This window comes from Carassius gibelio, chromosome A16 (genome assembly GCF_023724105.1).
Source record: "Carassius gibelio isolate Cgi1373 ecotype wild population from Czech Republic chromosome A16, carGib1.2-hapl.c, whole genome shotgun sequence".
Taxonomy (NCBI): domain Eukaryota; kingdom Metazoa; phylum Chordata; class Actinopteri; order Cypriniformes; family Cyprinidae; genus Carassius; species Carassius gibelio.
In genome coordinates, this window is record NC_068386.1 from 7,047,300 (window position 1) to 7,335,657 (window position 288,358).

At 37.1% G+C, this 288,358-nt stretch overlaps 10 protein-coding genes and 1 long non-coding RNA gene across 20 annotated transcripts; 6 read left to right on the forward strand and 5 right to left on the reverse strand.

Annotated features, from left to right (window-relative positions):
• Window positions 1-21,299: 21,299 nt before the first annotated feature.
• LOC128030465 (TGF-beta receptor type-2-like) lies at window positions 21,300-42,765 on the forward strand. Its single transcript, XM_052618126.1, has 7 exons — window positions 21,300-21,776; window positions 26,045-26,201; window positions 26,922-27,112; window positions 32,921-33,714; window positions 35,527-35,668; window positions 39,280-39,407; window positions 41,909-42,765. The coding sequence occupies exons 1-7, from the start codon at window positions 21,698-21,700 to the stop codon at window positions 42,095-42,097; spliced, it is 1,680 nt and encodes a 559-aa protein (XP_052474086.1). The 5' UTR covers window positions 21,300-21,697; the 3' UTR covers window positions 42,098-42,765.
• A 14,439-nt stretch (window positions 42,766-57,204) lies between these two features.
• LOC128030463 (dolichyl-diphosphooligosaccharide--protein glycosyltransferase subunit STT3B-like) lies at window positions 57,205-95,731 on the forward strand. The gene is made up of 16 exons (XM_052618123.1): window positions 57,205-57,766; window positions 73,873-73,981; window positions 76,253-76,540; window positions 77,359-77,424; window positions 81,989-82,088; window positions 85,804-85,902; window positions 86,303-86,449; window positions 87,747-87,795; window positions 90,023-90,177; window positions 90,949-91,160; window positions 91,979-92,166; window positions 92,258-92,429; window positions 92,615-92,788; window positions 93,139-93,252; window positions 93,440-93,646; window positions 94,053-95,731. The coding sequence occupies exons 1-16, from the start codon at window positions 57,504-57,506 to the stop codon at window positions 94,131-94,133; spliced, it is 2,424 nt and encodes an 807-aa protein (XP_052474083.1). The 5' UTR covers window positions 57,205-57,503; the 3' UTR covers window positions 94,134-95,731.
• On the reverse strand, window positions 94,401-131,528 carry LOC128030464 (oxysterol-binding protein-related protein 10-like). 2 transcript variants are annotated; one of them, XM_052618124.1, is made up of 12 exons: window positions 131,140-131,528; window positions 127,136-127,311; window positions 124,637-124,716; window positions 120,065-120,304; window positions 114,180-114,402; window positions 113,812-113,951; window positions 105,537-105,683; window positions 103,536-104,025; window positions 99,265-99,451; window positions 99,002-99,184; window positions 97,349-97,502; window positions 94,401-97,188 (listed from the first exon to the last, which is right to left on the reverse strand). In XM_052618124.1, exons 1-12 carry the CDS (start codon window positions 131,349-131,351, stop codon window positions 97,144-97,146), a joined length of 2,277 nt encoding a protein of 758 aa, XP_052474084.1. In that variant the 5' UTR covers window positions 131,352-131,528; the 3' UTR covers window positions 94,401-97,143. The 2 variants fall into 2 exon arrangements, with proteins under 2 accessions (XP_052474084.1, XP_052474085.1); XM_052618125.1 differs by lacking the exon at window positions 120,065-120,304 and having other exon boundaries at window positions 96,831-97,188.
• A 1,291-nt stretch (window positions 131,529-132,819) lies between these two features.
• On the forward strand, window positions 132,820-140,498 carry LOC128031222 (glycerol-3-phosphate dehydrogenase 1-like protein). 2 transcript variants are annotated; one of them, XM_052619505.1, is made up of 9 exons: window positions 132,820-132,976; window positions 133,363-133,540; window positions 133,940-134,080; window positions 135,013-135,151; window positions 135,260-135,372; window positions 137,359-137,595; window positions 137,738-137,844; window positions 138,608-138,745; window positions 138,857-140,498. In XM_052619505.1, the coding sequence occupies exons 1-8, from the start codon at window positions 132,933-132,935 to the stop codon at window positions 138,702-138,704; spliced, it is 1,056 nt and encodes a 351-aa protein (XP_052475465.1). In that variant the 5' UTR covers window positions 132,820-132,932; the 3' UTR covers window positions 138,705-138,745; window positions 138,857-140,498. The 2 variants fall into 2 exon arrangements, with proteins under 2 accessions (XP_052475465.1, XP_052475464.1); XM_052619504.1 differs by having other exon boundaries at window positions 138,608-140,498.
• A 1,403-nt stretch (window positions 140,499-141,901) lies between these two features.
• Window positions 141,902-143,329, forward strand: tmem42a (transmembrane protein 42a). Its single transcript, XM_052618128.1, has 3 exons — window positions 141,902-142,227; window positions 142,302-142,448; window positions 142,542-143,329. Exons 1-3 carry the CDS (start codon window positions 142,051-142,053, stop codon window positions 142,683-142,685), a joined length of 468 nt encoding a protein of 155 aa, XP_052474088.1. The 5' UTR covers window positions 141,902-142,050; the 3' UTR covers window positions 142,686-143,329.
• Window positions 143,330-143,969: 640 nt separating this feature from the next.
• On the reverse strand, window positions 143,970-154,024 carry zdhhc3a (zinc finger DHHC-type palmitoyltransferase 3a). Of its 2 annotated transcripts, none has more exons than XM_052618135.1 (7): window positions 153,824-154,019; window positions 152,574-152,893; window positions 151,824-151,948; window positions 150,161-150,257; window positions 149,851-149,932; window positions 148,499-148,629; window positions 143,970-144,353 (listed from the first exon to the last, which is right to left on the reverse strand). In XM_052618135.1, exons 2-7 carry the CDS (start codon window positions 152,871-152,873, stop codon window positions 144,138-144,140), a joined length of 951 nt encoding a protein of 316 aa, XP_052474095.1. In that variant the 5' UTR covers window positions 152,874-152,893; window positions 153,824-154,019; the 3' UTR covers window positions 143,970-144,137. The 2 variants fall into 2 exon arrangements, with proteins under 2 accessions (XP_052474095.1, XP_052474096.1); XM_052618136.1 differs by lacking the exon at window positions 143,970-144,353 and adding an exon at window positions 145,134-147,266 and having other exon boundaries at window positions 153,824-154,024.
• Window positions 154,025-154,055: 31 nt separating this feature from the next.
• LOC128030473 (receptor-binding cancer antigen expressed on SiSo cells) lies at window positions 154,056-160,644 on the forward strand. 3 transcript variants are annotated; one of them, XM_052618139.1, is made up of 8 exons: window positions 154,056-154,158; window positions 155,410-155,770; window positions 156,182-156,278; window positions 156,419-156,497; window positions 157,121-157,279; window positions 157,931-158,038; window positions 158,205-158,296; window positions 158,925-160,644. In XM_052618139.1, exons 3-8 carry the CDS (start codon window positions 156,196-156,198, stop codon window positions 159,040-159,042), a joined length of 639 nt encoding a protein of 212 aa, XP_052474099.1. In that variant the 5' UTR covers window positions 154,056-154,158; window positions 155,410-155,770; window positions 156,182-156,195; the 3' UTR covers window positions 159,043-160,644. The 3 variants fall into 3 exon arrangements, with proteins under 3 accessions (XP_052474099.1, XP_052474097.1, XP_052474098.1); XM_052618137.1 differs by having other exon boundaries at window positions 155,410-155,702; XM_052618138.1 differs by lacking the exon at window positions 154,056-154,158 and having other exon boundaries at window positions 155,092-155,702.
• A 1,027-nt stretch (window positions 160,645-161,671) lies between these two features.
• LOC128030470 (syntabulin) lies at window positions 161,672-171,342 on the reverse strand. 4 transcript variants are annotated; one of them, XM_052618131.1, is made up of 9 exons: window positions 171,097-171,342; window positions 170,776-170,797; window positions 167,415-167,469; window positions 167,111-167,288; window positions 166,701-166,904; window positions 164,941-165,040; window positions 164,451-164,600; window positions 163,574-163,726; window positions 161,672-163,457 (listed from the first exon to the last, which is right to left on the reverse strand). In XM_052618131.1, exons 3-9 carry the CDS (start codon window positions 167,436-167,438, stop codon window positions 162,302-162,304), a joined length of 1,965 nt encoding a protein of 654 aa, XP_052474091.1. In that variant the 5' UTR covers window positions 167,439-167,469; window positions 170,776-170,797; window positions 171,097-171,342; the 3' UTR covers window positions 161,672-162,301. The 4 variants fall into 4 exon arrangements, with proteins under 4 accessions (XP_052474091.1, XP_052474090.1, XP_052474089.1 ...); XM_052618130.1 differs by having other exon boundaries at window positions 163,574-163,729; window positions 170,776-170,794; window positions 171,097-171,341; XM_052618129.1 differs by having other exon boundaries at window positions 163,574-163,729; window positions 171,097-171,341.
• A 3,444-nt stretch (window positions 171,343-174,786) lies between these two features.
• On the forward strand, window positions 174,787-180,418 carry LOC128030471 (growth/differentiation factor 6-A-like). The gene is made up of 2 exons (XM_052618134.1): window positions 174,787-175,216; window positions 178,363-180,418. Exons 1-2 carry the CDS (start codon window positions 174,895-174,897, stop codon window positions 179,241-179,243), a joined length of 1,203 nt encoding a protein of 400 aa, XP_052474094.1. The 5' UTR covers window positions 174,787-174,894; the 3' UTR covers window positions 179,244-180,418.
• Window positions 180,419-257,940: 77,522 nt separating this feature from the next.
• LOC128030103 (transcription and mRNA export factor ENY2) lies at window positions 257,941-261,943 on the reverse strand. 2 transcript variants are annotated; one of them, XM_052617596.1, is made up of 5 exons: window positions 261,778-261,943; window positions 261,388-261,461; window positions 258,581-258,651; window positions 258,422-258,496; window positions 257,941-258,158 (listed from the first exon to the last, which is right to left on the reverse strand). In XM_052617596.1, the coding sequence occupies exons 2-5, from the start codon at window positions 261,453-261,455 to the stop codon at window positions 258,085-258,087; spliced, it is 288 nt and encodes a 95-aa protein (XP_052473556.1). In that variant the 5' UTR covers window positions 261,456-261,461; window positions 261,778-261,943; the 3' UTR covers window positions 257,941-258,084. The 2 variants fall into 2 exon arrangements, with proteins under 2 accessions (XP_052473556.1, XP_052473557.1); XM_052617597.1 differs by having other exon boundaries at window positions 261,388-261,467; window positions 261,778-261,932.
• Window positions 261,944-275,799: 13,856 nt separating this feature from the next.
• LOC128031218 (uncharacterized) lies at window positions 275,800-277,879 on the reverse strand. Its single transcript, XR_008188067.1, has 3 exons — window positions 277,788-277,879; window positions 277,424-277,586; window positions 275,800-276,441 (listed from the first exon to the last, which is right to left on the reverse strand). It is a non-coding gene; the product is annotated as an uncharacterized LOC128031218 (long non-coding RNA).
• Window positions 277,880-288,358: the final 10,479 nt, after the last annotated feature.

A 288,358-nucleotide genomic window follows, 5' to 3' on the forward strand; every position in this document is an offset into this window, starting at 1 on the left:
CAATTCCTGAGCCCCAGATCGATTACCTCAGTGCTATGGAAACTGTTACGAAGGATCTCATCCTTCATTTGAAAGCGCAGGACTGTCCTTTTGAAAAGTGTAGTTCCAAATGCCTACATAACTTGAAACTAAAATAAATAAAAAAAATAATAAAATTGAATGCAAGAATACATAATAATAATATAATGACCCTTTCATTGAACAGTTTGAAAAACACATTTCAAAAGTTGTAGCTCAATAAATATTTAATTAATAATATTTATTCATTTATTTGCTTGTTTGTTTGTTTTTATGTTTACTTATTTATTTATTTAGCCCAGATTAAAAAAAATATTGTGGTTTAGTTAACTTAAAAGTAATATGTGTCATGTTTTGAAAGTGAATTGAAGAATATGTAATAAAAATATAATAATTCAATATAAAATTGAATGAAACTTTCATTCAAATCATTAATATATATATATATATATATATATATATATATATATATATATATATATATATATGGCACCATATAACTAGTGCTGAACAGTAATATTTTTCAGTTGTTGTTGTTGCTGCTATTTATTTACCCCCCCAAAAATCTAATAATTATTCATTTTCATTTTTAAATATAGCCCAAATATAAATCTTATTTTATAAATAATATTGTATACTATTTGTTTAATTATTATTTGTTCAGTTTATTTGTTCGTTTTAAATGTGCATATAAAGGATTGCAATTCAATTTACTTAAAAGCTGTGACATCTTACGTAACCTTTTTGTCTCTTATGATCTAAGCTGATATCCTCTTCCCTCCTCTTTCAGTCATTTTCCACCAAAGTTTTCCAGGAGCTTTAGTGGGAATATCACACAGACAGTTTTTTTCCCCCTCTTGTTTCCATCCCCCCTTTCAAGATATGATGAACTCCACGGCAGAGAGGTTGCCATGGCGTCAGTGCCGACAACAGGCTCAAACAGTAACAATGTGTAATGTGCTGAAGATCCCAGCGCAGCTCAGCTGGGCACTGCACCGACTGCTGGAGAAGCTACAATAAGTGCACAATGTGTGAGGTTCTGTTTTTGCTCCTTACGTTTGCTACTCATAAAACTGTATGATGTGACCCCAGTGAGATCTTGGGTAAAAGCCAATGCAGAATGTGAGACTGTTTAATTGCCATTTACATCAGACTACATGCTCTACTTCTTAGCTAAGGCTTTATTTAAGATTGACCGTGTTATCAGAGCATTTTAAGTCAACAGTTAATATCTGATCTTGCAACTGAAATATGTAATAACAAGACTCTGGGTCTGTCCCAGTAACCACACTTGCAGTCTTGGTCACTTGAGAGCATGTGCGTGCGACAGGAAGTAAGTGTGCATATAGTTCTGCATATTAATAATGCCAAAGCTCAGCGCTGCAAACTATATCCACACCATCTTAAAAGACAGAATCAAAGCGATATTCAAGGGTGAGCTCATCATATGATCATGTTCAGGAACTCATGTGCTCCAAAACCACAAGATTTCGAGGAAATTCCTTGATTGAAAAGTATAGAAAAATTGTAAATAAAACTCTGTAAAACTCTGTTTACAACACTATGTGTGCCCCATCGAGTAATCAAAAGTTCTGCACAGTCTTGTGGTCTCCACACCTACTTGAACAATTCGACCAAATACAGCAAATGAATCATTTAAGTAGACAAGTGGTCAAGTGCAAAGACTGCATGTGTGGGTATTGGGACAGGCCCATTATCAGTGTTTTTAATGTCAAAAACTAAAAATATATTTTATTTAAAATAAAGCTGAAATAAAATAAAAAAAATATCAGAGGAAAAACATAAAAAAGTAATAGAAAATTAGAATCTCTTTAAAACAAGATCAATTTATTTAAGCAGTACTGCATAAGTTTTCTCTGCACTGACAAATTTATTTGTCTGAAGTACAAACAACTTCCTGCCAAGTAATACAAAAGACAATCATAATCAAGATGCAAAATAAGTTTTAATGCAATGTGCAGTGTTGCTTTTCAAGCAAATTAATCATGTTTTTATGATTAATAGGTATTTACTTGCAAACAAGTCAGAAAAGACTGAAAGGATGTCAAGACAAATAAATCACACCAAATATTGGCAAAGATTGCACTGTACATATCTTTAGACAACAAATATTTTTCTGCTGATCTGAGATCAGTAGTTACCACTGAGATCCAGGACTTCCTGAGAGAGGAATTTCTATTTTCCATGCAGGTTAGGTCAGCGGTGGGTGGATAGTGAATCAGAGACATATGGGTGATGGTAAAGAATGGGTGAATTATAGCTTCTTTCAAAGCCCTGTTTGTTTTCCTGTGGAGCAGGATGGGGCATTACATCATCCTTGTGTTTTAACTGTACACGGGTCACTGCTGCGCTCTGTGTGTGTGTGTGTGAGCGCTGGTACGAGCACACGTGTGCTGTTAGGGCATTCCATCTGCGTTCAGCGTGTTACGGATTATCTCTTCAAAGATGTAATGGTCCAATGGGAACAGGGTTTGTCAAGCTAGCTAATAAGCTGACTAATGCATGTAATGTTAAATCGAGTCCACTGACATGTTGAATATTGGCTAAAGTCTGCTGACCACTTCCATCTTCTGTGGTATGTAATAACCCAGAATATTAGATCAGGGCCATGTGTCTCACACACAGTACAATACAACATTTTCAGAGTTTAGTCAAGTTTATCAGTATTCATTTTTTGATAAATGTTAAAAATACTTCTATATAGTATACATTTAATCCATACAAACTACATTGGGAATGTCATTGTCATCCCTGCTTTTACTCTGTCCTTTAGGATTGCAGTGTTGGGACGTCTGAGGGGCCCTGTTCTCTGACTGTGTTTTAGTTGTAGTGGAAGCCATGAACATCTGGACCCAATTAGGCCAATAATGTCACATGGACCATCATATCATTCTCTACCTCATTCAGCTCTGAGCTCCACCAGCTCCAACATCCCCACCTCCAACATTTAAGCACATAGCAGTTATTAACGATCACACATAATCAAAGACATGTTTTACTCTGTGAGATTATGCCTTAGGTTGAGCTTTCAAAATGTAATGACTGGAGATAAACAACAACATTCTGTTACAAATCCTAAAAGGAAGCAATGAAACCTTTTTCATAGAATGTCCTGTTATTCATTTGTATGATTCACTACAGTTAGTTAGTATATAGGTAGTCATGTAGCAGGCGCTTGTATACACACAAAAGTGAAGTGCATCAGCCAACCATATCTTCATTTAGTCTTTTTGCTTTCAGAAATATTTGTTCATAAAGATATTAAATTAATCAGGGCGTAAATGCACTGTATATCTAGTTCTGAGAAATTTAGGAACAGATGCCATTATATTATATACTGTAGTACTCTATGAAAGTGCAAAATTTGATTTTAAATCTATAATCTTGCTCACATGGAACCACATCTGTGCATGCAGAGGTTGTTTCAGGCCTCAGGTTCTCTCCAGCATGTATTCACTTAGCTGTGTACACATAACGCTCTCAATGGTCCCGGCCTGCCAAACCTGATTTTGTCACTATCTCTCCGCCCCCGCTGAGAGTGATGTTCTCCAACAGGAAAAAAAAAACTAAATTAGCAGACTGAGACTCCAGGACAGCCGCAGGAGTCACCTGATCATTAGGAACTGACACTAATTAAAGCAGATTTGTCTTCCTAAATTAAGCTGGAGATTTAGTCTCTTCTCAGCTTTGTGACTTCAAATTTAAAGGTCAGAGGTTAGCTCTCTGGTTGGAAAAAGGATTTCAGACTTCCCATTTCTTGGTTCTCTCTCAAACAATCTTCTTGTTCATTTTACTACCTTTCCGTGTAAAAGGAATTCACATCTGCCTGTGTAGCTGTTATGTTACATACAGTCTAGACTGCGGTGGTTGCGCCTGTTCAAGAAAGACTCATAAAAGCAGGTTTGGAGAGTTCTGGTTTATATTTTAGTCAATTCCCCGTGTGCTGGCCTTGCAAGTTCAACACAAACACAGATTTTTTGTGTTTGTCTTGCTCAGCAGTTACTCAAGTTTGGAGACTTTGATGGCTGTCAGGGTGTTGCTATGCAGTTGCTAAGGTCTGCTGGTCGTCCAGATGCACTGGGAATTATCATTGTTTTTCACTCCATTTGTCTTTCCAGTGACAGTCTGTTTGTGCATCAGTGGTGTGGTTTTGTGTGGTGGTAGTGGTGTAGTGCTGTGCAATGTTGTGACATCTTAGAAAATAATTGATTTTTACTGTGAGTGACGACATATTGACCGTTTCAAGACTGTGGACTTGTTGATTTGTCTGGAGCGGTTGAATGTGGCATCTTCCTATACATATCTACGGAGTCACTGAATCATTCACTCAAACAATTTGCTTAAAAAAAAATACTGATTAATTCATTAACGTAAAAAAAAAATTGGTTACACTTTATTTTTAATGTCCAGTTTAGTCATTCTACTAACTATTAGTAACTTTGCGACTACATGTAAACTGTAACTCTCATTAGAGCATTTGTAGAGTGTTAGGTTAGGGTTAGTAGAATAAGTTGCTGCACTTGCAAAGTTACGTACTGTATAGTCAGTAGAACGCCTGTTGAGTGACCATCAAAAGATACTAAGGAGACAGTCTACTAATACTCTAATGACTTCTAGTTAACATGTAGTTACAAAGTTACTTATACAGTAAGTAGTAGAATGCCTAAAGTGGACTATTAGAATAAAGTGTTACCAAAAAATTAAGTAATTCGATCATTCATTCAGCCAATTCATACAACATAAATAAAACAAGTGGTTGTCACTCAAATTATTCATTCAAAAGCACTGATTTGGTTGTTTTCATTGGGCAAGCAAAAATAAATCAAGTAACTAGCAACATTCTGTCTAAAATGTATGTTTTTTCAATATTAACTAACTGTTAAAAGCAATAAAAGCAATATCACAATTATCATCGTGCTACCGGTGTAAATATTCTTACATTCAGAATAACGACACTCTTGCTTGTGTGATATTGCGTTAATGTACTCTCTAATAAAAAGCATCTGGACAGCATTTCTCAGATAATTAGGTAATTTCAATGTCTTTTTAAATCTGAAAAACAACCGCATTTTCTCTCAGTCTAATCAATTACTGAAAATTGAAAATTGAAATAGATCCCATTTGTGACCTGTGCATTCTCAAACAGATAGACGCGATACCACTGAGAATTTGCCAAATGCATGACTGCATTAAAACGCTCAAGCGCATGTCACCTTCTGCCACTTCCGTCAGCACAACCGTCTGTCTGCAGCAGACCGCAAGCACTCTCTGCAGGGCAATAAAAACACAGAGGAATAAACTGATTTTAAAAGGCCAATTGTCTGGTGAAAGTATGAACGTGTGAAATGAAGGAAGGAGTAGGGAGGGAGGGGAAGAAGAGGCCGTGTGTGTTACATACCAGAGCGGTGAGATCGAGCATGGAGAGTGGACAAGGATAATTTAGAAACACATACCACTCTGCTCGGAAAACACTCACAATGCGCTCACTCCTGCGTTGTAGAACAGTACAATGTCTGAATGTTGCTGCGCAGGGTTCATACATGGATACAGATTCCCTGCTGGGAAATACCTTTTAAACTGATGGTGTGTTTTGGAACATGGTAGCTGGTTTATAGCTGGTCTTTAGCTGAATCAAGGAGGTAGACCACCTTGAAGCAGCAACCAGATGGTCTAACCCTTGGTTTGTTATACTTTCAAGCTTAGTTTATCTTCAATTTGACCTAACTATTTGGTTTAATTTTAGTCCATTTTCACTCTGTCACACGTACAGTATAGACTGTTTTTATATTTTCTGTTTTTTTGTGCTGCCAATGTTAGAACTATGTCGTATAATGTCATTTTAAAAGTGCCATTACATAACTTAATCTAGTGTTATTGCATAAACGTATTCCTGTAATGCACATACTGTACTGTAACCTTTGTCTTGTACATGTTGCTGTTTCACTGCTTTCATACCTGTAAACATCTCAAGTAGTGAGTGCAGTTCTTCCGGCCGTGTCAACTGTATTTATGTCAAGTGGTTATATTACTAAATACATTTAATACTATTTTGGGGCTGTCTGTTAAGACTGTCTGTGGCATTGGATAACGTTAGAAAGCTGTAGACCAGATGTTCAAACACTTTATTCTGAGAAAAAGCATTTTAGCTTCACAACATCTCCACCAGCCTATGGTCCCCTTTCTGACCTGTGGTTATGAGGACTGTCTGTTATATTGATTTTTAGCCTATTATTATAATTACTATTGTTAACTAAAACTAAAACAGTGGGGAAAAAATACACATTGCTTAAAATAAATATTAACTGAAACAAAATAAAATTGTATGTATTTTGTTTCCACTTATTCCAAGAATGAGAGTCCAAAGAGTGGATAAAAACATCACAATAATCCCAAAGTAATGACTCTATTTCCTCAATTATGGTCTTGTAAAACAAAAGGCTGCATCTTCTGCAAGTCCTTCATCCATTATAATAATTTCTCCAGAGAAAAAGTCATCTCATTGGAATCAGGAGAGAAATATGAACTGATAAAGTACTGTTTACAAGCGAAAACCTTTTAAAACTGTTCTAAACAAAATTGGAAGATTTTGGTGCGGGATGGACTTTTTCACTTGAGGAAGAATTATTATGGATTATGGACTCATATTTTGGCCAGTAGATATGGTTTAAAGTTAAACCATCTTAATGGATTAGTTTCTAACAAACATGCAGCTTTCCACTCCACAAGATGTTAACTGATAGACTGGAGTCATGGAGTCAGTTATCATGATGTTTTTATTAACTCTCATTCTGATGGCACCCATTCACTGCAAAGGATTCATTGGTGAGCAAATGATGTAATGCTAAATTTCTCCAGATCTGTTCAAATGAAACATCCTGAGGGTGAGTACATTTTTCAGCAGACTTTCATTTTTGGATGATCTATTACACTAATAACTATCATTACTGGCAACCGTGGTGATAAATGAGAACATGATGATACAGTGAGTACAGAGAATCAACACTCACCTTTATATTATACATGTAAAAAGCTATTCATTGGTATCATTCTCAAATATGTCGCATGTCTCAGTCATTTGGATTTGGAATATAACAAGCGATCATTTATTCATATTCCTCTCTTGTTCCTATCTTCAATTGTTCTTGCATTAAAAAATGTTTCACTCAATCACAAGTGATTCACACCTATTCATTTTGTTGGTGTTACAGCTGCAGCTGAAAAGAAGCTTTGGAGCACTTAGATTTTTAGATTGTTCAATCTTTTAAGCGAGGCTTTGTTGAGTCAACATAAATTCTGTAGTCAAAGCTTTTCTCGGTTTCCCTTCATTATTCACCATCCTATAGTGAAGCAGCGAAGCAGATGGCATTTCATGTTCTCTGTTTTCCTCCTGATTGTTTCAACAGCTGAACCTGGAGCCCCTCGTGTTACCGGTGGCTGAGAGGAGAAGTAGAGTTACCCTGCAGTCTGTGAGGCCCAAACACCTCACGCCCGACCCTGAAATGTATGCGAGTTGAATTTTCTAAAAAATGGAAAAGGCTGTGATTTGTATTTTCATAATTTAGTTTTATGTTTTTCTTCTTGAATAGTGTTTGTTCTGTATCATTTATCTATTTAACTAAACCAACACATTTCTGTTTATTTGCAGATTTAATGGAAGAATAAAGAAAAGATCCTGCATATGAAGTGGCAAGTAGTTTCCGAACAGAAATGTTTTATAAATGTGTTTCCTGACGACATTATTTTCCTTTATATTACAGCAAAAGTGATGTCTTTTAAATAATAATTATAATTCACAAAGGCACATACTTATCTCAAAATAGTCTTTGTAAAAGCTGTAGATGTTTGTTTCTTCTATTGCTTGTTTCTGAAAGGTTGTTTAGTCTGATAAAGTTCTAGTGTTGTAGGCCAGACATCTGTGCGCTTTTATTTCTTCTGCAGCAGACAGAGGTATTTTCCCATCAGTGTCTTTCTCATTTTTAAATCTTATTAAATCTCTTTGCAAATAACAACCACATAATCAGTCAAATCCTTTGATAGGGCTCCAAAGAGCCGAACAGGCATGCCTTCAGCTATTTCGAGGAGACGCCCCATTTCAAAGAAGAAATCACCTAATACATTCTGACATAACTTGAGTTTTAAGCTCTCTTACATAGCCATTGGCGTGTCATTTGTTTGGATCTGCGTGATTGGGAACAGTGATTCAATCACAAAGAAATGTTTGGTTTGACATGCCCAAATGGTGTGGTTTACACAAATGCAATGTCAGTACGTGTCACTGAGTCACTGTTCAGCTAAACCACTACCAATCTGTTATGACGTTTACAGCAGTACATGAAGAATTAACGGATCATTTAATACTGAATGAAATGTGTTTAAGGATTAGGTAGTGGTTGAATATATGCCAGGCTGTCATTTCAAGGGTCTGAGAGTGAGTCACAAACATTTTGGCTTATGTGCAGGCTTTAAACAAACTATAACCAATTAAAAACCTTTTAAAGTGGACCAGACTCAACTTTCAAAAGCTTTTAGCGATATACAGGCAAAAAATATAGTTTCCACAGAAAGCTATGACAAGGTTCTGCATGTTTATCATTAAGCCAGTAGGTGGAGGTAGGGTACGTGCCCTAATGAATGAGTAATTTAACCATTTATTAGCCTAATTTGATTCATTCAAAAACGCTGCTTATGTAAGTAACAAAAATTAATCACCAGTTGAGTCATTTACTAAAATGATTCGTTAAACAACACTGATTCATTCAGGAACAAAATACTTCTAGTGTGTTTCATGGATTCACTCAATATAAAGTTCTGTTTGGCTCTGTTCCCTTTTTTTATTTATTTTAATCTAAAATGTCTATGTTTAATGTTTAATCTAAAAATGTGTATATTTTTCTGTCAGGGGTAGGTTTAGGTGTAGGGTGATAGAAAATACAGTTTGTACAGTATAAAAAAAACATTACACCCACGGCAAGTCCCCGTAAACCAAATATACCAACATTTGTGTGTGCGTTTGTTTACTACTCACTGCTGTGTGTGTGCACTTGGATGGGCTAAATGCAGAGCACCAATATCGAGTAGGACAAGATACTTGGCTACGTCACGTCACACACTTTAAGTGTATAGTCACTTCTCCTTATTTCTATAGAGGTGACAGCAGCTCTGTTCTTGACCCAGCATCTACTAAGGCCAGGGACACACTAGTTATAGTATACAATAGTTGATTTTCAGACCACAGATCTGGAGACAGTTTTAACACATTTTTAGCCTTATAATCTTCTGAATACGCACATTAAATGATTCTACCCGACCGCGATACCAGACACGTTGATTGTAGGAACAATTTCACATTGACACGAGATCTCATGGAGACTCGCGAGATCAAATGTGACTTGAGAAGAAAACACATAGAGGACAATCAACGCTGACATCTGGCTCTCCTGGCTCGGGTTTTGTTGTACAGTGAAAAAGAAAATAGAAAAAGACACAGTTTGTGTATTAGTTCATATCTGGCCTATGTTGTTTCCAGATTCTTGTACCTTTTGCTCTTCCCAAAAATTAGTTTTTCTTAATTGTCTATTTTAAACAGGAAACAACAAATCCTGAATCAGAGAAAAAAGAAAGATCCATACCAAGGGTTTTGAGAGATGCCTTGGTCTGGGCATGTGTGTGTATGAATGAAACATTATGAATAATATAATATTTAATATACATTATTATAATTAGATATTTTAGAAGATAATATTAAGTATATCAATAAGATTTTTTTTATGAATTTTGTATTTTTTAAATCAGGTGGATGTCTAAAAACATCTCTATGTAATTCACTTGTCTGTTCAATAGCAGCACTAAAGACTAGCATTAAAGTTAACAACCCCTTCATGGCGACGACTCCATCTACAGAGTTGACATCAAGCACTTAATGAGTTTGAACGGATCCAATAAATTCCTGCAATGGGTGATAAACTGCATTGTGTGCTCCGCTAAAGCATTCTCTCAAATCAAAGCGCTAATATCCTAATACACTTTCTCTCGCTGCTGCTTGGTTTGCAGTAAATACTGTGGTGACAAAGGAATGACATGGAGTTTTGGTTAAACCAGTCCTTTTAAGTTCCGCACTCCTCTCATCTGTGCTGTGGTGAGAATAATTATCTCATTCACACCATACCACATTGGCCTATACCATTCATGTTGACACAGTGGTACACATTATATATGTGACTGACCCACTATCTCATGTGAGGACATTCCCATTCTTGTGGAGAGGAAACCTCCCCCAGACCTCTACTAAAAACATCTGATGCGTGTGTGTCTCAATATCCACACACACCCACACATATCATCCTACCAAAAGACTTATCAGCTGTTATTCTTCTTGGGCGAGATTAGTGTCCCCTCCTCCCTCTCATGTCATAGATAAGACTGCCACACACAAGGCTTTTGCTGTAAATCGTGGCCTGATGGCTGCCTGTGGACTCAGTGCTGGTACATGTACTATGAAGAATCAAGCCACTTTGGAAAGCAACATGACTCCATTTACATTACATAACATCGATATTTTTTCAAGCTGTATCTTTGTTGTGGTCACACTTTCTTTTTTTTTCTTTTTTTTTTGCTTAAACATCAGCTGATGACATTTAAATGCTGTGTGCCATTTCTAAGCTGTTCCAGTCTGTAAGCAGATTGTGCACTATTTGGGCCCTATAATACACCCGGCGCAATGCGACACAAGGTGTAGCGCAAGTGTGTTTACTAGTTTCAGTCCGGCGCTGTACGCATTTTCCCGTCCAGTGCCACGTCATTTAATTAGCAAATGCATTTGCACTCATTTTTGCGTCTATGGGCGTGCTGGTCTAAAAAAGAGGTGTGTTCAGGTGGCCCAAATAGTTCACAATCTGCTTACAGACTATTTTAATAAGCGGAAAATAGACTGCGCCATAGACCAGCTCATACATGGTCTAAAGTCTGGTGCAATGTTTTTCTTTTTTATTTAAAGAGCGTACATGCTGCTTATTAAACACAGGGACGCACAGCAGCACACAAACATGCCAAATATTAAATATTAAAGGATTGCAGTTCATAAGATTTCTTTTTTTTTTTTGTAGGCTAAATAAATAAATATATGTTTGGACATACTCTGTTTGCGTACTATTTTTAACATACTGTACTATATAGTAGAGAAGTATTCAATTATAGATGCAGTGCTGGATATATTTAAAGGACAATATTGAATACAAAGGGCCCTATTTTAAAGATCTAAACGCAAAGTGTAAAGCGCACGGTGCAGGTGCACTCAGGGTGTGTCCAAATCCACTTATGCTATTTTAATGATGGAAAAAAATGCAGACTGCTTTGTCCTAATTCCACTAGGATTTTGAAGTGTGCATTCCATGGACACCTTACTATCCCATGAGGCCATGGGACAGGATTCATGAATGGCATGGAGTGACAAAATTGATGCTTGTAGGTATCGTGATAGTAACAAAGATGTAGTACATCTTTCATTCATAATACCCATATCTATACTATGTAGAATATACATTTTAAATGGTCTCAAAGTAAGTTGTAAATACTGAGAAGAATACTGCAACTGCATTTCTGTAATACATTCTTGTGTAAAAATGGTTATGGCATTTAAAAATAACCTGTGGCTAAACTGTTAAACTGTTGCTCTGCCAATTCAGTTAGATAACTTGCAAGTCAAATGAATGCTATAGTGCCAACAATGCTGACAATACACTGTGTTATGAATTGCATTCTGACCATTGTTGTTATTCTGAATTGTTGCAAGCAGAGGCAAATTTACTATATGAATTGTAAAAAATGATTTACAATTTAAACTGCAATAAGTTTAACTCAAGACATATTCTGAATTTTTACAACTTTGGAATGGCTTACAGACAGATAAACAGATGCATGTGTGCATAGTTTATATTTGATAGAAAATCAATCAAATATTGTTCATTGAAATGTTCAGTTAATTCAATTAAATATTCAACACTTAAATATTGGTGGCCAGGGTGGATGAATACTTAATTTGCCAGAATGAAATTACCTAATGAAATTCAGTGATTGGTAAATTCTACTTCCTTTCATAAAATTTCAGCGTTAATTTGAATTCAACTGAAAAGGCCAACCCTGATTCATACATCTTTCAGAATATAATAATAACATGTAAACTTCCACCTGCATATAGAAGCAATTCCATATTTACATATGTTTTGATTACTGTGAGATCTGTTTATATCTCTATCATCTGCGGGCCCTGTAATCAAGTCTTTTCTGTTTTTAGTATGGTTAGCATCTTCTCCATAAATCCCTCCTTTTTCTTTTGATCCTCTAATGACAGACCTGCTCCTCAATATGGAAGTTAAAACCCTGCCAGACCCCAAACCCATGCAGCCACATCTTCAACCCCAAAAATCATGCTGCTCTCGGGAGCTTTTCTGTGTTGGGAACGGTGGTGGTCGTCGAAGGCTGGATTCACCCCGGAGATGCACACAGACCAATCCAAACTAGAAACAGAATTTAACCATTAGCCTCGTCATTTCTTGATCATCTAAGGAAGAAGTGCCATAAAACCGCTGTCAGTTCCTGTCAAGCATCCAACGTGTGGGGAGCTCATGGGAGCAGTGCCATTAAAAATGATCTCTGGCCATAACTTTTTAATAGAGTAAGTGCTTCTTCTGGGTGGCATGAAGATCCATCAATCTCAGAGAGGAAACAAATCCCACATACCTCAAAAACAAGCCCTCATTGGGAAGAAAGTGCTTCAGACGTGTGCTTGAATGCAAAGGATAGAAAAAGATGCTGGCGTACTCTGCAGCATCTGAAGGTGGAAGGACCCTTCTTCCTGCTTTCTTGTTAGCGACATTCCGAACAGAATTCTGTCCCTCTAAAGTGCGTACAGTTTGGAAAGCATGTTTCTGCCCGCAGCAGGGGTCGTATAGGGGTGACGGCATGTATGTATAAGGAGCGAGAGTTTAAGAGAACAGGGTCAGCAGGTAAAGGAAGAGTGGCTGAACACACAAACACACACACACATTCCCTCTCCTTTATGTTTCACACAAGCATTTTCTGACTCTCTGCTTGAGTTCACTAAACACAATGGCTGGGATATGAGGAGGCAGGGAAACTCTTTGTGAGACTGGCGTGTGTGATACTCACTCCATTTCCTTTTCCTCCTCGCCTGAACTCTCCCACAATTCATCTACAGGACAATGTGCGTATCAGTTTTGGATGTTCTCATTATTTGTATTTCTAAAAATACTGTCCTCTAAAGTAACTTCATTATAATCGACTTCTTTTCAGCTAGTAGTTTTACTCTCTTTTTCTCAAATGAGTACTTTTTTTGTGTTCTGCAAATCTGTGTTTTTGACCTCCTGTTTTGCGTTTAACACACAGCAAGTGCTTTTGTGTTTCCTTCTCATCTTTTTCATGTGGCTTCTGCTTTAATTGTGAAGAACCGCTGGCTTGTGTTGTTGTTAATTAGCTGGAAGTCTGGGGAATTGTGTGAACAAGCTTTTGAACGTTTGAAGTGGGTAGAAAATGGAAAGTCACTGGAATCTAATGGACTTATTAATGCAATTTAGTTCCTATTTTTCTCTCTAACTCTCTCATACACACTATACTGTATGTGCATTTTCAAAATTCTGACATTGGGTGACTAAAGCACATTTCGGACAGAATTATTATTTTTAAGACAATGTCTATAAAGTAATGTCTGTAAATAATGTGGGAAACATAAAATATGAGAAGATAAGGGGACATTTATAAAAATGTGGGCAAAATATACTTTTTTAAATACATAATCTGTTTGTGTTTTCAAAATTATTATTATTTTCTATTATTTTTCTCATTATTCGACAACTAATAAATTGTATTCAGCATCACATTTTTAATAAAATGCTTGGAGAAACCTCACAAAACACTTGGGAAAAATGCACCAGTCAGCTTCTCTCTTCATTCGTTTCATCTTCTGTTTTCTGGTGTCTTGTCTTCTCAGTGCTTTTTATCGAAGACAAAAAAACCCTATAATCTTTTCCGGAATGGGAAGATTACTGACAAGCCTGATTCTGATGGGATTAAAATCATGGAGAAGCTCTGGCAATTACTGCATTCTCCCACCACCTTTAAATAACTGCTCCCATCTCAACAGGGTTTTGATGCAAAGAAAGAGATCAGCTCGAGGTCCTCTCTGTCCGCGTGCATTGATATACTCCACATTCATACAACAAGCCCGTGTGCAACTCTGAATTGTGACTGAATTTAACTGTAATTAAGTCAACAGACATGTCTTTCACCCAATGCCATGTGTGTGACTGAATGGAGGAAGTGTCATGTAGCAGCTGGCACAGGAAGTACTTAGACACATCTAGGTCTGGAGCCTGGGACTGATTCAGTACACTGACTCAGTCTAATTCGCTCCAATCGGACTTCCCATGAGTTATTCAGGATTTCATCCATTGGGTCACCACTCAGTGCAAGTGATTTACATTTGGTGAGTTTTGCCTAGAATCCCTCTAACCGCGGTGACTCACATCCTGTTTTTATTAAACGTTGTACGTTCAGTTATTGAGCCTTAGGGCATGTTTAAACAAACACTGAGTTCTTGCTGTGAACGTGTGCGTGTGTATACTGTATCTCCTGTCTGAAAGTGTACTTCATATTTATCTGTTTGTGCATAAGCTATATGATCTGATCAGATACATTGGCCTGTCCTGGACCAAAACTTTGAAGTCCTCCATTAATCTTTTGAGTGATCTGTCATGCTCCCTTGGTTAAATACACTAGATTAGTCAGTTTAGACTGAATGTAAAGGCCCCTCCTTATCCCTGCCCCCTTTTCAAAGGTGTTATTATTTCCAAGTGCATTTGTATACTCTGCACATCCATGTAAGCTTAGGGATAATGAGGAACTGGTATGACTTATCTGGGATTTGGTTCTGACTCATTTGATGTGGAGAAAGGTGTGGTGTTCAGACCGAACACAAGAGCGAATCTTTAAGTCAGTTCCTTACGAATCAAACTGTATAGTTCACAATTCCGTTTCAGTCATCTGGAGAATTCCACAGACATACTGAATCCTTGAAAGCAGTATTGATGTTCTACATACAAGACTGCAATACTTTAGAACTCTAAAAAAAGACAGAAGGGACACTGAATTACCTACAGTCAGTTCTAACAAATAATTTGTTTAAAGAAGAACAGTGTTTTTATTCAGATAAAGATGGTGTATTGTAAATGACTCGGTTATTAAAACAGTAAACAAACGCATCCAAAGTATCATGGAAATATAATGGTTATAATGTTCTTTGAATACCATGAAAATTTCTTAGTACATGAATTTGGTGTATATACTGTATTTTATTAGTTTTATTAGTTTCATATCATCATCGTCTGCTTGTTTTTTTTTTTTTTAAGGAAACTAGTTAAAAATTAATCTCGATAGGATTTGTCTTTAACTGTAGTAGCCACCCCTAATTTTCTCTCCTCTGTAATAAAAACTATTTAGTTTCTATGTTCTTTCCTGCCTCCTTTTAAAGAATTGTTTAGTTTCTTTTCTAATAGCTAATGACGGTTTTCACTATCTAATATTAATTAAATATTAAGCCAAAAGCTATTATTCTTGCCTTCATCTGTTATCTTGGATATTGTTTTCCACTGAGCTTGTTGCATTGTATTCTGGGACTGTGGGACACTGCATTACTAACACCGTAAATGTTGGGTTTTAAAGAATACATCTATCAGATGAACTTTGTACAGGAAACTTCCAACTACACATAAAGAACTATATTTCTTCAGCCCAAAAATAGGTCATAAGTCTATTCTGATATAGTATCATAGACTGAAATCAGTGATATTTCTATATGCAAATTGTGCATATTTAGGATAAATAAATGTTTAAATGTTTTTTTTTTTTTATCAATATATTTTGTTGTTGACATCCCGTGCTATTCATCCATTCAAATTTGGGTCATGACATGCATGTAAAACACATTGAGAACCACAGTAAACTCTGTATAGAGTAAAGATCTGACTCATATTGAGCTCCACATGAAGCTGTGTGTTGAGTTTAGCAGACTACTCTTTTTAGATGACCTTTTATCCTTACCTACCTCAGTCATAAAAAACACTCGGAATATGTCCTCTTTTTTAGTTTACTTCCTCATCCCTCCTATTGCATCTCTTGCATCACTCTGGCTTCCACAGCAATGGGTTCAGGTGACAGGGGAGCAAAGGTACACACAGCACAGCTGTCACATGCCAACAGAAACCCAACTCCTCTCCTCTCCTGAGCCTTTGTGTGCTCAGAATAGAGCCATCAAGACATACTTAAGCTCTTTGATATAACAGATGAATCTAACCGCAGTAAAGTTTTGTTTACTTTTATGGCTTCAGGCTTGCGGTGGAGCTGGTGGATATCAGAACAGATGTTTCAGGTGTTTCTGAGGAGGGGATCTGACCACACACCTGTCAACTCTAAAATGTTAGATTAGTGCCAGAGTGATAGATGGTGCCAACAGGGCAGGTGTATAAAGTACACTCTCAATAAAAGTTTCAGACATCTTGGATCATTGTCATCTGCTGATAGAAATATTAATTGTATGCACAATGAAGCCACTTATAACAAAAACTACATTATTCCATTAAAAAAAATGGTCAATTCGGATTTCATGGTTGACTTTAAACATATTTGTCAGGTGTATTTCATTTAGGTGTAAAACATTTTAAGGTAAAAACGATACCCTTTCTTTCTAACTTTCTAAGCACCCCAGGTCTGTTTGTTTAAATCTCTGTATTTATTTCCCCTTGTGCACTTTCTTCATCTCAAGTTCTTTTACCCTCCGGCATCCTCATCGGTCTTTTGAAAGGAGCATTTGAGCAACATTATCTCAAACAATCCTGCCAGTGCTTTTCACAAGAATGTTTGACCTCTGACAGATGTAACTCACCTCTCATATCAGCAACAAAAATGTGATATTTATTTTCTTAACCAAACAGGCTGAGCGACTGGTTATACCTATTGAAACTTGTTCACAAATAAGATTTTCTAAGATATTAATACTAATTTGACAAGCGATGACATTCCGAGATAATGGAGATTCTTGAGGAGAAAGTGTATGTGTAAGAATTGCAGCAATGCATTAAGCATCATATCATCATGAAGAACAGTTATCAATGCACAAATGAGTGATTTCTGACAAGATTTTCAATGAATTGTTCTATGCAATAATTGCAGTTCTGTTCATTTCCATGGAGTTGACATTTTGTAACATGCCCACTACATTCATCAGTGAGAGCAATATTTTAGCTGACTCATATTTTAGCCTGAAGCAATGCTTTGAAGTAAAAAATGTCATGATGGATTTGTTTATATAACATGCAACTTTCAGTTCACAAGACATTAACTGATGGACTGGAGTAGTGTGGATTACTTGTGGATTATTGAGATGTTTTTATTGGCTGTTTGGACCCTCAATCTGACGGCACCCATTCGATCCATTAATGAGCAAGTGATGTAATGCTAAATTTCTCCATATTTTTTTTTGATGAAGAATCAGAATCAACTACACCTTGGATTTCTTCAGTTCAAATCACTGTATGAATTTAAATTGAAGTGCTAACATTAGAGACTGCAATACTTTAGAACTCTAAAAAAAGACAGAAGGGACACTGAATTACCTACAGTCAGTTCTAACAAATAATTTGTTTAAAGAAGAACAGTGTTTTTATTCAGATAAAGATGGTGTATTGTAAATGACTCGGTTATTAAAACAGTAAACAAACGCATCCAAAGTATCATGGAAATATAATGGTTATAATGTTCTTTGAATACCATGAAAATTTCTTAGTACATGAATTTGGTGTATATACTGTATTTTATTAGTTTTATTAGTTTCATATCATCATCGTCTGCTTGTTTTTTTTTTTTTTAAGGAAACTAGTTAAAAATTAATCTCGATAGGATTTGTCTTTAACTGTAGTAGCCACCCCTAATTTTCTCTCCTCTGTAATAAAAACTATTTAGTTTCTATGTTCTTTCCTGCCTCCTTTTAAAGAATTGTTTAGTTTCTTTTCTAATAGCTAATGACGGTTTTCACTATCTAATATTAATTAAATATTAAGCCAAAAGCTATTATTCTTGCCTTCATCTGTTATCTTGGATATTGTTTTCCACTGAGCTTGTTGCATTGTATTCTGGGACTGTGGGACACTGCATTACTAACACCGTAAATGTTGGGTTTTAAAGAATACATCTATCAGATGAACTTTGTACAGGAAACTTCCAACTACACATAAAGAACTATATTTCTTCAGCCCAAAAATAGGTCATAAGTCTATTCTGATATAGTATCATAGACTGAAATCAGTGATATTTCTATATGCAAATTGTGCATATTTAGGATAAATAAATGTTTAAATGTTTTTTTTTTTTTATCAATATATTTTGTTGTTGACATCCCGTGCTATTCATCCATTCAAATTTGGGTCATGACATGCATGTAAAACACATTGAGAACCACAGTAAACTCTGTATAGAGTAAAGATCTGACTCATATTGAGCTCCACATGAAGCTGTGTGTTGAGTTTAGCAGACTACTCTTTTTAGATGACCTTTTATCCTTACCTACCTCAGTCATAAAAAACACTCGGAATATGTCCTCTTTTTTAGTTTACTTCCTCATCCCTCCTATTGCATCTCTTGCATCACTCTGGCTTCCACAGCAATGGGTTCAGGTGACAGGGGAGCAAAGGTACACACAGCACAGCTGTCACATGCCAACAGAAACCCAACTCCTCTCCTCTCCTGAGCCTTTGTGTGCTCAGAATAGAGCCATCAAGACATACTTAAGCTCTTTGATATAACAGATGAATCTAACCGCAGTAAAGTTTTGTTTACTTTTATGGCTTCAGGCTTGCGGTGGAGCTGGTGGATATCAGAACAGATGTTTCAGGTGTTTCTGAGGAGGGGATCTGACCACACACCTGTCAACTCTAAAATGTTAGATTAGTGCCAGAGTGATAGATGGTGCCAACAGGGCAGGTGTATAAAGTACACTCTCAATAAAAGTTTCAGACATCTTGGATCATTGTCATCTGCTGATAGAAATATTAATTGTATGCACAATGAAGCCACTTATAACAAAAACTACATTATTCCATTAAAAAAAATGGTCAATTCGGATTTCATGGTTGACTTTAAACATATTTGTCAGGTGTATTTCATTTAGGTGTAAAACATTTTAAGGTAAAAACGATACCCTTTCTTTCTAACTTTCTAAGCACCCCAGGTCTGTTTGTTTAAATCTCTGTATTTATTTCCCCTTGTGCACTTTCTTCATCTCAAGTTCTTTTACCCTCCGGCATCCTCATCGGTCTTTTGAAAGGAGCATTTGAGCAACATTATCTCAAACAATCCTGCCAGTGCTTTTCACAAGAATGTTTGACCTCTGACAGATGTAACTCACCTCTCATATCAGCAACAAAAATGTGATATTTATTTTCTTAACCAAACAGGCTGAGCGACTGGTTATACCTATTGAAACTTGTTCACAAATAAGATTTTCTAAGATATTAATACTAATTTGACAAGCGATGACATTCCGAGATAATGGAGATTCTTGAGGAGAAAGTGTATGTGTAAGAATTGCAGCAATGCATTAAGCATCATATCATCATGAAGAACAGTTATCAATGCACAAATGAGTGATTTCTGACAAGATTTTCAATGAATTGTTCTATGCAATAATTGCAGTTCTGTTCATTTCCATGGAGTTGACATTTTGTAACATGCCCACTACATTCATCAGTGAGAGCAATATTTTAGCTGACTCATATTTTAGCCTGAAGCAATGCTTTGAAGTAAAAAATGTCATGATGGATTTGTTTATATAACATGCAACTTTCAGTTCACAAGACATTAACTGATGGACTGGAGTAGTGTGGATTACTTGTGGATTATTGAGATGTTTTTATTGGCTGTTTGGACCCTCAATCTGACGGCACCCATTCGATCCATTAATGAGCAAGTGATGTAATGCTAAATTTCTCCATATTTTTTTTTGATGAAGAATCAGAATCAACTACACCTTGGATTTCTTCAGTTCAAATCACTGTATGAATTTAAATTGAAGTGCTAACATTAGAGACGGGTAAAAAAAAAGTGATGGGAAGTTTCCAGAAATGCTTGTTGTATAGAGTGCTGGCTGTGCTCTTAGTGTGGTTGTATAAATACAGAGAAAAATTTTATGATCTTACACACCAACAGTACTCAATCATTCTCACATCTTGCCAGTCCCAACTGTAAAAGTTCTACGTGTTGCGCTATGTGTGTTTGCAACCCGTGACAACATCGTGTGTGCTTGCTGGACCTCTTTTTTCCACTTTTGCTCTCTATCTTTCTATGCATCTGTGGTAGGCTGTGCACTTTTATGCATGTTCTGACCTGTGTAAATACTGAGACACCACATTGTTCTGTCTTCCTCTCTCTCTCTCGGTGTCTCTCAAAAAAATAAAAAAAATAAAAAAGAAGTAATCAAAAGGATCACTGTAACAATCACGCAAGAGACAGCTTATGTAGGCCTAGCATTTACACAGTCAGAGACAGCTGTATACTAACTTGGTAAGGTTCAAAGTTGATGCCTGACATAGCAAATGATCACTTAGGTTGTCCACTACAACAAGTGTTATGGTTTAATGATTACAGAGCAGCAGCTGTTTCTAGAGGCAAAGACACCGGGGGCACACAAACACATGTGCATGCACGTTTACCATGCTATCTAAATAAAGTAATGCCATAGAAATACCATATACTTGTCAGGACCTCCCATTGACTTCTGTTGTACTTTCAGCAAAGTATGACTGCTATGGGTAAACCCCTCTGATCTACAATAGAGATTATATAGATCAGTGGTTAACCCTTTATTTATGTGACTTTATTTATGTGACTGTTTAAGAGATCTCATGAATATTTATGAAAACATTCAGGCACTAAAAAAATACTAATATATAATATATAAGACAAGAGTAATCTAAATGGGGACATAGAATATAAAAACCATGAATATGTAGGCTATCTTTCATTTAACGTAATTAGATGTGAAAAAAAAATAGTGAGGATCTTTTTTTCATTATAGTCTATATTAAATAAGTAAAACAAGAGAACATGAAACAAGTACACACACACAAACTCTCTCTCGAGCACTACAGACATACCTAGATACAGTATTTCCACCTCAAAAAATACCATGAAGGAACCACATCAGACAAGTGAGAGCGTCGCGCTGAAGGCGTTCGTCGTCTTCAAACGACGCGTCTCCCACGATAATACCGTCAGCGTATTGTTTTAAGTCCTACACAATACAATTAGAAGTGAAGGCATATGTATAATAACAGGCTGAAGTAAAGACTGTGTGTTGAGAGGGAGGGAGACGGAGGAAAGTCCTGCCCTTTCTGAAAGATTTCCTGTTTCACTGGGCGAGCAGAAGCAAGAGTCTCGAGCCCTCGGATTCCCTCACAGTGACTGTTGACTTCAGCAGCATGAGACGCTCTGCTTTCCTCAGGATCAGACGCTAAAATCATTAGGCTTTCTGGTCAAACAACGCCAGCTTGGTAACGTTCACGTTAAGGCGAGGCATACGGACAGGACTGCGTTTCTAATGGAGCAGTATTGGCTTTCTCTGTTCTGTTGGGGGACTTTTTTTATTTCTTCGGCTGTCTTGGATCGGAGCGGAGTCGGTGAGTTTATGTGTTGACATCTCTCGCGCTGTCCTTAAGTTGGCAGGTATATACGCGTGTAAATGAGTGTTTTATTCAGGAGACCCAGGCATTTATCATCTCCTGTGGCTCGTGTTCTCATAGAGGAGCGTTTGTTTCTTGACTGCTTACTTTTAAAATCGTGCAACAGGTGATGGCATTCAGTGAACGCGTTATATTTTCCTTGCAGTTTTCAGGAGTTACGTAAGAGTAAGAAGTTACACAAAGCTGTTTGCTCAGGTGTTTAAAAATGACGTAAGTTTCATAAAATGCCGTTTTATTATCCTGTCCTGCGTCGATTACACTTTGCACGTCTGTGTTTTAGATATGAATGGCTTGTGCAAAGTTGTTACGGAGTCAATAAATCCGTTATATTTACAACTGTTTCATTACAATTCATGTCAGATTTGTATATGTAGTATGTGTAAGGCCTTTTAATGTAAATTCTAAGTTATATGCAGCTTATAAAGTGTTTTATTGATTGGTATAGTGATGGTTTTACTTTGTGGCGCTTAAACCATAATGCTGAATGATTACACATTTGTGTAAAATAAATACAGTTACAGTCTATTGCCATGATTGTTTTAAAATATGATATGATGTCAGGACCGTTTCCTTTTTGTGTTATAAACTACTTTAAGATGACCTTTTAATTATAATTTATAGCAATTGAAGGAAATGCGCAAAAGGATAGGAATGTTCAGAAAAAGCCTAGTTGTAGCTACTATGATACAAGTCCTTAAGAAACATTGTAGTATTATGGTGTATGAAACCATGCAAGTACTGTAATATTTGTACTTTTGGGGCACATTTTTGTTAGTGGCAGTCACATATGCATTCTGTCTCTTTATGCTTTGAAAGGCAAAGCATTCCTGTAATCGGGTGCATGACATTTTAACATGTTAATAGATAAGCTTGTTTCTGTTGTTATTCCCTCTAATGTGTGCTCACACAAGGGAACGCCCTTATGAGCTGACAGCTTAACAACATTACCAGTTTGTCTTTTCGGTTGTAGTGGAAGTGTTTGACAGTGCGCGCAGGACGTTTTTCCATTTCAACCATCCCTGCATCCTTCCCCCCTATTGGTATAAATTGTTTATCTCTCTCTGTCCTGTCATTCATTTCAGCCTCTGTGATTACAGGTTACTTTAGACACTAATTACACTCACTGAACTCCTCCCCATCTCACGCCTGTGATTATACAGCAGGATATGTTTATCACACAGCGCTGTGTTTGGTGGAGCAACAGAGATATTTCTTACAGAAATCATCTTTTCCAGATGTCCGGCTACATCTTTGCCACTTCCTGTTTCCAACCTTGCTTGGCTGCATCTAGCTCTGCATACTTCGCTGCTGAAACACACTAGGGCTGTGTGTGGTATGTTTAAACTGCGTGCAGGCGTTTTGCCCTGCTTGTTTTAGGCATTACAAATAGCATCAGACGCCCCTGTATGCAGGACACTTGCCTTTCTGTTGGTGTCTGCCCACATAGGTCATTTTGAGCTCATCCTGTGCTTAAAATCATAGTTTTTATTGTTGTCACTTTGCTGTCAAGTTTAAAAAGGAACATTTCAACTGTGGGATTAATGGTGCTCAGATTGTCCAAATTGTCCAATTTGGATTTTGTACAGTTATTTATATCAGACATGTCATTAAATTAAACTGACACCCTTTTTGGGGCCCAGATTAATGGGCAGAGCCCTTTCTGCTTATCTGGAGTTGTATGCTACTTATCATAATTGACAGTCCTTAAATGACGTTAGAAAAAACATTGAAAACAGTTTATTTGCCAAACTTGTGTAAGTAATTTCCATTTGGCCCTCTGGATAAGAATCACATATTTTCGGTTAAAAAACATATCCCTCAGGTTCAAATGTAATCATTTTGGCTTTGTTATGCATACTGTCCAAAGGAAATAGTGTGAGGTAATGGCTCTGCAGTATATAATGTTATCCAGTCAGGCCGGGCAGTAGATAAAAAAGAGTCAGTGAGCAGTGCTTGCAGAGTAAAAGAGCTTCTTTGTAGGCTGTCGAAGCTGTGTGAGATCCAGGCTAGTGGACGAAGGTTGTGAATCCGAGCTTATGTTTACTGAAGCCTCTCTGGGGCTCTGCGCCAAGAACTCAAAAATAGCTATCTCAGGATGAGAAGAGGGGTCACATAACCTCAAAATGTCGGCATCTGATTTGACCATATTTGTCTTCGTTTCCTCGTGGCCGACACAATCCCCTCTTCGCTCGCTCCAGTGAACCAGAGGCTAAAAGAGCACATAGTCCTGCTTATCTGCCCAGCTCATAAAACAGAGCAGCCAAAAAATGACAGTGGATTGACCTTTAAGACAATATGTTATCGTATCTGTAGTTTTAATTTGCAGTATGCAGTCAAAACAAACCTATTATGCCACAAAACTGTGATGAACCAACGCTGAATGTTTGTTAGTGTTGCAAAAGTGAGTTTGTGTAGTGATGGTTGGTCGTTTCTTCAGTAGAAGTGTCTTGGCTGTTATTCTGTCTGTGGAAGGAAAGCCACAAATCCGGCCTATCTGTGCTTCCTTCCTTGGTCGGGTCACCTGTTACATGCTTTCCAGATGAGCGGTGGAGACAGATTGAGGAGCGAGAGCTGGGTAAAGGGAAAATGGGGGTCGGAGGTCTTGTGATTGTCTGTCTACAATGTTATGGTGCTGCCTTCTCTGTATCAGAAACAATTCCCATCACTGACCTGAATGTGAGGGGTTAGTGCTGCTGGACTGATTTGCAGGTGTCTCCGATTTCAATCTTAAGAGGCATTCACACTGACAGTGATTCATAAGTGACAGCAGATCATTGGTAATGAATCAAACTTCATTCATATGTGAAAACTGCAACAACCAATGGAAGAGCGGAGAGTGGAGTTCACATCTCAATTGGATGCTTTCCGGCAAATTAAACTAGGGATGCAATATACTACATTTAACACTGCTGTAAATTTACTATAGTATTTCACTTCGAAATAAATGACAAACAAAACAATAAAAACTCTGATAAATCATTTTAATGCTACAAGTTAATAAACATTACACCATTATAGTTTACAGTATTAAACATAGAAGTACATTTTGAGATTTGCTTAAGTTTATTGTAGATTAACTTTAAGTGAGTGTTAGATGATGGCAATGTTCAAAAAGGGTCAAATGAGCATGCAGAATTAAATATACAATATTGACCCATATGATAAATAAAAACAAAACTCGACTGATATTCTACTGGCATTTATGTGCTTTTGGCATTTTTCTATTTTTATGTTGTGTCTGAGTATGGGTCACTCATACCATTGGCCACAGGTCACTTAACTTTCACTTTCATTTATGCATGTATACACAATACACACACATATATTATGTTAGCACACACTTTTATTTGTGATTAATCGTGATTTAACAATTTGACAGCCCTACTTTTTCTAGTGATCCTGCAGACCTTGATTAGCTTGTTCAGGCGTGTTTGACTAGGGTTGGAGCTAAACTCTGCAGGAAAGTAGACCTCAAGGGCCAGAGTTGATAAACCCTGCATTAGAACAGTACTTTGCAATTTTAATTAGTAATCTATACTATGATTAATGTGTTTAAATATCATCCGGGATTTGTTGTATTGGTTGACTTCTAAGGCTTTCAGTGTTTTTGAATGACCGCTGCCCCTTTCATTCCCGGAGAGCCCAGGTTCACATGAAAGGTGTGTGGTACTCCAAAGAGCAGCTAAGCTAACAAATGACGTAATTCAGTTTAACGACTTCTTATGGATTGGCCAAATGCAAGACCCAGTGAAATTGAAAAACCACACACACATAGAAATTACGCGTGCAACCCCAAACTAGAAACCCCTTGTGTTTGTTGAACTCACATTTTTGCTCTGTAGATTTGCAGAATAAACCAGTGGCAGTAGCATAGCGTTTGCACTGATCTGAGGTTTTGATGTCAGTCTCTACTCTCAGTCTCTCTGTGCTGGTGTTTGCTTGATCGCATCAGTGCATTTATGTCAGAGTCTCAGGAACATGACAAGGGAGCTAGAGATGAAAGCACGTCCAAACAGCATAGAAAACAGATAAAAGGGCAAACAGCATGTATATCTGATAACAGAAGCAGCCAGCATTTCATCTTGCACGCTTTTATGTTCCCTTTTATGGCCACTATTCAAGGGCAGTAGATGCAGTATTGGATCAGAAATGTTTAATAAGAGTAAATAGTTTGAATAGGTCACCTTGTTTCTGTTTTATCCTAGATGGGATGTATCCTGGAAATAATCGAGTTCGGATTGCTCAACTGTGTAAGTTCTGTGACGTGGAGGCATCCGACTGTAAAGGCTCTGGCTCCTGTGAAAGCAACTGCAGCATCACATCCATCTGTTCCAATGTGGATGAAATCTGTGTGGCTGTCTGGTACGTCACTGTTCAAGTCATATTCCTCCACAACTTTTTATGAAGTGTAAAACATTGTCTGCAACACTGTTGTCTGCAAGTGTACAACATCTGCTTTGCACAACAGTCAAAAATCACCAATGAATCTGGTTCACAGCTTACAGTATCATTCTCATAGTGTATATATATATATATAAAATGACATGCTTAATAAATATGCTTAGTCTCACTACATATCATTCTAAAGAAAAACAAAAGTGGTAGTTTTAATCAAAAATGAACTTTCACCACTTCTGAGTCTGGAACAACTTTTCTTTTCTGCTTACATAACCAAGGCCAAATGGTGGGGGGGGGGGGGGGGGCTGGGATATTATCCAATAATATAAAAGTCTAATAATTTATAATCCAATTAAATACCAAGATATATTATCAAGTGTCCTCTTTTACTGTGAAATATGTGCCATCGTGGTTAAATGTACTGTGAATGTCATATCATGTTGTCTTCAATTATGGAAGCAGTGCAGTTAAATATAGCAACAAGTCATTGCTGTATCTCTAAGTGCTTATTATGTTTTCTTGTATAGCAACAAGGGGACATGCAGTTTATTTTTTTATTGTTAATCTGTCACCTGAGAAAGTAAAATAACAATTAAATTGTATTTTATTTTGACATAAGAACTGTCATTTGATATCATGATCCCTGTAATAACGGTCTATGTGTTTCTATTTGTGTGATATCAGGAGGAAGAGTGAAGACAACAACACGATCGAGACGTTGTGCCACAAACCCTCAGAGCCACTCTACGGCATCATGGTGGAGAACTACAACAACACCAAGTGTGAAATGAAAAAGAGGATGTCGAACAGAGGCCCCATCCACATGTGCTCCTGCAACGCCGAGGAGTGCAACGACTTACTGATGTTCACAATCCGTTAGTTTCTTACTTCATTCCTTCTTCCTAGCTTTGTCTGTCCTCGTTTTTTGTGTCATTAATAATAGTGGTTTAAGCCAAGTTTTTGGACATCGCATATTGTTCGGAAATGACATTTAGATGCCAAACAGTGTTTTTATTGTCAACTAAAACAAAAAATTTAATAATAGTTTTCACTAACTCAAATAAAGCTGAAATAAAATAGAATAAAAAATTAGATGAAAAACATGAACTTATGAAGCTTATTAGTCTGGGTCATTTTGACAACTAACTGAAATAAGTTAAATTACTTAAATTGAAATAAAAATATCTAAATGCTAAATGGAAGTATGAAAAAACTAATAAAAATGACATAAGCACATAACTCAAATTTAAGCTATTCTGAAAATATAAAAATTTAAGCGAATTCAAAATGTTGATTAATGCTATAACTACTCTGATGATAAGTTCAGGAATTTTGAAGAATTTTATAAATGACAAGCAATCCAATTCAGTGGAAATCTGCAGCGTTCTGCAGTCACAGATTCCGTGTGGGCCTGCAGATTGGCAAGTGACAGCCCACATCACATTTCTCTGAGGTTTTCCATTGATTATGGAAACACTGCGTTAGTGTATAAATAATGAACCATGTTTCAGCTAGTTTCGATTTTTGGTCCATTGGTTTCACCACACTAGAAAAAACAGCACTCAGCTTAGCAAATAAATCAATTGCAAGCCCTAGCAGAACATGTTTATCTACTACACACAAGCTGTACAATGCTAACTATTTAGCACTGGCTCTGGTATGTGAGCTCAGGTTGTCGTAACGTTCTAAAGCAGTTGCATTGTTGCTAGCCGGGCTGTGCTGTCTCAGGCAGACTTTCTACTGGCTTTGGTTGTGTGGACGGCAGAGGATCTCAGACATGTGGTTTCCTGTCTGTGTAAGTTGAAGCAGAGACATCACAACCACATGGCAAAACAGCTGTGTGCACCAGGCATGCACTAAAATAACCTTATTTAACACTATTTGGAAAGTTTATTGAATGTTTCTCACATTTTAAAAAGCCGCATTTTGATTTTTAGGCAAGGAATATCCGCATTGTATGGTTTCTAATTGAAATGCAGTGCATAAATTCCGAGGAAACGATACTTGGCCACAAGTCATGTCCTTTCCTTTTCCTTTCGTTCTTAAACTTTAAACAGTACGTGGGGATTTCTGAGGTATGGGGTATCCTGAGGCAAGTGTGCTTCCTTCTTTCAGTACATAAACACAATTATCATAAGCTAGTGAAGACAGATTCTAGCGATTTTTCTTTGCAGATATATGTAACAAAACGACATAGTTTGAGCAGGTGTTTGCTATGTAGGAGCAGTCGAGGGAGGCTGTAATTCCATCCGGTTAAGGAGGCGTCAGACAGAGTGGGGAAGTATCGCAGGAAGTCCATGTTTACTTATTGGAACGGTTCCATGGTATATTTCTCCAGAAATGCCAGGCATTGTTTTCCTGCACCATAACCTGTTTTACGACATTAAACATTGCTGAGAGCCTGCACGTTCCAGCAATAAGCTCCCTATTCTGTATTCGACTGGAGATGCCACCGTTTCTTTGGACTTCATTATGGCAGGTGCAGGGTGTACACGCCAGCTCGTAATTATATTCTGCACAGCAAAGCTTTGTCATATAGCAGCTTCACACTGATTTTTGCGGAATCAAATAAACTGAAAGTCAGGCTTGCACTGCTATTGACTTTTTAGGTGGAAATACTCTGTGAAAACTAAAGGTGCCGCAGACATCCCAAATTATTGCAATGGATAAATAATGACTGATGTATTGGTCTACACAAAGTCTTCATCCAGTAGGATATTCCTGCAAGATTTCATTTCCACATTCAGAGCCATTATGGTGTTGGCAAATGTGAATACTGCATCAGAAATGAGTTGAGCTTCGTCTAGAAAAAGGGAAATGGAGAAACAGTGGTTAACTGAGGATTACTGTCATTAGCAGACCTGAAAAGAAATGAGAAAAAGAAAAGAAAGAAATGTTGTAATGCAGTTTCTGCTGAAATATATCCGATTCACTTGCAGACGGTTAGTGCTGTTCTTCAAAATGGAGTTTATGCAAACATTTCGATAAGCAACCACTGAGTGAAAACATAAACCAAGGGAATGGTTAACGGTTTAATGAAAGTGATTTTGTAACATGATGTTCTACAGTTTAAATTTGGCTCTGAAATGGAATGAGGTATGAGGACAGATTGATGTCACAGATTGAAAGAGCTACTCTCTTCACAGTGATGGCCGTTATTGCCTGAACGCTTCTGCAAAAGTACATTTGTTTCTAATAAGCAACTCATAAAGCTTGTCAGAAGGAGCGTGTTGTGCTTTTCATTGTGGTTTGCACACATGTTTTTCTGTTTTTCGACTTGTAAACGTGATTGGCTCAATCGGAAGGAACATGAAGTGAATACGGAACCTTTTTTGATAAAATGTCTCCATTTTTAAATCTATTCATAATAATTTAAACTATTATGGAAATCTGTTATTATTTTTTTTTTTATTGTATTCCAAGTCAATGAAATTCACAGTTTCAGATTCCATAGGATTTAAATTCAGATTCCCAACACTGCTGGTTTGATTACCCATATACCGCGTGCTTGTTTTGACATGTGTCATCTTACTGTCGCACAAAAACACTAAAATGATCGATGCCAAAATATTCTTTCTCAGATCTTGTTGAAAGTACTCATCATTTTTTCCAGGATGGTAATCCAGGCCATTTGTCTGACAGGAAAAATAAGCAGCAGCATGTGTCTGTCTCACTGGAATATTTCCAACCTGACAGTATGTTTCTACTCAGTTGATCTTTTATCATAGGTTATTTTGATGGAAAGAAGAACATAAAGGAAAGGCGGAAGAGTTCAGACTGAGGATCTGCAGATTTTATTTTCAACGTGCACGTATATACGCTGGCTCACAAACACACCCACGCTCACACGCTGAGGAATCTTGGCCTCCAGGTGATAGAGCAGATAGTTAAAAGGTCTGAGTCACAGAGAAAGCCAACAAGAGACCAAGACGGTGTTAGTGAGAGAGAGAGAAAAAAGAAGAAAAGTCAGACTTGTTTGCGGTGTGAGCCATGCTGTAAAACAAAGTCGTAGTCATAACAAACAAACAGTAACAGGTCTGTGTTTCTCATGTAGAGCCTGTTAGTAATCTGAGTCTGGCAGTACTCATACGTACTCTAAAATCGGGATGTACAGATGTGAATCCTCACTTTTAATTCTGACATTTTCAAAATTAAAGCAAGCACACCAGCCAGCAAATGAAAACAGGTTGAAGCTTGTGTGCCATTGATCATTAGTACGCAAGAGGGTGGAGAGAATTGGCCTGTCTACATTGGTAAACGTAAAAAATATGTGAAATGTCATGTTTATAAACTGGAAAAAATCATGGAAAGCTTCAAAGTTTTTGGAGAGAATTTGCTTTTAGTGAGCACCATGATTTAAAAACAAAAAACAAAAAAAAATATGAAAAATGAATAAAAAAAAAACAAAAATGGAAAATAAATCTTAAAAGATTTTAACAAAATAAGAAAAAAATAAAAACGTATAGTTGAAAAAAAAATTGCATTTTGGAATTTAGGCAACATTATAAAGTTAAAAACATTTACAATTATAAACATAAAAAACTGATTTGTTTGCAAAAAAAATAGACCAAAAGTGTGCACATCCAGCCCTAATAAGTAGAAAAATTATTTATTATAAGTTCTCACCAACTCTGATGTTTTGAGCCATATGGCTCTTTATCAGACCAATAGTAGTTTTTTTCTCACACAATTATTTGATGCATTTGGTAGATGCAAAGTGACATACACAGCATTCAACATTTTAATTGCTGTATTCCCTGGGAATCGAACCCATGGCATTTCTATTGCTTGCACCATTCTTTATTGCTTGAGCTACAGGAAGGCAAAGGTTATGTAAACATAGGCAGAAATTGCCTAATTAAATATACAATATCGACCAACACTCTAAAATTAAAAACCCAATGTGGTACAGATAAATTCTGCATCCTTAATGAATCCTTTAAGTGTGACCAATGGTCTTAGTATTTAGTGGTGTTCGCTAATGCACTAATGAGAAACATGTCTATTGGTCGTGAGAAGCAATTAAATTTTAATAGATTAACTTGTGAGTCAGAGGCTTTGGAAAATGTAATCCACTTCATTCTGGTTAAGACCTTGGCACAGATGTACAGTGATGCGTTTAACAGTGGAGCCTGCAGAAAAGTGCCTCTTATTAGCTGATAATGTCATGCACCGCAGCAGTGTGGCTGGCATCCTGTTTTATGTGGCTGGAAAAGGCGCTGTGATTTCATGCCTGTTTATATTGGTTGTCTGGCTCAAGAAGAGGTTTCTGCCACTGTATGTGAGGAGTTGAGTGCTCCCTCTGCTCCGCACGTCTGTGCTTTTTGCATGTGTTTGCTGACTCTTCTGTCTGCCAAAAGCTTTGGCATTTATGTACGGTTTCCCTCTCCCAGTGTTGTGTATCCATTTCTGTTCTTTTTAAGTCTGTGTCTCAATGATAAGGCGTGTCTAAGTGTTAGATGGAAGAATGCAGACAGACGAAACACTGACTCCACTCTCTGCCCACGTAGTTGGCAGCTCTCACTTTATCTCTGGATTGAACCTGCAGTGCTAGTGCTTCCAAGCCTGTCCTCAGGTTGGCAGGCGCACGTCGTAGCAGAGTAAACTTTCCCTTGAAGGATGAAGTCACAGAACAGTCTTTCACTGTGCAAGCTTTGCTCAAGCTCCCTGGTGTGACAGGAAAAAACTAAGTTAATGATTAAGAGTTCAGTTAACCTGGGTACTAGGTAACTAGATGGTAATGGCTGATATTTCAAATGGCTCTAAACCTCTCTGCTAAGAAGTCAATTAATAGATCCTTCTATCCAAAAAGACTCTCTTAAAAGGTCTCAAAGCTTCACTAACTTTTACTAGATTGCATATCGTCACAAAAAAAAAACCCTGCAGTGAGATCTTTTGAATTTTATCAAATGTCATGTTTTAATACTTTAATAATAAATTTAATTTGATCAAAATTAATTATTATTATTATTATTATTATTATTATTTTATAAACTAATTGTAAATTGGTCTCATAATTATTTAAAATAAAGTTTGTTTATTTTAATAATAATAAATCAAATAAATAAATAAAATGTTATTAATTTATTTAACTATTTACTTAGACTTTTACAAATTCCTAGTGATACAACACTGTTAAGTCAAATTGAATTTGATCAAAATAATAATAGAATTAGTTATTTATTATTATTAAATGTAATATCATAACATTTTATGTACTTTAAGTAAATTTGTCTCCGCTTTATTTACTTTTTTACTCACTTAACTATTTTTAATAAATGTTCCAAGTAATACTGCAATGTTTAGCCAATTTGAATATGATCATTCAGTAAATCCTAAATATCAGCAAAATACCTTCAACCAATAAATAGTTTTTAGGGCAACTAAAGATTTCTTGTTTAACAAATAATCAGTTAGCAACAATTTGGAAGGCCAAATATGGCTTTTAGTCAGGCAACCCTTTTAGCATTATTGGGGCAACATTTGGTTGAATATTGTTTGTATAACGTGTTTTAATGTAGATTCATAGTCATTCAAATTTCTTGGTATCTGAAATTTCTGTATACAGAATGAACTGTAAGCATTTTATGGTGCATTGATTCATAAGTATGTAAATAACTAGTTTTGACATGCATTTTTGCTGCGTTGAGGTAAATGTTGACATCCTTCTGCTTTCTCTCCAGCTATTGTTCCAGACCCCACAAATAACCAGGTGGTGTTGGTGATCCTGGTCAGTTTGCTGCCCCTCCTGGTTCTGGCTGTGCTGGTCATCGCCTCCTTCTACTGGTATCGTATGTACCACCGACGCAAACTCGATGAGTGGCAGATGAAGAAGCCGTCAAAACGCAAGGGCCCGCTGGACTGTAGCGATGCCTGCGCCATCATGATGGACGATGACCGCTCCGACAGCAGCTCCACGCACGCCAACAACCTCAACCACAACACAGAACCTCTGCCCATCGAGCTGGACCTTCAGGTGGGCAAGGGCCGCTTTGCAGAGGTTTACAAAGCCAAGCTAAGACAAAGCCCCTCAGAGCAGTTTGAGACAGTCGCGGTGAAGATATTTCCCTATGAAGAGTACGCATCCTGGAAAAATGAAAAGGACATCTTCTCCGACATCAATCTGAAGCACGAGAACATTCTGCACTTCCTGACGGCCGAGGAGAGGAAGGTGGAGAAACAGTACTGGCTGGTCACCGCCTATCATCCACACGGGAACCTGCAGGAGTACCTCATACGACACCTCATCAGCTGGGAGGACCTGCGGCTGCTCGGGAGCTCGCTGGCACAAGGTGTGGCTCATTTGCATAGTGACCACACCCCTTGTGGGCGGCCCAAAGTGCCCATCGTTCACCGAGATCTGAAGAGCTCTAACATCCTGGTGAAGAATGACCTCACATGTTGCCTCTGTGACTTTGGACTTGGCCTCCGTCTTGACAACTCGCTGTCAGTGGACGACTTGGCCAACAGTGGACAGGTAGGTTTATGCAACAATATTTCATCTTCAAAGTTGCATTTAGACTGTCTGCATTCAGCAAACTTTGGTTAACACTACTAAAAAAAGCTTATCCATTACTGTCAAATGTCATTTTTTTATGTTTCTGTAAGAAGTCCCTCACCAAGGCTGCATTTATTTGATGAATTTTTTTTTTTTTTAAATATTAAAATGTAATTTATTCCTGTGATGGCAAAGTTGAATTTTCAGGGAGCCAATAATCCGGTCTTTAGTGTCACATAGTGTTAGAAATGAAAAACATAAAAAAAAAAATTTTGACCCATAGTGTAAACGCATGTATCGAATATAAATTTAATTTATTCCGATTTAATATAAATGGGCAAGTATGTGGATCCCTCAGGTGTTACTTAAAGTCAAAGTCATTTTTTCTTCTTTCTATTGAGAAATCAATTGATTTAATTTTTATTTTATTTTTTTCTTCAAAGACACTCCTACCATGAAGTTCATTATAAATTAAGATCCACCAATAGGAAAAAACATCAAAATGAAAGAGATCAGCAGCAATCGTCCACTCGCATAAAATATTGTGAATGATCTAATCATTCATGATCTTATGATCTACTTGCAACAAATGACTGTGAATCAGTGGTGTTATATTGTACCATTGGTTTTTATTTTAAATCCCTATGCAAAAATGAATGGAAAGAGAACAGTGAGTGTAGCACAGTTGATTGATTAAACCTTAGGCTTTAAAATAAAATAAAATATATAAATGAACATTTTTAAAAAGCACACATTTTATTTTATTAATATTGACTCTGATCCTTTAATGGAGTCTATCACTCGAAGCTTAACTGAAACTTTTCTCAACCCCAGTGCAGCACGAGACTACCTACTGTAGATTCACTTGCTTGTATTGATTGGTAGGTGCAAAGTGAAGCGTTGGCGTGTTCTGTACCTAAAGATGTGCAGATTTACAGTGGCGGGAATGTCGTGTCATAACTTGCAGGGAAAGTCCCCTCAGGCATCTCACCATGTGCAAATGTGTGTTTTATGCATGTGCGCCCTTTGTTCAAACTGTCTGCCCAGATTTATGATTCACAGGCTGAAAATGAAAAGACAAAAGGTGGCGAGTGAATCAGTAATGAACTAGGTAACAATCACCTGACTCTGCGCCATCTACCCAGAGTGCTTTGATGTATGTCAACTTTTGGTTGGTCTCAGACAGTGACCCCCATAAGCATTCAAAGGGAGTTTAGACTTAATAGCTAAGGATGCAATTAATTTATAACATTTAAAATTTGTTTGTTCACTGGTGGGACCTTTTGTACTCTTAAAGTAACGTCAATGAAGCGAGCAGATGTGTTTTGAAGTTAAAGGAATAGAAAAGATGTCAAAAGAATAACTTGGTACCCTCAAAACAACAACAATAATATTACCAGTTACTATCTTTATCATTACATTTGTGTAATACGATTATATAAATGAATATTTATACATAATAAATGTGTGTTGTCATGACAAAATCATAAGAATTATTTTTATTTGTTGTTAAGTTGTTGTAATACTACAATTATTACTAGTTATTTTTCCAGATTTTAATTTGTATTATATATATATATATATATATGTATATATATGTATGTATATATATATATATATATAAATGTATGTATGTAGTGTGTGTGTAATAATTAACAATATGCCGTAACTGATAAAAATGATTTTTTTTTTTTTTTTTTTTAATGCTGTGTTCATGTTGTCATGACATTCAGAGATATATAATATCAAACTTACATACAGTTGAAAAAGTGTCCTGCCTCTGATTCTCAGGTGGGTACGGCCAGGTACATGGCTCCAGAAGTGCTGGAATCAAGGATTAACCTTGAGAACATCGAGTCATTCAAGCAAACCGATGTCTACTCCATGGCCCTAGTGCTGTGGGAGATCACGTCCAGGTGTAACGCCATCGGAGGTGAGTACAGAAACATCATTGTGATCTCACTTGGAAACATAGCGGTTATTTTGGCATTTCCTAAACCAATATGGTTAGTAAACTTGACACATTGTGCATGTAATTGTCCCTCAAGGAGAACAGGGATGAAAATAGGCTTGCTTTTTGTCTGGTTATTTTAGTGGTATTTATTTTTTTGTTGTCGCTACCATTGTTGGGCAATTGTTTGAGTACACTGCATGGAAAGTCCACTGCGGCCCACAATGTGTTTTGACTGATTTGCAGCTTCCTGTTATTGGAGAAGCTGTATTTCAACAAGAGCAGAGAAGGTACATCATACTCCTCACTCTGTTTGGGGAAAGTAAAGAATGTGTGAAATGTCAAGTGCTGCCTAAGAACTTTCCCTTCTATGGTCAGGTGGGAAGACAGATGCTAGCATGTTCTTAGCTCTTGTATACTGTACATAAAGGCGTAAAAAACAGTATTCATATAGCTGTCATGAAGCATTCATGCTCTCATATGTATGAAATACAACAACAGAAACTGTAATCAGTTATGGGGGAAAATATAAACATGGATGCTTGTGGAAATTGAAGAAGAGGGAGGGAATGTGTTGGTGTTTAGGGTTTTCCTGCATTGAAAGTGGAATATGCTAAATGCACAGTATGGATGAAGCCAACTGGATAGATAATATTTATTAAAATTTCTCCATTATTTTAATTCTATTCAAATGAATAAGACTTTATATAAGATCATTAAGAACCATATATATATATATATATATATATATGTGTGTGTGTGTGTATATGTATACGTGCATACATATAAAAATGTATACATATAAAAAAAATTAATTTAATATAAGAAACAAAATAATTTTAATTAGTGTTTTGGTGTGTGTTTTTTAAAGGAATTAGTACTTCTATTAAGCAAAAACATATAATGTTACAAAAGATTTGTATTTCAAATATTTTTTTTTTTTTTTTTTACTTAAAAAAAATGGATTGCAATTTCCAAAAATATTAAAAGTATTAAGCAGCGACAACATTGCTACCAATAGTAAATGTATCTCTAAATATAAATGCATATAAATCAGCATATTCTGAAGGATCATTTGACACTAAAGACTGGAGCAAGGCCGCTGAAAAATACAGTTTTGCCAGCACATGAATAAATTACAATTGAAAATATATTTAAGTAGAAAACAGTTATTTTAAATTGCAATAATATTTCCCTGTAATACTGTATTTTATCAAATAGGCTAAATGCAGATTTGAGCATATGAGATTTCTTTCAAAAACATTTCACTTCAAAAAAACATAAATTTGCAAAGATTTCTCTGAGAACAAGGCTGTCATTTTGCTTCCCATGTAAATGTATCTTTGTTTAAGGATTTAGATATTTTACCGGAAAACAAAACAAAAAAATACTAAGAAAAGAATGTCAAGTTCAGAAGGTGCACCTCAAAATTCTGCTAATGTTTGAACTAAAGCGGAGCGATTAACTATTTTAATATGTAATATGAGTGGCAGTGTATTTGCATGTGTATGTTGTTTCACACGATGTCCCTGTGCCTGTGTCGAGTTGTGTTACCCACATGCCCCGGCATGCCCCTCTGTGATGGCAGGAGTCCTCCTGTCATGCTGCTTGGAGCTTATCTGCAGAGCTGGAGTTGTTTTCATCCAGACATACTATCTCACTTCTGTTTGTGTTGAGGGGGTTGGAGACAGACATCCCGGTGTCTGTCTCTCCTGTTGCAGTACCACCTTCAGAATGCAATGTGTAAACCCTGAGATCTCTTTCAAAAAGGGGGGAAAACCATTTAGGGATGTTACACTTGCAGACAGCAGCTGCAGAAGTCCACATGTGGGTGATGGGGAAATGGAAAGCTGTGGCTGCGTTGTTCTGCTGTGGCTCAATGTGTATGCTAGTAAGTCCTGAATTAGCACAGGGTGCGGTCTGGTCTGGAGTAGAGCAAACTTGAGACCCTGCCAGCTGAGGAGAACTCCCTCCCTTCCTCAGAGAAAGATGGGAAAACAAGTAAATGGAGGACAGCAGCTGGCTAGCAGGTGGCAGAACCCCATGCAGGGTGGCCATCCATCAGTACAGATCTCAGATTCACTGTCACCACGCCTCTCACTGACTCGAGCTCTTCACAAACACACAAAAGAGCCAAGGGTGTTGTGCACTCATGATCCACCCTAAAATGTTCTGACTGAAGCCTGAAAAATCCTCCGGTCTGGCAACATTGCTGCTGCATTACTCTTTAGGCCATGTTTAAATAGGTCCTAGTGTTTAAACAGGCATCTTACCCACTGTCTGCCCTGACTGACTGCCTTTCTCACTGTGAATTATGGACTCTTAAATCTTAAATGTTCATACTTTTCTGGACCTTTATAGTGTATTTTACTTGCCAGTCTATGGGACAGTCACAAGCCTCCTGGTTTTCATCTGGGAACGACATGTTGGTAAATGATTAATGACAACATTTTAGTTTTGGGGTAGAGTATCCCTTTAAGGGGAATCTGTAGTTTAAAAAAACAAAGTGCTTCCCTGGATACTGGGTGTGAGGCCTCAGCCGGCAGGACATCTGTTCCCAAAACCACGGCATACCTCACATAGCGAGTGCATTTGAGTAGCTCGACCCCTTGAGCAAATGAAGACATATAGAAAAAGAGACTGAAAAAGAAAGACTTGACTAGATGAATTTAGTGCTACAGACTGCCATGTGTCGTGTGTCGTCTTCTACGGACTGCATTGCATGATGAGCTCCGATTTTGTCCGTTTTACCAGCATCAGGTCAGACCCTCACATGGGGCAGTGAGGATGGTAGAAATAGCACCACAGAGCCTGGAGTATTTTGTTTAAGAGCTGAAACCGGGGACGTCCACTTGACAAAATCAGGATGCGTTCGTTTGTGGAGTTAGCTTCTCTGCAGTGGCCCAATCATAGTCCTCCACTTCCTGTCCCAGGCAGGACGCTGGCCTGGCCCCTTCCTGTGAGCCCAGAGTTCTGGGCAAGAACTTGCAAAACACACTCTCCAATCAAGAGCAAGCCACTCCAAAGTAAACATACTCATCCACCATCATTTGCTGTAATGGATTTTATATCGGCCAAGAAGAGAACAATAACTGCTGTTTTATGAGGTTTTGGTGTTTCTTGCAGATTTTGTAGAACAACGTGTTTGTGTGTTATCTATAGCTGGCTCTGGTCAAGTACTTGGCTATGGAAGCTGAAGACAGATATATAACTGAGCCTCTACAGCTGCAAGTTTCACAAGGTCTGGAAAATCAGTTTTTGGAGCTCACTAGCACAGTCCAGTGATTAGCCTCATACTTCATCAATTTGTTTTCACAAACTCAGCAGTGTTTATTGTTGGCAGTCTGATGGAGCAACTGATTTTGTCCCATTCTTCTTCAGATGCCGCATTTCAGCATATCAGATATAGCAGATAGAATAACCAGAGCATACGAAACATGCATTTTCTTCCCTATCTGGGGCGTCTTCCAGCTTTCAGTTTCCAACCTCAGTACTTCTCACGACCAAATGCTCTCCAACAATGATTCTTCATGCTGTCATAAGGGGATATATGTCTGATTATCTGATAATCTTGTGTGTGTGTGTCTTTGCAGAGGTTAAAGACTATGAACCTCCATTTGGCTCTAAAGTCCGAGAGCACCCCTGTGTGGAGAGCATGAAAGACAATGTGCTGAGAGACAGGGGCAGACCAGAGATCCCCAGCAGCTGGATGAAACACCAGGTAAAACAGCATAAGGTTGAGTTTGATTTCAAAGCATGGTAAAAGACAGCATATTAGCTAAGAGACAAGCAACTCTTTTGGGGAGCTTTTGGAAAAAAACACACATTTCTTCTTTGAAAAGATGATGATGGTATAATATGACCCGTTACAATACCCTACCATTGACAAATCTGGGGTCAGTAAGATTTTTTAATATTATTCAGTAACTGAATTGATTAAAAGTGATAGTAAAGACTTTTATAATAATGCAAAATAAATCATGATTTCTGAAAAAAAATTAAAGTATCGCGGTTTCCATACATATATTAAGCAGCACAACTGTTTTCAACATTGATAATAGGATAAAAGGAATGTTTCATTAGCACCAAATCAGCATTTTAGAAGGATTTCTGAAGTATCATTTGACACTGAAGACTGGAGAAATGGTGCTGAAATTTCAACTTTGCATCACAGGAATAGATTACATTTTTTAAATGTATTAAAATTAGTGCTGTCAAAATTAGCGCGTTAACGCATTCGATTTATTTGAAATATTTAACGCGTTAAAAAAAAATAACGCAATTAACGCGGATGCAGTTTTTTTTATTTCCAGTTGTGGCCTTGTGTGTTCAACGTGCAAAGAAATATGGATAAGACCAAGGAAGGACTTTTAGACGGAAAGTTTCAGTAAAAAACTCTGCCGGATTACTCTTCAGTCTGCCACAAGAAACATTACTCTTCATTTAGTCTGCCACAAGAAACAGCAACATTAAAATCATGAATGTCATGACAAATGACAAATGTCATTGTTTAAAAAAAACGTTAATAAGCTTAAACGAAAATAACGAAATAATTGTGTAGCGGAGTATTTTTTGTACACAGTGCCGCGAACTGTCAATCACTCCTGTACGCGTGCATCACTGTCCTCCTCGCAGCTGCAGCAACTTGCGTTCTCTCTCTTCATCAAGCTTTAAAACAAAAAGGGGACAAAAAGATCATATTGTCTTTGTGCATAGGCTATAGATTAATTAGATAAATGAATATCTAAATTTGTGCCTTGCCGTCTACGGTATTTTTTTTAGAATTTAGAAAAAAGATGCTGCAGCCAATGAACAGCCAGCGGGGGCTGCAGGACGACTCAACCTCCGCAGACAGTTTTTAATGTTTATCAGACAATAAATACTCAAGATTTTGCTTTAGTATAACTCACAACGAGTTTCACACACCTTCTCCGACCACGTTGAGTTGTTGACACTTAACAGTGGGAAAAGCGACACATGCGCTATTCACTTGTATAACTTAAGGGTGAATGGGTAATGGAGTTTCTGCTCTGGGTGGGATGAATTAGGAAGCTTGCATTGTGAAGGGCGCTCTGAAAATCGGCAGTGCAGGTAAAAGATTAAAACCTCTATTAAAACAGATGTCCAAATGAGCGTACCGGTACGCTACAAGCACGTTCTGGGCGCACGGAGAGGTGGCGGTACGCTCAAGAGCTATATTTGGAAGTGGCGGTACTGAGTGCATACAGGCCCACTTAAAGCACTGGCAATGACTATACTTTGGAATTTTTTTGCAGTCCACTTAGAATTCAACATGGAAATCATTTTTGTTTTTTATTGGCATTGATTGTTTTGAAATTCAAATGGTACTTACATGCCTGTGTTTTTATTTCTGTAATAAATATGGCTTTCAAGCCAACAGTTAATTTGGAGGATATTGATGGTTTATTGCAGGTATGTTGTTTACATGAGAAAATCTGTGTTACAAGTTAAACTAAAATTCCAATAAACAATCATATTTTGCATTTAAATAGTTTCTTTGTCTTGAGTTTAAATTAATTTTTTACATTTTACATTTACATATCCAAAAAGTTTCAGTCTTCTAATTGCGATTAATCGCGATTAATTTTAAAAAATTGTGCGATTAATTAGTTAATTTTTTTTAATCGATTGACAGCACTAATTAAAATAGTAAACGGTTGTTTTAAATAGTAATTATATTTGACAATATTTCAGTTTTAGTGAATTTTTGATCAAATAAATGCAGCCTTGGTGAAACTTTTAAAATAACAACAATAAAACAAAACCACTAGTAGACATAAAGACAGATTTTGTTAGGTTTTTCTGAAAACAATGTGTGTCTAGGGTTAGGGTTAGGGTTAGGTTATGTGTCTAGTTTTAAGGATGTTTGGATATTTTTACTGAAATACAAAATACTAAGTAAGAAAACAATTGTGTGCTGTTTAATTTTATTTTTATTGGTTTGACTGTCAAACTGACCCCAAACATTTGAATGGTAGTGTAGTGACAAAATTAAAAGAGAAAAAAGAAAAAGAAACACCAGGGGTATAGAGTTTAGAACCCAAAAATGGTGATTAGGTTAACTATTATAGCTATAGTTGATTTAGTTGAGTAAAAATCCAAAATATTTCAAAATGTATGCAAATGACGAAATATTGACTTTCAACTAAATATTGACAATTGTAATAATAATGCACTGTTAAACACTTGTTTTATTTCAAGGGTGTGGCTACAGTCTGTACCACCATCAACGAGTGCTGGGATCACGACCCTGAAGCCCGGCTCACGGCACATTGTGTGGCTGAACGCTTCAGCGAGATGGACGACGACTTAGACAAGTTGTCCACCTGCAGCAGCTCTGAGGAGAAGATTCCAGAAGATTGCTCCGTGAGCGTGAGCGATGACAAATGAGAGAGAGAGAGAGAAAGAAAAGTCACTCTTTCTCTATCTCTGCACAAACTGAATGTTTGGATCCTTCCAGTGGGGTGGAGTGGAAGAATATGGCCTTTTCATAAAGCTTTAAGTTTCCTAACCAAAGATTTCATGCACTTTATCAGATTATGCATAGCTCACACTGAGGAAGGTCATGCTACCGAGCAAGAGGAGCTGGACGGACGCTGGTTTTCTCCTCTGACAGCTGACCCAGAGCCAAATGTAATCAGGAAAATGTTTCGCCTCAACACTAAAGATTCATAGGAGATTGTAAGATTTTCTAGATTTATGGAAGAGTGTGTTAAGCGAGAGATTTGTGTGTTTGTGTGCATGAGTGTGTAAGAATATCAGCGTGTGTTTGAAGTTGCTTTTGCCAAGAAATGTATTTTGCTCGTTAGCCAAAGAAAAAAAGTATATTGTAAATACTGCTTTTGACATAAAAATCAACCCACACTATTGAGAGAGCCAAAAAGGGAAGAGTATATGCTGCACATACCAAAAATGTGTTAAATGAACAGTATTTTGAAGTTCACAAAGTGCCTCATATGTTCAATTATCCTGGATATTGAGTTGTGCTTCTCTTTTACTACGTTTTTATGTAATATATTGTAAATCTTTGATTATTAAAATCCAATTCATGTACAGTATCGACACTAAAATGGTTTTATTTTTCCAATTTGTTTTAATACTGTCTGTTCATTGTGTATTATACTTTGAATTATGAGAGGGATCCATCATTGGACAGTATTTTAGCTTTCACGTTGGGAAATATGTAAAAGCTCCTTTCATATGAATGATGATTGACAGCCAGATTATTATTAACTGTAATACTGCCGCTGGTTGCAACTATGTTTTCAGTGAGTCTTAACAAACATTCCATGAACAAGTTGTCACTCAATGTTCAGTGTTCAATAGTTCAATGTTGATAATATATATATAAGATTTGCTGTCATAATATAAGTCAGTCTTTAAAATAAATAATTTAACAATGGTGATATAATTTTTTTAGCAAATTGCAAAATGAATATCTTTTAATCTAACTGTAATTAGAATGTTACTGCAATGTAGTATTTAAAATGATTGATTTTAATATTGTATTTTTAGTTTATTCAGACAAAATATTGGTATAGAATTTTAGTATCTGTTATTTACGGGTTATCTAAACCTGTGTTGTATTTTTAATATATTCAGACAAAATGGTATCAAATTTGTTATTTATCGGTGACCAGCATGAAACTGGTGTTAAACTAGTGTTGCAGATTTAATTCATTCAGACAAAATAGCATAGAATTTTATGATCTCTTATTTATGGGTTATTAGCAGTAAATTTGTAGTTTTCTTTTCTTAGGATTTTTTTTTAAATCTATAAAATAAAGCCTTGCACTGAGCATGCTCAGCTTGGGCCAGACAGCTGTCAAATTGAGTGAAATAATGTCCCTATTTGACTGTCTTTTGTGGCATGAGGCTGTTTGAATTGAGCTCTCACATTGGAGTCAGTAGCAGTTTATCTGGGCTTTGTTCGGGAGTGAGAGTTTTGAAATTCCTGACCGGGAACGGCCTGACCATAATGACAGAGAGAACGAAGACTATGTGAGTTCCTCAAACAAGTCCTATTTATCCCCGGAAGTCATACACACCCCTGTTCCTCTCACCATCCCTCTTTGCCCTAGTGTCTATTGTTTCTTCACTTATTTTTAGCCCCTAAACTGCTGGAACATCTGGGGGTTGGGGGGGGTGACTGAGGGAATTAACCGGTATCTGTGGGACTGAATGGCTTTAAATATCTCTCTGTGCCACTAATCTCATAATAGGATTTACGAGCCTGTTCTGAGTCTTGGCATTTGTTGTTGTTGTGGTGTTCTATACAGAGCACAGATGACCAGAGGAAACCGTAGTGCATCCACATTGTCTGTCGGGAGAGATGGAGTAAACTGCTTAGTCTCTAGTCTCTATTTTCAGAAGTGGCTTTAAATAGCTTGAGAACTAAAATGTATAAATGTAATACGCTAAAAGCAAAGATTTATGAGACCTCAAATATGTGCCTGTGAAAATGGACATAAGGAATTCAGAACAAGGTTATATACGGCAAGTATTTGTTATCTAACAACTTCATTGAGCACAGTAAAATAAAATGTATAATTAAAGATCATCTTATATTGATTAGTTAATCGTCCATCTGAAATAACAAATTAATTCTCTAAAATGGCACAGCTTTACGCAAAATACTCACAAATCGGATGCAATCCATCTCAACAAGGCACTAAATGCATTAAAACATTTTATCATATATACATTTTTTTATCACATTGGGCAGTCAAATGTTTGGGGGTAGTGTTTTTTTTTTTTTTTTTTTTTTTTTTTTTTTGTAGAAGTCTCAAAACATTAAGTCAGTTTTGCATTTATTTGATGCAATAATATTGTAATATTATTACAGTTTAAAATAACAGGTTTATATCTTATTTTTATTTTAACATATTTTAAAATGTTTTTATATTTTGTGATGTCAAAGCTGAAGCCATTACTCCAGTCTTCGGTGACACATGATGCTTCAGAAATCTTTCTAGTATGCCTTAATCAAAAACATTATATTATTATCAAATTACATTTGTGCTGTCTATTATTTCTGTGGAAACGGTGATAAAAGAAAGCTCAAATGATCAGCATTTATTTGATATATATCACACACACACATATATATATATATATAATTTTATTTATAGTGCTCCTTCCTTCCTCAAACTCAAAGCGCTACCACATTTGCACAAATGAGATAAATCTACAAAGTAAAAAATACATTATATCAAAAAATACATTTTACTATCACTTTTGATCAGTTTAAGGCATCCTTTGTGGATTCAAAAAAATATATTTCTTTCTTTTAAAAAAAATTTTTAGAAAATGGCTCATCTTTTCTCCATACTGTCTCTGAAGATCAGATTCAGGTCCCTGGTTTGATTAATTTGATTGATTCATTCTTAGTGATTCTCCCTGCTGTCTGCTTCTTTTATTAACTTGCAAAGCATCAAGTTTTGCTCGAGTGCCATATTTACCACCATAACAAGACTGGCTTTCTAAATGTTGGGCCAGAAACACTTGCACCAAAGGTCGTGAAGGTCGCTGTGGGTCTTCTCCAGTTCAGTTTAAGTGGAGGGCTTTGGGCCATGTGCAGGTCAGGGTGACTGATAAGTATCTATTTGAAGACGTTCACCTTGTTTCCCAGGTATGTTAGCAGGCCACCACCAGGCTGTATTTCATCATGCTCTTTGATCGCTGGCGCCACCTGAGGGTACAGAGATCAAACAACAGATAAGAGATAGACACCGCACACAGCCCAAACACACCAGACTATCATACATGCTTCAAAACAAACATGTGGTAGGAGCAGGGATAATGACAGGTTGGCCAGTTGGAGCACTAGTACACCTCCATTGTATATTTGATGATCTTTGGGCCATAAAACTATAAATACAAAAAAGCAACAGGCTGTCAAATGGCCTTAAAATTGTGTGTGTGTGTGTGTGTGTGTGTGCATTAATCACATTTAACATATTTATTGTAGCCAAACCAAAGCCAAAGAGTAAGCAGCATAAGGTCTGTCCCACGTCGCAGCATATCCTCGCCAAAAACGTCTCTTACTGACATGTCAAATTACCTTTATGTGGCATTTAGGGGTGAATGTATCTTCATTCAACACCAGAAAATAAGCGACTTCTCTGAATTGATTGTTGAAATGAAAAATAGTGACGATGCTTTCATTTTACTTTACTTTCATTTTCTTTCTTCAAAATATTTATTTTTGCACAGAATTATACCATTACAATGATATACAAAATTATATAGAATTAATTGAACAAATTGTATTTACTTTTATTTATATAAAAGTGAATTCTTACCTCAACATGTGTCATATTTTACTTAAAGTTGAAAGGAAAATCAAACACAAATGACATTTTATTTATTAATGTAGGTAGGTAGGTAAAATCTGACCATGACATGTGCTTAACAGGATAACTCATCATTTTAACTGATAATTTACATAAATATGCATATGTAGCTACAAGCCAGGATGAAAGGAGAATCAAATCTAAATGAGATAATCCATCAAAACCAATCCAAAACAAGAAATAGTTGGCACAGTTCAACACAGAGAGGTAACAGAAGGTTTTTAAGTTTTTAACTTCTTACAAAATAAATCCCAAATCCTGAACTTTGTTTTTCTGCCGACTGCTCCACAGACATTGATTGTTTACTAAACACTTCCGTTCCCAGACTAAACCACTAAATCAAACCGCTTTGTTGTCAGAGATCTGAAGATTTGAGTTTGTTTTATTCCAGTGATTGATGTGCCGAAGACAAATCTGTGTGGGAGTAGTTTCTGACGCTGCAGTGAACCACACTGCCCTCTGTTGACCGTTGGTTAATACTATGGTGAGTGATTATGGTTATATTCCATTGTGTTGAATTACAACATCATTGCTGTCTGAGACCACCATGGTGACAACACGGTAGTTTTTTTCTTTATATATGTGTGGTTAATGTTTTCCTTTAATGTGTTTTGATTCATTGGAGGAAATCATTTGAGGTTCTTAGACCTCTTTAGCTGGAAATAAGAAAAAGGAAAAAGAAAACTATGTTTTTTTTTTCTTTTTCTTAAAAAAAATCCTTAATATAAATCCCATTATGTCCTGTCTCTACCACTAGAGAGAGCTGTCCCATAAAAAGAGAGAAATGCAAACGTTAAATCTTTAAAGTTAAATCTTTATACATCAAGTATTATTTATTTATTTACTTTTAAAGATAAATAATCTTTAATATGATATTCCCATCTCACAGATAGTTGCAATCAATTATTCCCACTGCATTATTGACAGGCTTTACAGTCCTAATATTTGTGCTTTTAGAATGGTAATTTCTCCAGAAATTCACTTGGAAATAATGCATTTGCTAAGAGTAGAAAGCTTTTTCAAATATTTAAATAAACAAGTAATCATCAAGTAATTAGTCATTTTCTCATAGTAGATTCCAAGTCTAGTTTGGTAGAAAGCCAAATCAAAGTGATCATTAGTAATTATGAGCCTGTTTGCTGAGTTCTGGGCCATCGCTGTAAGTGCCTCGCTGTCTCCACAGATCAGTCTAACATCTTTTCCAGCACTTCCATCCTCTAGTCCATTATAGTGTAACTGGAGAAGCCGATGAAAAATTGGAAAGCAGTTTTACAGCAGAAGGCCATCTAATGAAGACAAACAGAGCCTTATCCTTTTACATGTGCACACTGCTAGTGTTTTATTTTGTGAGACTCGTCTGCAGATACAGAGATAGATTATGGAGTATGTCGTGCTGTTTTGTACATTAAGAGTACAACATAATAATGCAATCTGGCCACCAGCATCTAATTGAGGCTTGCATGAAGCAAGGTTAGCTTTGATAAAAACTAAAACATAAAAGGCAATGAAGTTGTAAAAAAGATTACAAAAAAATAAGGCAATAAACTAGTGCTTATATCAATATAGTTTGATAAAAATATAAGAAGAAACAGAAAAATGGCTACATTTTGAATTTCGAAAGGAAATTCAGTTCTTGTCCGTACAAAAATCACACCATGATTATGAGGCTTTGAGGGTGTTGCAGGGCGTTGTTATGCGGATGCCATAGTTGGTTGCTTAATAGCTTAAAGGGATAGTTCACCCAGAAATTATGTTATTGTGTTCCAAATCTGGATGACTTTCTTTTTTCTGAAGAACAGGGTTTTATTCATATAAGGATAGTCAATTGGGTCCAGTGTTGTTTGGACCTTAATATTCTTTAAATGACTTTTATGTTTCACAGAAGAAAGAAATCATACAGGTTTGGCATGACATGATAGTGAATAAATGATGAACTATTCCTTCCCACGTGGCGGTCAAAAATGAACTTTTCGTTATTTAAATTAAACGAGTGTAATATATTTAGTTTGATAATGTTCTAAATTATACTAAATTATATTTATAGAATAGTTATGAACTGTCGTGAATCTTGAATGCACAGAATTTGGTCTCTTTTTAAAGAAGGCACTTGGCAGATTATTGATGAAGTGAAAAAAAAAAGAAAAAACTGAAAAACATGAATAAAATATTTACATTTTCTATGAAATATATATTTTCAAAAACATTTTTTACTCTAAAACTGCATGAAAATAAAAGTAATAAATCTAAATAAGTTGTGTTTCAAATTTGAGGTTGATATCTCAAAAAAATATCTTTTAGTTAGATTTTATTTGGGCATAGTTTTGTGTGTGTTCACATGGCAAGTGCCAAAAACATTTCCAAGTTTATACCATTCTGATGAAGTAAAAAAAAAAAGTTTTTGACTGAACAACACCAAAGGGTAAAATTCTGTAAATTACCTAGAAATGTCTTCTTTTGTGTTCCACAGGAGAAAGAAAGTTTATGGAAAGCCATAATGGTGAGTAAATGATAAACTGTCCTATTAATTAAAAAAAGCCCCCAACCAGATGTCGCGGGTTCCTTCTTTTCCCTGTTTTTTTTTAAATATTTTTTATAAAAACTTCGGTCTTGAACAACATGCATGATTTGAGATGTCATTCATGTCTGTAGCACAAACAGTGCACTGAATTTGAACACTTATGAACGAACCACTAAACAAGCGAATGAATGATTAATCAAAGCAAGCTCTTATTCTGAGATGCTGGCATCAGTAGATTCTTCTGCCAATAGCTGCAGCTGTCTTCAGAGAAATAAAGGCCTGAAGCATTGTGATCTTAGCTGGATCATTCACAATGAATGGAACAGCCCAATAAATGAACACACACGAGAATAGCAGTCTTTCACAGCTGCTTTTTCTTCTGTCGAACAGATACACACTCAGCCTCATTAACTGCCTCCATCCCAAACAACTGATATGAGTCACCAGTCGCCTCACGGAGGAACCATCTGATCACTTCTAACCTCCTCACACACAGGTTTTCTGCTTAAACTTTCTGCATTCACTCTGCTACTGAGACCAAGAATCCATGGAAGAAAATAAAAGAGAAAGAAACAATTGTTAGAATGTTAATGTCAGACTTCAGCGTGTAATTGCCTTGGCATTTAAATAGGAAGGGATCCTCTGGAATTACTGAAATGTTCCTGGTGCCATTCTCTAGGAACACAGCAACTTTTAAAATGAAATAATGGCACCAAGATGTCACAGTGTCTGGGTTGTTGTTCCCCGGGGTTCCACTAGATGTCCTCCTTCTCACGGTGTCTGTCCCTGATCACTTCCTGTTCCCTTTTATGGTCACCTTCCTCCTTGTTACGTGTTTGATTGTTCACCCCACCTGTCTCCTGTTTCCCAATTATCCTTCTGTGTATAAATACCCAGTCTGTCTTAGTCTATGTTACGGAGTCCTTGTCTGATGTCATTGTGTTTCAGGTCCATCAGTCTTGCTTTGTCCTTACCCTATGTGTCTCATTCTCTCGTTCCACCAGACTTCCTCTACCTTTCCGTTCTTCCGAGTTCCCCGTTTCATCCGGTTCCCTTTTTGTTTGATTTGTCTCTCATGACTGTTTATTTTGTATTTACCCCTCTGTTTAAATAAAACCCTTACCTGCATTTGGATCTACCCTCTCTTTGTGTTTTTCTCCAATACCTATCGTGACAGAAGGACTCCGTCATGCCTAGATCCAGCGGTGTGGGATTTCGAATCGGTTCCCCAGCCACCATGGAGGAACGGAGGGGGAGATACCAGAACTTAATCACCCTTCATCAAGAGGGAAGTGAGGTGGGTGGCCTGGCGCAATTGTTTTGGACTATGGCAGTCGGGCTAGGTTACAATGATGCAGCACTAAAGGATTTATTTAATAATTGCCTGGATGATCCTTTACCTTCATGGGAGATGAAGGGGTTAGAGATACTGGACTTTTGGGGGTTTACCAATTACCTGCACCATCGTGCCCAGTGGGATGCAACAACCACACCAGAGTGTCCAGACAAGGCTGCCAGCTCAGCCCCACAGCACAAGATGGGCGCCAGCCCAACCCCACAGCACAGGATGGCCGCCAACCCAGCCCCACAACCCAAGATGGCCACCAGCCCAGCCCCACAGCCCAAGATGGCCGCCAACCTAGCGTCACAGCCCAAGATGGCCGCCAGCCCAGCACCACAGCACAAGATGGCCGACTCAACGCCACCGACTCCCCATCGTAGAGGGCGGAGGAGGAGACAGGCAGCTGCTGTTCCCGAGGCGGAGCCCGAGGCAGTTCCCGAGGCGGTGCCCGAGGCTGTTCCCGAGGCGGTGCCCGATGCAGTTCCCGAGGCGGAGCCCGATGCAGTTCCCGAGGCGGTGCCCGATGCAGTTCCCGAGGCGGTGCCCGATGCTGTTTCCGAGGCGGTGCCCGATGCAGTTCCCGAGGCGGTGCCCGAGGCGGTGCCCGATGCTGTTTCCGAGGCGGAGCCCGATGCAGTTCCCGAGGCGGAGCCCGATGCAGTTCCCGAGGCGGTGCCCGATGCAGTTCCCGAGGCGGTGCCCGATGCTGTTTCCGAGGCGGTGCCCGATGCAGTTCCCGAGGCGGTGCCCGATGCAGTTCCCGAGGCGAAGCCCGATGCAGTTCCCGATGCGGTTCCCGAGGCGGTGCCCGATGCTGTTTCCGAGGCGGTGCCCTATGCAGTTCCCGAGGCGGAGCCCGATGCAGTTCCCGAGGCGGTGCTCGATGCAGTTCCCGAGGCGGTGCTCGATGCAGTTCCCGAGGCGGTGCCCGATGCAGTTTCCGAGGCGGTGCTCGATGCAGTTCCCGAGGCGATGCCCGATGCAGTTTCCGAGGCGGTGCCCGATGCAGTTCCCGAGGCGGTGCCCGATGCTGTTCCCGAGGCGGAGCCCGATGCAGTTCCCGAGGCGGTGCCCGATGCTGTTTCCGAGGCGGTGCCCTATGCAGTTCCCGAGGCGGAGCCCGATGCAGTTCCCGAGGCGGTGCTCGATGCAGTTCCCGAGGCGGTGCCCGATGCAGTTCCCGAGGCGGTGCCCGATGCAGTTTCCGAGGCGGTGCCCGATGCAGTTCCCGAGGCGGTGCCCGATGCAGTTCCCGAGGCGGAGGCCGATGCAGTTCCCGAGGCGGTGCCCGATGCTGTTCCCGAGGCGGAGCCCGATGCTGTTCCCGAGGCGGAGCCCGATGCAGTTCCCGAGGCGGTGCCCGATGCTGTTCCCGAGGCCGAGGCAGTTCCCGAGGCGGAGCCCGATGCAGTTCCCGAGGCGGTGCCCGATGCTGTTCCCGAGGCCGAGGCAGTTTCCGAGGCGGTGCCCGATGCAGTTTCCGAGGCGGTGCCCGATGCAGTTCCCGAGGCGGTGCCCGATGCAGTTCCCGAGGCGGAGGCCGATGCAGTTCCCGAGGCGGTGCCCGATGCTGTTCCCGAGGCGGAGCCCGATGCTGTTCCCGAGGCGGAGCCCGATGCAGTTCCCGAGGCGGTGCCCGATGCTGTTCCCGAGGCCGAGGCAGTTCCCGAGGCGGAGCCCGATGCAGTTCCCGAGGCGGAGCCCGATGCAGTTCCCGATGCAGTTCCCGAGGCGGTGCCCGATGCAGTTCCCGAGGCGGTGCCCGATGCAGTTCCCGAGGCGGTGCCCGATGCAGTTCCCGAGGCGGTGCCCGATGCAGTTCCCGAGGCGGTGCCCGATGCAGTTCCCGAGGCGGTGCCCGATGCAGTTCCCGAGGCGGTGCCCGATGCAGTTCCCGAGGCGGTGCCCGATGCAGTTCCCGAGGCGGTGCCCGATGCAGTTCCCGAGGCGGTGCCCGATGCAGTTCCCGAGGCGAAGCCTGATGCAGTTCCCGATGCAGTTCCCGAGGCGGTGCCCGATGCTGTTTCCGAGGCGGTGCCCTATGCAGTTCCCGAGGCGGAGCCCGATGCAGTTCCCGAGGCGGTGCCCGATGCTGTTCCCGAGGCGGTGCCCGATGCTGTTCCCGAGGCGGTGCCCGATGCAGTTCCCGAGGCGGAGCCCGATGCAGTTCCCGAGGCGGAGCCCGATGCAGTTCCCGAGGCGGAGCCCGATGCAGTTCCCGAGGCGGAGCCCGATGCAGTTCCCGAGGCGGAGCCCGATGCAGTTCCCGAGGCGGAGCCCGATGCAGTTCCCGAGGCGGTGCCCGATGCAGTTCCCGAGGCGGTGCCCGATGCAGTTCCCGAGGCGGTGCCCGATGCAGTTCCCGAGGCGAAGCCTGATGCAGTTCCCGATGCAGTTCCCGAGGCGGTGCCCGATGCTGTTTCCGAGGCGGTGCCCTATGCAGTTCCCGAGGCGGAGCCCGATGCAGTTCCCGAGGCGGTGCCCGATGCAGTTCCCGAGGCGGTGCCCGATGCAGTTCCCGAGGCGGTGCCCGATGCAGTTCCCGAGGCGGTGCCCGATGCAGTTCCCGAGGCGGTGCCCGATGCAGTTCCCGAGGCGGTGCCCGATGCAGTTCCCGAGGCGAAGCCTGATGCAGTTCCCGATGCAGTTCCCGAGGCGGTGCCCGATGCTGTTTCCGAGGCGGTGCCCTATGCAGTTCCCGAGGCGGAGCCCGATGCAGTTCCCGAGGCGGTGCTCGATGCAGTTCCCGAGGCGGTGCTCGATGCAGTTCCCGAGGCGGTGCCCGATGCAGTTCCCGATGCAGTTCCCGATGCTGTTCCCGAGGCGGAGCCCGATGCTGTTCCCGAGGCGGAGCCCGATGCAGTTCCCGAGGCGGTGCCCGATGCTGTTCCCGAGGCCGAGGTCGTTCCCGAGGTGGTGCCCGATGCTGTTCCCGAGGCGAAGCCCGATGCAGTTCCCGAGGCGGTGCCCGATGCTGTTCCCGAGGCGGTGCCCGATGCTGTTCCCGAGGCGGTGCCCGATGCTGTTTCCGAGGCGGTGCCCGATGCTGTTTCCGAGGCGGTGCCCGATGCAGTTCCCGAGGCGGAGCCCGATGCTGTTTCCGAGGCGGAGCCCGATGCTGTTTCCGAGGCGGAGCCCGATGCAGTTCCCGAGGCGGAGCCCGATGCAGTTCCCGAGGCGGAGCCCGATGCAGTTCCCGAGGCGGAGCCCGATGCAGTTCCCGAGGCGGTGCCCGATGCAGTTCCCGAGGCGGTGCCCGATGCTGTTTCCGATGCGGTTCCCGATGCAGTTCCCGAGGCGGTGCTCGATGCAGTTCCCGAGGCGGTGCCCGATGCAGTTCCCGAGGCGGAGCCCGATGCTGTTCCCGAGGCGGAGCCCGATGCTGTTCCCGAGGCGGAGCCCGATGCAGTTCCCGAGGCGGTGCCCGATGCTGTTCCCGAGGCCGAGGTCGTTCCCGAGGCGGTGCCCGATGCAGTTCCCGAGGCGGTGCCCGATGCAGTTCCCGAGGCGGAGCCCGATGCTGTTCCCGAGGCGGAGCCCGATGCTGTTCCCGAGGCGGTGCCCGATGCTGTTCCCGAGGCGGTGCCCGAGGTTGTTCCCGAGGCGGTGCCCGATGTTGTTCCCGAGGCGGTGTCCGTTACAGTTCCCGAGGCGGTGACCACAAGGCCGTGGTGGTCTTCGGCTCCGCCCTGGGAGACTCTGGCGGTGACCACGAGGACGTGGTGGTCATCCGCTCCGCCCTGGGGGACTCTGGCGGTGACCACGAGGACGTGGTGGTCGTCCGCTCCACCCTGGGGGACTCTGGTGATGACCATGAGGACGTGGTGGTCTTCTGCTCCGACCTGGTGGACTCCGGCCTCGACCACAGAGACGTGGTGGTCTTCCGCTCCGCCCTGGAGGGCTTTGACGTTGACCACAAGGCCATGGTGGCCTTCCGCTCCGCCCTGGAGGGCTCTGGCCTTGACCACACGGCTGTGGTGGTCATCTGCTCCGTCCTAGTGGACGCCTCAACATGTCCCTCATGGACTTATGTTTTGTGTTTTTTGAGTTCTGTTTCTGTCTGTTCCTTTTAGTTTAGTCTGGCCCTCCGTCCCTCCCCCTGTACCTCCTCCGGTCCTCCTCCCTCCTGGTCTCCCGGTTTTATGTATCATTTCTGGTGTTTGTTCCCCTTGTGTTCCTTTTCTGGCCCTCCGTCCCTCCCCCTGAGCCTCCACCTGTCCGCCTCCCTCCTGGTCTCTGTGTCATGTTTTGTCTTTAAGCGTCTGGTAGCCGCTCCGTAGAGGGGGGGTACTGTCACAGTGTCTGGGTTGTTGTTCCCCGGGGTTCCACTAGATGTCCTCCTTCTCACGGTGTCTGTCCCTGATCACTTCCTGTTCCCTTTTATGGTCACCTTCCTCCTTGTTACGTGTTTGATTGTTCACCCCACCTGTCTCCTGTTTCCCAATTATCCTTCTGTGTATAAATACCCAGTCTGTCTTAGTCTATGTTACGGAGTCCTTGTCTGATGTCATTGTGTTTCAGGTCCATCAGTCTTGCTTTGTCCTTACCCTATGTGTCTCATTCTCTCGTTCCACCAGACTTCCTCTACCTTTCCGTTCTTCCGAGTTCCCCGTTTCATCCGGTTCCCTTTTTGTTTGATTTGTCTCTCATGACTGTTTATTTTGTATTTACCCCTCTGTTTAAATAAAACCCTTACCTGCATTTGGATCTACCCTCTCTTTGTGTTTTTCTCCAATACCTATCGTGACACAAGAAGACCACCTAAACAAGAGCAATTCAAGCAACAATTAAATTCAAGTTTATCTGTATAGCACTTTATACAATACAAATTGTTGAAAAGCAACTTTACAGAAAATTACGTTTTTACAATATTTGTAGTATTATCAACAGTTATATATTTGTAGATGAGTGATATAATTAAAGATTAATCATATTCTAGTATTTTTAGACAAACGTGGAAACTGTGGGAGTCTGCACTGTGGCTGTTCCAGAACAGAACAAGACTTGCTTGACAAATGTTTGACACTTTTGAAAAACGCCTTTGGCCAATGTGATTTGTTTTAACTTGCTAAGCATCTATACAAATTAACTTACCATTGTCATTTTGCTTATGAAAAGGACATATAACAAGGACTATATTCAGTTACTACAGAGCACAACACAATTTTCCTTCCACAAAGGAAACTTACAAACATCTGTTGGGTGTACAGTATAACCAAAGCCACATGTGCAAGGAAAACAAGGCTTCCTTTTTACTAGATGCTAAGCAGGACATACAGGAAGACAAAAATCAATTGGCTTAAATGCATCTATTGATTTTTCAGTGCAGTGGTATTGACACATGCTTAATGCTCGATATTGTTTGCAGAGACTGATTCCTTGCACTGTGGATAGAGTCGTGTTTAAATAAACCAAATGTTTATGGTGGTCACTGTTAAACACTACAACTGTAATGTCACATTAATGGATAACTTGAACATGCTTTAAAGGCAGAGCTATGCATTGCAAATGAAGGTTGCTTTTAAAAACCTTGTTATTTTTAAACAGGGCCTTCAAACTTTATGCTGATTTTAACCCTTTAAAAAAAGAAGCTAAGTTAAGTTACCATAATTCATATCCAAATGTGTGTGTTAAGTATTTTACTGTTAAAACTTGATGCCATGCTACACTGCAAAAGAAGATGTTCTGGAACTGATATTTTTTACCACTGTGCCTTTGATGTCGCACGAGCTGATCCACAGCAGTTTCTGCATGCTGGTCTGCAAAAAAGAAAAAGAAAAAAAGCTGTGATCTATACTGCATGTTGTTTCTGAAAAATCATGTTTTCAAGCGAACGTAACCTTGCAGTAGTTGAGCCTAAAATGGGATCATTATTTTTTAGGGGGGATACAGGAGAATATGAGAGAAACTAATCAAGGCAAAGAATTCACTTTGTGAATTTCAGATCACCATCCAGCAGAACGATAACGTAGCAGTAAACTTCCTTAATACTATATTAATAATATATACATTTTGATTTATCAAAGGATATTTTTACCTCCAAAGATTTTAAAACATTAGGTATGGTCTTAAATGAATAAAACATCCTGCCTTCACCCAACTGCTTTGAAAGAATATTGCCTGCAGGTGCTTGAGAATGTCATTTTTCATTTTATTTATTTATTTAGCTATATATAGTCTACATATTTAATGATTTGTTTTCAGTGACTTTTGGAAAGATTGTAGCTGATATGCCTTTTGTTAATTATTAAGTCGTTCAGATTGCATGACAAAGTTACATTTAATGGTTTTCAGTGCAGCTTTAAGTCTACAACTTGCTTCTCGTGTACATTTAGTCTATCTTCGTTTTATGATGATTACACGTTCTAAAATATAAATACAGTTTAAGAACATTTTTGTGGTGTTCTTGTTTAGCTGGTCTTCTTGTTGCCACATTAAATCTTTCACTGCTGCAGCTTCACAGTTCGTTTATTCAAGGATTATTGTGCAATATTTGTTCATATGGTGTCCAAGAGCAGGCATCAACACACAAACTCCTACATATGCAAAGCATGCAGTAATGTAATATAAGCTGTTAATGTAGCATGTATGTCAAACATTTTATCGTATTATTCTAACGTGTGTGTTTGTGTCTGTTTGTGTACACGGTGTGTGAGTGCACTTGGATGGGTTTTGCAGTGCACAAATTCAGAGTATGGGTCAAACGTCACTTCACATTTCAAACACTTAACTTTCTTCCGTGGAAAACAAAAAGTGGCCAACTGATGTTACTGTCACTGCATATCTATTATAATAGATTTTCAGGAGACCAAGGCAGTAATTGTGCCTAAAACCTCCAATGGAAAAACAAGAGGGTGAGGTAATGACATTTATGAGTAAAATATGCGTCTTGTTCGACATCAAACACAATATATTTTAGGCACAAACTTTATACCGTGATGTCAAGCCAGTCGCTTGCTTTACATCCGCATAAATGTCGTTTGCTTAGTGGACTGTGTGAAGGCAGGAAATATACATACTTTTTTTTTAATGCAAAATTCATTTATTTCATTGGTGTATCGCATATAGCGCCGCGACGGTTCTTCGTGCTGATTGGCTCAAACGAGTGTCCGTTATTGGAATCCAGAGTCACGATTGGTCAACCTCCTGTCAACGTTTATCCGTTTGTGTTCGTCAACGTTCATGGCTGTGCGTGATCTCATTGGCTGATCCGCGGCTTCTGTCAGTGGTTTCCTTGCAGCGGATTGGTTAAAAGGGTCGCGCGTGTGACCCGCCTTGTTCTACCTGTCTCGCCATGACAGGCTGAAAGATTCTTCCTGCTCTATGGAACAGAACTGCCCTTTTCTCCCCCCTCCTACCGATGAATACCGTGTGTGTCGAGTGGTACACGCCGGTTAGCATGTCACTCAGACGTGGAATCTACTGCAAATAAATCCAGACTGTTCATACACAACACCAGATACCTGCAGTTGGAGCAAAGGCCTGGTTGCGCAGAAATATTGGCGCTGAGGAGGGAGCGGGCTGGCGGAAAGAGGGGTGCGTGGCGGTGGGAAGTGGTCTTCTAACCAAATCCTCCAGAACATGGCGGAGCACCACACCGCATCCGACTGTAAGCACAAAACGGGCTCCAACACCGGAGGTTCGGTTTCGGGGAATGGTCGGCCTAACTCCCCGGCTGGTTGCGGCGGCAGCGGAGGAGGCCTGTCCGGTGGACTGACGCAGCCGGCGGGATGGCAGTCTTTGCTGTCGTTCACCATTCTCTTTTTGGCCTGGCTGGCGGGGTTCAGCTCGCGACTTTTCGCAGTTATTCGCTTCGAGAGCATCATTCACGAGTTTGACCCATGGTGAGTATAAATGCGGGCGGGTTTGTGGCGCATTTTTAATATGGTGTTGGGGGATGTAATGCACGCTTAATCTCGCTGTGAATGAAAAGTCAGTGCGTGTTGCACAAAGCTGCTGCGATCTTCCATTCGTCTCAGTGCAATTGTTTCAGGAAGCGTTTTGCTTCTGTGCGGTGCGTCCGTGCTTGGCAATTTTGACACGTAACGTTAACCGCATGGCAGCTGCCCTCCATCTTTTTATAATTCTAGTAAACTTAGTAATTCATTATGATAGTGATGATGCTTGCGATAGAGATGCTATTTTAATTTAGCACGACTGTTGATTACAATCTGTTGGGGTATAGCGTTAATTAATATTAAAGCAAGGTATTGTTAAACTCCACATGAAGAAACTTAAAACGTCCTGCAATGTATTTGTTTTACTGTTGCTCATTGTTCATTATTAGTAAGTAATTCAATAGTGACTAAAAGCGAAATAACGTCATTAATCCTAGTATATATTGAAGTATTCATTCATTCATTACATACTAGTGCCTACTAGCTCCACTTACAGCCACAGTAATAGTGACAGATTATTAACTGTTAATTGTAATACACACAAGTGCTAGTGTCCAGTCAGTTAGTACGAGGAGAGCATGAACTAGCAAGTATTTTGTTACAGTTATGCAATGAGTAAGTACTTGTTCATATGATTAGTAAATGGTAAAACTGGAATAGGCAGTACTTGGAAGTGAATAGTTTATCTGAACCACACATCACTATATTGTACAATAGTAACTTCTCACTATTGGGATAGTGACTAGAAACCGAGTAAGCATTAGTATGAGGTATATTTAGTTTAATTAGACCGATATCTCACTGGTAACACTTAATATGGATCACTGTTTCTTGTTATTTCTTATTGTTAATTACTGGTAAGTAACTTGATAGTGACTTTAAGGTAAACCGTAACAATGGAATAGTCACTGTGATAAAATATAGGACACTGGTAATTTAAGTTTTAGTGACGTGAAACAATATTATATAAGTTGTGTAAAAATGATTTGCCATGCAGTATTTCCACCTCCTGGCACTATTAATGTGTGCATTTGTAGTTTATTCCTAAGATTTCCCTGGGTTTCATAACAAGTGTCAGATTTGCTGTGTAATTCTCTTGATCTGTAGAGCTGTCAAATGCAAGTACTTAAATTTCTGCTTTAGAGCTAATGGTGTGTTTTTTTTTTTTTTAGCACTAAAGTGTTTAATCCATTCATGAATCATAGGTTTGAATTAAACCCACTGTGCAGTTGTTACATCCAAATGAGACTAATAAAATATTCACTTCCCTTTAACGTATAACTTTCTGTCAATATTTCCTTATGGCCTCGGTTAAGAACAATGCAGATATACCGGTTTATGAAAGTCTGCTATAAGTCTCAAGGTTGTATATGAGGCTTTAGGAATTTAGGTCAACTTTTGATTTTAGCATAATTGTAAAACTTTATGGCCACGCTTCTCACCGTGACTGATTCTTTAAACACAATAATGGTATAATCAGGCATTTGTTAGACGGCATTTCAGCAGTTAGTCACATTTAGCATATAGAGAGAATAACAGCTGGAACATCCTTTCACCATAAGTTCCCAATTTTCAGATTCACAGTCCTTAAAGGTGCTGTAGGGAACTTTTGTAAAAAAAATTTTTTATTTTTTTTACATATTTATTAAACCTGTCATTATGTCCTTACAGTAGAATATGAGACAGATATTCTGTGAAAAAATCAAGCTCCTCTGGCTCCTCCCAGTGGTTCTATTGCCATTTGCAGAAACTCCATCGCTCCCGGTAAAAAATAACCAATCAGAGCTGCGGTCCGTAACTTTGTTTGTGTTCAAAATGTAGAAAAAGGTATATAATAAGCAAGTACACCATGAATCCATTTTCCAAACCGTGTTTTTAGCTTGTCCTGAATCACTAGGGTGCACCTATAATAAGTGTAAGTGTATTATTATTCTAGAGTAGAAATATGTAATTGGAGTAGTGGCTCACTGCTGAAGAACTTGATTTGAACTTGCTGAAGATTACTGATTTGTGATTTAGTGTTGCTATCCACTTCCTGAATTTTGCAGCGTTTTCTTTATCTCGCCATCTCTGATCTGATTGACTCAATAGTTGCAACTTTCTGCAATTAGGGCGCACAGGGGTTGTTTGTTCATTTTTCTGTCCGTTTTTAAGGTACCTTTCTGATGCAATGAGCACTAAAGCTTGACATAATCAATATTGGTCAAAGTTTGCAACATTGGTGTCTTTGAGATGTTTGAAAGATATTCAGAAATTAGTTTGAGGCCCTTATTAGCATGTTAAATGAAATTCCTCTGTGGTCTATTATTGCACACAAATGCAAAATGAACTGTATATGGTTGCTTTCTGTTGGCCAGACAGCATGTTTGTGTAGGAAGTAGGTTTTACAGTCCACCTGATCGAGTTGGATACTACAGTCCAGCCATCAGAATGCCAACCAGTAAACAACAGCACAGATACTTGGACCTCCAGCCATGTAATCTATCTATATGTGTGAACAACACTCTTTCAATCTGCACATTGCCATTATTTGCATGCTCAAGAATGTGCTCTCAGGGTTGCATTGACTCTATAGATTTGAAACATAAATGGACTGCACCATTTGCATGAGTAGATTTAATTGGCAAACAGTGCGTTTCTGTTTAATAATAATAAAAATATGTCCCTGCTTGTTTGAGCAACCTAACACAGTTCAATTGGCTGAACCAACTGCATATATTTGAGACATCTGTCTGGCTTAATAAAGTCTGATGGACTTAATCTTTTTTTTTAAGCTTGTGTCATTGGTCTTATTGCGTAATTTCCCCTTATCCTTTTCAGTAATTTCTGCCTTTTTGTGCAACTGGAGACGATTCAAACGGTCTCTGATCTAAACTACTTATTGTATTTTTAAGAATTAAATCTGTGTTTGTTCTTGCCGTTTATTTTGCTGTGAATAGGAGACTCCATTCTTGTGATTCATAGTGTTTACCTTTTGTTTGTCTGCACACATGTGACTGTCCTCTCAAGTGTGGCATTGACACCACTCAGTCTATTGTTTGTTCTCTTTCAGTAATCTACTTTGACATGCAGTTGGAGTATTTTTTTTTGTCGCTGGCAGGCATGCATTGGCTCAGATTGATTTTCCAGCTCTGTTAGTCATATCAATGTTGAGAAGCTTTTAACTACGAGTGTGAGTGCTCAAGTCCCTTTGTAGAGGTTAGAATGCAGGTCCCTCTGGGTTATTGGTTTTCTGGGTGCAAATTGGGATCTGTGCCCGCTGACACTTACCGGTCATTCAGCATTCAAAATATTTTAATAATTTCTGGTAGGCCTGCACAATTAATAACATTTCTTATCACAGTTACAATTATGGATGCCACAATTATGTAATCATTCAAAGTGGCAATTAATCATTCAAAGTCTGCTTATGTTATTCTGCATACTTGCAGTAAAAAAAAAAAACCCATTATAATAGCATTAATATTTATACTTTTTTTATAATTTGAAGAAACCAATCTGATGTATATTTGACATTTGAGGCTCAATATTATAGAAAAGCACAAAGATTTTCAGTAAGCGTTTTCATCTTATTTCACATAAAAATACGGCATGCAGTTGCATTAAACAATGGCATAAACATCATTCAATATAATAATCACAGTTACAATTTCAAGGGAATAATTGACGATTTTTGTTATGATTGTTCAGCCCTAATTTCTGGACTTCAGCCATAGAAGACATGCTAAAATAAACACGTACAAGCTTGTAAAATGTAAGTTAAGCTCCAGTTGCACCAGGTGATGGCGTTTTGTCTGAATGCTGGTTTCAAATACTGAAGGGAAGTTTATTTGCCCTGTCTCTGTAAATAAAATCATTTGAAATGGTTGGAAGCCGGACCGAGCATCCTAACTGTTTGGAAATTAATAACTCTGAAAGCACCTTACTTTCAAATGCTTTGTTCAACCAGTTTCCAGCCAGGAGCTTCATTGATTTGAGAGCTCAAATGAGTAATTGTTTCATGTCCAGATAATTCCGCTGCAACACACACACTTTGGTTCTCTGGGTGTCTCGTTTAGATCCAGCCCACTGCCCCGAGCCTGCTCTGTCCTTTCTCATTTTTAGATGCTGGAGTGCTGGGTTTCCTGTTCTGCTTTTCTACCCTTAATTCCTCTAGTGTATTCTCTGTCTATCGTTTTTCTTTCTATTGCTTTGGCACTTGTGCACTTATTTCAACCTTTAAAGGAAAATAACAAAGCCCGCTATTAGGGCTGGAATGAAAGTGGGAATGTCAACCGTTAGAGAATTTTATGCCTTTTTTTTATCGCAGAAGGTATACTTTTGCTGCTGTCAGTGGGTGGGAACGATTTACGTTATTTACAAGCAACAAAAGTTGGAGTAAAATGAAAATATAGAGGAAGACCTGAATAAGTCAGGATGAAATGAATTGAATGTACTTATTGTGCCACAGGCATATTTTTATATTTACATATGTATAATTTAAATCATCTTTGGATGTGGTTAATCAGAATAGTCAGATTTAGTATACCTAAGGTTTATATCCTGATACTAGTTCTATTTTTTTATTTTTTATTTTTTTTACTTATGTGATACATTTAATTAGTTACAAATTATCTCTTGATTTACCTAAAATAAATAATACATAAAATAATCAATTTGGATTAGTTTGATTAATCTTTAATGAAAGGAGTATATGTTTAATAGAATGGTGTTATTTTGAATAGTGTGTAAATTTCATTAAATGTTACTTAAATGATTAAGTATTAAAAATGAGTAATAAAAAATAATTTTTATTTATTAAATGTGTATAGAAACTGTGTATCTATATGTCTTATCTGCCTAAAAAGCTATACTTATATTTCTAAATGTATATTACGAATATTTTTAGCTAATTAGAAATAATATACTGTTGGTTGACTTAATTGAATGTGTGGAGGGATTCAAGAGGATATTGCTGTATTGTCAGGTAAAATATTTGGCATAATCTGAAATATATTTTTTCCCTCCCATCTCTTTTGATATAAAATGAATCATACGGTCAAATGAGTTTGATCATATTGCCCACGTCTTTCCCTGTTTGCACAACCAAAATAAGAGAAGCAACGCAAAGCTCATTTCTGTTTTACTTTTCCCCATTTTCTTTAAATCCCGCCCTTATCTTTGTCTCTTCTCTATCTAGCCATATGGCATTATCCATCCACACTTGTGTTAATTGAGCTTTCATCCTGTATCTCCCTGACCGGGGCTCCATTGTCTGTGACGGGCATTCTGATCTGATCTGAAGAAGCATTTGAGGGCCACTTATCTCTGAGCCTCCTGCTGAGTTGAGTCGCTCTCCTGTAAATCTGAATGAGATTCTACTCTTTTTTTTTTGGGTTGCACTGAAATATACTTGGCCGAATACTGGACATGGTTTTTCATGTCCCCCAGCCCCCCACCCCCCACCATGTAGGCCTAATTTGGCTTTTATTTATTTTTTATTTTATTTTTTTCAATATTGCGTTAATTTGTCAAAATTAGCTTTTTACTGTTTTGTGCTGCTTTTCAAATTAAAAAAATTAATTGCAAAACAACAATTTAAAAATATTTACTTAACACTGAACATTAGTTTTTAACATTCTAGCAGACATTATACCAACAAAGGACAATTTTAACTTAAAAGTAATAAATTGGTAAAATTATCAATTATCATGTTTTTTTTACTGTACAGGTAAAGGCAGCCTTGCTGAGTAGAAGAGACGACTTTTAAAACATTAAAATATTTACAGATCCACACTGTGAATGTTATAATAAATGTATTAATAGAGCCGTTGTAAGGTAATTATTATCATTATTATTCTCTTTATTTTATTTTACAGAACAGTAAAATTACAATACTACCTTTTATAAATGTCGATGGATTTGTAGCTTTTTCTCATTTTATTTTGGCAGAAACCAAAAAGTTAGAACACCAGAATCTGAACAAACAAACTCCTATTCTCCATCTTCATTTTATTTTGTTTGGGAAAAAAAAAAGTTTACTTTTTCTTTACACATTTTTAACAGTTTCTTTATTTATAAAAATAGAATCAAGATCTTGCCAAATAAAATATACATTTGTTACTATATTAAATTAGTGTTATGCCATATTAGCTTTATATTGGCCACCCTGCTCTCGGTGTAATCATCAGCCATTAAAAAAAAAAAAAAAGGAAAAAAAAATATATTGTCCCACCACTGCTAATAAATAATTTGTAAATTCTATTTTCTGTGAAGAATTTAATGTTTAATAAAAAAAAAAACATAATTATTCTGTGAATCATCATAAGTAAACATTTTTGGCAGACCAAATAAACATTTTAACTACTTGGCAAGCAGAAACAAAATCTTGGAGTCATGCTTTATTTTTAAAACCTTTATATCGCCTACACCTAAATGGAAGTAAGGTTTAGTTTGTTGTTTGCTCCTGTAGCTGGGCTGGTTGTGTCTGTAGCATTCTCCCACTCAAGTTTCATTCATGCAGTGTCATCTCTGCTTGAGGTCAAAGTGGAGCAGTTAACACGGTCAATCGTCTGTGAAAACATGATTATGGGGGCAGAGTCTCTCACCTTAGCTTCTCCTGCTTATTGAAAACCGCATGTGGTTGCTTGCAATGTAATGTTACACTGTGCCCATTGATACCTTATGATAGTTCACAGCTGTACAACACATGGATTTATAACGCTCAAACAAGGGGTGCAAGGTGGTTGGTTATGAAATCTAATTATATAAGGTTTCCAATAAGTTTGTTGTTTTTGGGGTTTGGAGAAGAAAATCAACTTGTGTTATATTTCAAGTCTTCTGAAGTATTATTTGCAGTCTAGTTTTCATTTGCAAATTTATTTGTTTAAACAAAGTTCTTTTGAGTCTTGTCTTTATGAAGAATCGGTTCACAAATCTAAAGGATTGACTCATGAGTCACACTGGTTTGGCTTTTTAGTTCAACTCTAATAACAACTTCAGTTGCTATCTTTTTTTTTTTAAACAGATATATATGAAGAAAGTAGACCACGTGAGTTTAGAACAACATGAAGATGTGTAAATGATAAAATATTTACATTAAAGGGGGGTGAAATGCTCGTTTTCACTCAATATCCTGTTAATCTTGAGTACCTATAGAGTAGTACTGCATCCTTCATAACTCCAAAAAGTCTTTAGTTTTATCATTTTCATAAGAAAAAGATAGTCTGAACCGATTTTTCCCGAAAAAACACGACCGGCTGGAGGCGTGACGTGTGGGCGGAGCTAAAGAATCACGAGCGCGAGTAGATTTTTGCGTTTGGAAGCTGTGACATTACCGTGAGGAAAAACAAACCATGGCTAACAGTCAGATTCAGCGTATATTTATGATCCAGAAACAGATCCAGAGGCTGAAATTAAACAAGAGCAGCATCAGCAACAACGTCTCTATGTGGTATGTACTGAAACTGTGTATATTTGCTTAGCGGTTTTGGAAAATGACTAAGTGGAACTTTGTCGTTTTTTTTTTTTTTTTTTTTTTTTAAGATGTACATGTGGAAAGTGCAGTTTGATGACAACATCGCATGTTGTTTACTTAATGTGCTTACACGTCGATAGCTAAGTTAACAACACAGAGATATTTGAAGCAGTTTTACTCACCGACTGCGGTTCCAACACACGATCGTGACCCTTTTTCATTGGGACTGCATCATCCTTAAGAAATAAACGATACGCAAATCCGGCGTCAAACTGGGCCTTGTTTGTAAAACAAGCATCTTCAAATGCAGGGAACAAACAAAAACACTTTCCGAAACTTGTGGCAAACCGGAAGAGGTATTTTTGGAACAAAAATACTCCTTCAAACGTACAACTTAATTTTTGAAACTTTGTCCATGTTTAGCATGGGAATCCAACTCTTTAACAGTGTAAAAAACTCAGTATGCATGAAATAGCATTTCACCCCCCCTTTAAGTAAACTCTTCCTTTAATACCTAGTGTAACAAGGCCCTGGTAAACTGTGGGTGTCAGTCATTGTGAATTTAACTCTTTGTTCATTGACATGAGAAAGTCCTTTTTTTTTTGTCTGCACCAAATAATTACTGGTAACAATTAAGCATAGATGTGGGATCATTAGCAATTTTCAGGGGAGAAATACAGAGAAATCTAGTTCAGGAAAAAACGTATCAGTCTCTGTTTCTGGTTATTGAAATCTAAGATTCAAAGTAGCAATGATTACCTAATTATTGCAGTTGGAGGTTTTCTAATCTGTAATAACCCAGTGATATGCTAAATATTAATCCTCTATGGTTTTTCAGCCCACTTGGGTGAAGTTATTTGCTCTGTGTGTGTGATACACAATGTCTTTGTATACTTGTCTTTGTATACTGAAATGGAATGGGTTTAATTAGGATGTGCTCACTTAGCTGAGCTGCTTTGCATTCACAGCACAAGATTTTCCCCTCGCCAATTATGGACCCTCAAAGTTATTCCAAGAGCGTTGCTTTGATGTGCTTGTGTCAGGCGGGACGAACTCCTTGTCCTCATCCGGAAAACATTCCATATCGTTCCTCAAGGTTAATCAGTTCTGTTATGTTGGATTAAATCTCCAGGAAATTAACACAAAGGAGGTGAGATGTGAATTTGGCATTGCTGTTAGTTTTCCTCCTCCCATAAGTGATTAAAACGATTAAAGGTTTTTCAGTATGAGGCTTGATCGATGCTTATATCATCCGGACCGATTGCTTTGGCCAGACACACTTGACGTGTGAATCGGGATTCTTAAATCTTGTCCGGCTTTTCGTGAGATTCTGAAGTCCAGTTTCTCCTTTATAAAGAACAGTCGCAGAATAATTTACAGCTGACGGATTTGTTGATCCAGCCAGTTCAGTTATGAATGCTTTTTGTTTTGCTTTCATAGAGTTCAGGTCACTAGTGATGCAAAAGGATGTCCTTGAATTGCTAAATTTCTACATTCTCATTGTATACTGAGCTTCAGACCATCTCATGTGCTCATGTACCTGCAGATGAGTTTAGTAACACCTTAATTATGAGCAGTACAATTATTAAAATATTTTTAAATCTTTGATAACTGTGGTTAACGGTTTGTTAACTTGGGTCCATTGCATAATAATAATAACAGGTGCATATTTTGATTTAAATATAAATATATTACAACATTATGAAGTTAGTGTTACCATGAATTCTTATTGGCTGCTTTATACATCAGTCACTAGTACTAACGTGGTCTTATTTTTACTGACATTTTTTAAAGACCAGCAAGTCCAAATAATAAAATCGAATTAATTATATCTCAAGCAAATGTGATGTATTGTGTTTTGTAAAGGTCAGAATTGATTTAAATTCATAACAAATAAAGTGTGTAACAGTCATTTAACACAAATGACATTTGTAAATAATTACATTTCAGCAGGACAGGGAAATGAAGTAGTTAGAAATGCAGTATCCACCAACTTCAAGTGTAAACCGCTTCATTGATTGTAATGGGTGCGATCTAGTCTTACAGCATCAAATCAAGCCAGGATTTGCTTGGTCTGAAACTAGCAGTTAAAGACTCACAATTCCTTGATTGAATTAGAGCTGCAACTAACGATTATTTTTTCTGTCGACTAATCTAACGATTATTTTTATTACAATAAATAATTATTCTAATGTTCTTTTTTTAATTAGCTAATGAATCCTTTGGATAACTTTACAAAACAAATATAAGTACAACTTCTAATATAATATTTCAACCAATGTGGTTGAAGTTTTTACAGTATAAAATAATAGAGGCAAAGAAAATTATTTTACTATGGTAAATATGAGTTTATGATAATGAGTTTATGATGGCGTTTATAATTAAACCACAGTAGTCATAAATTTACAGTAGTCGGAGACGTCATGAAATGTTCTTTAGCATCACAAACCATAAAATGTAGTCAGGGTTCTGCTGTGGTTTAGCATGGTTTACAGAGATCTGGAGCTGATTCAGGGTAGCTCCGTGGTTTGTGACTGTTGTCTCGCGGCGTGCTGTCTTTTAAGGGGCCGTTCACATATCACGTCTTCTCCGCGCTCAAGTTCGTTATTTCCAATATAGGCACGCGCGACATGCACGCGGTGCGACTCGCTCATTTTTTCCAGGCGTGTCCGCCCCGCATCGAGTTAACAACATCTGACATATTTAATGCACACGGAGACAGCGCATCTCATTTTATAAACCATAACTCTTTTCCATATATTATTCAGCCATCAGACCTCTTTCTGCTGAGTTGCTCTGCCTGAAGCAGTCTTGCTTAGACAGACCCATTTTTAATGGAGCAGGTAAAAAGAGCAAACTTAGCTGAAGCCCCATCACTCCTCCATCAAACCTCCAAACTGGCTTGAATTTGCAGTCTTTCTCTTTTTTACAAAAGGATCCATGGTTTTACAGAGCACCTGTGTTGTTTAGGCCAAATCTTTGCGACTGTCTTACACAGGCTGTATAAAGGTTGAAGCATTGTACTTTAGTAGTGCACTTTCTCCATTGGATGAAGACATGATTTTGTTGGCATTTTCTTCTTGATGAATGGTTGATCGTCCTTATTTCTTCTTGATGAATGGTTGATCGTCCTAATTTTGTGTTACAAGTTGAAGTTTGTGTTCTTATCTCTAGTTTTCATGTACAAGTGCTAGTACGGGCCATGATATAAGGTTGTGGTGCAATTGAACCAGAATCTGATGTTAATGAATTGGAGATGTGTGTTTGTTTGGGCTGTGCTGATTGAGGTCAGATGCGTTGACCCTTCGGCCACCTTTAGAGCACATTAAGCACAAAAGCCTCTTTAATTCTTTGAAGGGTTGAAGACTGCCTCATTAGATCTCAGTAATTGGTTTTTTAAAGAGAAAAAAGGTTAGTGAAGGAATAAAGACTGTTTACCTTTGAGGCTACTTCTATTTTTGTCAACTAGAAAGTGGGGATGTGCAAAACTGTATTTTAAAAATCTACTTGTCTGTGGTTTTTTTTGAATGTCTCGTTGATCAATGTCAGCCCTGTGTAAAAGGCTAGTTTCAGGTACCTGAACAAACGTGTTGATTGCTTTTCAGAAGGTAAACTACAGTGTAGAAAACGAAGTTTTGCACAAACTGGAAGGAGTGGATGATTAAGTATTATTACACCTCTATATTAAAATATAGGTATACATGAATAATCACTAAGTACAGCATTTTACACGTTTTTTGTGTATTTGACCATTTAGACGCGTACCATGAGCTTAAAGATGACTTTACATGTCCGTGTTCCGTTCCGTCTCTGAGCGCAAATATCTTCCCGAAGAGCAGCGCAAGATCTCCTTCACGCTTTGAAAAACATGAATAAATGTACTTCGATAAATCAAGCATGTCCCTTTCGCGTTACATGATTTTACTGATTGCATGGAAAGAAAGTGCAGTAGTGTAAAGGGGGCGGAATGGGGTGCAATAAGTTTTATCTAGATTATTGTATTTTCATAATCGTTGGAGGCAAAAATCTTAATTGAAACCATTTTTGATAGTGCATCTTCCAAGTTTTGTGAATGGGGAAAAATATATTTTAATTAAACTACTTTCTTGGCTTTCTTTTTTTCACATTTTATAATAGAATTGTTTTTTTTGTTTTTTGTTTATGTTTTGGTCACATAAATTGGCCTTTATGTAACATGTCAGCTGTGCTTTTAGCCTGCTGTTGTACTGGGTTTATTTGGTGTAAATTAAGGAGTTTTGATTAGAATTGCTTAAAACAGTTTTTCCTCCGAGTTTGTCATCTTCCATATTTGCAACTCTTTCCGTTTTCATCAACCTCAGACTCCAATCTGCTTCAAAATCTCCAAACTCCTTGTACGCTTCATGCCTGCATCCTGAATAAATTGATGAAGGTGATTCAGGCGTAATGTCAGCCATCAAATTAATATGACAAGCTATCCAGCCTGACGACTCGGGGTAAATTATTCCAATCATTCTTCCAATCATTTTCTTAATCTCAGAGAAATGTGTTGCTGATATCCTGCCTAAGATCTCGAAGTCTGAAATGTCTGACTTTTGCCCTCTGACATGAACATTGTGTGATGGAGAGAAGTAATCGGACTTAAGAGAAACCACTACTTGAGTCCAGGCAGGCCTCAGTCTCATGATACTCTGTTGTTGTGGTGAGACATTTCAGATTTAATACGTTTTATTCTCTTCCTTTTTGTCATGTAATGCCTTTTACCAGGTCTTAATGGGCACTTACATGAGAGCGATTTGCAGCAACGATGTGACTGGAAGTCATTTGTTTTCAATAATAGTTGGAGATTTGAAGTACACTGTTGGAGACAGTGAAACTCACTCAATTTGTTGCCTCCTTTGGATACTTCAGTGAAGTAAAAATTCCTCGTCAACCTCCCACGGTATCAGCATCAGTGTGAGCGCTCCTTTATGCTACAAGGTTGAACTCTTTCAGGTTGCACAGGCAACTATTAGATTCCTCGGTTCATTTCTTAACTATAGGCATTCCATTTTCAGTTGTATTTGCCCAGCAACAAGATATTAACCTGACCCTGCCTTTGCTGCAGCATTTAATGAACTCTGAACCAATCATTATACCTTAAATTTCTTAATGCTGTTCTACTGTTTCTAAGTGTTTTAGCACTTCTTCTCAACTCTGGATTTTTGCCACTCTGTGTACAAGAAACTTCACGATTTAAAAAAACCTTTATGTAGAGAATTGCCAGCCACTCTGCAGTGGCTGGTAATAAATGTTCGGTTGCTCGACGCCATTGAATGGGACCTTTTCAAAGCTCTGTGTGTATGTCCACGCAGTGTGAAATTGAGTTTTATGAAGTGCGGAGTTCAGAGTCGGTGGGAACGTTGAGCGGAACACATGTCACGGAGGTTAAACTGGAGAATAAAGAAATCCAGTTCACTGCTCTCAAGACATCTCTATGTATCCAGTTCATAATATGGCCACAGAATCTGATAGTCTTGCACATTGTATGTTCAGATTACCCCACCTTAAAATAACACGGCACTGGGTCATTTCCGGGTGACTTCCCTGTTATTGTGTATTCTTGAGAAGATTGTTGGAGAACAGTATGCAGTCACGGAAATGTTGGGTTGTTTCTTCAACTTCAACTAGCTTTTGTTTTGTCCTTGTTGTATTATTGCATGTACTAATTTATGAGCATCTAAACAAGTCTATAAATTAAAATGAAAATTGTTCAATTATGGTTGTCCCACAGTAATTTTCGTAATTTTATACTATACTTGTTTGCCCACAGTGCCATTGAAGGCATGGATATTTTAATTAAGCCTCACGTACAGTCAAACTGTAATTTTAACAAATTGTACAAAAAAGTTTTTTTTTTTTATTATGGTGTAGGATACATAAAATACTAGCAATGAAGTTAGCCTCAGACACAAAGTTTTTGAAGTGTCATTTTATGTCGCTGTCATTTCCACAACATAATGCCAATAAACACATTTTTTTTATTATTTGCATCTGCAATGCATTTGTTAACTTTTACTGGATAAATTAACTTTTAAACTTTTGTGTTATAAGAGTTTATTTTCTAAAGGACCAAAATGCCTATAGTTGAAGAAACAACCATCATGGAATAAAGATTCTACTCCTAGCAGCATATAACCAAAGTCTCTTTAATGCAAGTCTGTTTACTCGATGGGCATCTTCATAACAGCATCCCCGGGCAGCTATTTGTGTAGGTAATAGGCATTCGAGTACATTTTCTGTCTGCTTGAATGGGAACAGAAATTGCCAGAAGATTGCATTTCAATAATATATCTCAAATCGGCAATAAAATCTGACAACCAGGGCATAATATGCTTCTGCTTTACGCTGGTGTGTTCATGTTGTTTCCTTGGAGGAAGGACATTGCAGTGCTCAGTGAATGCCAAGGACCCGGTTCAGATATCAGATCGTAATGGAGAGTTTGACCATGCCACTAAAGGTTCCTGAATCTTTAGCCTCTCTAGAGAGGGAAGAAAGGTCAGCGAGGCGGGAATGGAAGCTAGCGGGTTGTGGTGTCAGTTAGCCGCCAGGGTCACTGATGGACTGTCTGTGTGCTTTAAAGGGGTCTTTAAATACACATGATTCACAGTTCTGTCGTTCCTCCTACTCAAGCGTCGGGTTGCCAGATCTCTTGCGAACACTGAGCGTTTCTTGCCAGTGAGATGGCTGTATTACAAAATAGTGAGGACATTAATCTAATGGCAGACTGTGTGCTGACACTTGCCATGAATGCAGAATCTGATTAAATAAATCCAGAAGTAATGCTTTTCTGTCCCAGTGGACACAATCTACTTGCATTAACAATGGCAGCAATCAGGAATCCACTGGAGCTGTAAACTTTCAATAAGAGAGGAGTATTTGATGGAGCCTAGCCAGGGCTGATAGTATATTTTACATGAATGAGATTGAGGCCGTGAAGGTTAGCTGTTGTTCGTTCTAGTTGGTGTATTTTCAGTGTTTCGGCTGAGCAATTGACTATATATTCCTTGTAGCTTAATTTTTATTTGCACAAATGAAGTATCCCTGATTAAGGTCCTATTAGTTTTATTATGCAGTAGATGGATGTTTTTTAATATAATTTGTCATAGTTGTTAGAATTTTTCACAGAATAATCAGGTGATATTTTGTTTTCTTTTTAACAGGAATCTTCCTGCATATATTATCATACTTACTGTATTTTTCGGACTATGAGTCGCACCAGAGTATAAATCGCATCAGTCCAAAAATACGTCATTATGAGGAAAAAAAACATATAAGTCGCACTGTACTATAAGTCGCATTTATTTAGAAAACATTACCGTCTACAGCCACGAGAGGGCGCTCTGTCTTCAGTGTAGACTACAGGAGCGCTGAGCAGCATAGAGCGCCCTCTCGCAGCTGTAGAAGGTTATGTTTTCTATTGGTTCATTTCCCTCGGTTCATGTCAAATTAATTTTGATAAATAAGTCGCACCTGACTATAAGTCGCAGGACCAGCCAAACTATGAAAAAAAGTGCGACTTATAGTCCGGAAAATACAGTATGTATTTTAAGTGAACTAGGCTTTGCTTAGTCCTGAGCTTTTTCTATGCTAAAAATAGAATGTTTAGTTTAAAATTCCATATAACGCGTGGTATGGGGAGTTTTAAAAAGCTAGTTGTCTTTATATTCTGGTGTTAGCGAAGAAAAGTTTCAGAATGACTACTCTGGAGTTAGGAGAGATAGCAGGACACGGTTTGCTGAACTTGGCCTGATAAAGGCATTAGAGCAGATTACACAGTTTAATTGCAGCCTCGTTCATAGTGCTTTTGTTTGAGGTTTTTGTTAATCAAGTGTGCATCAAATTAATGGTTCCACGTTGCTAAAGACAATTAGGAGATGTATTCATCTGAGGATTTTTGGAAATAAATGAATCATACTAATATATGTGTGTATAATATTGTAAAACAATTTAACATAATTATATAGCCTACATAAATGACATAATACTATTACCTACATAGCTATACAAATAACATCTTTTTTTGTGGGTATTTGCAGGGTAAGTGCAAACCTGAACTACCTTTTGTATTTTAAGTAATTTGTTATTTATGGTTAAGTCTTTGATATACAACTCTGTCTCACTGAGTATTTATTTATTTTCTGTTCATCTTGTGGCAGTAAAACTGTCTGAAAAGACAAAGCAGCAGAAATTCTTGCTCCAGTATGCATGACTGATTGAACAGGTGTCTTTCTGTCTGTGTGCACTGAACACAGGGAGTCAACTATTCTGGTCCTTGAAAATACATGTCCTTGGAGATTAGATAACTGAAACCTATTTTTCCATCTCACTAAATAGTCCATATTTTAGCTGGTTGTTATTGGTGTAAGTGCTTCCCGGTGGATGTTCTTGTTGTAGTCTTTGGCACTGGTGGTGATTGGCAGTTGAGTATTTCTACAGAAAGAACTTCCATTTAGGAAGTGTTTTAACACACACACCTCTTCTCGTCATCAAACACACTGTAATATGCCTGTGTTGATTAAAGTACTCTTTTGAATTTTTTTTCATTATGTTCTCATCTGTTCTTCTTTGTTTACAGGTTCAACTACAGATCGACTCATCATCTCACAACTAATGGCTTTTATGAGTTTCTCAACTGGTTTGACGAGAGGGCTTGGTACCCACTGGGCAGAATAGTGGGAGGAACAGTAAGTGTGTTTCTTGGAATTGTTTTTTATTTTTATTTTATTTTTTTCCTGGTAACACTTTACACTTGGCATGAACTAACAATGAGCCATATTTTGTTAATCTTTTTTTATTATTATTATTATCATTAATTATTTGGTCATTATTAAAAAAAAAGCAAAATAATTTTTGTTTTTCATGTTCACAGTACATTTCATTTAAATAATATATTAGAGACTGTTGAAATTAGTAAATACTGTAGAAGTATTGTTCAGTTAATTTGTTAGTCCATGTAAATGTAAATAAAAATTAAAAGTGATTAATATGAATACATGGAACCTTGTGGTGTTACCTTTTTATTTTTAGAAGTCATGTGTGAAGACACTGTGAAATACGTATATCTCAATGGCACATTTTCAAGTATTTTAAAATCTATTCTTGACATACATTTTTCATTTAACATCAGTGCATGTGAATCTATTATGCTGTTTCCTGACTTAATATTTCACTTCCTGATCCAGAAATGCTGCTAAAAATGATCTGTAGTTGAATGCATGATGTACACTCATGCTGAATGTTTGCATTTTTATATAGTCACTTGTGACTCAACATCACAAACAGCATGAAATAATTTCAGCTTCTTCCAGACTTTGTGACTGGCTCGATTACAGCAGGCTTCTTCCATTATAGCGCTCTGACCTTGTTCAGCGCTCTGTTGATGCAGCAGCATTATTCACATATAACATCAGTACAGAGCTTCCGGTAATGTTTCAGCTCTGTAAATTGCTAGATCTGTTTTATCGGCATTTCAACACCGGTTCTTGTTAACCTATGACCTCTATATGAAAAAACTGCGGTTAAATGCCACCGGCTGTTCATGTGGGTGATTTCTGCTTGAAAACTGCACCTTCCGTCTCTAAATAAGGCCCTCCCTGTCACTGTGAAGTGCAATGCTGCTGAACCTAATGAGCTCGTTCCCTGGCTGGAGAAAGTTTGGCTAGCGTTTGGCATCTGACAGCTCTGGTGTTGGAGCTGTAGGGGGGCTGCAGAAGGCAGGGAACAGCATCTGTTGTTGTGTACAGTTCAAGCAGCCGTTATACGGCCTTCAGAGCAGGCTGGTCTGTTCTCAGCACAGCCTGCAGACGCTGTTCATCAAACGAGAGATGAAAAAGAGAGGGTGGGAATGTGGAGGTAAAAGACAGGGTGCTTCCTTTCTTGCTGTTTTTGGCTGCTAAATTCAGCTTCGAAAATCATTTACTCACCCTCATGTTGTTCAAAACCTGTGTGACAGTGGAATACAAAAGAAGATATTTAGAAAATTTACTGACCAATCTACAAACGTAGATACATTTTGAAACCAAGTTTTTGCATTACATCACATCCTCACCATTGGATCCTCGGCAGTGAATGGATGCCGTCAGAATGAGAATTCAAACAGCTGATAAAAACAAAAAATAATCCACACGACTCCAGTCCATCAATTAATGTCTTGTGAAGTGAAAAACTGAGATGCATGTTTATGAGATGTAAATCAGTCATTAAGGTTCTCTAACTTTGAACAGTCACTTCTATCCAAAATATAATTTATAAAATGCCAATAATCCATAATAACATTTCCTCCAGTGAAAAAGTTTATTCTGTTTTCCTCTCACATGAAAATATTTGTTTAGAACGGTTTTGGATGGTTTTTGCTTTTCAACATGTCTTGATCTGTGCATATTTCTCTCCCAGATTCAAATGAGGCAACTTTTTCACTGGAAAAATAATATTATAGATGGAGTTTGCCAACATTTTAAAGATAAATCTTTTAATGATGAAATTGTCAATGATGGATTTGTTTTATGAACACACAGCTTTTCACTTCACAAGATGTTAATTGATGGACTCGGAGTCTTGTGGATTATTTTTATTTTTTTTTTAAGCTGTTTGAACGGTCATTCTGATGGCAACCATTCACTGTAAGGAAACCATATTTCTCCAAATCTGTTCTGATAAAAACACACAGACTCCTTGGATAGCCTGAGAGTGATTGAGGGAAATATTGGGGTGCACTATTTCTTTAAGATGATTGATTACCAGGCTCCTAAGGGTGTACATGGGCTAATCCTCTCATTATATTGGATGTTTTGGGGCCAATCAGATATTTAGCAATGTTTACACATTCTAACAAATGCTGATTGTTTATGTATTTTCCCCCCCTCTCTCTCAAACTGCTGCAGGCAAACATCTGTTTGATTGATGAATTTTGCATTTGATGACAAATAAAAGCGACTCCCATATCTTGTCTTTTGCAGGTATATCCTGGTCTGATGGTGACGGCGGGACTGATCCACTACGTACTGAATCTGCTTCATCTGACGGTGCACATACGTGATGTATGCGTGTTTCTGGCCCCTGTTTTCAGCGGCTTGACCGCCATTTCTACCTTCCTGTTGACACGGGAGCTGTGGAACCAGGGTGCCGGCCTACTGGCAGCATGTTTCATCGCCATCGTACCAGGATACATATCACGCTCTGTGGCCGGTTCCTTTGACAATGAGGGCATTGCCATTTTTGCTCTGCAGTTTACCTACTACTTATGGGTGAGTTAGATTAAAATCACACTTTGTTTGTTTATTCATCTTTGTTCATCAAAACTATCGATTTTGAAATGGGTTGAATAATACAACTATACAAATTGTGTTCCATATACCATGTCTAAGGTTAACTTGTTCAAAATATTTAGTGCAATTAACGCGGGGTCGGAGCTAGGGTTAGCCACTCCACTCACAACTGTTGCTTCAGTCTGTAAAATGCACTACTTTTAAACACAAAATTGGTCTGAATTGTTCATGAATGTGAATACGGTTCTTAGTTTATTGATCTTCTCAATGAATCACTTGATTTGAATTGTTTTGAATCATTAGTTAGAATCAGTCTGAATCATTTGGTAATCCTAAGTGATCCCGTTCTCTGGTTCTTTTGAGTCCTGTTTTTTGTAAATCAGAGATTTCGGAGTAGATTATCAGTGAATAACTTGACTGTTCTGTTCTAAAATTACTGAAAAATCAATTTTAGAAAGTCTTGCGCTGTCCCACACAGTTGAAAAGATGACTCAACCTTAATAGACATTCATCACGTTTTTTCAGCTGAACGACGTGACGGCTGTAACAAATGCAGTGGCAGCATACTTTGTCTCTTTTGGCTGTGTGAATTTATTTTTAATTTTTATAGCCCATCTGGAGCTCGCTGTCAACTGAGACGCCAAGGACTTTGCTGTCAAGCTTGACTTAAAAATTGAATTTCTTAGGTCTCTTTCTTATCTCTGATTGTTCGTTGTCTTGGTTTTGTTTGAGGTGATGGTATCGGACACTCTGTTTGGGATTAGTGGAATTAACTTAAGTTTGTCCTCTCCACACAGGTAAAGTCAGTGAAAACAGGCTCAGTCTTCTGGGCCATTGGCTGCTGCCTTTCCTACTTTTACATGGTGAGTTTTCATTCGATTTTTTTTTTTATTTATTTTATTTCTATTAATGGTACTTGGTAATGCTATAGTAAATTACTTCGACAGCTTTTCCTGCCACTGCTTATAGGGAATTACACTGCCATTCGAAAAATTTTGTATATATATATATATATATATATATATATATTAGGGCTGAAACGGTTCCTCGAGTAATTCAAGTAACTCGATTACAAAAAATGATCGAGGCAAATTCCTCTCCCTCGAAGCCTCTTTTAATTTATTTAAAATCTCACATCAGGTTCTTTGGCAATGATTTTTTTTAATGTGACAACGCGTTTACGTCACCCAAAAAGCGGAAGGAGACACAAGCTCTGCGTCTGAAGTCGCATACTGTAAGGAGTCAGCAGTGTTTTGATTTGAGTGCGTAAACGTAAACGTAAAGAGAACGTCGTGGCGTGTGTCCATTGCAAGACAGAGCTGGCATACCACAACTAGGGCCCTATGATTTCCACGATGCAGAAAACGCGGAGGGAATCGGCGGTGAATTCGGTGCCTGCTGTCTCTCTAAATAAGACGTGAACACATGTACAACATCTCCAGAACTGGTCTGACAGTCACTTCATGAGCATCTGACCGTTTGAGTTGAGTAAAACTAGCGTCACATCACACTGTAAAGGCACGCCAACCCGTCAAAATAAAAGTCCGGTTAAAGACTGTTGTTCAGCAGAATGTACATAGCCTACTACTAAAAAAAAAAAATCTTACTTTTTTTTTAAGTTTTAATCACACAACATTTCTTCCATGTTTTATTTTTTATTGTAAATCCCTTTTGTTTACCAAAAAGTTAAGTACATTTTTAATAATTAAAAGATAAATTAATGTTTTATGTGTTTAATGTGCATCTCAGAAAATGCTTTATTTAATTTACCCCAACTAAATGGCACTTAAATGTACTTAATTCATCTGTCAACTTTATTGTCATTGTTCACAGTACAAGTAAAGACAGAGAAACAATGGTTAATAATTAAATGCTTATTTTTGATGTATGCATTGCATTCTATGCATTTAAAAAATAAATAAAATAAAAAATCTAAAAAAGGAAACTTAGTTGTTCATTTTAATAGACCCAGGAGTCTTATTTTCTCTTGCATAATTAATATTGCACTTTAATTAAGCAAAAACAAATTTTATCCGATTACTCGATTAATCGATGGAATTTTTGGTAGAATACTTGATTACTAAAATATTCGAAAGCTACAGCCCTATATATATATATATATATGTATATGTGTGTGTGTGTGTGTATATATATATATGTGTGTGTGTATATATATATGTGTGTGTGTATATATATATATATATGTGTGTGTATATATATATATATATGTGTGTGTATATATATATATATATGTGTGTGTATATATATATATGTGTGTGTATATATATATATGTGTGTGTATATATATATATATATATATATATATGTGTGTATATGTGTATATATATGTGTGTATATGTGTGTATGTATATATATATGTATGTGTATATGTATATATATATGTATGTGTATATGTATATATATATGTATATGTGTGTGTGTATATATATGTATATTAGGGCTGTAGCTTTCGAATATTTTAGTAATTAAGTATTCTACCAAAAATTCCATCGATTTATCGGATAAAATTTGTTTATCTATATATATGTATATGTGTATGTGTGTATATATATATGTATGTATGTATGTGTATATATACAATTTTTTTTTTCTGATAAAAATGCTTACCAAGGCTCCATTTATTATTGAAATGTATAGTAAAAAGAGTAATGTTGTAAAATGTTTAGGGGTGTCACAGACTCCTAGTCATATCGGAATTTTTTTAATCTTGCCGATATTTGACTGATAGTCAAATCATAGGTTTGGGGCGGAGCCAAATACATTAACAAGAGTCAAGTCAGACATTCAACTAACATAATTACTGATGTTAAAACACAGGGAAAATGTGTAATGAAAACCTTGCCGATTTTATCTTTTGATTAACAGATAGCTAACACTTAACTTCGATGAAACTTTTTTTACAATAGTGCTCTCATTCTATCGTTAGCCTAAAACGTTAGCATGTTCTTCATTTCTGTTTTGAGCTGCGCGCGCTGAAGAGGACCAGAGAGTGACTCATTTGATAGCAAGTTTTAATCAATGGGATTAAACTTGTAATTTCACATAGAATAAGTTTTTTTATTTATACAACATAATGTTAATATTAAGACTTATAGGCTATTTGCAAAAAGGGCTCGAATGCACATGAACATATCTTCGGGGCTCTGAATGCGAACTCCTTTTGTAGACGCGTTCTTCACGAAAGATTGCAAAAACACAACAGCTAAACTCCAAAAATGTATCTCTTTTTTTTTTCAGGAAAGTTGAAAAGAATAGCGTTTATTTGAAATGTCACTCTTTTGAAACTTTATACATTTATTGGAAGTTTTAATTTATTTTTGAGAAAATGTGCTTAGCCCAAACTTTTGAACACCGTATTTAACATGACCAGTGTAGTCCAGTTTGGTATTACGTGACTTGTGTAATTTATTTTTCACTAAGTCAGTCAGAATGACTATAAAGTGAGTTAGAAAACAAACCCAATCGAAAACGGCCCATATACCTACTGAATCGATAGCAGGCTTTGAAATTAACATTTGATTCACTCGCTGAACCGTAAGTCATTACTTGGGCTCATCAGTTGTTTCATGAACTTTGTTTTATGCAAGGTTCATGAGACGTTAAAGTGTAATTGCAATGAAATTGTTAACATAATATAAAGTTAAGGATCCATAATCGTTAAGTGGAATCGTGAGCTGAACCAGAATCATTAAATTCTTATGATTTCTGAATATAGTGTTGGGTGTTCTGGAGCTGGTTGCAAGTCTATCCTGCTCTTTTTTTTCAACCCATTAATGTAATATGTAAAATAAATGAAAAAGCAAACCACGCCATCCATCATGCCACCCTGGTGGGGGCCACGCGCCAGTCGGTTATGAATATTAGCCATTTCTGAAACTTGAGATTCTTCCCCTGGAGGAAGGCAGTGCTCATTAATAATAGAAGCCTACAGCCCTTCCAAGCCCCCAATAGACTCTGGCTTTCCAAATGTCTTTATAAACATAAATGAAACCAGTGTAATCGGAGCCATCTGCTCCATCAAGACCTTGGGGTCCAGTACAGTTCGATATGGCCCAGAGTTGCTGCCGGGTGGCGTGAGCTGAGAGATGCGCTCTTGAACGGGACATCCTCAGTGACCTAGAAAAGTGCAGAGGTTCTAAAGGCTGAGTGTACTAATGGAGTTTTCTGGTAAATGTGGTGCATCATAAAGGGTGAGAGCAGCAGAGACCTGGGCGATATTATGTAACTTGGTCAAGACACACTGATTTTCTTTACTTTGTGTGTGGTTTTTCAAAACAGTGGTATATATTTGACCATGGACCACAAAATCAGCCTTAAGTCTCTGGAGTATATTTTAAGCAATAGCCAACAATGCATTGTAGGGGTCAAAATTATAGATTTTTCTTTTATGCCAAAAATTATTAGGATATTAAGTAAAGATCATGTTCCATGAAGATATTTAGTAAATTTCCTACCATAAATATATTAAAACGTAATGTTTGATTAGTAATGTGCATTGCTAAGAATTCTTTTGGACAACTTTAATGGTCAATTTTCTCTATTTAGATTTTTTATTTATTTATTTTAATTTTTTTGCACCCTCAGATTCCAGATTTTCAAATAGCTGTATCTCAGCCAAATATAGAAAAAATTACACTTAAGACATATGTGCATATAGGTGTTAGAGAAAGAAAGGAAGAGAGTGAGTTAGGCCGTTTACACACTGCTGTTTTTACGATGTGTCAGGTAACTATGCAAATCCATTGATTATAAATGGGAATAGTGCACTGTCAAGATGAGAGGGATACCGTAAATGTCTACAGTACTGTTTCCTGTATTTCTGCTTTGTTTAAATTTAGAATGGCTCTTTCCATGCCATAAATGAGCCTACACATTCGCTCCTGTCAAATGCACCGTCAGAGTGTCATAGTGTGAAAGCAAACTAAAGCAGACATAGGACACGACATAGTCAACATATATATGTTAAACTTATTCTTAACTCATTCACAGGTGAGTGAAATCTAACAGTTTATTAGCCAGTGGCTAATAACAGTCATTTAGTCAGTCTAGCACAAAATTTTATTGGTGCTGTTTTCTGAACTTGTCACTTTTCGTAACAAACCAGACAGACCAATGCATGTTTGCGAGGATTCATTATCATTTTATTTTTACTGTTGTATTCTTCACAGTGTGAATAACTTGATATACTTATGAAGAATAATATACACAACATAAACACGCAAGACGACATGATTTTTTTTGTCTTTGTTGTAACCTGATCTCCTGAAAAAATAGCATAATAAAGTATTAGCTACTTACCTAAAACTAATGATTCCTAAAGTGAGAATCCTGATGCAGTATCATGAGGCAAAATAATGCAGTATGCTGTTTTATTGTGTGTAACATGACTTGCATTTTGTATTGCAGGTGTCTGCGTGGGGAGGATATGTCTTCATCATCAACCTGATTCCTCTCCATGTTTTTGCGCTGCTCCTTATGCAGCGCTTCAGCAGGAGGCTGTACATCGGTGAGTCACCTGTGTTGTGTGTATGTTTGTATGAGAGCCTCTGGTTTTTGTATGAAGTGCACACATCACCGCCCACACATTCACGCCACGTAGTGCTTGTTCTCCTGTACAATAATGAAGCATGAACCTGCTTTTTCCCACTTGCTTTTGGATTTGGACACACAGAGACGCTTGTGCAATCGTGGTTGACAGCACGAGTCTCTCTCTAGATTGACAGCAGAATTTAAAGTTGACGTTGATGTTTAATGGCACATTTTTTCCACCCACTTCACTCTTGCCTTTCACAACCAGTCACATAAGCAGCGCTGATCTGAGGATACATGGATCTTCATGTCATGGAAAAAGACTTATTTAATTTTTGGAGTACTTTTGTTGATCTTTGATGGCCTCCGCCAGTTTTAAGCTGGATGAATAATTAAAAGTGTTGTGTTTTTGTGAAGCTCCTGGTGAGTGAACACTCTGGTAAAAGAATGGGGTTTGGGCCACCAGTCTAATTTGGTTTAAATCTTTATTAGCCCCTTCCATTCTGCCGCAGCAGCCAGTGCAAAATGTGCTGCTGATGGATGCTGGGTATTAGCTCAGTTCATCTCCGTTCTGGAAAGTTCTTGTGCTTGCCGCAGGTCCCACTACATATTTGGGGCCCGACTCCACATGGAGTATCACTGTCACCTCTTCTAATAGATCATAGTGATTAGATTAAGTAGCACTGCTCTGGGTTTATGGGGCCGGGGCTTGGACAAAGAACAGCAGTCATGTTTAGAGATGGATGGAGAATGGAGTAAAACCAGTGGGATCTGGTTATTGCATTTCTGTTTCACCTTGTCTTCTCCTAGAGTGACGTCTGCTTTGGTAGCCTCAGACATCACGCTAGCAGTTTGTTTAATGACTGTTTAATGTATATCTAGCCCACAAAAATTACACGAACTGTCTGGAAATCATCATGTCCAAACTGATTGGCTAGTTGATACTTATTTTTAGAGGGTTGCCTAAATTGGTTTGCCAGCAACAGTTTTTCCAGAGTCTTTGGGGGCACATTCTCCTTCAGGAATCATCCTGAATAAGTGTTTATTTTCAAAAAAAGATTATTTCTGACTGCCAGCTTGTCAAGGGTAATGTAGTGTATTAAAGCAAAAGGGACAAATTCTAGTTTGTTTTTGCGTTAGAGTCTGTACTCATTAGATCAAAATAAAACCATTTCTTCTAATTATTTATCACGGATTTACTGTGCAGTCATTCACAGACCCAGAATTTATATAGCTAATATATCATGGTGGTCTTTCATTTAAGATAAACCTGTCCCTCAAGGTTATGTAATGCATCCATCTTCAGTTTTTGTTTTTACATGCAGTCTAACAAACTGGTGGTCCATGGTGTGAATGAGCCTGGATGTAAACCAAATTTTAGTCCGATACTGTGGATATGTGAATTTAGCTGCTTTCCTGCTACAGAAAAGTAATGCACATGTCAGTAACTTCAGAAGTAGTCCAACTTGTCAGAAGTTCCTGAAACTCACATTGACGACATCCAGAGAGATTTAGAGTTGTCAAAGTTCTTTTGTTCTTTCTATTGTCTCAACATTCACATTTCGTCTTTCCATCCCTCATGTTAACAACACAAAACCAACAAAGTATCCAGAGAGCAACAAAAGCACCGCTCCAATCCTGGTGTCTTCCATTGTTGTTTTTTGTTGTTGCTGCTATTGTGTGGTGCACAGAAATGACACAACTACTGTAGATTGTCAATACAGGGTTTCATTGTAGGTGCCAATGCAAACGGAAAAGTTCTCTTTAAGCGTGTAGTTCCACTTCCAGGTAGTCACTCTTGGGAAGTACTAGAACTAGGTGTTCAGAAAAGCCCTTTTTGTGACTCCAGACCTTGCAGATTTCATCACAGGCTAAATCAACCCTTTTAAACCCTTTTAATCACTGCTGTTTTCCAACTCCCTTTGAGAGTTCCTTTCACAAAACAGTCCGCCAGCTGTCCACGAATGAGGAAATGTTATGTGTGGTGTTGTGTCTGGAGGGCTAGGTGTGTATTGTCTTGTTAGAGCGTCCCATTTTAGTGTGAAGATGGTCTGGTTTGGCCCTTAATTGATGCTTCTCAAAGGCTAACAGCTCATACAGTATTGTCAAAAGCAGCTTCAGTTTCCTCTACTGTGCAGTTGTATCGCCGTCACTCTCGTTCACACACTCGCTCCAGTGTTTTGGACCTCTCTTCTGACAGGCTGTCAACGCCCGTCTCTCAGGTCAGGGGTCCGCTTCACGAAACTATCAGTCAAGTATCGCACAGGTGACAGACTGTTACGGTTTTCATTCTTCTTGGAATGACTGCTGTCCGTCACTGGCGTGTTTGTGTTTTCTCTCCGTTTCGCTTAATTGTGCAGTTTCTGTCTTTTTTTTGGCTAATAAGAAAGGACGGATAGGAAACTAGGTTTATCTGGTTTAGAAAAAGAGGAAAATGTGTATATTGTGCACAAATATACAAATAGCTTGTTGGTTGTGTTATACAATCTCTTTCTAATTTTCTTGATCCAAAATAAGATCTTGTTCATCTTGGAGTACAAATTTTGTCTTGACGTGTTGTTGGACTCCTTTACTAAACTGCTCTTGTATTGCGGGGTCTGGAGCCCAGACAGACGAAACAGGAGTGAACTCAATGTCAGATAACCAGTCATACTTTGCAAATTGTGGTGGTGCTTTTAAAGAGACCTTTTTTATTCCTTTACTTAGCAGACTCTTTTATCCACAGCAATTTTGCAAATGGGAAGAAATGCACAGGCAATTAATCATAAGGAACTAACAATATTAAGAGTGCCTCAGTGCATATTTTGAAGCATTTGCCACAGGAGAGTGCAAAGTGATACAGAACAGTGGAAATATTTTTGTGGAAACCATGGAAACATTTTTTTTTTCATGATTCTTTTATGAATAGCAAGTTTAAACAGCATTTATTTAAACAGAAACCTAACATTGAAAATATCTTTGGCTGTCTCCTTGGACCCATTTAATGTGCCCTTGCTGAATATAAAATATGAATTTCTTTTCAAAAGAAAGGAGGAAAAACATTTTTTTCTTTACTCTTCTGAATGATACGTTTACATTTGTTCATTAGAAGTTTTTTTTTTCATCTTAAGTGACTTATAATAGAGGTTCATAAACTGTTCATCACAGGGATAAGGGATAGTTTTCTCAAAAATGAAAAGTGAAGAATTTAGCTATTTTCACTTTTTCCATGCAGTTTCAGTGAATGAGGACTAAAGCATTCAAACAACTGAAAAAGCACTAAATGCTGACTAATGCTCTATATTAGTCTGCTGAAGCCATAGGATAGCTTTATGTGCAGAACAGGCCAAGACTGAAGTCCCTACGTTTTAAGTCCTTAGACAATTTGGAAATAAAATGCACAAGTTAGACCACTTTCAACTTCAAGATTTTTTTTATAGTGTTTTTGTGTAATACTTTTGTGTAGAGTCTGTCAGCATTAATTGTAGTTCCATGGATAACTGCGACTTGGGCATTTTCTTTAGAATTGCTCTCTTTATGTTCCACTGAAGTCATACTGGGTTGAACGTAATTGCCGTGAAACAATATTGACATCATTTTTTTTTATTTCTGCTATCACAGTTACCATCTGGGGACACTAAGTTTGATAGTTCTGGTAACCAGCTTTGCTTCAGATAAATCTCACTTTCTTTTTCTGTTTCTCTTTATCTCAGCCTACAGCACCTTTTATATAGTGGGCTTGGTGCTGTCCATGCAGATCCCTTTTGTTGGCTTCCAGCCCATCCGGACGAGTGAGCACATGGCTGCTGCAGGTAAGACGGGTTTGCCTTCATTCTTCTTCAGCTGTTACTCTTTACACTGAACTCAGATCATCTCTCTCAACTCCAATCCATAAACTCAGGCCCTGAGAGTGATTACATCAGTGGTTCCCAACCCTTGTCCTGGAGGCACCCCAACACTGCACGTTTTGCATGTCTCCTTAATCAAACACACCTGATTCTGATCATCAGCTCATTAGTAGAGACTCCAAGACCTGAAATTAGTGTGTCAGCGAAAGGAGAGATGCGAAATGTGCAGTGTTGGGGAGCCTCATGGACCTGGGTTGGGAACCATTGATTTACATGACTTTAGATTAAGCACCAGGAATTCATGACTGTTGAGAAAGTATCTGAAAAAGCTGAGTTAATGGTGCACTTTATGGTGTGTTTGCAGGTGTATTTGCACTGCTTCAGGCTTACGCCTTTCTGCAGTATCTGAAGGACAGACTGACCAGGCAGGAGTTCCAGACGTTGTTCTTTCTGGGCGTCTCTCTGGCTGCGGGGGTGGTTTTCCTTACTGTTATTTACCTGACTTACACAGGTGAGTGCAAAAAGACTACGATTAAACAAATACATTTAATTTTAAAAAAAAATCTGAATTCTGAACCGAAGTTCCACCACATACGTGAGTTGTTTTTTTTTTTTTTTGACTAATTAAATGACTTGGTTTAAATAAGCCTTTGATTGAACCTCAATTAGTTGAAGTGGGATAAACTTAACCGTTCCACTTTTTACTAAAGTTATCATCTAGACAAGAAGTGGGAGGGGTAAAACTGAATATTATTTAATGAAATTTCATGTTCAACCATAATTTCCTTTTTGAGGATTAGATGAATACAACATTCAAAAAAAAGAACATTTATTTGAAATAGAATATTTTTACAGATACAGGTGCATCTCAATAAATTAGAATGTTGTGGAAAAGTTCATTTATTTCAGTCATTCAACTCAAATTGTAAAACTTTTGTAATAAATTCAATGCACACAGACTGAAGTAGTTTAAGTCGTCGTTGGTTCTCTTAATTGTGATGGTTTTGGCTCGTATTTAACAAAAACCCACCAATCTCAATAAACATCAGAATGTTTTCTTTTTTTTTTTTCTTAATTTTCTTTTTTTTTTTCAATGCTGCACTATTTTACAAGATTGTCTGTAAATCGATTGCACCGTAATAAACTGTTGCACTGCGTGACTGATTTGCAGAATAAAAAGCTGGTTTTTTTTTTTCTCAGTGTAATGTTTTTAAAAAGCTTCATTGCTGTTTACTTGTCACACAGAGGACACAATGCTGATGAACTGTGAAATACTTATTTATTTTTATGTTTTGACATTCGACGAGCACATTCTTAAATTATATTTTGCCCTTGACTTAATCATCCAAACCAAACATCTTTCAGTAAGAAAGAAAGAAAAAAGAAAAACACATCACATCCAATTTTCTGCCTTCTAACCGGAATACAGTGTGACCCTACGACCTCAGCCTCTTAACACCGCACCTCTGCCAGTATATTTGGAGTCAGGGTGATTTGCTTGTGTTCCCGTCGCACCCGGGGCTTTCATTAATCTTTCTGCTGCAGGACCTGGTCTGCAGCAGACCTTTGAGATCTCATTAAGAACTCTCCTCTGCTCGCCACACTGCTTTTCAAACCGAGCACAGTATTGTAGTGTAGATTAATTGAAAACGTTGCCGGCTATATGTGTGGTATTAAGGCTCACTGGATGTAGTCCAAGCTCTTCAGCGCCTTAGAAGCTGCTTGAAAGTGCTCTTGAGTCAATAATGGTCGGCTGGTTTGTGTGCGCGTTTGCATCTAATCACTCTGTTGTGTTAATGTGCTTTCAGGGTACATTGCTCCTTGGAGTGGGCGTTTTTACTCTCTCTGGGACACAGGGTAAGTATGCCATAGTTTACATTGCATATAGTTTGTTTTGTTTGGTGTTCGGTCGTATGAGTAAGTCGCTAATAGCTCATTAGCACACCCCGTTAAACAGCTTAACAACAAAAGACCTGATTTTGTCGCCGGCTCAAGCATGTAGCATGATTTATGTCTGTAAGCAGTCTTTTGGATTGGTTTGAATTATGTCTGAATAGCTGCCTTCAGTTGATATTCATTCACGCTGCCAATGAAACCCCACTTCTAGTGCACAAGCAAGTAGTGCTGTGCTATTATGACAAAATGTAATTGTTATTCTTTGATATTATAATCACACATGAATCGAATTGAAATCTCACAGAGCCAGTCAAGAAATGTGTCCTATCACTCCACATGCATGAAATAAATACACTTAATTATACTTAATTTTGTTTAATTGACTTTAGTTAAATCTCACAATATTTATTTAGATTTAAGTAATATTAACAATAATGTAGTTTTTTTTTGTCAGTGTCATTCATTTTATTCAGTTTTATTTATATAATATTATTTTACAAATACAAAACGTCACATTGTCGCAATCTATAAGTGTTTAGTATTATATAATTCAAAATGTGAGGTTAACATCGTACACAAATTCAATATAGAATGGATCACATTTCAACTCAAAATGGTTGTTGTTTTTCGTGATGTTTATTAAATTTTTTTCACTGATGATTCTCATTATTGTAATAGTGTTTTATTATTATTAAAGGAGAATGTAGTTTAGCATAAATAAGTTTAACAGCGCAGCCGATACCAAGTGTGTAAATTGTATTTAATGTAATATTTTTTTTTCTTTTATTGTATTTTATTTATTTAGCATTTTTAATTTTGAAAATGAGATATTGAAGAAGAAATGTGTGTAATTGTCCTGAAACTCATCTCAATGAAGAAAAAAAAAAAAAAAAAAACTTTAAAAAGGCTTAACGGTCCTAAAACAGGTTTCCTATTAAGGCTGCTCCGATTAGGATAACAGGAAGCAATATCTGGTGATTACTCGCGCTGTAAAATGACATCTCAAACAAAGTTTCCAAATTACTTTGGAAGTTATTTAATAAAGAAATATGATTGGACATCACCTTCAGCATTATATGTATACAGAGATTGATACGGTGCCGCTGCATGTCATTCCAATCCTCTCATGGCAGACACTCATCTTTAATCTGTCACCAAGCCTTCTAGTTTTGTCACTTGTAGAGTATATTGGGTGTTTTATCAAGTATGGTGAAAGCGGCTGGTGTGACATTTAGTGTAAAATTTTCAGGACTCAATTCTGTGCACCACCATGAACAGACGTGAAGGAAATCATGCAGCTGTGGATCAGACACACTCAACAGAAATGCTGTTGTTACTGATAGGCCGTAATATAAATTAATACAAATTTTGTGACAGCCAGTACAGGTACTGCGGTGTTTGTACGTTTCTCAGCCATAAACCCTTGACTTTTTGCCAGCTGCTTCTTGTTCTTTGCCCACAGTGTAATGTCACCCATAATAAATTCATAAATGTGTAACTCCCTTAATGCAGCAGCTATGCAGGGAGACCCACAGTCCTGTCGAGCTCTCGCTGTGCACAGTCCACACAGATACAGAAGTTCAGGTCACCAGATAATGATCACAACACTGATAGTCACCAAAACTGAGCACAGTAATGCAGCAGCACAACTCCTCAACAAACCACCCCCTGTTCAGAAACAGTGCAGTTTTTATCCGTTCAAAGTTTTGACGTTGTTTACTTATTGGTTATGTTTTCTCTTTATAAGGCAAACTTTAGTCCTTAGGGAGTGAAATACTTTTTTGGTTTGCCATTGGAGATGGATCTCGCTGATATAAAGTAGGCTTTTTTTTGGTGGATTTTTTTTAACACTGCACTCAACGGAGAATCTTAATTGAACTCTTCTGAAACATTTAAGAATGGTTTCTAAAGTCAGTATTTAATTGTAATTTATAATGGTTGATTCTTTTGTCTTCCTAATCTTTCATCAAAAGTGCATTCTTCCTCTGAAATGACGTATGTGTTTGTCTGATGTCAACTAGGCCGTGTTGGTTTAGTTCATGTTAACCAGATAGCTATAGGCATCTTATTAGACTGTAGTTGTTAGAGTATTTCTTCAGTAGCTAATGCAGTAATTTAATGCTAGTTAATTTTATTTGCAACATTTTACACCGCATGTTAACAAAGCCCATTTGCCTATAATGCTCAGATATGCGAAGATCCACATCCCCATCATCGCCTCTGTGTCAGAGCACCAGCCCACCACCTGGGTCTCCTTCTTCTTTGACCTGCACATCCTGGTCTGCACCTTCCCAGCAGGCCTCTGGTTCTGCATCAAGAACATTAACGATGAGCGAGTCTTTGGTGAGCACGTCTTGATCCTTGACATTACCAGACAGAGTTTCTGCATTCAGTTCATCATTTAAAGTCTTTACAAAAATCCTGATAATTTGTTTGCAAATGATGTTTGACTTTGTTTTTGTCTCTAATGAAATGGGGTGACTTGAATAGCCAAAAACGTTTTTGGAGGACACAGTGAATAAAATTGAATTAAATCTGATGTCTTTTTCATTTTCATAGTTACTTTGGAATCATCTTAAGCCTTAGTTTATACAGTATTCATTCATAATTTTAATCTAAAAATTTCTAAATATATGAAATGTTGTCAGGGTATATTGTTGAAATGTCCCTTCCTTTTCTGTAAAATAATTTTAATTCTGGTCCTCTAGAAATGCCACTAAACATCCTTGAGCTTATTTCTGTTTATTCTGAACAGTTGTAAGCTGTAGTGACGGTCCTGTTTATGCCTGAGAACACTCACTGCTGTTCTGATGTCTGCTATGAGTATTTGAATTTGTTGAGAACAGAATGCATTGAATTAGTCCAAGTCCCCAGAAGAGTTTTTTGTTTTTATGGCTGTCATGACATTTCTGGAGTCTTTCAGCAGAAAACAAACAAGAGAACGTGAACAGGCAACATGTTGCTACATGTTTAAAGGCCCACTTGTGTTTTTTATTTATTTTTATTTCTCTCTGGAGTTTTTATCCAGTACAGAATTATAAACACTTCATTCTATACTGCAGTGCCACATTGTGTGCTGGAATTGTAAGTGATGTTTTCCCTGTTGCCCTCTAGTGGCTCTGTACGCCATCAGCGCGGTGTACTTTGCCGGTGTGATGGTGCGTCTGATGCTGACGCTCACCCCAGTGGTGTGCATGCTCTCAGCTATCGCCTTCTCCAGTGTGTTCGAGCACTACCTGGGTGATGACATGAAGCGTGAGAACCCGCCGGCTGAGGACAGCAGTGATGAGGACGACAAGAGGAATCAGGGGAATCTCTATGATAAGGTCAGCGAAGGGACAAAGTCAGGTTAAAGACCCCTTGGTGGATAAAATGTTGCACTTTAAGCCTGCAATACAGTTACACATGCATGGTATCTTTTAAATGCATTTGAATAATAATAAAAATTACTATTATTAAGCTGTATTTTCTTATATATTTATAGGTTTGTGTGTGTGTGTGTGTGTGTGTGTTTGTGTGTGTAATCAAAATAATAATTGCAACTTTTTTATTTATTTTAATTTTTTAATTTGAGTTGGTACAATTAACTTTATCATTATTAATAACAAATTAATTTATTAAAAAGGTCAGACAAAAGACCACTTGGTAGAATTTATTTTGCATTTTATGCCTGCTTGCGATAGCGTATGTATGGTAACATTTAAATAATTTTAATAGTTATTTTTATTGTTGTGTTTTTTTAATAAGTATTATTTAATATTAAGTGATTTTAAAATCAAAATAATGTGCCGTTATTACAGCTATTATTCTTTTTTACAATCATCTTTATATATCTATATAAAACGTTACAAATAACACTACAATATTTTATAAATTATTATATCTATTCAATAATTAATCACATTTATAACAAATAATGGTTATCATTAATTATTTTTAGTTTGTTCTTATTAATTTATAAGTTATTGTTGTTGTTATAACAACTGCAACTATTGTTAGTTTGAACCGTAATAGCCAGACCCTGTGTTGTTTTATAGGGAATACTTTGTTGCTGCACAAAACCGAATTGTGATTTGTGTGTGGCTGGTTTGTATCTCATCTGTATTCAGTCTGGTCTAATTGGTTGATCCTTGTGCATTTGCAGGCAGGCAAAGTCCGAAAGCATGTGTCAGAACAGGACCGCCCAGAGGAGGGTTTGGGCCCCAACATTAAAAGCATCGTTACCATGTTAATGTTGATGCTCTTGATGATGTTTGCGGTGCACTGCACATGGGTCACCAGCAACGCCTACTCTAGTCCCAGCGTAGTGCTGGCGTCGTACAACCATGATGGGTAAGAGCACTTTGATGTAATCGATTTCTTGTCGAAAAGAAGGAATATCTGAGTTGCTGATATTTCTTAATTTATTTATAATTCCCTCCAGATCCCGCAACATTCTGGATGATTTCCGTGAAGCGTATTACTGGCTCAGGCAGAATACCGATGAACATGCTCGAGTCATGTCCTGGTGGGACTACGGGTATCAGATCGCAGGAATGGCCAACCGCACCACGCTGGTGGACAACAACACGTGGAACAACAGCCACATAGCACTGGTGAGGACAGACAGCTCGGCTTCAGACACTACGATGGCGTCTGATTTGCTGTTGCTTATGAATAAATGGTGACTCTTTCTAAAACAGCAGGAAGTTACCTTTTTTTGTGGTATCAGTGCTTTGGCTCAGTAGTGCCATCTTGAGGACAATGAAAGATCGTGGTCAATATTCTGTTCTCTCTGTAGGTCGGTAAAGCCATGTCCTCCAACGAGAGTGCAGCCTATGAGATTATGAAGTCCTTGGATGTGGATTACGTCCTGATCATTTTTGGAGGAGTGATTGGATATTCAGGCGACGACATTAACAAGTTCCTGTGGATGGTGCGCATTGCTGAGGGAGAGCACCCTAAAGATATCCGGGTCAGTGTCATTCCTCAAATGTCTGTAAAAGAGTTCATTTATATTATTGTGTTATTGAATTTGTATAATAAAGGAAAGGTTAGGCTTGGACAGGTTTTTTACTTTTCTTTTTTTCCTTCAGGTTAAATTAAGGGTTTTTCCATTGTTTTAATTTATATAATACCATACCTTTTTTTTATTTTTTTTTTATTTAAAGAAGAAACCAATCCAATGTATAGTTGATATTTGTGGCTTAATACTATAGTAAAGCAATAAAAGTTTTTCTGTTTCTATTTGTTAGCTGTGATGTGTTCTATTATTTATTATGTCAGAAACGATTCCTCAAACTGCTTCTTTTTGTTCTTTTGTAGGAAAGCGATTACTTCACACCGCAGGGGGAGTTTCGGGTGGATAAGGCCGGCTCTCCAACCCTGCTCAACTGCCTAATGTACAAGATGTCTTACTACCGCTTTGGTGAAATGCAAGTGAGTGTTTCTTCACTTACTTCATTAGGTCCATATGCAAGAGTCTCGTTATTGTATTGTGACACTGATTGAAATCAAGAGCTGATCTTTGAGCTTGTACCATTGTACAACTCTGATAGTGTATTAATGCACATACTGTATAGATAAAGCTTTGCTGCTTGCTTAATGCCAAACACCTCCTCCACAGCTGGACTTCCGCACACCACCGGGATTTGACCGGACACGAAATGCAGAGATTGGCAACAAGGACATCCGTCTGAAGCACCTGGAGGAGGCGTTCACCTCCGAGCACTGGCTGGTGCGCATCTACAGGGTGAAGAAGCAGGAGAACCGACAGGCTCTGGACCACAAGCTCCGCAACATTGCAGCCAAGCAGAAGTACACCTCAAAAAAGGTTCTTCCCTCTCTATTCCATTAGAACAGCATTGTTATGGTTCTTGTAAAAGACGGGCAGAATGAGAAATGTCACTCTCTGACAGCAGGTGGCGCTTATTGAACAGCAGTTATTTACAGCCTGCTGGCCCTTTAAAACCGAATGCAGGATGCAATATAATGATGCACATGCGAGTTTCTTTTTCGACTGTTTACGTTTGCTTAAGACATTCGAGAATACTTGCCAAGATGGTTAATTTGAGAGAATTTGCATGTGTCCGTCCAAGTGTAAGGAAATGCATTCCTTAATTTTCTTAGATTAACATAAATCTACATTATAACACTGTCTCTTTGTACTGTCATATCCAGTGGTAAATTTCCATTATGAATGTTGACGATTCTGATGTGTCATTTCCTTTGGTTCACAGACAGCCAAGAGGAAGAGGGGATACATCAAAAACAAATTGGTTCTGAAAAAAGGCAAGAAACTGAACAAGAAGTCTGTTTAGGAAATTGAATGAAAACCTTGAGAATGGATAAAGAGGAAAACGAATGACAATGACTAATGCAACTAGTAAGTAATCCACCAATCAAAAAGAAGAACAAACACGTTGTCTGGCGCCGCCCACCTGAGAACATTTGATTGGAGGCTTTAGGTCCTGTGATTGCCATGATGACACGGAGGTTCCATGATGGGTTCGAGGATGAGGCGAAGATGGGGGTCTGCACCGCGGTTTTAATTTGACATCTCTGGACTTAGTTTTGTTCTTGTTCTCTTTTCTTTTTTTTTTTTGTACTTGAATGTGCTGGTGAAGTGAGAGCGCTGCCGGTGTCTCAAATGGCACGCACTGTGTTTGTGGTACAGTTTAATCTAATCCAACCCGAACGCTAAAAATATGAATTTCATGAAGCCCAGTGGACCTTGGAGCACCAAAGAGATTTTTCGTTTTGTCAGAGCCTGTAATAAATTAACTTTTGATTTAAAAAAACAACAACAACAACTTAAGAATAAAAGATATGGAAAAATCTAAAGAAATTTGTAGCCGTCTACAGTGTGCAGCCTCTAAAATGCTCTCTTGGTTTTAACTGTTATCTAACAAGCCCGGTTTCCTATGTGACAGAATGCAGTGGGCTCTTTGTGGCTCTTGATTTGTTTTTTGTTTAGTTTTTTTAAGGCAGACTTTGCAAATGACTCTATTAGAAATGTTTAACTCTTGTGGTGATTTATATATATAAATAATTTTGTTTGTTACATCATTTTGAATGTTTCCGTTTAGTTTTTCTATTTGTTGTAATATTTTATGCAATAATTCTAAATTCAAATGAAGAAAAATCGGCTTTTATTTCCTGTGTCGCTCAGTTGTTTTGTCCAGAGGGGGCGCTGTGGTTTGGCATCTCCTGCGCACAAGTTTGCGAAAAACGGATGCTTATGGACGTTTTCTTGGGCCAATTAGAAGTCTTTTTCCCCTTCCTAATCAGCTGTCTGCAAAGACAAAAAGTGAATTGAATTAGTTGTAGGTTTATAAAATGCTGCATTACTAGCCTGAATGCACTTTGTCTTAGTTCACCTTAATGTGGATCCACTACTGAGTAGCATGCAGGTGGAGAGTGCGTATTTTTAGTGTGAATATTCACTTATTTTTATTTTTACATTGAAAAGGGTGCTTCCTGCAACATCCAGTTGGTTTTCTTTTCCTCGGTTCTTCTGGGCTGCCATTAAAAACTTCCCGTCTTTGTTTGTTTTCTGCCTTTCTGGTTTTCAACCTTGCGTATTGCTTTTGCGTCATCTGTTTTTATAAGATAATTAGAAGGAAAATTAGATCGTTTTTCCCCTCTTCTCCATAACACATCCACATTATTCTGCTCTGAGGGCTCTGAAGCTTAGGGGAAGGTATTTATTAACAAGAATGCATTTGAAGTTGAGAAGAGGAAGCCTTTCATCCTGAAATGCAAAAACTGTATTTTCCGTTTCATTTTCAAGTTAAAATTTATTCCATAAATTGTAAAATAAAAAATTTAAAAAACGAGGGAGAGGCAAAGATGCTGTTTGTGAGAATGAGTTGATGCCATTTGTGAATAAAAGAATCAATGAAAGAATCTGCCTTAACCATGTTTGTAATCTCACATCCTTTTTATTTTTTTCATTTTGTCATCTTGTTTTAATAGAAATGTTATTCAAAACATCTGCTCCAGCTGCTGGTCATTGGTGTTATTCTATGGGTTTCCTCTAGGGAGCAGCTCCTGCACATTACATCGAGCAGGTGCTGTCGTCTAAAGTGAATCAGATGAGCTGTACTTGTCATGTGACTGGAAAAGTACCTCATGACAACACTATTCTGAAAAATGTAGGCTTCAGTCTGACGTTTCCTTACTCTGATTCAAACTCAAACCAGTTTAACTGACAGCTGCGGTTTACTACATTAGTCACATTGCAAATGGAATGCATTTCACTTTCCACCAAAGCTGTATACTTTTTAGAGCGTTTTTTTTTAAAGCCACAAAATAATTATTTTTTTTAACATTTCTTTGAAAAATTACTAAAATTGAAGCTAATTAGACAAAACCAAAAAATGGCAAATGTCAGACAATAGAAAATGTTTTGAACTTAGTTTTTTTATTTTTTTAGATCACCTCGTTTCAAGGACCACTTGTTAAGAACAAATAGGCTGTATTTTGCACCCTATTAAAACAACTAGTGTTAAATGCACCATGCTTTTTTTGGTTTGTTTTCAGAATGCTTTTGTGTGAACACACGAGTTAAGTGACACAAACGGCATTCGCGTCTGCAGGAATAGTCTTCGAAATAGGTTTTTCTGTTAAAGAAATGTATAATGTTAAAAATTAAACCATGCAAAGGTCAAATTTCTGAAGATCGGCTTTTTAAAAACCAGCTTACATTTGATGGATAAGTAAAGAGACTGAAATCCATGCATATCACTGACCTTACTAAATCATCACGAGGGAAAAATACATGTACACCATTTTTAAATCTATTAAATATCAATTTTATTTTTTCTTCAGGAAGCTCAACTGAAGCACAATACTGTCCTCATATGGTAAGATTGATTCAGTCATTCAAATAAAATAAGAACATGAGAGGTGAGCTCTATTGGAAATGAATACATACTGTACTCACATACTCAATATCTGCCTTTATGTTGTTCTAAAATACCAGTTATACTCTGATACAGATGCTACATCTCTCCTGTGTGAAAAATCACTTTACTCAGTATTATTGATTACCAGATGTAATATACAAATATAAAGATATTGCACAAGGTCACACAATTCAGGCCTCCACGTCCAATCTTCATCATCTAGAGGGTTTTTTGAGGTATTTCTACCACCCTCAAGTTCATTTTTTTAGTTTTTGGCACCTTCCATTCTCTATACTAAGAGTTGGACAAACAGATCAATGTCTTTCCCTCCTGCTCGAGTCTCATTGGCTCAAATGGACACTCCCCATCCGCGGGGCTAGAGGTCTGTAACGGACCCAAATCATGTGGCTCCAGCGTGACTTCACTTTGTCTTCCACAGAGGATTGTGGTACACCCATCCATCCCCCTGCAGCCAATTCAAGACGGAAACAAATGTTAGGCATGCTAGATCTGATTCGAGAATCAATATCCTGCATGACAAATGTAGTTTCGCTCATCTCTAGGAAAGTGAAAATTGTACTTTTATGCACAAATGAAGGCTTCGACACAAGTCTAGAAAGCCTCACCTCTTTAATGAAGTACTTGGGTTTCCAGGTGGTGCTGCTGGCCGTTCTCTGCTTCCCTTCTCTCCTCTGTTTCTCCTCCAGCTGGTGTTTGTGTTCAGTGGCCGCATCGATATCGCCGGCCTTCAGCGCTGCAGTCACGTGCTGCCACAGCCGTCTGTTAATCATCGTCACAAGATTGAGCTTTTGTAAACTTAAGTTTCAAAGTAAGTTTACTAATGGTTCCAAAATTAACAAAAAATTATTTAACTGTTTTGTGCCTAAATATGTAAAAAAAAAAAAAAAAAAAGTACTTCAAAGGGAAAAACAAATAATGTTTTCAACAATTAAAATAAATTAGTCATGTATATAATTTATATTTTGGACAATATAAATATGAATTGATTGAAAATATTATAAAAAAGACCAAGGGATGAAAAAATATAAAATAATAATAAATTATTTTATATATATATATATATAAATATATATATATATATATATATATATTTAACTGTATATGTATGATTGCATATATATATATATATATATATATATATATATATATATATATATATATATATATATATATATATATATATATATCTGTATGTATAGATATATATAAAAAATTTACTTATATATAAAAAAATATACTTAAAAATATATTGAAAATGTATTTTATGCCACATTGGCAATCACTTCACAAGTCCGTTAAGTTTCTGGAGTAGAATAAAGCTGCAAAGCTTTGATGTTTAGTCCAGGGGTGTTACATCTAGCCATATTGATCAGGATAAGAAAAGCAACCTCAGATGATGAATCAGCCGTATCTTTTATTACACCAAACCTTTCGAGGATCAATAGATCCACACTTTTTCGCATGCATACCACAGCTTTCATGCACCTCTCTCCTTATGATTGCATTACTCGTGTCTGCTGAGAGCATTAGACTACTCTGATGGGGCTCTGTCCTGTCCAGCTGGATCTCTCCTTGACAATAAGTCAATAAGCAGCATTAGAGATTATTAATTGAAGCCTCCAGGTCCAGAGCGGTGCATGAGGGTCAAGAGTATTTTATAGAAGCTCTCGAGGGGCAGGATTAACTCAAATGCGCTAAAGTGCGGGATGCTCATCCACCGTGGTATTATCTAGATCACTAAGCTCTGATCTTTTGCACTTGTTATTTATTTGTATTGTCGGAGTACCTCTAGTCCCTTAAGGTTTCATGATGCTTCCATTTGAATCATAATGAAAACAGACAGTAATGGACTTGTGTTAAATGAATAAAGCAAAGTAACTCTCCAAATGTTATTTATATAAATGTATTTGGTCCATTTTGTACAAAAAAACCAAACATTTTGCAAATAAATAAAATTTAGTTGCCAACTTAAGGTAAACAATATTTAGTTCAGTATTTTTTTTTTTCACTCAAATGTTTAATGCTGCTTCACGCGTTATATAGAAAGTCGACTAAGTCTACTATGAAAAGAAATATGAATATTGGATGAAACAATGAAGAAATAAAATTGTATTTAATTTCTAATAAAACAAAATGGTAAAACAATGCTTATAGCACCTTCAAAGGAAAATCCTTTAGGTTCATTCTCATCATTAAATCTCTTATAAGCATCTCAATTGTCATTATTGAAGCTAAGCTTGATGAAAACATCTGCTCACCTTGATTCATACTGGCCCTGTTTCTCCAGTGGCCGGATCTTCTTCTTAATGACTGGCAGTTTGGACGTGTCAATCACTTTGGTCTCTCCGCTGCTGTAGGTGAACTCCAGCGTCCCGTTCCACTCCCCCTGAGCCTTGCAGACGATGGTGCCGGTGGGGTTGTGTTTTACCTCAGCCGTGACTCTGTTGGAGAATAAGAGAGAATGAGTTTAACCTGATCTCAAATAAAACAGGCTCTCAGAGACAAGTGTCTTCACTCTCACCTGTGAACCTTTCCTCCATAGAAGGGTTTGGTGTGGAATGTGACGGTGGCAGAGTATCCGCTTTTGGCGCAGGAGATGGATACTTTCCCACCCAGCTCCACCCAGGGCACTGTGAGGATGGAGCGGGCGTAGGCAGATGGCAGTGTGAACACATACTCCTCATCATGCTCCAAGAGATGTAAAACACCTAGTGTAAAGCACAGGGCACAGGTCACACTCTCTTCAGCAGAACACACTCACCAGGAAGCACAGCTACAGTACAGAACGCTTTCAGCTCAACTCCAAACAAACGATTGACAGCAATTCTGATTCACACTGATCCCAAAGCTCTTGCATGATCGGTGCAGCGGAGAATTTCTAAATCTCATCCATCTCATTGTCCAGTCCCAACCAAGTCATACAAGAATTCTCTAAATAATGAAATCACATATTTCATTTTATCCAGGATCCAAAATTGCCGATATTACTCAATATTTTTTAATTGCTTGGGAACTCGATATTTTATAAACTGCAAAGGTTTAATGCTGCTACTTAATCTGCATTATACGATAGGTATACAACTGAAAATAAGTATGAATTATTTTTTTTTTTTAGTGTTGTGGGATTATGGACAGTGAGGTTATTGTTAACAAAAAGGAAAAAGAAATATTTAGTTCATATGAAATAAAGCTGAAATAAAATATAAGATAAAAAAATAAAAAATTAGAAATCTTGTCTTGGCAACCAGCTTAAATGTCATTTGCTTAGTGGACTGTGCAACAATTTATTTTTTGATGCAAAATTCATTAATTTCATTGGTATATCTCACACAGCGCTGCGACGGTTCTTCGTGCTGATTGGCTCAAACGAGTGTCCGTTATTGAAATCCATAGTCATGATTGGTCGACCTCCTGTCAGCGTTTATCCGTTTGTTAATTTGAAATGTTTAAGTTGAAGTACTTAAATGGCTAAAACTAAAACTGAATGAATAAATAAATATAAAAAAGCTAAATATAAAAATAAAATAAAATATACTAAAAAGAACATGAAATTACAAAAACTAAAACTGAATGAATCAAAAAATAAATATAAAAAAGCTAAATAGAAATAGAAAGAAATGACATGAATGCACATAAAATACTCTGCAATAAAAACTAATAGTAAATGAAAAAAAATAAAAAGAAATTTTAATGAGTAAAAAGAAGCCACGTCGAATCATCAAAAAAAAAAAAAAACTTTAAAATTCACTACAAAAATTAAAAGTTATTAGTAATATTAGGTTAAATATTAGATTTTTAGTACATTACCTCTGTATGATAAACTATTCTTTTACAGTCAACACTTGATGTCTAATTTAAAATCTGAATGTAAAATTCATTAGTATGCCTTTCAGATTTCTTTTGGTATTAAAAAATAATCCTTATTTCCAATATAATCCTTCTGTACATCCCAGTGTCCTGTGTCTTGATCTGTTCTGATTCATCAGTCATTAGATAATGATAATAAATCATAATAAATTTAACGATATCAGTTTCCTGGTGTACTTTGATTTTTTATATATTATAATGCAAGCTTGGAACTACAGTTGAAAGTTATTTATTAAAATGATGAATTGTGTCTAGCTGTGTAACTCGTGTAACATCTGATCAGTGCGAGCATGTTCACAGCAGCTCTCTCAGTGGGCCTGGCCTCTTTTTCTTTGGGTGGTTACATAATAGACAGCTGGCCAGTGGTAAAATCTCTGTGGGCTTTTAGCCAGGCTGACAGCAGCACATCTGTTTCCCAGAGACAAGAGAGCTGAAGGGGTGCGGGTGAAGTTCGGCCCCCTCTATCTTTGGCTCTCTGCCCCAGAATGGTCAAACATGCTGCGCACCCAAGCATTGCTGCTGGAGCAGTTCCTTGTGAGAATGCTGATGCCAGAGCTTCTCTGATGATCCCAGTAGAAGACGGCTGAACTCATCTGTGCAGCCTGACATGTGAGGAAACTACATTTGATGGAGCAGACATGGCTGATTAGCAGAAGGGACATTCACTGTGTGAAGGGTGTTCAAGCACCCATAATTCACTCATGATGTCAATTTGTAGGCAAATCTGGAATGCTAATTGACTCTGGGTTCCATCAGGAATTTCGAATCGGTTTTCAGAACAGTAAATATTTTCTGAAGCACGCAAACACACACACAGAAGTATTATATAGATTTTCAATTACAGTAGATGAGGGTGAGAAAACTATAATTTTCATGTTTGGGTGAATTATCTTTTAAATGTCCTGCTGCTTCAATTACGAGCATGTACGTTACTCGAGGGGATTAGTGTTGGAAGTAATTAATCTTGTCCTAATTACAGAAGAGTCCTAAATGGTTAAGCACACCAAGTGCTACCTTCATCCGGCATGATCATCCACTTCAGTGCACACTTCTGAGTTTGGGAGTGTTACAAACATGCTTCAGTCTAGAAATTTCTATTTCAAATAAATGCTGTTCTTTTCAACTTTCTATTCATCAAAGAGTCCTGGAACAAATTTTCCCACAGTTTTCACAAAAATATTAATCAGCACAACTGTTTTCAATGTTGATAATAATACAAAATATTCCAAAACCCCAACTCAGTACATTAGAATGACAGATTTGAATAGGATCATGTGACACGGAAGACTGGAGAAATGGCTGCGGAGTGAAAATTCAGCTTTGCATCACAGGAATAAACTAGATTTTAAAATATATTCAAATAGAAAATGGTTATTTTTAAATTGTAATAATATTTCACACACACACACACACACACACACACACACAAATACTGTACTTTTGATTAAATAAATTCAGCTTTGGTGTGTTAAAGAGACTTATTTCAAAACATTTAAAAAACAGTAGTGAATGTATACATGGTAAACAAATTTAGGGTCAAATGTTTTTAAATCTGTTTTAGTGCTATATTCTCTAAGTATTTATAATAAACATTTATCTTGTGCCATCGGACACTTTGTCACAATGCATTCTGGGATTTTATTCTCTGTGAAAAATAGTCAAAACAAGGTATCCTTATTAAATTAAGGCAGAGATTCTGAAACAGCCGTGGCATCATGGGAGTGCGATGATTTTTCCTTTAAAATGCTCCCTTTGTTGGCAGCTCACCAGTTTAACAATCAGAGTGAAACATCAAGCAACTGAGTGAAGTGAAACGTCAAGGGAAGCAGAACATTTCTATTGTTATTCTGTGAGACAGATGGAGTTGTGATATAAGCACCAGTAAATATCAGATGCCCTGAGGCCGACACTCATATAACCACTTCAGCTGATCTGGAAACAGTGTGCATCAGAGAGGATGGAGGAAAAACAGTTCTGCCTGAAAGAGCAAACCCTCAGGCTTTAATCCAACAGTAATGAACAAAACTCAACGATCCCAACAGACAAATGATTGCCATAAACACAACACAACTTTATGAATAAATAAATACTTCTAAGAAACTATATTAGCAGTTTTTCCAGAAGTGTTTTTAGTATGCAGCCTGACTCACGGTAAGATCTTATGGATGGACATTCTGATTGGCTGTGATATGTCACATGGCAAAGTAATTTGCTTTCGGTACAACACTGTCTCTTTTATCTTTCTTTGTCATTACACTGTTTTGTTTTAAACAAATTTATGAAGTTTTAAATAAAATACAAATTCTGGTCAATATTTATAAGACCATAATTAGTTTCATGTTATGGCTGATATACTATACAAAAGTAAACTATTTTGTCTAAATAGAACTGTCTAAATAGATCATTCATTGAAATAAAATATTAAATTATTAATTATTATAATAAAAAAATATTAATATAAATAATTTAACATAAATATTATTTTACTTCATCTATTTGACAAGGCCACATTTATCATTTTGTTTAGTTTAAGTTGAAGTAAACTAAAATAACTAAAACTAATTAAACTAAAATAACAAAATACATAAAAAAGGCAATCAAATTTACTAAAACTTTAACTAAAACTCAAACACAAATAAAATCAATTTCAAAATGAACAAAAACTGTAACCAATGATACTAAAATAACACTGTTCACAACATAATAATTTGCAGTGGGCAAAATATTAATAGATTAATAGACTAATTTAAGTGAGCATTAGATGACAACAAAATTAAACCTAATGTTAAAATATCAAAAGTGAGGATAAACAATTAAATATCTAATGGTACCAATAAGTGTTATTTTGGTATGGTACCAATATAATTTTCATCTTTATGTAAAACAAAATGCACTAAAACTGAATTTGGTTTAAGAGAGACTCACCTTCTCCAACCATTGACACTCCTATGGACATGCCCATGAATTTGCTTTTAGTCCAGACATGAGTGTTGACGCATATCTGCTGCTCTTCGCACTCGCAGTAGAATCCAGAGACTGGGGGGTGATGGGACACCTGCTCAGCCACAAACCGTAGCCGGTAAGACCCAAGCCCCTCACTGGAGGTGATCTGGGTGGAATGAGCAGCCGCAGGGGCTGGACTTGAGCTGGTAGTCCTGAGGGGCCGCACTTTATCTCGCTGTACGTCCCATGTGCAGTGGAAGCTCTCCCCCAGAATGGGGTTGTAAGGCTTCTTGGCCACCGCTCCTTTACGCCCCTCGTGGAAAGCGGTTAAGTAGTATTCCACAAACCGGATCATACGTTCCTCTGCCGTCACTCCCGATGTGATGGCCAAAAACACATCCGGATGGGCCATGAAATTGGCATACATCTCCAAAAGGGAGCGCTTCTCTAGGATGAACGTGGGCAGCACCACCTGACAACCAAAGATTTAGGCATACGTTATCTGACAGATCTTTTTTATTTTGCTGGTATTCGAGTTTGAGTGAGAAAAGATCTTGCTGCTTATATGAGGAAGCTTGAGCAGCAGAGAACATTCTATTATATTGTATTATATTATATTATATATCACCCCAGTCCCCAGTGTTTGCGCTTCCAGAGAGATTGTCACTATTTCTGTAGTTTGAATCTTCAAACATCATAAAAATCACTTGAGTCATTCACTCAACCAATTCGTTCAGATACACTGACTTATTCACTCTTATAACAAGCAATGACTCTGCTGAGGCTTTGTTCAGAGCTAATTTGGTCGCAACTGGCAATACTGTGTCTAAAATTACTCAATAATAACTTCTTGTTTATTGAACTTCTGCATTAAAGTAAGATCACTTTCCGATAAGCATGGCTATGGTTACCTGTGGCACTCACATCCGCACAGATAAAAAAACCCAAAACAGCAATCTTAGTTATTCTAAGTTCTAAGTTAGTTATTCTATATTCAACTTCATGCAAACGTGATCTGCTGTCAGTGTTAATGCACCTTAATACTTAATAATATCCACAAAGTTTATTTTAATACTATAATAACAGAATCTGACTCCATGGATCAATGATCTGTCCGTTCCCCATAAAGGCCCACAGTACACACACACACACACACATCACTGAACTTCCTCATCTGAGCTATCCGAATGACCGCTCGAATCCTGCTGAACTATAAACACAAGCACAGGAGGAAATGTTCCTCTCAGAGAGACTAAACAAAGTCAAGGTAGTACGTAGAGAGAGAAGCATATATCACATCTAACACTGAAATATTCCCCATGCTGATGAAACATAATTAGGGCAATAATATCCAGACACTTCTCGACATGCTTGAATTATTCCGTTAGATTCCTAATCAAGAGGACGAATAGGAACATCAAATCAGATAACGTTTCCGGTGACTGATTATGTAAAGTATAATTATGAAAGTGAATTTCCCCTGAGCTATGACTATGTTACTAATATTCTTCTTCACGTAGTGTGGCACATCCTCAATCTGTATCCGAGACTGGACAATGTCCATGCAAGGCTTTAATACATGGAAGGAAGCAGGAAATTGTGGAAAAGAGGCACAAAGCTGTGCAATTGAGGTCCAGTTATTAACCGTTACATATGCCTTCACTTCCGTCTGAGCACGGTTTAACACACATTACTTTATATTACTTTATGTATTACAGATACAGTATATGAATTCATAGATAATCATTCAAATACTTGTTTTTATGGCACACAATTTGTGGGTGCATTCCACAATGTTCCAATAATAAAAATCTAATAACAAACAATTCCAATTCATAAAAAACTGGAAAAGCATCCTTTGTTCCCTGAGATCAAGAGTGGATAAATAATCTTGAGTGGTTCCTGTTTGTACACCACCATTAACATGATTAGTTTGGGTGGGACAGCAAGTGTGTGTGTGTGTGTGTGTGTGTGTACACATACCCGTGTGAGGTCCATGCCCAGTTTGAGTTGAGACAGCAGATGGAGGATGATGCTCCTCTGGTCATCTAAGACTCCGAGGTCTTCCTCCTCATTATCTTCTGTGTCTGTGATCTCCTCGCTGGAGTCCACCGATTCTGAGCTGGAGCTCTGCAATCACACACAAGATCACTTGTGATTTACTGTTAATTATATTTATACACCTACTTTCTCTGCACCTCATCAATGGCGTGCTGTGAAAGGCCATATCAGTCCATAAGAAAAACAAAATAATGGTCAATCATAAATTAAGTTCAAAATTCTGAGATATTAAGTTACAATTATGACATGAGTCTATGAATTAATTTCAACTATGACAAAGTTTTATTGTCTTTATTATGATTTTTTAAATCTCATAATTTAGACTCAATAATAAGTCATTTTCTTTTCATGTATTTATTTTAATTTAACAAGACATTATTTATGATGGCGGAAATGGACTTTATTACTATACTGTCAGTCACCACAGACAATAATTTTCCCTTTTGAAGGAACCTGAAAATGTTTTAGTTATTTTTTTTTTATACAGTAAAATAAACTAAAAAGAGAGAATTGTTCAATTTCTCATTTAAATGTAATCTGAAGTTGTCATTATATTATAAATTGTCATCTTTTTTGTATTCATCTTAATGCATCTTTCTCTCTCTCTTAAAATGAAAAATGCTTGTTGGATGCAAGGCAACTGTGTGTCCAGGCTAATATAGCTGGTACCCCCTCCAATCGCTCATACAGAAACATTACATTGTTCCTAATGCATAATGTAAAGAAGCACCTGCCCCAAAGCATCATGGGAAGTGTATAAAACTCCCCTTCCTCTAAGGGCTCTATGTAGATAATGTTGGCAGATGTGCGCAGCAGATCACATGATCCTCTGGATCACTCCTTTTTCCTTTTCAAGGCACATGCATGTGAGTAACTGAGGGACAGCAGATGGGATCTAAATGGGTTACAATATGATTAGACTGTAAAGTAAAACAGTAGGGTTTTGTGGGCAAGCCATAAGGCTTACAACTGGGCACAAACCATAGCCTTGTGCCGTTATGGCTCAATTTTATTAAATTATCTTGCAAACCATTTATCATGTTCTCTCTTAGCGGTAAAAAGGGAATATTGTGTTCCTGTAAAAAGTACAGGAGTTCATCGAGACGGAGGGGACGTCCTCATTTCAAGCTGCACCGATCAACCTGAAAATTTCATAGAACAAGAGCAGAGCACTTCCTCTCTCCCTTTACATCACCACAGATGTGATTAAATAAACAGGCGAATGAGGTCACATGCAAGGTCATACCTCCAGCGTGACCACAAATCTATAACACATGCATCACAAATACTAAATACAATGTTCCATGCTGGCATCTTGTTCAATTAACTCTAGCTACAGTACTCAGGACTGTCCTTGTATTATTCGCAAAGGAACATGTCGAGGACACTGGAAACAATTTGTCCTTCTTTCTCTGTGGACGCTCAGTTGGCTGGTTTTGTTTTGTTGGCGTGTTTAGTAGCTGCAGCAACTAGCAAAAAGTTGATTGTGGAAGAGGCTCGTGCAAATCAATTCAGAGCTAATTAAAGACACAGCGAGTTTAGAGATGCAGCGGAATGAAGAGAGTAGAATAGGGAAAAGCAAGAAAATGTACCTTGATATTTCTCCTAGAAAACAAAGGGATTGACTGGAGAGAAAATAGACACTCTGTCTTCTTAAGACTTTTCTGTCAGAGAAAAACACTCCAGTAACCTCAGTTTCTTTTAAAGTTCCAGAAGAGATGCTTCAAATGCTTCAAACTGTGCTCAGATTTACCGTTTACAAGAAAAAGTCACAGATTTCTCATCAAATTCTCCCAAAACCAAAGCGTTGTGATCCATTTTACTTTTACAGCTCAGTACCCTTAATGTTAAAATGGTTGCATTTGTGTTTATTTCTCCAAAGGCAATTTAACTGAGAAACATCTGAGACAAAGTGGATATATACATAAAAAATATCTTAGAACATCACTTTGTCATCTGAACTTTCAAAGAGCAACCTCTGAGCAATGGTACCCCCCCCCCCTCCCCCAGTAGTTTTAATATGCCAAAATGCTAGAAAAAAAAAAAACATTACAACAATGAATTAAGTTCCCATCTTTCCTCACTCCCAGAGTTCCAGAGGGTCATCCCTCCCTCTTGCCAACAATATAAACATGCATCAAACTTACATTCATTTCAGGGCTGTTTCAGAAATATGCTCTTGGGTGTTCATCTCATAGTTTGACTGTGGTGGTATCCACAAAACTCTCTCTTTCACGATCTCTCACTAACTCTGACACTCTTATCTCGCTGCCCAGCTGTCCCTGAGCCGAGGAAGCGCTGCTCCCTCCCACTCTGTACTCTCTCTCTCTCTCTCTCTCTTTTTCTCATAATCTGGCTCCTGCCTCGACTCACCACAGACCGCTAGTTTAAAATACAGCCGAACTTCATGAGATTTGTTTGCTCAGGTCCAAGGAGGATGGAGTAGACATTATAGTAGAGAGAGAGAGAGAGAGAGAGAGAGAGAGATCATGAACGGTGAAGAGATTAAAGTGAGACACTCCATATGACCTTCAATCTGTCATAGCCACTCCCACTTTAAATCACTTTTGTAGTGCCCCGCCCCCATTATAATGCAACCGATTGCAAGTACAGTAAGTCAAATGTAACTAGCTTACCATGTTGGACAAAGTCGGTATGATTTCAGACTAACTGAAGACACATCATTAAAATCAAAGTATGTGTAAATTGAATTAGCGTGTCCAGTCATTCCCAGTTCTTCATGCAGTAATCAAACATCCTCTTTAGTTACCGCTCCAACACTAGTTAACACACCGACACCAAGTCCCCATGAAATAAAAACAAACTCTCTGTAAGTCAAATCTTGACTGACATCTTCAACTTTAATTTGTTTAAACGGAAAAAGCCATTAAAACAAATCTAGCATCTCCTCTGCTACATACTGCAGAAGTAGTAAGAGTAGTATGGAAGTATGCTATTCAGAGCACAGCATAAGTGTGTGAAAAACAACATAAGAGAGAAAAAAGCGTAGAGAAAATCTTGAGTTCACAAACACAACTTAAAACATAGCTTTAACTCCAGGCTCCTTCAGCTTAGGATACAGAGATGCTTTCTTTTGTACACAATGCAGTTAGCTCTATTATATTCTAGATGAAATACAAGGCATTTTGAGATACCTTTGAAAATGGTTAGATTGCAAATGATAAAAAAGCATACTTTTGTCAGGTGAAGGGGAAACCATGTTATAGCTCCTGGGAAAACAGTATGGGCTGGTGGGAAAGCATTGTTTAAACCAGTAACACCATGAATTAATAATAAGCGGCAGCACGTTGTCTTCAGGGACGCTGTTAACTGAAGTGACCATGCACTGAGAACAAGATGAAAACACGTTTCTGAGACAAAGAGTGTTTAAAGAAACTTACCATGCAGCTTACTTTAGGTTCAAAAGAATACTTTATAAAAGTATTGTAAAATAATAAACAAATGTACTATGTAGCTAAAATGTAGTTTGTAGTTAAGGTTTAAAAAAAAAAAAGTACTACCATTACTACTATTTTATCAATTATTAATTATAATAATATATAATAATAAACAATGAATATATTATATTTTAAAAGGTAAAAGCTTGTAGCTCGTAGTTTACTTTATGAAATTATAACATTTATTACAATATTTTACATTACATTGAAAAATTATAGAAGTAGCATTTAAAAAAACATTTTACTTTTTCCATTTTATTAATTATTATTATTATTATTATTATTATTATATTTTAATAATTTAATATTTTTTATTGAAAATACTTATTACATTTTAAAGTATTATTATAATAGTATTTTACATTCAACTGACTAAATATTATTAGTAGTTATATCTTAAACTACAATACTACATTTTACTTTTAATCTTATATTTTTTCATGTTACATTGATAGTAATGTCGTATAATAATAATAATAATATCATATAATATAATGTTATAATAATAATAAAATGTTGCTTATTTCTTGCAATAGTAAAAGTAGATTAAATAATTTCAGTACTACATTTGTGGCAAATTAAAAAGAAAACAAATGAAGAAAATTTACTCAAGCGAACTATTCAAAGCGCATTTTGATACTTTTCCAAAGAAACTGATGTCCAGTGAAATAAATGTGTCTAGTGAACTGACCACTGTTAAATGTTTTCCATTTCCAAGCACACAAAATCAAACCCTCTTTTTCGTACTTCTGAGAGTGTTACCTTTCAACCCCAACAGAGGCGAGGACAAATGTTTGCCTTCTAGCCACACACAGACAAACATCTCACCCGAGAGGCACAAACCAACCCTCCACACACCAATTTGAATCTCAACGAGGATCTGCATCGCTGCCTCTCCTGTCAAACATCTGGGATATGTATGCTTGATGGGCCATGTCTCATAGCTCAGGTTTGTTTTTCTGCTCCCTGCAGTTTTGCTGCCGTTATTTTCCTCTGACAGCGAAGAAGAGTGAGCTGTCAGACCAAGCTGGTTCATAGACAACACTGAAATCTCTCTCTCACCTTGAGAGTGCTGACAGCCTCATTTCAATCCCAGTTGTCCAGAAATCCAATAAAAACATTGTCTAAAAGAAAAAAAGGACCATTAAATGCTTTGCGTACATTACACAAACCTATTTCACTTCCTTCGCAGACAGCTTTATTCAGTCATGACCGCTAGTCGTGACTGCTTTTCTCTGTGGTTCACTTGCAATCTTCAATCACTGCAATCTCTTCTGCTCTCTGCTTTCCTCTACTGGTGATTACGATGAAGTACAGCCATTCTAATAACAAAAACAATAGGCAATCTGCCACAAGAGATCTTATCATGTTTCATTTACATCAGAGCTAACAATCTGCAGGCATTAAAACACACACAAAGGTACACATTTGTCAATTAAAAGATTCAATATCTCATTCAGACAAATGCTTTGGCGTTTGGCCAGTGGTGATAAAGGAGAAGCCCTTTCACTCCAGTCCCCAAAGCAGCCGAGATTAATAACCTCTCGAGCAGCAGTGTTGTTTTACAGCATGTCGTACTGTTTCTGCATTCAGACAAGAAGAATCACAGGGGCGGCTGCTGAATAAACTGCTTGGCTAATCTTTTGTTTTGTTCCCCTATCCTTGAGCAATCCGTGTGAATTTTAAACTTGGGGTGAATAGCTATGCCATCGACCCATGGCCCAAAATTAATTACAATATCCCAGACTCATGCAGTTCTAAAATCTAACTTTAACTAGGTATGCCAATTATTTGTTCAAGGTCAGTGTGTTATAAATGTTACACAGCAGTTATTTCCGGACAACTAATCTTATCATATAATAGAACTGGACTGTTTGAATTAAAAATAAAATACCTTAATGTGTTTTATATAAAATGACACTTGTCTGTTATATTAAAACGATAATTCACCCAAAAGTGACTATTTACAACATTTTAAACATTTACTCAAGCTCAACCTTTTCATCTGTGAAACCCAAAAGCAAGACATTCTGAAAGTTATATCAGTCACTCATTTAAATTGCAATGAATTACACTTTTGCAACATGCCATCATCATCTTCTTAATATTCAACAGTGCCAACTTTGTGACTCTAACCATTAAACCTTTAAATTACTATGTTAAATTAATTAGATACATTATCCCGGGTATATCAGAGGAAAAAAAAATCATAGCACAGGTTCTGTCTGTTGCATTCTGGGAGCTCAAATGTCTGTGTGATGCACATTAACCAATGAGGTTTGATCTGGCCTGTGACACATACATGTGATGTTCATCCTGCAATCCTAAATTAGATCTGTTCATCATATAAAGTGATTGTTTCTCTTCACAAGTCTCAGATTATACTGTCCATTACTCACATTATACTGTTTTACTCACCCCAGAGCATTCCAGACAGAATCAAATTTTAGCATTTTTGTAAGAAAAATATCCATAAACAAAATGTAATAATCACTTTAAATGTAGCTTGCACCAACAGTTGAACACGGAATCAGCTCCAGGCTGAAGATGAGGTCAGGGCTGCGCATGCACTGCTGAGTCTCGTGAAAACCAACGTTTGTTAACAGGAGCAAAGGAAGCAAAGTTTCCTTACTTTAGCAAAGGAAAACCAGTCTCCTCTTGGCTTATATCGACATCCTCTGACATTCTTCTTTACAAATCCTCGTTTTGTACTTCTAATTAGTGACTGTTGTTTTGTTTTGATCTCTCTGCTGCATTTCCGTGTGCATCACTTCTGAGCGGTGCATGCACAAAGCCGAACTCATATGTCATCCGCCCAGAACTGCTACCATTTACAACAGTGAACGCAAGCTAGATTAAAGTGATTATTACGTTTAGAATATGGATATGTTTCTTAGAAAATTGCATCGATTCGCCACAGGAGGTCTTTGTTCACCCCCCAGAGTTGTGTGAGACATTTTTTATTTTATATTTATGGATGGGCGCTTTTTATTTAACTTCTTTTAGACTGATGCATGCAACACCTGCTAAGTGGCATTAAACAGCTAAGATCAAAAACAGTTTTTAATATAACTCCGACTGGATTCGTCTGAAAGAAGAAATTCATAAACACCTATGACGCTATTCCTTTAATTCCCACAGCGGTTCAAGTGGCTTTTTGCATCTTGCAATCACATTAGACAGCACAAAGACTTTGGATAATTACCTTCCTCCAGGGCTACAATACCCGGAGTGTGATAAAATATCACCGGAGCACTCCAGTGTTGTTGCGGCCACAGTGTGCTGTGCCACAGCATCCATTCAACAAAGCACTCTACATATCCCAAAAAAAAAAGATGCCTGCAGCCAGTTCTCATGTGGAGTATGATGGGATTGATTGTAGGAGCTCATATAAACTCATTACAGGCCTCAGTTACATCAGCATATTTCACTGTCTCCACTGGAACCGTTTCATGCCCAGATAATCCATGAACCAAGCAGTCGATGCCGATGTTGCATGTACAAAACTGGAATTGGCGCTGGAAGCACCTTAAAATAACTTAAGAGCACATGTACTGTGCATTAGTTTTATTTAGGCACCGTGCCATCATCTTCTTCTTAATATTCAACAGTGCGCATTTAAAGGTTTAATGGTATGAGTCATAGCTATATTGTCCCAGGTATATCAAATGTAGCACAGATTCTGTCTGTTGCATTCTGGGAGCAAGTTCATCCTCACAGGGAGCCGATTTAATGACAAGCACACACAAATCAACCGCAAAATGAATTAGCTCCGTTCAGGCACACACGCGCACACACAAATTAACTTGTATTTATACATACGCCACCGCATGCGCGCAAACAAACACTTCTACAAGCTTGCGCAGAAGAAAAAGCAGCCCCGGCCTTTCTCCAGAGAAACGCAGGTGGATAAAAGGTTTCCAAAAGCTGACTCATTCAGGGCTCCGGAGGGATTGTGGGTATCCTCAGTCACACGCCACAGACCTAGAACATGTCCAATTAGTGCTCCTCTTCCACTCCTTTGCTATAGAAGCTCGGCAAGCACGTACACACGATAGTGCAGACGTGTATTAGAAACTTTGCAAAGAACTCTACAGGAGACTTTAAATGAGTCCGAGACCATTCCGATTTATTTAGGCTATCATCAGAAAAGCTGAACAGATCCCAGTGACAGATTTTACCCCTGAAAGATCATCTCGCTTCGGAAAGCCAGCTTCAGAAAGATAATGAAGGGTGTGATGATGACTATATTGCAGGGGTGTTTTCTTTGAGGAGGCGAGGAAGGAAGTGCCATGCACCTCAGAAATATGAATGAGAAAACTACTGCAGATCCAAAACCAAATAAAAAGGCAACCAAATGCAAAATAGTGTCTAAAGTACACATTTTTTTAAGTAATGCTGTCCAACAATGACAACAGCAGACACATTTTCATAAAATAAAATCAAATAAAATTAAAATAAAGGTATCTAGAAAAGTATTTAGTGTATAAAATGTAAAAGATGTTCGGAAAGACATCATAGTTCTGTTTCTGAGTGCCTTGTGACAAAATAAAATGAAATACAAAATCAAATACAAGGCCAAATAGTATCTAAACTGCACATTTACTGTAATGCTGTCCAGCAGTGACAGCAACGGATATAATTTCAGACGGAGTCTAAACTCCTGACTACAGTGGCCATTGCTATACTGAATGTAAAAGATGCTAGGAAACACATAATATATCTGTATTTTTGAGTACCTCTGTGTCTTTGAGCCGTTCTTTGTTCCTGTGAAGTGGAGAGAGGTGCTGATGTACAGTTGAGGTGTTATGTGTCAATTCTCCGTTCTTCTCATAGTCTTCTGAGGCAGTCTTGGACCTTGACCAATTGCAGATGTTATCTGCACACAGGACGATATCACTAATCATACACTGCAGGGCTCTATCATCAATACCCATCAAAATCCACCATTAACAAAATCTGTGGACCTTGAACTTTAAATCATGTGTGCAATGCTACAAATCAGGCAATAATATTATATATGATATAATAAGAAGACACAATTTTGGCAAACTGCACTGACACACATCACACATTTCAGAAGTGATAGACAGTGCCATATTCTCGCCTGTATGTGATCCCTGCATGTGGCTTTGGGTGATGTGTTGGGCCGCCTGGCACACGTTGTGCTGAAGGATACTCAGGCATTCTCCCAGACAGCTGAGTGTGGCTGCAGACGTGGCTTTGAGGAGGAGCAGGTCCTGGTCGAGGGAGGACAGCGGCCCGTGGCTCGGCAGCGACTCGATAGAATTCACCAGGTTCTTCTGCTGGCCCTCTGCCTGGGACATGACCTAAAAAACAGGTCAACACACAGACTTCACATCGATTCCACTTGGACTATTAAAACATCTTAAATCAATCTGAACCGCTTGTACACCGCATCTGTACAATATCTTATTTTACTTCTATAGATCACATATACACACATACACCAATTTTTTTTTAAGTATCAATTTTCATGCAGTATGCTTAAAATGACAACAAAGTTGACTTCGATTAAATCACAAACAAATAAATGAATACATATTGAGGTACAGAAGGAATCAGAAGTGTAATACTGTAATCAAATCCAGGGGGTTTTATTCCAGGTGTCAGATTTAGAACAGAATGAAACACCTGTAATCCTCCCGGAGTGAAAGTAATCTCCTGGATTAGCTCCATTCTGTCACAAGAGCTCAAAACAAACCACATGCTGCTAACTGCATATCCCTCAGACTGAGACTATAAGACATATGCGGGTGTATGTGGCTGAGTTTACCCTTATTTGCTGCTTATGAACACTCTCGTGTGCATGAAAACACGGGATGTTTTGTGACAGAGCACAGGATCGTGAAACGAGTCTCGAGGGAAAGTTTGTAGCGTGTGCCACCTCCATTTGATTCTGTCATGAAGGTAATGACTATGGGCTCTTGTGGTGGTGTGGATATTGAGCAGCTCTAGCGAAATGCAGACAGATATCTGAAGAGGAGGAGAAACTTGCAGGATGTGACTCATCACTGTAGGTCGCTCTGTACACAGATCTCTCTCTCTCTCTCTCTTCTTCCACCATTCCAGCGGTTCAGTGATTGCAACACTATTACAGCACAGCTGCAGTTTTAATGGAGGAAACTTACACTCTTAAAAGGAACATTAGAATGTCCTCAAGATATCTGCCTCATTGAAACGGATAAGGTTTTATCTAAATATTAAAAATAAACAATCGGAAACAAATAAGATATATAAAAGATGCACATACACTGTGAAAATACTTTTTTTTTTTCTGCAAAACCTGTATGTTGTTACGTTTAAAGGAAAAATTTGCTGTCTGTCTGCTACAACATGGCAAACTTTGAGTGCAGAAGAGATTTTGCAGTTTCACTCATAACCTAGCTCTCATGAAAAATTGATGCATCTCTTTAAACTCTCTCCTTGATTCATTTCTTTTTTCTTTTTTTTTTTTGGTAAGTATTAAAGGGAAGAGAGAGGCATCACAGCTGTTACCTGCTCTCAGGAAAGAACTGTTGCATAATGCTTAGGGAAAATAATAAAATAGTATTAAAGGGATAGTTCACCCAAAAATGCATTTACATCATGTCGTTATAAGCCTGTATGAATTTCTTTCTGATTTGGAACAGCAAATGGCCTTACTCATAATTCCTTTAAGAATATATAATAATCCATTATTGAAGAGTAAGTAAGAGTATAGATGTCTATATTGTTGAAGTATTGACATAAAGCACAGATAATTCTAGCACACCTCTCAGGGTGTGTTACTCATGAAGTGATATTGTAGAACGAACAGAAAATCAATTCCTTTTACTCCATCTCTTTTTACCTCTCCCTCTCTGGTCCCCCCTTCTCAAAATCTGTCTTTCTGGTCATGTCTTTTTCATTTTTCGCCGTCAAAATGTTCATATAAGAAAGGTTACCGCTCTCTCAGTCACTCTCCATCACTGTCACTTTCACACACACACACACACACACACACACACACACACACACACACACACCATTTATTTTTCCCTCTCATACATGCTCTTAAAAGACAAAACTTTGGCTACAAAATAAATATATTTCGAATACACTAAGTTTGGGGTCTGTAAGTCTCCAATGTTCAAACATCCAGAAAAGGTGTATACATATTTGTTTTCTATTATATTATATAATATGCCAATTTGGTGCTCAAGTAACATTTCTTTTTATTACAAATGTTGAAAACATTGTGTTGCTTAATATTTTTGTGGAAACAGGAACCCTTTTTTTGTGTTCTTTGATAAATAGAATGCAGAACAACATTTATTTTAAACAGAAATATTTATAATATTATAAAATGTCTTTACTGTAACCTTTGATCAATTTATGCATCCATGCTAAATAAAAGTATTAATTTCTTTAAAACAAACAGAATTTTTTTACTGACCCCATACTTTTGAATGGTTATGTACATCTTCGCTAAAAAGAGAGTCAAAAAAGCTGTTATAGATAGATAGATTCAATAGATCCAAACCCTGTTATGCATTACTTCACAAATCTATGGAATATTTCAATCTGAATGGTGGATCACAGCATTCAGCACTCAAATATTTGCAGAATACCATCAGATTTATAGTAGACCAAGTCCTGTCCACCTTCAAACAGACACATCAGCACATCCCTATGATCATCTCTAATACTCACTAATGATTTCTGTGTGAATGCAATTTCCACTCACACTTGTTGAGGGGAAACAGTGTGACTAATTGCACATCAAGCCATGGATAAAAATAAACACAGCAGAATAATTAAAATGCCAACCATTTCATGCAACTATAACGGCAGTCACTTCAATTCAGGGAGCCTTTTTTACTAGCCTTAGCCAAATTTTTTATTTTGGAAGAAAATTAGTACTTTTATTCAGCAAGGATGCATTAAATGAATCGAAAGTGACAGTAAAGACGTTTGCATTATTACAAAAGTTTTCCATTTTAAAAAGTTTTAAACTTACTGAACAATATTAAGCAGCAAAACAGGTTTTTTTTTTTTACTTTGAAATTAATAAGAAATATAGTTTTGAATAAATAAATGCAGCCTTGGTAAAACCGACCCCAACATCTAGAAGGGTAATAACTATAAGGTATATTTGTAGGTGGATTTCCACAAAGAGTATCAACTCTGCCAGTGTCCTGACAAAGCCACATTGGTTAAGCCAATGGTGAGGAATGAGGGTAGGACTATCTACGTGGTCAAGCAATGGCAAAAAGGTTGGTGTTCAGAAAAAAATAAAAATAAAAATAAATAAATAAATAAATAAATATTGTAATAAATCTGTGAAAAAAAATCAAGCTCCTCTGGCTCCTCCCAGCGGTTCTATTGCCATTTGCAGAAATACATCACTCCCGTTAAGAAACAACCAATCAGAGCTGCGGTCCGTAACTTTGTTTGTGTACAAAATGTAGAAAAATGTATATAATAAGCGAGTACACCATGATTCCATTTTCCAAACCGTGTTTTTAGCTTGTCCTGAATCACTAGGGTACACCTATAATAAGTGTTTATATTCAGACTATTTTAGATTGCTTCGGAGGTACCGCGGCAGAGTAACCCAGTACCTTTGTGATTCTTCATAGACATAAACAGAGAGAAGTAGTTCTGGCTACAATGTTCTTCCGCAAGACGCAAGCAGTTCTGTTTATTAACCGCTAGAGCGTCAAAAGTTAAAAAAAAAAGTTTAGTGACACTAGCAGTGCTGAAAAGAAAAGTTTGAACATCAGAGACTGTGTTTACACTATGAAGTGCTGTTAGAGGGGGAAAAAAACGTGTAGCCAAACCTAAATATGTACTGCAAAATATACAGAATTCCACTTGCTGAAAAAGGTATTAGAGATGAATGCAAATGGTGTCAATATAAAAAAAAAAAAAAAAAAAAAAAAGAGAGTCTCGGCTATCTCCAGTCGGCAAAGGAGAAGAGGTCTTTCTATGTCTGGTTGTCTTTTCAAAAGCACAGGCGCTAGTCACATCTTTGACTGACAGCCCGGAGATGACCTGCTTTGAGCTCCATATCAGCAGGTGTAAATGGTCCTGGGTGAGTTTAAATAGGTGTATGGGAGTGGGCTGGCTCCACGACCAGGGAAGATGATTTAGTGAGGCTTGACTGAAGACATTAGATGAATGAGAGGAGGAATGATCCATCACAAAATACTCAAAATACAGTATTTACTTACCCCTAAAAAAGTCAAACAGGTTTAGAATGACATGAGGGTGAGTAAATAATGGCAGAGATTAAAATTTTAGAAGACTGTTCTTTACACCCAGTAAAATATTCTGCTTAACACACTTGCAAGATATTCAGAGAGATTGCTAATAATAATTTCCACCTCAGTGCTTAGATGCACACACATTTTGAAAGCACAGTTTATGAATCTCAGCTGGTTTCCAATGACTTGCTGCATGTTTCCTTTGGACTGTCGGGGAAAGTGACAGTGTCATCTAATTTGAGGACAAAATAGAGCCAGAAAAAGCAGCTTGTTGTCAGAAAAATGTCACACCAGGATCATACAAACAGACGGTTTAAAACAAAGGAATAAACAAGATTCGTAGATATTAATTAAACGAGACAAAAGTGGGAACTTCTTTAGTTAAAAGTTTTATTTGTCTGTTTGATCCTCCTCTCCAAAAACCTTCAGTCTAGTCACACAGAATAGAAATGTGAGATGTTGTGCATTTTCATAACACAAGCAGTACTAGGTGAGTTATGTGTGAATGTTTAGTAGAATGGTTCACCCAAAAATTAAAATTAGCTGAAACTTTACTCCATCCTAGATGTAGAGTAGTTTGTCATCCAACTGATGAACTGTTTGATTACTGTTTTATCAGCTTTTGAGTGAACTATTCCTTCAACAGCGTTAAGGATTCATCTAATTCCTTAGTATGAGCAATAGTGATAGTGATGCTACTGGCATTCATTTCATTCAATACTGATACATGAATGCGATTGAGTGCAATTTGTGTAGTTTTTTAGTCAAACTGACCATTTCTAACATTCTCACTCCATTGTGAGGTATGACTGCAACAATGTCAAAACAGTGTTTGGACACAAGCTTCTTGCTGAACAGCACTTTCTGATGCTGATGCAGCAATCACAGGCCAGCTAAGGTCGAGACGTCCCATAAGGGAGTCAGCTCAACACTGACAGTGCTGCTGACTGCATAAAGCTTAAAGCAAAATAACCGTGTGCTTTGTGTCATAACTACTAACACGTGACAATCCAAAACTCTTTGGCAGAGCAGACAGACCGTATTTAATATATATCCCTTTCATGCATTTCACCGGTTAGAATGGAGTTAGTAGTTAGTAGTTATATATATATATATATTTTTGTTAAACATTTTATTACTTTTTTATTTCATTATTATTTATTTGTAAATAATTTTATTATATAATATTACATATATATATATATATATATATATATATATATGTTTTATCATTTATCATTGTTGCTTACAGGAAAATGCATATACTACAAAAAACAAGTATATAAAATGAAAGTATATAAAACAAGTAATATAAGATTAAATATAAAAATATATATAAAATATAATATTTAAGAAAGTTACATATGGAATTGCATATAAAGTTATATATAAACATGTAATTAAATATTTTTAAATACTAAATATAACTACATTTTAAATATTTTGTGTATAGTGTGTGTGTATACACACACAGACACACACACATATACATATACATATATATATATATATATACACATATACACACACATACATACATACACATACACACATTTTTAATATTAAATATTTTTTATAACAAGTTTAATGAATATGTTGCCAAAAATATAATTAAAAGGCCAAAAATCTGAACTAATACTCTGAACCAAAAAAATCTAGTTACAACCCCCTGACAAACACTGCAAAACATCAGTGTATTTAACAACAGTGGCTAGCTGGCTCTGCCTGACTCTGTCCGTACCTCTTTGACCTGGTGCAGTCCTGCAGGATGCTGGCTGCAGGCCCGTTGGCTGGCGGTGGGGGACTTGTGGTGGGTGATGGTGATGACAGAGGCAGGAGTCCCATGCTGGGGGGTCTGTCTTTGGGTGGAGATGGAGGAGCACTGTGGGACAGGGTGCGGGTGCAGGGAGAAGCTGCGGGTCCGGCCGACAGATGAGGAAGAGGATGTGTTGCAGGAGGAGGAGGAAGATGAGGTGCAGCCCTGAAAGAGACAGCAGCAATGGCAGCAGCAGGAGTGAGAGGGCTTCCCGACGGGTACAGACACCGGCCCTGTCCTGCCAGCACGGTCTGCCATCACGCAAAAGAGCATCATCGGCCTGACACCACCAAGACAGCAGCCACATACAGACAGGGAGGGTGAGAGGAAGCAAGAGCAGTGCATGGTGGGAGACAGTGCAATATGAGACAGCAGAGAGAGGAGGAGTGAGCTTCCTGTGGAGAACTGTTCTCCACTGCAGAGAGATAAAGGTAGTCACTCGTTTGAAATGCTTTCATCTTTAAAAGCTCTTCGGCACAACCTGAGAACAGCAATCTCCTTCCATCACAGTTAAGCAGAGACATCATTTTTCTGCGATTCACAAAAGCATTTAGTGCACTGCTGATGAAAAAAAAAAAATGCACTAAAGCAAGCGTCTAAATCATGCTTTCACAAATGTCACTAAATTGCAAGTCTAACAAGATTTATAGGGCCCTATCTTGCACCCAGCGCAATTGACTTTGTACACCGACACATGTGTCATTCCTATTTTGCACCTGCGCAAAGCGCGCTTTTCCCTCCACAGAAGCACGTCGATAAACTAGTGAATGAACTTGCGCTCCCTGGGCGGTTCAGCGCAAAAAAGGAGGCGTGTTCCGGCGCAAACAATCCCTGGTGCTATTTTGCTGTTCCATTAAACAATTGCGCCACTGACCAGAAAAAACCTAGTCTAAAGTCAGTGGCGCGTTGCGCGTTGTTCATTATGCTATTTTAAGGGCGCATGCTTGACCATAATGTATAGCGTGCACAACGCGCATACACTTTGCCTTATGTAATCTACACAGATGCAACAGTTATTTTTGCAAATCATAAATTGTTACACTTAAAAAAATATTAACACATGAGATGACGGAAATCATTGTGGTGTGCCACGAAGATGTGAAAAAATAGGCATAAATCTAGCTTACAAATTATTCAGGCTAATTGTAGTAATTAAGGATCAGACCTGTTTGAGGTCATATATGTATATAAGGACATATGAAACAATTGTGGCTATTTCCTCCCACGCCTGTTTAACCGACGCTATTTTGGGTGGGTTTCTCTCATCCCCATACAACACAACTTCTCTGTCTTTCACTGCTCTTACAAGAACATCAGTCTCCTCGGCTGTGAACCGCTCCTGGCGTGCGCCTGGTAAATACGCCATAATAATAGCAATCCATAATGGAACTTGCGCACCTGCTCTTAAAGGGAATGTTGGATGACGCTCTGATTGGTTTATTTCACGTTACGCCCAAACCACACCTATGAATAATGAAGCTACTTCAGACCAACCCATTTTAGATTTGCGCCGGGCGCAAGAGCCATTTATCCCGCCGGGAAAATAGCAACAGCGCCGAGACCCGCCCACAAAGTTACTTGCGCTTCGCGCTTTGATACTTGCGTTTCAGATCGTTAAAATAGGGCCCATAGTGTTTTTTTAAGGCTATGGAAAAATGTCTTCCACAGTGTCTCTATGGATTTGTCCTTTTTTTTTTTTTTTTACCACACTGCTACATTGTTTCTAGGGTGTCATGGATAACTGGTTACTGGCTGAAAAGAAAAAAAGCTTATATGATATTCTCATCCCTAAGCATGGTTCATGGAAATTGACACTTTTATTCAGCATTCAATTTGAAAGCGACCGAAAAAACATTATAATACATATTTTAAAAGATTTATATTACTGTTCTTTTTAAGTTTCTATTCATCAAAGAATCCATCAAAGTATCATGGTTTCCACAAAAATACTGTAGTAAGCAGCTCAACTGTGTAAAACATTGTTAAAATAATAAATCAGCAAATTATGATTTCTGAAGGATCATGTGGTACTGATGATAATGCTAATTCAGCTGTTATCACAGGAATATATTATAGTTTTAAATGTGTTAAAATAGAAAACAGTTCTCTTAAATTGTAGAAATATTTCCCAGTTTTAATGTGTTCCTTTTTTTTATGATAGTGTATGTCTAATGAAAATCTGGCCTTAGTGAACACCCTCAAAAAGTTATTTTGCCAACAAAAAAAATCTAAACAAAAAACTCACTATTAATCTCAGAACAAACAAATTCCAAAAGTCATGCTCTATATGATAATAAATTAATCATACCAAACTAACAGAGGAAGACGTGTTTAGATTTAAAAGCACCCGTGCGTTCTTCAGAAACTCCTCTGGGGCTGCAACATGGACTCTTAGGCTTCAAGCAAGATCGCGCTCTTTGATAAAACTCAAAATGAGACCATATTACGAGGTTTTATGTACATGCGGCAATGAGTATATTATTCAGATCCTATGGAACTCCCCAAACCTCATGCAATTGTATTCTCGCAGTCTACTAGCAGTCCATTGTTCAGTCTTCTGAGATTTCATCCATGACTACAAGGTTACACAAGTCACAGACTATACAGACCCTTAGACCCCCTTATATCAGAGAATGACAATTCTGAAATTTAGAGAGAAGTGTAAAACCATACAATGCTATAATATATAATGCTCACCAAGGTGGCATTTGATTAATACAGTAAAAATAGTAATATTATTATATTACAATTTTTTTATTATTATTATATACATAATGTTTAGAAGCCATTACTCCAGTCTTATGTGTCACATAATCCTTCAGAAGTCTTGCTAATATAATGATTTGGTGTCCAAGAAATATTTCTTCTTATACTATTATTGATGAACAGTCGTGTTGAAACAAAACTGATATGTTTATGTTTCAGTATTTTTGGTTAAACAAGTAATTTTTTTTTTCTTCAGGATTCTTTGATGAACAGAAAAAGAAAATAGCAAAAACAACAGCATTTATTTGAAAAAGAAATCTTTTGTAACTATGTAAATGTATTTATTGTGTCTTTTCAGTTTAATGCATCCTTGCTGAAAAAAAAAAGGTTTTAATTTCTTTCAAATGTAAATTTTAGTTCTCTTAGTGGAATGATAATTCTCTGCTAGCAGCAGCAGGTAATAAGGTGCAGTGAATAATAAAATATATACAAAAATAAGCACACTGAGTGTAGAGAATCCATGATGCATCTGTTGCATGCATTATGGATTCAGTCATTAAATGACTAAATATAAAACCCTGGTAATGTAATATATTTAGCCTTCGGTCGATAATGAAGACCGGCCCCAGATTTGTGTAGTTTCAAATTACTTGTCTTATAATGTGATTATTTAAAGAGACTGCAAAGTTTTTTTCCTTTTTCAGAATACATTAGCAGCTAAGACTGGCTTGTGTTATTAGACTGCCATTTGTTGGGCATATATTGAAAATGAATGCTAATAGAAGTCAAATAATGTTTTAGCCTCAAGGCTAAATTCCATTCCATTTAATCCGCGCTCTAAATTAGTGGAAAACGCCAGTCTCTCCCATTTGTAAACACTAATTTTCAGTTCTGACTGAAGTTATCATTATTCTGCCACTCAAAAGCAGTGAAAATTACAATAAATAATTGGACACATCACCGTCTGCCTAAAAGTCTGTCTAATGCATATTACTGCATTTAATCATCCATTTGAATTGCTTTCAGTCGGCAAAACTAACATTATGTATCTTGAGGCATGATTTAATGACAAGTCTTAATAGAGGTGAATGCTTAAAGTTTAACTCTGTAAAGGTTAAACACAAAAATCACTGAGTGTTCAAAATCAGACAATAGTGGGAAACAGAGTGTGACATGCTGTGTGTTTTGTCACATGATATGTGAACTGATACTATAAATAGAAGCCTGTTAAACAATCATTTTGATTCATATGGTAAATGTTTTTACCACTTATATGTATATTTATGTATAGCATTTATAACTGTTCTGTCATGCACCAGGCTACAAATAGTTAAATAACATCCCATCTCTACCAAATAAACCAACCAAATGTACAGGTAAAAACTTGCTAATGACCTCATTTGAAATTCCACCCGTTACAACAAGCCTTATATCCAGTGTGATGAACTTTATTCTATTATGAAAAGAGACAGAGAGAATAAACTGCATCAAAAATCACATAACAACAGGGACAGTTTGTAATCGAAGTAGTGCCTGGAGAGGTCAGAGGAAATGGAGAGCGACTAAGTCAGTACAAAGAATGTGAGAGATAGAGACAAAGACAGGAAGGATGACAAGAAAGATACACTTACAGAAAGGACAGTTAGTACATTATCAATGACAGGATGAACGAAATCAAAAGAAGGACAGCTTCAAGACAAACATTCTGCTGTCAAAAGTAAGAGAGAGTGAAAAAAATGTGAAGGACAGAAATGAGAGCACAGTGTGCAGAGTTAAATGTGACTGGGTTACCTTGGCACTGCCGTCTGAGTGGCGACGGGCACACAGCTGAAGCTGGGTCATCCACATCTGCTGCTCGTGTGCATCACAGGCTAAAAGAAGACACGACTACTATCAATGGCCATATTCATTCATGCTGTCTCTATAGCTATTTTAATTCAATAAACACAACACATACACATACTGAATTTGATTTTTCATTAAAAATAATGAATGTGTTTGGCTATGTAAATCCTACGGAGCCCCGCACATGACATGCAAGAAAAAATAAATAAATTGTGCACACAATATGCTAATTTGTTTCCTCAATATACTATAACACACACACAATTACTATTGCGCTCCCTCGATTTGCTATTGCGTTCACTCGATTTGCTAAATCGAGTGCAAGATTTAGCAAATCGAGGGAATGAATTAGTAAATCGTGCGCACAATTTATAAATCGAGTGAACGAAATAGTAAATGGAGAGAACGCAATAGTAATCGTGTGCACGTTTTAGTACATTGAGGGAAAGAATTACTAAAACGTGCACACGATTTAGCCTACTATTTTTTCTTGCATGTCATGTGTGGGGCTCCGTAAAATCCTTAGAAATAGTCATGCATATTAAAGGATTCATAATAGGAGAAATGCATTTTACTTGAACTTTTATGGAAATGTTAACATTATTGTTATATCACAGGTTAGGTGTCAATACAATCTAAATCCACTGCATTTGAAGCCAACTACCATGAGAAGTTCCATTTTTTATGATTTTTGGTAAATAATGACAATGAAATTTTGGCGCACAAGTCCATAGAATGCTGCAGGGATTACGTAGTTTTGCAGGCACATTCAGAAGTTATCATAAAAAGCCTGTTACCTCAACAAAAAGCCAATAGTTAGGGGTTCAAGTACGTAGAGATGAAACCTTATTGTAATTGTTAGAATGGCCAAGGATCAACAATCTCCATCTAAAACTGACTGGGCAGACCAAACAGTAAATCGTAGAGACTTGAAACTTGGAGGGATGGTAGTACTCACACTGTCTACAAGGTCACTAAAGCTCTCAACCAATCAGACTGACGGGGACATTACAGTGATCAAAAGTATAAAATATATATTTAACTATACATAACTCCTGAACTGTTGGTAACAGACTCAAATGCCCTATGTCGTTGGAGTCCCTGGCAACATTTTGGGGTACTTTGGATTTTCTTAAAAAATCTACCTTTGCAAACTAGTCCTAGGTTTTTCACCTGATCAGAACCAAACCAGTGCAGAAAGATTCTCTGGAGAGTGAATATAAATATTATCAAAAATGTTTTACTTTCAACTCACTGTCACAAAGGGAGGCTAACACGTTCGAAAGGGGCAGTTTTACTAAAATGGCTTTGACTTTTGAAAGGAATGAGATATCTTCGCCAAACTCAGAACACTCAAGCAGGAACTCAATCTAAGGTCGCATAAAAAAAAAAAACTCACAGAGCTTGGCCACTTGGTATATATATATATATATATATATATATATATATATATATATATATATATATATATATATATATATATACACACACACACACAAACATTGAAATCTACAGACACACACAGGGAAAGTAATACTAAAATAAACACTTTAATGTGTACTGTGTATGTCTTCTTTCCACTAGTCTGATAAAAAGGCATTTTATGGAAGCATATTATGGAGCCCAAATATGTTTTTTCCTGTACCGTCTTGCCTAAAGAAGATTTTGCATATCAGTCAATGGTTTGTTTTTTGTCCTATGAAAATCTAGTTTTAAGGTCATTAGGTATGGTATGGTTACCCAGGTAGAACAAATGCAAGTCTTTTCAGCGACACAAGACCGAAAAACTTAATTTGTGGCTTGTCTGCAACCTGGGGTAAAGACTGAGAAGGTGTGAAATGAGAAAAATAGCACCTGAAGATTATAATTTCAGAACGCTGAAACACTAGGAGAGGACGAGACTCCACCTGCGGCGAGGCTGTGAAACTACTGGGAATAACACTGGAGGGGACAGCTTGTTCCCAGTGAAATTCATCCTCCCAAAAACCTCTCAGAAATTGCCTTTGTTACAAATGGCCAATTTGGCTGGTGGCATTTTGCTTGTAAACTCCTGACCCAGTCTAAATGAGTTCTCAGAGTCACCTCGGACCAAAAGAGTGTTTTGATGTAAAAACAGCATAAAAGACTGTGGCATGATACAGTGAATGAAAAGATCCCTGGCATATTTGAAACAACAGGAAAAACAGAGAGGGGAAAGTATAGACATCTAATCTGATGAGGAAGTAGCTGGCAGGAAAGAAAGGGTGAACATGGACAACTAAATCACAGATGAAGGGGGAAAACACATATCAAAGAGATAATTTCTTAAGAGAAATTATGCAAGACAGAGTGAGGAGATGCAAGTTAAAGGAGAATGGAGATCGAAGGGATCAAATCGGACACAAATGGCCAAGTCAAAAGCAAAAGCAAAAATGATTAAAACCCCAAAGAGGGAAGGCCGCTCACCCCGTAGTTTAAAGAAATCTCCATTTGCTGCACAGACTGTGAACATATAGGGAAACTCGTCGCTTGGGGCCACCGAGGAGCCGATGAGGGGCAGGGACCCTCGTGGCTTCTGGTTCTTACTGTGCTCGTTGATGAAATACTGAAGCTGGCCGAGCTCAGGGTCCAACACAAAGTACCTGCATAATGAAAAACAGAGAGGAGAAGATGGTTAAATTACAACTAACCTAGATTTTGACAGCGTGTGATGCCTGGCGTGTTCTGAGTGGTTGCTCTGAATTGCTATGCGGTTGCTAGGTGTTCTTGTTGGTTGCCAGGGTGCAGCTATGCAGTTGCTAAAGTATTCAGAGTGGCTTTATTACTGCATTGCTATGTGGTTGATATTATGTTCTTGTTGGGTGCTAGTGTGTTCCTACGTGGTTCCTAAATTGTTCTTAATCGCTCTACAGGATTTACGGCTGCAACAAAAGATTATTTTGATAATAAATTAATCTAATGATTATTTCAATAATTAAGATAAAATATTGAGTTCTTCATATTCAGCTTTATAGCAGAAAATCATGTTGTAATTCTAACTGAAAGTGACACTGATAATGTTTTTCATGATGTTTTGCTTTAAGCCGTGGCAGTAATATAAAAGTAGCCCAATTCCGCAAAAAAATAAGTCTCGCAAAAAATTCCGCAAAAAAAAAAAAAAGTCTTGTCCGCTCCCAGTGTTTCAGCGTTCTGAAATTATCATCTTCAGGTGCTATTTTACTTATTTCACACCTTCTCAGTCTTTACCCCAGGTTGCAGACAAAATATTTTTACCATCACTGAATTACAGTCTTTCACTACAGCACCACACTGGTCAAACCACGGTATTGCAGGCCCTTACATTAGGTCATATGAAATGAAACGACTTTGACAACAAAAATATTTGTTAGTAATTTTTTGTTTATAATGTTGACCGCATTGCTATGTGATTTTTGTTGGTTTCTAGGGTATGATAGAGCTTCTATTGTGCTCTGAGTGGTTTAATTGAATTGCTATGTGGTTGCTAGGGTGTCCTTGTTGGTTGCCAGGGTGTTGTTATGCAGTTGCTAAAGTGTTCCGGTTGGTTTTACTGTGTTGACATGGGGTTCCTACCATGTTCTTGTTGGTTTCCAGAGTGTAGCTATGAATTCCGTAGATTCTTTCCAAACATTTTATTATATGCCAGATGAGATAAGTAACAGAATGCCTCTCTTTAAAAATTCTGCCTGATTTTAGATATTATTTATGTCAGTAACAGAAACGTGCGAGTTACAGTATGTGCCGAGATTTGCTCCCTTAAAAAGTATGAAAAATAGTAACAGTGATGGTTGCCTTAGAAAACACAATTACATACAGCTAGTACAACTGGCATAAAACAAAAAGCGTATGAGAGTTTTACGGTGGCCATTATTACTCTCTCTCTCTCTCTCTCTCTCTCTCTCTCTCTCTCTCTCCTCTCCTTTCTCATTATTCGTGATGCATTACATGCCACGTCTGGTTCCCCTCTGTCAGAGCCAACCAGAGAGTTGCTTTATACGGGATCGTAACTCTGCAGGGAAAGGATTGTAATCACACAGTTTGGGTGCTGTAACACAACAAGCCACCCTCTCTTATTAAAAAATGGATGTGCTGCCAATTTCTTTTGCACGGTGTCTCGGATGGGGTCTCTGAAAAAGCTAGACGAAGACACATCATTATTTTAAAAAGCAGCTAAAAGTATGAAGATCAAAGCGGTAACCAATGCTTTGCTTTTGATGGCAGAGGACAGATGATCACTGTGGACCTTTGGTGACATTTGCTTACATAACCTCATCCTCCAGTGAGTCACCACAAAAAAAAAAAAAAAAGACATTGTGGTACTTCACCTCACCCTTTTAAATGTATAATAATTTAATATAATATTAAATACATTTTTATATAATATTATATGTAATAAATTTGGCTAAATTATAGGGGTGCTCCGATCACGATCGGCCAATCGTTAATGCGCATCTCGTCAGTAAAGCCGGTTCTCTAATCAGCGGTTAATTCCATCAGGTGCGTGATTTCACATAGAGCAGCTGTTACTACACAGAGCCGTTGTTAACTGAGAAGATGCGCCAAAAAACGCTGAAAATGAAGTGGATTTGCGCATCTTCTCTCTCTCCTGATGGAATTAACCGCTGATTAGAGAACCGGCTTTACTGACTAGATGCGCATAATGATCGGCCGATCGTGATCGGAGCACCCCTACTAAATTACTAAATTAAAAATAACATTTGTATTATTATTTTTTTTTTTTTTTTTTTTTACGTTTGAGGGGACATATCTTACTTGTGGTCAGATTTCCTATATTCTGGTACCAGTGTATAATACAGTAAAACTGTATAATAATTTTTTGTTTAAATACATATTTTTTATTTACATATTATTCAAAAATGCATGGTACTTCAAAGAATGTCCTGGAATATTATGCGACATGATCAAACTCGAAGTGTGCTAACATGTTCACATGCCTGTCTGTTTAGGTGCGAATTAATGAAATTTGTGATGGACATTAGCAGTACTATTCAGTTAGTTATCCTCCCCAAGGCTCAGTTCTCATCAGGTCAAAGTATTGAGTGGTGTGAAAACCTCTCTCTCAAACACACACCCACAAATCATTAAGCACTAAACAGTGAGCAGTGCTGAAATTAACACGAGGGCTATTTCTGAGCCATTGCAGAGGGCAGGTAACCCTCTGGTCCTGATGTTTGCTATATGCTTGGCCTGTCCCTCATCGATCTCTGGACTAAGCAACAGAATGAGCACAACATCACGGATGCAAGGGATTTTCCATCATGGATGAGTCATAGTCTTTCCCAGATGAAAGAGCCTTGACTGTGGGCTGTGCTGCACTCAACCCTGCAGCACACACAACAGTGAAATCTGACAAAAATCTCCTGCTTTCAGTGAGAGGCTCTTGCTTTGGAGTGTTTCTGCATAGCTCAGCCGGTAAAGAGCTCATGTCACATTTAGATTCCGGACCACAAATAGAAGGTCTTTATTATATGAAGGTCTTTTAAAACAGATCATTAAACAATGACCTTTCAGAACAATGATGTCTGTTTTTAGGATGCAGGAGATCTTCTTATTTATCTCAAGACTAGACTTTGTGTTATCATATAGAAAAATAAGCATACTAATGTAATTATACAACACAATACAAATCTGCAGTGAGCCTGTAGGATAAATCAAATCATAAGAGAATATTACATAACACCAGAACGTAGATAACAGGTATGCAAACTAAGACACGAGATGTGCATCTTCTACAGCAATAGATTTCATCACATTTTACAAAAAGTCAACATTACTAAAATATGGACAGTGATGTCAAAAACCTTTAAAATTATCACGAAGAAAAACATAAAAATGTATTTTCTTAATTTACTTAATTTTATTTTTACAATGACAATGCCTGTTTATGCGTGTATAAATATTTGTTCGTTTTATTTTATTGATATTATTATTGTTTAATTTTTATTTCATTTATTTATATTGTACAATGATAAACCAAACTGTTTTATTTTTTTATGCATGACGTCATAATGAATTAAAATATATATTGATGTTATTTTTATATTGCTATCGCTTAATCAAACACGATCTATAGGTAGGTGGATAAAGCTGCACAGATGTTCAGCATTAACGGAGGAGAAGCCAAACAAACGTAAACAATGAAATGTAACGTAAACAATTTCATTCATGTATAACGTCATTATGCACAAAAAAAAAAAAAAAAAAAAAAACGCGTTCTGTGGATTGCTGGAAGATGACGTGTCTTCATTCTGTGATCCAGAAACTGGATGTCATGGAAATGATGGAAAGAAATTATCAGAAATGCCCAGCAAGTGAAAAATCAACATTTACATTTAGTCAATCTTATGTTGGAAGTCTACGAAGAAAAACATTGGGCATCCTGTATCGGTGTAAAAGTTGTGAAGTGTGAGCAAGCTCAGAAAACTCTTTACCTGTGCTGCCAGCCTTGCAGTAAATTGGTGTATTTGTTCAAAACCCCTTCCAAGTGTCGTTTTTGGGTCTGAGACGGGTGAGTGTCCGAAACAGCCCCTGTTCCCGGACTATACGAGCCGCTTCTTGCCTCTCTGTGTGCGGGATTCCCCAGATCCAATGACCACTTTCCTTTACTGCTCCCTGAATGCGACACGTTCAATGTTTTTTCCATGATTATTCAAAACTCTGGATAATACAATATGACGGTTCAAAATCCAAAGCACAGTTTCAAAAGCAAAGCAAAGATACTGCTGAAAAAGATCATCGTATGGAGAGGAGGCTTGCCTTGGACTCTTTAATGGGCTTCTCCGTGTTTCCATTGGAATCATCGTGTGGTCACTCCCCTCCCGCGCTCCACCGACAGGAATGCTGCAGCTTATAGGCTACAGCAGAAAGGCGCTCGTGAATGTGAATATGATGACTGATTGTAAAACCACGCCCCCTCATTATCATTTGTACAGAAAAACAGTATTAATAACAAAAATAATAAATATTATAGAAATATATTATTTTAAAATACATTGAAATAATAACATGAAATAAATAAAATAAAATAATAAAATAATAAAAATAAATAAAATAAAAAATACAAATTGTATTTTCTTTTTATTTATTATACATTTTTAGATATATAAAAAGACCTCTAACACTAGCTTGCTCTATTCTTTTTCTATTCTATCTGTTTTCTTTGTATTTACTATATTATTTAAAAGCCCTTAAAAGCTATATGTACTACATTAAGCTAACTGAGACTTGAATATCATTGCTCTTTTGTTGCTTCTGATTGCTTCCATTGTCCTCATTTGTAAATCGCTTTGGATTAAAGCGTTGTTGACTAAATGTAATGTAAATGTAATAAAAATATTAATAAAAATATTAATAAACGTGGTAATTTACAGATATGAACATATGATAAACTGTTTAGTATTTATTATTATTATTTTAGTCTTCATTTGATATTTTCTGTTTATTACACTATTGTTACAGTCGTAAATTTTTGAGGGGGAAAATAATTTCCACACATTAAAAAATATATTTTTAATAAATATATATATAGTCGTTTGAAACATTCAGCAATTCATTATATTCATTATATATATTATAAATATTATATACATTATATATATATATATATATATATATATATATATATATATATATATATATACATTCAGCGATTCATTATATATATATATATATATATATATATATATATATATATATATATATATATATATATATATATATATATATATATATATATTATATTATATTATGCACACCATTATGTATGTAGATTTTGTCTTCAATACAGTATTTCTTTCAATTAATGAGTATGCATTAATATAATAGATCTTAATGTCATGAGCTAATACGTTTAAGGAGTATTGTTCACAACGTTCAACCTTTAGTTGTAAGTTTTATTCTACCATATAAGTAGAGTGAGTGATTAGTTCCAGATCTAATGAATTGCGGTATACACATAAACTGAATGAAATTATTCGCCAGTCTGTGTCACGGTTTTTACAGCTACTATTTTAGACACCGAATAGTGACGTTTAGAAATTAAAAATACATAAATAATTATTTACATAAAAAATACAACTCCCAGAATCCCCAGCTATCGTTGATGACGCAGTCAAAAGTGGACCAACACGTTCCCTCCCATCGAGTAACTGCTTGATTTTATAGTGGTTATTACCTACATTGTTTACTTGAAATACTTATCCACTAGTGGAAAGCAAAAGTGGTTATGGCGGCTCCGTTGAAAGTATGTATTGTTGGTTCAGGAAACTGGTGAGTATGAACGTGTAATGATCATATATGATCTGTTTTTGATTGGTAATAAGATTAATATACAGAACATATGGCGTGGACCAACTGTTATAGCTTAGAAAGTACTTACTTAGACTGGAGCACAAGTTTAATACCCTGTAAGAAACAGCAGTTACAGCGAGATGATATTCAGATCCATATTTTAAGCATTATTATTCTGGGCAAAATCAAGTGGTTAATGATTGAACTGCATTGATATGGAGATCTTTATGTATAACCCTCTTGATTGCAGCTGGCAAAGCAGCTTCTCGGAGTTGTAAACCCTGCTTGGAATGTCTTAAGTGAACTGCATTTTAACAACAGACTGGCATTTTGATAAAGGTACTGTTGTGTTTTTCTGTGCCAAGGGGCTCTGCAATTGCAAGAATTGTTGGAACCAATGCACAGAAACTCCAGCACTTTGCCACCACAGTCAAGATGTGGGTTTATGAAGAAATAGTCAATGACAAAAAGCTGTCTGAGATCATCAACACAGAACACGAGAATGTCAAGTACCTCCCAGGCTACAAACTCCCAAAGAATGTGGTAAGACTGTGTTATGGGTGCCCCAGAATTTGGTAAATAATAATAATTATGGTTAATGAGTAAATATATTTTTGGTATAAGGAAAGGTAAACAATGTGTACTATATATATATATATATATATATATATATATATATATATATATATATATATATATACACTATATTTTTATTTGTGTAAAAAAAAAAAAAATTGTTATTTGTTTGATTTTTCCAAAAAAAAATTGATCGGTTAAATATTGCACTTAAAATTGCTATTAATCTGCCTTATTTTTTGTGCTTGCTATCTGTTGACTATCATTTGAAACCAAATCATCTTTTGCATATAATTCTGAATAATAAAAAAAAAAATCTTATTCAAATAAGCATCAGATTTATGGGGTTTGAACTTTTTCCTGTAGGTTGCAGTGCCACAGCTTCGGGATGCTGCAGAGGGTGCCGACCTCTTGGTTTTCGTGGTGCCTCACCAGTTTATCCGGAAACTGTGCGATGAGATGGTGGGCTGTGTTTCGGAGAAGGCTCGTGGAATTACTTTAATCAAAGTAAGTTGTTTAAAATGTATAGACACTTTTCCCCCTTCAGTAATATTAAGTTAATTTTACTTTTAATAAGTAGTGTAATATATTATATCAAAGTTTACTACAGAGATGCAGTTAAGTTATTTATTTTATTTTTTGAAAGTTGCACTCAAAATCAACTTAAAAAACCGATAGCTGGGCCATATGCTCCAGAGATAAGCATGATGATTCTTCTCATAATGTTTCCATTTCCATAATGGAGAGACAGTACAAACAAACAATTATTTATTCCTATTATGCGTTGATAGTGAATGCCAGAAAATATTACAAATGAAGTATTTGTCTAATTAATTTAATAATAACCCTGTATTATATTCCGCTATTAGCAAGCCAAATGCTGCCCACGGCTGTTTTTAATTTCATTGTCTAAGTTTTGGTCAAACCTTGTGTGGACTGAACAATGCTGAGAAGTCTCTGACTTGATATTTTCTAAAAGAGCAACATATGTGGAGTGACTCATGGGTCAAAAAAAAAAGTCCCTCTGGCCTGCTGGCAATCTCTTTGTGTGCAATTTATTTCCTGGTGCCAGTTTGTCTCCTCTGTTACTGACTGTGTCGCACATCGCTTCATATCTGCAGTTATACCTTTCCAAATTTGATTTATCCTTTCCACTTCATTATTTAAAAAGTAGTCACGTTTCTCACAGTGTTGTGTGTTTATTTTAAAAGATATAGTTTGTCTGTTGTCTTTTTTTTCAGATTTCTACCCATTTCTTGTGTACTCATTTCACCCTCTTTATTATTTGTGTTCCGCTTTAGTGTTTCTCCTCATTTTTTGAGTCATTAGGTAAAAATGGTCCAAACAGCTGTGCTCCAGAGTTATATCTGCCGAGGGGGAAATGGTGTGATGCTACATTAAAAAAAGCATTGGTGTGTCCTTTTTTTCTTTCTTTGTAGGGTATTGATGAAGGACCAGAAGGATTGAAGCTCATCTCTGATATCATTCGGGAAAAAATGGGCATCGATGTCAGCGTCCTAATGGGGGCCAACATTGCCAATGAAGTAGCAGCAGAGAAGTTCTGTGAGAGCACCATTGGTGAGTGAAAAATGTTTGGAGCTATTTTGTAGGTAGTGTTGCACTTTAGCAACTAAATGCTAAAAACCACCAGGAGCTAACTCTACAGACATTTTCTTTGATCCACAGGCAGCAAGGTGTTGGAGAACGGGCTCTTGTTTAAAGAGCTCTTGCAGACACCTAATTTCAGAATCACTGTGGTGGATGATGCTGACACAGTAGAGCTCTGTGGAGCCCTCAAGGTAAATATCAGTCTTGTCTTGTTGCTCATCCCGGGGGAAATATCTTGATTCAGGCACCTGAGGTGCAGAACTCAGACCTCTGTGTAAAGAAGAGCTTGCGCTGCTAAATTTACAATTAGATGCTGTAAGGCTGCTGTTCTCCTTGTACACATTGTGAAAATCATTGCAATATTGGCAAGCTTTGACAAATACTCTCGGTTATTTACAGCTTAAAGGGATAGTTCATCTTAAATTGAAAATTCTTCATTCACTCACCCTTATGTCGTTCTAAACCTGTCTGGCTTTCTTTCCTCCGTGGAGTGTTTTTTTTTTTTTTTTCATTGGTTTTATTTTTGTTCATACAATATAAATCAATGGTAACCAAAACCTTTGAAACCTCATATTTTGTGTACTGCAGAAAAAAAAGAAAAAGTCATACAGGTTTGAAACGACATGAAAGTGAGTAAATGATGACAATTTTCATACAAAACTCTTTTTGTTCCAAGCCCATGTGTAATACAAAAGAAGAAACTATTTTTCCTCCATATAATGAATGTGAATGTGAATTTTGGCAGTCAACCTCAAAAAGGATAGAAAAGCACCATTACAATATGTAAAATAGTCTTCTGAAGCCTTATGATAGCTTAATGTGATAAAGAGAGCTACATTTAAGTTATTCCCTTATAATCTTCCTCTCTGCTGGAAATGTGGAGTTGTGCATTAGCTGTTGTTTAAATCTGAACATTTTATGAACTGTTGGTTATTTGTTGCCAAAATACGAGATCTGAGATCGATTTTAACCACATAAATAGTGTGTGCTACTGATAGTTAAAAGATTGATTATAAAAATATAAATATAATACACGTAGTCCTTATACTTCAAAAACAATTTATATGTATGTGTGTATACATGTGTATATATATATATATATTTATATATATATACATACATACATATATATACACGCACACAAAATATTAATATTTATTTATAGGCTGCATCCGAAAACTTAGGCTGGTGACTTGTTGCCTCGCTATGAGTTTTTGCATGAAGGCACCTTATGAAACTGATTTTGGACAGGCTTCTGAGGCAGAGTAATGGTTTAATGATCTACAACAAAATATAGAGAGCTTTGGTGATAACTAAGTGGATATTTCATTACTACAATATTAATTTCTTGCTAGAAATGACATAAAAAGTGGAAAACATTGATCAGAAACATACATTTACACACAAACTGACCACCGACCACAACTTTCAGACACCATCTTTATTTTTTGGCTTAACTGTAACAGAATGGAATGTACAGGATTGTGGGATATCAAAGGCAACGAAGAATACAGCTATGCTGCCTTCAAAAATCGTCCAGATAAAGGCATCTCAGGAGACAGGAACTGAAGCTAACATTGAATTCGGACGAGCCCTGAAGCCTTCCTATCTTGGAATGAGTCCTCCGAAGGCAGCATTTTTCAGTTTTCAGATTCAGCCATAGTCTACTAGCTTCATTTCAGTTTCCAAAGTGCAAATTGTAGCTCTAACTAGCATTCTGATAACCCTTACATCCGTATTTCTCACTGTTTTAGCATATTAGAATGATTTCTGAATGATCACGTGAGACTGAAGACAGTAATATTGGCTGCAGAAAATTCAGCTTTGCATCACAGAAATAAATAACATTTTAAAGTAAATAAAAATAGAAAACAGTCACTTTAACCTGTAATAATATTTGACATTATTACTGTTTTTATTATATTTTTAATCAAATAAAATCAGCCAGGGTGAGTATAAGAGTCTTTTTTTTTTATATATATATATTTTTTACACTTACCAACCCCAAACATTTGAATGGTAGTGTATTTAATACTAGAATGTGGGAATTTCTGCTTTTGTCACTTAAAACATTATCGGACACTAATTTGTACCCTATTTCTAGAAAGTGCCGAATACATCGCACCATTCTGCCATTCTATTAATTACCCTCACTTCCTTATTTCCCCTTGTTATAGAACATTGTTGCAGTGGGCGCAGGCTTCTGTGATGGTCTGCAGTGTGGAGACAACACCAAAGCAGCTGTCATTCGGCTGGGATTGATGGAGATGATCACCTTCGCTAAACTCTTCAGCAAAGACGATTCTGTGTCTTCCGCCACATTCCTCGAGAGCTGCGGCGTGGCTGACCTCATCACCACCTGCTACGGAGGACGAAACCGGCGCGTGGCAGCGGCTTTTGCCAAGACAGGGAAGGTAAAAAGAAGACCGATTTATTTCAGCCTTTCATCACTTGCCTGGTGGCATGTAATGTATGTTTTATGGATTGAAGGCTGACGCTGCATTAGGCACATTTGCTGATGCAGAAAAGATCAATACAGATGTATTTTTCTTTCAGAGCATTGAGGAACTGGAGAAGGAGATGTTAAATGGACAAAAGCTTCAGGGACCATTGACTTCCGCTGAGGTCTATCATATCCTCAAACAGAAGGGCCTAGTCGATAAGTATGTGTAAAATTTTTTTTTATATATAACACAGTCATAATTATATTATTATTATATATTTACAGTAGCCTTTATGTCAGTTGACATGGTCCTGACATGATGCTTACAGTATGTCGGTTTGAGTCCCAAAACATCCCAACTCCAAATAATTATGGCACTTTACCTATTAAATAAAAACCTCAAATAAACTGTTTTCCATATTTAAAAAATTTGTAAACATCGATTACAGGAAGAGTAACCCTGATTTGCATTTATTAGCAATAAATTCCATAAAAAAAGAGATTTATAAATATTCTTCTTTTTAATGCATCATTTTATCCCCTGTGGCTGCCATTATGCATTTAAAATGAGTCTGTGATTATTTGTACTTGGAATAGGGTACAAATTAGTGTCCAGTTATTCTTTTAAGTTATATAAATAAAAAAAATCCTACATTCTATTATTAGATGTTAGATGTAAAAAAAATTCAGAAATGAAATACTTTCTAGAAAAAATGTATTATAAAAATAATAATAAGAATTATTTGTCAATGCTATTTGCCACAACAGGATCCCGCTTTAAAAAAAATCTGTAGAACACTAATTTATGGAAAATGCTTGATTCATTGCATCATTCAGTGTTTCATACAGAGTGATTTTTCTACTGCAGTGTCAGTCCACCTCGAGGAACCTCGGCGGCTAAATGTCTTGCTGTAGGGCACCGTGATCTTTGTCTATATGCATTAGCAAAATTGGTGGCATCTCAAATCGACATTATTCTCCAGGTTCCCCCTGTTCGCGGCTGTTTATCAGATCTGTTTCGAGGGCAAGCCAGTTCAGGACATGATCAGCTGCCTGCAGAGCCATCCAGAGCACCTGTGAGAGTCCCACATTGTCCTCCTTCTCCAACACCATCCCCTATGGTCTGTTAGATTGTCCTACCTCTAACATTTCTGATTTTCTTAATCTTTTTTTTTTTTTTTACTTTGTATACTCAATGTTATTTTTTTAAACTTCTTTTTTTTTGGTCCCAGGTCCAGTTCTACACTAATGGTTAGACTTGAACTCAGGGGTTTTGTTTCTGACCTAGCAAGTTTTGTTGTTATTAAACATGATAATTTACTCAGAGTTTTTATAGAAAAGCCATTGTCTAGTCTGTGTGAACATTATGGCATTTTTAACTGTTTACTCTCTGTCTGACTGCCCTCTCTTGTGGAAGGTCCACAATATCACCTCACTGACAGATGAGATCAAATGCCTCTTTATAAATTAATGACTACAGAGGTCTCTACACATCCATATTGAGAGGAACACGACACAACTAGAATGCCTCTGTTACAATCTTTACTATATTCAGCATAATACCAGTTTTTGATACTTTCACACATCGTTCTACACAGGCATAAGCTAAGTTTAAAATGACTTATACGCTTTCATTATTTCAATTCAAATTGCTTAGTTTCTTATTAATAAATAATGAAACTGCCATTCACAATGAACATTTTGGTGCACGTTAGATGAAGTAAAACTAGATTTCTGTGAAGATGCAAAAATGCCTTTTAACTCCTCACTGGTCAGGAACATTTCTCACAGGTCAATGAATACTTGAATGGACTCGCTTTGGTTTTGAGGTTGTTTTTGTTTTAAAGGACAATGTATTCTATTAAAACGGGCTCAAATCTGTCATTTCAATTTCCCAGCAACCCCCTTTTAAAACTAAGTGCTTACAAGACAGTGGGAAAATGAAAACTTGTTACAAAATGACATAGTTGGCTGTACGTTTAATCATGTTATATTAAAAACAATACAATGTCACATATCTAAGCTTCAGCATTGCATTGAAATCATCTTTGAAAGAAACCCCCAATCATCTGCCCTATGTTGTAACTATTTTAGCATCCTGAAAAGCCGATGTTCCTGTTTTGATCATTTACATTTTTAATGAAGATTGGCATTAAAATACTAATGCAATCTTCAGTTGTACTAGGAAAAGAATTAAGGAATGATTTAGTAAGATCTGTAGTGTTCACATACGGGAGCAGCTAGTGTTTGGATCCATAATGGCCTTCTTTTTTAAGCACTATACTGTGTTTATAGATGTGACATAGTGTTGTTTTTATTCTTTTTTGGTGTTTATGTAAGACTTAAATTCATACTACAAGTATTCAGCTGTGGAAATGTTGCAGTGTAGAGTCTAACACTCCACTGGATTAACTATATATGCATCCATGTTGATAAACCCGTCCTGTTTTTTTTTTTTTTTCTCCTCTGAGAATGTGATCATATTTGCACGTTGTATGTGTCATCAAGTCTGAAACAAAGGCTGCTTTGGAAAATAACCAATAAAATAATCTCTGTGCTAAATGTTTGTTCCATTAATGTATTCATATTGAATTAAATATGAAGCAACTCTGTAACTGCAACATTTTAAAATCTTAATGTAGTAGATGTAGTGCACAAGTAATGCAGATGAACTGAACCCTCCAAATGTATTAATACGTGCCATTAATGTTGGTTGTATTTAGTCCTTCTTGAAGTGTAATTTTACTCAACCTGATAATGCTGATAAATTACCCTATTTAGATTTTTTTTTAATGACATTCCTTCATGAATAAAACACATGACTTTCTATGAAACACTCAAGAACCTGTCTGAAATAAACTTCTATGTTCCGTATTCTGTCATATTTGCATTTTTCAATGACCCAGGTGTTTTTCTCTCTCTTTTTGTCCAAACATTTTCCCTCACAGGATTTAAAAAGTGTCATTAAAGACAATTATGATATTGCAAAAGATATTGTTACTTCCTACCTGCTATTATCAATTATCCAGAGGCTCATAATGAGTCGTGCGTTTTACTAAATAATATCATAACGAATAAACTGCATGGAGGATTTGACCATTCTCACAAACATCTATTTTACACGCACAAATATATTTTTAAAACAGCAGATTGGTCTTAGCAAGAACCAGTCCAAGAGACAACACGACTCAAAGAGATGTTTGTTTCCTTGTGAAACTAATCTTCCTCGTCATCATCATCATCACCAACACCAAAAGATAGCAGGCTGTTGTTCTTCACCTTCACACCAGCTTTTGACTCTTCCTTCTCACCCAACTGCTGCTTCTGCAACAGCAACATCTACTTACTGTTCCACTTCCTACACTTAAAATAAATGCGACAATGGCCGAGTCTGAAAACCTAGTGAGTTGCTTACACAGACAACATTTTTGAGACATGAGTTCAGGTAGCACTATTTTTAAGTTAGCATCTCATGCTTTGAGGCATGAGCAATGAATGTAACTAAAAACACGTAACGTTACTTTTGTCTCCACCGTAGGACCTTCTTTAAAACCAACGTCATTCTCGAATTTCTTCAAAAAAGATGGTTCGGCTGGCTTAACCCATGATACATTACCCTTTTTACTCATTGTGTTTCATTTCAGATCGACCTGATAAACCGGATAAACCTTAACGTTTCACAAACACTGAACATAGATGAACCAGTAGTGTCAAGTTTGGGTTCATGCAACCTCATCAATACGCGTCTGTAAACGACCAATCAGCGCTTTCTGTGTTTCTAACATTGGGAGCTAATGATAACTTTCCAGCGTCACCACTACAATTGATTTCCTCACGAGGCGCTTGGTGGCTCAGAAAGTCAAATTCTCAACGGAGCCATGTTCAAATCACAGAGGGCGTTTTGCCTTATTAGAGACATTTTTACAGTAACACGTATAAAAATTAAACGTGTAGATGTTAATGGTTATACAAATTGAAATAAAAAATGATTTTAAAATAAAATGATTTTAAAATAAATCTTACGCTGTAATCACAAATGACAGTGATTGGTCCATTATTAAAAACGTTGAGAAAAGTAACACTTCTCACATCAAGCCTATAAATTCTTCAGCAGTGGTCCAGATAATAATTTTTACCTGAATAATGACACCTCATTATTAAAAAGCAATTACACTGAAAATGCATGGAAATTATTTAAAATACGGCATTCTATTTTAAACCTACAACGCAAAGTCCCGCCCATTTAATGACTAACGTAACACCGTTTCACGCGGATATTGCTCTAACGTTACCTGTTTGATTTATTTCTGTGATGCACAGTAGGAAGTTTCATTATCGTTTTATATCTTAAATGTAAAATATGGGGGTAAAATAATACTATTATCACAGTGGAGACTAAGTGACTCAGTCGGACAGAGTTGTAATCATGTTGCCAGGCGTGTTTTATGCGTTAATGGCGGGGTTTCTAGCAGCTTTAGCATCATCTTCTGCTAAGTTGTCCCTGGGTGCTGATTACCTGAAAGATGTTTGTGAAACGGGGCTAAAGATCTGGACAGATGGACAGGAAAACACTGATGGAGTTGATACCACAACTTGTGACTGGGTAAGAAGTGTTCTATATATGCATCTATGTTTAAATGAACACAGTGTCATTGTGATGTTGTGATGTTATCACAGTTACATATACCCCTGCGGCTGCTTTGTGGTGGTCTTCTGTTCACCTGCAATGCTGTGATGTGGACCTTCTTCGCCAAAGCACTCAGACACTCGTCTTCCTCTGCCCGGGCCACTGTGACCACCACTGCCTCAAATTTTATCTCCTCTGTAATTTTTTTTTCTTTTTCTTTACCCTCTTAAACTCTCAAATTAATTTGAGAAGACAAGTTATTTAATGATTTATTTTTGTCTCTTTTTCAGGCTTTTCTTGGACATGTGATCTTTGGTGAAACTCATGCCACACTGTGGTGGGTTGGTATCATTTTGACCCTGACAGGGCTTCTTGTCTTGCATGGATCAACTCCTCAGGCTCCACAGGAAAATGCAAATAAGAAATATGAGTGACAGAAGAATACAGGGAACAACAATGCCTTACACAATGCTTGGATATGAGACCAATCAAGTGAAATGGTGTGAAGAAGCACTAGGAGCTAATAAGAATCATTTATGCACACTTGTATGATGGAATTATCTATGCTAAATGTGTGTGTTTATATATATATATATGCATATATATTTCTGTCATAGGATTGTTTTATAAAACTTCTGCAGGTAATTTATTTTTATGTATCCGTGTCAATAACGTGAACAGTTACATAATGCAAAGCCTTGAAATGTATGTAACTTTGAGCCTATAGTCATGCACTGGACTTGTTCTATATCTTGCATCAATCATGCAAGTTACTGCAAAATTTAGCCATCAAGGGAATATGCAAGTTTATAATAAATGAGTTTATATTATTGTTTATTACTATGACATGAAATGTTTATGATATATATTTTTGCTTGATATTTGACCAAATACAGTTGTGAATCTCAAAAAATATCTTATCTTTCTTAGAGATATCCTTTTTCAATTCCATGCCTTCCAAAGTAAAACCTGATTTCACACTTCAGTTAGAATAAAGTAGTGAATGGGATGCACACACTGTTAGTGAGTGGGTAAATATTTTTGCTTATTAAATGTCTATTGTGTGTCAAACCACTGACCTGGACTCTATTTTAGAGAAAACCCAATCCCAAAAGTAGTATTTGTTTAGCACAGCAGGACATTATTATATATTTTACTCAGAAATCACATTTTAAAGTTGACCTGGTATTATGTGGGAGCCCACATGCAGCCATACACTTTGATTCAGACAACAACAAAAAAGCACATTTATTTGAAGAAGCTTAAAATGGAGTTGTGCAGCCATGGGAAACACAAGGTAATGGAAAGAAAAGAACACAACAAAGAACAATAATGAAGCCTGTAATGGAAAGAAGCACAGTAAGAGAATATTTTAAAAGGTCATAAATACAATAAAATGAAAGGCATGTCATAGAACAATACAATTGTGATAGATCACTCAAATCCTGGTATGGTATAGTAAGTCTTAAAAGCATTTTTGCTAATTATTGGAAAGGCTCAACAGGTATACAAATGGGCACCATATGTTTTTATTGTCAAATCCTGCACCTAAATTTGTATATTTATTGCTTTGCTGCCATTTCAGAGTGTGTTTCAATTTCAGGCAATTTGGGATACATCGTATACTGTGTGTGTGTGTGTGTGTGTGTGTTTGTGTGTCTATATATATATATATATATATATATATATATATATATATATATATATATATATATATATATATATAGGATATAAGTTTCTCTTTAGAAGAACAAGATGTATTTTTGGTTTTAAAAACTGCTTCAAGGCACTGCATTATTATTATTAATCAAATGTCCACAGTAGTCTCTTTGCAAGTCCAAGGCAGGAAATATGCATTTGAATCTCAAGAGTTTAACCATTTTGATCTAATGAGGTTCCAAAGGAATCTCAATCACATCTTCCTCAATGATCTCTCCCTGTGGGAACATGGGAACAGGATCTGAAGTATCTTTCTGGCAGGAGAGATCTGTAAAAGGGCTAAACCAGGTCATAGAAAGAGGCCCTCCGAACGCAAACTTCATAGCTTCCCAGGATGTAGTCTTCTCCCATGTAGGGTCTTCTCGCTTCAACTTTTCAATGCCCTGAAAAAAAGAAAGAAAAAAAACACCTCTGTGATTCTTGAAAGAGATATGAAATAATATAATCCATAAATAGATAGAAAACAACACCCATATTGCCAAAAAAAAAAGCGAGAAAGAAATTAAATTCCACTGATTGAACTGAAAAGGAAAGCAAATGGTTACTATGGTAAATAAGGCATGGAAAGCGATTCATTTTAATCATGCACCTGCGTGCTGCTAGTGTTTAATCTTTAATATGAAATAACCCAACTGGAAGAAATGGTGCGACTTTCACTTTATTGCTCAAATTAAAAACACACGGAGCATGCAGCATGCCATCGCATTCCAAATGTGGTTTCAAAAGGAAAATAAAAAACAGACTATTTTAAACAGCATGCATTGTGTTGAATGAACGAAAATGTCTTTATACCGTTAGCAATCAAAGCTTACCTCCATCTCAGACCAATCATACAGGGACATCAGCCTAATTTAATTCTAAATATAATTAGTTGCTTTTTTATACATTTTAATTCCCCAAAAAACAGAGATTAGATATTTATGAGCAAAGGAACTACTCATAAAACAACATAAAAGGGAAACTAGGTTAGTGTTAAAGACAGACAGGAAGTTGACAGGAAGATAGAGGCAGAGCAAAATTGCACACATTTTGGATCTCTCGGGAGATTACAACAGTGATTTTGCAATGTGAATGGTTTTTCAGATGCTCGTTTTCATGTCATCCTTCTTTTAGACGTTAATCCACTGTCGGATACTTTAACACATTGTCACACACTAATGACAGAGTGTTCATGTTTTTAATTTACCATCTGTCAGAGAAGAACAGAATGATTGTCTTCTTCATACACATTTAAAGTTCAAGCACATATCATCCGTTCATCATAACAAAAATGTACATTAATAAAATGTAAAATGCAATTAACCAAAACAATGGTGAATCAATTAAGTTGTCGAGAACACACACATTTCTTAAGCCTGTTCCTTTCTTAAACATTTCTGCAAACCAGGTTTATGGAAACATACCGGGTGAATCAGCTCTTAAAAAAAAAAAATACAAGTAAATCTGATGAGTAACATAAGTACTGTTATCACTCAAAATCGTATGTATAACAGCAAATGTACCCATAATATCTCAAAACACTTTTTTTTTTTTTTTACATTTATAAAGTCTTTATCATTTCAATAGAATTATTATCTGACTGATTATGGAATTTAATAATAGATTAATTCTGTTGTGCAATACTTGTCGATGTAAAAGCGAGTGTATTGCTTAGTCAGTATTCATTTACAGTATGAACGGTCCCTTTAGCTACATTTCTGTTAATTACCATATTTAAAAATAAAATAATCAAACCAGATTATGAATGCATTGTTTAGTATAGAATCACTTGAATCCAAGTTTTGTCAGAACATATTTATACCCCTGTTAAAGCTGCGGTAGGGAACTTTTGACGCTCTAGCGGTTAATAAACAGAACTGCTTGCGTCTTGCGGAAGAACATCGTAGCCGGAACTACTTCTCTCTGTTTATGTCTATGAAGAATCACAAAGGTACTGGGTTACTCCGCCACGGTATCCCCGAAGCAATCTAAAATAATATATATATAAACACTTATTATAGGTGCACCCTAGTGATTCAGGACAAGCTAAAAACACGGTTTGGAAAATGGATTCATGGTGTACTCGCTTATTATATAAATTTTTCTACATTTTGAACACAAACAAAGTTACGGACCGCAGCTCTGATTGGTTGTTTTTTACCGGGATCGCATGACTTTCTGCAAATGGCAATAGGACCACTGGGAGGAGCCAGAGGAGCTTGATTTTTTTTCACAGATTATCTGTCTCATTTTCTACTGTCAGGACATAATGACAGGTTTAATAAATATGTAAAAAAATTTTTTTACAAAAGTTCCCTACAGCACCTTTAAGCATCCTATATTGTTTATATACTACTTTTTATACAGCTTAAGTCAATAATTTTAAGGCCTGTTCACACCAAGAATGATACATATAAGGATAACTAGAATTATAATGATGGATCTGTTTTTAAGAAGTGCTTATAAATGTTTGATCTCTTTAAAGTCTGGTGGATTCCGATTGGCTGTCAATGTTTTCAATAATTCATGAGCTGGTTAAATTAGTTCTGAGAGTGATTCCAATGAGACTGTTCCTCGGTGTGGTATGGACTTCACTATTTTCATAGAATTAGAATGATTTCTAGTTATCATTACAGTTATGGTCCTTGGTATAAACGACCCCAAATCTGTATAATAAATTTGATCTGCATAATAAACCATTTTAGAGAATGGTTGTCAGTGCTCTTAGATCGTTAACCAGGAAAGGGCTGGAGTACTATACTGTAGCTAGGTATAGAGAATTAACAGAATATTTAAAAGCACCTTCAGAAAGTAGGTTATCATTGTGGACAGTCTGGCAGGATTACAATAGTGATTATATTAGCATAAATTGGCTTCTATTATCTGCGCAACATTCATCTTCATTTCGGTGTAGCTAGGCAGAGATGCTTGAGATTATGACATGATAAAGGATCGGCTTTCTGTTCTTAATTGAAATAAATAGAGGCAAGGATAATTGGATATGCAATGATTTGTTCTCTGAAAAAAAAGAAGAGGAAGGTGATATCGTCTCACTGGTAAATGCTCTGCTCAAGTCGGGGTTACAAACAAATTAAAAGACGCTGTTTTATAAGGTCAGTCCAAGTGCACTCGAGTCTCTAGCTTAAAGCTTCCTGAGCTCAGACCACATACTGGTAGGGGTCAGCTTTCCCGTGGTCGGGGGTGGAAAACGGGCTAAACCATGCTATCGAGAAGGGGTGTCCGAATACCGCCTTCATGTTCATCCATTTTGTTTTTTTAGCCCATCTTCTCTCTTCCTTTTTCAACTGCTCTATGCCCTAAAAACAAGAGATAACCGAGACTTCAGAGTGTGTGAATATGTCAAAACAAAAGAGGAAAAGAACAACTGACCCATTCCATAAACACAGAACTTTAACCATATTTTTGTTTTATCTTAGAAAAGTTGATATAGTGTGATTTTCATAGTGATGCCACTATGATTATGTTGATATATTACTGAATACTGCCAACTTATTTTTATAAAAAGATTATGAAGCGTAATGTATTATATATTCTTATTATGTAAAAATAACTTCACTCTCAATATTCCAAACAAAGAAAGATTCAAGAAAGAAAAATTTATTTCAGGTTTATTTATCACACTAGGAAAACTGGTCAAATTGTGTGCACTGCATTTTAGGATGACAGGTTGCATGCCTTATTTACATTATATTTTTACCAGGTTTTTTTTACATATACATTAACAAAAAAACATACTTATTACTTTTTCAAAATGAATGCGTTGAATTGTCATACTGAACACATTATGCACTGCCATTAAATATCTGGTGTCAGTAAGATGTCACTTTTTTAAAGACTCACCAAGGTTTCATTTATTTGATCAAAAATACAATATAACAGTAATATTGTGAAATATTATTACAGCTTTCAATATATATAAATAAAAATTATTTATTCCTGTGATGCAAAGCTGAATTGTCATCATCATTATCCAGTCTTCTGTGTCACATCCTTCAGAAATCCTTCTAATATGCAGATTTGGTGCTCAAGAAACATTTCTCGTTATTATTGACGTTGAAAAGTCCAACAAAGTCCAACAAAGAGAATCAAATAGCATACACCTCAGAATACGTTTTAAATCAATATCTGATTTTATAGGCCAGGAATAAGTGTGGATTGTGTTTTTCAGGTCAGTTGTTAGAAGAAAACAGACTATGTGTTATGCAAGTATGTTGTCCAAAGCACTGGATCATTTGGAATCACATTTCAAGTGTCAATATCATGTATAATCATGTGCAGGATATTCTAATAATAAGTAAACAATGTATGTGCCAAATAAGCAGTGTGGATGTATGCTACTAGTGTACTCTTATTCAATACACCATGATTTTATACTTGTTGCATATGTGTAACATTTCACTTCAAGCACAGTAGCATTTTTGGTAAAACTGTCCACACGCATTAACCATTAAACTAACAAACGCCTATCAGACCACAAGCACTACCTCCGCCACGTTCGCCCATCTACTGAAAAGAAGCAATCTCTTACCGTCTCATCTGTGCAGATGGAATGGATCTGGGTGCCAAACATCACAGAGGTGAAGATGAGGAAGAGGAGGCCCTCAAAGCACAGGAGGATGAGGAGGATGACAGTGGCTGGAGGGGAGAAGGTACTGCACTCTGGGGTCAGGAGAGGAGAGGGAACACATACAGCCTTAACACACATACAGCTAGACAATATATTAACACTACTGTAAAATCCCAGACTCGTTCTCATTCTGTCTGGGTAGAATTAGAAAATTAAAGGGTTAAAAGGGTTTGTGGGTATGAATTTCTAGCAACACTTCTGTATCTGCATGTGCAAATTGAAACATAACAGGCTTGGCACAAGGGTTAAGAGGCTAGACTGTTAAACCAAGCTTGGTTAGCAATATACCAGTGACCTGTTTGAAAACTCCATTGGTAAGTTTTTTTTTTGCTATTGCTACAGTTCAAAATTTTGGGGTCAGTAAGATTATTATTATTTTTTTGTTTATGAAAGAAGTCTCGTACTCAGCAAGACTGCATTTATTTGGTCAAAAATACACTCAAACAGTTGGCAGTACCCACTGACTTCTATAGTATGTGAAACAAATACTATGGAAGTCAACAGCTACCGTCAACTGTTTGGTAACCAACATTATTAAAAATATCTTCTTTTGTGTTCGGCAGAAGACAGAAACCCATACAGGTTTGAAACAACTTGAGAGTGACTAAATTTATTTACTTTTGAATGGTTATGATGATGAAATTAATTCCCTTTCTCTTCTAAATAACCTCCCAAAAGCACGCCAGCAGCAAACACAGGTTGAAAAACTAAAAACTCAAACTGTGGCGCGCATCTGAACAATGTGTGTTTGAATCCAGCTCACAACATTTGATTATATATCGCTTCCCCTTCTTCATTACCGGTCCACTATTTGTACAAATAAAACGGACATTATATTACATTTACTGTACATACTACTGTTTGTCAATCATAAAAAAGTGCACAGCAGCAATTTTTTGTTCTCACACACATCAACTTCCACATTCACACAGACAATGGTCTATTTTTATGATACTTTCATAGTGCTTTAGCATGCTTTTTAGAGATTAAAAAAAGTTATTTACATTGTAATCAGTGTATTCATTAGAACGAACTGGAAATAAATATAAGTTTGGAACGAACATTTACATTTTTGGGTGAACTGTGACTTTAAGAAGTACTGTATCTGTATTTGCAAAGGTTGGAATGCTTTTTCCAGTAGAAAGCTTTTTCAAGTTCTAAATTGCATGCTTGCCATGATCTGACCTGACACCTAGAGGTCACTGGGGTCAAGTTATCAGTCTTGCTAACAATAACTTGCTTTTCTTACTTACTTGTCCAGTCATCTTCAAAGCAGTAGAGAAAATGAAAGACCACCATGACCAAGGAATGCAGAGAGATCAGGAAAATGTACATCTGAAAAACACACCAGCACCAACATTAGATGTTTATCAGTGTCGATTTCAAATAACCAGAATGAATTTTATTAATGATACTTTCAAATTCAGAGGGAAAGGACTGGACTTTTATCAGCAAGTCCAGAACTAGTTGCATTAAAATGCAACACTTGTAAAATGTGGCAAACACAACTGTGTTTGTGGTATTGTTAGAAATGCACACAATGAGATTTTATTTAGTACTTACTGTGAAAAGCACAAAGTACTTCTGGTTATTTTCCCCCACACAATTGTTTACCCAAGGGCAATGATGATCCATCTTCCGTATACAGCGCTTACAAACACTAAAATGAGTTTGAAAAGGGGAGTGGAGAAAAGAAAGAGATGAAAAAGTCACCTTAACACTTAAAATGAAAGACAGTTATCAAAACAATGGTCTGAAGATATGTTTTTTATATACCGTATATACAGTACAGACCAAAAGTTAGGACACACCTTCTCATTCAAAGAGTTTTCTTTCTGACTATGAAAATTGTAGAGTCACACTGAAGGCATCAAGGGCTATTTGACCAAGATGAGAGTGATGACCTGACCTCCACAGTCACCAGACCTGAACCCAATCGAGATGGTTTAGGGGTGAGCTGGACCACAGACAGAAGGCAAAAGGGCCAACAAGTGCTAAGCATCTCTCGGGGAACTCCTTCAAGACCATTTCAGGTGATTACCTCTTGAAGCTCATCAAGAGAAAGCCAAGAGTGTGCAAAGCAGTAATCAAAGCAAAAGGTGGCTACTTTGAAGAACCTACAATATGACATATTTTCAGTTTTTCACACTTTTTTGTTATGTATATAATTCCATATATTATTCCACATGTGTTAATTCATAGTTTTGATGCCTTCAGTGTGAATCTACAATTTTCATAGTCATGAAAATAAATAAAAAAACGCTTTGAATGAGAAGGTGTGTTCAAACTTTTGGTCTGTACTGTGTATATATATATATTCAGCTTCATGCCCTGGGGTTGGACAAAATAGTGTGACTATAATAGTTAATATCATTTGCATAGGCAACAATGACATTACCAACATTGTGATTATTTTTGTGTTGTCTATATTCTCTAGGTTTGTATATCAGTGTTGTATAAACTGTGAAATTTCCAAAAGGGACAATTCACGGGAGCCTGTTTAGCAGGAGCTTATGTAACAGCCCAATTACTTGGTGTTTTAGGGTGTTGTTTGGTTTTCCGCAGTCTTTATGATTATGACTGCATACATAAAGCATGGCATAACGAAGAGGAATGATGGAAGAAAACCAAAAGTGAATAATAGAGACTGTCAAACACTAAGGAGGATTGTGTCCTAAAAACACAGAACAACTGCCACAAAATGACAGCAAACCGCAGGATTCACCTTGAACATCCTGTTTCCACGAAACCAACTAAAGAGAATTTCACAAAGCCAGCATCCATGTAAGAGCTGCAATCGCTAAATTGCTAAAATATGGTGTCATGATCATAAAACCTGAACAGTTGGAACGGCAAGACAAACTTCAACATCTACCCTGGCAAGCTCAATCACCTGACTTGAACACTGCAGGACCACTGCAAGCAGATGGACGAGCAGATTCCTTCAACATTGACAGACGAAGACTTTCCAATGGAGACTGTTCAGAAGTTGTATGAATCTGTATCGGAAGCTGTTTTCAATTCGAATGGTGGTAAAAATCTTTAATAATGAAATATGGCTGATTTCCCAGGTGTTCACATTATTTTGTCCAACTCTTTTAAATGCATCTAAAATTCTTTTAATGCAGCAAAAAAACGAAACAAAAAAACCATGGACGTTAATATGAGCATGATGAATAGTGCAGCTCCCGTTACGCATCTACGTCTCCACATGCTCCTCTCTCACCTGCAGTGGTGAGCTCTATCCGGCTTGATACTGCAGCATTTGGGACATTTGTAAACCACCTGGCCAGGCTTCAGCTGCAGGCTCTCGATGTACTCCTTAGTGGCGTTTCCCTTTGGCACGGCTCCCTAAGAAAGCATCAAGCAACTTCAGCAACATTTTAATAGTATTATGGGAAGCATTTATGACACCCTGATGAAGATTTAGGGTAGACTAGGGGGGAAAACAGCTACAGGGATGACATTTATGCTCAATATTTTTTACATAAGTTTCGGTACCTACTGAATTCAAATGAATGTCTATTTTATATCTAGGTAACTGGTTAATAGTAAACATTAATGGTGTTGCTAGAAGCTAAATTACAAGATTTTATCTTGGCTGTGAGCTCTGGGGGAAATGATAACATCAGTTATTAATTACAAATTGTGCGACTTAACTGAATCTTCAACATGATTAATGTTAATAGTTAACATGCAATAAACTAACACAGAATATGTCTCATGAACATATTATTATTATCAATTTTATATAGATAATTATAGATGCAACAAATATAATTATCATTAAATATATATTATTAAAATATATTATTATTACTATTCTTAGTGAGATACAGTAAGTTATCATTTAAATTCAGTTTATAAGCATTATAATTCCCCTCATATACCTGCAGAATCCCCTTATAATGGGGGAAATTGTCTCCTCTACCCACCAGGCACACTGAAAGCATTTATTATTTGAGTAAAAACTTACCGGGTCGGTGCACATGGCTCTGAAATGAGACGCCAAGGCGAGGAAGGCCAGGCTGTTGAAGAGGGTGCCGTTCAACAGGCTGTAGGTAAGGCTCTTTGAAGGAATCAGCATGACGAACAACACAACAACCTCGGCAAAGACGACGAGAAGCCAGGTGATGATCGCACAAACGATGCCGCAGGCATCTCTGATGAACCACATGTTGTTCTGTCGCTCATGACAGGGAGGAAGACAGTGTGCGGGCTCCAGGCCACTGGCCTGCCTCTCGACGTCCCTGAAACGTGGCACTGGACTTCTCATCCTACCACGGAGATGCCATCCTGTCGGTGGCAATGGAAAAAAAGAGACAAAGATGGATAAATCTACCTTATTTCATCACTGAAATAATTTTTTTTTTAGTTCACAAACCACACAAAACAAGATGGTGAGCATAGATTTGTTTAGACAGTGGATCTCAAACAAGGAGCATTAGAAAACTTCCAAATTTTACTTATTGGATATATAAGGTAATAAAAAAATATTGACTTCTAGACCTGTAAAAGTCAAGGGAATTCATAAAATATTAAAAGGTTATGGGCATTTTTATAATATAGCTAGGCCAAGCTCTAAATTTATTTGTGAGTAACGATAATTTTAAATTATTATGCAATTTTATCATTAAAAACCCTGTATTTGACTAAACTGGGAGGTCTTGAATGTTGAGAAGCACTGCTTTAGGAGACCCAGAAGGTCATATTTAGTGGACACAGCAGTATGGAAACTGCAGTCTGACAGATAAAGTCACTAAAGCAGAACCAACAATGTCACAAGAGGACACATTGTAGTTCCAGTGTTTTTTTTTTACCTCCCTTTATGGTCCACAGATCAATACATCCAACTTGTATGCCTACTGATGACATTCCGATCTACTCGGGTCAATAACGAGACAAGCATGCATTGTTCAAGTGTGCCTGACATTATTTAGCAGTAGCATTATGCGTTTCAAAATATGTAAAGAAAATCAACTTCACCAAACAGCCCAAAGTCTAGTTTATAAAGTCAAAGAATCAAAAACAGGACATAATAATAACACAGTGGCGAAAATTACCATCCATATAACATCAACAACACATAGCGCACTTTTTATCATATTATTAAATCGTATGAAATAGAATGTATATAGCAAAAGAGCGATTTTGATTGAATAACACTGAATTCAGTAATCCAGCTGTTTACAGAAACCTGCGCTACCTGGCCATAGCGATACTCACGTATTTGGCGACGCTGGAGCTCCTCGCGTTTGCTCGCCCACTCAAGGCCGAGAAGATCCGATCATGCATGGACCACGCTAACAGGGGAGCATGTTCGACATCAGTGTTTTAACAAAAATTGTGGTTTACCCGATTATTAGTCGAGGGCTGGTGAAATGCTGCATTTTTGTGCCGTGGCAGCTACTCCCTCCACTGGAGAAACTGATAGCCACACCTCCCTTTCGCTAGATCACGATCCGAAATGGAAACCAGTTCTAGAGAACGAGTCTTTGGACTGCAGGAGTTGCCTGGGAGACTGAAACTTGAGGGTCTTTTATTTGGAGGAGCCGCCTCAGGTTGATTTTATTCTATTGGGAATATTTTGTTGTATTAAAAACATAACAATTTTAAAGCCTGTTGCTTCATAAGAATTTTAATCTGGTACACAAAATGAATGTCAGCGCGATCGAGTCTTGTAAAACGACTTTAAAATATATCCCTTCCAGTAATCACAAACGACTGTGATTGGTTCGTCCCCACAGCGCTGAGAAAAGTATATATCGTTGAGAAAAGTATATATCGTTGTTTACCTAGACACTTATAAACGTTAATAGTGATTGCTTTCAAAAAGGGAAAACAAATAAATAAATACAACTATTATTTAGGCCCCCACCCATATATATATATATATATATATATATATATATATATATATATATATATATATATATATATATATATATATATATATATATATATATATATATATATTTTAAGATTGCTGTTTGCCATTCTAGTCTATTTATTTATATGTATTAAATTGACTGAGAAAGTAAACTTGTGGTTTGAGGCGTTGATAATGTTTTAATGTTTTAGTGTCTTGAACAACAACAAAATAATAATAATAATAAAATAATTCGCTCTTCAATTTCTTGCAGTTTGGTTTTTATTTCCAAATATGCAAGTACTGATATAGTAAAATAGATATAAATTAGTAAAGGTAACAATTGTTCGTTAGCCTATACATTTCAGTTTGGATAGATCAATTTTGTTTCTCATTTATAGAACACATATTTATATTTCAGAATGAGTTAATGAAAACCCTGTCATATAATTTTATAACTTTTTTATATTATGACCTAGTATTGGTTGAACTGTCCCTTACTGAAATCAATGTGTGCAATATTCATTTTATTTATTTATTTATTAGCAGGTTTGGTTTTAGCACGGACTTTTATTGTGTGGTGTAACTGAGCGTAAAGCGTAAAGCGTCGCATAAAATTTGCGCAAAATAGCCCAACATGTGGGTTGCCAAATTGCCAACCACATTGTTAAACAAAATAATAATGATTGACAATTTCAAATTGTAATTGTATTTTATATTTATATTTGACATTAACAGCTCATACAAAATAGTCCTGGTTAATGATTGTTGCGTATTTCACTGGTTTATGAGGCATAAGTACAGAGCTAGTATGAACAGTTGTTGTTGTAGTTGTTTTTTTCCTGTCCATAATCATAAATTGTGTATTTACCTCCTTCCCTGGCATCAAAAAAAGATTTACCCGTTTTAACACGTTTTTATAAAGTCTATGTTTTTAACCCAGGAAAATTATTTTATGCGGACAATCTGGCAACCCATAGACTCCAGTTCCCCGTTGGTGTGAGGAGGTACAATGAAGGGACGATGGCTGCCTGCATCAGAGTAATATGGATGAGAATGACCACCTTGACAGTCGCTATTCATGATGGGTCTGTTCTCCTGAACGCTTTCTTTGCCAAAACACACTAATCTCCCTGATTCGTCCCATCTGTAGAGACCAAGTGTTGTGTTTGCATCAGTCTGCTATCTCCGTGCTATGATTCTATCCACATCATCTCTCTTTAATTGACCTGACCGGTGAGTAGCTGACGTTTGATGGATATTCGCCGTTTTATAACACACATACGCTTACAAGCTCTGTGAAGGTAAGTTAAAGCGAAGTAACCTCATTAGGCAACACAGATGTTTAGTTAGCTGGCTTTGCTTGTTGCTAACATTAGCAATTGCTATTGTAGTACATTTGTTTCCATGGTTGTTGATGGTAAAGGTCAGTATGGCAAACTTGAAGCACACACACAAAAAAAAAATTATATATATATTTTTTATATAAATTTATTCATCAAATTAAACCTCAGAACAGAACGTTTGCAAATTGTTGAAATAGCATTAGTGTCCAAGGACTCTGCATGGATTCTTTAGAGTAACATCAAATATAATCTACGTCTGAACTGCTGACGTTGCTTGTCTTAATTTTTTTTTTTTAGGTTTGATGCGTTTCTATTTTGAAATGAAGAATTAATTAACACCCTTTCCCCCTTTATTATTTCTCTCTTTAGATATCAGTCATAACATGGCCATCACACAGTTTCGCCTTTTTAAAATATGCACCTGCTTGGCATCTATTCTGTCATTCTTGAAGAGACTGATTTGCAGGTGAGTAAGTTTTATACTCTTTTGTTCAATTTGATACATATTCATTTTGACTGTTGACATAAGAGGATCCGGAGATGAGAATGTGTGTCCCTAACAGACATGATGCTGAGTTTCGTCTGTTGTCTTTTTTTTTAATGTAGGGCTGGAAGGTCACGCAAGCTAAGCGGGGATCAGATCACCCTTCCGACCACAGTTGATTATTCCTCTGCACCAAAACAGGTTAGAGAATGCATCGTGCTGAAGATGAATATTGGAATATTTGCTATGGTGATTGGTTGGGAAATGGGTCATAAGAAAAATAGTTTGCATAGAAAAAGTACAATTTTTGGCCAATATTATATAATCTAATTTTAAAATAAAAGTATATTGTTACAATACATTATGTTTTAAATAAATCTTGAATCATGTGACTGAAAACTGGAGTAATGGCTGCTGAAAATTTAGTTTTGCCATCATGGGAATAAATTACAGTTTAAATTATATTAAAATATGAAATGCTATTCACAATATTACTGTTTTTTTGTTGTTGTTGTTTAACGTTTTGATCAAATTAATATTTTGGTCAGCGTTAGAGACATATTTCAAACATTACAAAATGGTCTTGAAAATAATGTTCTGGCCTTAATAGTGGCTTTCATAGGGGATGTAGATTAAGTATTCCTATCAGTATGAAATTAAAAGAGCTTTTCAAATTACAAATAAAAGCCATGCATTCGTATGCATCTATGAGAATGACAAAAATAAAGCACAGTTTTTTAGAATGAAACTGGGAAGATGACTGTTTCTACTAATGACCTTTGTTTGATGTAATGAGTGAATGTTTGCTGTATAATTGAATTCAGCCGGAGATTGAAGAGTGGAGCTCATGGGATGAGGACGCTCCCACTAGTATCAAAATTGAAGGAGGTAACGGGATAGTTCCCCCTCCACAGAATGAAGCTGAAGAAGAAGAGCCAGACTACTTCAAAGACATGGCTCCCACCATCAGGAAAACCCAGAAGGTAGGCTCAGTATTTGTGGGGGTTACATCGGCTGCCAGTTCATTTATTTCTTATCTCTTATATCTTCTGTCGTAGTTTAAAAAAAAAAAAAAAATTCTGTCCTATAGTTTTCATATTTTATGTTAATACATCATAGTAACTCTTCTTCTCTTGTTTTCTCTTTTAAAAACAATATAAAAAATATATACAATTTGTTAACAATTTATTTCTTTAAATAGGGCATATGGAAATTAAATCCTAGTAAAATAAGAGATTTTTATAGTCTAATGTGAAAAATTCTAGAAAGTTTTCATCACCTTGTGATGAATAATTGGCCAGATATTGTTAAAGGACTAATGCAGTGGTACTGCTGACCTCCTCAGTCCCATTTTTGTGTAATATGCAATATCATTCAAAAGTTTGGAGTCAGCAAATAATTTCTACAAATTGTTCAAAAGTGATAAAACATTTTTTTTAAAATTAATTTCTGTTTCAAATAAATCTGTTCTTTTGAACTTGATTAAAGATTGATTAAAGAAGCCTGAAAAAACATCAACATTAGTAATAATAATAATAATAATAATTTCTTGGGCACCAGATTAGCATATTAGAATGATTCCTGAAGGAGTTCTAAAATAATCATTTCATTTCCATTTTGTGCTCTTTTTCCAGATTGTCTTGAAGAAAAGGGAACCTCTGAATTTCTCTATGCCAGACAGCTCCTCAGGTTTCTCCAGCCGACTAGCTGCCACTCAGAACATGTCCTTCATCCAGCCCTCTGTGAGTGATACAGTCTAAAGACTGATAATCAGTTATTAGGAGGCCAATTAACACACAAAAAAAAAGGATTTATTGGGAGTCCTCCAACTCCAGCAGATCTCATCACTTTAATATGTTGGATCAAGTGGTATGTGATCAGAAAACACAATGTCTCTGTGTGCTGCAGGCGGAGCTGGGGGACCTTGACACCTGGCAGGAGGACACCAATGCCTGGGAGGATGAGGCAGATGCAGCCTGGGAGGCAGAGGAAGTGCTGAGGTAAGCTACCTTACCAGCGGACTGTGAGGTGATGCTGTACAACATAAACATGTTTCCCTTGATATCTGCAATAGTAAATCACTTATATGTAGATAACTAACTAAATAACAGATTTTTATTTTTTTATGAATAGAGGGTCAATCCATTTAAAGGGAGAACGTGGTGGTTTTATGAGTTTGTCCACTAGGTGTCAGTGTACAAGCACAGTTGTTTTCAACCTCCACTGCATTGTGCCAGATCATGATTAAAGGGACAGGTCACCTAAAAATGAAATAGTGTCATCATTTACTACCCTTACGTCATTCCAATCCTGTGTCCACTTCTTTCTCAATGTTGTATATAAAATATTATTTTTAAGGATGTTGATAACAGTTTCAGTTCCCATAGACTACCACTGTGTGGATAAAAAGTACAATGGAAGTACTGGGAACTGGAAATGCTTGGGTTTCTGGTCACTCCAGGTTTGGAATGACATGAAGGTGAATAAATGAAGACAGAATTTTTGGGTTTACTTTGATCTATCATATATCATCATATTTGAAAGGGCATGATTTTTAATTGTCTTTACAGACTACTGATTACTGATAAACATAAAAAATATATCTTTCTTTGTCTGTGGTGTACACAGGCAGCAGAAGCTGGCTGAGAGAGAGAGACGTGCCATGGAGCAACAGAGGAAGAAAATAGAGAAAGAGGCACAGAGAATAATGAAAAAAGAGCAGAAGATTGCTGTCAAACTTTCATAACATTAATACAGCGCACCGGACACTCAAAGCAACAGCCAAACAACTGTTCATATTACATTTGACCTGGTTTTGTCCTGCACACCATACTACTGTCTTCATCTCTTTGGGATATCCATCGGCCACATTAGGGATTTTTGTTTTGTATTTTATTTTGGGGGGTTTTTCTTTTTTGTATTGGACTGAACACAGCACAAAGAATCTTCCCTTATGTTTAATGAGATGTTGTGACTGTTCTTACTGTGCACTTGAGGAAAGATCGTGTTTTTCTGTCAGTATTTATAACACTTGAATGATTTCCAGAAAAACATATCATATTTGTTTTTGTTTTTTTGCCTTTTCCCCCACCTGTTTTTCTTCATCAAAGTCTTGTGCTTGAAACACTGGACCTGATATTGGGTGATATCTCAATATTTCAGAATAATCAAATTTATGCAACCTTGGGTTTTCGCTCGCCACTTTCTGTTTCGCTGTCTTTCTAATCTGTTACAATTCTGTTTACCTGATAATCATGGGCTTACTTGTGAATAATCTTTTACGACCTTACAGTTTGATCTTGATTTTTCCAAAGACAGAAATTTGAGGCAAGGAATTCATATTTGTCAGTGTGAATAGAGAGCAGAGATATTCAGTATGTAACTGAGGCTCAAAGAAACCGCTTTTAAGAGACGTGGGTTGGTCGTTATGGAAACTCTGGAATTTGTAAAATATCCAAATTGGCAACTGAACCATATTTTATCTTTAGTAAGAAAAAATATTGACAGTTTATTTTAAAGCAGTTTCACCAGGAGAACGGCTTGTCTTTTGCTATTAAAACATTTCTTATCTCTTGAATATAAATTGATCATGTTTATTGATACAACGAGGATGATGATGATGATGGTGGTGCTGAAATAAACTTCTGCATAATGTGATTATAAAGGAACATAAAGCCATGAGAGCCACAGGTACAGATATTGAAAATCTGAATAAAATCACACTTTTAGCTATGATTTATGTCCCCAGCTCATGCATGCTCATGCCTTTTTAAGTTGTTTTTACAATTTTTCACGGTACGTCCTTAGCTGTAATAAACATTTCAGTTATCGCTTCAATGGTTCATTTTAACTGGAGGCTTCAAGGTTCTTCTACTGTAATTTCTGCACCAAAGTAAAAAGAAAGTCATTGGGTCTCTGAACATAATTAGGAATACAAGACTTTATTCGATCTGTTAGTATCCAGACTAGTTCAGTCAGCATCATAGAGCTGCCTCTGGAATACATGTGCTATTATTTGTGATATTCAAGGTCAGACGCATTGTCCGGACCGGAGGAATATTCCAGCTCTGAGATTATGATGTCATAATCCCCATCTGCCTCAGCAACGCCCCCCGGCCAACCAACCAACCCTCCCACAGCTTTACCCACCTAGACGAGAGAGGAAAATAAACCATGACTGAAATATACATTACATGCTGTCTTCTGCAGCTATGCGCATCTTTATCACACCGGACTTCATGTTTTTCACATGAGTTTGTCTCTGTAATCAAGATTTTTGGACCATGTTCATTAAATAAAATGTATGTGTTCATTAAATAAAAAATATATAAACACTGTTCAAAGATTCTATGCACCAAAAATGCATTGAGATAAAAAAAAATGCCTCAACAAAATCATATTAACACTTTTACAGTACATAGTCTGGAACAGAGCTAAAAGCTAACTGTAGTGTCCAACTGGGTTAACGGTACATTATAGCAAGCATTTTCTCAGTCTTGCTATTTTGTGCATGCAGGGTTGTGTGTTATGCAATAGTCAAGTCCCATCTGGTAACAGATGTACTATGTGTTTTTCAGGCGGCCCAGGGGTCCACACTTGCTGTGTAATGGTTGCTTTAGTCTCAGCTTCTGAATATAGCAGTGTTGAGGTTCATACACTCCATATATTTTGTATGATATAAAATGTTTTTGGATTCTTGTGTGTGTACCCTGCAGGTCCATTAAATAAGGATTAATGCACTTTTAACTGTTGCTGCCTGCAGGATTTCTCTTAAATCATTGAAGTTCAAAACTTCTTTGTTTCGTCAGTTATGGGGACATTCATGTCTTAGACTGAGGGTAATTTTTTTATTTGGCCTGAATGCATATGCATATGAAGGTCATAAACAAGAAGTAGCTGTCCAAATAAACTTAATCTTGTAAACAGCAAAGAATTCAAGCTAAAAGATCAGTGATTAAATCACACTTGCTGTGCACACAAGATTTTATTACATTTATGTATTAATTAGTTTTATTAATAGGAGATATAGCTGGAAAATGGGCCCAGATGTAATCAACAGACTGTTTTGCATTTTCTGCACTAATTTAAGGGGCAAATCTGCAGTATCCTTACAAAAAGTATATATATATATATATATATATATATATATATATATATATAAAATACTGTGCTCCTATTGGTAGTTGAAAGCATTATCACATTAGCAAACATGCAAATGGTGGAGGATTTGTACCACTTTGTAAATGTCATTCATTCTAATTCTATAGAGCTTTTTGTGAGCACTGATTTAGTGTGGGCCTAGAAAAGTAATACAAGTTTAAATATCAATCATGGAATACCTTTCCTATGCTCTAACATACAATAAAAGTCCAAAATTGTAGAGGTTTTCCATGCCTTAATAATAAATATGATATACATCTGATATAAACAAAAATATTGCACATAGCTCAGGCACATAACAAGTGTTTGCTGTACTGTGGAAAGTGCTGCCATTTATAGGAAAATGTTAGTTCACAGTGCAACATGTAAAAGCTTTAACTCCAGGGAGAGGAATACAGTTTCACTTAACAAAACACTGAACACATGTAAGCTTTGGCAGAAGGTTTTTTTTTTCTTTTGGAACACACGTGAGATTTTAACTACAACAACGGCCAACTGACAGTTAACCCCTATTGCCACACTAAATGACTCTTTTATAAAAAGCAGGGAATAGCAGTCAGCAAAGAACAAGACTCGAGCAACAATCACCTACCCAGATGATCAGATTATGCAAAAAATACTTAAACAGAGCAATAAATAACAAAAAAAGACAAAACAAGTCCCTTTATTTCCCCTTAAATTCATCCTTTGTGCCTCAGATTGCAAAAATACATAGTGCAAAGTAGGAATGATTCACAACTCAATGTAAAATAAGTGTATGCAAATAAATCACAGGTGAACAAGAACAATTTCTACTTTAAGATTGCATTTATAAGTGCTCTTGTTGTAACTGTGTGTGAGGGCCACTAAGTGTCTGGCCTGTGAGAGACATGGCGGAGTGAGTGCAATCCCATAATGCAACAGCCTCGAATTAAAGCTGCAATGTTGTACACAGGAGCCCCTCCGACCAAACCATGCTGCGAGTAGAGCCACGCCACCGTGGGGAGAACAGGTGCCGCCACTGCAACCAGATCAACCAAGAAGTTGTTGCTCCAGTGGCTTTTTCCCACCACTGCCATGCTGGAGGTGTTCTTGGGATTCTTGAGGTTGAAATTTGGCTCTTCCATGAACTGGGGACTCATTTTGGACTGAGAAAAACCCAGACTGGAATCACGATCACTGTTTTGGGCAGTACTGGTGCAAATGGGGCCAACATCTTTGACTTCGTCTTGTGCTTCAGGTAAATCCTCCTCCTTTATGGGTTTTTGTGCTTCAGGCAAGTCCTCAACCTTTTTGGGAACCTGTGCTGAAGGTGATTCCTGGGATTGGTGGGGTGAAGAAATAAGAAGGCCAGGGAAGCCACCACCTTGGAGCTTTAGCAGCTGGAAAAGGAGGGCTTGGAGATCAGCAGTGTAAATCATCTCATCAGTCTGGACACTTTTATCTTCTGCATCAAAGGGGTCGGTTGAGATATGTCCCTCTGTGCTCTTTTCCGAGACACTCAGCTCCAAGTTGGACAGTCCTGGTTGGGGAATGACCTTGGTGCCACCATCCTGACTGGAATCAACTGCAGTGGACATGAGAACCTGCTCCAGGATCTCTGCTCTGCTGGCCATCTCATCATTGGCCACCAGTCCACTATCAGCCATCTCTTCCACCGCTTGTTCTTCACCATGAACCTCCATCTCCAACTTGCCTGCAGCGGAACTTTCTGAAGACTCACAGATAAAGTCCAGTGTTGGCTCATCCTGTAAGCTGCAGCCATTCTGCGCCAGCTCCATGTTGAGGAGCAAGGACTCCAGCTTTCGGTTTTGAATGTTTATGTCAATAAAATACTTCTGGATGCCCTTGTCCTTCTCCATGAGACTGTTCTTCATGGTTTCCACCACTTGCCGCAGCTGCTTGATCTCTCTGCGTGTTTCTTTAAGAGCTAGCTGAGCTTCCACACGGTGGCATTCCTCCTCTATCCAGTCCTCTCGCATACGCCCTATTTGGGCCTTCAGCTCCCCAATCTCAGCCTCCCTGTAACCCATCAATGTGGAAAATGTGTGATATCAGTTTTCGAATTGTGTCAGAGCTCTAGAGGGAACTGCAATTTCAGCAACGCATTAGGGCAAGTATTAAAAGCAGGCTCTTACCGGTCACAAATGGTGTTCTGTGAGTCTCTGAGTTTTGTCTTGAGGTGTCGTATGGCTACCTCTTTCTGCTGTAGAGGGGTAAGGTACTGCTCTGGATTGGGAGGTTTGATGCCATGATTGTCTCCGCAGGAATGGTAGCGTACAGGAGTCGTTCTTCTAAAAGTAAAAAGCAAGTTTACCTTTTTATATTTGATGAAACATGCCAACATAAAAGTTTCAGTGGCCCTGTTACCAGGCAGTAAAACAAGAGGCACAATACCCTAGCAACCTGCTATGCTGATTTAAAGTCAAATTTGTATCTGTGCCAGAGATTAAAAAATGGAAGAACAAACAAGGACCCTGGAGAAGCCCAGAGAGGTATTACAGAGCACACACAATCTGTGCTTGGATGAAAAAAAAAAAAAAAAAGGAGATTGTAGTTAAAAAGGAAACCACATATACCAGAATAAACTTGAAACACTAATTTCAACAAGAAATCCTCCATCCCATAAAAAGGAAAACTAAAAACCTAGAAATACCACATCATGCTATCAATAAGCTAAGTGGCACACCTTAAATATCTTCAAACATACTGACTGTGTGCACATGAAATATTAATGCCCCCCTCACCCTCTACAAAAATGTAGTACTGAAAAACACTCTAGTCCTATCAGCCAGCCAATGGATTTTCTGTCTGCGTGGGCAAAATGAGAGCAGACAATTTTGTCAAAATCCCCTCAAAGCCTGGCACAGCCAAACCATGACCAATCTAATCCTTTATTCTGTGAAGAGGTTGAGGACACGTTAACACTATCTCCTGATCCCTACATTATATACATTTTATCTATCGTGTACTCGACTTCCTTCCATCTGTTTGTTTCTGCCTCTTTGTCCATACCTTCTGGTAGAACTGGAGTTGCTACTGCTGTTGGTAATGGAGGGGGCTTTTGGGGGTGTCCTGTATGGAGCATAAAGCTCTGCATCGCGAGGGGCAGAAGGGCTTCCTGCGGGCTTGAACACAGGCAGGCTTCTGATCTGAAACCCACGGCTGAGGGAGATAAGAGCAAGCAAATAGGACAGGACAGTAAATAGCAAGACGTAGGCTATGTCTAGAACAACAATCTACCATGCAACTCTTTCTTGCAGCAGTATACATGGAATATCTTGTTAACCTACTACTGTACATTTACCAAAATGTGCGTATGTAATTTACTGAATTAAACATTCACATCATATCATGGTGACAACAATGATGTATACTGTATCAATGTTTTACTCACTAAAAGTACATGAAATATAAAATCTGACACAGAATAACAAACAAAAATTCAAAACAAATCAGCTTGGATTAAGCTTCAGGAACATAAAATAAAGCATAAAAACTGTACCTGCGAGAAGATGAGTTCTTCCCTGCAGAGTTGCTGGGCTGAGTTTCATGTGTCTTGTAGCTTCCAGTGCTTCTAGATGAGCTGAAATCTGTCTCACTGCCTATAGTGCGTAAAACAGGGGATCAGAAGTCTAAAGTTTCCTCTAAAAAGCTAAACATATCTATTCAAGGGTATCTAAAAAGACAGTGTAGAAACTTCAAAGCCATCAAATGCCCAACCCAATGCACATTTCTAATTAGCATATAGCAAGATCAAAGAGGCTTGTCAGAGGATATAGGGTTACAGAGTTCTGTGATGAACATTGTCTGCCTCCATTATGGAAGAGCTAAGGCTTAGGAAGTCAGGGACTGAATCTTTTTAAGTGACAGAGGAATCCTTCACATTCGGTTTCTCTCAGCACTTTTATGTAAGCTTGAATATCGCCTTACCTGCAGCCATTAACTTTTGCCTAGCTAGCTTTAGAAATCAGACCCTGCTGGTAGATGCTGTCACTACACGGTTTCTACTTTGACAGCCATTCAAAAGTAGCCATGTTTTTCTATCTTGCAACATGTTAACTGCAAAATTATCATTAGATTTAAAGTTGTAAAACAAAAATTTAAAGCATGAGATATTCTTTTATTATTATGTTACTGCTAAACTAAAGACTAAAGAGAAATAATACTAATTACATACTTCCTGGAAATATCATTGAAGAGGGAATAGAAATCATCTGAAGTATATTAGGCATTCTTGTATCAGATCAAGTAATAATCTAAAAATCGAATCAAAAACTAACATTTATTAAGCATTAAATTCAAAAGGAGTTGACTGAAAGACAAAGATATGCTAAAAAAGGGGTACGATAATTCAGGACCTTGATTTTACTTTAAAATACACATTCAAAAAATACTATTTAAATATACACACCTGAGAAGCATCTCTTTCCTTTTGACAAAACCATGATAAAGTGTGTACTTTTTTTTTTACGTGCTACTATCTACCTAACTAACCAACCAAATGTGACAAACTCACTAACAATTACAAAACTGTGCAAGTTGCTCAATACAAATCAAGCTCAATTGCTGTGAATTCTCACAGACTATGGGAGGAGCCAACTGCTTTTAAGTGCACTGATTGGCCATCTACAAACCAACCAATCTATCAGAAAGGTTAATTAAGCACATGGCACCTGCTGCATCCTGGATTTTGTTGTTTCCATTTTTTTTCTTCTGTTTTCAAAAAACGTCTTCAGAGAAACCCATTCAAGCAGAATCCCAAGAACATTTAAATGGATTAAACAGGCATGTGCAACCAGGACAATACATAAAATAATTACTCATCACAAACTTGTTTCAAAACAGAGTTTTCGTGTTTGAACTTGCACCCCAGTGCACACAAGCTGATAAAGATCCCATGTGCAAACTGTCATTGTAGGTTCAGTAGCCGTGGTTGTGTATCTAACTAATCAAACATTATATTTCTAAACCAAACGATTCTCTACTTTTTTTAAATACAGGAAACATGCAGTTCTGTAAACATTCATTATTTGACCTGATGTCATATTCATAATCTTTATATGATTCAAAAATCATATAAATAATTTTTTTCTTTTAAATTATTGTGCCTGATTGATGTGTTTTTGAGCATTGGAAAGGCAATTATTACTGGTATTATTTTAAAATAAACGTATACAAAATATATAAAAATAAAACAATATTATATATAAAAATATTAATCGAATCAAAAAAAGTTGGTAATAATTGCAGAAATAAAATTACCTTTTTGCATAATGGGTGAATGCTGTTGCTTCTCTCGCTTGTGCTTCTGTGTGGGTGTGCTCCACTCGGCCACTATGTTCATCCGAACTCTTTTCACCTTGACCTTGCGCTCTCCCAGAGCGGGCGAACCCAATGGGCTGTTGTCAGAGCCTGATAGGGTCTTGGTTGGTGACACACATTGACTGCTTGGGCATCCAGTATCATCTGAGAAAACAGAACCAAGTGGAAATTATGATTTAAGGTTATACTACTGTGCTTTTCCTTATCAGAGAGGTCAAACATACAAGGCCATCAACACATAAAAGCCAAAAAAGGACATTTCAGTGTGGATACAACATTTTATTTTGAAATAAAATTCCCAAGTATCTTATCAGGATTGTGTGAAATCATGGCGAGCTCTTGTGGGCTACCTGAGGACAGGCTGTTGGGACTGATTGTTCTTTTCGAGTGCTGGGAGCTAATGTCAAAATCCTTGCTCTCTTCTTCTGACAATGGCATGTTGGACACTGATGACTCCTCTGCTTTAGTACGCAAGGGGTGGAGGACAAATCGAGGGATACGGCTGCGCATGCTTCCCTTTTCCTTTACCTGCAGGAAATTAAAAAATCGGAATAATGCTTGATTCCTTAAAGTTGTTTTAGTATCCGGTATAAATCTTGCTTGCATGTCTTAAAAATGTGTTTATGCAGAAATGATTTAAAGATAGTTAAGCACCTCATATGTCTGAAAATGTCCCATTCTTCTTAAATAGGGAATATGTCAAGTAAAACTGTAAAAAAAGAAAAACAGATTGCTTGAACATGTTTTGGTATGACAAAAATCCCCAGAATAAAGTAAGATAATAGTGTAAAAATGAATGAGGACATGATGCAAGATGCCAGGCTGGTTTAACCCAGATTATGAATGGTTCTGGTGCCAGGCTACAATATTAATGCTTAAATACTAAATATATGTTTTCATAAAATGTTGTGCATTATCATACTGGAGTTTCAGGCACCCACTAAATATAAATTAATTCACTAGTACTTGGAATTAGGAAATCTCATTTTAAATTAAACTGATCCAGTGGTATTATTAAACATAATTATTCTGATGATCAGAGAATTTACCAAGTGTTACGTAAAAGGCTTGGTACTTGGATGAGGAAGTAATATGGTCAATTTAATCCTTGTCTAGGTAGAGAGATGATAAATCCCCACCCTTCTGGAGATTATTTAATTGTTTTAGGTGTTCCAGATCGGCTTATAACTAACAGACCAAAGCCCAAGGGCTGAATAATTTAATATCATGCAACACGCTTGATTGACTATGACGTCATTGGTCCATTTTCTGTCACTAGTGGTGTATGTTGGTGTTGCCTGTGCCTTGTTTCTCAGTTTGTCTTGGTTATATAAGGGTGATGGTTGTTTTCAATGTGGATGATGTAATTGTCTCCTTAAGGCTGACACTTGTTGCATAGCTGGGTGCTCGCTGCTTTCCATTTTTTTGTCCGGATGTCATGTTTCATTACAAAAGAAGTCAAAACACAACCTTAATGTAGGTCGCTCATTCCTTTCGGATAAGGAAAGCATGCTACTTAACTTTGAGTATCTTATGTCACCACCTCCTTTTAAATTATGCAAGTATTATGTTGTTTTATATTTTTGTGCTTTGTTTAAAGAAAAAAAGGATTTGATGTACAGCAAGGGAACTGAAAATGAAAATGTACATTATCATTAACAAAAGATGTTTTTGAAATAAATTAATACTTTAATTCAGCACGGATGCATTAAATTGATAAAAAATAATGTAATGTTGCAAAATATTTTTATTTCGTATAAATGTTCTTTTGAATTTCTATTCATCAGGTTTCTATCCAAATATAAGGCAGCAAAACCATTTTCAACTGGGATAATAAGTTGAGCAGCAAATGAGCATATTAGAATGATTCTGAATGTGATCATGTGACACTGAAGAGAGTAATGGCTACTGAAAATTCAGCTTTGCCATCACAGAAATAAATTACATTTTAAAATATTAAAACAGAATACAGTTATTTGAAATTGTCATAACACTGAACTGCTTTACTCTATTTTGATTAAATAAATGCAGAGCTGACGCGCAAAAAAACAAACAAAAAAAAAAGTGTTTTTTTTCTACTTGGCCAATTAGCTTGACTGTCAAACTCAGGACCAGAAGCTTAGTGTTTTTACCTCATGTCAGCCCAACTGAAAAGCTGAAACTAGTTTCAGCTTGAGTTAGAAGTTACTGATGCAATTTCTCTTAAATCACCTCATCAATCCTATACAAATGGCATGGCTGGCTTGAGGGGATTAAACAGGAGTGCAGTCACAGAGTTAGAGGTTATTTGTTGACTCATAACACCTTATGTAATGTACTGCTCATGTTTAATTAAGAAGAATGATTGCATAAAACCAGACAGTAAAAATCTGCTTCACCTCACACTCTCAGAATCAAAGTTACAGAGTTATCACTGGCGCAGTACTCTAAAAAAGGTACAAAAGCTAAAAGTACATCTTTGTACCTTATTTATCACTAAAATATACATATTAGGATCTTGAAGGTACATATTGGTACTAGTTTTGAACCTTTTTATCTGAGAGTGTACATATGTTCTTAAGCCCTTTTATCAAAATATACTGTAAACTTTCATTATAATCTATTTGAACAACTTTTTAGTCTTTTTAGTTCTGACATGCAGTTATGTAACAAAGTTTGTCTTCTTCTGCCCAAATATGTAGTCGACACAACACATCTATTTACTTCTTAATTCTTTCATTTAGCAGACGCTTTTATCCGAAGTGACTTACAAATAAGAATAATGGAAGCAATCAAAATGAACAAGAGAGCAATGATATGCAAGTGCTATAGCACGTCTCAGTTAGCTTAATGCAGTACATGTAAAGTTTTTATCATTATATAATAAATAAATAAAACAGATAGAATAGAAATAGAGCAAGCTAGTGTTAGAGGGTTTTTTTGCATTTGATAACTGAATGATAAATAAAAAGAAAGCAAATCGATAGAATACAGAAATAATATAGAAGCTAGTGGTTTTTTTTTTAAGAATACAAGCCGTTAGTAATGAATAGAGTGCAAGTCTAAAAGGGACTTTTTTAAAGATTAGAAATAGAATAGAGAGTGCTAGAGTTCAAATAAAGATGGAAGTGATGTGTTTTCTTGCTAAGTACCTAGCTACTCTGAATGATTTGGACAGGACATTCCACCAGGAGGCAACATTTAATTTAAAAATGTAATTTTTTAATTTAGAGACACTTTAAATCAGTTGCCTTAGCACCAGAGGCTCTTCATTCTGTCATTAGTCCACGAAAGCAGGGATGACTCAGTGTTAATGAGAGGAGAGTAATGTGCACAAATGCATTTGCTACTTGCTTTGAGTGCTTTCTCTGAAAAAACATTGTACATTACTCAGTGTGCATCATTACAAATTTGAGCAATTCTTTTCTCAATTCGCTTTTCTTTTCTGTAACAGTCTATACTGTAAAGCACATACCTTTTTAACCGACAAGGGCTTTTATTATTATTTTGGTAGTTTTATTCTATATATTCTATTTCTGGTGATAATTAATTCATTGGGATGTTGCCCCGCATTTTTTTGTCTTTTTTAACTAATTTTCTGTTTCATTGTAGAGTTAAAATAGCCCACTTTTTCATTTTGAAACCACTATTTTTAGCAGTCAGGTAAATCTCATAATTTGATTAAAAATGGACTCAAAATTTCATTTATTTACTTTTTTATATACTTTTTAATTTTAATTTCTTGACAATGTAATACAGTAATTTATTTTTACTGTATTACAGTATAAAATGCTAAAAAAATATTAAATAAGTAACAATGAAAGGCAGTACAATATATAATTAAGATATTATAAATAAAAAATTCCCATTTTTATATTATATAAATAAAAAACTAAACTTTTAAAACATCTTTATAGTGTTTTATAGCATTCTGTAAATATCCTGTCAAAACTAGACTCATAAAACAAAAATTGTTTTATATTATTTCAGCTTGTAAAACACATTTCTTAATTAAAACAAAGTTGATTGACAGTACCTGATTGACAGACGTTTAGCTGCTGAAAAAAACACACATTCACATGCATTACTATACTTGAAAATATAATTGACATTTTTTTCTAGTTGTTTCTTCAAATGTAACATTAAACTTACACAATTCATTAACAGCAATGCGTAATTTAAGTTTAGAGCAAACATGTTGAATATAGAGGCAATAAAGAACATGTCGTATTCTATTTAAAAACTAGCCTATATCTATTAATATTATAATGCATAACATTATTTCCGTTAATAAATGTGTATTAATAAAACCAACTTTGGTAAACAACTGTGTGACGCAGTAATTAAATAGACTTGCCTTGTGATGTGGTGGATGGACTCCTGTGAGTGAGAGTGAAGGATGCACTCCTCCCTATCTCTTCAAAACAACACACTGCGCGTTCTCGGTCCTCAGCCCTGGTTTGATCTGATGTGATGTGATGTGATGGACTCTCAGCGTCTGTCTGCGAGAGAAGCCAGAATGTTCCACATCTCAGTGCATCAGTGTACGTGCTCAAGCAGAAGAGGCTGAGGACATTGACATCGCCAGGACGACGTAAATCTCACTAACGGTCCAAGTGTGTTATGTAACGAGCAGCAAGAATTAACCCTTTCATGGCCGAATGAAATTTAATATTTGGGATTTGATTTGGTTCATGCTATATATATTCCTAACAATCCCCACATCTGCTGATTGGTTTCATCACTCTGTCTCCTCTCCACCGGTAAGCTGGTGTGTTGTGGGCGTTCTGGATGTTGTGGATGCTTCACACTGGTGGTGGATGAGAAGAAACCCCCTGTCTATGTAAAGCGCTTTGAGTGCCTAGAAAAGCGCTATATAAATGTAAGGAATTATATACTGATGACACTTACTAGTCACACCTTATGATTTCATCAAAAGTAAATTTTTATGTTAATGTTGTACACATTATTAATGGTTAATGGGATTTGACCTACATTGTTAAATATTCTTTATTGGCATAGATGGTTGGTTCATCCGCGGAAACTTTCCATTGCACAAAATAAAAGGTTCTTTATAGTGGAAAAGGGTTCTTAGCTTATTAAAATGTTCTTCACATTAAGTAAAAAAAATTAAAAATTATATATATATATATATATATATATATATATATATATATATATATATATATATATATATATATATATATATATATATATATATACAAAATTGTTCTTCTATGGCATCACTGGCATCACATGTGAGTTCATGTCTATACACAGAATACATTTCTAACCAAGAGCTGACTAAACAAGTCTTAATTTTAATGATTAAAATAAAAATATGTTAAAGGAAACCCATTTTAATAATTGTACTAAAGCAAATAAAAAAACTAGTAAAGAAAATGATCTTAAATATCAAATAATTATGAATTAAAATAAATGAATAACAGTATCGTTTATTAGTATTATCTGATTAAAAACGTTTTAAAACGGTAGCTACATGGTAAACGACCTGTTGGTTATGCAATACATTGTCGACAGTACGACCAGGTTTTTCAAAAATACCAAACCTAGGTAATTCTTTATTCATGTAGTGTTTAAATTAACATCTGAAATGTTGAAATCAAGTACATTCTCTCAGCTTGAGTCCTACTGAAATCAAGTGAAGCCTGAGAGCAGCGGGTGGAGGCGTCGGCTCTCCATGGTGCTGAAGTCAACTTACTAAACGAGCTTAAAGTCATTGCGAGTGGAAGTCATTCTCCAGATAAGATTCTCCCAGTCGAAGACTCAATTCAGTATTAGATCCAAATTAGTTCAGAAGATTTATTAAACGTATTTTATACAAAACAGATGATTTTATTCAGTTTCATTTAGTTCAATAATTTTTCGCGTTGATATAAAAAATTAAGTCAAGCAAATACTAGTGACCGACTGAATATATAAGCCTTAGTGTTTTGTTTGTTATGATGGGCACGCAGTTATAATAATATGGTGTTTTACTGCCCTCTGATGGTAGATAATGGAACTACAATTTACGTTTTATGTGACTTGATAAGCGACAAGTGACGTGCTCTGCATTTAACCCATCCAAAGTGCATACACACAGCAGTGAACACACTCACACACACACACACACACACACACACACACACACACACACACACACACACACACACACACACACACTGTTTTTGTGAAAAGTGGAGACATCCCATAGGCGTAATGTTTTTTATACTGTACAAACTGTATATGCTATGGCCCTTCACCAACCCTACACCTACACCTAACCTTCACAGGAAACTTTGTGCATTTTTACTTTCTCAAAAAAACTTTTATAAGCGTTTTGAAAAATGGGGACTTTGGTTAATTATTTCCTCATAAGTCACCCTCTCCTTTTAATACCTGTGTCATACCCATGTCATTACACACACACACACGCTATGAAGCGCAAGATTGGGGGTCCGATTCCCCAACATATGATAGGTAAACACTGATAGCCTGAATTCACTGTAAGTCGCTTTGGATGAAAGCGTCTGCTAAATCCATATATTTAATACATTTTAATTTTACATTTTAATTTAATTTAAAATAAACCCCAAACACTATAGAGTTGTGATGGAGGACTGATGCGGAAATGGTCTACACTAGAGTAAAATATTAAGTTGTGAGGAAGTAGTTTCTTTGTATAAATCTGCAGGAAATTGGTTATTTGATATACCTTTCATTAATTACGCTATTTGTTGGTTAAAACAATGTTACTAGTTGTTTTCCCAACTCAACTCAACTTTAGAGCACTTTCAAAAACTACAATGGGTAGCATTTACCATTAAGTTCTCCATAACTGTGTATTTAATGAGAGTCAACAACAGTATATGCAAATATAGAGAACAAGACTTATAATTCACTTTTATAATTCGCTAGTAAGAAGTGTGATATCTAAACCAGTCTCCCTATGGATTCTGGTAAACTGGGACACTTTTTGTCGATTCTGGTAAAGTTGAATACTTTTTGTCAATGAAATGGGGGGAAATGAATTAACCTGAATAGACACTAGTATGTATCTGACCATATAATTGTTGCTTGCACTGGGGTTTGTTGAAACTTATAATATAATCCATCTACATCGACTAATGTTTTATTTTAATAATTTTTTTACTTTAGCCTTTTTTTTTATGCAACGCTATTGCAATTGATGACCTCAAGGAGGCAGTGCAGCGCAAGATAACGGGACAGGTGAAGCTAGAGCATTAACCAAGTGTCTGCAGCCAGGTTTCGTGAGGATAGAAGTGAGACTTTTTACAAGACAGTTACAATAATATCTTTCAGCTTTAGGAATATAGACGAAAAAAGCTTTTTATCTCTTTCTCTATGTATGAATGTGTGTGCGTGTGTGTGTGTGTGTGTGTGTGTGAGTGATATAAATTGTATATAAAATATAGAATTAATATAAAAGTTAAATTTATTAGGCTATTTATCTATATGAATAATATTTTTTATAAATAATAACTACTATGTATAAGCATATTTTATAATATATTTCACAATTTAATATATATTTTATACCTTTATAATATATTTCATAATTTAATATACATTTTATACCTTTATCATTTATATTAATAATTTCTGTTGATAGCATTGCATAAATAAAACATATTTATACATTTACATATACACTTAGATATAACATATCTCAATGTTTAAACCATTAAACCATATTAAATTATTTAATTAAAATATATTATTACTTATATTATTGTTATATTAAATTGATTATTATTTTTATTTTAGGAAAATACTCTTATTATTATTTATTATACACCATTGTGTTGAAGCCCTATTAGACTTTAATTAATAATAATAATACATTTTAAATACATTTTATATAGGAAATGATTATAATGACGTACCTTAGGAGGTGCACAGAAAATCTGGAGAAGTTCTCCAATAAATCCAGGAGCGTCTGTGGAGGCGTGACTCGCGAGCGAATGTGTCTGCAGCTTCTCGCTCTCGAGCGTCAGGCGCACTTCATTTGAAGCACGCAACACAGGTCTCGCGCTGTCCGCACTCGTGAAACAAAAAAAACACAAACCAAAACACCCGGGTTTTCTGGGAAGACACGGCTCGCCTTCACTTTTTTGGGGACAGAATCGCCATGGATGCCTTGAGAGCAGTCGCCTTTTACACGCTCTTCATTTTCCTTTGGAGTTTACCGTATTGCCAGTCAGCTGCGCTTATATCTCAGAAAAAGAGCACGCATGATAGACAAAGGTCACACAACTTTCTTAAAGAGATTTTCGCATCCTCTCCGGGAGCGGGTCGTGTGGATGATTTAAAGGACCCGGTTGTGCCTCACGATTACATGATCTCCATATACAGGACTTACTCCGCAGCTGAAAAACTGGGGCTCAATGCAAGTTTTTTTCGCTCTTCAAAGTCTGCAAACACCATAACGAGTTTTGTTGACAGGGGAAAAGGTTTGTTTTGCCTTGTTTTCTTACATGCATTTTCTGTCTGAATTATGTATCTATGCATTTTCAATATTTAGTAATGCACCATTATTTTACTTTAAAATCTTTGTGATATAGTAACACAGGCTATAATTGTTTAAAAAAAATATATGAATATGCTTTAGACACAAATTTGTGAAGCAACATAAATAGACCTAGTTTATTGTTAGAGGGAAAGTAATAATATCTTCCCCTGAAATTGGATGAATAACTTTCGAGGGTTTGTTCGTGTGCTAATGGTTTGGTGATCACTCGTCCTGGGCTTGGGTCACAATTTAATGGTTAGCACGAACTCATATTTCGGCTAGTATAAAGTTATATTAGTTTTACATTGACCCTAAGGTAACATGCCAATAAAACACTAATTGGTGCGTTTTCTAAATGAAGGCAATAAATCAATCCCTTGACGTCCTCGCGCGCAAGCAGTCCGAGCTGTTCTCACAAACCTCATGCGGGGAAAATCGAGTTTACTTAAGGACATAACATAGTATTACATTTGCTTTTTTGTTCTAAAATAAAATATTTTATTTGTTCAATAGAAATAGTCATTTTGCTTTTAAAACTGAATTTCTGTGTTTTAGAGGAGTTTCAGTTGCATTTTCTATTTAACAATGATATGCGTATAAGTTGCAGTGACATTGGATTTCCTTTAAGCAAAGTAATTGTGTGAACATTGTGGGGCAAACGAACGCAAAAACATGCGACAGAGAGAGAAATGCGGCGCAAACAGTGCACTCTTCCATTCCGCGTTCGCAGAAAGAACAGCAGCGCAAACTGGATTGATGAAAAAAAACCTTCACTCTCCTCACTGATTTTGATTTGATGTGTCATTGGCTATGACCCTTCACTGGACCCTCTGAGGGTTGCTTTGCATCAAACCGCTGATTGGAGTATTTGAACTGGGTGATCTAATTGAGTGTCCATGTCATAACATATCAAACGCTGTCTATTCTCCCGTAATGAACTAGTTCAGCCAGTGGAACATCACCAAAAGAGAAGAGCAAAAACCGGAAAGGACCTTACGTCTGTTTAGGTTTGGACAATTGTTGCTTTTGGGGCATTTTGCTGCCTTTATAGCTTTCAAATTGTGGATAGTTTAGTGCATTACGCGGGGTTACAGATCAAAACGTTTTTATAAGCATCTTGAACTGCTTTTGGTGTGTGACACTTACCATCAATACCTCATGCAAAATTAAACCGTTCCAGTTATATACAGCGTGTTGGCTATGCGCGTCATTCGCTGCTGAATGTCATCAAGAATCATTTCCACTCAAGCGCTATTCAATTATGATAAGGCAGCAATCTTTTTGTGTAACAGGAAGGAATTTCCTCCAAAACAGATAAGACATTTCCCCAAATTTTAGATCGTTATGGTTGCAAGATCAGACAAGAACGAACGGAATGTATGAAAATTACTTTTGGCACTTGTAAGTAACTCATTAAAACGCAGATGGTGCCCCGGTAGCCACACCAAGAGAGTCTCTCTCTCTCTCTCTCTCTCTCTTTCTCTCTCTCTCTCTCTCTCTCTTCCTACATAATCGAATTTTTGGAGAAGAATGTTCATTGATTAAAAGCGTGCGATTGTGTGGCTGGAGTGATTTATGAATTTCTGTTAGTGGCCTTCACTTGTCTCGGTTATCATTTTAGGCTGTCGCGTAAACCCTTGCTGTATGCAATTGCATTTTATATGCGCAATAATCACTTTTTATCGGGGATGTTGTTTTTGGCAGAAGCGATGAAATATAAGCGAGGTGCTTTTCAATGGGGTGGGAGGGAATTCAGAACTGTTAATTATTTGGCGACCTTGTATTCGATCTGTTTGAGGTCTTATAAAAACTCTAATGTGGACCATATGTGCATAGGAACGAAAACAAACATTACATTTGAATTATTTGAAAATTAAGTTCGCGCATGAACAAAGAATGCAATAACAATATTCATTTTCGATTCATTTGTTCAAAATATTAATTAAAACTACAAATTAAATGCCGTTTTTAGGTTTGATTTCATTTTGTATTCAAGCATTAAAAAGCAATCTAGCCTACTATCGAGCAGCCGTATTAAAATTAGTGTTGTTCAAAATTATGCACGTATTTGTCTGGGATTTTGTTAAGGCTAAATTATATCTGTGCCCGAGGCGTAGTTGGAGCGATAATACTCTAATAGTTCAACTAAAATTCTCACATACACAAGCCCACTTGAATTCAGATAAATGCTTCTCGTTTGGTCCGTCAGAGAGATAAAAAAAGGCGTTGATAAAGTGCGACTAGGCCTCTGGATTCCTGAAGGGGAAAGAATGTATTAATTGTGCATTGTTCAGCACGTACAGTATGTCGCTTTGTGTCTGGCGCACACTTTCCCCCCACTCTCTCTCTTTCTCTCTCTCTTCCTCACTATGGCTACCAGATCTCTCTTATTTGCGTTAGCACCTGTACATATTTATGACAAATTATTTTGCAGGTAGTCATTTGAAAAAACGCATAAGGAAACTACACACATCGCGTAAATATTCCAAACAGAACCAAAACATGCTTCAGATCCACATGAGAACATTTAGATTAAAAAGTGTAAGCTTGGAGAAATCACACATTTTTGCTCCACTGACTAAGCAAAAATGATTTCTCTGAAAATATTTGTCATCAATTATCCGGTTAATCTGTTTAATCATATTTAGCTTCTTGGCTAATTTTATGGACAGTCTTTTAGACTTGTGTGAATCTGCTCCACTTTCCAGCATGAAAGGCTAAAATAAAGCCTGGTCTCTGAGAATTTCTTTTATTTTTATTTCCAAGATGCATTCTGATATCAATAAATAGCAGTTAAATGTTGAAGGCCTATATGCTAGTTATACCAAACAAACATTTTAGAAAAAGCAAAACAGTAAAATATTTAACAAAAATAATGAAACTGTGAGTTTCTATGCTACTACATCTTCATCATCTTCGTTTTTTATTTTAGCTAGCTACTCTTTTGTGCTAAATCCTATGTGTATTTTCCAACTTAAAGGATAAAAGAGAGCCGAAAATAAAGTTTTAGGTTTTACATGGCTCCTTTATGAGAATGTGAGTCACTCTAAGTGAATCTGACTGTAATTATTTCTCTTTATCTTGCAGACAATCTCACGCTCTCTCCTTTGCGAAGACAAACGTATCTGTTTGATGTCTCAACTCTCTCAGACAAAGAGGAGCTGGTCGGTGCTGAATTAAGGATATATCGTAAAGCGCCCGGGGATGTCCAAACGTCCCCATCAGGAGACTACACTCTTCATCTACTCTCGTGTCGATCAGAGAGGCCACTGGCTTCCAGATCCCTTGATCTTCAGGATTCCCGGAAAGCAGAATGGGAGGTTCTGGACGTTTGGAGAATTTTTAAAAACAGACACCAAGGGAATCAGCTTTGTCTGCAGCTCAAGGTTACGCATAGCAAATCTGACACCGAAATCGACCTAAATCAACTGGGTTTCCACCGGCACGGCCGAACGCAGCAAGAAAAAGCCATATTGGTGGTCTACACGCGGTCTAGGAAAAGAGAAAACTTGTTTAATGAGATGAAAGAGAAGATCAAGTCTCACAGAGAAGACGACAAGGATGAGGAGAGCGCGCTGCAGTTTAAAGCGCGGCGCAGGCGGAGAACTGCGCTCAATAATCGCCACGGGAAACGGCATGGCAAAAAGTCCAAATCGAGATGCAGCAAAAAGGCACTGCATGTCAATTTCAAAGAGCTGGGATGGGACGACTGGATCATCGCTCCGCTCGATTACGAAGCATACCACTGCGAGGGCGTGTGCGACTTCCCACTGAGGTCGCACCTGGAGCCGACCAACCACGCCATCATTCAGACGCTCATGAACTCCATGGACCCCAACAGCACGCCGCCGAGCTGTTGCGTGCCCACAAAACTCAGCCCTATAAGTATACTATACATAGACTCAGGCAACAACGTCGTGTACAAACAGTACGAGGACATGGTGGTAGAACAGTGTGGCTGTAGGTAGCGAATCACACACGAGGGTTTGGCACCAAGGCATAAAACACTTGAACGATGCGTAAAGACGCGCTTGAGCCGCACAAACTGCGCATTCTCACTTATGCAAAAGGGATTCTTCAGTAGAGAAATTTTTGACGATTTAAAAGATTTCCACAGGCCACTGTTCATGGTTGTGCCATGAGCTTGTGTACAGTTTCTCTAGACTTGGAAAACAATCTTGCATTAGAAGGTTTGTTTTTCCGTACGCATGCTGGGTTTCTTTTTGTAATTATGTGTTCAAAAAAACCTAGTATCTCTTTAACGTGTCGTCTCTCGGACGAGGCAGGCAGAAGAAACGCCAGATTTAGTGCGTGACCGTCTGGACAGGATTCACTGAGGATTGTGTTACACTATTATCTCCGTGCACTCAGAAGAATGTGGAGACGGGCACCTGTTCAAACTCATCTGCTAGTTATATGGATAATATACTGTATGGTATATGGATAATGAATGAGCAAAACGCAAAACCACTGGTGCTTAATCAAGTCATATTCAGCTTTTGGGGAATGTAGTACCAAACAGTAAATAAGGCATAACGAGACTGACTGAAGAATTATTATTTTTTCTTTTCTTCCCCCCCCCCCCCCTTTTTTTTTGAGAAGTGCCTGTGCTTTTTTGTATGTAACCTAGGTAAAAATACACACAATGTCATTTTGTACTTTCTGCGAAGACAAAAAATGGAAATCCATCAACGTTTGTATCTTCCACAACTGCACTTCCGCAACTGTCCAAGAAGTCTGGAAGAAGCGTTTTTCCCTAACGACTGTCAAGTTTTAAAAAAAGAGACTTGAGAGCGAGATTATATTTAAATGCACATTAGCTTTGAATGCACTGTTGTACATTTTATGAGCTGTAAATATTTGTAAAGTAAATCCTAAAGTGCAACGTATGAAGAAATGCAAACCCACGTTTCTTTGTTAATGTACATTTATAAATGCACTCAAATCGCTATAATTTCTATTCTATAATTATTTTATTATTTGTGATGTACAGAGTTTCATGATAATCGTGTGTTTCTTACGCTGATAAAACAAATTTAATTTAAAATGTATTCATCATTGCTGAGGGTGGAAATGCCATTATCGATGTCTACCTCATAATTGCATAGAATCTACGTTCTGAGGTGCATTCAGCTAGAGTGTAAGGTTTTTCCCATATATATATATATATATATATATATATATATATATATATATATATATATATATATATATATATACATACAGTATATCAATGGATAATAATCCAAAATATTACTGTACAAATAAAAGGAATAAATGCACTTTGTGTGGTGCCACTGACTCCTAAGATTCATACATTTTTTTTGAAGTTGAAATTTTGAACCAGTTTAAATTGTAAATACATTTTTTAACTACATGCCAATGACCTATTATATTAAAAAGTTCCAGTTTATCAGATCTATCAGTGTAATCAAGGGTTTGTATGTATTTTGTAGATTATAAATATATATATTTTTAAGTATATCAATAAAATGTAAAGCTACTGTAGGCAGAAAATCAGGCTTGGTTTAATCTTGTTTAATCTAATCTGTAAAATTCAGCACATCAAATTTTAGGTTCTTATTTTCTCCCACATACAGTTTAAATAATAATAATAATTAAAAACAATACATGGCATAAACTACACTGGAAGTCATCAGATCCACATCAGTCTCCCAAACCCTTTAGAGGAGAACGTAATGTATCAGTTGGGTTAAATAAATGTCTTAGGAAACAGTAGATGATGACCTCATGGAAGCCACTGCAGCAGCTGTTGGGAAAAAAAATCCTTTATGCTTGTTGTATTCATGTAAATTGCATGTTGGCTTCCATAGTTTTGGATGTTACGTCACTCATACTTTTTAACTACATTAATTAAATATGATCATCGGTGTTCTGCAGAAAAACGTAATGCTTTATCGATTAGATTAAACATTTAGTTTCACACAAAGTGTCATACAGAGTTAAAATGTTTGAGTGAAGTCTAACATTCCTATTCTTTTTTTTTCACTCAACAGCTTCTTTTCATGCGTCCATCTTTTGTTTCCATTCTGCTGACAGATCGTCTCCTGAGATAATCCAGCTCTTCACCTGATCTGTTTCACATTTTTATTAGCTCTCAGACAGTTTTAAAACCCCATGGGATTTCTGTGGCTCATTTTCTCAGTGCATTATTAGCAAAGTTTTTATCCTCACATATGTTTCTGCTCCAATAATCAGGCCTGTGTAATGGTGCTAATATGTTGCACTGTCACCTCTCAGTGTTTAAATAGTGAAATCTCCAGCGTGGATCTGAGTGTATGTGCAACAGGCTGTTTTCCAATGAATTAGCCATTCGCAGGTCAAGTTTTCTCAACACTGTAATGTTTCCCAATCTTTAGATGAAAAGGTTGAAGGGAGGGATTGCTTCCATATAGGCATCAGCCTTGGCCTGGAAGCAATTAGGAAATTGCTTTGAAATGCTATATGTTGCCCAGACTCTGTTACAGTATCATGTCACTCTACACATGTTTGTTCTAGGAGGGGGAAAAGATGCTAATGTGCTCTTTAGCTGTCTCTGCAAATGATACTTACAATGATAATGTCTTTAAAATGAGGATGGAGACAGTATGTGCTGTGTCAGGTGGGATCTCATCAACCATTAACGTTCCTTTTAGATTTGTCTAAACAGATACACACAAGAACTCATTCTACAAGATTTACCATCTTCATGGGAACACTTTACATTAGGGTTTTTAACATATACATTAAATATACATTAACAACTTATAAGGCTAAAAATATATTAGTAAATGTAGAAATCTAAATAAATAGATTTAAAGGAGATTAATAATTGTTACATTTCAAATATTGTTCTTACTTCACGTGATGTATAGAACCTTGCTGTAATGTTACCATTTTCATTTGAAGCTTCAACTCTTTATAGTATAAAACTTCTTTCAAAAGTTGCATTGAAAGACACACAAGGGATACATTTTTTTGGATGAGATGAAGTTAATAGGGATTGCCTTGTTAGATACCGCAGGCTTCATGTCAGTTTCACCGTATTTTGCATTTGGATCCTTATTTGAGGTTTACGGAAACTTTTGGGCATGAAGCTGATCAAAATCTATTTCCTAATCCTTAAAGAACATCAGTGAACTATTATAGGGTAAAAATACAGACAAACTGACGATCCAAATCTTATTTGATTATGAGATAATGGCCGGGTTCATATAAAGAGTAGATGGAGATCAGAATGCAAGAGATACAAAGGGTGTTTAGCAAAATGGAACGTAGAGTTTACCATTCTGAGTTCCTCAGTGCATTCCTGGACTCAGCGCTACATTAAATAAATGACTCTTCCTGGTCATTGGAGAGTTATCCTCTGCTGTCGGGAATGCCTCTTGAGACATCACTGTTTATTTGAATGTTATGTCTAATGTGTGTGTGTGTGTTTTCCTTCATAAAATTGTACAGTGAAATGCCTGGCAGAGGGACAGATACCTTTCAGTGCAGTTTTGGGGAATGTTCTTCATAAATAGCCTTGAAACATTACATCTGTGCATGGCACTATCAGACAGGATTTAGACTGTGGAGGCCTTTGGTAATGCTTAATCTCAAAAATATACCATTTTAAGTCTTGATTCTGAGAAGTTATCATAGTCTTACAAATCAGTTACTGATAATGGATGCATCAAACAAACAATATATATATATATATATATATATATATATATATATATATATATATATATATATATATATATATATATACACACACACACACAAATTCATTAATTCAAAAGAGGGACAATTCATGTTTTATTATAACATTAAAAGGAGTCAAGTCAAGCTTAAGTGACAGCATTGGTTTTACAACAATACAATGCAGTTCCTTAAACCCTAAAACTACTATGACAGCTCCTATAATTCACAACTTTAAAATCAAATTGAATGAATTACAAGCTTCGCATTTGTTTTTGCTCCAAGTTCTCCAAAAATGTGCCCTATTTACTTCCATCAAGGTAACCTTGATATTTGCATTTTTAAGAAAACTAGAGACAAGCAAAAATAATTTGTTGTAATAATCAACATTGTACCACAAATGCTGTGTGTTAAATATATTGATATTCACATTTAAATACACATTTTAACATTCAATGTTATTGTGTTTTTAGTGATTCAAAATTAAGGATTTAAAGTAAGGGCAGGACACGCATGTGTCAGGAGCCTGTTCATAAAACTGATTGGGCAGAGAGACAGATCAAAAGACAGTAAGTGTGCACCCGAGGAGACAGAAGGACTGCAGCACACACAGATGGGAAGATGGAGGGTGAATGTGAGCATGCTTGAAGGGTGGCAGATGCCTTGACTGACCCCCTGTTTAGCCTTGCATTCATCCACTGGACATGACACAAAGACAAAAGGCTGACCCAAACAGTACATACACTTGCCCATGCCTTGGGGTCAGAGGTCAGATTACCTTTCATCTAATTTTGTACCACTGTTCTCTTTGAAAATGTTTTTTGGGTTTTATATCAATAGAGGCCAAAGCAATTAGCGGCTGCTGACTAGCAGAAATACACATGACCAAGCAAGACTATCCGACAATAAAAGATTAAGTAATTGTTTTACTTCCTTTTTAATTAATTGATTAATTTTTGCTTATCCTAACTATTCACGATTATACAATATCTATACACTACTATAAAACAATCATATTTCCATTTTTTGCGATCCTGTCAAAAGAGACTTGGGACCCATTATTAGGTTTGCAAACTGCTGTAATGTTCTTTTCATGTGGAACACACAAGAGAAAGATTCTGAGTAATATTATTCTGAATAAGGTTATAAAACCTTTGCTGGCTAAATAAATTATTGGCAATACATTTACAGGAATACATAAAAGAGATGAAAAAAAAAGAAAAAGAAAAAAAGATGGTGTTCCTTTAATTGGGCATTTTACCAAGATATTTAAATGCAAACCAACAATGTCTAACATCAAAAATAAAAGATTATACAATATAACTGTACATATCTATGCACAATTACATTTCTCTGCTTTACTTTCTTGTGATTCTATCAGAACAGACTCTGGAAATGTTATTTGCTTTGGAAGCTGCTAAATTAAAATCTTCTCGTATTCTACCAAAACTGTTTAAATACTGTATATTATATGTATATTATATAGAACACGCAAATGGGAATTCTGAATAATGTTATTCTGAATAAAGAAATTCTGAATAAGGTTTTATATCATCAATAGTGTCCAAAGCAATTAGTGGCAGTTAATTTTCTAAAAAAAACACATGACAGAGTAGGAGAGTAGTTCCTCTAATGGGGCATCTGTTGAGTTTCCCTCCACAGTGACAGCCTGACATGCTTTTGAGTAAGACCTGGCTTTAGCTTACCTGCTAATTGCATTTTAACACAGGCCGATGGCCATTTTGAAAACCAAGTCGGTGCTTTTATCATTAACGGCAGCAAAACATTTCAAATCTAATAGTAGCGTGTGGAGAATGTTCTCGATTGGTTGTTTTAGTTTAAGAAAGGGAGAATACGCAAATATTTGCAGGGTGTCTGCAATGATGAACATCCCACACACTTGTTTGACAAGATACTTTATCTTTCTGGAAACCATTTAGGCATTGTTACACTTGCGGCTCAGTTGAGTGTTTTGAGACAATGGTCTGGTATTGGTTACTTTCGTTAAGAGTGCGTGCGTCTTGTCTTGGGGTTTGGTTAGAGTGTGTGCTAAGAGCAGGGTAAATTTGCACAGCCGATCAGACAATAGTGGTGTTTAGTGGCGGGGCAGGGACACGACCTCTTTGCCACCCTCCATCTGGTTGAGCTGCTGGCCGTGTGCCTTGGCTGCTACTCCCAAAATGTGGCTTTATGTTCAGGTGAGGCGGAGAACTATGAGCCTGCTTGATTTAATTAAAAAAACAAGCTTACACTCCCGTGAACAATAGAGCATTTGGAGTTGTACTGTAAAGTGATCCACTGAGAAAAACAAACATGGGCTATGAGTAGCAAGCTAGCAAGAACAGACCCTCCATGAAGGGGGCGGGCCAGGGGATTGAACTCAGGTACTTGATTGGTAAGTCGGCCTGATGGACACCACCAGGCTCTGTAGATGGTGCCTGGGGTGTCTCAAAAGGTCACAGCCTCTACTGGCTTGCACCATCCATTAGTCATGAGGCTTTGCAGCTTACCTGTCTAGCGTTTCAACTCAGCACAATACAGTTAACCTCAATTGTGCTTGATTAGGTGTGGAGAATGACCAGCTGGGAGCAAATAGTCTTCGTAAAAAAAAAAAAAAAACAGACATCAATTATGCACCTCCAGGATGGAGTCCGGGTCATCGACCTTCGTTAAGATTTCTGGGTTTCAGGTGGAACATTCCCTGAGCCTTACTAAAGAAAAGGGGTTCAGCGTTGTCCCAAAACCAACCGCCCCCCACTTGGTAATTACCCCATTACGTGTTAGTGGCGGATAGAACTGTTACAGATGTTTTATGGCAGGGAGTTCTTTTCATTTTGTCTGAAGGACAGATTTATGGTGAAACTCGACGGTCCCATTCAAGAGTGCAATTCTGAAAGCACACACGCACCCTCCCCCCTCACACACAAACACACACACAAACAACAAACAGATGAGTTGTTCCGGATGTGTTTCGTTTTTGTAGGCTCCCGTCTGGGAGACAGTCAGCCGGCGTGCATTCGTGATGTGGTCTGACACTCTCAGCAGTGAGTGTACCACATGCACTTAATTTGGACTTGGAGAATGAATTGGGATTCCAGAAAGAAGTTTTTCATCAGAAATCTCTAGCCATGTGTGTATGATCAGATACTTTTTGCTGCTTTTTCAGAGTCATGCAATTTTCTGAATAGACCTAGCCTGCAAGGGGTAGTGATTAGAAGGGGGGTTATCAGTTGAAGAGGTTTCTCTTCATGCTTTTAGACTTATTTGAAGGTTAGCAGCTGATGGAAAATAGTCTCAGGTTACGAATGTAACCATGGTTCCCTGAGTAGGGAATGAGACACTGCATCCTGTAGGGGGCGCTATGGGGAACACCTAGTCGTGACACGTGTTTAAAGCAAACATTGAAAAAACACCAACAAGTAGGCCGGCGACAGCCTCTGATGTCACTACCGGCGTGCATATAAACAGGCACCGCGAGAACACGACATTCACTTCTTCGTCTGAAACTTGCGTCCGAAATATGGCAGGGAGCTAGAGGACTCCATGTGGCGCTATGGGGAACAGTATACCCATGCCAACATGCTGAGGGGAGTGCAGGCCAGGATCATAGCGAGCACTAAGTACCAACTCTACCCTTTCCATGGGAGTTGCCCCTGGGACATTTAGAAGGCTGTCTGTGACAGTACCCCTTACAGCCAAAGGCCTAAGCTACATACCCAACTTAATCGTTGGAAAACCAGAATACTAGCATGCGAACTTACCACAGTGTGGATTTCAGAAAGTGTGCAAAGACTTCACATGCACACTGACCATAGCATGGATTTTCAAATACTGTTCTATGGAGGGGCTCTCGTGGCACTCTGATAGAACAGCTCATAGATGGAATTGTGCATCTCAAAACAGTATGTTTGTGAGTCATCAACTTGATCTTTGGAAATAATGCTGGAGCGCTCTGGGGAAAAAACAGAGAACTCAGTCTCATATGAGAGCAGAACCCCGAAATCAGAGTAGCGCACTCATAGGCGACCCTTCTTGGAAAAGGGGAGTGCTCCTAAACTACCACGAGAATTACCCAAATAGCCCCTCATGTTGAGGCAAGCAATGCTTGAAGTGTATAAACAAAAAACAGAGGTCCAAGAACCAAGGTCTAATCATCTCAAGAAAGGGCACGAGGCGGAGCTCATAACCCTTAGCGTACAGGATTTCAGAAAGTGTGCAGAGTCTTGCGTGCACACTTAACACTTACGTGGATTTTAGAAAGTGCACAAAGTGTTCAAGTGCACACTAACCACCATGTGGTTTTCAGAAAGTACACAGAGCTTAGTGTGTGTACCTAAAGGTTCCTAAGCATCGCAGAGGCGCTGAACCGCACGGGAGAGGCAAGCTCAAATTTTACAAACGTCTGGCAAGGGGAGCACCACCTGAGGCAGCATATACAAGAAGACTTCTGTAACTGCCACCTCCACTTCCCTCTGGATGCGAGACCCCTCAGGGTGACCTGGCCATACATCCATGGAATTCCCTGCAGTGCTGTGCCAGGCCTGATGATCAAGGAGGCTCCCGCAGAAACCTATGATCTCAGCCACCTAATAATGGAACATGAAGCCGGATGGCTTGTGCGGATGAGTGTTTAGTAAAAACTGTAACTGAGCACTGTAAAGGAAACTCACAGAGTAGACACATAACCACCAGCAATTTAATACACATAAGTATATACGGAAAGGGGTACATACTCACCCACCCTCCTGAGCTGGAGCCCCGCTCAAAGGGCACCTCTTTTTAGTCCGAACCATCAGTAAGGTGGTTGCTATGAATATAGAACCAGCCAAAAACATTATAGGTCCAGCAAAGGAGACTGTTATGCCAGAGGTTTCCACCTAACCTTGATCAGGTAGAGAGCTGGTGGTTACAGGGGAATTAGGAAGAGGAGGATTAAAGCAGAAGTAAAAAAATCCCCAAAGGGAACGAGTAGATACCTAGGTATTGCTCTGATTCAGATGAGAATGCTGCCTCGTCTGGATCATATCCCTCAGGTTCTGCTTACCTCCTCGTGCCCCATGATTCCTATAACCCCTGCCGTAGGCGAGGGAGGAGCGTGAGTCATGACACTAGCCTTCTGTGCCCGTCTTTGATCCTCAGATTTAGACAGACAAGGACCCCTATGTTGTTTGGGCTCAGACCAGGACCTTCGTGGATCGACGGAGCTAAAGCAGCGGAGCGTGCCTTTGTCTCCCTGAACTTCCCGATCACCGTCTCTGTGGAAATACTGAAAAGTTCAGAAGGCAAAACCTGAGCATCGAGAATAAAGCCTTTTCTTTCTTCCTGATGTCTGCCAGGTTCATCCACAGATGTCTCTCCACTTCCACCATGGCTGCCATAGTCCTGCCCATGGTGGAGGCGGCCTGCTTGGTAGCATGGAGAGAGATCTGTGGTCTGTGAGATCTGTGGTGCCTGATCAAGAGAAAGGCCCTCGCCTCTATCCAGGTCTCTTAGCAGATCAGTCTGATACACTTGAAGCACCACATGTCCAACAAATGATGCAAAGATCGCGTGTGTCATCGGGTGTCAAATAACGCCAACAAGGATGCACACATTGTCTAAACGCTTGCTAGTAGTCGCAATGATAGACAGAGAAAAGATCGCTCTTACCGGTTCTTTCAGATGCACGCTTCAGACAGAACAGTCAGTGAAGATGAATAAGAGAATGATGTGTTCTCCTGGTGCCTGTTTATAGTCACGCCAGTAGTCATAGTGCGAACTACGGGGGAGCTAGGGGGAGCTCGGCTCCCCTTAATAAGACATGGGCTCCCCTGAAAACGAGAAATCTGAAATTTTGGGGGGTCTCAAAAAATACTGACAATGTGAATATTTTTAAGTGCAATTTCAGTTTTGTAATGTGATTATGATGGCAAAAATATTATTCATTCATGCATGACGGCGATTAAAACCTAATTAACTTCAATAAAGATTAAAGACGTCACAGCATCAAGGTGTGGGGGTGCTGCGCAGCAAATTCCATGTTAGTATGTCATAGGTTCGTAGAAAAAAAATAAACGTTGGAGGCCATTTATCGTGCGCAAAGTCCTTCCATTATGCAGTTATAGCATCATAGCCAGGGCAAAAAGAAAACAAGGTAGTTCAATTAATTTTGGTATTATTAAGAAATTGTGTAGTGATACCGCACGACTGATTCACCTGCTGCAAGCACTGGTAAACCTCAAGCCAAGCCCACTGTGAAAACGCATGAAGCTGAAGAAAAGTAATCTCTGGGATCCTAACCCCTCTTGCTTCGAGTCCTCTCTCGCGTTAAACTGGAACAGCCAGCAGTGGAGAGACTGGAAGAGCCAATATACATGGCTGTGTGTTAAGGATGGAAGCTTGGGGTGTATCACTTTGTAACGCGTTGTGTCAGGAAGGGGAAAAAATATGGATAGCTCACAAAGTTATTAGGCCAGACAAAACTCACGGAGGCGATTGACATTTAACAACGACTCGTTTCATTTCTCCAATCGAACTCGGGCAATTGTCTGTCCCATGTTCCACCGTCCACAGCGTAACCAAAACAAAACAAACAAGATTAAAACAAAATTATTTCCAAACAGAGATTACCCGCATACATGGGGGATTCGAGTCGCGCGTGTATACATTATCATACAGAGTGCATACCGTTTTACAGGGAGCGCGCAGCTCTTAAAGGGGCCACATTTTTTTCCACTCGTTACAACTTGTAAGGACGCAAAAAACCTTCTTCTGTCTGAAAAGGTACCTGGCACGCACTTGTCTGAGGAGTGGATTAATGATTAATGCTCAGAACCAGTCGCGAAAAATTATATATAAATACAGGGACAGCATTGCACACAAGATGGCCATTGAAGTGGCATTGACTAAGCAAATCTGATAAGCGATTCTGGCAAATAAAGTAATTGAGGTGAATTCCAAATTAACGGAGGAGAGCGCAGCATCATTCAAGGCTGTCTTCCTGACCTATCAATTTGTGTCGATAAAGTATAATAGTGCATATTGTAGCTGTTATGTATCTTTGTAAGTCATTATATGTCCTTTTTTGAGGCACTCGTGTCGATAATGTATAATAGTGCATACATTTGTAGCTGTTGTAAGTCCTTATTTGAGGCATGCGCATGTGCACGACCTCCACCCCCCCCCCCCCCCCCCCAAAAAAAAAAAAGAAGTGGGCTCCCCCAAAGGACACGGTATAGTTCGAACACTGCCAGTAGTGACATCAGAGGCTGTCTCCGGCCAACTCATTGGTGTTTTTTCAAAGTATGCTTCAGACAAGGGTCACAACGAGGTGTTCCCCATAGTGCCACCTAGAGGACGCAGTTCGAAGCTCACTTGAAAGGGAACCACATTTCGGACTGATTTTCAAATAGTGTCTTTGATGTTTTCAAAAACATAGGATGATTCTGTGGCTCCTTGTGGATAGCTTCATTATGTTCAACTTTACATGTAAATTTTCCCATTACTGTAATTTTGTCATTGGTGGTTATTTTTACATTCTTATTTCTGATGCAAACAGGATTAAATTCTGCTGTAAAGTAGCTATAAAAAAGACAATTCATTATTTAATTCATTGTTGAAGATAATAATAAAACACCTGCATTTGTTCTTTGATTCACCTATATTGTCAGGTAAGTTACGTAATATTAAATACTTGTAATACCTAATAGTAATATTGTATAATTATTCAATGAACTTAACATTAACTTTACAAATCTTATAAACAGGTGAGCTTATGATTTTTTGTTGTTGTTGTTTTTTTCTTTTGGAGCAGGAGAGTTCTCTTTGTGTCTGATGAGGCATTTATGTTCCAGCTAAGGGATGAGAGTTGTCAGGTACAAATCTTTTAGCCAACAAGGTCAGAGGAGGAGCAGTTGACATTAATCATTTACCAGTGTGATACAGTGGGGACCTGAGAGACTAGATAGCCTGGTGCAGCCAGGACTCTGTGAGCCAAACACATGCTCATCAAGTCCTAGATAAAACACAGGCTGACAACATTACAGCTCAGTGCAAATCAATCAAAACTGATGCTGATTGTGTCACACGTTGTTAAAGTTATTTAAGATGAATAGAGAAGAATTCTAAATAGTACTAATAATTGAATTCAGTAGTACTTAGGACAAATGTCATGTTTTTTTTTGTTGTATTTTCCAGAAATTGATTAGTCTGAAATCTATCACTACGATTCAAAATGGCACGTTTTGCAAAAGTTGTAGCGATTTTTGCCAAAAAAGCCCATGCAATTTGCTATTAAATTCTTAGTGTGCCATGATTCCCTTCCTGTTTAAGCAGATTTAGCTTCTTCCTCATGCTTTTGTCTTTTTTTCTGTCTCCCATCACCTAAGAATGAGAGTGAACGAGCATCTATCCAGCGTGATATTTCTGTTTGCAGAAGTCTGACCTTTGTCTGAACTGTTCTGAAGTGAAAGACACTTTCAGCTGTGGAATCAGATGGCAGTAACCATATGCTGCTCCGCTGATACAAAGGTGGAAAGGGAGAGAGGTTCTAAAGTCTGCATGCTGTGGTGAAAAGGAAAGTGTCATCTCTTTGTGGCAGTAAGGGGTCTGTTGGTACGTGTGAGTGGTAGCGTTTGACGGGATGTGCTGACAAACACACAGACGGTCCGCTTTGCTGTTGAGATGGTGCTTTTACATGGATGAGTGCCATGAGCAAACAGAATTCTTTCCTTTGTGGACCACTTTGTATGAGAGTGTGTTTGCACGGGTTTGAGTGTTCAATAGTGCATGTAAGTGGGTGTGTCTGTGTTTGCCTGCAGATGAGGGACTCTGAATCTCCTGGTTCGGGTGTAATAAACTCCTCTTGACCCTTGGGTTCAGTGAAGTTGGGAGGCAGACTCTCCCTCTTCTTGATCCTGTTTCTCCCTGGGCTGCTGGCAGGAGGGCCGCTGACCGCCCTCTTTGATTGGCTCAGAGAATGACAGAGATAGAGAACTAGGGCCAGCTGTGAGTGGTCAAATGCCACTAACACACTGCTCTCAACTGGCTATAATTAATCGCCTAGATTTTACGAAATGTCAGCAAAAATGTCTTTAAAGTCAACATTTTACTGTTGATGTTCTTCTGAGTGAAACTGTATATTCAGTGAGAATGAATGGAGGCAAGGAATTGATTTTATCCATTGGGAATTTATTGGATCATAACCACTGAATTGAAAGATACTCATGTTGTTCCAAACCAATACAATGTTATTTATTTTATGTGGAACATACAAGGTGAAATTTTGAATAATGTTACGAAGAATAAACACAGCTATTTCCATACACTGAATGCATTCTGTGAGCACAACTGTTTTTAACACTGATAATTATAAGAAATGGCTGCTGAAAATTCAGCTTTTTCTTCAAAGGAATAAATACAATTTTGAAATATATTACAACAGAAAACAATAAAAAGTTCTTGTTTTTACTGTATTTTTGATCAAATGAATTCAGCATTGATGAGCATAAGATACATCTTTCAAAGAGATTACAAAAAAGGGGGTGAGAGGAAGAGGAAGGATGTTAGTTACAGGAGCAACATTAATTCATTCCTCCAGCTCCTCTTTGAAGAGCACAGGCAGCTATGACAGGCTAAACGCTTCCAGAGATGTCACATTTCCAGCCAATCTTAAAGAGCTTGAGCCTGCACTCTTTCTTTCATGTTTGATTCTGTTTTCAAGATTCTATGATAAACAGACGAGGACGGGCTGGGGGCAGGAGAGAGAGAGACAGAGAGACAGAGGGCGACAGGGAGGAGGGCAAGTCTATGCTGTCAGGGGAACCAGATGCCTTTGCAAATTGGCTCTTTGTCTGTTTCATAAGGGTTTGGAAATGCAAGTCCAAATTAAGACCTGGAATTTGCCTTCTGGGATTGCAAGGATAATGCACTGAATCCAATTTATTTGTGTTTTCAGGTCATCAGATCATGCCTTCTAATTTATAGTGGTCAGGTAAACTATTCTTCACACACTGAAATGATCAAAAATATGAAGTGGTGAGCCAGCGTTCTACTAAACTTCTACTAAATAGCTAAAAATGTCCTTGAAGTCAATGTAAATTGCAGTTTACAAACCAATTTACTTTATTTTGATGTGAAACATGATATTTAAACAAAAAACAAAAAAAATATGGCGGGGCTTAATATTATTAATCGAGAATTGATTGGATGGTGAAAAGTAGGCATTACTTATCTGGATTGATCCAGTGTGACCCTAACAAAAATATAAATACTTTTGTGGTATTACTGTAAAGTGATTCTATCAGATGGTAATATGTTGTTGAGACTACCTTGGTATTTTTTACATGCACCATATGGTGGGCCTGGAAGTACCATTTAAATACCATTTTGAATGAATTGCCATGATATATTTCTCATAATGGTATTTATTTGGATATTTTAGCCATGTACCAAGGATTGGCCTTATTTTTCACATGGGACGAAGAAGATGAAGTAGTAAGTTTTCAGTTGCACTTTATTTTACATACGTGTACTAACATGTACTTATAGTGTACTTACAGTGTATTTATCTAAGAAAGTTCTGGTAACACAAGGTAACTACAATGGGGTTGGGTTAGGTTTAAGGGTAGGTTCAGGTTTAGTACCTAGTTATTACATAGTTATTGCAATTACTATAATAAGTACATAGTATGTACATGAAGAACAGGACTGTAAAATAAAGTGCTACCAAGTTTTCTTGGTAGTACTATCAGATCTTTCAAAGGTTTAGGGTAAGTAAGATTTTCATTTGTTTTATTTTTAATTATTTTTCTCTCATTAAATGATCAGGCATATTAAATTGATCAGACTAAAAACGTTTAAAATGTTACAAAGATTTGTTTTTCCAATTGCTTTTGATTTTTTTAGCAATCCCGTAAACAATGTATTACAGTTTTCTACGAGAATATTAAGCAGCATAAAATATATTTTTCAAAAACATCAAAAATCTTACCAAGCCCAAATTTTTAACAGTAGTGTATTTACCATGGTACATGAATTTTTTGCACCATAGTACTTACATGTCCATATATTTACATGTTGAAAATGTGTTTTAGACAATACATGGTATTGCCATGGTCAAATGCTAAAAATGTTGTTAGTATTATAATATTTTGTTAGTGTAGATTTATTTAAATGTAAGCATTATGTTCTTGTACAGTAGTTTGTAACCTGTAAGTAACTGACACTCAAGTCCCTTTTAATGAAAGCATCTCCCAAATGTATATTAATATAATTCTGCTTGACAATCATTGCCATATCTTCCTCACTCTCTGTTATAATCTATCAGTGTATAGGCAGAAACACCATAAGATGTTTCAGAGAGGTGTAACTAAAATACATTTAAGATACATTTAAGGACTGAGATCTCCGGGAAATGTTCCGCTTGGCATTGTGCTCAAATGTGAGCCGGAGAAAATCATGTGGTGAGTTTAACCACATCCTTTTGACATCTCAAACCTACCCCCCTCCTCTCTTGCTCCCTCTTTCTGAGGTCTGTGGAGTATTCTGTGTCCTAACACAGTGTTAGGGGGCAATAAAAGCCTTTGGGGAAACAGAGCATTTCCAACCAAACTCCAGAAAAGAGGCAGTAAAGGGGATACTAACTCAGGCAAAGAAAGAGAGAGAAAGGAAAAAAAAATGGTGCACCCATAAAAATAAAATCATAAAAATACAAGAACAGTAGTGAAACATCTTTTCATTATTCTTGATGAAAGGCCTAAACAAACCCTCAATGATGGGTAAGGTTTCTAACAAGGGACTGGTTAAAGGTCTATGAATCTTGTTAAAAGATGTTGGTTAGAGAGAGACTGTGTAGAGGCTGCCGAGCCGTTACATGGTCTATTACAGTGATGGGACACTCGATAAATCTGCCTTGTGCTTCCTTTAACAGGGCGGATGGAGCATATGTTCATTGGGATGCTCTGGGAAGCACGTGGAAGGTAAAGTGAGGTGACTTCACATGGACTTCAAGGAATCTTCTTTGACAACTGAGAGGGCAGTGAGGTAGGTCTGGAAGCTGGCAGAGGTGACTGAGTTCCCACAGGCTGGTGGTGCAGGGATTTTGGCAAAGACTGGGGGGCTCCTGGTGGGTTTGGTATGAGTAGAGGGCATTCCAGAGTTCCAGCCAGGCTGATCGGTGATTGCTACTCCTCCTCTCAGCTCCGAGGCAATGCACTGGCCCTGAGCAGCAGGAAGCCCTCCTGAGTGGCATGTCTCATTAAGTGGAGTGAGTGGTGAGAAAATGCGAGAACGGCCCAAGGAAGCCACTTTACATACTGAACACTCCTAATAAATGACAGCATAGTACGTTTCTTCAGGTAGAGTCAATGCTGTAATCAAACTAGATGCAAATACACAAACAAATGGTGACTTAAAGGTCGAAAAAGGACATGTAAAAAGAGATGAGCATCTCTGACTGAATGAGTAATGTGCAGTCCAAGAGGAAAATGAGATTGAAAGCAGCTCACTGGCTCCATCAACAGGCTGCTGATCTGAATGACGTGCCCTTGGGCCAATTGCATTGTTTAGTGCAACAGCCATTAGCCAGGTTAGGTGTGAAGCACCACTGACCTCTGAAAACAGGATGCATTTAGGTAAATGTAAATGATTGTGGAGCTATTTTATTTTATTTTATTTTAATCACTCTTTGTTCTTTTGGTATTCATTTTATTTTTGAGCTTGATTTCACAGAAGACATTTAATTCAAATTCATTAAGCTCAAAATGTTGGTTGTTTAATTGCTCATGATACATAATGTGGTGTTTACTGTCTTTTAGGGACTTTTAGGAGATATATATATATATATATATATATATCTATCTATATCTATATCTATAGATATAGATATAGATATATATATATAGATATAGATATAGATATATATATATATCTATATCTATATATATATCTATATCTATATCTATATATATATATATATATATATATATATATATATATATATATATATATATCTATATATAGCAAATTATTTTTGAATTTCATAGACAATTCATACATTGAAATCATATTACAAAAAAAAACTAAATTTCAGCTGAAGCCATTAGATTGCAGTATAGCTGGAGAAAATTCACTAAAAGTTTTAATTTCTATATATTCTAATCTACACATTATTATTTCTTTTTAATTAATGGATAGAAATTATACATTATACACAAAAGCATTTAGGATGTTTGCCTTGCCAGTAGTTGTTTTTATTGCAAAAAATATTGCTCCTTAATTGCTTATGACACTTCATGTGGTGTTTTATGTCTTTATAGGAACTTAATAGAATTATTGTTTATTTTGTCTATTTATTTATTTTTCTACAAGGAAAATTCACAATTCATGTAACATTTCAGCTGTAGTCCTAAGGCTGCAGTATAGCCCTGGAGAATATTCATTAAAAAATTATGATTTCTAAAAATACTAATCTCTAAAATCTCTAAAAGCAAAAACGATACATTATACACAAAAGCATTCAGTTAGTTTTGCTTCCCCAGAAGATATTTTATTGCTAAAAAGCCCTTTTATTGCTCATAAGACTTCATATGGTTGTCAGTTATGTCTCATTTCTACATTCAGTGGTTCGCCATTATAGTACGCATACGACAAAGTAATTCTCAATTTTTCAGCATAATCCCACAAGGTTTAAAACTTTTTTATTAAGCCCATTGTGTATTTAAAGAGATAATGGAAGAGCAGAGGGTTCACCTTTAAAACGCTGAATAATAACAATCCTGAAACAGACAAACAAAAGCTTTCCAGCACACAGAACTGTGTCAATAAAAGCCTGGATTTACAGACATGTCAATTTTATGAGTTGGCAGTCGCAGGACCAACACTCTTCTCTTGCTGTGCGCTGGTCACATAAAATGGCTTAAGTGTTTATGTAGCCTGTGGCAAAGCTCTGCTTGCAACAGTGCCGGCATGACAAGATGTTTCCGGATGAAGTTTATGATAAAATTGTAATTTCACCTCCCATAGGAAGAAAAATCACAAATGAGATCTTTTTAATATCTTAGTTGTTGTGGTTTTTTAGACCTCGTTGTGTTTAGATGGAAAGCCTCCTCAGATCTCTATAATTTAAAATATACTTTGGGTTCAAATACCTACTTTTATATTTGCAAAGGTAGCAAAATTTTAAATCAGAAGTCAAAGATTTGAATATGAACTCACACAGTATTCATTAAACACTTCCAAGATCAAATTTCCTGAACTTGAGCTGATGAAATGCATCACTTAAACCACCCTAAGATGGTTTTGGCCACTTAGACTGGTTTAAGGCATTTTATTCATTTATTTTCTGTATGCTTTACATCAGCAATCAGTTGAATTTGTTTCTGTTTTAACTAAGGACCTGTATGAGAAACATTTAAGACAAAGTTGATACTTAAACGTTGCTGAGAACCACATAAAGTCTCATGAGCAATGAAATAGCAGTGTTTTTAGCAATAAAAGTTTCCTCTGGCAAGGCAGACCTGTAACTTCTGAAGCACTTGATGCTTACCCTGGTGATATGTTTTTTCTCTTACTAGGAAAAAAAGAGAACTTTTCCAGTATATAAAAGCATTACGCACAGCATTGCTGTAAACAGCGTTTTCGAACAAACACAGCTCTGACTAAATACATGGAAAAGGATGGTGACAATCTGCTTTAAGTGATGTCATGTTGCCGGGGATGGGGTCTCCCACCTCTGCTCAGCGGGGAGATTTTACAAGGGACACTATGATCTCATATACTGCCCTGGGATCACTGGTCGGCCTGTGGGGGATTTCTGCGGTGTGGTGTGTGTTTCTTTGCCAAGCACAACTCTAAGTAAATAAACAGTGGAACATTAAAAGGCTGGCCCGTTCACCTCTGAACCACTGCATTAGATTGTGCAAACATACATTCATCCACAGTTAGCGCTGACACTGTGCTCTGCAATTTGGTGATGGTTCTTTCCTGCAGTTTTGACAATCCACTCTTTGCTCTTTTGATGTTAAAAACAAGTTTGAAGACTGAAATGAAAATTCTGTCATAATTTACTCACCCTCATGCCACTCTAAGACAAAAAGACTTTCTTTCCTGCAAGACAAAATATGAATATTTGAAGGATGAGCACCATAAAAGCGACCCATGCACTGTATTCAGAGGGTGTATCTGAAATTGCATACTTTCTGAGTAGGTACGTATTTTGAATAAATACTTAGATAACCATTTAAAAAGTACTGTCTAACTGTTATGAATGTGTGTAGTTTGAATGTAATCTTAATGTACTACAACAAAACATTGTTATCACTTCACTGTCATTCACAAATCCTCTCCCGTGGCCTCATGGGATAGTAAAGTGTCCGTTTGATAAGCACTTCAGAATATCTTCAGAAATAGTAGGTCATCCGAGGCATTTTTGTGTGAATTCGGCCGTGTTATTCTATTCACACACTGTTTTTCATCTACTATGCAGAAGGGAAGCATGCAATTTTAGCTCAAGCCTTCTGAGGCTTCATAGCCATGAACATTTACGTGAATGAATCTTTTCAGTGCATGACTTGATCCAGTTCAAAACCTGGTCTATATGATTCACTGACATATCAGAACTGAACCAGTTCTTTATTGCCATCACAATCCAATTGTTCGCACAAATTGAATGACTTAAACACACTCAAAAGATCTTGCACAAGTAAAAGCTGGCAACTGCAATTATTACTTTCAAAAGATTTTGTTAGTACAGTATACATGAAAGTATTTTGGTTGATTTAGTGATAGTAAATAATTGTTGACTGAAATAAAACCAGTTAATATAGATGTTACCATGTTGAGGTTACCATCATCTTATGGAATATTTTAATGATTTTTTTATGGTACTTTGTATAATTTTTGAAGCTTGAAAGCTTCAGACCACATTGACCTCATGAGAAAAAAACTATTAGTATCAGACCAGATTCGTTTCCCGAGAATGTGTGTGTGTGTGTGTGTGTGCATGCTTAACTTGTTGTGAACTAGCATGGGCTGCTACCTCTTATCTGTGATGTCCCTCAGGGAAGATTCAATTCATCGTTTCCCAGAATCACCCTGGCAACATGTCTATGGTTTAGTAAACCAAACAATCCCATTTCCAGGTAGATCCCCTAGCATTAGTTCATGGAAAGCTCTCGGCTCTCTAAAGAGCTTGCGAATTAGAAACCATACCTGTGTGCGCAGTGACCACATCATTAAAAGTAGATTCTGAACATGCCTTTACATATTTGTGAGGGTGCAAGCATGTGTTTGTATGCGTGTGTGCATATGACCTGCATTACCCCCCCCCCCACTCCTTCCCAAACCCTGGTTACAGTCTTTCGTGTTTTTGACTCATGATTTGCGCCCCAAGGCTGACAGCAGGGGTTCCATTCTTAGCTTCCTGTAAAAAAATACCTCCCTACTCCACGTCCTAATTAATCTGAAGGGCATGCCCAAGATCCCTATAAAATCATACGAGACTATACCAATTTCCTGGTAGCTTGTGCCCTACATGTGCTTCTTGTTCATGAGTATGAGTTTCCTTTCCCGTGACTCTACAAAGATTTATGCCTCCTCTTGTTTAATCATGTATTTATGTATTTATTTATTTAAAGTAAAGTTTTCCCTCAGAGAGATTAAGGTGTTACTTTGCACTACACTGAAAAAATCTGTAGATAAGTATAAGGATTTTCCAGGTTTGTTAAAAACATCAAAAAGACGTGGTTCTTGCTGATTTTAGTATATGATATGGTTCACCCAGGTTGTGTCTGTTTTAGGGTATGTGTGTCTGAGAAAGTGAGGGATTGTATGGAGTGTGTGTGTTGGAGAGTGAGCATATATGCATATTGAGTTACACGAGGCCTAAACAGTCACGGTCTGACATGTAAAGAAACATACATTGATTTCTGCAAGTGCTCCACCTCCAGACAAAACGACAAAGCCAGTGAAAGAAATGTCTGCGTGAAACACAGCAGAGCCGCGCTGCACATGCTAGAGCTGTGTGTCATGATTACAAAAGCCCAGCATGCACTCCCAAATCAATGGATGAAAAAAATAACACAATCCTGAGTATTGCTCAATAATTTTTAAGAATTGTAAATATTCTATTAGACATTTATGTGTTTAAGTATGTATCAACTGCATTGTATCATGTTTGTATAAATTAACAGCATTAAAATAGCAAATAATCACTGTTCAGAATTTTTTTTTTTTTTTTTTGTATTTATTTGGTAAAAACACAGTAAACAGTTACTTGACTTATACTTGACTTTAAGTTTGTCACTTACTGGCAATCATAAGAAAAAAAGAGGAGACTTTAATTTGACCTACACTTCTTAAAAGGATATTGATGTCATTATTGACAATTTAAGCAGTAATTCATAATTTTAGAAAGGGAAATGTATGCTATCAAAGGGTAATGGCATAATCTGGACAGGCAGTCTTTTTAATAACACGTTGTTACAAATAAAATCTAAATCTTGAGAGAGAACACAATTATGTGCATTTAATCAGAAAAATAAATATTTCTGTAAATATTTCTACTTAAATGTAAATAGAGAAACTGGAGAAAAAAAAAATCACAAATGGTACAGTTTTGTAGAATTTTCTATATATATATATATATATATATATATATATATTTTTATTTTTTTTTTTCTAGGTAAAAGGGTACAGTTAGACAGAATTGGCTGCTTTGAAACTGTACTTTTTCACTTTTAAGCACAGCCTGCTTCTGGTAAACATGTTGAAAGGTGGTAGAACTGAATTTCAGCTGGTTTAGTTTTTAAGTGTTTGGGTATGCTTTATAAGTGATTGAATAAAGGTGCAATGGCGAGATATGAAAGTGGCCTAAGTGCTGCTAAAACAAGAAACACTTCCCTTCCTCTGCCCCACAGCATGTGACGCAGACCAGATCCTTTTCCTGAGAATGTGTGTGTGCGTGTGTGTGTGTGTGCATGCTTAACTTGTTGTGAACTAGCATGGGCTGCTACCTCTTATCTGTGCTGTCCCTCAGGGAAGATTCAATACATCATGCCTAGACTACGAACTCATTTATTGATTTATGAACATTTCGAATTTAAGCCCAATCTTTAGCATTTACTAAGTAAGTAACTTTTCGTTTAAACTCACTCCGTATAAGTGAAAGCTTGACACCTTGAGGTGGGTTTCTTGTAACTAAGGTTTTTATTGGCCTTAGACTAAGAAGCAGTAAAAGAGGAACCTTGGCCAGGCCCTAGCAAAAGACTACAGGCCTGAGGAAATGATTGTTGTTGGGTAAAGGCGAGAGCTTTGTGCTGACTGATGGATGGAGGTGACACTGTATTGATAAGCAACAGTTTTGGCCACAGCAATGAAAACGCAGAGAGAGAACAATGTATGTGGTCAAAGGGAGGAAATTGGGGATGTGCAGTCGTAAAGTTACTTGGTGGAAAAAGAGTTTTGCATTCTCACTTCAGTTCTGTGCTGAGAGAGTGCAAATATTAAAGTTTCCAGATATAAAGTTGCAATTATGAGGAAAAATAAAAATAAAAATAATAATATATAATATATATTATTAATTTTTCTCATAATTGCAACTTTATATCTCAGTTGTGAATTAAGATGTGACTTTATATTTCATAGTTAAGACTTTTGCAATTCTGTAATTTTATGACTTTGTGCTTCACAATGTGATTTATATAAATATTGTTTTTAACAATGGTCTGCTGTAATTTTTATTCTGCTAGTTATTATTATTATTATTATTAGAATTATTATTAAAAATGCAATTCATTGAATACAATTTATGTTTAAAATTTTAGTTTTAAAATAAAAATACATTTCCTAAACATTAACATTTCCGTGTTTTCTTAACTGTACAGCAAAGTTGTCAAAAAAAAAAAAAGCATTCTTCCATATTTAACAGTCACATTTACATTCACAGGAAGCACCTGCTAATTAAGCGTTTGTTCAAACAGGCAACGTGTGACCACTGATGTGAGCAAGATGGCTACGGAAAACCCTCCTATTACTCATAGGTGTTCTGTGATTCAAGAAATCTATTCACTGGAGTTTAAAGTAAGTTTTTATGCAGTCAAAGGTTAGATATTTCAGAGGGCACTAATCAGGCTGTGTTCTCCATTTCCTCCCTGTCCATTTCTTCCTCTCACCTTGCAGCTGCATTCTGTAAGCTTAGCCTTGCACTGTAACGCTGCATCCCTTTCATCTCATGTCCTCATTAGCATTGCAAAGACTTGTGCATAGTTAAGGTTGCTCACAGAGAAGGGGCTGGCCAGGCAAGGAGGGAATACTCCTATAACAGTCCAATAAATATCAGGTCTGCGTTTATTGGTTCTGAAGCATATTTGCTATTTGTTGGGAACACTAAACCAAGGAAGGGTCCTGGTGAAGTGCTGGGGTGGTGCTCCTTTTTGGGTCAGTGAGAACACTGAGGAAATCCACCATGACATTAACAGGCTGCTATAGGAAGTGTTGTTGGATTACACTGGTGGGCGGCTGGAAAGGCGGGGGTTGGGAAATCATGGAGGGTGGTTTGATCTTGGAGTTTTTGGCGAATATTGGCTTGGTTGCATATGATGCAGGTTTTGTGAATTTGGAGGCCCCAACTACAAGTGACTCTGTTAGTGAGAGGTGACTCATAGGTGTGGCCCGGTTCCTGTTCCTCTTTGCGGGACAATTATGCCCCAGGCACAGGGCGTGTCATCGAGTGGATACGACCGATTGTAAGGGTGAATCACTGATGGCCGAGTGCCAAATATCTGCTAGTCTTTCTGGCTTACGCTCTTTCTAACTTTTTAAAATTTGTTTATCTTTACTAGAACTTGGGGCATCATGCACCCAGTGACCAGTGTCACCAATGATGACAGTCATCTTCACTCAAAGTTACAGCACTGAGCCAACTGACTTCCACTTATGAATCATTGCCTGGCCTTGCTATCCATGATTAATTGTTTCTCAGGGTTAAACACATGGTTAGGAGTTTAACATAATGTTTTAATTGTAACAAAAAATTGCATAAAATGTTTTCAGAATTGATTCCTATGCATGACATTACCATATTCCTAAGCAAATGACACGACACTCTAAAAACAACAAACGAATAAAAATACATAGCTTACAAAATCTTGATTTTTTTTAAAGTGTTTTCTAAACGCTTTTCAGTGCAATGTTAAATTGTCTTCTCTGCAAGAATCCATGTTATTGTCTTAAAATGTGATGCTTAAATGAAGTATCTGTTACTCAACATAGTTATTTGGAACAGCTTTCATGTCTCACTACGTTTTTGATCACAGCTATTTGCGCCTGGTTGAGAAAACCAATCTATAATAGAAATAGAAACAGAACAGAAGATATTTTCAAGAATGTTTCCAATATTTTTGTACATAAAATCAGTCAGTGGGGTCCAAAACTGACTATAATTGTATGGACAAAAACTGACTTCTTTTTTATTCTGTAAGGAAAGTCATACAGGTTTGGGATGCCATGAGGGTAAATGAGTTTTCATTTTTGGTTGAACTATCCCTTTAAGGGTTTTGTTGCCATTGGTTGAAGCTCTTTGTCCTTTAATTTGTCACAAAAAGCAAGAATGTTCTGGAAGGGGCTCATGGAAGCAAGGCTATCAGCTCGCAAGCCCCTCCACAGCCTGCTTCCACCCGGCCAGCCTGCCGCCTAACATCCAAGGTGATGATTACAGTTTGATAAGGCTCATGAGGGTACGGGGATCAGGCAATGGAGCCCAGAGGGAGAGAGCGTGGAGGCCTGTAGGCTTGAGTAGCCACCCCCTCATAGCTGTCTCTCATCATGCCATTGACCCCCCAGGAAGCTTTAGATGCCAGAAGCGGTTTCATAATTCTCTTATCCCGACAAATCTGCAAGATAAGCTAGGAGGAGTTGAAAGTGTAAATGGAGCACCACGGACCTGGAATCCTGTTGCAGGCTTATTCTTTAACAGCCCGCCAGCATCGTTTACAGCCGGCATCCTCCCCCTTTGCAAAGACATTTGCAGGTCTGTGTTTTTCAATTTTTTTGTGTGTGTGGTGGGCCTCTGTCCTTTCGGCCGTCCCTGCAGCCCTCATCAGGACCCTTCCGCCCGCCCTGCTCAGATAGTCGGAAATTTGATTGATCTGTGAAACAAGAAAGAATGAAGAAAGGAGGGAGCAAAAGGCTTTGGTCACATCCTGTGACCGGTGCTGATTTCATTTGCCTGAATGTAGCCCTGGAGAATATCTCGGGCTCAGTGTCACATTTGTATATGTTTCCAAAGATCACTAAGAAAAGTGAGTGGTGTGGGGGGTGGTGGGTGCAGACCTGTGCGAGTTTAAAGTGTGGCCCTGTCTCTGACATAAATTTGTGTCATGGAGAGCGGATGTAGCTACTGGGGAATGCGTTAATTGATCCAAAGATCACATGAATTGTAAAATGTTTTAAAACCAGGTCTCTTAACCAGGGCTCTGTGAATATACTATAGAGGGTCCATGGAGAATATATATAAAACATAAGGAATTTACTTATCAGTGGTGTGTAACTATTTGAATGAACATTCATTTATGACCTAATGAGTATTGTATGATTATTTTAGATTATGTTTTTAATTATCAGTTTCATGAAAATTTTGCTTTATTTAGGGGGTCCATGTGTTGGCTGAATGTCTCTCAGTTTGTACAGGTCGAAAACCCCTAATTTCCCTGCCAAAAAATTAAAAAAAAAAAAAAAAAAAAAAAAAAACAGCCCAGATTGGTTTGCTGGCTTTAAATGGTTCAAGCTGCCCAAGTCAGTGTTTAGGAGGGCAGCCTATAGATATCCCATCCTGATCAGCTGGACAGTGCCTCAAAACTCCTCTAAAACTGGCACTGCCTTTATTAACCCCCTGAACCCAAGTGTGACACTTTTTATGATGGATGTATGTGCTTTATTGGACTTCTTTTTGACTATTGAAAAATAACGCATTATAAAGCATGGAAGTGCCAGTGCCTTTTTTTTTTTTTTTTTTTTATTGTTTTTTACTTTTTACTATACATCAGATTGGATTATTCTGAAAAAAGAAAGACATATACACCTAGGATGCCTTGAGGGTGAGTAAATCATGGGGTAATTTTCACTTTTGGGTGAACTGTTCCTTTAAGACTGGCAAACCAACTTAAGCAGGTTTAAAATTGGCATAAAATGAAAATTCACCCTATCTATTTTCTACATGCATATTATAAGTCTTATCGTGAATGATACACAGAACCAAGTCCCCGCCTACATTTTTTCTTTTATAAATAATATGTAACACTTGGATGTATGCCACGATACAGAAGAAAGGATTTATCACTACTTCCTTTTCATCATTATTTAAGGCTATTTTTTTCTGCTGTGTTAAACACTGCAGCCCTTTGTCCCCAATCTATTGATCTCTTCCTCAGAATACCCACTTCTCACTCACTCCTCCCTCCCTGGCCTGATGTAAATATGCTCTCATAAAATAGCAAAGTCCATTTGTGCATGATGCTAAGGGTAATTGATGGTTTTTCAATACATTTCTTATCATAATTTTAAATGTTCTAAATTTATAGCCTGTAATTAGCCTTTATACCATCTGATGTAATATGTCTCACCTTTTAAAAAGCCGCTTATGTGTTTGATGAGTCAGAAGTTGATAGAATCACCAACTGTTCCATGAGAATTACATAATTTTTACCTCCTGTGGAAAACCCCCTTGATTGACATGCAAACTTCTGAGGTTTTATTGTTTACAGCTCCAATTAAAGATGCAAATGATTCTGACATTTTTCAGTTGCCCTTCCGCGATACTGCTGTTGTACTCCACCGTGTTTTAGCAGGTCTTGGTTATAGATTGCCACAGCATTTCTTGGATATCGCAGTAATACAATAATGGTTTGGCATGAGAGGAGTCTGCCTTTAATTATGCTTTTCCAATATTGCAAGGCTGTATTTTTTCTCCTCTTCTCTTTCTCTATTCTTTCAGAGCTGTCGCTGTCTCTCCCCTTTCATCTCTGTTCCCACCTGATTGTGGGCTTGTGTGAATTTGAGGGTACGGTGTGCAGCAAAGCTAAATAACATATAACTCATCATCTCATTTCTCGCAGGCAACGTCTATCTGGTTTTCCTGTGATTCATTTAGGACATATCAAAGCAATCACCTTTTTTTTTTGGTTTTCTCACAATCAAAAACTAATTTCTCTTACTCTTACTCAGGGGCTTTTCAAGGGGAACTAGGCTGTTTTGAAAACCTCCTACACATTTTTTTTTTTTTACATCGTAGAGGGAAATCTGTTATAATATGAATTCTGTTTGGATGATAAACTTGGAGGCCTTTCAGTCAAAGAAACACTGTTATGCTTGATCATCTGTAAGGATGACAATCCAGTTGGCTAGTTCAATTCTCTACAACAGCTTGGGCTTTTCATCACAGAATGGATGTTAATTTTGTTATCATAAGGGATCAGGTTCAATTAATCCCTTCTTTTATGTGCTAAATCCTTTTCTGTTAGTAAAAGCTATTTCAATAGCTTATGCTTTACAAAAGCAATTAAACCCTGACGTTCATTCACTTCCATGGACATCCACAGTCTGAAGTAACAAGTGTATTCTATACTTTGTTACAAAGAAATTAATGCACATACCTCTGAGACCTGAGTGCATAAGGAGCCCAGCAGCCCCGTTAGGTCATCTGTGCGACCCTGGGCGGGTGAGGGTCTGATCTTGATCACATGTCAATCTTCATAAGCTTGTCTGCTCATTAAAGAGCTTAATGTGTTCAGATAAATCAGTGATGTAATATAGGAGCATGTTAGCACAGATAGTAGTCTTCTCAGTTACCTCCCTCAGGAAAGAACCAGTCTGGTCTTCAGGTCTTAGTTCAAATCAAAAAAGCTTTTGCAAAAGGGGGCCCTCAAACCTCAGTTAGAAGTATTGCATGCTGATCAAAGGATATGCAGCTGGCTACAAGATTGGTTTATCCATACGGATACATTTTTCATCTGGGATACGGTGATGTATTCGCAAGGGAGTGAACAAACGTGTACCGCCATGGCAGGTGTGTTGAAGTGTGTATACGCCAAGGAGGGGTGGAGGGCATTTTTTTTATTATGAACCTGGACATCTGCATGTGGGTTTTTGTGCGTATGACGTTGAATGTGTTTAAGCAGGCCAGATAGATCTGGACCGGGGCAGGGATTGGGGTGACGTCTTTTTATTATTGCTCAGTGGATGGTTCCTGCTAGTACTGGGGTTTCTTGTGTTTGCTTTGGGGAGTGCTTCCATATGCATGGCCCTGCTGAGACATCTGGCGGAGCGAGAAGGAGATCAGCCACGTTATGGTGCCTGTCCCTGGCCACTTTGCTTTATTGGAGCATCTCCAAAAAAAAAGCTGCACCTGCCTTCTTGATCGCCGTTGTTGTGTCTCGCACATGCACAACTTTCATGGTTTAGTTTCCATGGGGGGTTTCTAGCGCAAAAATGATTTTACCGTCTGCGCATCAGTATGGAAAGTCTGTTCCATCATGTTAAAAGTAGTTATTAACACTTCCCCAGACTGGGGGGGAACATTCCCTGCAGGATGGAAAAGGTCTTTTAATAACCTCTTCACACTCCACGTAAAGCTCTCTGGGGGAAAAACAGATTTAAACAATTATCAGGCTACTGTACGAGCCCAGCTTCCAGAGAACAGCACTAAATTACAGTGCTTAAACTGTCCAAATGTATGCTGTGCTACCTCAAAGAAAGAACATGTTATGCGTGACATAAATAATTGATATCAGTTCTGCTCTGACAGCACTGTTCTACCTTTTCCCCTTGTTCTTTCAGCTGCTTTCATATTGTAGATTCTCCCAGATCTAAGAGGAAAAATAGAAGCCAATCAGAGTTGGTGTCAAACGCAGGAAGTGCTGGAGAATTGTGAACTCTCCACAGACGAGACTTAGTGTAAGTCACTTTCTTTTAGGGGGCCATTCTCAGGGTTTTTACATGGGTGTTTGGAGAGGTTAGCAGGTTAAAGGGGGGCCAGAGCTGCACTGATGGACAAGAGCAAATTGATTGCATGTGGGAGAGGAAGCCTTTCTATTAAAGGTATTTATTTTAAAGATGCATGGCTCTGCCTGAGCCCAAGCACTTGCTTATTGTAAGAAGTCACTTTTAATCATATCCTAGTGCGGGGCCTGCGGTGCGTGCCATGGAGCCATTGACACCCTATTGCTCGGCCCGAAGCCTAATCATGCCAACTATTTTGGCCTCTCCAGCCCCTAACTTCTCCTCTCTTTCCCACAATTCTGTAGGGCAAGACTTTTGGTGGGGGTGGTAATGGGGGGAGGGGGGGGAGTTGTGTTGTTGTTAACCTGTTTCACACCTGCAGCTCAGTGTGGGGGGGTCATAGTTCAGGCTCCTCTGAGTTTAACTTACTTTAGGTGTTTCATTGCCTGTACCAGTCCTCTGCTCCCCTGTATCCAAGCCTGGAACACTTGGCTCCAGCAATCAAACCTTTTACGGGGTTTGTGAGAATAACAGGTTATCATAAACATTATTTACAATTATAAAGTGGATAGTGATGGTCCTTGATTCTGATTGGTTGGGCCGTGTTTGAAGCTGTTGTAAATTACACTGGAAACAAACACCTTTTTTACTTCTCTGTGTTGCTCAGCAACCACTTTGTTGGAACCACAATTATTTCTATGGAACTACATTTGTTTGGTGGAAGAATACTGTTTTTATTTGTATTATTACATTTTATTTGCTCTGTTTTATTCTGTGAAACTTTACTACGTATATGGAATAACCATTTTATAAAACCAATAAGCCCAATGAAGCTGTGGTTTACAGTAAATTTATAACAGCTAAGGGGTGTTTTTAGGCATAACGAGAAGCCCCTCAGCTGTTATAAATTCACTGTAAACCACGCCTTCTTGGGTCTTGTTGCTTTATTTTATCTTAGCTTGTGGTAGTCTGAGGAGCTGTGAAAAGCAATTTTCAACTGATTTGTAGACAATACTTTCACTTAAGGTGTGCAGTAGAAGAGGATTTCAGCAAAGAGACACATGTCGAGACTATGTAGAGAATGTCTAATGGCTACCAGACAAAAACGGTCTAAATAAAGTTTAAAGTAAAGTGAAATCAGTATTAAATGTGATTGTGAAATGTTTGTTGGTTTTAGTCTAGAGGCTTTTCATGTTCAGCTACAAATTAAGGAGTGATTGGTGTGTTTTTAACTCTCTAAGCTTGTCTTGTACATTTTTTGTCATCGATTGTGTACCAAATATGTGAATTGCAGTTTATTAAATTCCAGTATTTGAAATAACTTTGCACTAGGTTATCAGCTAAGGGAATGACAAGCAAGTTTCATACTCTTACTAATTACAGTGTTCGTTATTTTTGTATTTTTTATTTAGATTTTTGCGTTTCACTTTTTAACATCGGTGTTGTCTTATTTTCTATGGAACAGCTGTGTCTATACTTTTAGTGAAAGATTATAAATTGAACAAGTCATCTTGTCGTGTTTACATTTCATTCCAGTATAAGCAGCCTGTCCTTTAAATCAGCACATTTTGTCAAGCTCCGCAATATTTCTAAACTCAGAGCTGAAATGAATGTTGAAAATGTCTCAGATTTAATCAGCCGTATGTGCTTGGGGCTGCAAAACATTCATCTTCGTTTTTCACTTTTTGATTTATTCTTGCATCAGTCTGTAAAAGCTGTTTTTGTAAAAGTTTTCTCTGGTATGTCAGACTCCGTCAAAAGACAGAAAACATCCCAGACCACACAAACATTAGTGAAATACATACACATCACTGGTAGCAATTAATGCTTTGGGTGTGTTATACATTGTGGATGCGGAGGGAGAGAGGAAGATGAATCATTGACCTTGGAGATTAGAGTTCTATTAACTCATCTCAAATTGTTGATTGACCTGAGAGGCTGTGTCAATTCAGAGGCTTTTTTTTCTCCCATGGAGATTAAACCATACTGTTTAAAGTTGTGTCAAACAACACGCTCACCAGAGGTCAGAGGGCAACCATATAGTGGTGGTTAATGGTAGCAAGTAATGTCAATCATGTCAAATGAGCCAGTGGTGAGACTTGTGCCTGCCTTGAACTGGAATCCCAGGAATGAGCTTTCTAGGGGTGCGTTCATTTGGGGAAATTTTCTTTCTTGCTTGCTTTTGTCCTTTCTTTATTTCATTCTTTTTTCATCTTTTCTTTTCTTTTATTATTTTTTAATCTATTCTTTCAGTCTGGTTTCGTTCCTTCCTTTCTTTCTTTCATTCTTTATTTCTTCCTTTCTTTTTTTCTTTATGTCAGACACTAAATACCATTAAATCTTAAACATTACCTTAGAATGAATCTGTGAGCTAGATTCGAATTCAAATTGCCACATAAGCCCCACCACCAGATCTCAGCTCCGACTCGGGGAACACCGTCTGTCAGGTAGATCATCTTGTATGTTTTGTTTTCCCAGCACTAGTATGTGCAGAAGACTCTGGATTTGTAGATTTCTGGTTACTATTAGTAATAACATGACAGATACACACAAACACACAGCCATATTCCCAGAGTACCCTTTTAATATGTGCATGACTACAGAAAGAAAAAGGCCCCAGGTTTGAGACAGAAAGAGAGAGGGAATAAGAGTGTATGTATAATGTGTGTGTGCATGCCTAAAACTCAAAGCAGCCCCCTTGTCATGGATATGATGTATATCAGTATCACTTTTGGTAAATGGCCATAGGTATTCAGCCCATGAAACTGGAGATCAGGTGTGTGGCACACAGTTAGGATGTTAGTGCCCGCACACACACACACACACACACACACACAGAGAGAGTTTCATCATCGATGGACTACACTAAACACAGCAGCATTGTATGCTCAGCCCTGCATAATTTGAAATATGTGTTATTTATTGGATTTATTTTGTTATTCATGCACTCTAATGAATTAATGAGCAAATTTACAAATAAATTAAATCATGTCCAACATAAATCCAAAGCCAGAACAACAGCTCATACATGCAGGTGTGAAGTGACAGTTTTATAAGTCAAATAAATGTTTGTCTATATGTGTGTGTGTGTTTGCATTAGGGGGTGCATTTGTGCCCAGATTTAAGCTCAGTAAAAATTCCTTCACATCCACATACACAAAAGCACATACACATTCTACTATGCTTGATCAGTTCATGGCAGACCTTTGGCACGGCGTTAACTGTTACTAATGTAGGACAACCTGCCAACGGCCCTCTGCCGGAGATGAGTGTGTGCGTGTGTGTGTGAACACATTGACATGTGGTAAATTCATACTCTCTCTCTTTCCTAACCTGACAAATCCAATCAAAAGACAAATTATTTTGTTAGGATGTGTTTGTTTTTGTTTGCTGGAAATTGGCCCAGACTGTGTTCAATTTATGTTTTTTGTGTATACTTGTGGTGGTCTTCCCATAAGCGCTTTATCAGTGCTATATGGCATAGCTGTTTCTTGAATCAGTGGGAGATGACTTTATTTCATGCATTAATCAAAAGGGCTGCTCACTAAAACGTTGCCATTAGCGTCTGCAAAGAGAAAGATTTGTGTCACTCTCCTTTGAGACTGTAGTCAGTATAGGCTGAATAGCCTTTTAAAAGACATATTTAGCACTATGTTCATAACTAATGTTGGCTTGTCTAAATAAAGCTACTACATCTTCTTTGTTGGCAGGCCTTATACTTCTACTTCTCTAAAAGATCCCCCATTGTTCTACATGACAGATGGCTACTTTATCACATTAAGCTACAATGACACTCAAAAGCAAGTATTTTTACAACCTGCAAGCATCAGTGACCAAATTTAAAAGATTGCTCAGTGCCGCTGTTGACCTGATTATCGGCCAGTGGGTGTGTCTTCACCAGGCAGCCGGCCCTTTTAAACTCAGCAAGGTGCCAGAGAGAGAAGTTAATGAGCTTTAAGCTTCAATGCTATGCTATGCTCGCTCGCTCTCTCTCTCCCCTAATTTTCATGTTGAAGGTTATTCTAAATTTTACAGTGCTCAGCTCACCACATGATCAGCCAGCTCAGTGTTTTTACACCTGTTAAATCTACTGAGATGTCGAAAGGATTTTTTAAGGGCAGCTGTTTTTCAGGGAAAGGGCTTTTTGTCAGCGTAAGATGAAAATAGACAAGGTTTTTCTTGTCTAACTAAATCAGTAGATTTTTATTTTATAACCTGCAGTTGTTTTGTCTTATTTTGCACATATAAATAATGTTAGGTCAGTGGCTCTCATATCCTTTTTCTAGCTATGTGTGATTAAAAATTATATATATAATATATAATTTGAATTGATTGACAGTCCTAATGACTCATTAAATATGTTTCACCATTATATGAGTGTAAAGGAATGGTCACAGAAAATGAGGTAATAGTGCTTGAACAGCTAGTCAAACTGTTTCAAACTCAATGTGTGCACTTGTAAATGTGTGTGTGCTGTGTTGACCTGAGGGTAGCCACATGAACTCTGGAGAGGAAAAGGAAAGGAGAGAGGGAGCGGTGCAGAAAAAGTGGGGATTTGGCTGAAGTATGTTCTAATCCTGTGCTCAGCCAGCAATCTCATGATGCAGAGGGCTTAGCCATGACAGTGAAAGCAATCTAATGGCCAATGAGTAATCAACACTATTGCCTGTCCTAACTAATATATTAAAACAGGCCAGGAAGGAGGTATAGAGACAAATCATGTTGCTCTAGACTAGACACTCTACTAAGACTCTCTCTCTCTCTCTCTCTCTATATATATATAGGGATCAGAACGTTTTTTTTTTGTTATATATAGGATATATATATATATATATATATATATATATATATATATATATATATATATATATATATATATATATACAGTACTACATGTGCACATTTCTTAATATTGAGCCTAAAATGTATTTTAATGCGACTGTTAAAGAGGATTGTATGATCTTTGAATAATATCATTGAATGTCATTAAATGCATTTAAAGTGAACCTGAAGTATACTTGCAATAGTTCAACTTGCACAATCAAATATACTTCAGTATATCTTTAGCTGGACTTCAGCACTTCCACACAATTTAGTTGGACTTCAGTAGTTCCACACAGTTAAAGTGCATTATGCACAAACTTAGTTGTTCCAATTTAGCAGACTTTAAGTATCCCAGATTAGTATACTAAAAGTACAATTGAAGGGTATTTTGATTAAGTACATACAGGTGCTAGTCATATAATTAGAATATCATCAAAAAGTTGATTTATTTCACTAATTCTATTCAAAAAGTTAAACTTTTATATTATATTCATTCATTAAACACAGACTGATATATTTCAAATGTTTATTTCTTTTAATTCTGATGATTATAACTGACAACTAAGGAAAATCCCAAATTCAGTATCTCAAAAAATTAGAATGTTGTGAAAAGATTCAATATTGAAGACACCTGGTGCCACACTCTAATCAGCTAATTAACTCAAAAAACCTGCAAAGGCCTTTAAATGGTCTCTCAGTCTAGTTCTGTAGGCTGCACAATCATGGGGGAGACTGCTGACTTGACAGTTGTCCAAAAGACGACCACTCACACCTTGCACAAGGAGGGCAAGACACAAAAGGTCATTACAAAAGAGGCTGGCTGTTCACAGAGCTCTCTGTCCAAGCACATTAATAGAGATGCGAAGGGAAGGAAAAGATGTGGTAGAAAAAAGTGTACAAGCAATAGGGATAACTGCACGCTGGAGAGGATTGTGAAGCAAAACCCATTCAAAAATGTGGGGGAGATTCACAAAGAGTGGACTGCTGCTGGAGTCAGTGCTTCAAGAACTACTACGCACAGATTTATGCAAGACATGGGTTTCACTGTCGCATTCCTTGTGTCAAGCCACTCTTGAACAACAGACAGCATCAGAAGTGTCTCGCCTGGGCTAAAGACAAAAAGGACTGGACTGCCGCTGAGTGGTCCAAAGTTATGTTCTCTGATGAAGGTAAATTTTGCATTTCCTTTGGATATCAGGGTCCCAGTGTCTGGAGGAAGAGAGGAGAGGCACACAATCCACGTTGCTTGAGGTCCATTGTAAAGTTTCCACAGTCAGTGATGGTTTGGGGTGCCATGTCATCTGCTGGTGTTGGTCCACTGTGTTTCCTGAGGTCCAAGGTCAACTCAGCCGTATACCAGGAGGTTTTAGAGCACTTCATGCTTCCTGCTGCTGACCAACTTTATGGAGATGCATATTTCATTATCCAACAGGACTTGGCACCTTCACACAGTGCCAAAGCTAACAGTACCTGGTTTAAGGACCATGGTATCCCTGTTCTTGATTGGCCAGCAAACTCGCCTGACATTAAAATCTATGGGATATTGTGAAGAGGAAGATGTGATATGCCAGACCCAACAATGCAGAAGAGCTGAGAACCTGGGCTCTCATAACACCTGAGCTGTGCCACAAACTGATCGACTACATGCCACGCCGCATTGCTGCAGTAATTCAGGCAAAAGGAGCCCCAACTAAGTATTGAGTGCTGTACATGCTCATACTTTTCATGTTCATACTTTTCAGTCGGCCAAGATTTCTAAAACAATCCTTTCTTTCTATTGGTCTTAAGTAATATTCACATTTTCTGAGATACTGATTTTGGGATTTTCCTTAGTTGTCAGATATAATCATCAAAATTAAAATAAAATAAACATTTGAAATATATCAGTCTGTGTGTAATGAGTGAATATAATATACAAGTTTCACTTTTTGAATGGAATTAGTCAAATAAATCATTTTTTGATGATATTCTAATTATATGAGCAGCACCTGTACATATGTAAAAGTATTTGTAGTATATTAAGCATGAAACAAATTTATTTCACATTTTTGTATATTTATTTTTCACTTGGTTACACTTTTTAGACATTATACTAACTGTAAGAAATTTTGCAATTACATGTCAATTTCCTTTCATTAGAGTTAGTAGAATAAGTTGACTTGTACTCGCAGAGTTAATAATTGTCAGTAGAATGTCTGTTGGTGGACCATCAAAATAAAGTGTATTAAGTAGACACTCTACTAAGACTCTAACGAAGATTTAATGACAGTAAGTTGATACCTGTGCAGTTAGGAAGGCATTTGACCAGCTCTGTGGCAGGAAGCAGCTCTGACAATTCAAATGGAAGAAAAAACAAGGAAAAATACTAATTTGATAGGATTTATGGAAACACATAAAATAGCATTTATTTTGCTGGCAGGGCATTGTGGCAAGGGAGCTGTGAAACCATGCTTCACCCCTGCTTTAATTTAAGAACCCATCCCACCTCTGCTCGAATTATAGTTTGATCCACCTGCCAGTGATGGTACTCAGCCAAAGAAAGGATCACAGAGAGATGTGGAGGGTATATGGATCGTCAGTTCATAGAATTAAAAAAAGCAACAGTGAATACATTACAGTCAGGTGTTCCTGAATGTTTTTCAAAAAAGGCATTATAACATAGATTTGGAATTAATGTATGTAAGACTGCAACTTAACAACCTGTATTGTTTGTTGTATTGTCTTTTATATTTCGTTGACTCCCTGACGAAGGCTTGTATGGCCGAAACGCGTCTGAGTTTTTTGATGACCAAGCCATAAAATAAAGGCTTTTTAATTTTTCTTAAAGAGAGTGCCTTGGAGTTTCCTATTTGTTCTATATTCTGATCTTATATTAATTGAAAAAAATGTGAGTAGTGCAAAACTCCACAGAGCTAGGGTTTCTATGTGGTTGCTTGTTTACTCAAGTCAGACAAGCCCACCCGCAAGTCTATTTTATATTTGTATCATCATTCTTGCCTTAGCAAGCACTGATAATTAAATTCAAATTACTTGCCCGCCATTATTAAAATGCAGTCTTGCATTAAATCCATTTTAAAGTATAATTACTGCTTCTTTGGAAGTTTGTGATTGCGATTGACGAGCTGTGGAATTGTTGCTGAACTTTGAATGACGAATATGGTATTCCTTTTTACAACACTGCTCAGATGGAATAATTTATTTAAACACTTTTATTAGCTAATATCACGTCATGCAAATGTTTGTCCATCATTTTGAGTCTACTAAATGTTTCGCTGTGGTCACTGGAAGTATTTTTATGCCTCGCCGACTCTCTGTGGTTTGGAGTGCACATAATGACAGGAACTGTGTTTGTGAAACAGGTTTTTTTTTTTTTGATACCAAGAAAATGCTTCCAGAAATCATAAAGAATCACAATTTTGGTTGTTTCTTAATAGCATGGCCATTTTGGGTGGACGGCTTCATTATTGCGGTGGGCTCCGGTGTGTTATTCTATGCTGTTCATTGACTTTTCCCCAAATTAGTTTTGACGATTTTTGGCCAGAACGCTGCTCTTCCAGTTGATCTCTCTCCGCGAACGCCGTGACAGGAGCCATCTCTCAACGAAAAGAATAGCAGAGAGAGCGGAAGCCGGCTAACCTCTGTCAAAAGCACAATCCATCACTCAGCTGTTTAACCTAGGCCACACTGAAAGAGGGCCCAATTACTCCTCCTAATGAATGAAATAAATATGTCCTCACATTAGGGCCCATTATGATCTCTCTCACTCTCTCCTGTTTCCCTCTGTTCGCCCGCAGAGGGGAGACGGGAATGGTGCTTGGAGGCCAAACTCCATAGCTCAAAGCAATCAGCCCAGAAGTGGCCTCCTTCTACGGTAAGATGTGAGATGTGATCCGTCCATCATATTTTCATTTTATGAAATCCATAGGGTCTCATATTTTATTTATTTAGACTATTATTGCATCTATGGCCTAGTGGTTCATGCATATGCTCCAGTAGAATCACTTGAAGTGCTCACGTGGAAGATGTGAGTTTGAATGCAAATAGCATTATATTCTGATCCAATTTTTCCAGCTTTCTTCTATCGCTCTCAGTTAAAAGAGAATGAAACCTCCATATCAGCTTACTTTTCCCCTAAGGAAGCCTTAATTGTGTTCACACTTGGCAGGTTTGGTTTTGGATGTTCAGTAAGTCCTGTCACAAAATATATGTTATAAAAGTTGTCCATTCAGGTTGTGACTGCATCCTCATGCATTTTGTTTTGTAAAATATAAAAAAATGACATTGTGAACACTAAGTAAACCTGGACTTAATGCATTTTTTGGGGGGGGGGGGGGGGGGGCGAGCCAAAAAAACCAAGAGATCTGAACTACAAAAGTAAACACACATTTAGACATCTAAGACAATGTATGAACCACCAATCCATGATCACCACTTCTTCTTTTGTGGTGTCGTATGCCTGTGTGCTCAGATGACCTCTTCAAACCACCTGCAGTCTCATCTTCACCCCCTTCTGCATTCCAGGTGTTCCAAGTTTACAGACGTTTTCTGTCCTTCAGAGCACAATAAAGAGTTAGAGTGGGTTGAGTTAAAGTGCTGGGGGTGGGGTGGAGGGGTAACCCTCTGTTTATTAGACAGCAAATAGAGGGCCAGCAGCTTTATGATGTGGAAGGTCATTGTTGGTTAATAAATGGCCACATGAGTGCAGACAGGTGCTGTGTTAACACCTCCTCTCAACGCTCCACCATTCGTCAGCCGGTGTTAATGAAGGCTGGAGCATTAATAGGTGGGTGGCAGAGAAAGCCAGTTAATCAGCGCAAGTCCTGGTCCTGTTTGAAATACCAGGCTGTATGGTGGGGTGAGATATGCGATGTTGGCCTCTAGGGGGGAATTCAGGGGTTGAGGCAAGCCAGGTTTTTGTGTGGGATAGTTTGTTTGCTGGGAATCTGAGGGCCATCATGGTTCGTATTTTTCCCAAGGTGTTGAGTTATCTTTGTTTATTCATGCATAGAGCAGTTTTGATGCTTTGATGCCAGTCAGCTTTTTTTCAGAGCCCCTGCTGGTCCATCCTGTGTGTGAATTGCAGGGCAATGCTTGGGGATCCTATAACCAATACATGAGCCGAAAGAATACTTGTATCTCAAAGTTCTCAGATGTTGTACAGCCTAAGACGTGTGTGTTTACGTGTGTGAACGTCTGTATCTGAATGCATGTGTGTTAGTGGGTTGGCGGTGGTTTTTTTGGGAGGGAGTGGGGGGTTAGTTGGGCGGGCTGAAGCTTAGCAAGACAATGCAGTTTCTGAGGAACAATTCAAAAAAAGGCCAGGTCTGAAGAGAAGGTAGGGGGTGGTAGCTGAACAGTTTTCCATGCTCAGTGGATTTACAAGTGGCCTGGCAAGCTCTTTCTTCTGCCTGAGGACTTTGATGCATATCACCAAGCTCCTCTTTCGTCCTCAAAGTAAACGCTTCAGTGCTGAACCTGTACCGGTTAATGCATCAGAACAGCATGGAGACTGCCCAGGTATACAAGGCTTGTGGTACACAAAGCAGCCCTCAGTACCTCAGAAACACTACTAAACAAGAATCAAATGTGACACTAACAACTTTATCCTTTGTAATTCTTGAAGAAGTAATTCAGGGCCGCACTGCAAGGTTTTGGGGGCAGGATTTTAAAGGATTTTTGTGTGGGTATATGAATGACTACTTGATATATGCAATACGGTGGAACTTTGATAAGCATAATATGATAGAAAATGTTGGGCTGTCAAGGTCAACATGCAATTAAAATATTAATGAAATATAAAATTGTTATATTCATGTTCAATCTCTGTCTCTGTATATATATATATATATATATATATATATATATATATATATATATATATATATATATATATAATTTGTTGTTTTTTAAACACTTTTATTCAGCAAAACTGCATTAGATTGACTGAAAGTGACTGTAAAGACATTTATAATGTTTCAAAAGATTTCCATTCTAAACAACTTTTCAAAACTGATAATAATAATGTTTTTGAGCTTCAGATCAACATGTTAGAATGATTTCTGAAGGATCATCTGAAGGATCATCTTCAGCTTTGCATTCACAGGAATAATATTTTTTAATTCATAAACATATTAAACAATAACAATAATAATATCTCACAATACTATCAAAAAATATTTTTAATCAATTCTGTTTTTAATATCGGAAAGGACGTCCGTTACAAGAGAATCATCATATTTGTGGCATATTTGTCATTAAAAGGTTTAAAAACCCCTGCTTTAGAGGACATTGTGGGATCGAGTTGAGAGGTGAGTTGGGCAGGCGGAGAAAGGCTGTATAATGGTTAACTGAAAGGAACCATTCTTTTATTCAGCAATTAACCCCATCTGGGTAAATAATACGCTGTTGTGGAACAGATACATCGCTCCTACGCACAGCGCTCAGAACCCGAGAGTGGTTCAAAAAGCCCCGCAATACAAAATGATGACAAGATGCACCATACACTGCCTTTCATGAAGTATATTACATAGAGAATAATGTGTCATTGTACAGTAGAGAGGGTAAGGAGAGGGAGAGAGAGAGAAAGGGATTGTGAGGTCTTGAGCTCTTGTGATAGTTGTGATAACATGTCTGGATGCACTTATCGGCCCGGAAACCTGATCTTATTTTTTTTTTTTTAATTCTGAGACTCAAGCACTTATAAACGGACATGGAGAGAGAAAAAGAGAAAAAGGGGAGAGAAAAAAGGCCTCTAAGTGTGACAGTGATTTTGTGGGGGTTGGAGTGGGGATGGGGACGGGGGTGTTTGGTTGTTCTGGGAGCTTCACTGCATTGTGGGCCGTCTCTCTCTCTCTCTTTCCCTGTCTCACTCACTCATATGCTCAAAAAAATTTTCATCCTGCTTTCTCATGACCCAAGCCCCCCTTAGGACAGACATCCCAGCTATCTACAGGAGCTGTAATTACTGTCGATCAAGCGCTCCTTAGCTTCACAGTGGAATGGAGGAGAATCTGATATGGCAAACGTGAGAGTCGTTGAGTGAGGGGTTGGTGGCGGAGAGAGGCCTGGGGCCCAGTAAAGAGTGGACCTGATCTTCCCACTGCGACAGGCTCATCAGCCTCCAGCTAAACAGCTCTGGGGGTCTTTTTTTTTCCTTCGGCTGACCAACTGACCCTTTCGCCTATCTCGGCAAGGGGTGTAGATCCCGGGTGGAGAAAGCAGACACACCCCCTTTAAACTTTGTAATATAGAAAATGTTCTTTTTTAACAATAGTCTAAAGAATGTTAACTATTTGTTTTCCCCTTCAAGGTGAAATTAAGTCTACATCGCTGACCCCCCAGGGCCCTCTTTAACCCTAGACGTTAATAGGAACATCTCAGGTATGGCCTGGAGAAAGCATCTCACCCGGGGCAAGTGTCTTCTCAGACCTTCCCAAGTCTTGTAAACTGGGCTCTATCTCTGGATTAGGCAATCATTCCTCACTTTTACTCCTTTACTAATGAACATAAATTCACTTTTATGTTCCCCATTTGCAGGTGATTATACAGCAACTTACTTATGCAACTCTGCAATGCTAAAAAAAATTAATATGCTTGAATTGGTTGGGTATACCACACTTACTCAGACTTTTATATGTCAGAAATGAAATTTATTATTAGAACTTATTTACACATTGACAATAAAATGAACAGGTTGAAGATAAAGATTGAATAGGCTTACATGAAATTGTCAATTTAAAGGTTAAAAGTGAAGGGAATGTAAAACTGAGCGCGCAGAACAGACCTATAAAATTAGGGGGGAAAAAAATCAAGCACCTAATATTGCAGAATTTTTTTCAATTGTAGATGTAAAGATGCAGTACCTGGAGACGTGGCAAATGTGACAACATCTACTCAATCAAAACGACTGAAATTATTGGAAATTCACCATTATATTCACTAAATTGTGCTAATGGGATTACTAACTAACCAGCATGATTTCCATCTCTAAAATTGTTAGTTTAATATTTTATATAATATACTAGGACATACATTATCTGGACATATGAAATGTATAACAGTACATAGTAGAAATGGCCTGGGTGTTTCTCAGAGAATGTTTAGTCTTTATTTTGTGGGATATAGGCTTGTTTCACAAGCTAAACCCATATTATACATTTGCATTTTCACAACAAACATACCACATTTAATTCGACAAAGATAACAAAAAAGCAGCAGGTAAAAAAATGTGTTTGTGTTATATGGCAATGTAAATGCATCAGTGATGTAAACAGTTCAATAATTTGTTTTTCTAAGAAGAAAACTCTTCACACCAGGCCCGGATGTTTGGAGTAAACACCCCACACAGAGATATCGGGGAGAATCACTGTATAAATGTTCAGTTGCAAGTCTCCACATTTCTGCCTGTCAGCACACTGCAGTCTGTGATTGCACATTCTGTTTATTTCCAAATTTTGGAAAACATTCCTTAAAAACAAACAAAAATGTACAAGTACCAATGATTTGTGCAATATTTCTTCTAAATTGCTAAAGCAGTGGGCCAGCACGAGATTTAGCAAAATTACATTTCTTCAGCGTAAGCCATAAAAATGCCAAAGTGTATAAACATCCTCTGGTGGATTTAAAAGAAATGTTTAAAAGTTCAATAATATTACACTATTATGATCTACTCTGTCTGAGGCCAACTGTTATTTAATCTGCCATTAGATCCAGGCAAAATGGCTTGCCTTCATAAATTCTGTTTTCCCTTTATTGAACATATTACGCAAAATTCCTTGACTGCAATCTGCTTTAACAATTGGTTACATTTCCATCTCTGGTTTGTATCAGACTTGGCTGTCCTGGGGTTCTCAGTGAAGGGCAGTCTTTTGGCCAATGGCATTTGAGCATTTCTAATGGTGGAGATGTCATGTCTCGTAGTATAGTTTATTGTATTATCACACAAGGCTTTTGAGAGCCAGCATGTTTAATGGACCTTAGCGACATGGCCAATAGAGTGCCCAACAGACTGTGTCATCTCAACCCCCACAATCAAAAACAAACACTCCTGTTGCTTTTCTGCCACGACTGAGATGGTAGGGAGGGTGAGAGTATACGCAGTCATGCTCGGAGCGCTGAGGTCAAGTGAAATGAGCTCTTATCCCTGGCTCTATTTATTTCTTTTACAATCTGCCTCTTAAAATACATGAACTGCCTGACCTGGGGAAATAGGGGTTAGACGTTTTACATTTCTTTTTGTTGGGATGCTATTATGGTTCTGCTTCTGTGAAGACTTTAAATTTGGATTTCTTGTCTGGGCTTGTTAAAGACGTTCTGGAGTTGTGTTTGATGTCGACTGTGCTATTACCAGGACTGAGATCATTAAAGATTTGGTTCAGAAAGAGGTGTACTGAAGGTTTCCGCTGTTTTGATATGGTTAATTTCCTAGCTATTGTTATAGATAATCCTGTTGCATCTAGTTAAAGACGTGCGTGTGTCTGTAATTCAGTGTTATTTTAAGCTTTTAGTTTGTGGTCTTGTTTTTAAGTTTATCATTTTCAGACCACTGAACCGTGAGCACATCGTCCTTGCTTTCAATAATGAAACGACAGGCCAATCAGTCACACCGCACTTTCAACAGGAGTCCTTACTAGTTGTCTTCTTGTTAACATGGCCCCTATTAATCATTAAAGAAACCAATTCACACCACTGGTGTAAGAAGCTCACTCATCCACATCCCATTAGAAACCACAGGCAGAGAAAACCAGCTCTGCTGTCCCACGCTTTAATGAAAGTCCATGCAGTTTCCCTTGCCTTAAGGTTGCTTGGTTAGTTGATGGTATCTGCCCGAACAATTACACTGTCACAATCAAAGGAAACAGACTTTAAATATCTGTCAAGTCCCATCGGGAGCTAATAACTACCCATTTCTCTCCCAGCGTGTCAGCAGGGCCCTGAATCCTCCCTTTGTTCTCTAGATCACCTGCCTCTAAATAGGTAGCTTGTCCTCACACTTCAAGTGCTTAGATGTCAGAGGCGAAACCCCCACACCCTGAGGGTGAAGAGGGCTCAGGGGTGATATCCATTCTTCTGAACGTAGTGAATTTCCTGAGTGTTCAAAACATTTTTTTGGTACCTTGATACCAGGATACCTTGACAAAGGCATTGTGTCAAAACGTTGGTAACAAAGAATCACCTGCAAGTAAGTGTGTGGTCTTATGCCTCTTTATGCTACTTTGATGTCTTCGAACTGGCACCTCGGATGATGTGCATATGCATACTTGTTTTGCTAAGGAACCACTGCATCAAAAAAAAACAAAAAACACAGAATATACCAACAGACATTAGGGTTGCAGTATAGTGGTGTGACTTACTGAAACAAGCAATGATACATACTTAAAGAGCCAAACATTTAATCTCTGTCATCATTTACTCACCTCCATGTAATTTCAAACCAAGACTTCGGTTAATCTTCAAAAAATAAACAAGGATATTGTCCCTCCATTTAAAGTCCATTTTTAAATGTATTTTCTGTAAGCTTTTTTCAAGATACATTTAGATGTCCTTCCAAAACATTATCCTGAACGTGTGGAAACAACAAGAGTACTAAAATGTCTGTGCCTGTGCATAAGTACAATGTGACTATTCTAACAAATTGTATTACTTTTACTGTACTGAAGTATAAAGGACAGCAAGTGCAGGATGTCACAAAATCTCATGTCATTTAATAAATAAATAAATAATTGACAACAACCGCCGGGTTAATTATTTAAATACTTAACTAGGCCAGTTAACTACATGATTAATGGTATAACAATATAACAAATAATAATGCATTATATATTTCGAAATATTTTCAGATATAAGTAAAAAACAAAATGTAAAAACGTAAAAGCTGCTAAATATATTCAGCCAACAGACTTGTTGCTGCTGTATTACTGTTACTCTGACTTTAGTCTGAATCACTTAATGCACAGCTCTGTTATTTATGTGTTTCCCTATACTTTGTGTTTCTTAAGAGTCTGTGTGAGTAACTAAGGCCCCGTCCACACGGAGACGCGCTTCTGTGAATACGCACAAATTTTTTATCGGATAGGCGTTTCGTCCACACGGATCCGGCGTTTTTATCAGGTGAAACTGCTATTTTTTGAAACCGGGTCTCAGAGTGGATAAATTTGAAAACGCCGTCTTTGCGTTTTCGTCTGGACGGCTGATCCGTATATTTTCTGAAGTGATGACGTCATCAGCCCACGTCTCCCCCCTAGTCAGACACCTCTATGTCATGTAACAGCAACAAAAACATGAACAAACACTGAACGATTGTCTTTTTATTAACTAACATTAACACTGATTAATAAATGTATTGTTCCATGTTCGATTGTGTTCCACGCACAAGGTTTATAAGCATAGTCCTCTTCTTCTCTGTTTTTAGTGTATCTCTGTGGCAGAATTACAGCGCCACATACTGGTCTGGCATGTATTCTACATCATTATGCGGTTTCATGTGGACGCGGATATTTCTTGAGATGAGGAAAAAAAAGATCGGATTTGGGTAAGCTCCATCTCCGTGTGGACGGGGCCTAAGAGTCTGTAAACAGGTGGCACTTCTTGATGCTAATCTGCCAAATTTAATCCCTATTATGCGTCTACTCTGGAAGATATAGTATTCTCAACTTGGTTTAATGCTCACAAATCTCTCTTCCAAAAGGTTAATACCTGCTTCATGTTTTGGATCAATTAACAGGCTAATAGCAACAAGGAGAAGACACAGGGAAAAAAGGAGGGATCCTGGAGTCTCTTTTTTCCCCTCTCGAGTTTAATGATTTGCCTGTAGCTTGGACATTTGGCATGCTTGGAATGTTTGTCTCCACATCCAGACCCATTGTGATCTATGCACCAATCTCAGGTCCATTTTGAAGCTGATCAATGAATGAAAGGAGATTATTGTTTCAAAGTATCCAGAAGGACCTGCATGAAGCCAAAGCAGCAGCTGGTTTCACTTTAACTGCTTTATCGATGTACAGAACTCCACCATAACAGTAAAATTATTTTTCTTTCAGAAAATGCCTGTTTCTCTTGTGCTCTCTCTCTCATTTTGTCCCTGGGACACCCCATTCATTCATTTTTTTATTAAACTTCAGCGCTCACTATGCTCATTTCCTTCCCCAGGTCCGTTCCTGTGGTTTTAGTGGTAGAGTACAGATGGATCAGATAGGACACTACTCACAGACTTACATGGGGACTGGAACAGCTAAACCTGGAGCTGGAATCCACACTGAATGGGTTTTGGACGTTGGTTAGAAGCCAACGGTTTGAACTTTGGGCATAATTCACCTGTTAGTCAAAGAAGAATACACACATTCAATAAAAATGCAAAACAGGCTTAAACAATTGCTCTGTTCCAAAAGCTAGTGAGGTCCCCATGGAGGGACTTTTTTGAATAAATGTCTTTTCATTGAAAAATACCATAATGAAAAAAAAAAAAAAGTTCACAAAAATAATAAGCAGCACAACAGTTATCAAGATTGGTCCCCAGATCAGTAGTATATTAGAATAATTTCTGAAGGATCATGTGACACTGAAGACATTAGTATTGGCTGCTGAAATGTCAGCTTTGCCATCTCAAGAATAAATTACATTGTAATATATATTAACTTTGAAAAATTATTTTATATTGTAAAAACTGTTTTAAAGTAAATGTAGACTCGGTGAGCATAATATTTATTTATTAACTCAAGGATTGTATTTTTTCATGTATTTGTTAATTTCTTATTTGTTTATTTGATAGCTATAGATACCATCAGTCAATTCCTTAGCATAATCCTCCTGTTGGCTAATTGGTTTAAATCTCGATTTACTTTTATGTCACTTTGTGCCTTGATGTGTTACAGTAGGAGTGGTGGTGAACCAGCAGGACATACCGCGTGAAAGATTATTCATCATCAAACAACTTTAAACTTCCTCCTCGCCTGCGGATGCCAAGCGGTTCGCCTAATGAGATGCATACCAGCACTGAAGCCTGTGAGACAGATTGGGCCTCCTGCTAGTGTGGTCCACAGCGGTCAGAGACCTTCTACTGCCCTACAGGCAATACGGCACAGCTCTGTCACTGTCTTCCCATCATGCTCCACTGCTACTTACCTTGTGCTCTGCCCACTTCTGCATGTTTGTCATCCTCACAGGTCAGTTTACCCCAGCCGGATTTGGTGGAGATGTTATTAAAGATCTCTTCAAATATTTATTTTAATAGTATTGTAGGTTTTGGAGCAGGGATCTGGTTCTTATTTAAAACCCCGTTCCATTCATGATGCTCGATTTCATTAACGCTTCTCAAATATCACAATTTCTCTTTCAATTCTGACAGAACACTAAATATCTATCTATTGTTCAGTCTGATTTTAGAACAAATGACACATATGAGCAGATTCTTAAAAAAATGAAAATGAAAAATTGGTCAAAAAGACTCTTGTAACTTATTTGAATCACTGTAATGATTCACTTGAACACTGAATCAGTTCCTTAATGAATCACAAGTTCTTTCTGTATTTTTTATTAAGTTTAAGCTTTTTATCTAATCTTTATATTTTATCTCAGCTCTATTTCAATTATAGAAAATGATTTTAATCAATTCAGTTATAGTTAACAAGAACACTAACTGTGCGATTTGAATCAATGTAATATGAACTATATGTATCAAGCTTTATTTAACAGATTATTTTGTCTTATTTAAAAAGAGTATTAAGATATGCAAACAAAAATAGTATTGTTTTCGAATATTATTTTTGGTTCACAGTATATAGACATTTTTTAACTCATTAATAGAATCATTAAGGAATCGTTTTGTGCAATCAGAATCTGAACAAATTCCATCAATTTTAAACAGAAACACCTGTTTTTCTGAAAAAGATCTTTCTGTGCTCTAAATGTATAGTATGATGAGTTGAAAACACTGGTTCAGTGTTGCTTTGGGTCAGATTATTCAAACTTTTTCATTGCTTATGATATAGACCCAGTTTTGTGGTTATGAGTGTATTTACAAATGCTCAGTTTTGTGGGGTAACGATTGCCACACCTGAGTCACTAGGGAAAAACAGCTGCTGGAAGTTCCAGACTGCTTGTAACTTTTTTTCTGAACATGACATTTAAAAAAAAAACAACATTCTAAAAAAGACCACATGAGAATGACCGCTAAATTCTGCCTCATGCATGTGACCCCTCGAAAAGCACACTCTCTGACTTTCCACTGGCCTGGTAATGAAATATCAGTATCATAAGTCATGTACAATGGTTAACGCAAAGTTGTAGACTTGGAAATCATAGTTTATAATAACTTATTTCCATTCTGAATGAATTTCCTTGATGTGGCTAATTCATGGTCCACTTCTACGACTATTGCAAAGTTCCCTCTATTTTGTTCCCACTCTTGCCTATTTTGATTTCCATCCAAGTGTGCTGCAGTTAATGTGGTTACAGGCAGGGTCTGGCCAGTTTTCTCTCTTGCAGAGCTATATCAAACTGTGCATTCTTCTCCTCAATTTCATATGTCACAGTATCCGGGGGTGGATTCAAAAAGAATGATTTTAGCAGGTATGAACTGTAATCCCCATAAGGTATTTTCTCACCATAGAGCAGCAGTTTATATACGCATCCCACAAGGGTTATGCTCCCTTAAAAATACTTGTTCAGTAAAATAATTTGCACATGATAACATTGCACAATTGAGAGTAAATTACTGCACAAGTTGTACATTGATATGATATTGTATATTTCATATTGATTTGTTTATTTTTTCATATTGATTTGTTGTGTGATTTGCAGGTTGAAAGGTGTTTGCCTAAAAGGCTTTACTTCCCCCTCCTAAACCTTTTCTGTACAAAAATGCATTCTGTTTTGTGCTGAATTTCAGATTTCAGTTTCAGTGCCTTGGCTTAAAGGTCTTAGTAGGTTGAATCATATTCAACAGCATAATAAAGTATCACCCCCTTAAAAAAGTTTTTTTTTAGCTGTATGATTCTGTATCTTTTGTATCTTCTCTTATTGGTCATATTGCCTAAAATAGTGTAACTGTTTTGAATCACAAAGCATCAAAAGTCCAAACAGTTGGCATAAAAACATGCACAGTTTTAAATGAAACAATGCATCATATATGGTCCTAACTCACAAAGAAATGGTTCTGAAAATGTTTTTCTAACATTCCCATTAAGATTTAAAAACATTATTTCTGAATGTTATCTGAACATTCAAAATGTTAAGTCTTCTAATGTTTTAAAAACATTTTGTGCGCATTACAGAAAACATTAAGGGAACGTTCCATTTTATAAACTTGATCAGAGTGTTTCTTTTGAATTTTCTCTAAAGCCAGTACAAATGTCCAACTTAAACACTTCAGAAATAAAACACATTCCATAAATTTTGTATTAACGTTTTGAGGATGTTTTTAAAAACCAGATAACTTTGAATGAACTCTTTGATCAATAAGAAATAGTCAGAAAATGAAAGTTATTGGAATCAAACTGTTAATTTTGACATGAAAAAACTCTTTGTGAGCATGCTTCCATTTCATTTAATCACATTGGACATGTTATGAACAAGCCTTTACACTGATTTTGAAGTCAGCGGATGTGAGGTCGACCCCTTTTGGGATTTCCTCCCTTTTTCACCCCTTAATACTGCTCTTGTTCTGTGTACTTTCTAAATATGTTTGTTTTCATCACCCTTGTAAGTGCAGCTGGGGATCACAAGCCATGGATTGTCTGCCCAGGGTGGGAAAAAATCTGAATCTTCTCACTCCAGACACTGACCTCAGGTCAGATCCTAACAGTTTGTCTCCGTCCACAAAAAACAAAAAACAAAATCTTTCCAAATGTTGTGGAGGAGCCTAACGTGTGTGTGCATGTGTGTGTGATATGTGTTATATAGCTGAGGCTGCATTCCTGGATTAAAAAAAAAAAGAACTATTTCTGGGAACGAGAATAAATCTCTGCTGGTGGCTCTCTGGTCCACAGTCTCACACTGATCCAGTGAAATGATGTTTAACAGATACAAATAGAGAAAAATGAGAAAACAAAACTTATAAAATTGTGCCTTTCAAAATTTCTCTTCATGGTCTGCCTTGAGCAAATCCAGCATCATTCACGGCACCTGATTAATTGTGCAGCTTTGGATTTGTGAGAGTCAGTCTGTTTTTCCAGATGAGGTTACTAGTGTTACTGGGAGAGAGAAAGAGTGAAATGGAACCAGAGAATGAGACAGACACGATGGCTATGTTCTGAATAACAAACTTCACACTACTTCCACTATAGCAGGATGCATACTTTTATTAGTAAATTAATTTTCTGTATGCATGTTATTTGCCAAAATGTGTGGTTTAGAAGCAATGCTCACTGGATGGAAAACTATCCAACTACACAATGTGCTCAACCTGACAAATCTGTAACTTTTAATAATATTATGCACTTTTTAGTCATTTGAAGGTACCACTGATATTTTTACAATTAATTAACATAAGCTAATGCCTAATTTCACATGCAATTATTTTTTTTTTGTATGCAGTGTACACTAGCAATCCAGTATTCCATTTCTGAACACAGACAAACATAGTTATTTCCTGATTATTCCACTCATTTCTTACTACGGGCATGAATTCCTCCCTGTAACTGTATGCTGAACAATTTATGTACAACTAAATCAGCAGTCATTAATTCCAGTTTACCATTTAATTTGCATTCAGCTGGAGCCTGTTATGTTTTGATGAAGGGGGAAGCATGCTGGGAATATCCCATCTATCACACACATGCTCTCAGAAGTATGAAGGTACAGCAGGTGTGTGGTGTTCATCTCTCAAGGGGCTCTTCTGCCACACACTTTCCACCCCGTACTGGAATTTGTCTGTACACTACACTGCTGTGTTATCGCTACATAGGCACCCTTAACTGTCTTTGACACGTAACATTTGGGAAACATTCACCAAAATCACGCTGAAAGCAAAAGCAGCGTTAACATTCATCTGTGCGGATGTGTTTGTGTTAGAGCATTCTCCCTGGCTGCATAAAGCCTACGTTCATTTTGTGAAACTGTAAAAAATCAACTGCTTTCACAAGAGTCAAATTCAATCTCGGACGGGGCTCTGAGATGTTAAAGAAATCTGCGGCCCCAGACCTCACAATGAGGGATCTGTTACACCGACTACCAAAGATATGTTCTTTTAATTAGACACATTTATCTTTTTTTTCCATGTTTTGACAGAATTTCTTACATAAACATACAGCACAAAGAGAGACAGACACACAAAGCATGCTCATTTTTATGTTTGACAGAGCCACTCGGAACGAAAACAAAGGTGACCTTGCTGTGCCGTTTCGGACACTAATGGGTTTCTCTGTTTCAGTCATGAGGTCATATCAGCAGCACCTGCATGGACTGTAAGTACATAATAATAGATTAAACGGATGAACCTGAAAGGCCCTGTGAAGTCAAAATTTGGGTTTTGTGGATTTTAGTCCATGTGTGTTCAGCTTGACTAGTACAGTATATCCATGCTATGGACTAAACTTACTTTTATGTGAGATATGCATTAAAAATGTGTGCCTTTTTTCACGTTCATTTTTTGTTTTTGTTTTTGTTTTTCTTGGCTCTTGCTGCACTACATAGAATTTTGTTCATTCTAAAAATTGGATTTTGAAATTGAATTTGTTGTTTTGTATTTCTGACTAGTATTTGTTGCACTAGACATAAATAAATAAATAAATAAAAATCATGTAGGCCTGGTTACCTTTTAAATGTAGCATTTCCTTTATTGTTTCCATCAACCATGTGTTACTCATTGTGCGATACGACTGTTAGTCACATTGATCGTTTCGACTCAAACTCTATTTTCGAACAGGGTTGGTCCCTGATTTAATCAGTGATGTCATATATGAAAAAGAGAAAGAAAAGAAAATCACTGATATTATATTATAAAAATGACTGTTATATTATAAATATTAACAATTAATTATAATTAACAGGTAAAATAAAAGTATTCAAAATAAAAATAACAAAATAAATTCCAGTTATAGAGTTTGCAAGCAAAGCCCCTGAGTGCAGACCTTATAATATAATTTCTATATACTGTATGTATTCTCTATATACATTTCTTTGTCATTTATAAAATAAAAAAAAAATAAATAAATAAAAAAAAAAATATATATATATAGAATATTTCACACACACACACACACCTATAAAATAAACAGTTAAATAATATATATATATATATATATATATATATATATATATATATATATATATATATATATATATATATATATATATATATATATATATATATATATATATATATATATGTATGTATGTATGTATGTATGTATGTATGTATGTATGTATGCATGTATATATTTATATATATATATATATATATATATATATATATATATATATATATATATAAATATATACATGCATACATACATACATACATATATAATATATATATTATAAATTAGTATTATTTTTTATAATAAATATATTTATGTGTGTATATATACTGTGAACTTGTCACCTTTGCAGAAATATTGTGAACTCTGCACCTTCAGGGTCAACTATCTGTATGTCTGAACATGCTCAGCTGCAGTCTACATGATGAAGTGTTTAGCCTAAGTAGGTACAGAATCAGATTCCATGTTCTCTCTCTAGAATATTAAAATCAGCATGACATGCAAACTGAGACTACGAAAAAAATAAAAAAATAATCATAACTAATGTTTTACCACTACATCACCTAGGGCTTTACGATTATGACACAAATCATAATTCTCCATTATTCACTTGAAATGGTAATTGTGATTATAAATTACGATTATCATAATTTACATTGAACCATTTGTTTGATGCAACTGCACGCCATATTTTTATATGAAAATAAACATATATATTGGCTCTTTGTTATAAGTCTCATTGTCCTACTCTGTCAACTGATTACAGACATGCCTCCTAATAATAAGTATTTTTAACATAGAATTTTTTTTTTATTTGAAATATGCATTAAGTCTATGGGTGGTCAATAGCCACACCATAGCTAAGACAAGAACAGCATAGCAAGTATAAAAAGAAGCAAGAAAAACTGAGTGGAAAGAGATGTAGAGTAAGGAAAAGAGTGTGTGTGTGTGTGTGTGTGTGTGCCTCCAAACACATCTACTTTACAGTGTACAGGTGTTGCTTGCAGAGTGTGGAGTCGTGGGGAGGCCTGTGCCATTCTCTTAGCTGGCCGAGATGGTGTAATGGGAACTGCCAGCTGTTTAGGTAATTACAGTCCCACTGAAGAAGATGGGGGCTATTTTTCTTCAGGGGCCTTGCAGCTGAACTGATTTTTCATTTACATGTTTTAAGTGAGATGAAGGAGCTCCCCAAATGGATTTGAGCCATGCATTAGCGAGAGTGGATACACACTATTTTTCAAGTGTTGTTCTTTGTCACAGGCGAATTGTTTTAACGCACCTCCGTGTTTGGAATGAGGTCTTGAGGAATGCTCAGGAAATGGATATAATTGCTCAAGATCTCCAACCATACATTTCCCAAAAAACGCAAATATGGTTTTGATTAGTCGATAAGGAAATGCTTTATTAGTGGTGCTTGCAAAGGCAAGTATCACTATTATTATTATTAGTGATATGACCATAATTCGTCCTGCGTCATTTGTGCTACAGACATGAATGATACTTCAAATTGTGAAGTTTACTGAAGAGTGGTGTGTGATTTCCTTTCTAAGTGATCTGACATATTTTGACCTGGCGAATGATGAAAGCTGAGCCATATCTAGTGTCCAGAATTTATGGAGAAGCGGAGTTGAACTATATTATTTGGCAGGGAGTTTACCAGATATATTTTCAGCAAAACACACACAAATGCAACTAATTTTAAAGACATTCATGCTACAGATTGGCTTACATTGGGACCATTAAAGTGTCATGGTCAACAGCTGATAGTGTAATTTCATAGTCTCAAACTTGAAAACTGTAAAGCCAGCAAGGTTAAGTTAAAACTGGAAGGATTTCATAGTAAACCTGAATACTTATGTTCTCCTGTGGAGCACAAAAATGGGAATTTCAAGAGCTGGTCTTTCTTTGCCTTGCCAAACCAATGGGTAGACGTTAAGAAGTTTCAAAAAGGATGCAAAATCACAGTAAAAGTATCATAAAAATGAAATAGAAGTAGCCCATATAGAAGAAGTAGCCAATAGAAGTACACTGTAAAAAATAAGTGTAATTTTAACTGTAAAATTTTGTAAAAACGCTACGGAAAAAAACTGATAATAGGTTAACAGTAAGTTCCCGTACTATATACAGGGAAAAACTGTAAAAGATCTAACAAAGCATTTAATGTAAATTTACAGTGAAATTCTGTTAATTATACAGCTTTTAGAAGTAAAAAAAGAACAAATCAATGTATAATTTACAGTCTAAAACTGTAAACTGATATTCCCAGAATTCCCTGCGTGACACTCCACGATTGAAAGTATTTTGTTTAAATAATCATGTTTTTAAATAGTTCTTGTTATCAGTTATGTACATTTGAGCTTTATGTTACATCTTCTGTTGCTTAATGAAAGTTTTTTGCATTATTTAAGTATCACGTGTGTTACCATGATGGTGTTTTGTGTTTCCATAAATGTGCACCTTCTATATGTTAATATATACTTCTGCTTGTGGTGAAGCTACTTGTGATGAGCTTTGATACTTCATGTGGCTTTCTCTTATACAGTTCCATCTTTATTATTATGGTGGTTGTCAGTATTTTCAAGGTACAAAACAGATTTAATTTTGTGTGTTGTTGAATTTACTGGTTTATATTCACATTTTCTTGTTTGTAAATTACAGCTTTATATTGTAAAATTAACAGTTTTTGACGTAAATGTGTTTACAGTTTTCTGTATTTTTACAAAATTATTCTGGCAACCACAGCTGCCAAAAAGTTTTTGTAAAAACAACAAGAAATTTTTTACAGTGTAGCCAATATGATTTGTTCCAAGCATATTGGTTCTGAAACCATATAGTCGCTTTGTGTGTGGAACAGACAAAAGTTATTGAGAGAAGTAGTTGATTTGTTCACAAATCATGCTGATCTGGTTCAATGCTTCAAAGCTTATTGGAAGGAAAGATTTACAGTGAATCATGATTAAGTTATTCAGACAGGTTTCGTAAACTGTATCAACTGATTCATTTGAAAATATCTGACTGAAGGGAAAGGACTGGTCATGAATCTGCTAGTTCTCTCAATATCTTTTTGGTTCATTTTTCTCACACAAAACTCAAATGGTTTCAGAAGACTTAAAGTACAGGGCTCGAATCATATGGATAATTTTATGATCCATTTATAGTACTTTTTTTGTTGTTGTCATTTCGAAGAACAAAAGCCGGTCTTGAAAACCAAAGCCAGTAAATTCCACCAAATCTTTTTGTGTTCCACTAAATAAAAACATACAGTGCAGGTTTGGAATGACATGAGGGTGTGATTTATTTTGAAATTTTTCTATGACCTGTTCCTTTAAGAGAGCACAGGTAATTGTGAAATGAGAAAGTTGTTTGGCTGTGACTTCTGAAACCTTTCAGTAATGGCATTAAGACTGTGAGTACTCACTAGCAGCCGTGCCAAACTAGCAGAGGGGGAGAGACCAAGAAGCTGAATGTATTGCAAATGGCACAGCTCTGTTCTGTAACCAAGCCATCTGGAGTTTACTTAAACTGATGACTTCATCATCAAACACTGGCTCTCTTGCCGAATACTACCCCTGACGTGCTCACACACACACATATGCTGATTGACACACAATTTAATGTCAACAGACAGACACACTGGCATGATTCAGCGTATGGTACCCATAATGACGGACAGGCCTGAAGATGAGGGCACTGTGTTGTATTTCTGGCATGGCTATAGAGTGTAGGTGTGGATGTGTATTTGTGTGCGTGTTTGTATTGGATCAGACTGTGGCATTGGCATCGGTTTAAGCTTTGTAATTTGATTACATAATAGTGTAAAGCAGGTGTAAGTGGCCTGACCTCTCACTCAAAGGTCACGCAGGGACCATTGCTGACCCAGCCTTGTGTGTTTGTGCCTCAGCATCAGAAATAATGGTTTGACCTACTGTATTTTGTTTATGAGGCCTCCTCTGAGACACCTGCAGGAACTGGGTGGGGAGCAGGCAAAAGCGGCCAAGTTCTTACCAATTAAATCACTGTGGCACCAATTTTTCCAACTCATGCCCTTCCAGCACTGAAATGTTTTGTGTAACATTAATTTGTGTAATATTTGCAAAGAAATACGTGCATTTCTCAAAACAAGTCATACAAACTGCACCACACAATGATTACCTGCAAAAGCGTGTAACTTACTCAAAATCTTTAGTTCATCTCTAAAAAGTAAGAATTTATGTCAATGAACATATCAGTGCCATCAGAATGAAGAGTCATTGTGTCCATGCTCACGAACAAGATAGTCAAAATGCTGAGTCACGTTGTCAATATAACACTCTTGTTAGTATTACCTGATGTAAACGAACAGTTTGAATGGCAGTAACTGTATTGAAATGCTGATGGCTGCACTTCTTATGCATGTCATATATCCATTTCAAAAGTACAAAAAACTAACACAGTGATTGAAAGAGACAGCATAGGATTCACAGTTACACTTTAGTAGTGGTCTGAGAAAAAACCTTACAATGTCATTATGATATAGAAAAGAAATATGGGCACAAAGGTGAAAATACAAAATTAGAAAGGCAAACACAGTAAACCCTCATTTTGCTTTCGCATGCAGTACTTTATGAAGAATTGCAGTGCAGTCTGTCTACACCACATGACGTGCCAGCCAATGAATATCTTTCCTTCCAATGAAACTTAGAATTGGAGTCAAGTGAACCATCTCACAGCTTCAATATAAATGGATGAGGCTGGCTTCAACCTGACCAAATGCAGAAGGCATGGTTGAAATGTCATCGGCCACAGAGCTACTGTTGATTTACCAGGCCAACAGGGAGGAAATATCCATTGTCAGAATTTGTGACTTTTGTGTTGTACTCTTTCTATGCTTTCCAGTTGAAGGTTCATGAGATGCACCTTTGAGCTATTTCAGACAACTGGTTTATCATTAGCTGATACATTACATTCTCTTCATTACTGAAAGTGAAGATTCACCGGCACAATTCATGGGAAATTTATGAAAAATCTTATTAGAAATGTGCAGAAAATATGCTTGACAGTTTATGACAACTAGATCAAACATTTTGCATTTTATGACTTGTACAATGAGCTGATGCCTAGATTTTAGGGTGTAAGACTGTTGCACAGAACTATATAGCACATTTTGAGCAACATGACATTAGCAACTAATAACCTAGGAAATAGCAGACAAATTTACATAAACAATTGCATGAATGTACCAAAGCAATCGTGGCTTGTTTTTAAGACAATGAGAAACTGCTTTTATAATGTGCACAATTAACTAGATGATGTGGAGGTTGAACAATTAGTTATGAGAATTTCTGATTTGAAAAAATGCAACAAAGCGACTGAGAAAAACTGTAACAATTAGATATGTTTAGAGGCGTTGTCACATCTATTGCACAAAGTGTTACAAAAAGATTCTACAAAATGTTCAACAACATTTTTTTTTATTGCATCAAAGCTACGTTTTCACTTTTTTGTTTTGTTTTTTGGAGAGAATAAAATGCGAGGAAAATGATTACATTCCACAAATGTTAGCACCCGTTTCCTTTGGCACTGCAAACACCATGGAATCATTCCTCACTCATGCTTAAATAAAGCTTGACCCAAACTGGGCTCATAAAATATACACAAAGCATATCAGTAATTCTTGCAGAGCGCCTACAAAGGCCGCCTCAGTGATTTAGTGCATTTTCATTGAGATTACGTTCATATATTATTGTGAGCGTAATTAAAAAGTTCTCCTTCCCCGTTGAGTTTCTTTTACAATCCCTCTGCGTAGAGGAGTGGACCCAGTTAATTGCATGCACACTTGTAACCATTGCCGTAATCGTGGATTTCACACTTTTTCCTCACCTCACCGGTTTCACACTTTCTCTCCACACGTGTGAGGGCTCCAGGTGTCATGCCCTCCATCAGCCGTCTTGGACCCGTCACACGAGCCCAAACCAGGAACGCAAGAGTGGAAAGAGAACCCAGGAGGTTCACAGGCCACTTGATTATGGGCTGGCGGACACAGCTGCGGTTTGTGCCACTTCATTAAAACTGTCATCTGCTTCACAACATATAGCAGAGGTACATGACATTATAGGAATGTGCAGTTTCTGTCAGAGGCAAAGCCTTGGTGATGAATGGAAGACTGAATCCTTAGGCCCACAAACACTTATCACATTTTTTTATTGACCCATATTTCTTAGGGTCAGGTTTTATTTTTGAAATTGGACAAAATGAGCATTACTTATATGTTCTGTATACTTTAATATAATTTTAACTTAAATTTGAGTAGGTTTTGGTTGCTGCAAAAGGCTGCAGAACATGCTTCAGTAACTGTAAAATTAAAAAAATTAAAATCCATGTACCAAAATATCAAACCAAATAAGTAAAAGTGAATAAATAAAATGATTGATTGATTGATAATTAATAAATTGTTTTTGCAACATGTCACATTTATTTATTTACATAATAAGTTTCATCTTGTATACAAAGTGGTATACAAAAGCACTAGTGAAGAAAAGCATTTTTGTAATTGGACTTTTGACTCAAAACATAGTATTTACTGACTTCCTTGTGTGACAACTAGCCCCAGTCTGTCCTATATGGTTAATTACTATGGCAAGTTATGATTTATATTGGCGTCATCTACTGATATAATGTATTTACTATGGTTGTAATACTCATTTGATTCATTGTGATTCATTCACACTGTACCCTGTAGAATAAGCTTGTGGGGAATGAACCAGGTTGGGTTACGCTTACATTTATAACCATTAAAATGTTGGCCAAGATAACATGAAGTCAAACATTTAACACATGTTTTCATAATTCATATTTTTGTATACACAGTTGTGACTGGAATATTCTCTCCAGTTCATGGTCACACTGACATCTGTATGTGATTATAAACATTTAAAATACAACAATTATTATTATTAATAAACTCAAAGAAATCCTCTAGTTTATTTGGTGTATTCTGATATCCTGCTAAAGACGCAACAGCACAATGATAATCAGGATGACTAAATAAATAGATTTTTGTTCCTTTTTTTTAAGGCAGAGTGCATGAACCCTGGAATCTAGCACAGGGGGGTCAGTGTGTGCCGCAAATGCCCAAAGGTTGTATCAGTTTCTTTTCCTAAATCAATATAAGATGTCTGCATTTTGTTTTTAAAAAGAGTAAAGTACTCATAAATGGCATTTGTGTATGGCTGCTCAAAAGTTTGACTAGGAGCTAAACAAAAAGAGCTGTCAACCGATCAGGGTCCCACTTCATAATTAACTTCTCCTGGGGTGAAGTTAATATAAACGCACCCTTATTTTCCCTCTTATGGAAGCCCATTCCACCTCAAAGTAAAAGCATAACAAAAAGTTAATTTTGAGAGAAAGTTATGGAATAAAACCATTGTGAGATTGCAAGATTTAAAGTCAAATTGCAATTTTATGTTTCACAGTGTGACTTTAAATATACAAATCTGGACTTTAAATCTCACTCTATTTATTTTATTTTTTTTACAACGTCGCAATTGTAAGATTTAGATCTTATTTGTGATTATATATTTCACAATAAGTTACATTGTGAAATATAAATTCAAAATGTGATTAAATCTTGAATTGTGACTTTAAATCACTCAGTAACAACAATCCGATACAAATTCAGACTGCTAAATTCACACATTTAAGTTTTTATCTCCCAATTTATGACTTTAAATAAAAAAAAGGTGACTTTTTGGGAAATTGCTTGACAAAGTCACATTTAGAAGATATAAAGTCACAATAAAGTTGTGAATACTAGACACAGTATAAAGTCATAATTGCCATCTTTTAGGCAAAAATTAGCTTTTTTCTTCTATAAAAAAAATAATAATAAAATAAATTGCTGTATTAGTAGCTGTTGCCTTGCAAAGACAGGATTTTTGTCAGGATGGTTTGTTTATTCTCTGAAATCCACCATGCTTGCAACATGAGTCTTAAAAAGTCTAAAAAAGATTAGAGTGCTACAGAAAAGATGCATTTGAGTTCTTGTTTGGGTGAGTGGGAGACTATAGTGCATTTAGCCATGTTCTTATTCATACTGTAACAATAACAAGTTGTGTTGTGAGTAAATATGACCTTTAGATAATCCTTGTAATGTTTCTCAGAAAAAGGATTTTGTGAGCTTGCATTTTTCATGCAGTAACGTTAATCTCACTCAAGTATTAATGAGAATAAGACATGGTGAACTCAGCGGCATTTTTGTGCATTTTTTATACACTGGGTGAAAAGTTCAGTTACCCTAATTCCATTCAAACCTTGTGGAATAAAAGGGAAGAAAAGGCAAAATAGGATGAATAAGGAAAAAGAAACTTCATGGGGTGACTACTGAGTCCAGTGCTGAGTGATTTTATCGGCTCCTCATTGCCACCCAGGTCTCTCACAAGAACACCCAGACAGGAATTCCAGCTCGGCTTATCAGAGCGCCCCATCTCTGTACAGGAGGGGCGAGTTTGAAGGGTTTGTGTGTGTTTGTTGGGGGGTCATTGTGCAAGCTTGGATTAGGTTGAGAGGAAGCGCGCTGTTGGGGTTAGCAGTTCATTATTGTTTACTAACAATCGCTGGATGTCAGAAAGGTCTCAAGAGAAGAAAAGATGTTTAGGAGGAGAGATTGGTTTATGGGGTCTTGTCTTACAACTTATTACACAAAGAGAAAGGATTAGCCACCCTCTCTCATGTACACAAATTCACCCTCTCTCTCTTTTCTCTGTCACTCGCTCTGGAACTGATCTGAGCCAGTGACCTAAAGCTTGATTAGGTCAGTGTACCACAGCCGCTCTGTGGTGCTTGCAGAGGGGTTTGACTCTAATGGTCGCTAATCCAACTAGCATGCTCTCGAAGCATGTGGCTCACTTTGTCTCTTCAGCGCACGACTAGCTAGAGGTTAAAACCATTAGGTCTTAAAGTTGCCATCATTAAATGTTGCCTATGGTGTCATCAATTGATGGCTATGGCCTATTTAGCAGCTTAGACATTTAAGATATCAAGCGTCATTTTACATAGATGCTGGTTTCTGCTTTGAAATATATAATTAATTGTTAACAGTGTTACCAAATGTTGAATTAAATTGTTAGACCAAAAAGTAAGATCAATTTTTCATTGGTGTACTGCAAGTTAAGAGTGTTTGTCTTTATTTATTTTAATATTAGGTAGATGTATGCTTTTCGCAATGAGCCTAAATTGGGATTTAACCTTATGAATGTTGTCACAAGGGCTATGTCAGTATCTGTCAAGAGTCAAAAGTCAAATTATGCAAAAAAAAAAAAAAAATATATATATATATATTCTCTAGCAGTGTTGTTTTCCAGTTCAGGACTAAATGTTGTCACATTTTATTTTATTTGTGTTTGATCTTTTTATTTCATATAATATTTGGTATATTACTTTTTATGTATTCAAGGTTCAAGTCATTTTCTGTGTCCTAATTATATATATATAGGCTCTTAATTGGCTCTTAATGCATTAAGCTTATATATGTATATATATATATATATATATATATATATATATATATATATATATATATATATATATATATATATATATATATATATATATATATATATATATATATATATATATATATATATATATATATATATAAATAAATAAATATATAGGCAACACTATGCAGTAAGAGCCAGGGGGCGTCAAATTTGGTAAACATCTGTTATGTGAAATAGCTTATTCAAGATATAAAAATAACATGCAATTTTCATGATCCCTCATATTTTGTGAAAACTATGATGGGTATGTAAACTTATGTGGACAACTCTATGTAACCTCAAATTGTATATGTAATAATAATTATAAATTATATTAAAATAAGTATGGACAAACACTCAAATCAAAATCTTTTTCATATATATACTCATATGTATACTCTCTCTCTCACAGACACACACTTTATTTATTTTTATATTATATTATTTTTCATATTATATTTACAGCACAGATTAATCTACTGTATATCCAGCCTGATCCCCGATAGAACAGCAGGCCAGGGTTAACTTGGTATATTATTCTGAGTCCGCAAACCTGCACCAAATCTCTAGCAAGCTTCATTTAGAAAACAAATGCAGCAATCTCCCTGTGGGGGTTTGGGTAATGCCACCATAAAACTTGTTTTATTGCCCGGTTTAAAAGGCCATATTTTATACAAACAGTAAATAGGAACACCTTTCATACTGAAATTGAAAATGCAAGTAATGTTAAGCATACACATTCATCTCATACGGCTGGACTTCAAAGACACCAGCTGAAGTTATCTATTAAAGAAAAAATTCTGTATATATATATATATATATTTTTATTTTTTTATTATTATTATTATGTCAGTAGCTTTAAGCCAAAAGTCCAATTACACAAATGTGTTTATTTTATTTTATTTTATTTTATTAATTCAATATCTATTGGCCAAAATAATTGATTTATATATATTTATATATTTATATAATACTTTGTACATTACTTTTTATCTTTTGTGTTTCATTGGTAAGTCTTTTTTTATTATTATTATTGTTTAAAGTTAACTGAAAAAATCTGTCAAATTGTGTTTAATGGCAGAATTCATTGACAACTTACCTCATAAATTGTGACAACATGCCCCACTGTAAGCAACATATTTTAAATTGTGTCTTTTCATTCTTTGTCCTCTGCATGGTCAACATTTTAAAGTTTGTGCCTAACAAAGTGTACCTTTATTATAATTTACCAGAAATATTCACTGAATAAACTGAAACCCCACAACTTTTTTCTTCTTACTTAGAGAAGATTAAATTGGTTTCTTTCCAAGTGTATTTTAGCAAGAGCAATTCACCTTGAAGAAATAAGCAGATTTCAGAGTAGTAATGGCTTTTGAAGTTATGTATCCTCACTCACTCTTTTGCTTGCGGTGGGCCGTGACCCCGTGCTAAGAAGGTAGATTGTGTATACGTTGGAGCCCATGTGTGTTAGAGATTGTGTGTCTATGTGAGAGTGTTTGTGCACGGAGGAGAGAACAGAAACAGTACAGAGTTGACGGTCAGTGTTTCTGACTTGATAGTGGATTTGCCCTCTTGTTCACCTTTAATCCCTGATGTGACTGGCCAGGGAAGGGGTCACAGAATGGTACTGCAGGCTTTAACCCAGGTGACTCGATGCACTGTGGAAATCCCATGTAATGTTGTGTCACTCACTGGCTAACACAAGGCATTTCCCTGGTCTGAGTCAGGAAACAGGAATCAGAAAGGCATGATAGAAGAAGCTAGATAACAGAAAATAAGAGCAGAAAAAAAGAACTGGTGTGAAGTAGTTGGTAATTAAAGGAATATTTCAGTTAGAAATGGAAATTGTTATTATTTGCTTGCCTTCATATTGTTCCAAACCCATACTGTATGACTGAATTTCTTTCATGGTTCGAAAGCACAATATAACGAATCATAAAAATACTTGTAGACTATACAATAGCTCAATGTGACTGAAATTGTAGCCCAGACTTTTTTTGAGTAGTTAATGACAGTTCCTGAAATGAGTAATGATGACAAAATGGTCTTTTGAGTGTGAAATTTTCAATGAATCACATGAATAAATGCACAAAACCGGCATGAATGATTTGTTCTTGAATCTTTCTAAACAAGTTCTAAAGATAATAACTAGCTTACTCAGTGATTCTGGATTATTAGTTAATAATGCCTTATATTTTGGTCTGTATGTGATACAAAGCTGTAGTATTGCTTCAGCTGGAATATCATACACACCACTTATGAAATTCGTACTTTATGGTGCTTTTGCATCCTTTTGAAGCTTTAATCATTCAATTAAATTGCTATTCATAAAAAAGTGAACGTTAAATTACAAAAATCTTCTTTTGTGTTCTTTGTCCCCACTGATGTGGAAACTATTTCAACAGCATAAAGACAATGAACTACTGGTCAAAGCCTCATTAGCTTAAGTTTTCCTCCAGTTTGTATGATTCACACATTGTGTTTGATGGTCTTAGTTACACAAACTGCATGTGAATGTGTGTGTGTGTGAATGTGTGTGTGTGTGTGTGTGTGAAAGAGAGAGTTTGTCTTCTCTTATCGGTCACAGTAAGACAAATGTTGACGAAATCCAGTGCCTCGCTAAGGTGACAACTCTGCAAATCACTTTCTGATATAAGCTGTAATAATAACAAATAAATGTCCAGATTTAAGGTTTTTTTTTTTTCATAGTACAGAAAGATTAGATAGATGAGGCCCTATACAAGATTTTAACTCTCCTTTGTGTGTATCCAGATCTAATAAATTAGTAAAATCTGGACCTGCGTCCAGCACTGTTCTCTTGGACATTGTAAATGACATGCTCAATAGCAAATTTCACAGAATTTCCCAATCAACTGTACTATGTGTTTAAACAGCTGCTTTGAAACAAACTTCAACTGATCATTGTAAACTGTCATGTCACGGGATAGTTAGAGCATAAGATTAAATGTAATGGTGTCTCAAAAGGACAAGTACAGAAAGTTGTGTAGCCTCTATGATAATTTAGAGGCGACCCTGTCAACACTTACTGAAGGAAAATCTCAGATTTCCAAAAACAAATATTTCTAGAAATGGATATTTTTTTTTTTTTATAAGGCCTGGGACAAGTTAAACTATTTGAGATAATGGCTTAACTCAGGAGTCAAACTCGTTTGAAAAAGCACTTGTTCGAACAGCAAAATAAAGCTTCTTGAGAACAGTTTAAAGACTATGATAAAACTTTGCAACATTAAAATGCATTTCCTGTTATCATTGTGGAAATATTTACATTGTTATATTTATATTATTACATCATTATGGTGACATTAAGGAGATTGGTAATGGAGGCTTGTGTTTGTCTTTGTTGAGAGGATATTATGTTTAAATATTGTTTTGATGTGTATTTGTTGCATTTTAAAATGTTGTCTTACTGTATGGCTGCTACCTTGGCCTCTCTTGTTAAAGAGATTTAAATCTCAATGAGACTTCCTGGTTAAATAAAGGTAAAATTTTAATTAAAATTAAACTCTAAATTCAAGATAACCACGTTCGTAACTAAAAGAAAGAAATTTCACACAAAGAAACAAAAAAGCCCATCACAGTCAATCAGGCAGGCAACATGTATCTGTCTTCAGAATGAAGACAAGGGATGTCACATCAAGCATGATTTCAATTAAGAAAAATTTACAATCAGGATATCATGACAAAAACAGCCCAAACTGGCACATGGGAAGCATGGAGATGGTTAGGTGCAAAGAACAGCCTGGCTAAATAAAGCAGCTCCATTAAGCATCGGAGGCAGAACTGCCCGCTCTTCAAGTCTGCCTAATGGGCCAACCAGGACTTTCATGTGATAAATGTTGTTTATATTAGGACTCAGGCCCCCTAGATTAGTGTCCTTCAAATGCCTCTTGGCCTAGTTGAAGCTGGGTGTTTCTAAATACTTGAGGGTCCTACTATATTGGCTGTAATGGCTGTGTTAGGGCAGGGGAGAACAGACTGAAAGGAATGGTAATTGAGCAGGAGTCGCTGAAGTGGTGGAGTGGAAAGTATGTGGCCATTGTGGTCTCCTCGACCAATATAGGTCTTACCTGACAGGGGGCTGTTAAAAGCATACACTGCCCCCTATAGGCATGGCCATGCTACTGCTAGTTCCAAATTGCATGCATATGTGTTGAAACGTGGACTCAAGCTAAAATGTTGAATACAAGAGACTCGTGTTTTTTTGACTCAGACTTTGTTTTAGTCATCTGTAGACAACTGACAACTGGATTCTGAATATGGAGTTGATATTCATTAAATACGAGCAAATCAATCAAGCCTGGTCAGGTGAGTGAAATGGAATTATATGTGCAAAAAATGAAATGTATCTTGAACATTACTCTTTTGAACTGTCTATTAATCACGTTTTTTTCATCATGTCATGACACTTTATACACAAGATGTAAATTGCTGGGAATAGAGACTGGACTCTTACTTACAAAACAACGACTTGGACCCATGTCTGGTGTTGTCAGGGATGGCAGTTTTGGAATGAGTGTACTTCAGTAAGATGGACTAACAAGGTCTCTTTTGGCTTGTGGTTTTGACTCAGGTGAGATTCTCTTCAAAAGAAGCTTCTCCGGATGACACAGAAGCACAATTCAATTAGCAACATGAAGCTGTTCCACGCGGCACAGGACACAAATTATTACCTCTCAAACTTAATTCAAGTCATGGTTTTTCCGTGAGAGGCAGTTTTGTGACAACAGACTACTAACACAGTTTCCTAAGAAACAAGCTAGTGGTTTTGTTTTATATATATGTAAAAAAAAAATATGATTATTGTATAAACCCTGTGGGAGATAGTTGCACACACAGCCATATAGAAAAAAAGAAAGGGAGGGAGGAAGGAAAAAAAAGTGTTGAAAAGAATGACGATGCAGTCCAGGCTAAGAATTGAAACAACACGTGTGGCGCGTAAAAAGCCCATCACAGTCAATCAGGAAGCCAGGGCTAGTCAGTCGGGAGGGAGGGAAACCCTATCCAACATGAATCTGTCTGCAGAATGAACACGAGGGATGTCACATCAAACGTGATTTTGATACCCCATGCAAAGGCTTCCTTCCAACCAGGTGGAGAGTGTTTATATGAGCCATGTCAGACAAACCGGAGAGCTCTGATCCTCTTGGGTTATTAAAAATAAAGTTATTCCAATTACAACTGGAAATAATTAGTCTAGAAGAAAGATTGGGAATCAGGTCATTTGGAGAGATGTACCATTTCCTGTACATGGCATACGAGTGTCACACTGCTGCAAATGACAGATATGTTTTAGAGGAAGTAGGAAAAATCACATTGGATATTTAGTCTTATTTGTGCATGTGTTCTTGTGAATATATATGTATATATGTATGTATGTATGTATGTATGTATGTATATATAAATATATATATATATATAAATATATATATATATATATATAAATATATATATATATATATATATATATATATATATATATATATATATATATATATATATATATATATATATATATATGAACGATAAAGAGAACCAATAAGAACCCCCCCCCCCCCAAAAAAAAATCACTTAAAAGGACAGTCAATTAAAAAAGTTATAATAAAAATACAATTTAAAATAATTTATTTACCCTTATGTCATTTCTAAATTAAAATCACTCTGAATGATTTGTTCATGTCTGATTCACTCAATGGTCTGGTCACAACAGTTAAGAATGTATTGGAAAATTATCAGTGAATAATGACTTAAATTAAACCTTTTGTCCCACAAAGCTATAATGTAGCTTCAGAAAGCTTGGAATATGCTGCGTGCTTGCGTGGACACTTGTATGGTGATTTTGCATCCTTTTTGAAGCTTAACAGACCCATTCTTCATTGACTTTCATTAAATAACTCTAACTTATATAATCTTATGTTGAGAAAGGAAGGTGTATGGGATCTGAACAGTTAGGATGAGTAAATCACAAACTTTCAATTTTAGGTGAAGTATTCTTATTATTTAATTAATAGCTGTGAATATGATTAACAGATGTAAATTGTTAGGTTTGGCTAATATCATTCCCATATGTGCTGGCAAGGACACAACGTGCTATAATTTTGATTTAGTTATGACATAAACATATAGATGTGGGACTAATACGGCAGGGCCGTTATAAACAGACATTCCTTACGCAACAATAATATTATGCAAAATGGAAACAAGTGCAAGTAAATCTGTTAGACATATAAAGTACATTCTAGATGACAGAAAATTGGTTGAAAAAGGCCAGTAACTTTCTCTTTTTCAAACTTTAGGGCACCATGAAAATTATAAGCTTTTGCTTATAAGTTCATTCACTGTGAAATAACAGAGCACACCCTGGTCAAGTAATAGCACATTTGGCTCCATATGATCCTTAAGAGAGCAATGAAAGTGTGTCTTTAAATCTATGTACGTGTTGATATTATTTCATATCAGGCCCCTTCCTCTCTGGGTCGTGCAGAAATTCGCCAAGCCAGATGTTAATGAGTTCCACCTGCAACGCTATACAAACATTCGGTGCACATTGGCACTTGTCTAAATGAACGAAGTGCTGCATATGACTTTTTGTAATGTTAAATGACCTACAGAGCGTCTTCTGGAATGCTAGCAAGTGTTCGCCCAAGGGTCTCCTCTGCATGTGATGTGGATTTCATGCTGATTAATTCTACAAACTGTATACATGCAGCTACATATATCTGAACAGATTAAGAAACCGTTCAGTAAGGGCTTTTGTGCAAGTTGAATAAAGAACCGATTAGCCTTCTAACCTCGCTTTCCTGATACCCTTTTCAGATGGACTCTTGACTGCCAGTAAGACATTTAGATCCCTGAAAAAAATCACAATAAGTGGATGGCAGTCAGCAGTGTCACCTGCGTTGATTTGGCAGTCTTTCCCATGCCTACCCAGAGCTTCGAATGAGCTGGTGCTGAAAGACTGACTGTTTATTGCCCTCGTTGGGAGGTTAAGTTACAGCTAAGACCGTTTCATTAGCATTAAATCACAGTGCAAATCATCCACCCCCAACGGGACAGTGTTGCTCCCTTAGCCCCCAAGCTGGTATTCCATTGGTCTGTAGGGGGGCTGGCTGTTCAGTTTGAGTGATTGCTTGAGATCCTTGGCTGTGGTCCTTCAGGGTCTTTTTTTGCATTCAGGAAGACTTAGGCTCTTAATTGTGTGACTAAACCAATTGTTCTCTAAATTGACACCACTTAACCTCTTCAACATGCTCCCCTCAGGTGTGCCACAGGTGACTACTCTGAGTCCCATGCAGAACCTGACGGATAAACCACAACTCTGTGGATTATTCTGTGAGTTGATGTCATTTCCTGAGGCTGTTCAATAGTGAGCTTGAATCAAACATTCTTGGTTCATCCAATCAGACTGGTTTGCTTTGAGTGAGGTCTGCAATTATTAACAGGATCAACACACTACACCTATAGTATAATATAGTTCAACAAAAAATTAAAATTGGTCACCATTTACTCATCCTCAGGTTATTCCAAATAGGTTTAACATTCTGATTCTGTGGAATACAAAAGATAATACTTGCATATTTTTCAGCTTTTTTGTCCATACAATGGAAATCAATGGGGTCCAGTGTTGTTTCGGACAAAGACAGTTCTGGAAAGCATCTTCTTTTATGTATTATGGAAGAAAGTCTTACGGGTTTGGAATTACACTAGGGTGAGTAAATGATGCCAGAATTTTAATTTGGATGTCCCTTTAACACTTAAGAAGAACATTAAAATAAGTAACATCCAGTTAAAGTTTTTGTGGTTTTATTATTTTTTTATTTTACCTAGAATCCATATAAGGCCTCATCTTGCTGGCTTTTGCCATAGGCATAACATGAAAAGGCTGCTCATAACATGAATATTTGCATATGAACCCACATACAGGGAAATGACCCTGTGAAAAAGCAGAGGTAAAATTCCCAACTAAGGATTTATGACAGCTCGGGATATAGCCAATACTTTTATTGTGGTTTTACACCAGATATGGCCAATTATAAACAAATGCCAGGAGCAATGGAGACTACGGGGTTTCGAGGGGGAAATGTGGATGTGAAATTTCCATTTCTTTTTTTTAACACTCTGAAGTCGTATTTTATAGTTGACAAATCTTCACTCAGTTTCCGTTAGTTTCCATCATTTAATGTCACAAAGAGTGCAGCGCAGTGGCTTTGAAGAGCTTGTTCACTTGAAATCTTCAAGCACCTGTGGAACAGTTTCTTTCGCAGAGTGGCATTTCAATATTAATTCCTCATTTTGATGAATTCACAGTCCCTGAGTGTGCTACAGGGTGGAGGAGCTCAAATGAGAATGTTCCAGAAAGAAACACCCTCCGATGGAACAGAAAAAAAAAAAAAAAAAAAAAGACTAGCTAGCTCCGGCCAAGGTTTGTTTTCACCTGAAACAGCCATTTGTCTTGGCGTTTGCCCAGCGCTAAACCACTGTGTATGTTTCTATGGTCTCAGCGGACATGAGTGTGCACCACAACCACTTAATGTGGTAGGGGAACTGAAGATGTCCACAATAATCTTGAAATTATGAAACCACACGGTTTCCTTGCACCAAAGCTAACATGAGAAAAGCACATTTCCCTTGAATGCTAGCCATCCAATACTGTCAGGAGAATGCCAGCTCATCAGCCAAGCTTGCAGCTAATCACACCGGGGCATAAAGAGGTAATTGACCTCATTGAGTTTGCAAGACTTCCAAGAGACTTGGAAAAGTACAGAGCTGGGCCACTTATCACTTAAATGCAGTGGTGACTGTCGCAAGGGTGAAGTCCTGAGGGCTGGATTTGATCTCCATGTGGATGTGATAAAATCGATAGATTGAAAGCTAATCCCTTGTCTTGTCGCTCTGCATAGCAGCGGGACTAAAGAGTTTGACGCATTCCTCGCGCCTCGTTTAAGAGAACAGGATAGAGTAGGATTAAGGGCTACTTTTGAGACACGCCATCAAACAACCACAGAACACACACACACACACACAAAAAAAACACTGTCCAAAAAATATGAGGCGTAGCTCTCAGGAGCTTCTCTGGGTTAGAAAGCTCTCCTGAGAACTTCCTGGAACATAATTTGGGATTAGACTTATGTCGTTGACCTAAAGAAGGATCTGATAATTTATGGGAGGGATTTAACTCTGAGGCCATGGTTGCACAACAAAGCAGTTACTCGCAGGAACCTTCGGTGTTGATGCACTCTGATTAACTGGAAGTGGAAGCAAGGTCCAAATATCATCACAACCATATGCAGTATAAGTTATGCATATTACAATTTAGTGTCAGTGTGACCTTGAGAAACCATCCTTGTCCTTGGTTTACTGCTGTAATGTATAATTGCATATTCAGTTCAACTATTGACAAGTCTGATGAGCTTTTTGTTATTGCACAAGCATGAAATTCAACCTTTCCTGTAGTAGTTCCTGATAAACCCAGGCTGTCTGTCTGTGTGTGTGCGTTTATGTACGTGTGCAACAAAATATACAGTGGGCAATTCAGTTCTCTTAAAAGACTTTTTGAAGACATAACAAACAGTAAATTGTCTGTATTAAAACAAAACATTTAAAGCATGTGGCGATATGGACTTTGCCATGGCTCTTAAGCCCTACTGTATATGGCTGTTGTCCCAGGAGTTATATATTATCAAAAGAAACGTTTTTGTTTTAGAAATTTGTCAAATCAAAATGGTCTTAGATTTTTATTTTTTTAACTAGTATTCCTACTTCTTAACCAGCATTGCACATTTTTCAATGCATTTTAAATTCTTTATATTTTATTAAGATGAATTATTAATTTTAACAACAGTAGGACAGCTATACTTTCAGAAAAAATGTGTTTGTTTGTTTGTTTGTGTTCCTGATAACCAAGGAGACAAAAGGTCATGCTTGAGATCAAATATGAGAAGTAAAATGTAAAGAAAACTACATAAAATCTAAGTAAATATCACTTGTTAATGATATTTTCATTTTGTATCATTTCCATTCAAACTGTGATTTTGTCAAATAATGCAAAATGTATGAAAACATGATTTCATGTTGTATTTAAGATATGTAAAATTCTATGAATATAGCTTTTCAAAGGAAACATTTGTTTATTTTACATTTTTGTTTAAAAACAAGTCATTTACATTAAAATACATAATTTGAGAAGTGAAACTAATGGAAATGATAATTTACATTTAAAAAACAAATGGCAAATTGACAGAATTCTCCTGTTACTATTGTTGAACATTGTTAGGAGACAAATTCAACAAATGAACATGTAAAAAGTGTGTTTATTGTCTTTAAGCCCACAGGGCTGAAAGTGACCATAGTTCAAAAAACACTCATATGAATTTTCACAAATGCATCTTTTCTCTTTGATTGCAGAAGGTTTTCTTAATAAAGTCTGCAGCTCAGAACATGTATGCAAATTTAATTCAGAATTGCACATACAGCCCAGCAACATATGTGAGGCAGGCAGGGTGGAGCTGGACCCTGGGCCTCTGATCGTGACGGGTTGGGAGAGAGGCCCCTGCAAGGTGGGTCCCAGGCCCGCAGCGAGGTCCTAGGAGTCATTTCAAATGTTATCCATGACATAACGCTGGGCTGATGCATGCTTCCCTTTTTACTCACCCCGCCTGTCTCACCTCTGCTGCACTGGAAGTGGCGGAGTTTTGACAGCTGTGTTTGGATCACTCTGATGGCGGTCTGGGGGAAAGGGTGTGTGCGGGCTTGATATCAGGTGTGTGTGAATGTCTGTATTTTAGACTTGTGATCTATAGGCAGGGTGGGTTTGTGGAGCGTATGCGTGCTCATTTGCTGACATATGGCCTTGAAGTTACGGTACTTCACGTAGCCCTCATCAGCAAGACCGAAGCTTTGGGAATAAACCTGGAATGTGGGCTAAGTGGGGGCTGGTGGGTGGCTTAGCCTTTCTGGGTTGGGAACCTGGCAAGCCACATGAATCTCAGCTGATCCCAGTGTTAACCGTAACTCCAGTGGTATCAAAGCTGGAGCAAACCCTGCCACGGGCACAACATTCGAAAAAAATATATAAGGTCCCGAGAGAGGGGTCGGGGGGTGGGTTAGTAACAATGTCATAAAATAATAATTTTTGGTTCCCCAAAGAACCTTTCAGTGAAATGTTTTTTTGTTTTGTTTTGTTTTAAAAAGCCTGAAAAACATTTTAAAAATCTGTAAAGAACCTGTAAAGAACCTTTTGTGGAATACAATTTTTACATGGAATCATGTATACTACTAAATAACCTTTATTTTAAGAGTGCACAGTTGTCATATCAGAGGTAGAAAGTATTTAATATTAAAGTAAAATCTGCATAAAATGCATAACTGCACTTTAATTAATTGACGTCAACCAGACGTCAGTTAAAGTGCAGCAAGAAGCAGCGGGTCCATAAACCTGCTTATATCCGGAGCTAAAATGAGTTGACTTTGTTTTCTGCAAGCACCAGAGCTGCTTTTTCTATACACTGCACATGATGCATTATTGGTGTAATTGCTTTATCATTTTTCTTGGCTAGTGACGTGCTCTTTCACAGCTGTGAAGTCGAATAGACTAATTAAGTCAGAAGCGTTCAGCGAGGAGCAAGGTGAATCACTCTTACCACACGCCTGCCACCTGCGTACCAAACAAGCTGTGTTCCTGCAGTGTTACCGTAACAATGTTGCATGTTTTTCCCCATTGCACAGCAGAGATGACCTCACACAAAGCTGTAAAACCTTCACACCTTCGTAAGCTCTTTATTGCAAGCACCTTGAGTCTAGTTTACCGACCAAACACCGCTGCTTATCATCAAGCCTGACACAGGAAAGTCAATAAGGAAACAATTCTGCCTTACCAACATGAATGATGTTTCATACTTTATTCTTTGGTAGTATACATGTAGGCTAGCTAATGATTACTCTGACTCCATGCATCATTACAGAAGATTAGTTTAATTAGAATGATGTGTGCTTTCCCATCGTTTGGTCAACCTAATAAAAAAGGCTTGTCAGTTTGTTTTGGTGTTGGTTTTAGATGTGTCCTCTGGGAAGGAAAGTGAATCAACGCGAAAACCTACTTTGTTTCTTTTTTCCTGCTGGTTTTCCAGAATGGTCATAACCTTAGGTGGTTATACTCTCGTGGTAGAATCAGGAAGCAGTTCCCTTTTTTCCCCCCATTTTGCCCAAGAAGCTCATAAAAACACAGGACATCCTGTGGACTTTTAATGACACTGTGCACATTGTAATGAAATGAGTCAAATAAACACTCCCGGTCATGTCAACCAATAAACAAGCAAGACCTGGGGAATGGGTGTTTTTATGTATCTTTATCATTCATCCCATTATACCAAATGTTATTAAATGGCCCGCCTGACGATATTTTACAAGTATGCAAACATTCTCAGTTTGGGTTTGAATCATCTTACTGGTTAAGCCCAATTTCCCCTTGCCCCATCACTTTAGTATCAATGCCAACTGCTTTAGTCTCCATCTGAGGCTGTGTTTGCTGAAGCTGAAAGCTGAAAGCTTTTGTTGTCAGTGGGGTTTGGCCTATTGGTAACACTGATCTGGGAAGACTCTGGTGTTGTCACGCCCCCAGGTGGCTAATAAGTGTTATTGCTCCTTTAATTTACTGTTACACATTTTAAGTGTGGAACTTAAACACAACAGATGGTGCTATGAGATCCGAAAATGACGACAAGAAATCTCTTTATGACGTATAAAATCTCCACATCAGACGAATTTTACGTATTTTTTGATTATCACAGATTTTTTATTACCAAACAAAAGCAGAGCAAAAGGCATTGGCTTTAATTTTTCCTTTCATGGTTGGTGCTCATGTTTTGCCCACGGGAATTAAATTATGCAGGACAGTCTAGTTGGCTCTATCTTTTATGCAGGACAGGCTAGTGGCTCTATATTTTATGATGGACAGTCTAGTGGCTCTATCAAGTCTTTTTCATGCATACAGTACAATTGTTATTAGTAATTTTTCACAGAATGGGAGGGCAGAAGAAAAAAAGTTTCTGATTTCTAATTTAAGCTTTAATTGTGCATTTATGTTACATGCAGTGATATAACCACTTGCTAGCAGACTTTGATAATTATTTGTGGTCATAATGGCTAAGAGTGTCATAGTGATAACTGAGATGGCTATAATTAACAGTCCTCTCATATCATTTGTGCTCTAAACATGTTCAAAATCCAACAATACATTTCTAACAGGTTAAAATTGCACTTACCCTTTAATAGGAGTCTCAACTGTATTTTGAGTCATTGTATCTAGTCATTTTAACCTGGTTGAGGCATCTTTTGCAAAAAAATAAATAAAAAGTATATATATATATATATATATATATGAACTATATATTATAGTATTGTAATAGATAAAATCAAGAAATTTCAGTTCTGCATTGATAGTTATTTAAAGGTATTTACATTGAATAAAAATGACTTCTTCTTTATAATGTTCTACATATCATACCTCTTTTATATTTATTGTAAATCAATGACAATAGTTAAATAATTTTCTTTTTTTTTTTTTGCAAAAGAAGGCACATACATTGTATTACTGTCTTTTATTAAAAAAATGTATGTCTCTTTTGGTATTGTTTTGTTATACTAATGCATTTTATTTGTGAGCATCACTGCATTACGACTTGCTTAACACATCGTATATTTTCATTTAAAAAGATATAGTTGAGTGTGAGAGGCCTTTTATTTCAGTGCAAATAATATGAATCAGTGCACAATTTTGAAAAATCTCATAATTAAAAATAATTATTGGCCTAATAAAACACAAACTACAACTTATTAATAATTTTTCCATAGTTTTTTTTTTCATTCCATATATGCCCTAAAAGGTTAAAATGTAAAAAAAAAAAAACAATAATAATAATAATATACTGAAAACTATTGCACTTGAAACTGCAAAGGCATCTTTGTAAACACACGTGGATTTAATGATAACGGTCTGAGTGTGTAATTAATGAAGTTCTTTTTGTTATGAGTGGTTTGCATAACACCTGGTTCCATGCCAGCTTTTGGGCTGGCCAGTTGCTGCGATACACAGGTCATGCACTCTCTCTCCCTCCTGCAGCGGGGCTCTTCAAGACATGATTAACGGCTGTTCTTTTCCCCATTCTCTCGTTCTTGTTCTCTCTTTTCCTGTTGGGATTCTTCCTCTTTAACCTAGCATTGAGTGTGTGGGCCGCGCAACAGCACATGTGTGTTCCAAGTTCCCACAAGTAAACCACTGGGGCTGATGAGAGATGCAGACAGCTCAGGATGGCTGAGGTGTCATTGGTGGGGTCCCGATCGGGGATGTAAATTCAAGCGGGGAGGGCAAGATCCTGTAAGATGAAACCCTTCTCTCTCCGTGTATCAGCAGCACAACCTGGGCCGAGACAAGAGAGAAGAAGCAGGCAGTAAATCCATTGGAGTTCACTGATAGCAGTGTTTGCACAGCCACCGCCCCCTCCTTTGATCAAATCGCCGGGGGAGTGGGGGTCGTGTTTTGCTGCCAAAGGTCAGCTATATATTACGCTCCTAAAAGTGATTACTGAAATTCTTAACTGAAACCATTCTGCTGCCAGGGTGTGCCAGAAGCCCCTGCAGCGGTGTCTGGCCCATGCACTTGGGGGCCTCTCTGCAGCCCCGTCCACCACAGAAATGATCTCTGCTTGTGTTTCCTATCATAAGAGGAGGGCCCAAGAGAGCCCCACATGGAAATGCGCTATCCAATTGCAGCGGTGGTGGGTAAAAACCTACAGTTGAGGCTTTAGAGTCAGGAAATATATAAATGTGTAGCACACTTCAAAGGGGGGAACGGCAAATTAAGCCAAGACAATAAGTGGCCTTGCATTCAAAACAGTATAAACAATGTCTGCTTTGTATTTACTGACCTCTTTCTCTCTTTCACTGCATTGGACACAGCAAGAAACCAGCTGATCCCTGCTACACTGTAGGTATTTCTCACTGAAATGTTTTAGATGTGAGGAGATGACAGCTCAATTAGATTATTTAGGCATTGCCTGTCACCTGTTAAAGTCGAGTCACTTTTATTTATATAGCACTACTTGTTTCAAAGCAGCGTCGCAGTGATAAACAGGAAACAGAATCAATGATGCAAACTTAATCAAATAACGAGACAATTTTTGAGACAACTCATGTACATCTTGGAATACTTGAATTTGAGTAAACTTTATGGGTGAACTCTCCTTTTAACTAAAGGCATAGTTCATCCAAAAATGAGCTTTCTGTTATCATTTACTTACCCTTATGTCATTCCAAACCAATGTCTTATCTTCTTCTTCTTTTTTTTTTTTTTTTTTTTTTTTTTGTTCCAGAAGAATGATTTAGTAGTTTTTGTCCAGCATGCAATGAAAGTGAATGGGGTCAAAATAAAAACCAGACACATCTATTCCACAGAAAACAAAAACAAAAAAACATTAAGGTTTAGAACGACGCAGGTGAGTGAATGATGACAAAAAAATGAATTTTAAGGTCATCTTTTTGTCCATGTAGCACCTGTAAGGATATTGAAAATCCTTTTCAGAAGAACTCTCTGGACAGACTCTCTACAGACTTAAATAATTGAGATACTGTTATAGTTTTTATTCATATTTTGGATTACTTTTATATTTGCTTAATTTTATTGCTACTTAAATTTTTAGTAATTTTGTGGGGATTGTCTAAAACTTTTTTGTTTGTTTTAGTCATGTTAGTACATTAAACAGTACAATACAGTACAGTAGTAACTGGCATATATTTTTTAAATACTTAATGTTTATTTCAAGTGACAAACTTTATTATTATTATTTTTTATTATTACTATTATTTTAGTTTAACATGCTGAGATTCACCTCAATATATTTAAATTACAGCGAATTATGATTGTGCAAATAAATCTGCACTTCCACAACATTCCTTCCATAGCTGCAGTGGATTTAAAATGATGCTGTCGTGGGATAAACGAGAGAAATGTGAAGTCATATTCAATGAAACTTCATACACATTCACTGATCATTACCTAGGATTGCCTTGTGTTAACTTTGGCAGACATTGCCTCGGCTCTTAAATTAAAGGGGATGATGAATTTCCTCTTATTTGTAATTTGCAATGGACTACTGAGTGAAGAAATAAGGGAGAAAAAGAGGAAGGGAGGGAAAGAGAGAGAGAAAGAATGATGCCTGCTTGACTGGCAGGCACATGCCAGAAATAACAGAGTGGACCTTGCTCTAGAGTCTCATTAGCTGGTGGAAAACAGCTCCCTGGAGGCACAACAGGGTGTAAATACGTTTAAACCTTCTCAGTCCTGAGGCAGAACTCTGCCAATTCTTCCCTATTCATGCTCAGAGTGAGTGAGATGCACACCCATGCAGATGTAGACTCCATAAGCTGAATCCCTGTGTTCAGTCTCATAAAGTTAGGCAAAAGAATTCAGCCTATTTTAGCGTACACCCTGGGAAAGCTGAACCCTAGAAATCTGATACATATTTTATGTCTGTTCTTGGTTTTATGACAAAACTAAAATTGTTACAAATTATCTCTAGGTTTGAAATTTTCTTTTGTGGTTAGCGTGCTCTGTGAAATTTCAAAATCAGGGTTATACAATTTGTCATTTCAAATTTCTAACAAAAACATCGCGAGGTTTCCAGATGGTGTTCCACTGAGCAAATATCAAGAGGTTTCAGTTTTCATCATGCCAATAAAACATACTTCTGTATTTTTATAGGAACGGTTTTAGTAGAATGTACACAGTTTGGATGTCAAAATGATACTTGCACATAATTTGATGACAATATCAGAATTAAAATACAACATTGGAACACTCAAAATATAAATTATTAATTGTGATAAAGAATTCGGCTTTAATAGACCAGTACGATTGGGAGGACTTTGTTTTGATATGACAAAATTATAGGTTTATCTGTGCAGAATTGATGCTTAAAACAGGAACTGAAATTTTAATTAAATTTATATTTATTCATTTTGCAGATGCTTTTATCCAAAGTGTCTTACAGTTGAGGAATATAACAATACAGACTGGCAAGAAGCTATATATATATATATAGACTGGCATTTAAGGATTTTGGATCGAATAAGTTGGAATCAGTATTATGTTTAGTTTGTTGGTAGTTTTATGATAAAAAAAAAAAAAAAAAACATTCTTTAAGAGCTTTTCACTGGAATGTTCTTCTATGGCATCACTGTGAATCCAATAACGTAAAATCCAAACATGATCGATTTTGCAATAAGAGATGTATCATTAGGTATCTAGTCTTGCCCAGCAGAGGGCAGTGGTGTGTTTGCGAAAGCACTGAAGAATGAGTGTTTCCGTATACTGTACTAGACTGGCATTGGAAAAACACTTAATAAATACAATTATTCAAAACAGATTAACATAAAATACTTAAATGATTCAAGCTGTCCAAAATATGTACAAACATGATCAACCTTTATTGGCAGTAACAAAAATACACAATGAAGAGTGAATTCACACCACGAAACAGATCAACTTATAGCATTAGCTATTGGCATAATGTCAATACAAAAATGACAGATACTCTCAGATATGCTGAGCATCATGTCGAGTGCTGGGCGAGAAAGGCTTTTATTCTCTGCAGCAGCTCCTTCTTTACACTGTCAGGCACCAGGGCTGAGGAACACAAGTGTGTTATTAATGATGATCATGCTTTTCCTGTGTTGTTTTGATGTTGATCACTCACAAAATAAATGCATATCAAATTTGAAGTCGTTTTATGTTTGCAAATACTTCTTAAAGGGATAGTTCACCCCAAAAAAATGTATTTGATGTTTATCTGCTTACCCCCACGGCATCCAATATGTTTTTGGCTGAACTATCCCTTTAACACCCAAATAGTTTCATGATGAAAAAACAGGGATTTAAGATGCACCTACCTCTTCCTTTGGGAGTAACACCAGCGACCAAGTCTTCGACAGTAACATTCTCTAAACCTTTTTCCTTGATCACTTCTGCAAACAACCAATGATACTTCTTCACAAATCAACAGTAAAGTGTATGCAATGCTTTTAGATTGATTGGACCTGTGTTTTTACCTTTGCAGAGGGCTTTGACCTGATCTCTCCAGCCACACTCGATGAGCTTGGCTCGAAGCAACTCCTTTAACCTTAAAAAAAAATGCAAAAGACAATGGGTTTCATAAATTAAGTGTAGTGTGCACTCATGGGATGCGTCTAAAATTTTGTGAATACCCTACCTAGACAGCATTTTTGAACACTGTGCATATGATGCTAGACTTTTTCTACAGGATTCCCACACAATTCATTTTTATGACTACTGACAAAAACACATCTGTAGACAAACAAGTACTTCAGAGCTTAGTATACTTCTAAAAATTACTAAGATGTCATACAATTCAGTAAGGTGTATGCTGTGCATTCAAGCTTTACTACTTTTGCTCATAAACGTTCTACATTTCTTTTTTATTTGGTTATATATTTTACATGTATACTTATTTCCAGTTTTGCATACCTATAGAAACTTTATGCAAATTATTGTTTCTATTATATTAGGCATAGCCTGCCGTATAGCATCGTGTATTTTTATTTGTTGTTGGTAAAAGTTATGTTTTATATTCAGGTGCTGGTCATATAATTAGAATATCATCAAAAGTTGATTTATTTCACTAATTCCATTCAAAAAATGAAACTTGCATATTATATTCATTCATTACACACAGACTGATATATATCAAATGTCTATTTCTTTTAATTTTGATGATTATATCTGACAACTAAGGAAAATCCCAAATTCAGTATGTCAGAAAATTAGAATATTACTTAAGCCCAATACAAAAGAAAGGATTTTTAGAATTCTTGGCCAACTAAAAAGTATAAACAAAGTATGAGCATGTACAGCACTCAATACTTAGTTCGGGCTCCTTTTGCCTGAATTACTGCAGCAATGTGGCATGGCATGGAGTCGATCAGTCTGTGGCACTGCTCAGGTGTTATGAGAGCCCAGGTTGCTCTGATAGTGGCCTTCAGCTCTTCTGCATTGTTAGGTCTGGCATATCACATCTTCCTCTTCCCAGTACCCCATAGATTTTCTATAGGGGTAAGGTCAGGCAATTTTGCTGGCCAATTAAGAACAGGGATACCATGATTCTTAAACCAGGTACTGGTAGCTTTGGCACTGTGCTCTAAAACTTTCAGATATACGGCTGCGTTGACCTTGGACCTCAGAAAACACAGTGGACCAACACCAGCAGATGACATGGCATCCCAAAACATCACTGACTGTGGAAACTTTACACTGGACCTCAAGCAACGTGGATTGTGTGCCTCTCCTCTCTTCCTCCAGACTCTGGGACCCTGATATCCAAAGGAAATGCAAAATTTACTTTCATGAGAGAGCATAACTTTGGACCACTTAGCAGCAGTCCAATCCTTTTTGTCTTTAGACGCTCCTGATGCTGTCTGTTGCTCAAGAGTGGCTTGACACAAGGAATGTGACAGCTGAAACCCATGTCTTGCATACGTCTGTGCTTAGTGATTCTTGAAGCACTGACTCCAGCTGCACTTCACTCTTTGTCAATCTCCCCCACATTTTTGAATGGGTTTATTTCCCAATCCTCTACAGGGTGCAGTTATCCCTATTGCTTGTACACTTTTTTTCTTTCACATCTTTTCCTTCACTTTGCCACTCTATGTGAACAGTCAGCCTCTTTTGCAATGACCTTTTGTGTCTTGCCCTCCTTGTGCAAGGTGTCAATGGTCGTCTTTTGGAAAACTGTCAAAAAGCAGTCTTCCCCATGATTGTGTAGCCCACAGAACTAGACTGAGGGGGCTTTCACACTGGCAGTTAAGTGCGGAACGGTTCGGATTAAAAATTACTAATGTGAACGTGGTCATCGGACCCTGGTGAGTACTGGGGTACTGAACCCGAAACTACATGGAGAAGGTGGTCTGAGTTTTACACTGGGCTCGTTTGCGGAAAACGCATGTAGAACAACCTGACTGAGCATATTTGTCTTTTTTTTTTTTTTTTTTTGGTGCTATTATGCACAGTATAATAATTAAAATTAAGTAATTAAAATGAATTATTATACTGTGCATAATAGCACCAAAATAAAAAAAAATTACAACTATGCTCAGTCGCGTTGTGTTCTCCACGTTTTCTGTGTGCCACGTGCGATGACGTAAGGTGACGGCAAACGCACCTGGGTTCGATACAACTATTGAGTGTGAAAGCAGATGAACGCTGCGGGTGGCGCTGGGAACAATCGAGCTCGGGCCGCAGAAAATTAGCCCAGTGTAAAAGCCCTCTGCGAGACCATTTAAAGGCCTTTGCAGGTGTTTTGAGTTAATTAGCTGATTTGAGTGTGGCACCAGGTGTCTTCAATATTGAACCTTTTCACAATATTCTAATTTTCTGAGATACTGAATTTGGAATTTTTCTTAGCTGTCAGTTAAAATTATCAAAATTAAAAGAAATAAACATTTTTAAATATATCAGTCTGTGTGTAAGGAATGAATATAATATACACGTTTCACTTGGAATTAGTGAAATAAGTAAACATTTTGGTGATATTCTAATTAAATGACCAGCACCTGTATACGTGGGCTAAAGCGAGTTTGACTTTGTATTTTGTTGTTGCATTCAAGCAATTGACGCTAATTCAAAAGTGAAAGTAAAATGCGAACGGAGCTTTTAAGCCATTTAAAAGCGAAGGAAAGCGAAAATAGAGGAAATGCTCCCGCCCCCGCGGTGATACCGGTATTATCGGTTGCCACACATCGATTAACCGGTGGGACAATTTCCACACCGTCACAACTCTAATTTGTAAGGAACTTTCTGGGTTTTGAGACACAGTTCGTGAATGAGGATTATAGACACTTACCTCTCCCTCTCACCCATCTCAATTAACTTCTGGTTAATGGCGGCCCTCATTTGTGATTCTTTATTCATATTAATCTGAAACAAGAATTGAAAACGATTAAAGCAACGTAATTTCGAGCTTGTAGTGACAGTGCCACAGACGAACAATGTGCCAGCTCACAAAACACAATATTCACTCCTCGTTTTTACATCGAACTTGAACAAACAAGACCGACATTCGGCTGGACTTTGTGGAAAAAATATTTTTTGTTACCAAACATGCCTTTTTACAATTCGCATTTCTCAGATCGATCATAGGTATTTATTTTTTATGGCACATGCAAGTAACGGTATTTAAGTTAAAGTCGTTGCAATTATCACTTAATATGATTTGATTTTGTAATAAACATACCAAATACTGATGGAAATACGCATAATGTTCTAATCGGCGTGTATGTGGACAACTCTGCTGTTGTTTGTAGCCGGTCGTTCCGTACACCGTTTACCTTCCCCACAGAAACACGCGCTCTGGCGGAAGGTTCCTTCCAACTTAATGGTTCCTACGCAATGACAAGTGAATGGCGTTCTTATCTTGCTTGATGTACAGTAAAGCAAAGAAGACGCGGGTGTTAATACGATTTTTCTGCTATTCGTATATATGTTTAATAGGCGTTGAAATAGTGTGCGCCATATTTATCCAACTATGTAGGGAAAGCCCGAAACTGTGCTTACGAAAATATAACGTTTTTTACTAAACTGCATTTTGAAAGATATGCTGTAGATTCGTACTATTCAGTTAATCCAATAATATATTAATCGATGCATTTTCATTACATTAATTTCACAAGGCACTTGGAGCAATGGTTTTAGTCCTGCTGTGATAACAGTAGGCTACTACAAATACCGCAGTTATTACGCAATAAGGCTAGCAAATACTTACTGTATTTTTAATATAATATTAAATTAATTGATACAAAATTAATATTTACGTTTTCCTACATATTTATGAAAGTATCCTGCTCCACAAGATGGCGATGTGTCATAGAGAATGCAACACAAAATTCACAAGCGTCTGCTTTGCATGTCAAGTTAAGATTATTTGAGAATAAAAATGTAAAGGAACACCATGTGATGTCGGTCAAACAGTTATGTTTCTCTTTTTAAAAATAAAATCTTATGCCTTGCTCATAAATTATGTACTAAGTAGCTACATTATATGTAGGCCTACACTTGGCACTGAGATACAATTGGGTGATTAAGTATGATTTAGCAGACAAATTTTCAAGCTTTCCAGTAACCTAAAGAGAAAGTTCACCTACAAATTAAGAATCTGTAATTTTTATTTTATTCGCATCATTCAGATGACAAAAGACAAGACCAGATACACTTACTGGTTGGAAATTGTATTCCTTTAAAGCAACGTGCCTGTGTTGGCCTGCGAGCAAACTTTTCGGTTTTCTGCTTCCTTGCACCTTGATTGGGAGAGAAGTTGCAGTGGAATAATAATTCAGGATACAGCAGCAGCCAGAAGCCCTTCAGTGAGGCAGAAGAAGTCATCCTGACTGGCCGTTTGTTCCAGGCAGAACAGAACACCTGCAGTACAAATGAAGTCAGTCTCAAGTTACATTTTTTTCCTTTTAAATAAATCCTCACTTATAAAAAAATACATGATGCATATCTTTATCCAGCAAATAAGCATTAAATTGACCAAAAGTGATAGTAAAGCCATTGTTCTTTTGAAGTTTCTATTCATCATAATTCTGAAAAAAAAGTTATACAAAAAAAATATTTGATATAATGATTTCTGAAGGATTGTGTGACTGCAGACTGGCGTAATGATACTGAAAACTCCTGCTTTAACATATTAGTTTTTTTTTTCAAGTTTTCTTTTATTAAACATATATATATATATATATATATATATATATATATATATATATATATATATATATCTTGGAACCTAATTAGCTGGGAGAGTGTGATGAATGCATTGACTGAAAAAATTATGTGTCAGGAGAATCAACAGCACTATAATACATAACTGGACATCAGTTCTGGCTCTTTAAGTCTGCTTTACAATTACCAATCTTAAAAATCATCGATAATGGCAGTAATAGCTAACTTCTTAAGTTCTAGGATCACATGTTTGGCGTTTAAAAAGTATTACAATTATCTAAATGTTAATTTCCACCCAAATCAGCTAATTAAACCATGGGGGTGTCATAAACCGCTAAGCAAGTGTGGCATTGTGCTTTTTAAAGGGCCTTATTATGCTTGATTTGCAGACCCCATGACAGTCTCTTACCGTGTATTTGCTCATCTCTCGATTAATTAAACACTCTACTGAGCTTTTGTATGCCTCATGATTTTTCTATGTATCGCAAGCTCTGTGTTGCCGTTAACACCTTTCCAGACATTGTGTGTTGATTTTTATTGATATCGATCCATATGTGTGTTAAAGTCATGAACTCAGGCTATGTGATTGAGGAGTGAATGAGCACTCAAGTGGAAACGTCCTGGCCTGAAAGAGTGATTGATGGCTTACAAGGTCTGTTATAGAGTCATAGTGTCTCTTTATATGAGAGAAAAGGATGGGAAGATTGATCGTGCTCACACATGAGAACCAGTTTGTTACCTGTGAGTCTGAGGGGTCCAAAAATATTGTTCCTTATTTAGTCTCCTTTAACCTTAACTTCAGACTTTTTATGCAATGATAGGTTTTCAAAATAAGGAATTAACTGTTGAAATATGAGCTGCAGAACATAATCTAAAAGTTTCACTAATGATTTGAGATGTGAATTTATAATTAATCATCAAAGAAAAAAATTTAAGTGTAAGTGATTTGCTTGTTTCTCTGGGGCAAATTTTTTATAATTCATTAACTATTAAGTGAAGTGATGAGTGCAGCTGAGACGTGCCAAAGCAGAGAAATTTATTGAGATGTTTAAACAAGATTCTCCATGGATGAACAGTATCAGTCTCATCTGTGCTGAAAACGTTTACCTGCTGGCTAAACAGCAGCTTTAATCTAATAAAAACTCTGGCTTCAGTGCTTTTGAAAAACTTTGTTAAGCCCCAGGGAAATAACATATTGGTCATAGCCTTTTGGGGTTAAAAGAATAGTTAAAAGCAACTTAATTGATTCAGGAAGTTTCTCCAGGTGGTGTTTTATGGAAGGGGACATGGTGATTCACATCCTCTCTCCTCTACAGCCTGGTGCAGCACTTGATCTGCCACTTACAGCTGCTAATGCCTGGCAACTTCACAGCCTCCATTTAATTTGTCATGAACTGGGGCAATTTGCCTTTTTTGTATAATCAAGACGTCATAGTTAAAGGCAGAAGATGAATCGTGATCTTGCTTGGCATTATTCAGCAAATCATTGCATGCTGACTAACACTGTTTAAGAGCATCAGACGTGAAGATCATCCTCTTGCTTTGAAGATTTTGCTTGTACAAATGATTATTTCCTACCTGTATTTCCAGTATCAACACATTTGGAGCACAGGAGTAATTTGATCTTTATGTTTGAACATATATTTTTTGACAGCTCCCCCGGCTGCTGGTTCCTGAATTTTTGAAAGTGTTAAATTATATTTTATTTTTTTATTTAAAATCTCTATAATATATTTTTGATTGTGTGTGTGTATATATATATATATATATATATATATATATATATATATATATATATATATATATATATATATATATATATATATATATATATGATAACTAAAACTTAAAAATCATTTTCATTAATTGAAATAAAGCTGAAATAAAATAAAATATAAATATTAGGTGAAAAATGAAACTTTTAAATATTAAATAAAGGCTATAATTACATAAAACATTTAAATGGCAAAAGCACACATCAAATTTACTAAAACCTAAACAAAATATTAAAATAATAAATTAATAATATGCAATAACAGCTAATTCTAAATATTATTAAATACTAGAATAACTAATTCAAAAGAATAAATAATATAATAAACAATAAACAAAAATAACACTGAATCAATGATGTCATTTCCCGTGGCTCCAAAGTGAGTTGTGAAATTGTATTTACAATGCAAGTTATTGGCTACAAAATATGTCCAGTGAGCAAAGATTGCAGCACACAAGTCACATATCCTGGAAGTCCAGAAATTTGGTCAATTGCCATTGAGTTGAATGGAAATGCTGGAAGTCCTTGGTCCAAACAATAGCTATTTTGGAAGCAGGCACTGTATTTTGCAAATCTTTTCGGTAACACTCATAGTGCAGATATTGCTTACAACAGCTTTAAAATGTGTCAGAACCATGATTATGCATAAGAAATTCATTTCTGACCCATCTGCTGCACGTCTCAAATGCATTTGTCAGTTTTGAAAAGTGTGATTATGATACTGAAATAAATGATTCTTGACTCTTAAATGAAGTCTTTCTGCTTGTGCTCATTACCTGATGGCACTGTGCAGATCTTCTCATGAAAGAGGTAGCGATCACAGGAGACAGCCTGAAGATTTAGGGCTCAGGTGGGAATGCTGAAGTGGGGAGGATGCGTCCTTCTCATCAGCGACACTCATTTGATCCAAGCTTAATCAGTGACAAACAGATATGGTGAAAATCACTCAATGAGGAACAGAGCATGCGGTGGCATTCATTTGATGATTATGCATAAGTTGCTTTGGGAAATTGGTGATTGTGTCATTGAGGAAATCTTGTTTGAGATGCAGCGGTAAAGTACGTCTCTGGAGAGAAGCTGCACAACATACTCAAGTCTGGCATCAACGTTGTCACTGACCATCAATTCCTGAGCTTAATTAACAGGGAATCAGAATGCTTTCCATAACCCTGCTACTCCAGAGTAAACCCAATCTCATAATTCATCCATCTGCCGCAGCAATCCTGACCTCAGCAGGAGCTTCAAATATTGTTTGCTTGTTTTTGAGTCCTCCACATCTATACTTAGCAGCTAATCTCAGTGCTGTAAATGGGTTTCCCTCAGCGAGCACCTGAGGAGAGATGCTTGCTTAAGTTAGAGTCATTACTTTGATTCTCCATTGCTTGGCCTCCTGGAGCTATGTAATGTGGTTGCATGCTTAATGAAGTAAGCTGACTCTGAATTTAAAGCGAGGGACTCTGTTGTAGTCGACTGAAATGCTGCAAACAAATCCTGAGATGACAATCATCAGTGCAGGAGAGAGGGAATTTATCAGGGCATCGGCCCTCTTCCTCCACTTCCGACTAAAGTAGTTGTTAACATAGAGGGTCATTTTGAATACAGTCAGCATCAGCACCACAGTGTAAAGGTTTCGGAATAGCAGAAGTGTTCAAACTAAAATTGAGGTGAGAGCTCTTTTTAGGTCTTTAAATGTTGTCACTGCCAGTATCAGTCAATATGTTCACTGTCTCTGTGGTGTTGGGATTACTGAACTGCAATCGATGATGAGGGTGATGATAGACTCTGCTGAGTGGATGTGGCGGAAAACGAAACTTGAAACACATCTTGCTACTGTTGAGAGACTGACAAACAGTACAATACAATGTTTATTTTTATAGCACATTTAAAACCACTGAAGTCAACCAAAGTGCTGCACAGAGAATGCAAAACAAGTCAATAAGTTAATAAACAATAAAACACAAACTATAAAACACACACTGCAAAATGGATGAGGTTCACTAAAATAAATGATCATTGCACAGCAAGTCAAAAAATATTAAATGCCAAGGAGAAGAAATAAGTTTTAAGAGTAGACTTAAAAATAGATAGAGTTGAGGCAGTTCTGATATGAATTGGGAGACTTTTTCACAACTTAGGGCCAACGACAGAAAAATCACATCACCTCTGTTTTTGAGAGGTGCCCTGGAAACTTGCAATAAACAAGAATCAGCGGATCTGAGTGCTCTTGACTTAGAGTATGTATGGATGTAACAAATCAGATAGGTACTGTGGAGGCTGATTATGGAGAGATTTATCGACAAATAGTAACATTTTAAAATCAATTCTATATTTGACTGGCAGCCAATGCAATGAAATTAAAACTTTTGTGATAGACTCATGTTTGCGTTTCCCATAAAGAAGCCGAGCTGCTGCATTCTGAACCAACTGCAGATAAGAAACACATGACAGAGGAGCACTGATATACATTGAGTTGCAGTAATCCAATCGAGATGTTTCAAAAGCATGCACAACCATTTCAAATTTCTTTAGAGACAAAAATGGCTTCACCTTCGTCAGAAGACAAATGTAATAAAAAGAGGACTTGCCCACCACACTTATCTGCTTATAAAAATTAAGATTATTATCGAACCAAGCACCTAAGTTTCTGGCACACGCAGTTCTATATTGAATAAGAAGTTCAGATTCAAAACAGTGGTCGTTTAAGCCAAACAAAATAAAATCAGTTTTACTTTCATTGAGGCTTAGAAAATTACTTTAGTTGTAATTTGTCCAGACAGTTTTAAATAGGCTTTAAAGCCTGTTTGTTACCGCGCTTCAAAGAGATGTAGATTTGTGTGTCATCATCATAGAGATGCAAAGAGACCCCAAATTTTAAAAAAATAGATCCTAGAGGAAGCATATAAAGAGAAAACAGTACCGGACTGAGAACTGAGCCCTGAGGGACACCAGACTTTAAATATATTTCAGATGAGGATTGGTTTCCAATACTAACAACATACCTCCCATTAGTGAGATATGAACAAAACCACTTCAATCCCATGCCCTGAAGGCCAACACATGTTTCAAGATGTGATATAAGTGTATTATGATCAACTAAATCAAAGGCAGAACTGAGGTCTAACAGAACCAAAGCCATAGACTGCTCAAAGTCAGTATTTAGCATATTATGGTTCAAAATTTAAAAGTACTGTATACTCAGTACTGTGAAAGGATTTAAAACCAGACTTGGAGAAACTTGTTAATGCCTTTATCACCAGCAGGGTGGACTATTGTAATGGTCTTCTCATCAGCCTTCACAAGAAGACCATTAGACAGCTGCAGCTCATCTAGAACGCTGCTGCCAGGATTCTGACAAGAACCAGAAAATCTGAGCATATCACACCAGTCCCCAGGCCCTTAAACTGGCTTCCAGTTATGTTTAAGATAGACTTTAAAGTATTTTTACTAGTTTATAAATCCCTCAGTTGCCTAGGACCTAAATACATTGCAGATATGCTCAATGAATATAAACCTAACAGACCACTCAAATCATTAGGATCGAGTACGTTAGAAAAACAAAGGGTTCACACAAAACAAGGGGAGTCCACTTTTAGCTATTATGCCACCTGCAGTTGGAACCAGCTTCCAAAAGAGATAAGATGTGCTAAAACAATAGCCACACTTAAATCTAGACTCAAAACTCATCTGTTTAGCTGTGAATTTACTTAATGTGAACTGTGCTACGTCCAAAGTGATTGCACTGTATTTTATATATAATAATATATTATATATATAATGTAAGTTTTTAAATTCTTTGTAATGTTGTTGTTATTATTTTTATGATTAAAGTCGTAGTTTTTGTTATTTTTGGACCAAAATGTATTTTCGATGCTTCAACAAATTCTAACTGACCCTCTGATATCACATGGACTACTTTGATGATGTTTTTCTTACCTTTCTGGACATGGACAGTATACCATACATACATTTTCAATGGAGGGACAGAAAGCTGTCAGACTAAATTTAAAATATCTTAAACTGTGTTCTGAAGAACAACATGAGGGTGAGTTATTAATGACATAATTTTCATATTTGGGTGAACTAACCCTTTAAGTCACATTGTTTTATATTGTTCTTAAAGAATGTCTTTTGTATTTCATATTCAGTGTTGTAAAGTTCAGTTTGTATTGGTTTGTTTGGACATAAATGTTCATTTAAAAACAATTGTTCTGTACTGGCATCAGTGGAAACATGATTGCACAATAAGTTCTTTAAAATGGAAAAATTAATGTTCTTCACACTAAGAACAAAAATGGTTTGCTGAAAAGTTCTTTAGGAAACCCAAAATGGTTCTTATATGGCAATGCTGGAAGAACAAGAAAAACAACTTTTGGAACCTAACTTTTTAGAGTGTAGAAGCTGAATTGTAGTGCATTTATTTTTTGATGAAAGGTTAGTTTTAGTTAAAATTACGTTAAATGTATCTGTTCTAGTTTAATGTTGAATATGGAAACCAATTTCTAATCTCGGAGTGAACAAAAAGGATTTGTGATTGACTTTAAATGTCTCAAAATTCTGAGTATATAGCAACTTTAACTATATTTCACAATGTGACTTTCTTATTTTTAACTTAAAGCAAATCTTAATTGTTATTTTAATTTTAGCTTTAATAGTGTAGCTTAGCTCGTAGTGTAGCAAAGTACATTTCAAAAAAGTAGTTTGAATGCAGTTGGCAGTTTAGCTTAGCAAGCTAAACTTTTTCAATGAAAAAAAAAAAAAAAAACTTTTCCAATATGGAGAGTCTATCATTTGGCAATGCCAGCAAACACTGCAGTGTGGGACTCCATTGTGGCATCAAGGTGCCAAATGACTATTAATGCTTGCTTTCAGATAATCATCTGAATATTGGATGAGATTCTTTTTGGGATGGCGGCATAGCCTGGAAAAACAGCCAACTTTTGACTGTAGCTGATGTGCAAACTACCATGTCATTTTCATCTAGCTGTGTGGAGCATCAGAGATGGACTGAGGATATTTCTCATGTCCTACTGCTTGTTGATGTGGTAGGTGGCACCACTGCCCCTACATGAATTTATCAATTGAAATGGAGTTTCCATTAAGAGATGGATTGGCTGAATGCTTTCCTCTGGGATTTTTGCAGTGTAATTTTGAGTTTTGTAATATGCCAGAGCTGAACAAGATTGCAGTTTACTAGATAATTAGTTCACCAACATGCAAACTGAATAGCTTTTTTTAATGCCATGTCCTCTGGTCAAATAAATGACAAGCTGGTATAACTGACATACTCTGGTAATTTCCTGTTCATTACCATAACATATTTGGTTCTGGAATTTACCGGGAAGCCTCAAAATATACTAATTATATACAAACACGTATGCAAGACCTCTCCTTGGTAGGTTATAGTGCACAGTCTCACTCAAACAAACACATTTGTGGATGAGTATAACGATGGGGAAATCATGAATGAATGTAGGGTGAATGTGATGTGTTGTGTCATTCAACTGAGAATTAATAACCATGCATACAGCAAATAACCTTTAGGGTTAGAGGTTTGTGGGCTCCAATAATAAGCACCAGCTTCATCAAACAGCACCAGTGTGTAGTTTGGTCTTCAGCCCAACCAGAGTCCAGTAAGTTGAAGATGTTGCAAAGCTTTTCACTAATGGTTTATTGATGATCTTCTTTAGTCAGTTTTTAGAGAAGCTTTATTGCAGACATAGTGATTGATCTTAGGTGGAGACTCTGATGGTGCTAAACGAGCTTAGGTCAGGAAGGCTGTCGACTAATGCATTAAATTCCATGGAGGTTCAATTACTAACATAAAAGAGGCTTTCAAGTAGAAACTAAACCAGGTGGATCAATGACAATCATTATGAGTAATATTTTTTTTTTTTTTTTTTGCTGTGTGACCTAAAGTATACATGTGTGTATACAGTTCTGTATACATGTCTGTATATAGTGCTGCATATTCCTTTATTAAACTGTTGACTCAGTATGGACATCACTGAAAATAATGATAACTTGCAGTTCAGTAAGAGAGTCAAATATAGATTCAGTAACTGCTTTGAACAGTTCAGGGAGGGATTTTATGAGACAAGTTCAAATCATTGACTACTCTTTTTGATTTGATGTTTGACTGAATAAAAAGAGCTCACTTATTAGGGTCATATATATATACTTTTAACGCTGTGTGGTGTTTTATTCAGAAAAAACAAACAAACAACAACAACAAAACCGGCTCATAAGAATAAAGATTTGTTCATTATTTAGACCATATTCAATGGTCTTACTATATGTTTGGAAATGGGTGAAAAGAACCAATTCATAAGAGTCATTGGTTCAAGTACCAGACTTGAGGTGGAGTTTGTTTATGCATGCAGTCCACAGCTAACTCACTAAAATCTAATGTAAAATATGTTTTTGTGTGTGGTTGTGATGATTTAGTAGCAGGCAAGTGTCACTGAAGGAAACACAGAACAGGTTTTTGCATTTAAGTGAAATTGACGTGACATTCAATGTGGTGACATACTGAGAATTCGTGCTCTGCATTTAACCCAAAGTGCACACATACAGAGCAGTGAACACACACACACTGTAAACACACACCTGGAGCAGTGGGCAGCCATTTATGGTACAGAGCAGTTGGAGGATTGATGCCTTGCTCAAGGGCAGCAAAGTCGTGGTATTACCAGCCCGAGATTCAAACCCACAACCCTAGGGTTAGGAGTCAAACTCTATAACCACTAGGCCACAACTTACCACAACAATTTTACTGCTCTGCTTTTCTTAACTGTCTGCGTTTTTTTGTCTATGTGAATATGTGTCACAATGTAAAAAGCAATAGCCTGCAGTCATTACCTCAAATAGCTATTTCTATGTAATTTCACTCATAAAATTATTTTTGTTGGTATAAATTATATTATTTCTATTGGTATAAATCAATCAAGGGTTTTTTGCTTAGACGGACATATTTGACAGTTGTGCTCTTATAGCATTTTGTGTATAACACAATACTTATTCTCAAAAAAAAAAAAAAAAAAAAAATCTCAAAAACTGCCTTTTCCCCCCATTTTTTTTTTTTTAACTCAAAAACGTATTCTGAGTAAATGCCCCTTAGTCGTATTGCAGAATGCCTAAATGCATCCTGTAGTGCAAGATGTGCAAAATGCATGTGTCATGAACTGTTTTATGTTCCATAATACAGAGTTTAGAATAAGTAGGTCATATGCTTGACATTTATATATATATACACTAGATTGCTGTAAGGAACATTTAGTACAGTCAGGGCAATCTAAGAAAGGACTAGTCATTTGCTTTTTTGTAGATGAAGAGTACATAGATTACAATCAATGGTATTTACTCAGGATTTCTGATGTTGATAAGACAGAGATCTCTATGGCCTGAATTGGTCTTTATTATTTTTTCTTAAATGTAGGGGAAACCTTTTTCAATTACTATGCCTTCTATATAAATGTTATTTCTAGCTGCCCTATACTTGAGATGTGCAGTTTTTGTTTATGGCACCATGCGCAGGTTGTCATGATTGCCTTCGGCTTGGCCTTGACTTGATTAATATCTTTTGCTATCAGGTGAAAATCAATTGTCACAGTACAATATAACATGACCTTGTAGGTCACTTTCTTGACAGGTTTTCTGTCAAGAAAAGCAATATAAATGTAAACCATTCGGAGTAATACTTCATGAGGTGATTTCTGTAATACATTTATTCCAGTGGTGCTTTTGTGAACGTAATCCAATCTGATCCATTTAATGAGATGGAATCTATTCATTCAGTTTAATCTAACACTGTCCTGTGTGAGAGTTAATTGGCAGTTAACTGAAATATCTCTGTTTAAAAGGCTCATATACAACTTCTAAGTTTCTTTCTTAAGGCAGTTGTGGCCCAATGGTCAGACTTGTAATCCAAGGGTCGAGTCTCGGTACCAGCAGGGATTGTAGGTGGAGGAATGAATGTACAGCACTCGCTTCCACCTTCAATACCATGACTAAGGTAATACCTCTTTCTTTCTTTCTTTCTTTCTTTCTTTCTTTCTTTCTTTCTTTCTTTCTTTCTTTCTTTCTTTCTTTCTAGTTCAGTGCTTTCATTCTATAAACAGACTGTGTAGTGTATTGCTTTGTATATCTCTGAAGTGCAGGGATCACCTGATTTTGAGATGTGCCGCTGTAATGACACTGAATGAAAGTGTCAGTTTCTCTATGGGGACTGAATGTCAAAAGCCAGAGCGATTCACCCTCCCACTCAAAACATCACCAAAAGACACTGATTAATAACCACTGGACCATGAAGAGTCAAAGAACTCGAAAGGGAATCACAGTTGCGTTGCTTTATATTACCGTGACTGCTTGCGCAGCGTTTGATGGCTTCCTGAAGAAGCACTGTTATTTGTTAATATTGTTTATGATGAATCACTATTTATAAAACATTGTTGCTGATGTCTTTCAGAGTATTGCACAAAAGTGAACAGTCCTCTAAAAAAATAAATAAAAATCCTCAAACTAATATAGTTTGGCTTGTTACAGCAGTTGCCTAAAATAGTGCTTTGCCTCTACAAAAACGATAATTTACAAATTAAAAAGATTCTTTGATTTGAATCTTGAATCCAGCTTTGAATTATAGACCTCAGAAGAACTCAGTGATTGCTAGTATTTCACTACATTTTAGAACAAAAACTCTTTTCAAAACCTTCTTGGTCTTAGCAGAAAAGCCACTACAGTGCTGCTTAGGGTGAAATGCACTTTGACTGCTTGATAATTATACGTTCTTCTGTATTCTCTGTTCTTACATCAATTTAGTTAAGTCAATTTAATTTCAACTCACAAATATACATATTACATTTTTATTAAATATTAGAAAATATTTTACTCATTAATAACAATGTAACACAGATGTACTGTGGTTCTGGTATTACACAGTAACAAGGTACTTTTATTCTATATCATGGTATTTAGAATTATCATATTATTTATAGTATTTATGCACCAAGGTACTTCAAATGGTTGTACCATTGCATGTAAAAAATGTTTTTTTTTTATTTTTTATTTTTTTTGTTTTTTTTTGTCAGTGGATGCTATACTAATGTATAATAATTATTAACTAATGTATAATAATAATTTCTAGTTTTCTGTTTCTCATTTTCTAATATTCCTTAAATATTAAAAAATTCAGCATGTATATAACAAAAAGGAAACTACTTTGTGTTAATACAGCAACACAAGAAAGTTTTCCCCAGCAGATTAAAATGTAGAGAGAAAATGGGTCATCTGGTTTTTAGAATTTCATTTTATCAGCAGCAAGAGGTGTGTGGTTTTTTTTTTTTTTTTTTGCAATGCCAAACTCATGCTGACTAACATTAGCATTGTAGTTTGGTTAATGTGTAATCCCATGTGAAATAATTTCATATTTTAGACTTTGCCACATAATTAGCCTTTATGTTCCCCTAGTTTTTTCAAAGCTGCCTTGTTTCTTATTTAATTGTAATTTTAAAAGGGAACATTTTGTCACTGTTTGCATGGCGTCCATCTGGGATGTGTGTGTGTGTGTGAGTATGTGTGTGTGAGACTGACGTCAAATGACTGTAAACAAAAGCTGGAAAGTACAAAAAGACCAATGTTTAATATCCTCTCGCTGTTCCCCTCATCAGTGCCTTTTCATACTGTTCAATACATGAGATATGAAAGCAGGGAAGTTGTTTACCGTTTCACTCCCTCTCTCTCTCTCTCTCTCTCTCTCTCTCGCTCTCTCACACACACACACACACACACTAGATGCATATTTCTCAAAAACACTCTCCTTCCTTTGAGCTCACAAAGCTCACATCAGAACTACAAAACTGTTGCATTCACGTAGTGTTGCCATAGTGACCAGATTAGGCTAACGCTAACTTGAAAAGACATGCTTCCATTTAGTAAAAAGCTTCTCTATGATTTCTCTGTATTTGGAACTCATAAACACCTGCTCACAGTTTTTTTTTTTTTTTTTTTCAGAAGCAAATTATTCTAGCTCCTTTTGTTTCAGAAAAGTAAATGGGACAAAACACTGTAAAAATTTTAAAACATCTTAAAAACATGATATTTACTGGAGAAGTAAGATAAGATATTTAGATGTACTTAAATTATTGTTGTTGTTATTATTATTATTGTAGATTATTTGTCAAGTTGATTTATAAATAGTTAATGTTTTATTAAACAAATATTTCATAAGGTTTTTCCCCCATCAATTTGTTAGACACAATGTTAGAATTTATACAATTTATGCTTAAAACAGGAAACGTTGTCAAATCTGTGTGCAAGAAAAATAGCCAGAAATTCAAGCTATGTTATCTGAAATCTTTTATGAAATCTATTAAGCACATTTGATTCTCAAGTAATTGTATCTCATTTTAAGTATGTTTTGATATATATTTTTTTTTTTTACTGGAAAACAGCACAAAAATACTCATAAAGACAATTTTAGTCATTGAAATAAAATCAGTTTTGCAACTGTATATGTGTTGTGTTGTCGTGATGTCGTAGCACTCAATGCTCACTTCAACTCCTCTTCTGCGAAATTAATCATAGTCGTTGTCTAATTATGAGAAAATTACAGTCCAGTGACTATTTAAGCTCAGTGACTATTACTAAGCTCGAGTGACACCTGTGTAAAATCTGTCGTAGTTCTGACTTCCAGTTCATTTTTTAGGTAAAATAAATTTGAGACAAGGTTATAGGTGCAGCATTAGTCTTTTATTGTACCATTGCAAAGCTCCTTGTGAAATGACAGCTTATATTATGGACAGCAGGCTGAAACTGGGAGATAAGGGCTATTTGGAAGAGCTTTTGACTGACTCTGCCATTTATAATAGAGCCACTGAAAAGGCTGAAAAGAGCCAATGGTATACTTTTCACCTCACTCCACACGCTTTGTATTTAAAAAAAAAAAAAAAAAAAAGAAGAAGTGGGAATTTGCTAGCATTTTACAATGTTGAAGTCACCTATATTATCTCTTATGTATTATATTTGGTCCAAGCCATGACTTATGGCTCTGACTTCTAATGATTATATATCGGTCTAAAGAATTTGACCAAATGAAAAAGTGGCCCAAAAGTGTTTTTTTTTTCTTCTTCAAACAAATGATATTATCGGCATTACAATTTGACTTAAAAAGCTGGACTGGATAATTCAGCGTGTCTTAGAATTTGCTTTGACCCATTTTTTGCTTTAATGACAGCAGCACATGAGCTGAATAAATGTTGCATATTTGTGTGAAACCTGACGATCATCTTCTCCTGCATGATTTGAGAAATCTTCCATTCTTTCAGTCCAAAGAGCATCTTGATGTTCAGTGGGAGCAAGAACGTCTGAAGTCTGTACTAAGGAGTTCAGTGATCAGTGTGTTTCATTAGTGACCTAGAAATAATGCAGAATATGAAATATTTAATTTTTGTAATATCACTTTATATATATATATATATATATATATATATATATATATATATATTTTTTTTTTTTTTTTTTTTTTCTAAATAACTGAGTTGGAAAAAGGATCACCCCCTTGTGTCAGTATTTTGTTGAACCTCCTTTTACATTAATAGCCTTTAGTCTGTTGGGATATGCCTCAACTAACTTTGCACATCTAGACTTCGCAATATTTGCCCACTCTTGCAGAATTGCTCAAGTTCAGTTAAATCTGATGGTGATCATTTGTGAACTGCAGTCTTCAAGTCATTCCAATGATTTTCAATGGGGTCTGGGCTCTGATTGGGCCATGCTAGGACATTCACCTTTTTCTCCTTTAACCATGTGTGTTCAGTTTTGCAGTGTGATTTGGGTCATTGCCATTTTGGAAGGTAAACCTTCTATCCATTGAAAACTTTCTGGTAGATGGCAGCTGATTTTTCTCAAGGATTTGATGGCATTTTGCCCCATCCATTTTTCCTGCTGTCCCGACAAGTGCTGCAGATGCTTAGATGCTTCTGCATTATCCATCTTTCTAGATTTCTTTTTTAAGTCTTGCTCAAGAAAACACATGCTAGGAAGATATAACAGTGCTATTTCTTCAATGTTTGTCCATGAGTATGCAAAAAGAAAAGGCTGGGCTGTTATATAGAATACAGAATACAGTATAGAATGCACCAGTGTTAAAAGAGCCAATAAAGAGGAATACTGTAAGTGCATGGACTTTTCTTTGTATTGTTTACTTTCAGTAATCATTTGAATGTGTTTTAAGGTCATATTGACTGTAATTGTAAATTTTCAGTGAAATAGATTGCCAAAATTTCAATTTGAATGAACGATCTAATCGTTGCTCTTAAACACCAAATAGTGGCTTAATGCTCACAATCAGGCTAATATCACAGAGATGCCTTGATATTTATGCAATAAATGCCACCTGTCTTCCTCGCAGTTGCCATCCGGAGGCCACGCTCCGAGAGAATGTTTTAATGAGAGCAGATTGAGACATAGAGGAAGTAAACATTAGCCATCTGGAAGCACGACCCAGCATTCAATGATCCCCTCATTTAGTTTGCCATATCGATCAGTTATCTCTTATTCTGGAAAAGGTGTACATCCGACACACACACACACACACACACACACACACAGAGCAGCAGCAAAATTATTAGCACTGTTAGCAGACACATGAAATCTATCATTAGCAGTTAGGATGACATATAACTGAAAGAATTCAGAATACCAGATCAGACTATATTATATAAAGCTGTTTACTGTGAAGCATGTCTGGACAATCTCACCACTTGTCATCATAATCTTTACAGGCCTTATCGCTCACGAAGTGCCACGGTACTATTGAGTTGCTTGCCTGATATAGCACCATAAATACAGAACAGGAAACGTCTGACGCAGTATTTCTTAAACAAACATGAACTTCTGTCAAAGAACATCCAGCCAGTGCAGCAAATTTCCAAACCACCCAGGTCACAGTCTATTTGCTCTGACATAAAGAATGAGAATGTAAACCAACTGATTTATATATATATATATATATATACAGAGATGTATAGTAACGAAGTAGAACTACTTCACTACTGTACTTAAGTACTAAAAGGCGGTATCTGTACTTTACTGGAGTATTATTTTTTTCTCCTACTTCCACTTTTACTTCGGTACATATTTTCGCTGAGTTTAATACTTTTACTCCGATATTTTTTTTATGTGCTGCATCGTTACTCGTTACAATTATAATAATGTTACGAATCATTCCATTACAAACCACTGCCAGAACTGTAGATGGCAGGTTTGATGAAGCTGGCACTTCATTGAGCGAATCAAGCGAGACTGCGCGTGCTGACTGAACTGCTGTGAAGAGAGAGATGAACACCGAGCCGAGCCAGATAATGACTCGTTCACGAGTCAAGAACCGGTTGCATCGGTTCTCGGATGACCAGTAACGTTAGTTCTTTCTGACAGTTCGATTCAATAAACCAGTTGAAGAAAACAGTTCACCGATTCTTTTGCGCTCGATGCAATGGCGTCATTGGCGTTGACTGCACATGGGCTCATAACATTAACACAGAATCAGTTCAGAATCAATCGCCAAAAGAATCAGTTCGGTTCCAGACGCTCTGTGTGTCGATCTGCTTCACGCTAAATAAAAACACATGCGCAGTATCATCAGCTCCTCGGTTCACGAATCGGACGCGTCTGACAGAAACGGTTCTTGACTCGTGAACGAGTCATTATCTGGCTCGGCTCGGTGTTCATCTTCAGTTCTCTCTTCACAGCAGTTCAGTCAGTCAGTGTACTGTTTGAGTCAATGAATTACTCCGGGATATTGGTTTGTTTTAACTCAGAGGGAGTGTCAGACACATTAAACAAGTTAACAGCTTAATTCATCTGTGGATTAATGCGTATTGGAGACGCGAACTGTTTAAAACGATTCAGTTCGATTTGGTGGACTGTTTCAAAAAGATCCGGTTACGAATGATTCGTTCGCGAACCAGATATCAACTGCTTTGTTTTTAACTGTCTTACAACAGACACGGAAGAGAAGACAATGCTGAATAAAGTCGTAGTTTTTGCTATTTTTGGACCAAAATGTATTTTCGATGCTTCAAAAAATTCTAAATGACCCTCTGATGTTTTACGGGTTTGAAACAACATGAGTGTAAGTTATTAATCACATAATTTTGCAAATTGGGCTAACAGTCAAAGGAATTGTGATTGTCCTTTAGGTTAATCATTTGAAATAGTAAAAACAATATGTTCAAACTTTTGACTACTTTCTTCAATAGCTACATAACACAATACTTCTACTTTTACTTTCAGTACTTGAGTAGTAAATTTTAAAATAGACTACTTGCAATACTTAAGTACAAAAAATGTTGAATACTTTAGTACTTGTACTTAAGTGTGGTGCTTAAAGAGCACTTCTACTTCTACTCAAGTCACTTTTTTGATAGAGCACTTGTACTTTTACTCAAGTATGGTTCTCTAGTACTTTATACATCTCTGTATATATATATATATATATATATATATATATATATATATATATTTTTTTTTTTTTTTTCCAGTCAAATGTAATGTGATTTTTATAATTATCATAATTTTTAACAGTCAACTGCACAAACAGAAATAACCTTATGCACCTGAGCTTATATGATTAACTATAATGTGTAACTGGTCTTTTCGGTTGGTTGCTGTTTTCCACACTATACAGTATATAGAAGTTATTATGAAAGCTTGTTTCTGTCATGGAAAAAAAAAGTAAAAAAAAGGTTTTTTGAGATATCAAGTGAGAATGGCATAATACAGCATAAAAAAATCTGAATTTTGAGATATAAATTCCGAATTGCAAGATGCTCATAAACTTTCAAATCTGAGAAGAAAAGATCAAATTGTGAGCTATAAAGCGGCAATTACCATTTTTGTTTTTATTCTGTGGTGGAGATGTCAACTCAGAGGAAAAAAAAAAACTCTGAATTGCGAGAATTATCTTAGTTAATGTCAATTCTGATTATATTTCTTGCAATTTAGACCAGAGGAGAGTATATCTTAATTGATCTCTCCTCTGTGGCTCGTTCATTAAAATACAGTCAAAGTGATTGTTCCGGGTTTGTGTATGATGCTGATTGGTCTTGAAAGGCAGGAAGCCTGCGAACAGATGAAGACATGGTACAGTAATTTGTATTTTTAGTCACGGTTGCTGGACCCATTTGATACTAATTAAATCACATACTTTATTTACCCAGCTAGCTACTTTTGATAGTGTCTAATGTAGTTTCAATCAATAAATGTCTTCAAAAAGGAAACATTTTTATCTTAATGTCTTTGAAAACATCACCAGAAAGGCTACAGTTGATGTTTATTAGCAGGTTTAAGAAACAGAAAACAAGAGCATGTAGTCTAGCGGTAAGCATGAGGCAACTTTGTATTTATTGTCAGTTTAATTGCTGTCATTTAAAGCCACGGGCAACTAACCTTGCCGAAGGCTCTAACGTATATATATCCATCTGTAAATATTATTTTGCAAAGTTTAAAAACAACTTGCATATGAGTAGACAACCTTAGCAAGAGCTTTTCAAAACTTGCTGGATAATGCGTCATGTGGCGGTGTTAAATTCATGCTGATGTTTATGGCTGTTTACTTAGAAATGCACCTGGCAACTTTATTGACCGTGAGAAAAAAAACCTTATCATAGGTTTCTATAGGAGTTTCTATTTAGAGATAGCTATGTTCGCAGATCTCTAAAGATGCCATGTATATAGATGGATAGATAGATAGATAGATAGATAGATAGATAGATAGATAGATAGATAGATAGATAGATAGATAGATAGATAGATAGATAGATAGATAGATAGTAAATCATCTTTATATTATTTGTATGAATGGCTTTTAAAGGGGATATAGTGCCCTACAGTATATCCCCTTATATACTTATTTTATGGTCTGATAACAGTTGGTCTTTATCAATTATTTATTCAACATTCAGTCATTGTTAAATAGATGTTTTCACTTGAACAATATTTCAATAATTGTATAATTAAAACAGGCCATAATTGTTTGTGGTTTATGAGCATCTGGCTAATTACCTCTGTAATAGCTTTATCATGCTGTTAAATGTGATCTCTGCTAGTGTTAACCTTTTTGTTGCACAATGTTTTGATTTACTAAAAAAAAAAAACAAAAAAAAAAACCTGGGGACTTGCTAGATAACTGTGGGGGCGAATTTAATATTTATATACAGAATTCTGTGGGGTTATACAGCTGCAGTGATTATTTCCTTCATTTATAATATGGTACGTGCTTATCTTAAAGTTTGTTTAAAATGTCCAGCTTTTGAGTTGTTTGAGACTAAACTGTCACGCTGTCAGTCTCTGTTTTCCTGGGTGTTACCTGGTGAGCTCACTTCTCCTTAGGCACTTCACCATACACTGTTAGAAATGTCTGTAAATTTAACAGTATTTAACTGTAAAATGAACTGTATTTTACTGTAGGACAGTTATACAGCATATTACTGTATTTTAAAGTAACATTTTGGGGAATACCCTCTTGGCGACACTAAATTACAGTATTTTTAATTTACTGTAAATTTAAATACAGTAAAGAAAAAATGAGCGCGAAACCTGACCAATCACAGATCAAGTTTTATATCCCACTTGGAGAAAGAAGAAAACAAGACACACAGATGCGAAAAGAACCAGTCAGATGCAAAGGTGGGTACAAATATTACTTCTTTTACTTTAAATATATTATATCTTTGGTTTAACTAAAACAAAAATATAAATAAAAAAAACGCTGCCACTGTATGGCGCGCAGTCACCTCACATTTATGCTGTGAAGAGAGCTAGAGAGAGTTGTGGTGACACTGTGCAAACATTCATATTTCTTTCCTTTCTTTCCCTTTTCTGAACGTTTCACCGTCAAAATATGGACATTAACGGGTCTCTGCCTTGGGTTTGACCACTCCAGGAGCTGGTGAGTGTTCATGTGAACTGTTAGCCGAACAACAAAGCTTTCGTGGATTTAGCTTAAAGTCAGTCGGATTTTTTTCCCGCTATTATCGCTTGCTGTTAACTGATTACCCCATATAAATGCACGTCATGCTTGTAGTGCTAAAGTAAAACCCGCAATGTTCGTGTCGTGTGCAAACACTGGCGTCTCTGTGGAGACATTATACGCCTTTATTAATCATGCCAAAGGGCATAAAAACACGGCGAACTTAAGGTTTTCGTGTGCAGGTCCTGAATGCTCATACACTTTCCAAAGGCTCTCCGCCCCTCAGTCTCACATTTAACGTTACCGCAAACACATAAAGTTAAGGAAACTAAACAACCAAGAGAAAAATATGTCTACTTCAAATGTAACATTTGTTCTGTACATCAGCATCGGGAGAATAACATAATCTCGTTCGCGAAAATGCGCCGCAAATGGCACAGAACACAATGGAAATGTTTTCAGGGGACCCCAGTAAGTGACGAACCCGACTGTATACATCCAATGCGCGATCAACGGGTGTCCGAATTCATTCACAGCTTCAAGTGAACCGTATTAGTGGACTAATGTAGAAATGAGTGAATGAGTGTTAAGGGGGCGATTTCGGATTTAGCCAACGTAATTTCCTCATTATTTTAACCTGGGATGTTCTCCTGACAAAGCAGCATGGTGTCTATCAGCTTAATAGCTGTACTTAGGACATAAATGTCTTATTATTGCTGTTAACATAACTGTTGCAAATAAATACATTTTAAACAAAAAAAGTTTTCGTAATATGCTTTATTTATCTGTGTGTGTCTCAACTTTAAAATGAGCTGTTTCATCTTTGGACCCTACATTACCTTACATTTCTTACCTATGAAACTTATTTAAACATAACATTAAATTTTTTTTTACAATGTTACTAATGTATAGATTAATATCTCACCCTCATGTTCTTTTTACATTTTTTATATTGTATATAAAGTTGTATGTCATAAATATGTAATCTCTGTATTTTTTGCAAGAAAACAAAAGTAGACATTGAGTACTAAACATGCTCCATCCGGGTTCGTCACATATTGGGTCCCCTGGAAATATTTCCTTTGTGTGCTGTGCCATTTGCAGTGCATTTCTGTATTTGGTTGTGTTGTGAGTATTTGGTTGTTTTGTTAGACATTTTTCACATCAAATGATCTAACTTTTTTTTCTGTTATGTAAAGGTTAAATGATAACCCTGACAACAGCAAGTGCTCCTCAAAGTTCCACGTCATCAGAAGAAGTGGGAAGATGGTGCAAAGGAAAAACTCTGGTCTGAACCCTCATGTATCCTCCTTCATTAAAGGGATAGTTCACCCAAAAAATTAATTCACCCATTAATAACTCACCCTCATGTCGTTCCAAACCCGTGAGACCTCCATTTATCTCCTCTGTCCCTCCATTGAAGCTGTGTGTTCGGTCTGCTGTCCATGTCCAGAAAGGTAAGAAAAACATCATCAAAGTAGTCCATGTGACATCAGAGGGTCAGTTAGAATTTTTTGAAGCATCGAAAATACGTTTTGGTCCAAAAATAGCAAAAACTACGACTTTATTCAGCATTGTCTTCTCTTCCGTGTCTGTTGTGAGAGAGAGTTCAAAACAAAGCAGTTTGTGATATCCGGTTCGCGAACGAATCACTCCATGTAATTGGATCCTTTTGAACCAGTTCACCAAATCGAACTGAATCATTTTAAATGGTTTGCATCTCCAATACGCATTAATCCACAAATTACTTAAACTGTTAACTTTTTTTAATGTGGCTGACACTTCTGAGTTCAAACAAACCAGTATCCCGGTGAACTGCTGTGAGGAGAGAACTGAAGATGAACACCGAGCTGAGCCAGATAACGAACAAAATACTGACTAGTTCACGAGTCAGCCACATTAAAAAAAGTTAACAGCTTAAGTAATTTGTGAATTAATGCGTATTGGAGACGCGAACAGTATAAAACGATTCAGTTTGATTTGGTGAACTGGTTCAAAAAGATCCGGTTACATCGAATGATTCATGAACTGGATATCACAAACTGCTTTGATTTGAACTCTCTCACAACAGACCCGGAAGAGAAGACAATGCTGAATAAAGTCGTAGTTTTTGCTATTTTTGGACCAAAATGTATTTTCGACGCTTCAAAAAATTCTAACCGACCCTCTGATGTCACATGGACTACTTTGATGATGTTTTTCTTACCTTTCTGGACATGGGCAGTATACCATACACACAGCTTCAATGGAGGGACTGAGAGCTCTCGGACTAAATCTAAAATATCTTAAACTGTGTTCTGAAGATAAACGGAAGTCTCGTGGGTTTGGAACGACATGAGGGTAAGTTATTAATGACCTAATTCAGATTTTTGGGTGAACTATCCCTTTAAGGAGTTTGTGGATTTCAGCTGGCAAAACTATTAAGCTACTAAGAGCAAATACATTCTACACAGGAGTTTTCTGAATTAGTAAATTTTTAAGATTGTTCTTATGACTGAATCTGTTCATGTCTGTTGTTTTAAAATGCTCTTAATATGAAACTTTTATGTATAAATGAAATGTATTCAAGTTTTTGGAAAACTGAAAGTACAATCTGCCAGAATATTAAAATGTTATTTCAAGTATTACAATTTAACTATTAAACCAATAAAAGAAGTTAAACAGTCTTTTGTTTCTTTTTATAGTTTTTACTACTGAGACATGAGACCTGTTGAAATACAATAATTTGTAAAGTTTTACAATACATAATAAAAGTGAACCAATTACAGTAAATTTCACAGTGTAAAGTAATATTTTATTGTATTAAAATATATAAAAGGAGAAAAAAAAACATAATTGTGTTTTACAGTAAAAAAATATATTACTGCAAACACATTTACAGCAAGTTAAATGGTACTGTAAATATGAATACAGTATTTTTACTGTAAGTTTAATTTACAGTAAGTTACTGGCAAACTGCTGCCAGTAAGTTACTGTAATTTCTACAGGAAATTTTTTACAGTGTAGGCACTATGTCACCTCTAGTCTGGTCCTGTCTTCACAGTAATTGCACTCCAGTTAATCGCACAGCTGCAGGAAATCTGTTGTCGTTAGTCTTATTATAAATAGCTGTCCTTCCCTGTTGTTTGTATGGAGTCCTTACCCTTCGTGTACCTATGTCCTCGTCTTCCGAGACTTCCCCTTACCTCCGAGATCCCGTTCCATTTCATCCGGTTCCTCCTTTTGCTTTGTTTTGTTTTGTTTGTCTCCTTGGACTGTCTATTTTGTATTACCCTTTTGTCATTAAATACCAGCAATTGGATCTTACCCTCTCCTTGTGTTTCCTATACCCAATCGTCCCATAAACATGACATGAATCAGAACTTGAGCTTGGATTAATGATGGTCAAATCAGTTATTGAACCTAAATGTTAAACCCTTTTATTTAAAATCTAAAATGTATTATAAAATCTTCTCTTTTTTTTTTTTTTTTTTTTGCAGTATTATGATTTCAGTAAATGATTGCTACATCCTAACCTTTTTAAACCTTTATCCTGATCTTGTCTTATTTCTGTTAATGGTCCTCTTTCACTTGCCACTTTATAATTTGTGTTCATTCAGGTGAATATGATCTTTCATTGTTCGAGAGAAATTTTCATCCAGGTCAAGAGTGATAATCTTCCTGTTCGTTGTACTGGAGAGGATGACACATTTTAGCAAGAAGGTCCTAAACCCGTCGTGATTCAGCCACTTGATCCTGCTTAATGCCATTGGCCCTCCCATTCAGATTTGGAGATTAATCCTCTTCTGATAACAAAGAACAGATGATGTAAACAAAAGCCTCTTCCAAAACAAGCATCAGTACATCTTAATTTCTGGAAGAGGTGGACAATTTTTGTCAAAGCTTTGTTTGATAGGCATCCATTGAGCATTGATTGTTTTACCAAAACACACAGTATCAACAATATCCCAGCCATAGGGAAGTCTTTATTTCTCAGATTTTCTTTGATGTAAGAGAATTTTGTCTAGTAAAAGTTTGTGCAACATAGCCCATTAATGGTGACATTAGAAAGCTTCATTGCATTTCAAAAGCTTCTAACATCCACATGTGTGAAATTCCACAAACAGCTTTCAAATTTTACCCCTTTTTCTCTCTTCCTCCAGTTCTTTTGCTTTTGATTTCTTTTTTTTTCTCTCTCTCGCTTTCAATCTTTCTTCCTCTTTTATTAATAAAGCTGTGTGTAATAAAACTGAGGGAACATAGATTACGGGGATAACATGAATTTCGGCAGACATTTCTAGTAAACAGTGCGGCAGATCTGGCTGAATGCCTGTGGCAGAAATTGCAGCTGAATTATTTTTGTGTTTAAATAGTTTTTCCTTCTCTCCATGCTTTTGTTTATTACCTTTGAGTTATTTTCTGAGTCCAGATGAGTCTAATTGCCAATTTGTCTCAGTAACATGTTAACACACATGAGGACCAAAATAGGGGTGAAAAACAGAAGGATATTTGGAGAGCAATCATTTCCACTATGCATAATATTGTCTTTTTTTAAGAAATAAGTTTCTTACTATATTGTTATTATAATCATAGTTAATTATATAGTAAAGTATCATGGATTTTAACATGGGTGGACTGTTGTATTGACCAATCAGCATCCAGGACCAAGCATCATGTCCAAAAAATGAGCGTAAAATTGTATTATACTACTGAATTATGGCCTTTTCCTAGGCTTTAACAGATACAGTAGTTCACCTGAAAATGAAAATTCTTTCATCATTTACACTCCCTCATATCACGTCAAGTCAAGCCACCTTTATTGATATAGTGCTTTTGTGTCAAAGCAGATTTACAGTGTAAATCAGGAAAAACATGCTGGTAATGTAAAAGGGCAAAAGAAACGTCAGTCTTTTCTCTAGGTTAAAGTCAGTTTATCGTTGATTCAGTGATGTCATCATCCATTATGTCATTCAAAAACTTTATGACTTATTTTGTGTCCCACAGCAGAAAGAAGGAGAGTAGATTACAAAATAAGATTTTTTTTTTTTTTTTTGGTGGACTATCCCTTTAAGAATGCTGACAGATTTCACTTTGAATTAATTTACCTTGAGCTAGCAGGGTTGTAGCCTACACAGTTTGTTTCCTTTGCTATGTTGTTGTTGTTTCTTTAGGATGTTGAATGGGTGATGCTTATGGGTTTGCTATCTGTCAGGAAACAGTGTCGGACTGCAAAAACAAAACAAGCGTATACCTGACAAACAGGCTCAATTTAGCTGCTCTGTTCTGTTAGTAGGAGTGGGATTAAGTGAGCAGATGAGACCTTGTCAGAACAAAGAACCAAAGTACAAACCAAATTTGCAGTCCTGCTCTAGGCTGGACTTTCAAACACAAATGGGCGGATACAGTGACCATTACAAGTCTCTAAATACAGCCAGGGCACTTTATGTTTAGTAAATGAAGCGTCTGGAAGTCGTTAAGGTGTTTGGTTTGAACACACAAGGGCCAGGATGGCGTTAGTCCACATAGGTGGTCCACCCAATCTTAGTTGTCTTAGAAACTTGAGATGATGTTAAGGGTGAGTAAATGTTGACGGAAATTGAATTTTTGGTTGAAGCATTAAGGATACTGACTCATAAACTTCATGCAAACTCTCTCTTTTACACACAGTGAAGAGCAGATGCAATTAAGCTGAAGTCACGGTGCCTCACCATGTCATCAAAGCGGTGCAAAATAAATGGATGAATAAAGAGTTAAACCAGGTGTAAACCTCTGAGACATCGCAGGGAATTGTTTTTTTGTTTGTGACTCGTTCCAGTCTTTCGTCTGTAGCCATCTGCTGAAGTCAGTAACTGTGTCCCTGGAGCTATGTTTATTCAAAGCCTCTATTTTGCATCTCTTAAGACATGATTTGTTTTCTGCAGCCAGCAATGAAATGATGAAGCTTCAATTCAATGTACACTTGTTCCCTTTTAATTATTTAAAATATTTTAATATATGTTTAATTGTATCTAAAATCATGCAAAAGCCCCTTATATTTGTGTTATACATGTTTCTCTCTTATGCACATGTATTAGCTACATTTTTACATTTGTAACAACATTTTAAAACTAAATTTCTTTAAATTACAACAATTTTGTCTTTCTTTCTTTTCTTTCTCTCCTATGCACAATTGTTTATTTTTATTTTTTTTTACATACAAATAAAGGTGCTGTATGTAGGATTGACACCGAGTGGTGGAACTAGGTTTCACAAACGTAAACAAAGATTGACATTCTGGACATTTTCAAAGGAGAATAACTGAGTGTAGCATTGTTTTTCAGACAAACAAGTATTTTAACATAGCATGTTTCTTAAATATCTGCAAACATATTATGATATGTT

Excerpts from the sequence above, each read along its gene's own strand:
- LOC128030473 (XM_052618139.1), top strand. The coding sequence starts at position 156,196 with ATGGCCATCACACAGTTTCGCCTTTTTAAAATATGCACCTGCTTGGCA. Across the intron at positions 156,498-157,120 it reads ATTCCTCTGCACCAAAACAG|CCGGAGATTGAAGAGTGGAG; the intron begins GTTAGAGAATGC and ends AATTGAATTCAG. Across the intron at positions 158,297-158,924 it reads GAGGCAGAGGAAGTGCTGAG|GCAGCAGAAGCTGGCTGAGA; the intron begins GTAAGCTACCTT and ends TGGTGTACACAG.
- LOC128031222 (XM_052619504.1), top strand. The coding sequence starts at position 132,933 with ATGGCGGCTCCGTTGAAAGTATGTATTGTTGGTTCAGGAAACTG. Across the intron at positions 135,373-137,358 it reads AGCTCTGTGGAGCCCTCAAG|AACATTGTTGCAGTGGGCGC; the intron begins GTAAATATCAGT and ends CCCTTGTTATAG. Across the intron at positions 137,596-137,737 it reads CTTTTGCCAAGACAGGGAAG|AGCATTGAGGAACTGGAGAA; the intron begins GTAAAAAGAAGA and ends TTTTTCTTTCAG.
- zdhhc3a (XM_052618135.1), bottom strand. The coding sequence starts at position 152,873 with ATGAGAAGTCCAGTGCCACGTTTCAGGGACGTCGAGAGGCAGGCCAGT. Across the intron at positions 151,949-152,573 it reads GAGCCATGTGCACCGACCCG|GGAGCCGTGCCAAAGGGAAA; the intron begins GTAAGTTTTTAC and ends ATGCTTTCTTAG. Across the intron at positions 150,258-151,823 it reads GATAGAGCTCACCACTGCAG|TGTTTGTAAGCGCTGTATAC; the intron begins GTGAGAGAGGAG and ends AACTCATTTTAG.
- tmem42a (XM_052618128.1), top strand. The coding sequence starts at position 142,051 with ATGTTGCCAGGCGTGTTTTATGCGTTAATGGCGGGGTTTCTAGCAGCT. Across the intron at positions 142,228-142,301 it reads ATACCACAACTTGTGACTGG|TTACATATACCCCTGCGGCT; the intron begins GTAAGAAGTGTT and ends ATGTTATCACAG. Across the intron at positions 142,449-142,541 it reads CCTCAAATTTTATCTCCTCT|GCTTTTCTTGGACATGTGAT; the intron begins GTAATTTTTTTT and ends TCTCTTTTTCAG.
- LOC128030465 (XM_052618126.1), top strand. The coding sequence starts at position 21,698 with ATGGAGCAGTATTGGCTTTCTCTGTTCTGTTGGGGGACTTTTTTTATT. Across the intron at positions 21,777-26,044 it reads CTTGGATCGGAGCGGAGTCG|ATGGGATGTATCCTGGAAAT; the intron begins GTGAGTTTATGT and ends GTTTTATCCTAG. Across the intron at positions 33,715-35,526 it reads ACTTGGCCAACAGTGGACAG|GTGGGTACGGCCAGGTACAT; the intron begins GTAGGTTTATGC and ends TCTGATTCTCAG.
- LOC128030103 (XM_052617596.1), bottom strand. The coding sequence starts at position 261,455 with ATGAATAAAGAATCACAAATGAGGGCCGCCATTAACCAGAAGTTAATT. Across the intron at positions 258,497-258,580 it reads GGTCAAAGCCCTCTGCAAAG|AAGTGATCAAGGAAAAAGGT; the intron begins GTAAAAACACAG and ends GGTTGTTTGCAG. Across the intron at positions 258,159-258,421 it reads TGTTACTCCCAAAGGAAGAG|CCCTGGTGCCTGACAGTGTA; the intron begins GTAGGTGCATCT and ends TGTGTTCCTCAG.
- LOC128030464 (XM_052618124.1), bottom strand. The coding sequence starts at position 131,351 with ATGGAAAAAACATTGAACGTGTCGCATTCAGGGAGCAGTAAAGGAAAG. Across the intron at positions 127,312-131,139 it reads CTGCAAGGCTGGCAGCACAG|GTACTTTGTGTTGGACCCTG; the intron begins GTAAAGAGTTTT and ends TTCATTATGCAG. Across the intron at positions 105,684-113,811 it reads AACGGCTCAAAGACACAGAG|AGCTCCAGCTCAGAATCGGT; the intron begins GTACTCAAAAAT and ends GTGTGATTGCAG.
- LOC128030471 (XM_052618134.1), top strand. The coding sequence starts at position 174,895 with ATGGATGCCTTGAGAGCAGTCGCCTTTTACACGCTCTTCATTTTCCTT. Across the intron at positions 175,217-178,362 it reads TTTTGTTGACAGGGGAAAAG|ACAATCTCACGCTCTCTCCT; the intron begins GTTTGTTTTGCC and ends TTTATCTTGCAG.
- LOC128030470 (XM_052618130.1), bottom strand. The coding sequence starts at position 167,438 with ATGGGACATTTTCAGACATATGAG. Across the intron at positions 166,905-167,110 it reads TCCCAACAGCCTGTCCTCAG|ATGATACTGGATGCCCAAGC; the intron begins GTAGCCCACAAG and ends CTGTTTTCTCAG. Across the intron at positions 163,730-164,450 it reads AACTCCAGTTCTACCAGAAG|AAGAACGACTCCTGTACGCT; the intron begins GTATGGACAAAG and ends TTTTACTTTTAG.
- LOC128030463 (XM_052618123.1), top strand. The coding sequence starts at position 57,504 with ATGGCGGAGCACCACACCGCATCCGACTGTAAGCACAAAACGGGCTCC. Across the intron at positions 77,425-81,988 it reads GCCTTTCCTACTTTTACATG|GTGTCTGCGTGGGGAGGATA; the intron begins GTGAGTTTTCAT and ends TTTGTATTGCAG. Across the intron at positions 90,178-90,948 it reads TAACGATGAGCGAGTCTTTG|TGGCTCTGTACGCCATCAGC; the intron begins GTGAGCACGTCT and ends GTTGCCCTCTAG.